This window comes from Rhea pennata, chromosome 3, assembly GCF_028389875.1.
Source record: "Rhea pennata isolate bPtePen1 chromosome 3, bPtePen1.pri, whole genome shotgun sequence".
Taxonomy (NCBI): domain Eukaryota; kingdom Metazoa; phylum Chordata; class Aves; order Rheiformes; family Rheidae; genus Rhea; species Rhea pennata.
The window spans coordinates 53,943,952-54,232,309 of NC_084665.1; the positions used below are offsets into that span (position 1 = coordinate 53,943,952).

The 288,358-nt window shown below is 40.3% G+C and overlaps 5 protein-coding genes, 1 long non-coding RNA gene and 1 other non-coding gene across 11 annotated transcripts; 2 read left to right on the plus strand and 5 right to left on the minus strand.

Moving 5' to 3' along the window:
- Positions 1-275: 275 nt before the first annotated feature.
- PLG (plasminogen) lies at positions 276-107,988 on the plus strand. Its single transcript, XM_062573052.1, is given in 56 exon segments — positions 276-281; positions 1,033-1,152; positions 1,682-1,701; positions 7,997-8,095; positions 10,386-10,456; positions 10,459-10,491; positions 10,702-10,816; positions 11,723-11,862; positions 12,576-12,580; positions 12,889-13,004; positions 13,121-13,239; positions 14,692-14,854; positions 16,087-16,217; positions 16,958-17,120; positions 18,616-18,782; positions 19,607-19,758; positions 22,209-22,302; positions 23,858-23,990; positions 25,224-25,364; positions 25,749-25,855; positions 26,982-27,127; positions 29,413-29,434; positions 41,524-41,592; positions 44,587-44,722; positions 45,755-45,861; positions 50,790-50,904; positions 52,062-52,201; positions 52,759-52,879; positions 53,011-53,129; positions 54,683-54,845; positions 55,761-55,891; positions 56,532-56,697; positions 58,270-58,460; positions 59,452-59,600; positions 60,317-60,410; positions 69,933-70,078; positions 80,431-80,731; positions 83,199-83,267; positions 85,977-86,112; positions 88,520-88,626; positions 93,634-93,748; positions 94,598-94,737; positions 95,298-95,418; positions 95,543-95,661; positions 96,529-96,691; positions 97,425-97,555; positions 98,332-98,497; positions 99,245-99,411; positions 100,287-100,435; positions 102,287-102,380; positions 103,765-103,885; positions 104,723-104,797; positions 105,168-105,308; positions 105,509-105,615; positions 106,495-106,640; positions 107,827-107,988. Coding segments are annotated over 56 exon segments (6,840 nt in total).
- Positions 107,989-108,657: 669 nt separating this feature from the next.
- Positions 108,658-144,605, minus strand: SLC22A3 (solute carrier family 22 member 3). Of its 2 annotated transcripts, none has more exons than XM_062572319.1 (11): positions 144,066-144,605; positions 131,226-131,329; positions 129,237-129,349; positions 125,962-126,127; positions 124,768-124,885; positions 119,185-119,282; positions 118,835-119,049; positions 115,875-115,983; positions 115,496-115,608; positions 113,837-113,936; positions 108,658-113,106 (listed from the first exon to the last, which is right to left on the minus strand). In XM_062572319.1, the coding sequence occupies exons 1-11, from the start codon at positions 144,477-144,479 to the stop codon at positions 113,049-113,051; spliced, it is 1,608 nt and encodes a 535-aa protein (XP_062428303.1). In that variant the 5' UTR covers positions 144,480-144,605; the 3' UTR covers positions 108,658-113,048. The 2 variants fall into 2 exon arrangements, with proteins under 2 accessions (XP_062428303.1, XP_062428302.1); XM_062572318.1 differs by having other exon boundaries at positions 129,195-129,349.
- Positions 143,736-182,850, plus strand: LOC134138529 (uncharacterized). The gene is made up of 2 exons (XR_009957918.1): positions 143,736-143,941; positions 182,766-182,850. It is a non-coding gene; the product is annotated as an uncharacterized LOC134138529 (long non-coding RNA).
- Positions 162,835-162,908, minus strand: TRNAK-UUU (transfer RNA lysine (anticodon UUU)). The gene has a single exon. It is a non-coding gene; the product is annotated as a tRNA-Lys (tRNA).
- Positions 182,851-186,464: 3,614 nt separating the features above from the next.
- LOC134138528 (solute carrier family 22 member 2-like) lies at positions 186,465-198,682 on the minus strand. The gene is made up of 11 exons (XM_062572320.1): positions 198,266-198,682; positions 196,021-196,124; positions 194,627-194,781; positions 192,072-192,240; positions 191,039-191,153; positions 190,508-190,614; positions 189,541-189,755; positions 189,112-189,220; positions 188,166-188,278; positions 187,012-187,111; positions 186,465-186,531 (listed from the first exon to the last, which is right to left on the minus strand). The coding sequence occupies exons 1-11, from the start codon at positions 198,680-198,682 to the stop codon at positions 186,465-186,467; spliced, it is 1,671 nt and encodes a 556-aa protein (XP_062428304.1).
- A 2,704-nt stretch (positions 198,683-201,386) lies between these two features.
- IGF2R (insulin like growth factor 2 receptor) lies at positions 201,387-259,578 on the minus strand. Of its 2 annotated transcripts, XM_062572321.1 has the most exons (48): positions 259,550-259,578; positions 253,468-253,601; positions 247,777-247,901; positions 246,001-246,099; positions 245,459-245,588; positions 244,370-244,490; positions 242,485-242,599; positions 240,837-240,999; positions 240,482-240,662; positions 239,569-239,672; positions 239,027-239,191; positions 238,568-238,708; positions 238,080-238,226; positions 237,076-237,207; positions 236,264-236,411; positions 234,917-235,094; positions 234,258-234,373; positions 233,671-233,833; positions 231,945-232,124; positions 230,807-230,908; positions 229,997-230,098; positions 229,200-229,374; positions 227,864-228,031; positions 227,144-227,287; positions 226,268-226,446; positions 225,832-225,919; positions 224,465-224,671; positions 223,949-224,079; positions 223,131-223,228; positions 222,186-222,322; positions 221,456-221,646; positions 220,699-220,825; positions 220,184-220,306; positions 218,680-218,942; positions 215,907-216,119; positions 214,867-215,016; positions 213,683-213,844; positions 212,968-213,181; positions 212,446-212,592; positions 211,760-211,994; positions 210,370-210,506; positions 209,457-209,571; positions 207,657-207,803; positions 206,055-206,239; positions 205,324-205,510; positions 204,138-204,302; positions 203,475-203,544; positions 201,387-203,045 (listed from the first exon to the last, which is right to left on the minus strand). In XM_062572321.1, exons 1-48 carry the CDS (start codon positions 259,564-259,566, stop codon positions 202,662-202,664), a joined length of 7,305 nt encoding a protein of 2,434 aa, XP_062428305.1. In that variant the 5' UTR covers positions 259,567-259,578; the 3' UTR covers positions 201,387-202,661. The 2 variants fall into 2 exon arrangements, with proteins under 2 accessions (XP_062428305.1, XP_062428306.1); XM_062572322.1 differs by lacking the exon at positions 227,144-227,287.
- An 18,587-nt stretch (positions 259,579-278,165) lies between these two features.
- MAS1 (MAS1 proto-oncogene, G protein-coupled receptor) lies at positions 278,166-281,259 on the minus strand. Of its 3 annotated transcripts, XM_062573705.1 has the most exons (3): positions 281,005-281,259; positions 280,478-280,553; positions 278,166-279,345 (listed from the first exon to the last, which is right to left on the minus strand). In XM_062573705.1, the coding sequence occupies exon 3, from the start codon at positions 279,306-279,308 to the stop codon at positions 278,319-278,321; it is 990 nt and encodes a 329-aa protein (XP_062429689.1). In that variant the 5' UTR covers positions 279,309-279,345; positions 280,478-280,553; positions 281,005-281,259; the 3' UTR covers positions 278,166-278,318. The 3 variants fall into 3 exon arrangements, with proteins under 3 accessions (XP_062429689.1, XP_062429691.1, XP_062429690.1); XM_062573707.1 differs by lacking the exon at positions 280,478-280,553 and having other exon boundaries at positions 278,166-278,932; XM_062573706.1 differs by lacking the exon at positions 280,478-280,553.
- Between the last annotated feature and the right edge of the window lie 7,099 nt (positions 281,260-288,358).

The following is a 288,358-nucleotide window of genomic DNA, read 5'->3' on the forward strand; positions in this document are numbered from 1 at the left end:
AGCTATACAACAATGTAGTACTTCAGGCACTGGAATTCATAAAGCTCTCCTACTCTTGCTTCTAGGATGTCTGCTGGAGAAATGTATCTCAGAAGCATGAGGGGAGGAGGCAAATGCAACATTTAACCAATAATGATGAATGGTTAGATGGGTCATTGAAGCTCTTGGCTTTTACCTATTAAAGATTCAGTTGAGGTTAATTATGGAGTCACAGCTCACAATAATGTCTCAACAGTATGAAAGACACCAGCGCTAGAATGAGGTGCTGAGGCCTCATGAAGGTACCTAGAGGAAACATCTGAGAGAGCAACAGTGAGGAGAGAGACTGAAAGGCTGAAGGAGACCTGGATCTTTCAGCTTCATAGAAAGGAGGTTCTTCTGTTAAAGAAATGTGAAGTTGGACCACGGCTGATGTCAGTTAGCACCATTCTGCTCATACATATGAGCACAGCCTCATAAAATCTGAAGTGATAGGAGTAATTTAAAAATGCTTACTACATTTATATCAGTCAGTTTTCAGGTATTTTTGCAGATCGACTGTTTAAATTCCAACCTCGCTACTCAACAAAAAAAAAAAAAAAAAAAAAAAAAAGAAAGAAAAAAGAATTCTTTATCGGTATTGTACTAGCAGTTTTAATAACAGCATATATATTCTTAATAACAGCAGCATGCACTGTGCTTTTCTTTAAGAAAATACATGATGGATGATAATGACCAAGAGTTCTCAGTGAACTAACTCAAGATTTACAAGTGTGCATGAGTTTAGACTGAGATGCCGTGCTTTGAGTAGCAGATATTTTCTTGAGAAAGTACAATCTTTTTGTTAAGCAATACACAATAATGGTCAGTAAAAGTGTAAAAAGTTGTAATACTGTGAATTGAGAATTTTCATAGAATCATAGAATCGGTAAGGTTGGAAGGGACCTCTGGAGATAATCTGAACCAGTTTTGAGATTGTATGGCAAATAGGCCAGGTATTATTCAGTTTCTTTCCTTGACACACATACATTGTATAATCTGCTCATCTGCCAGTACCATATTGCTAAGGATGAAAGTCTAACTTCATTGAAGTCTGGGATAACTCCGCTTGACTAGAGTAGAGCCTTGATGATCTCACTGGTGTACATATTGAGTGAAATTCAGTAATCAGTAGTTTCTTTGCCCTTTTAGCATTTTTATTTTATTTGTGCAGAGAAAAATCCTAACAAGTTAATGATATGACAATAATAACTAAATAATAAAAAGAATGAAGTGATCAGTGACAAACTTAAAATATCAAAATAGAAACTTTTCTGACAACATGGATATATAAGTAAAAATGGAAGGTGTGGAAGTTTTGTCAATGTGTGTATGACTACCGCTAACACGCATGCTGTATTATTTGGACTTCCTGGGTAAGAAGTTTGTGTAACAACACTCCTTAGCTGTGGCAATCATCATAACTCATAGCCCGCACCACAGTCCTACGAAGTTCATCACGAAAACCATCACAGATATGCACAGGCCTTATTAAATAACAAAATGCTTTAGGAGAACCCATAGGTGGCTGGAGGTCTTTCTAGGCATTTTGAGTGACTCCTGCCTAGAGTGTGAAATCCCTCTGCACTGCTGTAGAAAACTCTGCCTCAGAGCCTCTTCCTTTTCCAGGAAAGGGAAGTTACTTCACTTTTTGTTCTCTCAGCTAAGTTCTTTCACCAGGTTGTCAGTATTCATCCCCTCATATCTTCATGGGGTGGGAGAAGTGCTAGGCTGCTTAGGAATGACAGAGAAGAAAGGCCAGTAAAATAAAAAGCCTACAGAAGAGTCTATGGTCGTGTGTAAAAGATTGCATTGTGGCAGAAGAGACTGCTTGACTACTGTGTCGAAAGAGATGTTGTGTGGTCACAGTCGCCTGACCACAAGCATATGTGGAACTTGATGACAGATCAATTATTTATGGTAATCTTTCATCAGCAAACAACAGTAAATGGCCCAAATTTTCTCTCTTTTCCCTGTCTTCCTATTAATGATGAGCATGTCCACACGGAAAGAGCACTTGCTCAGCACATTCTTGAGAACAGATGGAAGTGAAGTAAGCTCTTTCTCAATGAGGCTGTGTACACTGTAGGTGGATTTATCTGATCAAATGCAGAGATCTACAGTGTAGATGTCTACTGCTAGGTTCATTGCACTAAATTCCTTTTGTAATCAGTGACAGAAATGACAGTTCCTAGGATGTGACTCGTCCTGCAGTAGACATATATATTTAGTCAGATGAACTGTTTCCAAAGCACCTATCTGTCCATTGATTGGAAAGGCAATCTGAGGGGTGAATAATTAGTCACAGGCTAGTTAGACATCAGCATTTACCTTGTATCTTATCTTCATCTTAAGTTAGCTAATTTAAATTCAATTTTTTTTCATTTTAAATTCATTCTTTTCCTGTAGGAACTGTAAGGTTTTCCTATATCTTCTGCAAAAATGGTGCTGCCATTTGACCTGCTTCTATGCTGGGGTACTGAGTTTCAGTGTAAACTTCCCTTTTGGGAAGTCCCTGATGGACTATACACTCCTCCTCCAAATTCTTCCCAGTATCCTATTATTCTTTGATGGCATTTTTGCAGAACATGAGGGATACTTTTACCTCAGTAATCTACTTTATAAAGCATTGTTGATTGTTTTCCACTGTACTGTATTTGAAGGATTCTTCTTCCTTCTGTAGGTAAAAGCTCCTACTCAGCCATGAGCATCTGAATCTTTTGAGGCAAAACTCAAAATTTGGACTGTTGAAAGCCTTTAGGTATTTCCTTTCAGCAACTCTAAATTTCTGAGTTTTAAGCAGCTCTCTCATTTCAAATTCCATCTTCTGATTTTTCAGTTCAAAAATGCAGTTAAAATATTTACCAATGGAATCTTCTTTTCTGGAATCTACATCTTTGAGAAGATATCTGCATATTTATTATTTTATTATTTAAATTGAAAGTTGTTCTCTAGTTTACAGTTACGGGGAATAAAATTCCTATCCTTACCCTTAAAAAGCTTACGAATTCTCTGCATTCTGTTCCACCTCAGAATGCTACAGAGAACAAGCCAGCAGCCTCCTCTTCATATCTGCATTGTTTTCCTATGTAGCAACCCCCGGATTGACTGTTTGAACTCAGTAAAAAAATCTTACAGGAAAAAAAATCTTATTTTACTTACAGCAAAAAAATCTCATTTTTTTCTGACCTTTTTTCCAAAGCTGAAGTTCCCAGAGTGTGCATTATCTTTATGCTCATTTAAGTTACCTGATATCCAGTAATACCATAAATACTTGAACAGCTGAAATATTTGAGAACACTTGGTATATTGTCAGTGCAGAAGAGGCAAAACATTTTAAAATGGCAAAATTAGTTTGTCAAATAAAGTATTTATATTCTCTGAGAGCTTTAAATTATTAAACCATGTTTCTTGAAACTTGTTTAAGAAGGCTTGAAAGAGGAAATGAGGCATGGAGACATGGCACAGGGCTGGGGTACAGGGCACAGGGATATCTGTTTTGGAGCTAGTGGTGGAATCTGTCCCATCCTTGTTCCAAGTGCTAGATGACACAACTTCCTGGACTGTTGGGAGTACAAAGAGCTCAGGTCCAAGATACTAGAATATTTCAGAGAAAAATATGATTCTCTGTTCTATCCCTCTGCCCTGCAGCAGAGCAGCTCTTTCTACATCAGTCCTAAGTCGTCTTTTCAGACGACTCTTTGGACCTTTCTTGTTCTTACTATGGCAGGTTTTTCTTCGCGTCTGTCCTGAGTCTTTCAAACATGAATTTAAGCTTACCCATCATGTGTGCAGAACCTCTTAGAGATTTCAACGTTGCTATTGCGTCTTCCCACTGTCCCAGAACTGCAAGTTTTGTCTAGACAATACAAAACCTATTTCTTCCAGTCTTTCTTCATAGATGATGTTTCAAGATATCTGACCATTTTTATTGGCCTCTCTCAAACTGTCTTTTGAAGTGCTGTGCCAAAACTAGACACAGTTTTGATCTTAACCCCTCTTCAGCTGATGAACAACTGGAATGTCCTATTCTTTTTCACAAAACTGCTATTCATCTAGATATTCTCCACTTCATATTTGCATAATTGTGTTTTCTGGAGAAAAATAAGGCCTCACACTTCACTTTTTCCCATGTCATCCTTCCAGTTTGTCAAGATAATTTGGAGTTCTAATCCTATCTTCAAATATACTTGAACATGGCCCAGCTTTGAGTCAATTTTAATTATTCCCTCATGCAACTTGTCAGTGGACACTCTAAGTGCTAGAGTGTCTGGCTGGTAAAAGAAATTTGACCTCAAGATGCCAGGATTGTTGTGCAGTTTACAGAATTTTCAGTCCTTCTTTTTTGAAACTGCAGTGCATCAGGTGCAGTTGCGCAACAACTATACGCTGTCAGCCAAAGGACAACTGAATCATTATGTACTACTTTCTAACCCTCTGTTCTGCTGGTTTTTCCCATCTGTGATGAGTATATCGACTTCTATCTTCACTTGACATCTACTTCCTTGGACTGATGCATTTCTTTTCTGTCTGTAGAGCTAAGGATTTCCACAAATGAAAGACTTGTTTTAAAAGGGCACTGAGACTCCAGGCAGAGTCTGACTCTAGTGAGACTTTGTACGCTACTAGGCTTTGCCAGGTGTTTTGAATTTTCAGTTCAAAAACCACCCAAACAAAAAGTAAAACAAACCTGATATTTGGTGATCGTATTAGAGAAATTTAGCTTAGACAGAATTCATTCTAAATTCTCTGACCTTTCACAGTCTTGCAGACAGTTTATCTGACTCCTTCCCAATTTACATCAATCCTTGCTCTTATATGTTTGTACTTTCATGCCATCATTACCACAATGTTAGAGTAATGAGGATTCAGAAAAGCCTTCCTATTGGAGTAGTGTGTAAAGGATGATTTTATAATGGAGTTTGAGAATTTTTGTATATTACCTATTTAAATCTATTATTCCTTGGTTATCATTCTCTCTTGTCTTAACCTGACTGAGAATTCTTGTGCAAATACAATTTTTCCAAACAAAGGATGTAGTCATCTGAGTAAGGCAAATTGAATTGCCGTTAAAATCAGACTGCAACATGGATGGGCAAACAAGTCTGGCTGTATGATTAGGTAATATTGTCCTTAGTTAAACAAAATGAGGCATAACAATGTCAGAGTAACAGATATTTAGTAAAACGAGAGTGCCTTCACCTTTCCTAGCATCCAGTACAAACATGTGAATATTATTTCGTAACATCTTACGTTCCAGGTGATATTGGAGATTTTAAAAAAGGAAAATTAAACTGAGGAAATCATTAACTTCTTTCACCACATCTGTTTTTTTATGCAACTGCAACTCCAGCAGGAATTTGTGAGACTGAGCATGAACACACACAGCTTCCAGCACCAACCTGCTGGGCCAAAATGAGGATTAACAAAGCCATCTTTCTCTGTCTCACATTTCTGTGCTCTGGTAAGATTTCTTTGCCTTGCATTTGAATTAGGGAAGTTAAAACCAAATATTTTCAAAATCAAGTTTGTGAAATCAGGTTCTGATTTTCAGGCTTATCGACCAATTGCCACAGTCACTGCAAGAGCTTCAGACTTGTGATTGCTCAGACTGCTAAAAAAAATTTCTCATCCTTGAGAAATATCTCTTGTAGAGGGTGGCACATACATGAACATGGATGCTGCACTCCTAACAAGCTGGTGCAGGTTAGGGATGAGTTTAAGATACAGAATTTCAAGTTTCATCTGAGTAGCTAATATTCCAGGGTTTCAGAGACGTGTAAGCTCCTGAGTTCCTATGAAACACTTCAGTTTCAACTACATTTACAGCCAGAATCCTGCTTCATTCCTCCAGAGTTTAGATGTCCTTAAATCAGCTTTGAACCAGTTATGTGGAAATATGAATTGGTATAAATATTATGTATTATACATTGTATTTAACATAAAAAAGTATATAATATAATGTATATTTTAATCTGAAAAATATTTTCTGTTCTTCTGGTCCAGTAAGATTTATTACTAAAATACTTCTTGATTTTTGTGAAAACTGAATACAGAGTACCAAGCTTAAGAAGTCAAGTTGCAATCAAACTTGAATGAAAATTGTTGCTGGTTGGGACAGTGCTATATGTATGTACTCTGTTACCCAGAGTAACTTCTCTGTTTATCTGTTTATTAGCTACTTTGGGGGAAGGGATATGGTCTGAACAAGGACATCTTTCTGATGTTCTTAGGATTAGACCATTGAAAGTCTGCTACAAAACTTGTTTAACTGCAAAACTCCATTTAACTGCACTGAAATGTGGGACAGGCCCTGAATCTGTTTATTGTCTCTGTTACTATCAAATATTTCATAGTTTAGCAGCCCTACTTTTAATTCACCTTTTTTATTTATTTTTATTTTATTTTTTTTTTTTTTGAAATCCAAACATTTAAAAAAACAGCATGAACAAAGGCACAGACTAGTCGCTCTTTTGTGTGACTCCATTTTCATATGAGGCTTTCTTGTTGCTAATTAGAATAGGAGCAATAATAGGCTTTTAGAAGATTAAAATATAATTTGCAGTTATTTAGATGTTGCAGAATTTGTCTTTCAAAGAAATATAAGCAGATTTATAACAAATGATTAAACAATTTATAACAATAGCTAAACAATATGGTAAACTTTTCAAGGGATACATGTTACATCTAAGCAGATCTGTAAAAGCTTTAGTAAGTATTCCAGCAAACACAGTACACAGTCATCTTTGATGTAGTATCAGACAATATGTTTTCACTTAGACATTAGATATGTCTGTATTTACTACTGTAGCTACAGTTTTAAGATATAGTAACAAGCACGTCAATGCACTTTTTAGAGTTATGTAGTAATTCAGAGATACAGTATGACATAAACATACAGAAAAATGATAAACTATAAGAGGAATGTGCTGGGGGGTGATAAAAATGCAGTTACTGTATTTAATCAGCTTTCTTATTTCTAGTTACTGAGGTATAGGGCCTCAGTGTCTTTCAAACACTTTGGATTAATTCAAGCTCATTTCTAAAAGAGATACTGTAAGGTGAATATATCAGCTTACAGTTATGATTATCCCATTTAGTTATCCTGTCTTATAATTGAATGGCTTAAAACTAGACTGATGCATGTTACTTATCTTTTGAAATCAGTTTTTAAAATTTTTATTTTGTAGTCTTTGTCAAGCAATTGTATCAAGCACATTTTCCTCTTCCTGCTGCTGTCTGGAGATACATTTTAAGTCTCACTCCCACTTGAGTATGCATGCCACCCAGATTCTCTTATGTTCAGCTCGAACTAGCTAGAATGCACATACCTTTACGAGCAAAAAAGGATGAGTAGCAGAACTGGAACAGTTTTGAAGAACACATACAATTTAGGATTAGCAATGGGGAGAATCACAGGTGCCTCACAGAATCCACTGCTCTATAATTCTGCAACTGGATGGTGGCTTACTGAAGCCAGCAGTATTCTATCTCACTGTTTTAAGTACTTCTATGGTCCTCCTTGCTATCATGTTTGATTACTTCGTAATTTTCCAAATATTTATCCTCATTATCCCTCTCTGAGCCAGGCATTTAAAAGATGGGGAGCTGACATGCATGGAGACTCCTAGTGAGATATAAAACAGAATAGTGCCTAGTCCCAGGGCAGCAATTGGGAATACCCCTCTGTTTGCCCTGTTCTGAGCTCATATTTATCTTTAAAAACAGTACACTGTATTACTGAAAGCTCTGCCTTTGCCCTGCCTTCTCTCTTGTTCCCTATCACCTATTCAAGCAATACTTCCCTGTACTGTTTCCAGAAAACTGAGTTTATTCAGAGTTTGCTACCATTAATACAAAATGAAAGAAATTACATTTTAACACAAAGGCTACATTGAAAGTGTAATGTAAAGTCACAAAGAGTCAGAAACAGTAGCGTGCTCATTTTTCTATATATTTTTTTCTTTAATAAAAAAAGAGAGGGAATTTGGATAAATGCACATCAACATTTTTATAAGGCAAATACTGCAGAAGAATGTGCAGCACAATGTGAAGATGAAAAAAGTTTTACCTGCAGGTAATTTAGATGTGCTATTTCTGAATATTCTGCTTTATTTTTTTTTTCACTGTAACTTTTTAAAGTTTTCTAAGGAATGTGATGCATACCAAGAAGTGACCACCTGGGAGATGCAGATTAGGAGAAAATATATGAGAAGGGAGATTAGAAAAACTGTTTTTAACATCAACATGTATTACAGGAAAATATTTTGCTGTTTTGATGAGGAATATGGTACACTGAAAAATATTTTTGTGAAGATTCCTTCACAACTTTTTTCACATAATAACCTGAAAGAAATATGTTATTCAGAAAATGAGATATCAGCAATGCTGTGTTTTTTGCACTTATCACATTACCATTAGGCTCAAGTATTCAGCACTTTAGCATATGTGGAATAATTTCATTGGCCATCCAGTGTAGAGAAAACAATGAGGGTTGTGGGTTTTTTTTTTTCATTTGTTTGTTTGTTTTTCACCTGAAAGCTCTGTGTGCTTGTTTGTAAGGTTAGTACTGAGATTTTGATGCCAGGTTAGAGCAGGCGATGGCCAGCCTGTAGCAGCCTCCTTTTTTCTTCTGTGTTAGTAAAAGTTATTGTTACTTGTGTTATCATTAGTATTGTCGGAGCTGACTGTGAGTGGGGCTAGACGTGTGGTTTAAAGGAAGACTTTTGAATCGCAATAGGTGGCTGTCTTCATTGCAGGTCCCTCCTGTAAGGCAGCAGTGTCTTCTTTTCTGAGCTTCAGGAATACTTAGTCTACCACATCCAGAGGAAGCTTTTTTGAAAGAGATGAACTTTTTGAATTCTTTCTGACTATATGTTTTTCTATACCCAGATTTAATTCAAGGCAGCAATAACTTGCTACAGGGCTTCTAAAGCATTTTATAACTGGCAATCATTTTCAAAAAGGTTGAAAACCTAGCATCAGCGAGATCATCATCTTTTTTAGAGGATGCAACCGTAAGAGATCACAGAAGTCTCTGCTTTTGGATCCCACCCTTCTTTCAGGCCAAGAGAGGACAAAGAACTTGAGCAGCACTTGTGCAATTTTGTCTTAGAAGAGGTCCCAGAAATTTCTGAAGAAATATTAAGAACACACATTTACCTTTTACAAATTGGCTGTATCTTCTCGTTCACTGCTGTTTATCAGCTTTGTCCAATATTACCTGTTCAGGAAAAATCACTTGGGCCTGGCATCATGTATATAAATATCTTAAAACAATGGAAGAATGAATGAGTGTTTGGGTATCGGAAATCAAATAAATAGTACACATTTCAGAGAGGAGATGATATCTTAATGAAAATGCTTTGAGAGTCAGGTTGATACTATAGTGTGGGGAGATTTCCCACTTGTGCATTCATCCATACGTATTGAACAAGATATTCTTAGTCTACTTAACCATAAACATTTTACAATATTTATAACTTTGTCCAGACAGGGCAAAAAGTTGAGCTTAAGTCAGACTCAATTAACATGATCTAGCCTATGTTGATATAAATATAATGGCATCTCATAATGTGGTACCCAAGAAAAAATGACATTAGCTTAGTTTCTGCAGGCTTACTTGCAATCTAGTCAGTACATAGTACAGACAAGAAACAACATTTCCCAAGACAGAAGGTTTGACAATGACATAAAGATGCTATCAAGATGTAAATTTGGGTCTGGATTTACAGTGCATTATGACTTCCTGAAAATTTCTCATGTTCTTAATGCGAATTAAATGTAGGTTAGTTTTTCTCTTGTCACTTTCTAATTTGGATAAAAGGATTACACTGCTTAATACTGATCAGATACTTGGAAAATTTGTTTCTAATGGAGGTGGTTAAACATTCGAACAGGTTACCCAGGGAATCTGTGAAATTTCCATCCTTGGAGATATTCAGAACTCAATTGGATATGGCCCTGAGCAACCCTTATCTTGCTTAGCAGTCGGCCCTGATTTGACCAGGAGCTGGACTGAGACTTCTATAGGTCCCTTCCCACCCAAATTATTCTGTGATTCCCTGATACTTTGCATTTGCTGGGGTAAAAGCACAGACAAAAGCAGTAACTATGAGTAACTTAAGAAGCAGCTGTAAGTTCACAGCCTAGCTTACAGTACTGTAACTTCTTCTTATATCCATGTCCTTTCGAAGCTAAGACCAGTTTGGGCATTTGGGAGCAAAAGTCACTAGTGAAAATATAAAGCCTGACTCTGAAACACAATGTACAACATCCAGAATAGATTCTAAAAATGTTCAGAGGATAACAGTTTGAACGAAGTGACTTACTACTCTTCACCTTCTCTCTCCTTTCAATTTCAACAGGGCCTTCCTATTCCTCAGTAAAAATCAATGGTGTTTAACATTGTCTAAAACCTCCCAGACAACACAGATTTTCCAAGAACAGATTCAGTTCTCTATGAGAAACAAGGTATGTGAACCCCTGTAATAAGTTTCCTGATGTACTTCGTCTATATCTCTAATTTCCTTTTATTAACAGTAATGGGAAAACATTCACATTTCTGTGGGTCCAGATGTCTGAAACATGTTAAATATAGCTGATTTGCACATGCACAACACCTGTTAGGTGAGATATGTGTAACTTCTAATACAGATTCGTTAAAAGTATATTTTATTTCAGTTTATCTTCTCGAGTGCAAGAAAGGAAAGGGGAAGGATTACAGAGGAACAGAAGACAGAACTCGGAAGGGTGTGCTGTGCCAGAAGTGAGTGGATAGTGTGCTCCACAAATCGAAGTATGGTCTTCTCATTTTTGTCCAAATTTTATGAGTGATTTTTTCTGAACTATCCATAACCAGTGTGCTTTAAACAATTTTACACCACAGATTGTCAAAGATAGATATTCACTGTTGAGTTTAATTTGTAATGAATAATTTCCTCCTTATATCTCTCACTCTGAGTTTTAGCCCTTACAAAAAACAAAGAGAAACAAAACAAAAAAGAAGCAAGACAAATATGCTTTTAAGACATTGTATAACTTGTCTCACTGTAATTACAATGATATTATATGCTACCAATTTTTGTAGTCCTTGTTCAAGCAGTAAACTCACTTGGAAAAACTAACATGAATGAAAATTTCATCCTTAACTTAAATGGGGCCAGGACTTCCCTTTCTAGGTACGATATAGTAGTGAAACTGAAATAGTGTCATTCTATCCATGACTCTGTCCCCTGATAATATTTTATTGTTACTACATGAGAAGTGTGCAAGAAGATCTAGCTGCTCTCCAGGTAGATTCATGCAGCATGACATCCACGTTACTCTCCGTTCCTTAGTCAGTGTCCTCTTGCTGTATCTTCCAAAAAAAAGTTCTCATGTGAACTGTTACTCTTGCAAACCTTGTAGGTTAGAAATGATAGCTACAACATATCTGCTGCATGAAAATATTGAAGAATCCTTTGAGATTATTGTGTTTCCTGCAAACTGTGGACATGAGACTGTTGGTTCTTCAGTGACATCCCAGTAGCTATGGAGAGATTTCTAATGAGAGCTTATAGAATAATATTCGTATAGCAGCTTCAGTTCCACAAGAGGAGTATCCATTTTTTTCGCTTTTAAGTTGCATGGGAAACCCAAAACATCTGAAAAACAAACAAAAAAAATCCTTTTTTTCATTACGGTATTTATCCTTCTATTATAGCTTTATACCTGAAAATTTCCCTCATGCGGGGTTAGAAGAAAACTACTGCAGGAATCCCAATGGAGATGCAAATGGACCATGGTGTTTCACAACAGATCCTACTACCAGAATAGATTACTGTAGCATACCAGAATGTGAAGGTCAGAGTATATATGTTCCTTCCTTCCATTCTCCTCATTATATTCTCTACAATGATTTTGATTTTCTTTTTAATCTATATTTAAGTATGTGAGAATATTCAGATTCTTCTATGATTCAGATTCTTTTATTTTGAATTGGGGATTTGCTCTAAATGTAAATTTAAATAAAACTAGACTTGAAATGAAAATTTTCACCATAGAGACTGTTTCCTGGGTTGTGTTAAATTTGTGAAGTAATTTTATAGATATAAAGGGACTGCAACTAGAAAGGTCAAAATTATCTTTGAAAAAGACAAATTTAATAGATCATATACAACACTTTAATTGAGAAGATTGAAGTTGTTGATACAGACATAGAGCAAAACTCCACCATTAAAATGTTGTTTGGTAACGTTTGGTCAATATAATGAGGATGAGGTTACAATGTGGATAAATTTCAGGGATCCAATATTCACACATAGAGGAATGAACTTTGATTTGGCCTCTCCTTAGGATAGAGCTCCTTCTTTTTTGCCTTGCTATATTTTGTCCTGGCAATATTAAAAAACTAAGCTGCAACACTTGATTTATATTCAAGGAGAGAAAAAACTAATCCAGAGAAGTTGGATCATCAAGGTCACACTCACGAGTGTGAAGAAAGAGTGTTAGTGATTTATGGATTCCATAGCTCTCATGGATAATCTTGCTATTCTTCAGAAGAAGCTATTTTGAAGTAGAAGCATCTCCAGTAGGTCAGTGATCCCTAAGAGCTCCTTAGAAATCCCCTTTCATATATACCAAATAAAAAATTGTAGATTTACAATATTTTTATTTTTTAAATATGTATTTTAGAAAGGCAAATATTGTAAGTGTAATTGATTAACAACCGTCACCTAATAGGAAAAAGAATCTTTTTATTTTTGCAGTGTTTTTTTTCCTGTCCTTTAACTTTGCCATTTGAAAGGATTTTTCAGCTAATAGCCAGGCCAGTGTGAGAGTTCATGGGCCAGCTCTAATACTGACTTTCCGCCTTGGTTCTATAGTGAGTGCATGCAGTGTAATGGTGAAGACTACCATGGAAGAGTTTCCAGGACAGAGTCTGGATTTGAGTGCCAGCACTGGGATGCCCAAGAGCCTCATTCTCATGGATATCTTCCTGAAGGGTGAGTCACAGTCAGTGCTGAATTGTCCCACTCCTTCCCACAGTGCCTGCAGCCAGTCTAGTTGCTGCAGCTCACTCGAACTGACTCACAAGCTTAACTGACCTTCTAATGGCCAGTTTTCCAGAGAAGGACCTGAAGATGAATTTTTGCCATAATCCTGATGGCGAACTTTGGCCCTGGTGTTTCACTACCAGCCCCACTAAATGCTGGGAATATTGTGACATTCCTCGCTGCAGTGAGTCTGACTTTCAGCAATTACTCTACGGGCTGCATTTCACACAACTGCAGGATGCAGCCCTCCCATCAGAAGACTATGGAGTGGAAAGATGAGAAATCAAAGTTCTGACTACCCCAAGAAAATTTTTGGAACCAAAGAAGGTGCACATTAGTGAGAAAAAGTGACACTCAGTTTCTGCTACATTGATTTATGTTAGTCCATTGAGGCCGCAGTTGTCACACAAGTATTACAAAGCACGGCATTGTCAGAGAAATACGTCATGAAGACCCTAATTTTTCTTCAACAGTGTTATTTTTTGGCATAGCTGAGGAGGGTGTCAGTCCACTTAAATCTCAGAAACACCAAGTTTTACTTTCCACTTGACCTGCTAACTTGTGGAACACCCATGAAAATACCATGGCTTCGTTATGGTGTTTGTTTGCCTAGTGTTAGACAACATGGGATAAATCCTTGCCTTTTCCTTAGTGAAGATAGGTCCTGAAAGACAAACTCAGGCCTTGAGGAACTAACAATGTCATCTTTAAAGTGGCTGTTTGCACTGAAGGACAAACTAATGCTTAGATCCTTAATCATATCCTCGTATATCTTAGTAGTGCTTCTTTTCTGACTTTAAGAGGAAACATACTCACTAATGGAAATGACTATTTATAGTCTTCTCTGAAATAAGAAATAAAATTTAAGAAACTGTTACATTAATGATTTTAAAAATTTAACAAGATTTTTGGTACAAATTATATTTTTACAACCACATTTCCCCCCCAGTGAAACCATAAGTGGAAGAAAAATATGTATGTATTTTCATTTTCAGGAAAAATAACTAAATAGCTACAGACTTTCACTCTTTTCTGTTCAATGCCTTTCTGATGCATCTACCTTTATGGCTTCCCTAGAAATAGTCTTGAAGTTTGGATCATAGACAGCAATTGCATGTGCCAGTGTAGGCACTTCAGTCTTTTTGATTTCTTTCTTCCTTCCTCCTTGCTGCTAGGCTGCTTCACTCATGTTGAAAGCCTTTCACTCCTTGTTCTGAGTATCCTCATTGGCTCTCTCTTCTTTTCTCTCTCTCTTTCCTCTGCAGTGTCTCTCCTCATATTCTTGGGTCTTACCCTTGCTTTTTCCAGCTCTCTATAACTTCTTTCCAGTACTGCCACTTTTTCACTTTCCAGCTCTGCTCTCGGGACTGGTGCAGTGGAATCAGGTTCAGCATGGTCTTGTTGCTGCCTGATAGCTGCGAAGAAGAAGTGTAGAACACACCTCAGGAACTTTATTTTTTACCTCACATCACTCCTTACCCCCTCCTCTCCACAAAGTCAAAAAAAGCCGTAGCTTTCCAACAATATCACTTCTGCAGAAAGAAAAAAATTGTGTGTTCTGCATGATGCAAAGCTTAACCATGTATCTGTATCTACCTGAGGCATTATTTCTATTTTGTTCTTTTTCCTTGCACAGTTACACCCCCATCAACTTCTGGACTGGGCCACCAGTGTCTTTCAGGGAATGGAAAAGATTATTGTGGCAGGATAGCCATCACTGAATCAGGATATACCTGTCAGTACTGGAGCACTCAGTTCCCTCACAAACATGGGGAAACTCCTGAGAACAATCCCTGCAAGTAAATGAAACACCTTCATTAGTTAAAGGCTGTACCATTACCAAGAAAGACTTATCATGAAATGATCCTCACAGAAATGTCTGTGAATGTGATGCCAGGTCTCTTCCTTCCTATTCTACTTATTACTCCTGTTTGACTCTTTCCTTTGATACTGCTCTTTCTCTCTTCTAGATTATTCTTTTGTCCAGTCAGCTTATTATCAGATATTTAAGCCTTTTTTACCGACATTCAGAGTTTTCCTACTCTTCCTTTCTCCATTCCAGCCTGTCCTGTATCCTTCCTGGCTAGCTAGTGTTCAAGGTGGTGCTATGGTTGGTCTGGGTGCTTCAGAAACTGTAATGTCCAATTCAGATCTTCTGATTACCCCCCTTTTTTTGGATCATGTAGATATGCTTGCTATGCAGCTTTAAAATAGGCAGCACTGATTTTAAAATACTCCAAAATACTCTTAACCTTTGGTTAAGATTTTTTTGGTAGCAGTACCATTGGGCCACCACTGTGCAGCAAGCCATTGGTTAAGGCAGTCTGTATGTGGGAACGCTATACACTATCCTATTTAGGTACAGGAACAGAGCATATACTGAGTACTTTCCTAGCCTTCTGTGATTAACTGGTGTTTCGTTGTCTTTGGTATTTCTGTCTCTCTCCTAACAATACTGTCTCACTTCAGCAAGTACTTTTCTAACGAGCAATATGCTTTGAGACATAAGAGAGGGGAGGAAAGGAGAAAGTTGTGTTAACTTTTGGAATGGGATGCTCTGGGGCTTCTTTGTCGTCTGTTAAGGACTTATACACTCTCCAAATCAGAGTATGTTCCCACATAACCGGTCCAGCACAAAAGCCATCAGCGATTGGTCAGAATTTTGAAAATAAACCAGTCTTACTGGACTGGTCAGCTGCCAGTGTAAAGACCTTACAATAAGAATATTTTAGTGCATGCCTTTACGGTGCAGCTCCTGGGCTAAGAGCACAAAAGAGAAAAGCTCAAATATGAACAATTCATTATATAACATTCAGCCATAAAATACTTATTACTGAGTTTGTTGACCATTTCCAAAACAGTAGTATACTGAAATAATGGGACATGCAATATGGGATAATGTTTTACCTATGTTGATGAATGTCCAGTAAGTGAAACATTAAACAGGTCAGGAAAACAGTTTGCTCTTTTGTATGTAGCTAGCTTAAGATTTCCAAAATGCTGTTGTTTTTAGTCAATGTTTCCATTTCAGGGGTTTAGCTAAAAATTATTGTAGGAACCCAAATGGTAAGAAGAGGCCCTGGTGCTATACCACCAACAGCACAACACGATGGTAGTATTGTAGCATCCCTCAGTGTCTACAGACAGCATCACAAATCACTGGTAAGAATAGTATAACCCATGCTACAGCAACAGAGAATCTAGTGGAAGGTGATCATTTGTGTTTTAAAAATCTCTACTAAAATTCTGCTTAGTGGTATTGTTTGTTTATTGATCTTGTGGGCATGCTGCAAAGCTTACTCAGTCATGAGTAGAAAATAGGACCTTTTTGTCTCAGGGGAAATGAGAGTGAAAGTTTTAAGTCTGCTGATTGAAAGATTAGAGAGTTCTAGTCTTCTTTTTACACGTAAGTAAATACAAGAAGATATTAAAAACAAACATGTCCAAAGATTTCTGGTGAAAAATGTCTCTGAATATATTTGGGAGGAAGAGGGGGAGGGGGATGAAAATGGGGATGAAAGGAGAAAAAAGCAGTAAAAGAATAATGATCCATTTTTTAAATCCTAAACATTAATCTCCTACATCTAACTTAAGGAAAGTTAGATTTGAAGAATTTTTAGATCTATTTGTGTGTACCTTTTGATTCCCTCATCCAAACAAATGTGGTGTGCAGAAGCAAAATTTAAATGCAAATACTCCTGTCAAGTACCATCTGGTGCATGAAGGCTTTCCAGACATCCTTACATATGCTTTCTGTTTTTTTATTCTCAAACATTTCTGCAACTGCTTACTATTCTGTCTGATTTTTCTAACTCACTTTTACCTCTCTCCAGAAAAGTTTTTAATTTTAAATTTAAGCATATAAATAAAATTAAAGGACTGATTTCCGTTGTTCATTATAGATGATGATATGCCAAGGTAGTTTGCAAGTCCAGAGGAGTGCTATCGAGAGAGAGGCCTAGATTACCGTGGTACAGCTTCTTTTACTATCATAGGAAAGAAATGCCAAGCTTGGAATTCAATGTTGCCATATCATCACAATAGAATGGCAAGCACTTTCCCAAAAGCATACATTTATTTTGCATTTTTCTGTTGTGTTAGCCAGTTGTTCTCACTGTACACTTGATTATCTTACAGTAGTTAAAAGTAGAAGAGAATATCCTTGTTAAAAAAATGACACTTTTCATTATTATTCTTCTAAGCCAGAAAATTTATTATTTGTCCAAGCCTTAAAAATGACCTTTTGGTCTTTTTTTCTATGACATTTAAATTGTGGACTAAATGTAAATAAAAAACCATCCTTTTAAATTGCCCTTAAAAAATTTAACAGTTGCCATTACTCTTCAAGAACATATGCAAGAACAGTCATTAAGGCAGATGGCAGAATATCCACCTGCTTTCCAAAGCAGTCTCTTTATTAATGTTTGAAAGAGCTGCCATAGCCTTTAAAGCTGCTTCAGTGAGTAACAGATGGAAGAATTCAACAGCCGAGATATTTACCAGTGGCCTGGACCATTTTTATATGGGAAACCCAACACATTGGCTACCAACTCCATCCTTAGTTGTGCACTGGAATAGAAATAATGAGACTAATAAAAATATCTCCTTTCCAGCTTCTGTAACACTGACTCCTGTCCTCTTTGATCTAGCCACAATATATCAGTTTCAGTAATCATAGTACTGCAGTCCTCTCATCTGTCATTTGCTTCACAAATCCTTTCAGTGCATCTTTACTGCTTCTCAAGTAAATCTCTATTCACACTGCCTACAGCTCATTTCTTTGTTCTATCCCATCCTAAATCACACTGTTTTGATCAACTCAATTATTATTTTTGTGAAAAATTTGTTTGTGAAACTCTTGGAGATTTTGTCCCTCTTCTGATTCAGGATGGAGAAATTATCTGAACTCTTTAAAAATCTTAGGGAGAAGACCATTTCTCTTACCATCCCATCCAACCTTCACTTTGCAAACCCTTATGTGAGGAAATGCTCACTGAATTCAGCAGAACTATTCCTTGGTAGTAATCCCTAATCAAATTCACATGCATATGTATTCACTGGTCCTAAAAGTTAGAAGGGACAATTCTGTTTTTTTCTCAATTTCTGACTCTGGTAAAATCATTCTTTTTAATCTTTGTGGTAAGCTCCCAGTCCTAAAGGACACAGATCAGTTTAATTGTGTATTAAAATGAATGGATATTTTCTGCATTGCATATATGTTCTAATGATTGTTAATAAAGACGAATATTACATCATCATACATTATGCAGCTAGTCAGACTGTTTCTATAACCTGCAGTCAAGACTCCACAAACATTATTAGTTTTTATCAAAAATGAAATGGACAGCTATGCTGTTGTACGATATACACCTTGCTGTTTATACCATATCAATAATTACTTATTTCTTTTTATTTGATAGTGATCTGAGTTTTGTGATATATAATAAAAAAACAAATTTGTACCATTTCTGTATTTTGCACACTTCACCTATTCTCTGAAATATTCCCATGCATTTTTAGAAGGCTATATATGAATCAAAGTGCATTGTATTTATATTTCTAGGGATCTGAGAGAAAACCATTGCTGGAACCCAGATAATGATATAGCCCCTTGGTGTTACACTACTGTTCCTATTGTTAGATGGGAATGTTGTAATCTGCAAAAGTATGACTATGGAGGACACCTTGTTTCATCTGAACCATCTTATTCAACACTAGAACCAGACCACTATATGGTCGGGCCATACCTTTACATTGTCTTTTATAGGTTCTGTTCTCTGCTCAAGTGCAGCTAACATTTTGCATTAATCTGCAACAAATTATTAGTATCTCTGCTGAGGATCTTATTTACCTTATATTTTGCTTTTTCTAATTGAAAACCTTATTGACAGAAGCTATGGTTTACATATGGTAAAACGTTGCAAAGGGCAGTTGTGTTTTGAAGAAGAGAGGTAGAACAAGATAAAATATTTCATCCTGCAAGGTACTAAGTACTCTGTGCAACACTTTGTAGGAACATTCTTTGGGTTTATAACATAGCTGCTAATAGGCACACATCCAGAGCCCTGCCTTTTGCAATAGTGAGAACCATCTGAGTCTAAACTTTGCTTTTAAAAATAATTTCTAATTCTTGTGGCTGAAGAGAAAAACTTGAAACTGTGACAACTCTGACACAAACAACAAATTAATATCTGCTGATGATGGCAAAGAATCTGAAGTAATACCTGTAGGAAGCAAGAACTTCTTACATTTTAACTCTGAAATGGGTCACTCTAATACTAACTGTGTAAGAACCAGTATGATGGAGTCTTTTCAATATTTCTGCACTATATGTGATAATTCATAACATCTCCAAATCAACAAATTCTGTGAACTGACATTTTGTACAGACACATGCTTCAATAGAATTTTTCTCAAAGTATCACAGGTCAAAAAAACTTCTTTACCTAAGCAGAAGGGAATGAAATAGTTCCATCTGCTTATTTGCATTTATCTTGGAATTTTACCCAATGATTTACAGCAAAGCATTATTACTTTTTCTCCTCCCTTTACAGAGTGTATTATTGGCAATGGTAAAGATTATCATGGTGCAGTCATGAAAACTAGAAGCGGCAGGACTTGCCAAGAGTGGAGATCTCAGGAGCCTCATTAGCACAGTTATCTCACTCCAAAGACTCATACAAGATCAGGCCTGGATAAAAATGTAAGCAGCTGTTAATGCAATATTTTCATCTAATATTGCCTCCCTCCACTCTGACATGGACATCAACTGTCAGAGAAACAAACTCCATGTCCTTCAAACAAAGGACACTTTGTTCCAAAAATCAGACTGGCATGGGTTGAATAGCTTCTGGGCAATAAGGAGGATGCAAAAAAGCTTACATCTTCTGGCATGGCTTACATCTTCTCTACAGTGGGATATACCTTACCTGAACTAACAGCCTCTGCTTTTCAAGGTTATAGTCCAAGATTACCAATTTTGAAACCTCTGTGGTATCTGGTTGAGAACCATAGCAAGACAGATCAACCATTAAGTTTACCTCATCACATATTTTCAGCTCTTAAGTATGTTCTTCACAGGGGTTGGCTGTCATCATTGAAGCTATCTGATCTCTGAGGATAAAATGTGATGAGAAGAAGAGGATCTGCAAGAGCAGATCTGAAAATCCTGGCAGCCTCCCTGGCGCTTTGTCTGTGACAGTAAATTAAATAAGGCCAGATCAAGGGCCATATCTCAGCTCATACCTATACAGAAACACAGGCCTCATCTGCACTGCTCTCCAGGAAAATCATAGACTGTACCAGCCACCAAACCATGCCTTGTCACTGTTTGAAACAGTGCTAGTCAGTCTAGCCCAAAGCCATTACAGGAAATATACTAAGAATTAAACAGCTTACATGATCATGGGGCACAAGCCCAGGCTCTGGACAGGCTTAATTTATTAGTATAGACATAGTCTTTGCCCCTCTTAGACAGACAACAGATGACCTGATGCTGAAATCATTGTCAGTCAAGGATCAGCGTAGGAACACTCTAGCACTGGAATGAGTGGGGCACATGAAGAAGACTATACACCTTTTCTCTGCAAGTTAGCAGTATATTCACCTCTGGGCATGGACACAGATCAGCTCTGGGGGGTGGTAGTAAATGTAAACGCTGAGGTGAAGACTGCCTTTTGTGTGTACTTCCAAGTCAGCAAAAGAAAATATGACCTTGGCACTGTGTCAGCTGGTCCTAAGAGCCTGCAAGAGTGGCAGCTGAGTTCCAGGGAAAAGGACCCCATTAGGACTGGGGACTGCACCAGGGCAAGGGAGATGCCTCCAGGCAGAGCTACAGCTTACTAATCTGGAAGCAACTTCAGAATAAAAAATAAACATTTGGCCTTTCACAAGCTCACTGAAAGAAAACTCTTAATGAAAGAGAAAATAAAGGGAAGGAGGAAGGTAGAAGTCTCTGAAAAAAAGGCAGTGCTGCTCACAAAACATTCCCTTTAAATACTGCAAGAGAAAAAAGCTTTCAGATTTAGTGTTTGTTATGCACATGTATTTATGTGCATTTGGACAATACATTATACTACCAGCAAGTGACTTTCTTTTTTTAACTTGGATACAAAATACTCTAGAAGAGACCTTCTTGTATTTTTCATAGGAAGCCTGCTCTGTGGTCATTTTGCACCCTGTGGAGGGTACATCCTCCTGCCTATCAAATGAGCTTATCTTTGGAACTTATTTCAGATACTGAAAGAAGTATAGGAAGCGGATTTGGCTGTAATGTGGGTGGATGATAAGATGACCGATGAACTAAAAGGAAAAGATCCAGGTCTGATTTCCAGCTGACATAGTGAACTGAGATGAAACGCAGAGTTCCATACATTTTTCTAACCTAATGACATCTTCTTTGTATAAATAACCAATTGAAACACTTCCCTCCCAATGAACTCCTCTGTCTTTCAGCTCTATAGTATGAAAGTCTTTATCCTAATCCACTGGTTTTATGCACAAGAGCCCATAAAAGAGTTAAAGCAAATCTAGAAACCCTCTCAGTCTTTCCACAGCTAGCAGAGGATTTTGCACACTGCTCGGACCCTGCTATTTAAAACATTGATGTGGCATTTGAAATGGGTGGGCAAATGATGCAAATTAAATGCATAGTGTTTCCTTGACTCTTCAATGTATGAGTTCCATTGGACATATCAGGGCAAAGCCCTTTGCTACTTATCCAATGCTTTGCAAACTGAGCTGAGTCTGAAGAATTCTCAGTGTTGAGCTGACTCTTATTGAATTAAATGGCATGAGGGCTAAGCCAACACTCAGTGTGTAGTGAAAATCTCGTTCTCTGTCTAGTTGTAATTCTCAGAAGTCGTTAGAACCCAGGACCTTCAGGCTGCCTCTGCTGACCAAATATTTCCTTGATGATGGCAGAAGTAGAAATTTTACTTTTATCTCACATTTTCTTTTTAATTAACAGTTTTGAAAAAAAAATGAAGCAAATAATTACATGTCAAGAAGAAAGAAGAATCTATCATAAGCAAAAAAAATGTGGGAAAACTGTTCAAAAGTTAAATTTTGTGTTAGTGCTAGATGTAAAGTAAGAATCAGGAAGTATTTGTATCCTGAAGTTGAGTCTTTGTGTTCTTTTTTTTGTTGTTACAGTATTGCAGGAATCCTGATGGAAATGTTAATGGACCTTGTTGCTACACAGCAGACCCCCAGAAAATCTGGGAATACTATGAAATTCCCAAGTGTGGTAATTATTATTTCAGAATCATAAAATCATATAAATATTGATTAGAAAGTAGCACTAGATTGTCACCAACAGCAGGTCAGCTGTGGCTTGGTTTCATCAGATCCTGAAAGCATCTGAGCATGGGGATTCCACAGCCTTCCTGGGACCTTGCCCAGTGCTGCAACACTGGCCCTAATTATTTTTTTTCTTCTTCTCCAAATGGAACTTTCCAAGTCAGTATGCGATCGTTGCCCCTTGATATGTTCTTTGGCACTACCAAGCAGGTTTTTTTGCAGCTTCCTTCAAATAGTTGTAGGCTGCTGTAGGACCTTACCTTACCCTTCTCTTTGCCAGACCAAACAAAACAAACTCCCTCTACCTCTTCTCATGGGCCACATGCTGTAGGCCTCTGACCCTCTTGGTAGGCTCAGCTGGATTCCCTCCTGAACCAGTAACTCAAAAACAGACACAGTATTTCAGATGCAGCCTCATCGGTGCTAAACAGAGAGGAACAAAACCTCCCTTTCTCTACTTCCCATGTTCCACTTCAGGTGGTACAGTATGAAGTCTGCTTTATTCTGTCTGAGAGCATACTGTTGGCTCCTGTCCTTCCTACATTTTCTGTAACCCACAGACAATTTCCAGATCCTCCTCAAACAGTTGCTTCCCAGCACATGGGCTTCAGACTTCTTCCACCCCAGTGCAAAACTAGAGGTGTGTGTCAGCCACTTCCCTAGTTTTAATTCACCCTCCAGTTTGATGATGGTACAGTCGATGCCATTGTTCAGGTCAGTAATGAATGTACTAACAATATGGATCCCAGTTTTGGCCCTCTGGGAAATTCTGCTTTGAGCCCCGAGGTCCCCCAGTTTTCAACTCACCTGACAATCTACTTGTCCAGCACACAGCTCCTCAGACTCAGGTTTTGTTCTTCCTTTTGAAAGTCTTTTATGACAGCTGTGAGGGGTAGCTTCATTTTTCAACCCAAACCCAAAGCAATCTAATGACAGCTATAGATTTGAATTAGGTCCACATGCAACTGATAGAAGAACCTGCCTATAATAAATATCCAGCTGATCATACTAATGCAAAGGACACAGTAAAGAGTCATTATTTGTCTCTGAAAATCAATACAATATTGTTTCTCTGTCCACCTGGTTTGTTCGTGTAGTCAGTTTGCACTGCATTGTAATTTTAATAACCCTAACCAAACCCACAAACTCAGCAGGAAGTGTGAAGTGCGGTTGCAAATCTTACCTTCATTGCTGCCATGCTGTTTGAAGTAGCTACTGCATTTTTATGAATGCTGTTACTTCCTGATCATTGCTGTCCAAATGATACCTATTTAATTCAAAGTATTTTGTGGGAAATTGCTATGTGGAAAGTGACATCTTGGCGACAAACTTCTTGGTGGAAGTGGCATAATAGCTTTTGTTTATTTGTGTTTTTTGGTTGGCAATTATCTAGATGAAGAGTGAACAACTAAAAAGGATGAAGATTATTCCTTCGTCTCTTAGATTTGGTTGCATTTTGAATGGTTTGAAATTCTTTAGTGTGATTACTTTTCATTCTGTAGCTCCCTTTCAACAAGAATGTGGGAAACCGAAGAGGAATCCCAAACAACGTCGAAGGATTGTGGGTGGATGTGCATCCATGTGGATGGTGTCAGCGCCACACCCTTGGCCCTGGCAAGTCAGTCTTAGGACAAGGTACTCCATGTTACACTGCAACATTATGAAATATCAGGGGACAAAGCAACAGAGATTAGAGAAGGTGTTATGTTATGGTGTATATCCTTCTGGAGAGCACCATTGGTCTGATATTAGGAGCGTTTGAAAGGACGGGGAAAAGGATTTTGAGAATTTATCAATAACACATTTTGTGTTGCAATGGTTATGGATAATTGAATACCAGCCTTCAAGTCATATGAAGTCTTTTATCTTTATTTCAGTACCAACATACACCTTTGTGGCAGTACTCTGATAGATCCACAGTGGATTCTTACAGCAGCTCATGGTTTGGAAAGGTAAATGTCTTCCATGGCAAGCTTTATGTTTATATGAGAAGGATTTCATGAATTTCAAGGAAATAACACTAAGATTCCACCAACATACCTACCTACCTACCACAAGCTACTTCAGTTGTGCAGAGAAGAAAAGATGATGGAATTTGTACTGGGACACTGTCCTACAAACCTACTGACAGGCTCCATCTTGCGTGTCTGTGTCATGATAGGCAATGCCAGACTAAAACAATCTTTCATTGTGCATCTAGGCAGTCTCTGTCCCCTCTGCTCTAGGGCTTAGCTAACTCATTTGACTTGACATTGGGACAGAATGGAGGAATATTCATAGCATCAAGCATCAGTCTCCTCTGAGAAGCAACACAGCTTGGTGCCTGCCACTTCCCTTCTGAGATGCATGTTTGATCCTAATACAAACATGGGACCAGTGAAGAGAGCAATGAAGTTTGCTGGACCATACTCTGTGCTGAGGCCCAGGCCATAGGTACAGTCTATGTTGGTATAACCTCAGGTTTTCTGGTTGCTTTAATCTTGATCCTACAAGAGCAAGGCATAATTTAATGCTGTTATCACTTTTGCCCTTTTGCCTCTTGAACTATGAAGATCAGATGTAGAACTGATCACGTTTGCTGCCTCTGACAGGGCTTGGGAACATCACAGATATCCAAAAGCCTCTGGAGTTTTGATTCTGCCCACTAAGCAAGAATGCTCTGTGCAATTTACAGACACACGGGGTGAACATTAAAAAAAGGCAGGCATTTATTTTGTTGAGAGGAAAAAATCTGTTCTTCTGTCTTGTTCAGCATACTTCTACAAGGAAATGTTCACATTTATCAGGGATGGAGCTCTGGGCACGTATAAAAATGTGATTGTGCATAATAATGTGTTTCAGCTCATTGTGTGCAATTATTTCTTACAGGTCATCAATGCCTTCTTCCTACAGAGTCTTCCTTGGACTACACACAGCAAAGACTGTAGAGCCATCTGTGCAAATCCAAGAGGTTAAGGGTATATTCCAGACACTGTATGGGGCAGATATTGCCTTGCTGAAGTTGAGCAGGTACCATTTCAATCCCAGCATTTCTTTTCAACTCCTTTTTCCTGACCTCACAAATAAACTTAAGTGGATATAGACTTGAAAAGTGGCTGTTGACACTGGTACATGGAAAGAATATTCCATCTCAGAGCCTGTGAGGTTTGATTTACCAAGGCATGGAGCACAGACAGCTGCCACTGATATAAATGTGAGATGAGAGTTCAGCTTGGGTTATTAATTTACTCCCTATTATTGCATGAAACCATTTCATATGATCCATCCATGAAACTAAAACAATCAGATGTCTTGCTTCTCTCCCACCAGTCTTCTTTTAAGACATAGAGTGCAAGTGGATCAATGACAAACACACACTAATGGGTATATATCTTTGTGGATGTTCCTTTTCAGTCCTGCAATGATTATTGACCAAGTTATACCTGCGTGTTTACCTGAAGAAAATATGATGGTAGGAAGTGGAACAGAATGCTTTACTACTGGTTGGGGAGAAATAAAAGGTGAGGCACAGTCAATGTAGCTGGGAGTTTAATAGTCTTGGCAGGATTTGTACAGCTGGTCTCCAGAATTTTTACACCCGTTGTACAGGGAAAAACAAATGTGTGTACTTAACCTTTTACATAAATTAAAGATTATTGGTCAGTGTCAGTCCTCAAGCAATCCCACATACACTGAAAATCGAAAGAAAAAAAATCAGAGTGAATGAAACCAGTGAAAACAAGCAGGATCACCATCTTTCCAGAGTAGTCTTTTCCCTTTAGCTTACTATTGCATAGATTCCACATCCCTTTTGTACACTGTTTGGCCACAGATAGGAAACCCCATCATCACTTTAGTGTGTACCTGCAGCATTCACCAAAATATCAGTGAATGACATTAACTGGAATTTACTGTGGCACAGGTGGGGTGAAAGTGAAAATAAGATTCTGTCACATCAGCTAAAAAACCTGAGGATTAACAATGGGTCAGAGCAAAAGCCCCATCTTTGAAAATTTTGCAGTTTGTGAAAAGTTCAGTTCATTATCCAAGCTTTGTGGCTGGAAACTCACTGTTCAAAGAACTGAATGGAAAATCTATACTTGAACTCGTTTTTTTTCCTCAGCCTTGGAGGTAGAATAAATCCAAACTTACTGCTGAGCCTGCAGTAAGGCATTTCTCCAGTATTAGAACTTGTCTTATTATTATACTGCTGTAGATTAAAAGCAAACGATATTTCTCTGAGCTTTCATCAATCTCTCCAGCAAAGAGAGGATCTCTGTAAAGTTGTCCTTGGTTTTATAATCCAAAGGGTACTTTCTTTTTGAATTTCTGAATGTTTCCAAGTTTAAGTTTAATAAAATTTAAATAACTTCAAAATACATACAGACTGATGTGTTTTCTTACTCCCCCTCATCTGCAAATCAGATGTTTTTCTGTTACCTCTTGCTAAATCACTTCCAAGGACTATTCTATCTCACAGCCTATGAGATTTATGCAGTAAGGCATAGAATCAGCTCCCACTGATATAAAAATAGGATGGGAGGACAGGTTGGAGGACAGATAAATTTTCTGTCAGTACTAAGCTCTTGGTAACAGTCTTTATTTTTGTAGTTTATATTTTTTTTGTTGGTTGTTTATTTCCAAAAGGTACAGGTCGAGAGTATGTCCTAAAACAGGCCAGTTTGCCCATGTCTGAAAATAAAGCATGCAATAACTCTGAATTTCTGAATGGAAGACTCAAAAAGTTTGAATTCTGTGTTGAGCCCATTAATGCTTGCCCAGATACCTGTCAGGTAAGAAAAGCCTAGGAGGATCTAATCAGTCACCTCCTATTCTCATTGCAAGCCTGTAGAAAGTACATTGGTCTTAGAATTTTACTTTTCTAGTTCTTTGGTGCTCTCAGTTCATTCACTTATATCCTGTATCATTGTTAATGATGGTACTTCAAGTTTCTGCTTGATGCTCTAAGCAAATCAAATTATAGCTTAGTTCTGTGGTTTAGTACTTATCTTATTCCCTGACAGTACTTGTTGCACCCTCCATTTAAAATGTAAGAGTTGAAAGGTACATACAGTGCCTCTTCTCCCTTTCCTAGTGCTAGAACTAGATGTTCCCTAGACACCATGAGTGTCTGTAATGTTGTAGACACTTGGAATAGAAATATGAAGATTGGCACGAACAAATATGAATGGAAACGTGTATGTGTAAATGCCAGGAGAAGAGCAGAACAAAGGTTAAAAGGATAACGAAGGACATCATTCCTAGTAACAAAACTGAGGAACATGCTGTTCCTGTCAAACCGAGAAGGCCTATGCTGTGGTAAAGACCACAGCACAGACAGCCTGTCAGTGGAAGACCCATCTGATAACAGAAGGAGGAAAATAAAGTTTAGCACATCACATTCTTTTTTCTGCTAACCCATTAGGAAGACAGAGTATAGAAGAGGACCACTCCATAAGAACTGTTGACTACTACATAATGTAAAAGATCTTTGCAAAAACTAGTTAGTCATCGCCAATCGGAAATACTGTGAGATGTGATGAGGACTCTGTAGCCACTGTCCCTTGTTCTTCATGTTGCACATCAGTAACCCTGACTGGACTGCCTGGATGCGTACATCTTGGTGCTTGTGTGTATGTGGGTGTAACAGTGTAAGCAAATTAAATCTGTGAGAGGATGAGTGTGAAGGGTAAAATCAACTCATTTAGAGATTTTGTAAGAATAATCACTTCCTCTTCCGTAAGTTCTCGCACTGAGTTTTGTTCCAATCCTGCAGTGTGGATTACAATGTAGTGTAACGATAGCTGTGAATAAGCCAGGGTAAGCACCCGAGCTGCAGCATGGGAGGGCTCATCAACTCCTGCTCAGCACTGCACTAATGCTGCTACCCAGGAGAGGAGTCAGCATCTCCTCCAAACCTGAACTGTAATGCATGAACTACTATCTCAGAGCAGCTCAAGAGTAACTATGCCAGATGCTGCTAAGGCTAATTACTTCAGTTCTGTTTCTCGTTCAGGTGATTACCCTGTTTTTTATTCCAGAGCAGAGTTCAAGGCTCTTTTGAGTGAGTCACATACCTGGCAGAGACAAATAGATAGACAAAGTGGATCGTAAGTGAAGAAAAACAATTTGATTCATTACATTTTGATGCAGAAATAACTCCTCACTTTATTCCACAAAAATTTAAAACAAAAATATGAAATGAGATGAGATGAGACGAGACGAGACAAGATATGACAAGATGAGGCAGGTTTAGCTCAGTTGGTTAGAGTGTGGTGCTGCTAATGCCAAGGTTGAGGGTTCAATCCCCGTACGGGCTATGCCGAGGGTTGGACTAGATGATTTGCAGAGGTCCCTTCCAACCTTATCATTCTGTGATTCTATGATCTTTGTTCCTGATTTCGAGATGAGATGAAAGGATTGGTCTTAGTTCCTGGCTGTCTCCAGAGCTCTTGATAACACCCAGATCTACAAGGATTGTCTAACAGACAGGGAAAACTCTTTCCTAGTCGAAGTTCAGTTTTTTTTTTATTTTTTTTGACATTTATTTTCCTTGTACAGCAGTGGAGATATATTCACTCCTCTTCTTTGCCTCCTATTTGCATATTACTGATTAGTGATGTGCTATCACTAACATACTGACATTCTTTCTTCTTTAGGGAGACAGTGGAGGACCTTTAGTTTGTCTTGTCCAAGACAGATTTGTCCTACATGGAATCACCTCTTGGGCATTTGGTTGTGGCCTTTGTCCAAGTTTCTAGTTATACTTCTTGGATTAAGAATATAATGGGAGCCATCTGATCCTGGAAGTGGACTGCCCTTGCCTGGAAAGCAGTATGCACCTTAGAATTATGAGATTACAATTACATTAAATTTTAAGAATGGAAAATAAATACAAAATAATAATAAAATAGATATAATCAATTATAAATTATTGTAAACTGACATTCTTTCGTAAGTAGCCAAACTGATGGTTTGTTTCCTTCTTTCAATATTCTCTGTATTTCTAAGTATTCTACAATAAATACATGTGAAGCGCCCATTCAAAAATCCCCTTTCTGTGTGTTCATAATTCTAGCCCTCATACAATCCTTTAGAAGGTAAATTGCTCTTGAAATTTTGCTGTTCTAGTTCTTTTGTGCTCTCACCATTTTCACTGATCTCCTGTATTAGTGTTAATGACTCTACATCAAGATTTCTCTCAGGACCTCTCATAGGTCGTGAAGACATCCAGCTGAAGTATGGAGACAGAAACTCTTCATAGGTGAGCTTTTGTCTGTGAATGCCTCTTTCAGACAGCAGCACGTGACTGTAGTAGTATCCATGATCTGGAGCTCACCTATGAGCAAACACGAGGATTCCTAAGCAGCTGCCTACTAGTATTGGGATTATATTCTCCTCCAGGCAAGCAGAGGAAAAGAGCAAAGAACCCTTCTATTTTAGATCTTCCTCATACTTGGCAATCAGTTTTAGATAGGATTTTCCTGGAGTCTTAAATACAAATGGTGGAAAGGGAAAAGACTTTTTTTTTCTTTTTTTGTGTGTGGTAAATTTGCAGCTGTTACTGAGTCTCAACACTGGACGACACATGCTGCAGTAATATGTGAAATGGCCAGCTTAAAAACTTTTTGTAGGGCAAACTGTTGCAGGTCTTCAGAGCTCCTCAGTGCTGTTGCTGAAAATCCAATATAGTGCAAAGGAAAAATGTCACCAGATCCTTAGTACCTGCATTGCTTCAGTGTGTGAACATTATGGGTGGAATTTTGCTAACTACAAACGGATGGTTAGTGTCATTTTAGAAGTCTTTGGTTGTTTGAGACATGTGAATGAACCTGGTAGAAATATTGTAGGATTTGAGGGAGACCCAGTCCCTTCTGAAGTGATAGCTGAATTCTGGGCAGCATTGCCGAAGAAGTCTAAAATGGCATTAGATGCGTCGTTCAGACATGTCCCAGCCTAGATGTAATTTTTTTTCCTAATTGTAAAGGATTTATATCACAATGCAGCTAATGAAAGTTATGTCTATGACCTATTAAAATAAATGCCTCTTATTGCTTAATGATAATTTGAGATGCAATGAATTAAAAGAAAATGAAGAAGCTGTAACGCATTGTAGAAGAACAACCTGCTTCTTATCATGCCTTATGATTTTCTGAACCATTGGATCTCCATATGAGTATTTTAATTTTTCGTTTTGTACCAGTACCTTCATTCCTCAGTAGTACATTCCAGCACAGTCCTCCCTATCATCCAAACAAATCTCCCAGACTGTTACAAATAGCACTATTTTTTTTGATAATATAATGAACTACCATCTTTAAGAAAAAAATTGTCAAGCTCTCTAGATATGCCAGTACATACAAAAGATCATCTGCCACTCATAGCCCCAGGAATGGTTTTCACCCTGAGCTTAAACAATGGTCACCCTGAACTAGATTCAAAAATACGTTACACAAGACTTTCACCACCCTGCTCTCCTGGGAGAGCAGAGATTGGATAGAAATCTTTTCTAAGGACTTTAGCCTGTTTTGAGCTGTGAATCTTGCTGCCTATGGATTTTAGTCACATGAATTTACTTCTTTCTAAATACTTATTTTGTTTATTTCCCCACAGAGACAATACAGATATAAAGACCAATCTGACTGCTATTTTTCCTCTTTAGCAACTGTCTTCTAAATTCCAATGACAAAACCTTCATTATTCACAATGACATATATGGTAGAAAGAACACAGCTTCATTCCTACCCAGAAGCGGGTTTATCTGCATAATTATCTGTTAAAATGTTGCTATCTTTTATCCAGTTATATCTATTATCAGTTGTCCTTGCTGATTTCTTTTGCTGCCTCATAAAAGCTAAGAAAACTTTGGAAGAAATAATCCAGTTATTTCCCACAGCAAATATTCTGTAAAAAGAAAGATAGGGAAGTTGCATATCTATTTTCAAAAAAGTTGTGTTGAAGTTATTAAATGTATTATAACAAATGCATGTTTGTAGAAAGAGAATAATGACTGGAAGCAGGCATGTAACTTTTCTAACAAAGTAAAACCCCAGCAGTTGTCTCCATGCCCATTATCTTGGCAAGAGCAAAACAGATAGATATCGGTAAAAACATTACAGCAACAACTCCTTTTCTAACTGGACAGCAAAGCTTGCTGTTCTTGTCTTTAGAGTACCCACTTAATATATGTATTTGTAAGCAATATGTACTACAAGATATATCCAGTATACTTTGGCTATCTTATTTGATTGGGTAATATTGTACTTTATCACTAACAGAATTAGAAGAGTAACTGTAGTCAGACATGAATTTTGCAAGTGTCTTAACTTCATTAATGTTTTAAAGGGACATAAGGCAACAACATGTCCATTACTTGATTTACAAACTTTTCAAACCCAGTGCATTAAAACATTGCAAATTTATTTGCCCATACCACTCCATTAAAAAGATCTTCCCTCTTTTATCTTAAACTACTATTCACTATGGTCTTGCTTGTGCTGTGCTTAATAATCTTAAATGTAGTAAGTATTATATGTGTAATTGGAACAAATGCAACTCAACTAGATCTTTCAAAAACCTAATTTGGTTCTGTTTTGGTTATTCCTTTGCCATTTTTCTAGAAGACTTAATCTATATAACAAATAGAGGGGCAGTGGTTGGATACTGTTTCCTTTTTCTTTTCATATGAAAATCCTTTAAAATTGAGAGAGAGAAAAAAACCCAGCTCAAATAAACAGAAATTACTTTGAAACCAGAAGAATTTAACAAAGGTTGATTTTCTTATCCAGGAAGTTTATAGCATCAGCTGACACAATTCAACAGAGAACTAGATTGATTTGAAATTACTGATCTGTTTTCTTTCAATGCAAATTTTCCGTTCTATTTTGCCTTTAGGAACACTCCAGTATATTTTAATAGCTTATATATTTCTCCATACATGTAGAAGACATACATTGCATAACTCTATAGCTTTTCATCTTATGTAAAAGGCGGAAACATTTGACATGGCAGCTCTTCTATTAAGGATTTTCTAACTAACTGCCTCATAATCCCTTTCTCCGAGGTGGGCAGAAGAAGACTACAGCATCATTAATGAGTTTTCTTAACTATTTTATTTATTGACATATTGTCAGTCTTACCTTTGCCTGTGAACTAGGTTTTCTGGTTTATCATGATTCTAAATATGAATGTGAAATATATGAGCATTTTGATAAAGATTTTTTAAAAATCACTGCTGGATTTTAATATAACAGCTATTTAAAAAATTACTGGACCAATTTCTTTACAGCAGCCATTGTATTTAGGTCACAAAATTGTTCAAAATACTGTTTTGTGCTTAAACAGAAATTTTCCAACTCTGTCAATCAGTTGTTCTTTTTGGAAAGTCTGGACAAAATGCATTCAGCAGTTTGCTATTCTGTGCATGACATCATTTTCACTAGGGAAAAAGTAATTATCTGCCACAATTTCTCTTTTCCTTAGAAAATAAGTGAAAAAAAATGTTAAAACAACTCTGAAATACTTCTAGATGATGTGTAATTCCAGGATCCTATCAACAGTCCTGACCTTTCCACGTTTTATTATAGAACAGAACTGGTTAGATTCCAGAAACCTCCAGAAAGAGACTTGCTGGAAAATAATAAACATCCTATTACAGTAAATGCGTGAACCAACCTGCATTATCTCACCCCTGTGCTCCTCTTGATTCTCTAGCTATCACCATTACTGTTCCTAAGTAGAAATTTCTTTTATCAGCCCAGCTTTCATGACTGGAAAAAGTAGGCAGTCCTTGAGGCACGAAGAGCTTGTGTGCACAAAAGCTTGTCTAACTACATCAGCTGGTCTAACCAAAGATATGAGCTCTACCTATAAGGCTTGTCTGTTGTAGATACATCACAGCAAAAGTAAACAGACTGAAAGTCTTTTCTACTTGTATTTGTATGGAATGGTGTTTTGTTCCCAAGGATTCTCAGTCTGTGAAATGATTTCCACCTCTAGAAGGTAACTGGACTGAAATACTTTTCTGCTTTAGTTGTTTTGATGTAGTTAAACTGATATTCAAAAATGAATGTAGTTATAGAAGAGTTCCTGCTAACATAGATTATGTGCCCTACCCAGCTTAAGCTATATTTCCATGTCCATATTTTACTCCTATATCTCTATATTCATGAAGGTTTTTACTGATACGGCATCTGTAAGCTCTGCATTGTACTGAGACAAAATCCCTGCAGGTTTACGCACGATTAAGGGATCGCACAGCAGAGATTCTGCTTTCTTTATTCCTGCCTGTGCGCTTTGTACCCTGGATTTGTTCCCACACATGGAGGCATGGGCACAGGGGAAGAGGAGAAGGGCATTTTCAACAACTATCCTACCTTTGTAGAGACAGGGCTTCTTTCCTTCTCACCTTCAGCAGGCAAGTTAGATCCTTCTTATATAGAAATACCTCCTCCTAAAGCCTTTAGCCAAGAACAGAGGTAAAAGCTTTGTTTCAATCTCCTTGACCAAAAAAATGCAATCTCTCAAGAGGGATAGCCATATAACTTGACAGTCTGAAACTGCATAAGCAGGGCAGAGGCCAGAGGAGAACCTGAACAACTACTGTATGGAGAATAAAAGATCACGATTCTGAGAAGCAGTTTGCTAACTCACCAGGCAAGAAAGTAGCATGATCTCACATCAGAAAAGGGAGGAGAACAAAAATAGTTCATTACAGCATGGGATTGCTAATGTGTCCTAATATAAAGGCCAATACGTTCTGCCTGTAGGAATTTAATGTTATTTCCAAAGAAAATAAAATTTTGATTAAAAGAGACTTTATCCAAAAGTGCATATTCTAAAGTGTTTTTAGAGTTACAGTTCTAGTGATTTCCTAAAATAACATCCTTTACAGGAAAGAAGAGCAATAAGCTGTTGTAGCTAGAAAGCCCAGTTGCCAATGACACTAACTAAGTTTAAAGTCTGCTGCTTAGGAGGAGCTGAGGATGCCAGAGATCATATTAGGCTTAATGTTATAACTAGACAAATAATATATTGTTTTCATTTTACTGGACAAAGTTAGCTCTTATTTATGCTCATGAGCTGACTGCTACAATTGTAATGTATGTAAACGTAGGCAGTCATCTGAATAGTTTGGCATTTATTTTATGCTAGTGAATTTCAGCCACTGACAAGTGACCCATGGCAAGATATCCAGCTGATCATGGTCACTTCTTTTAGGGGGAAAGGAAAGAGGTATATGTGGGAAATGGTTTCCCTCAGATGAGACTCAAGAAGATTCTCCTTAAAGGGAGGCCCAGCTTATGGCAGAAAAATAAATGACAACATAGTACCTGAGACTGGCAGGGAGGTAAAGATGGCTAAAGCAAACATAGGGCTAAGATAGTCTAGACATATCACATAAAACATTGGCCTATGCTGTAGCTTGCTGTGTTCTTATGTATAGTTTTGCCATTTTCTTTAAACACAATAAAACATGCATTAATAAATGTCATAGAAGATCATTATTTCATTCCTTAGTGAAATGTCTAAGCAAAACAAGTAAGTTCTTCCAAAGGGCTGTAAAAAATGATTGCAACAATAATCTCTTTGCCAGTCCATCTTCCAGTCCTGCACTGTGTGGGAAAAGTCACAATGGATGTAAGCATGCAAAAAATAATGCCAAAGGTCTTTAGGCTACATTTGTGTGTCTTTTGGGGGAAGGATGACAGATAGTAAAGCATCATGAACATTAAATTTCTCCTTTTGGAAGAAACTGCTTTTGCAGATTTTTCTCTACAAAGATGCCTGTTATCTTGGATTCTTTCCTGTGGTGCTGAGAGCCACTTTGGGCACTTACCCTCACATGGATTGTATGATGAATTGTTTCTCTGCAAAGTATTACATCAAAATAAAGCCCCTGATTGCTTTGATTGCAAACTGAAGGATATTTTTAAAGAAAGCAGTAATATCAGATGAATCATAGATTTATTCAAGGCCTGCTGACATATTGCACTGTATATAAGGACTAGGAGTCCTGGTGAACAACAAGTTGACCATGAGCCAGGAATGTGCCTTTGTGGCCAAGAAGGCCAGGGGTATCCTGGGGTACATCAGGAAGAGCATTGACAGCAGATCAAGGGACCTTCCCCTCTACCCAGCCTTGAGAGTACAGTGTCCAGTTCTGTGTTCCCCAATACAAGAGCTACTGGAGTGAGATCAGAGAAGGACTACTAAGATGCTGAAGCATCTCTCACATGAGGAAAACTGAGAGAGCTGGTCCTGTTTGGCCTAGAGAAGAGAAGACTGAGGGGGGATCTTATCAATATGTATAAACATCTGAAGGCAGGGTATAAAGAGGATGGGGCCTCTATAGCTTTGGCACAGCTATAATGAAGCCAGTCTAGGACTACCCATAGAGGAAGAATAAACATGTGCAACATCGGAAACAACAGGGATGTAGTTGATCCTGTCTGAGGGAGTGGAAATGGACTATGTGGTTTCTGGGAACCCTTTGCAACCCTCCTACTGTTACAACAAAGGGCACAAATTCACACTCTGGGTGTATGCAGTGTATTTCAAATTACAAGTTCAAACGTTTATAGCTACCTATGGGAGGAAAAAACATGGGGCCAAACAATGGCAGAAAGAAAGGGACTCTAGGCCCATATCTCAAAACTTCCTCACGGACAGCAAGTCATAGAGACCTTCCATCCTGAAAGCAGTTAGCTATGGACAACCAGCTGTTTCTGACTATTAATGGGGGCATCATTCCTCTGAGTATGCTCCATCAGAGCGTTTTGTCCTTTAGATGGGTTTCAACTATATGTCAATATGGGAAGGATCATACAGCCTAGATCATGTTTTAGAAGGACTATCAGTCTCCTCTTTTGTAAGGCCGTTTAGTTCAAGATATTTTTCTGGAGCTGGTTTTCATCTCATAATTCAGCATCTGCCTATGCCAAATAGACAGCTTTCAGCAAGAGTAGAGCAGGTTGCTCCCGTGGTGCTCACATTGAGAGGCTGGCTGGATTCTTGTCTGAAGCAGGAGAACAGCAGCTGGGTTGGAGCCAAAGCCCCAGTTTGGCAGGGCCTGGGAGGGCAGAAATTCTCCCTCACCAGCTGCGGAAGAACTGGCAGAGGCCAGGGGATCAGGCCTAAACAAGTCTGACTCGCATGTATTTCTTGTCATAGCTAGGGGGCATTTCTGCTAAAAACAAATGAACTGTCCAAGTGAGGCAACTTTTGAAGTTGCAATTATGTTGTGAAATGCAGGGGCAAACCAGCTGTGCTCAGTGTGCCCAGGGCAGGAGGAATTGTCACTTCAGTAAAATGACATTACTTGTAGGCTCGTACTAGAGAAGTTCTGAGAAAGGAGAGTGTTCTGAGTGTTCCCAGAAGAGTTTGGAAAAGAAGGGTTTTTTTTTCTTTTTTTAAAGAATATTATTCTGCTCAGGTAGTCTTCTTGTGGCAAGGACTTTGTGTGTTACTGTGCTCTTCCCAGAGAAAACCAAAATGCTTAAGGGATGACCTACAGCACTGAACTGCAGCCCACCAACAGAGCGGAGTATATGGAAATAACTGAGGTGGCTAGTGGGGACTGTGGCAGCAGAAACTGCAGTATATAAAGCTCGGAAAAACTGCGGAGTCCTGGAAATGCAATGTCCTCTTTTCAAGTCAGCAAGTTGTGAGAGTGGATCAGTGGAGAAGGAAGGTGCTGGGTAGGAACAAATGCCATTCTGCAGAGAAAAAAGTGGGGGGGTTGCTGGTCAGGATTACTGCCAGCGGTCTGTGGAGAGTGACTGTACAGCTGTTTTGGGGAAGATTTTAGGTTTCCTCAATCTAATTCACAGAATTAAAGAAAAAGGAAAATAAAAAGCACTATCTAGTTCAGCCCTCCAAACTAGATATAGCTATACTGACTGCACAGATACATATATATTCAAACACTGCCCTAATAGTCCACTCAGTTCAGTGGTGTGTCAGTAGACAAAGTCGACCATCCACCAGGAAACTATTAATGAGAAAGTTAGAGGACACTGCATTCGTTTACCCTGGAAAAGGCTTGCAGCTGGGAATACTGTGAATAAACATGGGAAATGTTGAATGTGAAACTGGAAAACAAATGAATTGGCCAACCATTGTGAAAGCATTTCTTGCAGCTGATTTCTCACATTCTACTTCTGTCACTGTATCTTCACCAGTTAAGAATAATTGGGGATTAGAGAAATAAAGTACAAAGTAGTTTAGGAACCAGTTCTTTGGAATGTATTTATGTCTGATGGAAAAATGATAAGTTATCTGTATTTCATGGAGGTTGTAGCTCACATGACTTTGCTTAAGGAGGTATAAATAGCTGGGTTTCAAAGGAATTTTTCTGCTATTATTTCCCTGCAGAAAGTATCATCCTTGATAAGGGACACTGCACACATGATTTCCCACTGATTGTTTGGAGTTAAATTCATTTTTTTTTCTGTTCCTGGCTTTGTTTTCCTCCCAAGAGTCTTGAACTTGATTTCAAGACTTACACATTACACAAGGTCTGTCAAAAAGCCCTCTAAAGTCAGCAAAAATATTTCTCTTCCACTGACAGGCTTTACTGAATCAATGGCTGGAAGTGTCTGCTCATTTAACTTCCCTGTGCATCATTAAAAGAAAATGCATATTCCAAGCCAGCACAGCAGAGGTCTGTGATGTTTCCTAGTGAAGATGTGAAGAGAACCAGCATGTACAACCCCCCCACCCATCAAGCTGAAAGCTTGATGAAAATGTCTTATGATACTTGGCATTCACATTCTTTCTTTTTTATTATTTCTCTAGAGTTTTATAGCTATATTTTTCCAGATTAATCCAAAAAATAAAAATAGCTTGAGCTCACAACCCATTTGTTGATTTTTATTTATATTTATTTTCATTTTCAAGGGAGTGTTCCCATTCTTTCTCATTTTTCTGGTTAAGCAAACTCTGTTCCATGTTCTCTCAAAACTTATTTTCATTTTTTATGGTTCAAAATAAGTGCCTTTTGCCACTATCTCCTAATCTGTGTCATATTTTTCAGCATCTTACAGTGAGAATGCTACATTTGACTTTTTTCTCCTTTCCTGTTCTCATTCTATTTTTTTCTATTATTCTATTATTTCATGCTTGACTGCTGTCTTTCCTAGACAGAATATAGCTGTGACAAAATACATCTTCTGAGCCTATTAATATGATAGTAATTCCAACCAAACAACTCTAAGTCTCTTGTATTTCAACAATCAATACCCTTCTCAGAAATACAGAAAGTGCACTAATTAGTGTAGTAACTCTCACTCTACAAGACAAAAATATTTTTCAGATTGTCTTACCGATGCTCTGTATAGCTCTTTTCATTGGCACCCAGTCTGTTGTTAAAGATTGGCTAAGGCCAGCATAAGACCCTTGATTTCCTTCCTGGAGAGGTCCAGCTCTGGAGGTAATGGACAATGATGGAGTTTCTGTGTAGCTTTTCTGTGATGCAGCAGGCTGGAAGGCGGTAATATTTACAAGCTGCTCACCAGGCTGGATTATTGAATCCTATTGTACACTTCCATGCTCTCCTTCTATCAGCAACTGAAATTTCAGTCTTGAATCATCCTTTTATCCTTCTGATTTCTTTTCACACTATTATTATTATTACATTAATATAAAGGCAAGGCAAGTCAAGAAGAAAAGAAAAACACATTTGCAAAGACAAATTTCCTTAAAAGCTTGTACTGTGAGCCTGGAATTATCCAGGCTCCTGAACAAACATCTGCCCATGTGTCATGAGTGGTTAGTGACACCTTTGCCTACACTGGGTGTTAGTGTCACTGACTTTGTCAGAGAAGTATCATCTGCTGCACCCTTCTGGACACTACCAGAACAGCACGTTCTCCAGAAATGCCCAAAGAAAATTGGATAAGAATAGAGGATAGCTTTGATTAAAAAAAAAAAGAAAAAAAAAAGAAAAAAAAAAAAAAGCAGTTTCCATGGTTTCTATTAGAAACTGTACATGTACCTCTCTACCTTTTGTTGCCCAAGAGCCAAGAAAAAGGATTTTCCATGCTATCTTTCAGCAGATTTAGGGTGGTTTCAGGCAGCACTCTGGAATCTACAGTTTATGGTATTTTGCTGTCTAAGAGCAGAGCAAGCAGTGCTGTCAGTGGCAGAATGAGCCAGGATTTGCTCTGCATGGGTTCGTATCCCCACTCGTCCTCTCCCCCTGCCCCCTGCCAGCCTCACCTTTCTCATGTATCTCCTTGTCACCTCCAAACTGAAAAATCTCCAGGTCTCCCATGCTCTCCTCACCCCCCAAGTGGTCCCCTAGTCCTTCTTCTTCCCAGTATGGACCCTGCACCTTTCCATGGGGTACTCCCAGCTGCCTTTAGGACACCTCATTTCTTCTAACATCTTTGTGTGCTTTTATTAGGCACAAGGCAGATGTTGCCAGCATTCCCCTGCTGTCCTGCTGCTTGACAGGGTACAGACCTGCTGCTGGCCAAGCTGAGATGAGTGATGACTGTTTCCCCTATGAGTTTCCTTTAGGAGAACTAACTAGGTCTTTTTTCCTCTGTTTTATCACTGATTTTCTCAAATCTTGTAGGAACTAGATCTTGTAAAGTAGGTCTGCCAGATGTGATTAAAATTGGATGATATGTTCCAAAAGTGATCGTGGAGGAAGGAACAGGTAACCTGAGGTCACAGAAAGACTTGTTTCCTTAGGAACCAGGCCCCCTCAAACATTGCAAAGTATGGAATGAATTGGAAGTGCACCATTCAGGTTCTATAAATTGCATGCCAAAAATATGAAAAATGCATTTTAATTGCTTTGCAAAAATCTACTTTATCTCCCTCAGGCAGTTTCATTTTTTTCCCTCATTGGAAATGGCAAAGTAAATTTTGCTTGCTGCACTGCATTCTTGAAATGATATTGTATTTTAGTGACCAGTAGCAATTATGCAAAGTACAATACCAGGGTGGGCCTAGATTAAAAATGCTGTCAAATTGAAGATATTTTCCTGTCTAATATGTTCTAGGTGACCCTGCTTGAACAGGGGTATTGGACTAGATGATCTCTAGAGGTCCTTTCCAACCTCAACCATTCTGTGATTCAGTGATACTGCAACTGTGATGCATTATGTTTAGAAGTTTCGATGTAGCATTTGTTTATCTGTAATCAAGAGAAAACCCTCTACGTATCCTGATCCAGCTAGCTATATGCATGTTCTGTCTCTGATAGAAAACTTGTTTCTTTGCCCTGCTTTTGCTGCTCTTTTAATAGACAGTAAAGGGAGTTTTGACTGCAGTTCTGTTTAGCAATTCCTTTTGTTCAGAGATACACAGCAAAACCAAGACTGAAGATGCTATGTTATATTGGAGGATAATGTAGGGTATTTCTTTCATTTCAGATTAATTTCTCACTCAGACTTTGCTTCAGAGATGCTGTTGCCAATTGGATGAGAATCAAGGTAAATAAAAATATAAGAAGAGTATCAAGGAAGCATATCATGTTGCATTAGTACCACAAAAAACATAAGGCAGCATCATCCTTGTCCTATTTTGCTTAAGAAGCCATCTGTCGCTAAAAGCAGGAGCTCATGCTCAGAGAGTTGCTCTGCTCTTTGCAACGAGAGCTATAGCTGCTCTATAAAATAGCACATGTGTGTAATTTCCTGAATTCCTGGGTCAGTTGGGAGTGGGGTGCTGTCCTTGGAGGGCATGGCGCAGCATGGAGGCATTAGTGGAGGTCTCAGGCCACATAGTTGCACCAGATTGGTGGGATCTGCTGGCTCACAGTCCCCCATTTTTGAGGGCTGCTGGTCTTCTCATTGAATTTATCATCACAGTCCTCACTGGGGATGTCCTCAGTGCTAAAGGCCTGGGTATCTGCCACCTCGCCCACCCCCCAGGCCCTAACAGTTCTGGAGGTAACGGCATCTGCACACAGCTGACACCAGCGAAGCGAGGCCCAGCAAGCTGAGAACGAAAGCGCGTCCAGCAAAACCAGATGGTGCCCTCACATTTCACGACATCCAGTACAAGTGATTGAGTCTTATTTGGAAACATATACAATTCAAGGTTGCTGACTACGGCAAAGGGGGTCACAGAGTGGGAGAATGATTAACTTAACCCGACCGCCTTGTTTGTTTGATGCCGCCTCACTCCAGTGCAAGTCAATAAAACTTTGTGCATGGACACACGCAACTTCCAGCACCCGCCAGCTGGGCCAAAATGGGGATTAGCAAAGCTGCCTTTCTCTTTCTTTTCTTGCTCAGCTCAGGTAAGAGTCCTTTGCCTTGCGTTTGAGTAGTGGAGACGGGGACCAAACACTTGCAAGCTCCACGTTGTGGAGGTAGGTCCCCAAATCCATGTATCCCCAGGTACCTGGCTGACGCTGGGTGTTGGGGTGGCCGGCCAGCGAGGGTTGCTGTCGCGCAAACCGAGCGCTGTGGTTGCCACGTCCCCCGAACAGAGTGGGCTCAGCAGGGTCGTGTGGTTAGAGGCGGTGGGAGAGCAGCGGCCCGGTCCTCGGTGTCGGCGTGGAGAGCAAAGGGCTCCTCCAGCCGTGCCGGGACTCGGCACCCTGCGGCAGCAGCCTGCTGCCAAGCCCACCACAGTCCCTGTGACGGCTGCCTCGAATGCCAGCAGGCTTGGGATCACATCCCAGAGCCGTTCCTCCTGCCAAGCACTGCCGAGCGCCGTGGTCCTGATGTCGATCCTTGTGGTAGAGGTTTACAAATTTTTAAATGCAGCATTCAAAACAAAATCAAAAAGAAAAAGAAAAAGCTCTTTTATATTTGAGTAATTTCGTATTTTCTATAGCCAAACACTTTTCTCTTGTTTTCTTGAAGCAGTAAGTGAAAATTTAGTCTTCAGTAATCTAGATCAATTTTTTTCACAGCTAGGTCAAGAATACCTTTTGCAATTCCTGAAGAAGATAAGAGGCCCTCTAAAGATAATATACTGATTTGAAGCACATCTACAAATTTTATAAATATATATTGCATGTGTGGTATACATTAGATTTCAATCAGCTATCAGATTCTGCTGGTACTTTAACATTGCATGTGATTATACAGTGCTTAAATACTTTTTAAAAATACTATTACAAACATATGAACACAGTCTGTATGATTTTATAATAGCCCAGTGATGTAATATGACCTAGAATAACAAGGATGTATCATTGTATGATTGCTGGGTTATAAAAGGCAGCTAGTACAGTGCTGTGTTTGTTCACTGCAGTCAGTTCTAACTCACTTGCTCCAAAGTAATGGGCCACAAAACTGCGTTAAAATCTTGTTTTATGTCTTCTTGTTTAGTACTGGTCAGTTCCAAAGAGATGCGTATGTAAAAGAACAAACTGATTTGTGCCCATGTAATTGAATATTCTATTTAATTTGTATGTGTCATGTAGATTTATAAAGACTTGGCCTTTATATATGTACATATATATACACATATATTATTTCATGATATATCTATATAAATATATTCAAATGTACATCTATACAAATTTTGGCTAGAATAATACATACTCTGTTCTGTTTTGAAATTCATTCTATTCTTTTTTTCATTTACATTTTTGTAATCATTTTAAGACAATTTACATCACATTTGCTTTTCTGTTATCTAAGCTTCTGCTGGTCTGCGATGCCTGTTAGCTTCTGCATGTCATCCAAAGTCTCTTGTGTACATAAACCAGCTGAAATAAATATTCCTTATCGTCACTGAAATGGAATGGTATCCAAAGTGGAAGTCTCTGGACTGACACACGGCATTTGAGATGAGCCAAGAAAAGCTTAGAAAGTCACATTTTCCTAATCTGGTCTCCGGTAGTTCAGTAGCAATGGACCCATTAAACTTGGGGAAAAGGCTAAGAGCGGGAACACTTGTCTGCTGAGTCAGTCAGGAGAAGTTGGTAGGCTGTTGGCACTACATGTGGCCTGCAGCTAGGATTAGATAAGGGAGGCCTTTGTGTCAGGCATTTCTTCAGATGAATTCTTATAGCATTGAGCAATCTCTGCTAACAGCTATCAGAAGATTGCTCTCGTATCTTCTAATCACCTGACTTTTTTAGTGGCCCGAATGCCTTTTATTTTGTATGGCATGTAGAGGTATGCAACTGCATAGATGCCCCCATTTCATGGGCATTACACTGGAATGATGTTGCAATGAGTTGAATCTAATATGGGTGTTTGCACAGAAGAAAGATTCACAATGCTACCTGGAAGAATGAAATTCATTGTTGCTGTACAATGGATTAGCACAGAGTGCAAAAGGATTTATGTAATGCAAAGCCTGTTGCTGACTCTGAGGCTGGGGTTGGGGCTCTATAGAGAAAATAGCAATGAATTTTCTCTGCCTCTCAGTAGCAACAGCCTGAAAAAAAGAAATGATTAAACCATATCACTGCTGTAACTCTGTAACCTGATGCTAGATATAGAAATAAACTGTTGTATAAATTAGGAGCAGAAACTTAGAATCTTTATAGACATTAGAGGGAAAAATCAATCAGGTGGCAAACTCCGTTATGAATGATAACATTGTGGAGCTAATTTTTTCACAGAAATGTTAAATGTATTAGCAGGTTCATCAGATGCATCTTATGTGCATCTAGCTTTCAGAGATATGCATACTAATTCATTTACTAATTTATAATCTTAGGTTAATTTGTTGCAGCTGTGATACAGCTGGACAGATTTATTATTAAGTCTACGTAACAAACATAACAGTGATCATTGTAAAAGTTTATATAGTCATCTTATGATTGACATTTCTTGCCCCACTGGAGGACATCTGAGGACAACCAAACCATCCAGTGACCAATAAAACTGTAGAGACTGCATATTCCACATGGGAGGTCATAATCTCCCGTCCTCCCAGCTCATGCATCTCCAAAACTTTAATGTTGATATCAGCTCCCATGCTTCACTGCCTGCCTTTTCTTGACACTAAGTCCCTCTCTCCACTGTCGCTTACTCTTGTTCACTTTTCTTTTTCTCTACTTCAAACTCATACATAACTGCATTCAGAGCTACTTCTCTATATCTCTCTTTCATTGTTTCTTGCTATCATGTATTCCAGTGAGGTAGCTGTGATTGTGCCAGGAGACCGAAATTTCCTCAGAGTTTGTCACCATTTACCCAGAAGTACACAAAGCAAACGGTGGCTTCACCTGTCATTGCTACATGGAAAATGGATTTAAAGTCACAGATTATTTTAACTGCAACATTCTCGTTTTTAATGTCTGCTTTCTTTTCTTCCTTTGTAGTGAAAGGGGATATACTAGATGACTATTTAAGAACAGATGGTGTTTGGATACTCACTCAAAATAAACAGGCTTATAAGACAAATAGTGAAAAAGAATGTGCGGAGAAATGTGAACATGAAAGAAATTTTAATTGCAGGTAATTTCTGTTGAATCCCAGGCTATGTCATTGTGGGTGACTAAATAGCTGATCAATGACATTTTCCTGCTATTGCTCAGATGTAAGCACACCCTCAGTTTTGGAAAGAAAACAAGAAACAGAGAAGGTGAATAGCTGGAATATGTAGTTAAAAAGAAGTTAAAAAGCTATGGAAGAGGCAATCAAGTAAATGGTTTTTAATTTCAGCACTTGTTGGAAAATGGCACACTTTTTTCCCCAGGAAACTGTAACACACTGGCATTGAGGCTTCTCAGCCCTTCTGCTCTACACACGCCACTGCTGCTCAGAAACAAGGATGGGCGCATCACACAATTTTTACATGAACATACTTGGATAAAACAAGTTCAGAGCACCTGGGGGGCCCAGGGCACTGTCACTCAGGTGTCAGTTCATGGGAAGTGCCTCCTGGGAAAGCTCCTTCTTCTCCTGAGTTGAGAGTAGCTGGCAATTCAAGCAACTGAGGCTGCCTGAAGGGCTGGAGGCACCATCTGCACCCATCAGAGACCCAGTGAGGGGCTACTGCAGCTCTGCCTGCAGCAGCTTTACCTAATGTCTTCACTTATACTTTGCCTCCACATGTAAATTACCACTAGGTCAACTAGAGGATGGATTTACAAGTGTATTAATTAAGTGTTTTCATCTAATGTTACATGGAAAGCTGCTTGCACCTCTTTAGCTGGATATTACTGTGTTTCATGGAAGAGGTTTGAGATAATTTGTTGAAGGGAAAGACACTAACTTGAGAAGCTAGGCTGCTGTTGATAATATTTTGCAAATGCAGTATCTAGCTTCTCACACAGTAATTTAGTCATGTAGTCATACCTGCTGATAGTCAGCCATTTCGGATCAACAAAAAATGTTACTGAGTATCTCTGAAGAGCAGTATTTAAAGATCTAAGTGGATACAGAGAAGTACTAGAAAAAGAATAACTTACAGAAAATTGATTGCAAGTTGAATAATACAAGTTGATTTAGTAAGATCGCTTCACGTGTTCTTCTCAATTTCAACAGGGCCTTCCTATTCACCAGGAAAAAGCAGCAGTGTTTAACATTGGCTGAAAATACCAAAACAACTGTGATGTTCAACAGCAGAGATGCAATTCTTTTCGAGAAGAAAAGTATGTATATGGCATATTGCTACACAGTCACATGTGTTAAGTTTATTCATCCTTGAATTTGCCACTGTACTGCTGCAGAAAAACAATGCAGATAGTCATAGTTTCAGTGAGGTGGGCCTTCACTCATTAGGAATGTGCCTGAAACTGCCAGAAATTTTCACATATAGCAGTAAGGATTCTTACGCTCAACTCAGACTGGATTTAATCCAGACTCCTTTAGTCATGTACTACTGGGACCAGGCAGAACAAATATACCTCAAAGCAAAAATCATGCATTTCTCTTCCCCTTAAGTATTCACAGTCCTCTGCTTCGTGGAGCTGGTGGAATACTTGGTCATATGAAATTTCAACACCATAGGATTACAGACTTTTATGTAGCTACTTCCCTAATTTTGTAATAATTCAATCAAGAATTATTTGACTGAAATATTTTATCTACTTATATTTCATTTTTTAAAATCATAATGAAACATCCATGTTTAGTAAGTTGTCTTATTTACACTCAATTGTTGTATGCCAGGCTCAGATAAGAGTCTTAGTTTTAAGAGTATTTTGGAATTAATTAATATTTTTCTGTGTTTTGAACAGATGCTATGTAGCAGGAAAAACACATTTCTTTTAATGAGACTGTCTCAATAATTTTTGTGAGAACATACATATAATACCGTTGCAAACGTTAACTTCAGTGAGTCTTCTAGGAGGAAGAAGGCCCCTATTACCATTTAGAGAAATAAGAATAAGTAAAATAAATAGTGGAGATTTCCTGTAGGAACATTTCAGCCCATTTGAGAAGACAGAGATTTTTAGGGTCTTTATAATTCTAAAGAGTTTGAAAATACACAGAAATATTAAACTGCATGAATAATCACGGTACAGATTCCTTTTACAGTGTTAAAGTTTTAAAGAGATAGCAATTCACATCTGGATTCTCAGCTAGTACAAATTCATATAATTCTGATGTTAATGTTTGCATGACAAAAAGCATGACAAAAAGTTAGAATGTTAACATCTAACCAGCTTTTTTAACTGGCTAATTCTGCCCATTTCCTGGCACAATATGGAACTCAGATTGTAACAAATATCTTCAGTAGTTACTAGCTTAGCCTTTAGCTGGTTATCACCCAGTGAAATTTTATTCTAATGGTGCAATACGTATTCCTTGGTATCTTCTTCCTGTGCTAGTGACAGGTGGATTTTCTCATAAATTTCCTTGAACTTATGTTTAGCTCAAATGAATTACTAGAACCAAGAAAAAAATAGAAAAATAATGGTGGACTTTGCAAAGTATGGCTTGATTCTTTAGTATTATGATGGTCAGACTCCTTCATGGTTTAAAAGGAAAAAGTACTATTAGAGTTATTTCTATCAAAAGGCTCTCAGAGCAGACACCTTTTTCTGCAGCCCTTCTGCAGAGTTACTAGTGGCTTTAAATGACTGGGAGACCTTTCCTGACTTTCTAAGAGCAGAGGCTGGCTCCCTTCAGCTCTCACTGCAAACTGAGCGGAAGTCAAATCTTCTCGATATTTAGCAGCTATCAACATTGAAAGCTGATATGCCAGCAGTTCGGTAGCCAGACAAGCTGACCTTCAACAGGTACTGCCACAGTTTGAAAGTCAGATCACATCTGCCAAATCTCTCTGTTTTCAACCTATTTCTCTTTCCCCATTTTATCTTTGTGCCACCATGTTTCAATGGTAGCAATAAACTGAAGTAACCCAATCAACATGCCTGAGACTCAAGTCAGCTGGATATTAGCCGCAAAAAACACATCTACCTCACAAGCCCTTCATTTACAGCTAATGAATTACCAGGCATCATTTGTTTATCAACCAACTTTGTCAGGATCTGCAGCAATTTTATGACTGCCTGTGTCAAAAGAGGCTCAGTGTTTTCTCTGAAAACTTTGGCATGTAGATCACATTTCCTGGAGGCACTCAGTGCAGCAGATACAGCAGCCTGGCCTATCTCAGCTTCATTTCTCTTTGAACATTCTGGTCTTGGTCATGGAGATCTTCAAAGGAGATAGGAAAGATAGTGGAGGATTTTAGAGGTCACTCTTGGTTTGTGTACAGATCTGCTGAACTTCCCTATGCACCCACCATGACCATGCATATTTGATGTCTTCCCAACTAGTTGAAAAAGAAAACACCACATCGGATAGTGTTACCACAGCAGAGACTGAACGTTTTCTCTTTTCTACCTCCTTATCTTTGAAGATAAGCCCAAGTAGCCCTAACCTCTCCTTTCGTCTTCCACTCCTACCTTCCTAAGCACTCCAGGAGAGAATCACCTTTGACACCTGAGTAACTCTCAGTCTCCCGCACGTATACCATTCTGCTGCCTGTACTGTGACTAGACAATACACTACTTCTGGCTTTTATAAGGATATCTTTTCATGAGAGTGCTTCAGCAAAAAATAAGTATTCTTTTAGCGATAGCAGCCCAGAAAATTGGCTCCTTTCTCTTTCCAGGAGAGAGATTTACAGTGCCTGTTTTTTCAACGGAGGATGTAGAGTCATCTTCTCTCTCTCTCTCTCTCTCTCTCTCTGGTAGGAGTAGAGAACTACCTCACTCCGTCTGAAACTAGCAGCTACCCCAGTATACAGAGTGAAGTCTCTGGACAATCCAAGTAGCAGCATTTTGTATCAGCAATGCTCCCAATCCACCTCCACCTCAGATACATTTCACAGGACTTTTAAAGTACATTGTAAAAGGGAGAATCTTGAAGGCCAGGAGATTATAAACAATAGCCTTCCTGAAGCAACCTAATTATCACTGCCAGGGTCACACAACTTGAACGATTTTGCAAATAAAGATGTTCAGTCTTCTTAAGCCCAGAAAGGTTTTCTGTTCCCTGTGACTAGTACTAGGAAATCCTTACGACAAAACTCTTTTATGCTGAGATAAAATGAAATCTGTTTACCTTGGAACAAGCAGCCTACAGAATGTTTTGTGACTCTGCCACTCCCTTCAGCTCATGGTGATTATACAATTTCAACTACACCTGATTTAGACCTTGGACCTCTTCAGCTACTCTGGCATCAGTATTTGCCAGACCTTATTTTCCTTGGGACTGGATGCAAAAGATATGTACAAAACAGCTACTACAAAACCAAAAGATTCATCCCTATATGAATAAAATCTTGTCTGGCTGTGTTGGGCTGTATTCACACTTCACCTCACCACAGACACTTTGTGATCTGTATGCACACCACACTCTGGACTGTCTGTAATTACAAAAGAAACTCCACGTACATATGACTGGTAGTTCCAATTCCACTTTTTCTATATTAGTGGCAAAACTCTATGAGGAACCCTCTTTTGATGTCAGCCTCCTTGTTAATAGTAGAAAAAATTCATAAGGCACAAATATATATTGTAGGCTAAGCTTGTTGTATGGTGTTCAGTCACATTTCTTCCTTCCTCAACCTGTAAGAGTGCTTTCTCTTTTAACCCTGATTTGCCTCTCAGAGTTTATAAAATATGTTTTTTTCAGTAGCTCAGTGGCCATCTGTGTTGTATACTTCCTTGTGGTAATAATATTGAAAGTTTTTGCTCTTGGTCAGGAAAGAATGCCTTAATAATATGATTAAAGATTTACTTCTCTTTATGGAGCAGTTTCCTTAGTGGAATCTTAATTTGTCTTGACATAGGTATTATAGTTCGACTTTTGATCCCATCACTCTTTTGAGGAAGATAATAGATTTTCAGCGATCACAGGCAACCATAGCAAGGTCCTATATATGCCAGAAAAGTAGGAGAGATTCTGGGGCCCATGCCTTGCCACTAAAAATGATGTTTAAGAAGGACCAAATACCATGGCTCAAATCTGTAATGATCCCCATGTGCCTTTTGAGCAAGGAAGTTACTGGCTTGCCTTCATTCCTGACCCACCTATGCAGATCCTCCATCATCCTGGGCATCAGATGTGTCCTACCTTTTTATTTCAATAGGCTAAAATCATTTAGGAGGTACCTGGGAACAGCAGAAAGTCCATGGGCAAGGCTAATGCTACTCAGAGATGATCATGCTTGGACCTGCTACTGGAGTATCAGTGTTGAAGCAGCAATGACAAGACCTTTGGGCACTCCAGGAGCATGCTGACAACCCAGGTAGCGGCTCTGAGGACTGTCTCTATTAACACATTCAAAGCAGTCATTTGTAGGCCCAGCCATGCATGACAATGGCAGTAATTATTGCAAGATGTCAAAATCAGGGTCAGTTCTTCAGATCAGATGGGTCTTCTGTCGCTGCTCTAACATCTCCATTTGACCTTTTGGGGTTTAGGAAGAGCCTTCTTTTGGATACAGATTACTGAGAAGAGGAAATGAAAGGCATTTCCCAATAACTGACATTTTTGAAATCTGTGTTGGTAATAACGAAGTTGAGATCAAGGTGCTTTGTGTTTCCTCCCCTTGGAATACCATTAGAATGTATCTGGGAGTCTGAGGCTAAGAAGAATTGAAGACGTAGGGTTCATTTATGAGACACGTATTCTGATAACTAGAAAGAATAGATAGTTGCATAGTATCCATACTACAGATGTGCTTATGAACAACACATTTCAAAGCATCTCCAGCTGTTGGTGAAAGACCTTCCTTTTTATCCCAGTAATATGATAATATAAACATGCATGTCATACAGTTAAAAAACTCTATAACATACTGTGTCTGTTTCCTTAGCTTGATTTTATTTCTTTTATAAAAATGATTCTGAAACTTTTATCTGGAGCTCCTTAGTAGTTGCTAACTAATTTGGTTTTAAATATTTTATAGAATCATAAACCTATATTTGGATGTACAAAAAAGTCAAAACATGGGTAAATGTATCTAAACAGATGAGCTTTATGGTTGAATCTGTAAATACTCAGATCCAAGAAATGCAATGTTGTAACACTGTTGAACCAACAAAGCCAATTTCATTTTCAGTTTACCTCCTACAATGTAAAAGAGGAAATGGGAAGGACTACAGAGGAATGGAAGCCAAAACTCGGAGGGGTATTCCATGCCAGAAGTGGGCTGAAAAAGCACCCCACAAACCAAAGTATGGCCTTATTTATATTTGTCTCTGTACTGTTCTGAATCTTTTTTCAAGCTGCCCCTATTCAGTGCATATAAACAACATTATAGTGCCTGTTATCAAAGCAAGTTGTTTGGTGCTTTCTCTTCCTCTCTCCTGTTGTTACCTTTGACTCTACTAGCAGAGAACTGCAATGTGCTGGATAAGAGAAGGGTGGATCTTCAGCTAGAGAAGTTGTGCCTAATGTCGGGCCTCTTAATAATGTGAGATGCTGATCTCATGAAGACACGATGAAAATTTTGCCACTGGGGACAGTAGGGCTAGAATTCTTCTCCTTTGTATGAGGTGTAAAACAGAGCAAGTGAAAGAGCTCTGAGAACTCTGAAAGAGGTCCAGCTCTATAAGCCCTTGCCTGCCTTCCAGAAGCAGTCAAGAAGAAACATCCAGCAAAGCATTTAAGGCCGAGAGGAACCTGGGCACGGGGATTCTCAGGGCTGGCTGCCGATGCGCTGGCTGAAACAAGTCTGGAAGCAGAGGGCTTGTCTGCAAAGACACTGAGGAAAAGAGGAAAAGTGGATAATGACTCCTTTCTATTTGTGTTTTCTCTGATCTGTGTGGAGTATAACTATTTGAAAAGTTATTTTTTCTTGTTTTTCAATGAAATTTAGATGCATTTGTTTGGCTTGATTTGTTCTTTGTTTGTTTGTTTGTTTGTTTGTTTTTAGTTTAAAAGCCTTTGGGAGACCTGGGAAGAAGGACTGCTGTAGCACAATGTTTATGGTCACTTGATTAAAAGCCTATGCAAATTGGGATGCAGTTATGTTGGGTCAATAGCCTCTTGAAATACTCCATCTTTAAAGTAGAAGCATTAAGAAAACTATGTCACAGAGCCACAGGTTGCAAGGAGCTAACTAGACTAGCTGGATGCAAGTAGTAAAGCTAATAACTGTCCTTTGAGACTGTCATAATTCTTACAGACTGAGCTTGCTCATCATTGGCAGCTTGAGTCTAGAAAGAGGCTGCTAATAAAGACAGTTACAGAATGGTGTTCAGATTTCACTTATGGGCTACAAAGGGGAATGCATTTCTCTCATGTTTAGTGTGAATGACTAGAGGCCAAAGTTAGCTGAGGAAGTTGGACATTTCTTTCCCACTCTCCTGCCATTTTAATTCTGTTACAGTTTTACACCTGAAAAATACCCCAATGCAGGGTTGGAGGAAAATTACTGCAGAAATCCTGATGTGGATGAAAATGGACCCTGGTGTTACACAACAGATCCTGCCACCAGATTTGATTACTGTAACATTCCAGAGTGTGAAGGTAGGACACGTACAGCAAAGAAGGTATAATTCTTTTTCAGGGAAATTGTATTCAAGTAGGTGTTATTCTTCATTATTTGATTATTTATATTTGGTTATTCATTATTTGATTACTGAAGACTGATTCGAAATGTGAATTTAGATCAAGTTGGAATTTAAGAAGTTCTCAGCACAAAGTTGGTTTTACTAACTGGCTCTGGTTATCAAAATGATTTTGTAAATACAAAGGAAATAAAGATTTTGAATCTTTTGCTGATATTGTCCTACTCTAAACCCTAACAAATATTTTAATTCTAGCAAGAGTAAAGATTGACCCAATGCTGTGTTAAATTCAGAATCTCCATTACCATCAGTACATGCAGATATGTGACAAAGTCCTCCCTGCACATAACATGTATTCCTAAAGCTTCATTTATTTAGCGCTAGGCTATAACACATGGACTTCTGGATTTCTTTCATCATTATATTTGCCTTCCAGTGTTCTCTGTTATTGATGAATCAGGATCAAATTTCAAGGTCTGGTCCTAACCTTATTTTGTCTTCCTTCTGCCCTGGCAGTGGAGTGCATGCAGTGTAATGGTGAAGACTACCATGGAAAAGTTTCCAGAACAGAGTCTGGGTTTGAGTGCCAGCACTGGGATGCCCAAGAACCTCATATGCATGGATATACCTTGGAAAAGTGAGTCACAGTCAGTGCTGAATTGTCCCACTCCTTCCCACAGTGCCTGGGAGACCCTGCCTGCAGCCAGTCTGGTTGCTGCAGCTCACTCGTAACTGACTCACAAGCTTAACTTACCTTCTAATGGCCAGTTTTCCAGAGAAGGACCTGAAGATGAATTTTTGCCGTAATCCTGATGGCGAACTTCGGCCCTGGTGTTTCACTACCAGCCTCACTAAACGCTGGGAATATTGTGACATTCCTCACTGCAGTGAGTCTGACTTTCAGCAATTACTCCATAGGGTAGCCCTTCTCATCAGAATGATGCAGGGCGGGGAAAGACAAAAATCATAGCTCCCAGTATCATGAAGAAATCTTTGTGAACCAGAGAAGGTGGACATCAGGAAGCAGAATCATTCACTAATTTTCTGTTACATTAAATCATGCAAGTTCAGTGAGGGCACAGGTGCTATAAAGCACAACATTGCCACAGATTTTATGGAAGTCCTAATTTGTCTTTAATACTCTTGTTTTTCAATTAACCCTAGAAACATAATACTCAGTTTTAATCTCAGGCTATAGTGAAAACGTGTGACCTGCTGGCTTGTGGGAAACATAAACATTATTGTCATACTGTGAATTTTTACTTGATGTTAGTTAACACAGGATAAATGCTCCCATTTTCCCTAATGGTAGATAAATCCTATGAAACAAATTCAGGCCTCAGAAGAAAACCTGAGCTTAATCCATTAAACTGGGTACACTAGCATTATACTAGTAATATAATACTAGTAATAGCTAGTAACTATTAGTTATACTAATAACTGGTAGTATAACAGACATTCCTGAGGCCTGAATAATAAGTTTAGCATTGCCATTTGTAGAATTGTACCGCACTTTGAGAAAATTTATTGTATTCGTATTGCTAGAGCTTGCTTTCTCATGCATCTGCTCTAGCCAGTGCTCTAAAAAGCAGCATGTGTTTACTAAACATAGTTCACTTCAGCATGCTCATTTATAGATGGAAGAATGACTGTTTATAGACCTATGTGTGATAAGGTAAATTGTGCAAGAGATCACAGCATATCTGTTTGGTGCTTAAAACTTACAGAAAGTTTAGGGAGCAAACTGACCTTTTAGACTTATATTTTTCTCCTCAAGAAACTACCTATATGATGTGTGTGTAATACATATGTAAAGTATGTTTCTTTTCCCCTCTACCCTCTTCAGGTGCTGTGATTCTTACATAGTGACTCTGATCTGACTGCTCGTGACTCTTACTTTTGCTACCCGATCAGTTGGCTTGCTTTCACTCTTCCTCCTGCCCCACTGTCCCAACTCACTGGCTCTGGAGCCTTTGCTCCAGACTGCTTTGCTTTCTCTCACAATTTCTTCCTGGCTCTTATCTTATTCTTTCTGCCCTTCCATCCTATCTGTATATGTCATCTTAATGTGCTCCTTTCATCTCATGTGTTTTTACAGGAATGTAAAAGACTATTTACTCCCTTTCCAGCTCTGTTCTCATGGGACTGCAGGTACAAAGTCAGGCTTGATCCAGCAACATTGTTTACCGACTGCTGTAAAAGGGCAGGCACAGGACATCTCTCCAGTAGCCCGACTGCCTGTGAAAATGTACAGTCTGGCTTTGCCATGGCTTTCACCAAAGTCACTTCTGCAGAAAGAAAAATGGACATGTTCCACATTACAAAAAACTAGGTGTTTTTTGTATATTTAAAAGCAATGAAGCAATGCTTTTTTTCCTTTTTTCTTTTTTTTTTCTTTTTTTTTTCTTTTTTTTTTTTTTTTTTTAATCTCCTGTTACAGCTACACGCCCACCAGTTTCTGGATCCAGTTCCCAGTGTCTTTCAGGTAATGGAGAAGACTATCGGGGCAGGATAGCCATCACTGAATCGGGAAGCACCTGCCAGCACTGGAACACACAGTTTCCTCACAGACATGGCTGGACTCCTGACAGCTATCCCTGCAAGTATGTTGAACTTCATTTTTCAGTGACTTTAACAAATACCAAAGAACAGCTCCAGATGCATAGGCAAGAGAAGCACAAGTTTCCTACAACTATATTGTGATTTTCTCTCCTTTTGCCAACTCTCATTATTACTGTTCAGATCTCATTCTTCTTTTTTTTTTCTGATTCCTTTTTTTTTTTAATCCACTGCTTTATTTTCATGAACTTATCTCATCTATGCTTTCATTCCTGCTCATTCGGCTGCAGAGTTGTAACTGCTTACTACTTCTATATTAAAAATTCCCGTGGCCCAAATGGCCTATGGCTTTTGCATGCTTTCAGTGCATTACTCTTCATGCTCTTACTCCCTTTTCTGATGCTCCAGGGTCAGAGAAGCTTGGCCTGTGGAGCACTACCAAAGAGCATGAGTAGCTGGGACTGACAAGGGTTTTAGCGCTGTAACTGAACCCTGTGGGCTCTGAAATGGATCCAGTAAGTTTTTCTGGGCATGTGGAGTCCTGCCCAGCACTCTGGAGGAGGGCGAAGGGCAGAGAGCAGTGTGCACCTGTGCTGGCATGTGTAGACCTCCAAGAAGCAGTGTGTGACATCCAGCTTCCCCTTGGTCTGCCAATGAAGGTGCGGTACTCCAGTGGCTTGTGTTTTCCAGTCAGCTTTTACAGCCTCATCTTGGCCTCCAAAACAAGGGCAAAAAGCAGACAAGTAACACTGGAGAAAGCTCTTCATAAGTTATCAACATCTAGACTGTAATTACAAAAGCTATTGACTTATCCCAAAATAGTGGTGTGCAAGATAATTCATCGGTAATATGAATAAGTGTAATCACTGAGTTGAATTCTTCATTCAATAATTATTAGTCTTGCACACAAACCATTCTTGATTTCCATGAGTAATATTAAGTCAGTGTTTCTGTTTCAGGGGCTTAGAAGAAAACTACTGTAGAAACCCTGATGGAGAGAAAAGGCCCTGGTGCTATACAGTCAACAGAGCTGTGCGGTGGGAATATTGTGCAATTCCCCGCTGTGATTGGACAGAACAAGAGATTGCTGGTATGAGTAGTGGGGTGTACTTGAGACAAGGACATTGAAGCAGTGAGACACTTTTTTTCTCACTGTAAACATGTCAAATCTTTGTTCGGTCACTTTGTAACTCTTGTTATGCAGTTGTTCTGCTTGGCATGTTGCAAAATCTGCCAGATACGATTTTTGGAAAGTTGAGCTTTTAATGATGAGGAACTGCAGTGAAGGATATAAGTCACCACTGAATACAACATTAGCAAAATTAAAGGGTGAAAGAGGTTTATTTCTTTGACTCCCCCCCCCCCCCCGAAGGTAGGGTCTTTCAAAGCATCATAAACAAAGTCACAAATACCTCTAATCTTGGAGGAATTTTGCCTGTGAGCGATCTGGACATGTAACGCAAATATTTTCATGTATACCAAAGTGAAGCTGCAGGATGACCCTTCCAGTGAACAGCTTCTGACATATGAGGATAATCTGTGGAAGTTATCCAAATACACTTGGAAATGTTCTTCTGTTTTCCATGCTGACTGAGATGCTGCTACTGGAAGCCATCTGCATAAGTGAATCAATCCTTTTCGCCCTTTTGTGTGTTTGGTGCTTTCTTGTGCCTACTGAATACGAACCTGAAATTAAGATGCAAGGCGTTGGTTTCTGTTGTTCTCTGCAGGCACTGATGTGCCCGAACAGAGTCCGGTCCCAGAGGAGTGCTACCGAGGCAAAGGCCTGAGTTACCGTGGCACAGCTTCCTTCACTGTGTCAGGAAAGAAATGCCAAGCCTGGAACTCCATGTTCCCGCACAGACATGAAAAAACCCCAGACAAATTCCCAGACGCGTATGTTTGTTTTAGCTTTTTTGCTTTATCTGACAATGACCATTGCTGGAAATGATATTGATTGCGTTATCCTTACACTTCCATGATTTAAAATATTAGCAGTAAAAGACAAATTTTCACCATCATTTTTTTTCAAGATGTGAAAATATTTTCTGTTAGTCTAATTTAAAAAAATAAAATGCCTTTCCATCATTTAAATTCTGAGCAAAATGTAACTGTGTCATTTTACATGTAGGAACCTGTGCTTCTGGTAACTGACAGCAGGGGATTTGTGTCCCGATTCTGGGCATCTGCTGAAATACGCATTTTATTTAAGCTTTTTTACTTGTTTTATCTGGGGTGAACATAACATTCATGTTGCAAAACATAGTTATATTACGATTATTATTACAAAGTTAAATGTTCTTTGTGGTTTGAATTGGACACCCAGAATTACACAAATTTAGTTTTCTCACTTATTTTGTTTACTTGCTTTTTTAGACTAACAAATTGGACCAATGATGACTTCCAGAGCTAATCATACTTACTAATGTCCCAGTAGTTAATAAGGGTAGGAAAGCAACAATTGCTAGGAAATCCATCATTGCTTGGTTGGTTACAAGTATGAGCAGGAAGGTTGATACCTTTCTATTTTTTCCCCTTTCTTTATGATTTCACCCTAAATAAATTTGGTTGGAAATGTTCACTTACATTTTTGCATCAAAAATATTGATGTATTGAAACTCAAACATATTCAGAGAGGGTGTTGTTTTTCACAAATAATTTTAAAAATTGGAAGCAAGTTATGAAAGCATGCAAGCAGCATGTTCTGGCATATTTGGAAAAAAGCATTTCATTTTTCTTCATTCTGTAACTCTGCAATGATGCAGGATTGGGGAATACTGCAACTTTGCCAACTATTAGAGAAAGGAATTCCACTCCCTCCTGCCCCACAAAAATAGCCATGGCAGTGCTTCCACTGCATTCAGTGGAAGTATATTTGCAGAAAAAATGGTTCATGTGCATCATTATTTATTTGCCATTCTTCAGAATGTGAGAAGGAAGCCTTTAGCATTTAAAAATAATTATTTTGTTAAGGCATAATTGCCCACTAACAGTATGAATGTTGCTGTATATTTATTGCTAAGTAATTTGCACATTCACATACTTGTATATGCTTATTTATATGTGCTTAGAAATAAAATTATTGTGATATTGCCTGCTCTAGATGACCCTGCTTGAGCAGGAAGTTAGACCAGGTGATCTCTAGAGGCCTTTTCCAACCCCAGCTATTCTGTGATATTAGTCACTTATTCAGGCACTCAGCACATTGATATATTGCATCCAGAATTTATGCTGATAGTCAGATTATGTTTCCTTGGGTTTAAATACATTCACCTCTCTGAAGTGCATGTGAACTAAACTCTTCATTCATATCACAGCCATAAATTTGCATGATGGTAAAAAGATATCAGGTAATATGCAAAAAAAAAAATGTATTTTTACATCATACATATCCACATTTTTTTGGCAAGATATTCCTATGACCACCTTTAGTGCTATGCAATGTGAATATTGTGCTTCTTTTCGCAGGGATTTGAGGGAGAACTATTGTAGAAACCCAGATGCTGATAAACGTCCATGGTGTTTCACCACTGACCCTGACGTGTCATGGGAGTACTGCAATTTAATGAGGTGTGAAGATCAGACACAAGAGCGTGCACCAGACTACCTTCCTGCAATGATGGCACAAGGCTTTGGCCCGACTACACCCACCGCATCTGGTAAAGCTGGCTATAAGTGTCACTTCCTGTTGCACCTGTGGGTAAAGCAAATCATCTATCAAAATTACTCTTGAGTACTGCTATAACATAAGAGACAGTCACATCCCTTCTCCAGGTTTCAGAACCATGCCTTTGAATTTTGCAGCACATGTTCTGTAGTCAGTTTGTATCCTGGGTCCTGTATCATTTTACAGCACATTCTGGTGGATACGTTTTTCATTTAGGGAAACAAGAGGAACATAGACAAAATTTCTAAAGCTTTTGTAGCCATGCACCATTGAAATATGATGGCAGTGAGTGTCAGTATTGTGAGAATTTTGCTGGCGCTGTGCTTTATGTTTTTAGGGTGTTGCCCTTAGCTTGAGTGGAGTAGTTTGGTTCATACACAAATGTGTTTTGCCCAAGTTTTGCACCAAGAAACACTAGTTTATGCTCTACCCTACTTTATTGCTCTCTTAATTGAAAAACCCTTGTTAGTCAAAGCACTGTGACTATCTGACATAGTGGAGTATCCCAGTGGATATTTGCTTTGCAAGGGAATATGTTAGGGCTGGGTTAAAAATTCATTCCCTAATGGTGCAGTGTACTCTCACTCACACGAGGCAGATGGAAGTACCTGAAGCCACATCCTTGGAAACAACTGCCCTCTCAGCTTAATGGGCTGCTAACTCTAAATATAGAGTTGCTTGCTGACACTAATTCAGTAAGGATCTTGGAGTCTTTTCCAATATTTGTGATATATTACAGAGGCATTTGACCGGGAGTCCCATGATTTTTTTTTTCCAGCTCAGTTGCTCTGTACATCCAATAACACATCCATTTTGACAAACAAAGAAATCACATCCTGGGGTACCTTTTCTTCTTCCTTTCTGCTATAGTAACTTGCAGATTATTTAAGTCCTAGAGTTACTTATTCCAACTTATTTCTACTTACTACCATGACAGATGAATTCAGCAGCTAACATCACTTCATTTTCCTCTTTCTCCACAGATTGTATTAACGGTAATGGTAAAGATTATCGTGGCACAATAGCAAAAACTGGAAAGGGCAGGACTTGCCAAGAATGGAGCTCTCAGACACCTCATAGCCACAACTATTTCACTCCCGTGACTCATCCAAGAGCAGGCCTGGATAAAAATGTAAACAGCTGTTCATGCCGTTGCTCTCACTGAGCATTTTTTCTTTCCTCCTTGACCTCTCAGCAAACTTTTCATGCTGAGTCTTTATAGACCAGTTTCAGTATAGCTGGAGGTCATCACATCACAGACTTACAATGGTTGTGGAGAGGGAAAGATGCATTGCACATAGCACCTAGGATGCTGGTATTTTAAGCACTGAGGTTTACCATGGCATCAATGCTTACAGACAAGCAGTGCAAAAGAGACCCTAGAGTGCTTATCTGGTTTCTGCAAACATCAGAGCTTCTGCTGTTTGTCACAAAATGAGCAGGGTTCTGGCAGATTCTCAGAGCTGACCTGGTTTGCTCTCACTGACTTTAGTGGAAGAATGATTAGGCCAACACTAACTGCTTACTAAAGCAAACCCCACACTATGTCAAACTCTACTTCTCATGAGGCCTTAAAAAGCACTAGAGCTAGGCTGACTCTTAGTGGCTGAAGAAGATACGAATTTATTACATTTCTCTAATTTCATCTAGTGGTTTTGAGATGGAGGAAACAAAGAATTTTGTGGTTAGCGGAAGTAGAAAGCATTTAACAGAAAGGCAGTGGAAAAGTAGTTGGGGAAAATATTTCATAGCTTTAGATTAACATTTTTTAAAAACATACTACAGTAGAATTCTTTATTCTGTGTAATATTTGGAGTCTTCATTCTCTGTTTTTTGTAATTATTCCAGTATTGCAGGAATCCTGATGGAGATGTAAATGGTCTTTGGTGCTTCACAACAGACCCAGAAAAAAAATGGGAGTACTGTGAAGTCCCACGCTGCTGTAATTATCCTTAAAACATTTCTGTCCTCACTTTCTACAGTCCGCTTTGATAGTTACAAGAGGTATTCAATCCAACCAACAAAAGTTAGTAGCTTTAGATTTGAATTTAGGTTTGCATGGAAGTTTGTCACAGCCAGGTGCCTGTAATAGCCAGTGAAAGTTTAGTTAACCCAGGACTAGGAATCATCTATATGATTTTGTAGATAACAATTCATGTGTCCTTTATCAATAGTGAAGCTAAGCACTCAGAGCTGCTAGGTGAAGTCAAAATATTCAGTAAAGCTGCACAGAGGTGCTCATTCCCTGAAGCCTTCAAGCACAGGAGAGGATTTACTTGATGTTCATGCTAGTCTTCCCGTTCACTTTGTGGCAGAACTAGCACTTCTAGAACCTGCTCACATATGTTTTCTGTTATTGGAGAACACCAGCGACATCATGATTATCCTTTTCATCTTATGTTGAAATAATTTTTATTCTGATCTGGATATTAAGTAATCTGTCCCTAGGCATTTTGCCTTTCCGTTATGGTGGGGAGTGGATTTGGTCCTGGATATTTTATATAGGTTTCCTTAATTTCTTCCTTCTATTTTGGGATATTATTTGGCATACCGTGCATGTGTAGTTCTCATGTAAAAATTCAACAGTAAAAGAATTTTTGGCTTCCCAGGCAATGAGTCAATAAGAAGTGTAATGTACTGGGAGTGCTGCTTGGCGTATTTGCCAATCATGTCATTGGATTTGCTCTTCCCTGCCTTGTCTGAATGTTGGCAAATATTTTTTGATATATTTGGCAGTGAGATGAAAAGTCTATTTTTCATCTTATATATTAACTGTACTACAATAACATATGGAATCCAGGTTCCTGCTCTGTTTGACAGTGTAGCAGTATAAAACCGCAGAGGTCTCTCTCCCAGTAGTGTAAAATCTTCATGTTGGCCACCTAATGTGTTCCTCTAAACAGCAATTATGACCATATGTATTAAGACTGCCAGCCAGACCTAAGACCTACACAGACAAAAAAAATAAAGAGTAGCATACAAAAACACATACCACAGCTGTAAAAAGCTCTTCTCCCTGGAGTTGCTGTGATTAATCTTTACTTCTGAGATCTGATTTCTTTTCAAAGCGGCCTTTGAATATTAGATTTTTAATTTCAAGTGTACAGGATCTTTAAAAGTCTCTTGCCTTTTGTCTTTGATTTCTTTATTAATCGTCTCTTACTGGAACTAACAAATTTCATGTTCATAGCAACATATGCAGCTCTGGAAAGAGTTACTTGGGTCCTTTCTCAGAACCCAAGCTCCATCTATTTAAAAAAATTCGGAGGAATTTGGACTAACAAGAAAGCAAAGTGAGCAATATGAAGACAAAAATGTAATATTTTGTGTCGAGGAGATAGTGACTCAATTTTATTTACAACAATTTACAGACCGGTTTAAATTCAATCAAGGTGCAGCCTGTAATTTGAGGAATTTAGAGAGTTATTACATATAATTGATCTGGGCAAGAAACTCCTATACTTCCTTTCATTCTCTTTTCCCTTCAGTTTTCCACTCAGATGTTCTTTTTTTTCTGGCTCATCGTAGTTTTACTTCTATTAGCTGGTCACAGGCATCCAAATACTAGAAATAGCTGACAATTTTTGCCAATGTCTGTTCATGTCAAAAGTGATATATTAACTCCAGCTTAAAGTGCTTATGGTAATAATGATAGAATGGAGTTCAAAGGGTGCTTGTTGTTTCTTTACCCTTAGTTTGTGTTAACCTGCTTAAAGAACAAAAGCCTAAAGAGGACATAGGCTTATTCCTTTCTCTTTTCATCTCATTACCTTGTGAAAGGCATTACAGAACTGCTTTCCGATATATTGTGGCTTTCTTTTCTCCTGTAGCTTCTTCTCACTCTGACTGTGGAAAATTCCCGATGAGAAGAGCCTGTGAGCCATATGGCATGTGCTATGCAGCTCCAGGGTCTTGGCCTTGGCACATCAGTCTGAGGACAAGGTATTGATATTCCAGACCGCATCACCATCTGTGAGCAGCAGGGTTTCATAAAGAACAGATGTTAGAAAGAGACTTGGACAAAGCAGTACATGTGCTTCTGGAGACTTGCCTTGGTGTCTATATAAAATACCCTAAAATGTATTTTTTTAGCATAATGTCAACAGATAGTGACTATTGAGTGGTTATCCCAAAACTCTCCAGTTTCTCCTAAATCTCTAGAGGGCAGACTTGAACTGCAGACCTTGAGTATGTTTTAATACACTGAAATGGGGAAGGAATATGAGGACATGAGGATGAGGAGAGTTAACTGCAGCCTGAAGTGGGGGAGTTAAATGCAGGTATGGAGCTGCCAACCTGCAGTGTGTACAAATGGATTTTACTTATCCCTTTTTATATGATATCCAATCTGGTTCAAATGTAAACTGATCTTGATCATGTTAACATGATCTTAATCATGTTAGAGGCCATATGAAAGTCATTATCTCTCAACAGAAAAACACCATTATGCACTGTGTTTTCACAGCCATGTGAGAATGACTGAACAGAGGATGCAGAACTGCTAACAGAAAGGTTTATGAATTTTTTGTAGAGTTTTTGACAGTCACCATAATAAATATTATCCCCTCAAAAGGTAAAAGTCTATAACAAGGCATAAGTGACATACTTATTTAGAGAACTGGTATAAGCCAGCACCCCCAAAATCAGCTGGATGTAGCCTTTTGCTAGTTGTTCAGGGAAAATCCGTTACACCATAAATGAAATTATTAGGAAATATCATTATTTTTATTATATTCCCAGAAGCAATAGTGCTCTGTTGAACTGGAACATTGTTGCAAAACTTCTGTCTGAGTATTAAACTTCTTTTCGTATGTCTCATGTTCTGGAGCAAATAAAGTTTGTCCCTTGAAAATCTGTATTTGATTTCTCATACCATTAATAAAATACACTATATGAATGATAAAGATTTGAATAAGGGGCATAGTGATAGCTTGCCAGTATTTCTTACTGTGCACAGCAGAGGTGATGGAGAATTGACTATGTAGTCCTAAATTAATCTGATTACTGTCTTCTCTATTCTAGTACTGATGTGCACTATTGTGTGGGCACTCTGATACATCCACTGTGGGTTCTTACTGCAGCTCAGTGCTTGCAACAGTGAGTATATGTTAGAATAAGTAGCAGGTGTTTCCTATAGCTGGGTGAAAAGATCAACAGAGAAGCAAGATGTACTTCATAAGGCATTTCCTCTGCTGTTCCTGGAGGACAGTTGCTTGGCCTATCCAACATCTGCAAAGTTCTTCCATGTTAAAACATGCAAGGAGCAGCTCTAACATCTGAAGTGAGCAACTTTGTCTTGGGAAATCACTTAATAAATTAAAGGCATGTAACGATGGTTGATGAGACTGAAAAAGAAAATAATGTCTCTTGCTAAATTCTAGTGACAGACCAGAAGAGTCTCTATAAGAGCAAAGATATCCCGTAGTTTAGTTGCCTTACTACACAGTTAATGACATTAAAAACATAGTAGCACTGGCATGTTGTTTTTGCAATCCAATATCCAGTGTCACAGTTTTCTTTTCTTTGTATTGCTTTTAAAAGTTTTGGTTTAACTGCTTCACCTCCTTGCTCTTCCTGGTCATTTTATTGGTAATCTAAGGAGAAATGAACTTTCTCCTTTGAGGCTGGCTAGAGCAAAAATTGTGTCAATTGTGTCTTACATCAAGAAATTTGCACCTGCTTATTATACACTCCCAACCTACTTCTTTTCTGTCTTGCTTGCTAGCAAGTAGATCCATGTCCTACTGCTCCTGCCTTTGTCAAACTGCAGCACAATCACCATGGAGACAACTTCTCTCATCTACCCTCTCCCTTTCTGAAAAGCAGTTGTGCTGGTGCTAATTATACTTGGAAAAGTAGCAGCTGACTCACTGGGCTTTAGGAGCTGTGAAGACTGTAAGAAGGTGCCTCATTATTTGCAGCCCATGGGATTTTCCATAGTCATTAAAATCAAACTGTTAAAAAAAATTCCCCCTCCTCCCCAAGATTAAGGTGGATATTTATTGTCAAAAGCAGCATCTTGGCCCATCTTGTGAAATACAGTTCTCCATGGATATCACCAAATGTTGTAAGTGTGAAATTCCTGATTATACATATGGATATATAACCTTGCCGCTGTCATTTCTTACAGGTCATCAGATCCTTCTTCCTATAGGGTCTTTCTGGGGCTACAGAACCTGAAGGCAGCAGAGCCATCTTTGCAAATCCGTAGTGTTCAGAAATTATTCAGGGAACCCAGTGGAGCAGACATTGCCTTGCTGAAGATGAGCAGGTACAATTTCAACCCAGATTCTCCCCTTTAATGTTTTTATTGTGAAGGCGTGAATTAGCTTTGTCTGGATTTGGCTCTGAGAGCTGGTTGTGAGTGGTGTAGACAAATGTGAGTCCCTTTGAGTATTAGATTAGTCATCTATTTAAGGGCAAACTGAGCTCCCCTGCTTCTGAGTGACCTCACTGGCAGAACCCATGTGAGCAACTTACCCAGCTCAGGAAAGTCAAGGACCAGTTAGGATGGGAGGGATTGCAGTGGAGGATTCCCACTCACTGGTCACTAAGCAGCAGCTCCATTGAAGCAGGGAGGGAGGAAGCAAACCAAAATGGGATTGTGGCTGGAGCATCTGTGCTCGGGAGCTCTTACTGCTCAGCCCTGAGTGTCCTGAGCCATGACTGCAGTACTGGCCAGGAGGGACCACAACTTCTGCGTGGAGCAAGTGGAAAGGTCTGGTTTCCTGGCAGTACTCATGACCATGCCACATGCTTGTTTTAGACTTAGCCCACATCTCAGTAAAACCAAGTCCTGCTTGTGATGCAGTGAAAATTCCTGTGCATGTTTGTAATTGCCTAAAGCCCTCCTCTGTGTCGTGCTTAGACATCGAAGCAGTCTACTCTGAAAACTAAGCGGTTATTTCAATCATATTTGTTCCCTTTGGAATGCTCCTACAACTTTTCTGCTCTCTCATGGGTTTCTCTATTGCTCTTATACTCACCACACATGGATTAAAGAACATGAAAAGATCATGTCTGACCTGAGAGGACATTTCCCTCTCACCATACTATTTTCAGCTTTAAAAAGCAACTTGAAAAAATTTTACTTAAATTTCAGCCCAGATTCTCTAGTGCTTGATTAATCAAGATATTGTACAAGAACAATTCCCTCTGAGTTCAGATGAGTAGAAGAGCCCTATGGTCCATCTGTATTACTGTTGCTTCGGCATGTAACTGCTGCATCCGATCTCTCTTACATTAGTTGCTCTATGCACTTTTACTCTGCAGATACATGCATGCTCCAGCAGCACTGGAGTCAGTTTTGCATCAGCAGCACTCACCATTTGAACACATTCTACCCATATGAACATGTTACATGCCATAAGTAGCAGATGTGGACATCATACCCCTCAGTTTCTGGCTTAGATAAACTTTACTTGTTTTCAGCTGCATAAAGTTCCCCTTTATAATTGTCTTCAATTTTTTTTCCCAACTTTTCAACGCCTGTTCTTGCAACAGATCACTGAGAAAATAGGATGTGAGAAGGATGGTTGCTACTCATATGCCTGCCTTTTGTGGCAATAAACAAGACATGTCAGGGAATGGATATGGGTCTGTGAAGATCTTGACTAAAATCATCCCAAAGGAGGACCACTAGCTTCAGTAGAGGAAAAACTGTAGTCCCAGGTGAATTATGTGCCATGCTCCTGAGCATCTCTCTGCTCTGTGGGACTTTATACTTCTACTTTAGTGTCCTATCATCCATATTCTGGTATTCAGGTCTTATTCCTTGCTCTTCTGTCCACCTGCCTACACAAACATCAGAGGCCTCTGAGGAGTTGCCAGTTACCACTCTATGTTAGTTTGAAGCTCCTCAAAGTCCTATTTTCTGTGTGCCAATAGGCTTTCTGAGAGGTCATGTCTTAAGATAGGCCCAAAAAATTCTTGGTGTAGAATGGATGGAAATAAAATTAACTTCTTAAAATTGGGAAAGCAGAAACTACAAAGGCCAGCTACTCCAGTTCAAAAATGTTTTCTTGGCTTCATCACACTAGGCAAGGCAGAAAACAGAGATGCTGTGAGGACCATACTAGTGATGTAATACTCCAAAACTAGTGATACTAGCACCTGAGGTGCTAAATACAACCTTGAAAGGAAAGGCACTAAAGGAATAGCACTGAAAACACATCAGTCTGAGCTTTTGAATAATCTCACTTTAGCCTCCTATTGCCCATATATTTTCAGGAGTTCTTTCCGTAGAAGTGTGCTTTATTGAGAGGTGAGTAAACTAGTTTTGGAAGCTACAGAACTGATTTCCATCCACAAAGCGATAAGGGGTTATGTAGTATTAATTTCCTGGAACCATGTGAGAGTCGAGATTGGAAATCCCCATCTTGGACTTTGGAGAGCTGGAGAATAGAGTTCAAAATAATGATGATGGCACTGGGGCTACTGTACCTTCAACACAGGAGCTGGTTAGCATTTCCTAACCTTCTGGACTCTTGCACTGATGTTTCTTTGCATTGCAGAGGCCTTCATTTCATGAGTCAGGAGCAGTTCCATCTGGTCTCTCATTCTCCTGAATCTTCATAGAACTCCTGGCCTTGGCATGGCCTAGTTAAAGAGGAATCTGCTAGTTCTCTTTAATTGGACATTGGTTATAATGGAGGTCCCACCAGCTAGCATGTCACGTACTTTGAAAATCATTCTGGGCCTGAAAAGAAATGTACAAAGGCTCATTCTACCTTGCCCAACATGTGGAGTTCATTCAGTCCTTTTGCTGTCTTTCACAGTCAGGACTAACCTTCATAGGACTGATCCTTGACATATCTTATTCGACATTTTGTTCAAACAAATGTTCACTGAACTGAAACCACTTGCACTCAGCTGACTTTTAGCATAATGTATCTTAAAAAAAAAGACATTTAATCTTTTCATATCTACTGCCGAAAGCCAGTAAAAGATCAGCTAGGCCAAAGCAAAAATTGTTTCGCTGGATGATTCACCGTATAAAATTCAGTCATGAAGTTGCTAGGGTGGAGACCCTGCTCCAAGGGAACACATGAGCATAAGCAATGCCTTTGACCTCTCTACACAACATTTTCATCCTCTGCAGAACTGCTTCCCAGGACCCCATTCACTCAGCATCTATTCCTACACCACTGCTGACACCTCTAGGCATGGTACTGCAATAGGAAACAGTTGTACTTTTGCCTTTATTCTTTTGAGGACTCTAGGGTGCTTGACTTAGTTATATACAGTGTGAAATCATTCACAATGTAATTGTATAGACATGTAACCAGAGGAGAGAGGAATTTTCAGCAGCTTTAGTTGTGTCGGTTTATTTACTCATTCATCCATATTTCCCTGCTCCTGTGAAGTCCCTGTAAATGTCAATGACATCTGAGACAGGGAAGACTAGAGAGAAGTCAGGTTCCCACTGCCTACAAGGGGTGCTAGCATTGGGCTTGGCCTTGTGCATATTCCTACAAGTGCTGCTTGGGTAACAAGAGGTCAACTCTCTAGCACTAGGCTGCAAATACACTCACACTGTGACTGCCCACAAACACATCTCAGAGACTTGCTATTGCTGGTAAGTAACCTCTTTTTCACTAAATGACCAAGAACCAACTTAGAAATATTTATATGGTTTTAAGGTACAATCTTCTCCTCCTCTCTCCCCAACCTCCTCCTTTCTTTAAAAAGTCTAGTGAGTATAAGGAATAAACAAGCCGATGATTATTTTGTAAGGATCTTTTTATTTTTCTCTGCTTGTTTTCCAGTCCTGTAATACTTACTGACCATGTGAAACCAGTTTGTTTGCCTGAAACAAGTCTGGTGGTGGAAAGAAACACAGTATGTTTTCTAACTGCCTGGGGAAAAACAAGAGGTAAAATGTACTCAGTGTAGTTGAAAGCTTAGGAGAGTTCTCAAATCTTGTCCCATAATATAAATACTCAATGAAATTGAAAAAAAATATTTAAGATTTAAGTAAGTCAAATGTCATCAGGCAACATTATTCTTTCTATTTATTTCACTTAGAGTTTTATTTTTCTTCCTCATCAGTCATATAAACTGAATTCATTAAACAAGTAAAAAGAAAGAGGAGTATGAAACTTAAGACTTTTATCATCTTTTATTTCTATTTTAGTCTTTCCTCAGCTAAGATATACACAGTATACACTGTACTTGTATAAATAAGGGCAATATTCAAATAATGACCTTCTGACCTTCAGATAGTCAAATTTTAAACTCAGAAGTGAAGTTTGTACCTGGCTACCTGTAGTCTAAACCTCACTGTCTTCAGAGACTTCTGTAGAGACCTGCATTCTTGCCACAGAGACAGGGTATATGGGCAAGCCTCATTTCCAAGGCCTTGCATTTGAAACAAGACCATGTCCCTGAAAACATGGTACCTTTGAGTCAGCCTTTGCTCGCATCTAGCTACCTTTGTGGCACCGGCAAAGTGAGCACAAGCTGAAGACTTTTAATGTCACTAAAGCCCTTATCTGAATTTTGTTCACAGTCTAGCCTTAAAAACTGATCTAAGTGGTTTCCTGCTGCCTGGTTCTCTCTCCACCAGTGCTTGGGTTGGCAGATACCCCAGCCCTTTTTGACCTGTCCTTGTCATAGCAGGAGACTGCTTCTTATCCCTGCAGGTTCCAGCAGGAATGCTGGTGCCTGGCATCATTTAGTTTCTGCTCCCGCACATGTGCATTTGCACCCATTGAAGCAAACACGAGGGTTGTTCTTCCCATTCCATTTGCAGGACAGCACCTTATGAAGACCCCAGTTTTAGAAGCAAGCCAATAGACCCTTCTTTGTATGTGCATCCCATAACTAAAACAACAAAAAAAAATCTGAATAGAATGTGCCCTTGTCTCTGAGTCTCACAGTAATTTTTCTCTCATTCTTGTGTCATTTAGCTACAAAATTGATGCTACTCAAATAATACTTAAGAGTAGTAGTCATTATAACATTAGTGCAACTCATGAGGATTATGAAGAACCACTTTTCTTCATAGTAAACAGTGTTTACTGACTTTCCACTCATCTTTTCTCTTCCTTACTTGCTTTTTTTTTTTCTATGTAGGCTGCCTCAAGGTGGCAGAGGCTTCCTATCTTCTAGTCAATCATTGTCAGAATACAGTACAGACTAGATTTCTTCTGGAATTGCATTAGGGTAGAAAGTCAATAGAACATTTCCAGGTCTAAGGGGGGAAGAGATCGGTCCTGAATACTAAGCATCTGCTTTTCATTTATTTTGTAACACTTTGTAAAGGAGAATAATCATTGCTCTCTCTGCTCTAGAGTGGAAACAATCCAAGTTTAGACAAGTTAAAAGATTTAACCAAGTAGTTAAGGACCTCAAAGTCTATAGCAGAGTTGGGGACAGATCTCAGTCTTTTCATTTCTCAGACTTCATTGTGTCACAGTGGATACCATTTATAACTGTTTTGTTTTCTTGGTTGTTTGCAAAGGTTCTGATGGAGACAATAGATTAAAGGACATTGAGTTCCCTGTGCTTGAAAATAGAGTATGCAATCGCCCCGAATTTCTGAATGGAAGTGTCAAAAATCATGAATTTTGTGGTGGACTTACTTTTGGAAGCTTAGATTACTGTGAGGTAAGGACAATCTAGTTTTGAGCACAAACGAATCAAAAGATAATTTGTACTGTCAAAGCTCAGAAATAGCTTCAGCAAATCAAGGCTTCCACATGAAGTATACATATGTAGAGTCATACATAACATCTTCTCTTCATTCACATGGTCAATTAGAACAGCAGGTAAATTGTGTAGGACATTTTCTCTTTTTGTTTATAACTACATGCTGACATATTCCACTCATAGTAGCCCAGTGTTGTGAATATCACATCCCACCTGAAATAAAGCCTATCGTATACTACCTGTACTTTCCTTTGCTCCTCGAGAAAGAGGGGAAACTACTGAAATGTTTACAGTGCCCATAGTTATATAGTTGTACCACTTTATCTTATCGTTATTTTGCTAATGCTTCAAGTGTTTCTAGTTTTCCAGTTTTCACAAACACATGAATATATTTTAAAATGTTGTTTTATTTTCTTAATGGCAGGGATCATATTGGAAACTTCTCAATAAAAAGCTGGTAATTACTCAGAGGCAGAAAGCAAACGCTGGTCTGTGTGAGCAGATATTCAGGACTGCTAGTGCAAATGATATTTTTGAGAGCATAGACAATGCATTGATAGGTGTACAAATCACTGGACAGATGCATTTGCACCCTGCCACATCTGGATTTTAAGAAATACCATTTTAACAGTTATATTCATTTTGTTCAGTATCAAGTAGGTCAGAGGATGTGGAAAATTAAGAAACTTCCTTCTGATGTGTGCTTGGCCTCGCAGTCATCTGATGGTATTCCCACATCAGTGACTCGTACTTGAGTCTCTCTTCAGATCAGAATGGCCTGTATGCTTGGAGATAGCTTTTTTCCCAACTCTACCATCTGCTCTAATAAAAAATTCTCCCTTTCTCTACAGCTCTTGCTTCAGCTATATTTTGAGGCCTTCAGAATTGAGACCACAACATTATTCCTGCTAATATTTTGCTGTTTGCATGTCCAGTGCCATCACCAGAGCAGTCACTTTCTCCTCTCTTCTATTCCCTAGGCTGATGCTGGAGGACCTCTGGTTTGCCAAGATAAAGACAAATTTGTCCAATATGGAGTCACTTCTTGGGGACTAGACTGTACTCAGCCATCGAAGCCTACTGTTTTTGTCCAGATTTCTAGTTTTGTTTCATGGATCAAGAATGTAATGGTTGCCCACTGAATCTGGATGCAAGCTGGCTTTTCTGGGAAAACAGTCTGTGTCAGAGAAATAGCATTCCAAGTATGGTTTTAACATTGAGATAATTCATAAGAATCTTAAATAAATATCATTACTGGCAGAGAATGAGCAGTTATTGTGAAGCAACAGCCAAGCTGACCAATTATTAATGTCGTTAATGTGTCTGTGTTCTGCATGGGTAAGTAAGTCAACCATGCTGTGGCAACAGTGGCAGATGTCAGGTTCCTACTACAACTCTCTCTTTTGAGACGTGCTCCAACTCATGGAAGTGACTTCCTTTTCTGTTTGAACAGCCCCCTTTCTCCTGTGTGTATGCAAGCAATTGACCCTTCTGTATATATAAAGTCTTCCTACAAACCTGCGCAAGAAACTTTCCTCCAAATCAGGCATGTGCCTGTTCCCCTCATTGGCATCTGCCCTCTTTCTGCCACTGCTCCTGGAGAAGGGAAGTAACAGTCAGAGCAAGCTTCTGCTGTGGCACAGGAGAGGCCAGGCAAGACTGTGACCTGCAGAGCTGGACAAAAGCATGGTGGGCTTGCTCCTCCTTGGGGCTAATTCCCCTAGTGTTACCACCCAAGCTAAGCTTTGTGCTGAGCTGCATGGGTAGGAAAAAGAGGTTAGAGTTTTGTACGAGAAAAACAGCCATCAACTCCAATGGGCAAAGCAGTGAGCCTGTTGGGCTCTGGTACAGTTAACATATTTCTGAGATATTTATACTAAAATCCTGTTGTACTGTCTGGCACCATCAGTTCACCCCTGACATTGAATCTGGGAAGTAAAATAAACTGCCTTTCTCAGTTTGTTGCCAGAAGAAGCAAGGATGCCTCAGAGCGATAGAAAGCAGGACAAGGGAAGCCGGGTGCTGGGATGCCAGACCTTACCCAGTCAGGCTTGGCAACTTGCACTTCTGTGCGCTGAGGCAGGGTGGTGGAGAAAAAAAAATGGCATCCCTGTGTTGGTCAAGCTTCACAGAGCCATGGAAATGGGCCCAACATGTTCACAGAGCTATGGATGAGGACTGCTACTGTCACTGTCAAGAACATCTGGGTTAGAGAAAGGCTATTCAAACCCTACCACAGTGACCAAAGGAAATTGCTGAGTGAGACATGTTCCAGTGGCATCAGAAATCAACAGAAACCCACCTGTTCCATTGACTTTCAGTCAGTCACTGGAGTGAGCTCCAGCATTTTCAATTGCTATTCTGATTTTCTGTGTATTGCTTAAAAACTTACCGCTTAAAAAAAAATACTAATCTGATAACATTAAAGTGTATACTTCATAATGAATCTGTAATCTGAACAAAGATTTCTATATTTTCTAGTTGCATGCCTGTTTTAAAGTGTATTATAGATCCATATCTAGTATTTAAGTACTTCATTCAAACACTTTATTAACACCATCATTATCATTATTATTACAAGAACTCTATAGAGATCAGGCTTTACCAACCAATTTATGGATTAAAAAAAAAAAGAGTTAAAAAAGTATTTAAAGACTCCCTACCCATTCCTTGACCTGCTCTATCTTTATGGTTTCTATAGATGTCCCACTCAGCAGTTTCCTTTGGTCATCGTGGTACTATTTGAATAGCCTTTCTCTACCCTAGTCTTTGCTGACAGTATCTTCTTCCAGGATTCCTTCAAGATCCTGAAAAATGTCTCGATCTCTGAGCTCCTGTTCTTCTTCCATCCAGTCTTCCCTTGGCTATATACTCCCTCCATGGCCATAGGAAGACATCACCTTTTTAAAGGACATGGCCCTTAGTATGCAGTTTCTAAAACTATCACAGATCTCTGTTGTCTGACCAAGAGAAGTTAGAGATGGTGGTGGCTCTCTTCCATACTTCCCTGTGTGATGGTCAGCTGAACGTGTTACAGGCCTTTACAAGGGAACATGTTTCAGGCTGAGACCACTTCTGCAGCTTGTCATTCGCCTCTGCTGAGAGATATCTATCATTACTACACCACTGTTGTGAGACAGTTGGACAATGACTTGAAATGGTGCACCCAGAAACAGTTCCTTTTTCTCTGTCACCACTATAATTCAACAGGCAGTCTCTGCTTGCAAGAGGCAGAATATTCACTGCTTCCCTCCCTAGTTCTCTCAAAATGCATTTAGCAAACTTGTATACTGTTACAGTTGGTTTAGTACAATGCTTCCTTGAGCATATGAAAGGCTCAAGGAAACTGCTGCTTTTGTACTATTCCTTCAAAAACATAAATTCTTTGCAATAATTGACTGGGTGTGGAAATTGGTCTTACCTGTGTCTCTTGGTGCTTGTAAGCCATTTCTCAGCGCCTATAGGCATTACCTGATGGGAAGTTCAGGTATTTGATATCATCTTTTGCTGATATATGTTGAACTGTTCCAGCTGTTGTTCTGCCTCCCTGAGCAATGACTTTGCCTGCAAAGATTTTGTATGTTTTTTCTGCCATTCATAGATCACAGTATCACAGATGGATGCAGCTGCACATCCCACAGGGTACCAAGATCCTGTGCATTTGTCACGGAAATATTGCTGCTTTTTCATGCAGAATAAAGGTTATTGTTCTTAACTTCGAGGTTTAAAAAAGGCCATTCTCCCATGATGTTCTTGTCAGAGAACAGTATTGACCTAAGACTGTTTGGTTAGATTTGGGGTGATTGTTGATGTAGCTCTCCCTTAACACTCTAACAAATATAACAATTTTCATGTGACATTTGGAAGTCGTGTTTCAGAAATCCATGCAATCCATTACAACTAGCAATACAGCCTATTGCTACAGGGATTCTTTAGGAGCTAAAGACTCTTCAGCCTTCACTTTACAGTATCCTCTGGATCTTCTTTGACTTGGTTCTGCAGGTATTTGAATTCACTCCTGGTGTCTTTCTTTTTGGATAACATTACTGTAGGTGTCTGAGAGCACACTCTGTTTTTTTTTGGGGGGGGGGAGAGGGTCTTTTATGAGAATACAGTCTGGAAATCCTGCATTATATTCTCCAGCTGAGAAAACAACTGTAGTTTTAGCTGTTTCCGGACAGCATGGGAGTTCTTGACTTGTTATCGGCCATCTGTCCTGGTTTTGGCACATAGTGGTATGCTACTTTCAAGGGAGCTTCTTGCGTTTTCCACTGTTCTGGCATGACTAAGTAATAAATCTATTTTTATATTTACTGTGCAGCTTGTTAGTGCCATCACTTGCTAGGATGGTCTGTCAATATACTATCACATAAGGTAGGGTTTGGACCCTGAATTTGATAATAACATCAGCACTTTGTCATCAGTTGGCACCCTCCATCCTCAACACATCAGTCATACCATCCTTTCTGTTTCATCAGAGCTTCCTGGAGGCTCCTTCAGCGCCCTCTAGCTTCCTACTCTGTCTCAAAGCTGCAAATACACTGCTGGACATTTTTGTTTACCTTAAGCTTGTAGACAATTGCAGCTCTTCTAATCTTTTTGACTGCTGACAGTGTGTTTGCCTTGGGAAATTACTCTATACAAGATGTTGTAAGATTCAGGACAGTTTGTAACTCAGGAAGACATTGCAGACTTTGAGAACAAATTCTGAAAAGAAGTTACAAAAATACTTTCAGTTGCTACTAGCACATACTGGTTAACTTTTCACCCTGCTTTCATTCTCTTCCAGCTCTTTGTTTGTGCTGGATCTTATATTTCTTCACTTTCTTTGGTAAAAATAGAATATGATATGCTACAATCTTTTGCACACGTCATATATATGTACATGTGGCATATATAAATTGCATATCCTTCAGAAATTTACTTTGTACCAAAACAGAACTGGAGCAAATGACAAAGCTCACCAGACAAAGTAAAGTTTCCTCATCTTAGTTTAGGCATTTCCAAGACTCAGGAAAAAAAATTATCTTTTCCAATGCTATGTCTGACAAATGCAAGCTGTGGAATTAAACAGCAAGTTTTTTTTTTTTTTTTTTTTTTCCACTTTTTAGGAATATAAAAATGATTAACAGACTTAAACAAAATTTATTAAATTTGAACCATCATAAATAGATTTATAAACTGCTTGCAAATGCAGAAGGTGTTACTGCTAGCTTTGGAAAAATATTTATTCTTCCTCTTTTGCAGTTTCCCTGAACTCCACCAAAAAAAATCTGTTGGGAAGTTGAACTGAAATAAAAGCAGGAAAATTTGCTTGTGAAATTGTATTCAAGCAATCTGCAGGGGCTTTCAACATGAAACTAAAGAGGGTTGGATGAGGTATTGACTGAAATGAGCTACAAGATGTGTTACCAAATTTTTCATGATTTTGGTAATACTGACATTGAATTCAGAGGCTTTGTTCCAGTATTCACAGTCAGAGATGGATTTTAGCCGGAAACCCTGGATAGCAGCACTCTGTGTTGCTAAGATGGAGGCTAAAGTTTTCCTTCTGTCTTTTCCCTGAAGGAATCTCAGAGGACAATTAAGCTGCAGAGGTACTGACTGCCCTTGCTCAACAGATAGCAGTGCTTATGGAAATATTCGCTCTGGGCCAAAAAAGCAGCACAGATGCACTAGCAGCATAGTACAGCTAGAGTATTAAGTCCCGTTTCTACTACCTTATTATACCTTATAGTAGTTTTTGAAATGTGGGGGAAATTCTGAAATTTCACAAATAATCTAAAAGCTTACTATAAATACCACCTTTTTCTCTATTGATTCCAATACATTTTTGAATATTATTTATGGAATATTTTTCATGTAACTCACAAAAATCACAAATGTTAGCACTCAAGGATGCCCATGCAATATCTATTTAGCAAAATACCATATCAATTTAAGGTAGCAAGTGGTGGTCAATTTGTCCAGGGGACTTAAGGAAAATGACTTCTGACTTCCACAGATGCAAAGAGTATGAAACTCAAATGGCTGACTTATTCCAGAAGGATGGTAAAACCAAGGTATTGTTAATTTTATTAAATAACAAGCACTAAATGATTAGATATTGGTATAAAATGTGATCATCGACCTTCCAGTAGGTTGGACTAGAGACCACCTGGGGTCCCCTCAAACCTGAGTGATTCTATGAAAACCACTCAGATATCACCATGGACTGAGAATGTGGGAAGTGTCAGTGCAAATATCCTAGACATAAATCACTTTCTTATACATACACACATACACACACACAAAACCACACATGCATACAGGCACATGCACATATAAAAAATCTGTTTATTTTTCTAGTTGAATTTTTAAATTAAATCTGATGAAGACAATATTCTTACCCACTGAAATATTGGTAACAATCTCTTTGACTCAAGTGGCTTGAACTTATCCCATTTAAAAGTCTTGAGTGCAATGTAACATCATTTACTTCCTTGCTGTTTTAGCATTTCATTTCAATTTGATTAAACTGGTTAGACCTTACTTCCTTTATGCAAGTTAGTGAGTCAAGAATAAGTATGGGAATAATCCTACATACAAGTGATAAGTAGAAACTACAATGACAATTTCAATGTATACATTATGCAAAAAATGGAGATGGCTTGTCCCTCACTTGTGAGACTGTCATAGAAGGAAGGAGCTATAAACACTCATCCCATTTCAGTGACATTCGTAAATAGTCGATTACAATGCCAGTTCTCCTTTGATACTGGAACCATCAGTAAACAATACTCTACCATGGGGATCACTGTATATAGCTGTGTTAAGTGAACAGAAAAACACCAAAATAACACCCCACAAACAGCAGAATTTTGCCATGGTTTTTGTAGACACTTGATCAATTCCCGGAGTGGTTAAAGGGTTACATGTGAGAGGAAGGGCTGAATGCTTGGTCAGCAGCCCTCCCTCTGCACAGCCTCCAGAGCAGCAGTCACAGCTGCCTCCTTTGATTCAGGGCAGCCCAGGCATGAACTACCTGCCTGCTAAGCACAGTTAAATGTGTTGCCATGAGCCTCTGGGCACCAATCTTTGAGGAGTCTGAGTGCAGATAGAGCCTCACTTTCTTGCAGACATTTCCCTGAAGAAAACAGAACAAAACAAAACAAGACATACAGATTGAATTTCAGGCCCTATTAGAAATGTCTTTTCAATGTCTGTTGTGCATCCCCATGTGTAAAGAGCGACTAGCACCTTTGGGTGGCAAGGTGATTACTGTATACTAAGGGAGTAACAAAAGCAAGGAAGGATGAGATTGCAGGCAGCACACAACAGATCACTGCAATGGTTTTACTGAACCATTTTCCCAAAGCGGTGCTGCCACTGGGCATTACATGCTGGGACTTGGAGAGGACTCAGATCTGCCTCTTGGGTCACTCTGCTCTATACCAGCCTTTAGACTAGGCATAGCTTCTCCAGAGTGTCTGTCTAGAAAATGAAGACTGCCTTTGCGCTCCTGCTTAGCAGTGATATGATGAAATTGCTCCCTCATTTACAAAGAGTTCCAGCAACTGACTGCTAAACACAACTGCTGCTGGACTGGGCACTCTTTCTGAGTAAATATTAAGGGCTGAGTTTATTTTTCAGCTGCTTTCCCTGCCTTAAAAGGCAGGGAAAATGACTGCATTTTCTCTTAATTCTCTCCAGTAAAGACTGCCGCCAGCTTGTCTAAGCCACTCTTCCTCTTCACTGCTCTACTAAAGGCAATTGTGGGTCTCTGTTTTCTCAAATATTTTTTCTGCAACACAGAAACAACAGTTGTTAGTTCTTTGACTCTTTCTGCCATAAAGATGACACTCAGTTTGTTCTCTGAATTTATTCTATTGGTTCCTAGCATCCAGCAACAGCCAGAAAAACTGAATGCCTTGAAGACTAAGCCTCTTTATTTCAGAAAGAACATCCTGTCTGTCTCACCTCCCTGTGACTGTCACTTTCCCTTTTGACAGATACATTGGCCACAAGTTGTGGAGATGAAATTATTCAACAGTTATTCTGCCCTCTGTGTTCCTTTACGCCGAGGGCAAGAATAGGCTTTATTTTTACCACTGCTATTTTTTTTCATTCTTTAACCACTTCCCACCTTACATACATGTTTGTGCCTTTGGAGGCCATCCTCACTATCTCTCTGGTGTCTCTGTCCCAAGTACACTTAGGCTTCATGAGTGAGGGCTATGTTAATCTCTCTTTTGTCATATATTCTAGCTGTCTTTGAAATGAATGTAAAAATACCCTCCTTGTTTCCCAACTGTCCATGGATCTACGCCACACTATGACCCTTTGGAACACTGATAAGAGCTCCTTTAGCTTGCACTCACCTCAGTATTAGCATAGCTAAGCTTCATTGCCACCTTTTGAGATCATTCCCTACGAACAGCTGAATCTTGCCTTTGGTCCTTTTTCCTCTTGGCAAATAATTGATATCTAAGTGAATATTTTGTCTTTTTCTGAGTTCAAAATTTAAGGAAATTGTATTTATCTGAATTTATTCCATAAACTGTGACCTCTATTCCAACACTGTTGACAATTTCTTTAGTAGGGGATTTTTCTCAGTTTACAGTAAACCTAATTTCAAGGGTCAACTTCTATTTAAAAAGCCTTCTACTGTTGTTTATATTTTAACCACTGTGCTAACGAAAGTATCCTGACTCTGAAATAAGATCTGATAAACTTCCACCTAAGGTAGGCCTCACAGTTGTCAAATAAAAGAGAACAAACACTACCAAATCAAAACCGGGAAAAATCAGACAGTATATGGATCTGATGAGGGAAACGGGAGGAGGAGGAAAGACACAAAAGGAAACAGGGAAATCAAAAGCACATTTTAAACACTATTGCTTGAGAGGTCACATGTTTGTCAAGAGATAGCAGTGAGGAGCGTTGGCCTGGGAAACGAATGATACTTCTCTTGTTTTGACATTTTCAGGCGGAAAACATACAGAATGTGCGTTGCTACACCAGGGCCAACTGGTGATAATGTCCCCATGTCCAGCTCTCCAGAGTTTGAGACACTAAGACAGAGGTAGATTACGCTTCTCCAAATCTGCATTACCATCCTTGAAAGCAATGGAAACTCAGCTTTTCTTTCCATTTCTCAGAAATAAATCGGGAGCAACTGCACTGAAGTAGATGGCTTTTAATCAGATTAAAGGCAATGAGATTAAGAGCAGAACGAGATCCAAATCTAAAAGAAATTATTATAGACCTAAATGAGTATATATGGACCTTTAACACGAAGAAAGACAACAGAAGATTACTTACTTACATGATATATGTAGATGTTCCTAAACCATCCTGGACAGAGCGACATGTTAACATGACTTTGACTACTCCAGGTAACGCCTTTGGTTTTTGTAAACCTGTAGAAAAAGCTAATCTGTTTAAAATTGCTCATGTTTATCAAAGAATTTTGTAAACTTAACTAAAGGTTTTTCAAAATCCTTCCTCCTTGTCCCTGAGAAATTATTTTTAATTTTTAACTAGAGAAAACTGAGCCACAGATGGGACAAATATCTTGCTCCTGAGAGCATCGATGTCACCATTAGCAAAGGCTAGGGCAGAACCAGATCTTCATGATTTTATTATACTGGTCTGAAGGGCCCTTGGAAAAAATGCCTTCAGGTAAAGTGCTCTATCTGCAGCCACACATCAGGACCAGAAGACGCAATACAGCATATTTCGGGCATGTCATTGATTCCACAGACATTTGTGACTTCCTTTTTCTCTGGCCTCTCAAACACTGCCCTGATGCATAGACAGCTGAGCAGCATAAACAACCCTCACCTCCCCGTTAATGTGAAAGTCCCAAATAAAATCCAAAGTAACTCACACATTCCTCAGGGAAGGTATTTCTGACTTGATTTCCCCATGCTGGAGTTGGCTTTGGAGAAGGTGCAGGACAGCATCAGGAGAGGCCATTCCCCATGGCCAAGCTCAGGGAATGAATGCTCTGACTTTATCTAGGCAGAAGGAGCCCATTCCTGCATTACTCCCACAGCCAAGGCTTTATCTCAAGATTTTACTCCTTCCCCCTTACAGGAGGAACTCATCTGGGAGGTTAGGCCAGACTAGCATGGCCACCAGCCATGGCTTTCTGGAGTATGCAGGGATAGTGAGTCCAAGTGGTCCCTGGCAGGGAAAATTAGGACTAAGTACAGCTCCCAATGCCCTACTGAGAAGACTCTGAAGGAGGGGAGACTTGAGCCAGGCAGCACAGAAAAACCAAATCCATGTAGATCGAATATGCAGCTTTTTTTCTTGTACTTTAGCCGCCAGAGGTGTATAATAATGTGGTAATGCAGCAAATACCTGCGAGGAAACAGGAGGGAAACAGGGCCAGCGGAGCCAGTTGTGGGGATAGTGCCATGTGGTACCAAGGAGGACAGGGCTGTGATGGGGAGGAAGGAGAGGTGGGCTGTCCACAAGCCATCATGTCCACCTCAGGGGCAGCAGGTCCCTCTGCATCTGCCACCAATGGCCTGATGGTGCATATGGCCTGCACTGTAAATGGGGCAGCTCTGCATATGCCAGTGTGCCGGGAGGGGATAGGGAAGCTAGTAGTTCAGCACAGTGAGAGATAAATGCTGTGGGGGAGTTAGGGAAAAATAGAGCATGCTTCTTTTGTTTTTTCTGTTCCTGTCTGCATGTGTGTATTCTTGCGTACTGGCCCAGGAGGTGCTAGTACCTGCTCAAAAATGACATATCTTCCCCAGCTAACCTGTAAGAGCTGACAGGAAGGAGGCACGGGGAGGGGAGATCATGCTGTGGCTGTGGACTGTAATTGCTGAGGGACAAAACGGTAACTGGGCACAGGTGTGTGTGGAGCAGGGGACACAGGAGGCAGGTAAGCGCTTTCCCAATGGGGGCTGGCTGGCTGGCTGGGTCAGGCCTGATGTAACTAAGCAGGCAGCTTTCTGCTCATACTTTCCGGGATGAAGCGGACTCCTGTTTCCATCATAGCTCTGTGAGTATACTCTAGGATACTCTAAGAGCCTTGCCCTGGGCTATGCCACCTGCTGCTCCGAGTTTGCTTTCTGGGAAGCATTCTTGAACTGCCGTGATAGCCTGGGCAGCCCAGTAAGGGAGAGGGCCAGGCTGTCTACCTCTGCTCTGGGCTTTCTGAAAACAAAATTCTGGTCCTGCAAGTAGTAGACAGAGCAAATGCTCACGCTGGACACTGCTCAGGAGTCCTGACCTCCTCTTCTCTGTCTAACAACCAGGGGACCCTTCAAAACCATTGAAAAAGCCTGGAGTGAGGGATCACTAGCCATGCTGGCCCTGATAGTATTGAAAACAGGGTTAAGATTGTTAAGATGTGGGACTAAGCCAGATCTGAAGCGTTCTCGAAAGTGTGCTTGCTAGAGAAGCTTACTTCATTTTATGCTCCTTTCCCATATGTAATTGCACAGTGTCAAACTAAGCACAGTTGCCTCTTTGGCATTTCAAAAGAAGGGGAAAGGAGTTGACATTAACAGCCTCTTTCTCTTATCCTTTAAAATTTTCCCTGAGCTGCCTCCAACTCCCTTCAGCTCCTCTTTTAGACCCATCTGCTTTGTTGCCCTAGTTTACCATTAACAGTTTTCAGAGCCTTTACAGATATCCTAAGCTTTGCTGTACTTCACAAGTTGCATTAAAATGGGTTCAAGTGCAGAAGAAAACTAGATAACATGGTATTACAGCATCCTACAGGAGAAAAATATCACAAGACTACAAGCAGGATCAACTCTAGATTTTTTTGGATAATGTGTAAAATAGCAACTAATCTGGCACCCATATTGGAATCTTTCTCTTACACATTTACTCCTTCACCCCAAGCCTTATCTCATGTCTCAATGCATTGTCATTTCTATTTAAAATAGGTAGGACAAGAAGGACATGGGTAACATCACTAATTTTAAGATGGAGATCATGGTTCTATGAACTTTTTGCCTTCAATTGCCTGGTACTAAACTTCATGACCCATAAGTGCCTATTCAGACCTGTTTTCTTTATCCAGTATACAATCCCCATCTGACTCTGGTGAGTCATTTGCATATTTGATTCAACAATTTGTTTTGAAGCTCCATCAGCGAGCTAACACGCTAGAGAAGCCACACAATGGTCCTATAGTGCAACTTTTCCAAGGCAAAGGCCACTTGGGAAATGCAGAGTGAGCTGATGTTGAAATCAGGATAACACATGGATGAGCAAAGTCTGACACCCTCACTAGATGAGTTTAAGCATGTGGCATAAGCTTAAGTGTCTGGGAAGGAAAGCACTAAATAACTACCTATGTCTCTTAAACCTAAAGTTATGCATACTAGACATCAAACCAAAATGAACTTTAAGCCTTACCTCCAAAATTAGCAAAAAAAAAAAAAAAAAAAAAAAAAAAAAAAAAAAAAATCCTAGATCCAGGAAACACGGGAGAGAAGGAGGAAGTCTTTGATGAAAAAGTAAAATTGAATTATCTTAGAAAGTTAATATTATTTGGATCTCATAATAATGCCTACTCTGAGATTACACGGGAAATAAGAAACTGGTCCATCTAAATCAGTACAAGTGTGCATGACTGAGATTATCATTGGGACCTTAGAAGTGAGCACAGCATCAGGAGAAATTTAAGTTCTGCCTGGGAACATGATTTCCCATGCTTTCCACCAACATTATTCCTGTTTATTTTTTAGCAAAGTGAGAACCGACAAATTGAGAACAAAAGATTGTTCTTCCATCTGGCTTTAGTTCTTAGCATTTTACAAATGATTTAATATCAACTTTCACAAAAATGTTCTTAAAGCATCTAGATTACTGCACCTATTAATACTGACTAGATTTTGGCCTCTGAAAAATCAAGAGCGTTCTTTCACATTTCACGACATCCAGTACAAATGACTGAGTCTTATTTGGAAACATATACAATTCAAGGTTGTTGACTATGGCAAAGGGGGTCACAGAGTGGGAGAATGATTAACTTAACCCGACCGCCTTGTTTGTTTGATGCCGCCTCACTCCAGTGCAAGTCAATAAAACTTTGTGCATGGACACACGCAACTTCCAGCACCCGCCAGCTGGGCCAAAATGGGGATTAGCAAAGCTGCCTTTCTCTTTCTTTTCTTGCTCAGCTCAGGTAAGAGTCCTTTGCCTTGCGCTTGAGTAGGGGAGACGGGGACCAAACACTTGCAAGCTCCACGTTGTGGAGGTAGGTCCCCAAATCCATGTATCCCCAGGTACCTGGCTGACGCTGGGTGTTGGGGTGGCCGGCCAGCGAGGGTTGCTGTCGCGCAAACTGAGCGCTGTGGTTGCCACGTCCCCCGAACAGAGTGGGCTCAGCAGGGTCGTGTGGTTGGAGGCGGTGGGAGAGCAGCGGCCCGGTCCTCGGTGTCGGCGTGGAGAGCAAAGGGCTCCTCCAGCCGTGCCGGGACTCGGCACCCTGCGGCAGCAGCCTGCTGCCAAGCCCACCACAGTCCCTGTGACGGCTGCCTCGAATGCCAGCAGGCTTGGGATCACATCCCAGAGCCGTTCCTCCTGCCAAGCACTGCCGAGCGCCGTGGTCCTGATGTCGATCCTTGTGGTAGAGGTTTAAAGATTTTTAAATGCAGCATTCAAAACAAAATAAAAAAGAAAATGAAAAGTTTCCTTTATGCACTAAAGTTTCCATCCTTTTCATAGCCAAAATCTTATGGGAAAAATTTTCATTTCATTTCAGTAGGGGGGGCCAAAATCTGGTCAGTATCAGTACCTGCAGTAATCTAGATGCTTTAAGAACATTTTTTGTGAAAGGTGGTATAAAATCATCCGTAAAATGCTAAGAACTAAGTAAATCTCTTTTTTTATATATATATATATATATATATGGGTTTAGTAGATCGTAACTCTTACAGAAAGCTCAAGTAAGTATTCTATGTACTGAAAAGATTAAACTTACTAGGGAATTCAGACAGTGTGTCTTCATTTAGGCATTCTGTGTAATGAAATGGCCAGCTGCAATTACAGTTAAATATATAGTTACAAGTATGCTAGCACATATGCAAAAATAACAATAAAATACAAATTTGACATGTGTAGTTGTAAAATATAAAAGAGGTTGGAGAAGTTAGTATAACGTATGGATAGACTTTATTATCTGGATGATGAGTCAGTTTTAGAAATAGAAATATTACAGATATACTCCAGAATAACATATTATAGACATTATTTAATGTTAAAGAAAGATCATCTGAACTTAAATTCATGCTTTTAAGTTGTGTTTTCTCAGGTGAACAGGCTCATTCAAATCAAGAGAGACTTCTTACCTAAGTAATAATTATGTACGTGGGCAGGAATTTATGAGATATGAGCTTTTGTCTGCAATTGTCTGCTTTTATCTGCAAATTATTTATCAAATTCCTGTAAATATTTGCATTTCTGAATAAGGCAATAATAGATCTTTTTAACACTGAAGAACTGCATAGGCTTAGAAAAAAACAGCAGCAAAAAAAACTTGCTGAGTTTTTATTACATCTATTTTCTTTTTTTCCCCTCTAAGTATTATTCCCTGCCATGTAGGGACTATGAAAGAAAATATATTTTTCCCCATAAGAGAAACGGGAAAAACATATACTTTTATGATCCAAATAAAACAGATATTTTTAAAATTAATTTCTCTAATTATAACGGTAAGGTCAAGTCAAAGTGTCAGATCAGAAGAGAATTAAGGTTGCATGGAAGCCACATTTTAATATATTAGGAATTCTTTAATTTCTTGTCCTTTGAGGGAGAGAATCCCTATAATATTGCTCTACCTTGTTTTAATGATTTCTCTCAAAACAGATTTCACTTCTAATTTCGTTCTGATTTCACTTTTGGCTTGTAATAAGCAGTGGAATCAGTGAGTCCTGTGCCTATCACATGAACTTTCATTGTATCCCTTTCCAGTGTATCTTCTTTTTTTTTCTTTTTAGTTTTCCTTTTTCTTTCTGTTAAACTGCCAGCCCTTAGGGCTGGGAACCCAAGGCCAAACTCTACGCTACCCTGCAACAGCATACACCCAGCAGTTGTTGTTTAGCAGCTGTGCAAAGCACAGAGCAGGGCTGTGATATGTTGCAAAGACCATGGCCAAGTATGTGTTTGGGGTTGAAACCATTCAGAATGAGGAACTCCCAGAGCGAAATCTTCATATGATAGAAACTGTAACAACCACAAGACTCATGCAGCTCCATGACCCTCTTGCTGGAATTGTTAAAGTCATAGTTCTGTGAACTATAGCTTAATATTCAGAATTAGAATAGATGTAATAGGAAAAGATGGCAAATTCCTTTCCAAGGAATGACGGAGGCTGGCTTGTTTCTTGCAAAAGCCTTTGAACGGAAACAACTATGATGGGACTGAAAAAAATGAAATGATTACATATTTCATGTGGGTAGTTGTCAGAAACGGACAGTCATTGTTTCACATCCTCTCACAGCCCCGTTTCTCCATTTTCTCCAAGATATGGACTATCAGTTACTTCTTTGTGTTGCTTTTATGGGTCCTTGGGTCTTTGGGTCCTCTTCAATATTCCCATCACTCTACACATTGGGTTTGTGCTACTTTTTATGACTTTCCAAATGGTACAAAACACTGTTCAAGCCACATTTCTGTCCTACCTTCTATTGTGTTTTCAGCCATCTGCCTTAATGACACTACCTTTCACTATACTAGGGAACACAACTTTACTCGTTTTTGTCACCATTAACTCAGTATTACTGTAATTAAATTATGTTACTAACTGAGGTAGCAGAATTTAACAGGAAAATTTGAAATAAACTATATTAGCATCAGCATTGTCATTTTTAACTCTTTCTTTTTTCTTTTTTAGTACTAGGAGACATACTAGATGGCTATGTAAGAACAGAGGGGGCTTGGCTGCTTAGCTCGAAGAAGCAAATTTATAAGACAAGTACTAAAGAAAACTGCGCGGAGCAATGTGAAACTGAAAATAAATTTACTTGCAGGTAATTTCTGCTGATTTCCATATGTTTAATCACAGATGATAAAGTATTTGCCCTTATTTATTGACACTACTTTTGAGGAACTTTTTTAGAAGTATGTGTTTCCAAAGTTTGTGAGAAAAACAGAAAATACGTAGAAAGTGAATGCCTGGGAGATTTGGGTGAAGACAGCAAAAATCAATAAGGACATTTCAAAAATTATTTTGGATTTTCATTGGAAAGCATAATGGTATCTTGGTGCACAGTTTGGCACATTGAAAACCAGCCTGATGTGGTTTGATTAATGCTTTTATGCTCCTTTTACCATAAAAAGTCATAAATAATTGCTTGGAAATTAATACAACAATAATGATATCAGTTTCGTTGCATTACCAATTATCCTGCAGATGCATCCATTATTCTGAGTTTTACTAGAGTTGTGTAACTTCTGTTCACTTTGAGAAACAGGTAGTCACCTAAACTTTAATCCTCTGACTGTCCTAAACCCTGTTTGCATCCAAGCCTTCTCTCTACATCTGCATTTAACCCGGCCCAGGCAGTTAGCGAGCACAGAGCGGGTAAGACAGCCTACGCTACTGTCCTTTGCTCAGGCTCCTATCTTAGTGAAGCCTATTGTATTCTTAAATCCTAGAAGCCCTTTGAACTTCAGCAGTAAAGTAGGCATTAGTAGTGATGAAGAGAATCTTTAATGCAGTAGGAGGCTTTCCTCCCATATGACTCTGGCTCTAATTTTCATCAGTTCTTGATCTGCCACTTCTGTGGGACACTTTTTGAACTCTGAACAGGAATTGTCTGCAGAGTTGTTTCCAGCCTTTGATTCCCCATCAGGGCTTTTATTCAAGGCAGGGATACTCTACTGTTGAGTTTTTTACATGTTCTATGACTTTGTATTCTAAATCTAAAAAAGAGGAATATATAGCATCAAGAGGGAAAATTACACTTATTTTAAAGAGATGTAATAATAAAGGATCACAGAGATACTCGGTCTGAGTGTGTGAAGCATCACTTGCTCCCTTTGATCCTATTTCCCTCTCTGAAGACCACACAGAGAAGGCACTGCCTCAGTAATACTTAGCACAGTTGGGAAGAAAGACAGAGAGGCTGAGACTTTATGTTCAGATAATTCATTTATAGTTTATAGAGGATCATTGTTCCCTATTGGGACATGTTTGGATATACCATCATTCCTCAGCCTCTGCCTCAGATCAGATTCAACATCACCAAAGTTTATGAGATTCTGAGACTGAAATAACATCAGGGCATTCTGTCCTTGCCTCTCTAATTAATTACATTTGCTTTGTCAGTGAGATTTCTTAAAGTCAGTAAAGAATGGATGATATCTGGCAGGAAAAATCTGGGGGAAATGCAAATGGTAGGCAGAGCTTCAAAATCACACCAGCACTGCAGGACAGTCAGACCAGTGCTTCAGAACAACGAAATCAGGTCAACGTTGCAGTCTTGTCATCAGGCCTTAGCAGTGTGTTGGACCATCCCTGTTAGCCACGTCTCTATTTGTAAATTAGACACTACCGAGAGCTGGGCTTAGAGCAGTGCGAACAACCCCTAGCATGATTTTGATCAGGGACAGCCAGCACTCCCCACGCAACTCGTGGGCACCGTTTGGAAGTTAGCATTCCCAACAGGAAGTTCAGATATGTCCACTCTCCTTTAGAGGCGGTGGGAATTTACAGGTATGGATGCAACTAGACCGTATCAGTTGGCCTCAAGGGCTACAAAATGGGCTCTGTCAGTATTTCATTCCCTGGTACAGACCTAGCCACTGACTACCATATTGCTGTTGCTCGTTACTGATTCATGAAGGGCAGACACAGAAATTGCTTAGCCTGTCAGGAGGTTTCCTTAGATAATAATGTACAGGTTACATCATCCGCTCTAGTTTTACAGGATGTCTTATGAACTGGGCACTTACTGACTAGACAAATGGCAATATTTTCCAAAGTGTTTACATTGCTTTGAGTTTGAAGAGACAGAACAGTTATCACAAGGTAATTTAAGGTGCTGGCTTGTTGTGTTTTACCTGCTCCTTGGTAACTGCTGATATGCCTCAGGTTACTGCAGAATATCTTGCTTCTTGAATGACCACTAATTTTTTTGAAAGAAGGCGAAGGTCTCTTGCGCAGGTGCCATCTTTAGCATGTTCCCTGGTGTCTCTGGCACATTATAAATCTTCTTTTGTTTCCCTTTCTGTAATTTTTTTTCATGTAGCTCCCTTTCAACCTAAGTTGGTATAGAGACTTAGGAATCAAAGTCACCACTGAAAATAGGAGCTGGGATACTCAGTGATTTGGCTAACATTACTGAAACATTGTTGAAGGGAAGTGCTTGCTAAAATTATAACTGATGTTCAATTACTGTTTCTTATGTTGGTCTCTCCTTTTAATTTCAACAGAGCCTTCTTATTCACCAGCAAAGACCAACAGTGTTTAACATTGGCCGAGAACACCAAGACAGCAGTAATATTCAGAAGAACAAATGCAGTTCTTTATGAAAAAAGAAGTATGTCTATATTTTGGTATTACTTCACTGAGCTTTGCTTTCTAGTGGGACTCACATAACTTTGTTGTAAAAACAGCGGGCTAAGTCCAAAACGATAGATTGGCTCTTTCCTAGTCTCTGTTTCTTGCCACAACTGCTGATAAAGCAGTGGTGCCGTTTTATTTTCCAGATTAGTAGTCTAGCATTTTTCCTACTCCTTAAATGTAGACATCAGGGGCCAAAAGGCAGAGAAGAGCATTTTTGCTCTGGGAATGGGAATGGTGCTCAGAGTAACTGAGGTGCTTAAGACTCCTTTCTTCTTTTAAACCAGCCTGATAACCTGTAGCTGCATCCTTCCTGCTCCTAATGGAGTTCCTAGGAACTTGTGCTGGCAAAGGTTGCTGCAATATACCTTTGCCCACTTGAAAACTGATGGAAACTACCAGAAAATTTCATGTATGTCTCTAAAGAAAATTCACGGTTTCCTAAATCAGGACTCAAACCAACACTGTTTTAGTTTCACGCATTGTTAGAAGGATTAGAGGTATTAATCATGCTTCAGTTTAAAATAGTCTTTTTTATAGTATTTGTATATTGTTATATGATGTTTTTACTCTTTAATTAATGAACTTTAGCAAAATTTGTATCCTATTGTATGTTTTAATGAATATAATTGATGAATGTGGTGATATTTTGGATTCTTCATTTATATGTGGTTTATTCCTGGTCACTCTGTTTTGTCTTAAATAGGAATGACTTGATTGAAGTGTACTTGATCTGATATTCTGTCTGAAGATAGTAAATCTGTTTTTAAGAAATATCAGATATCCAAGTTCTTGATCGTCTTTTGAAAAATCTATCACCATATGCCAAATGTAGACATATGGTTGGGTTCTAAAACAATTTTTGAATTGTATAATCAAGCACTGAGCACTTGCTATCCATGAGAAAGGAGGAACGTGTTTCACTTTTAATATCTGACATTGTAGATACAAGAAAAAGACTTTTTTACAGTGAAGATGCATAAGCACTGGACCACATTATCTGGAGATACTGTGGGTCCTCCACCCTTGCAGATATTGACTGGGTAAAGCCCCGACCAATCTCATCCAGCTCAGAAGCTGACCATAATTTGAATGGGAGTTTGGACCAGAGACCACTGAGGGTCCTTTCCAATCTAATTTTTTCCACATTTCTGTATAATTCTTGTATTTTTACATAATCTTTCAGGAGATATTTGACTCTGCTCTGATTTTCAACCCATTTTAGAGTTTAATTTTGACAGCTTAACTCACCAGAACTATTATAATTAAAGAAAAGTACTAATCAGCTGCCTTTATTAACTCACTGCCTGGCTTGAAAATCCTTTGATGCTTTAAATGGTCAGATCACTACTAGAATTATTTTTTCTGGCAGAGAATTTGGTTCTACCTGAATAACCCATCTGTTATTATTATTGCTGGAGGTAATGCTCTGAAGTATATAGACAGCTGCTTTTTGGTGTATGTATCACTGCTAAATAATTTAATGTTTTGAAGATGAGATATTTTTATTATAGCCAGAAGCCATGGCAGTTTCCCTAACTCATGGTTAAATAGTGCTAAGTAATTTTCTGCAGTTTCTATTGTAGAATGAATGATGAATGGATGCACTAGCAAGTAAAAAAACTTAAAGACTGAACAAATAACTTACATTTAAATATTCCGTACTGATTTTATTTCAGTACAGTGATCAAAAGCTGGGCTATCATTCTGGTTTGTCCTATTATCTTTGAGATGTCATTTGGATTTACCGAGATTAAAACCTTGATGACAGTCCTGCAACATTCAATGAGAAATAGCGACTGCATCTTTTTAAGCCTTTTGAGGTCACAGACAGATTTTAGTTTCTTGGAAAGCATAGCAACTCCATCAGTAAAGATACGAAAAACTGTAGGTCTGTTTACTGTTTACTGAACCTAAATATCCAAAAGTTGTCCTCATATCCCACCCACAGAAATCAAAAGATTGAGCTAAATATTAAGAGCATCAAAAACGAAGTTCATTTCAATTGTTTTGTTTTCTCTTCTGGTTATGAACTTTTTGATTGTAGCTGGGTGATATTTCCAAGATTTCAGTACAAAATATGACAGAGTTCTAACTATTTATCTGTCTGTCTCTCTCCCTGACTCTCTGTCTCTGTCTCTCTCTCTGTCTATCTAATCTAGTGTGTGTGCGTGTGTGTCAGAGGATTTCTCTGGTACCCATCTTTCCATTTTCAGATGGTCTTAAATGAAAAAATAATCATTTATCCATTCTAAGGATAACATCAGTTTAATTTTATTGTGTTACAGAATACAAGACAAAAATGTAGCATTTACCTAGGTAGATCACATAACTGCTTCTAGCAGCTGCTACTGTCCTGATATTTCAAGGAAATTCCTATCACCTGTCCAGATGTTTTTGCAATACTGTTGCTGAAATCAATATTATTTTTGGACCAGGAGCAATTAGTATCTGAGAGCTAATCACTTTTTATCTTTGTTTCAAAAAACTGGATGCCATTTGGGACAAAAATCAGGTTTTTTCAGTTGCTTATCCTATTGTGTATAAAACAGATGATTAATCTTGTCTATGTTGTAGAGAGACTAATAAGAAGTAAAGCTTGCATTTTTTAATTGCTATCCACATACCTGTTTCTAAAGAGTTAACCCAAGCGAACATGAGTTGAGTTTGAGGATTGAAGCTGGTTATTTGTCACCAGACAGAAAGAAACCTGAGGGTTATGTAAATGGTCAAAAGTTTATGCAAACAGAAAGAATCATCACTTGATCGATTCAATGTTTATTTATTCAGGGGTTTTAATGTTAATTTATTGCAAAACTCTTGAGGAATCCATATGGCTTCCAACTAAAATTTCTACAGTAAACTGCACACTTGTCCATATATATATTGAAATAAAAGTGGTCCTAAAGATAGACCTAGAAATACAGATCTAAACTATCTATTTGCCTACAGAAGATCTGAAACTATTTTCAGATTCAATTATTAATTCTTTTCACTTTTGTCAAGATAGATCTGTAGGTCACAACCTAGAAGAGAGATTTCTTCATTGCCACTAGAAGGGAGGAACTGATCAATGAAATATACACTGTGCATAGGGAAATTTTGAGTGGTGGGGAGAAGTAAAGGTTACTGAATGTTTCTGAGAAAAATAAAATCGGTTTATCAATTCAATCTATATTTTTTAGAAAAAAAGTGCATGGTGAAGTCTGTCTTCAATGACCAAATAAGGAACTGACAAAAATGATTTGTTACGTTTGCTACTGAACACAGTAGACAATGACACTAAGAAAGTTTTGTGACTTATGGCCAGTGTGCTTGGATTGTGGGCCTGTGGCAACAATTAATTTTATCATTTAAATTTTACTAGCTGTTTGAAAAGCAAACAAAGATGACAGAACTCTTGACTCAGAGATAATGAACTTGTAACTGCAAGAACCTGCACTGTGAACCAGCCTTGCAATAGATACTTCTTGTGATATATTCATTTCTTTATATATATGTTTTGTACTGATGAGTCCTGCACAAAATGGCATCTGCACAAGTGATCTGTGTTAGGGCACATGAACAAGAATCTCAAGTTCTGCTTTTCATCAACTTTAGGTTTGTATGCTTGACATTCCTCACTCACTATTTTACATTTTGTTCTCTATACTTGGAATAAAGCTGCAGTTTTGCAATACAGTATGAGGCTTTTGTCAAGTTTTCCTTCACGACAGATCTTGTCAACAGCATGACCCTGCCGCCAATTGTGCAGATATATCTGTGAAAGCAATGTGATGAAACCCTGGGAAAAGAGGAAGCTGTAGGGAGCTGGGAATATTTAAAGCTAGTATGGCTGCTGAGTACCATGATGTGAACACATGACTTTGGGTGGAGGAGCTATTAGATGAGTTTCTTGACTAGCTCTCAAACCCAGAGGCCATACTGCCAGGCACTGATTCTTCCTAAACCACAGATATCTAAAATATGAGATAGCTTGCATAAATCTGTTTTTCTTCCTTGGCAGAGCTGACCCTTATATGCCTGCTCTTGGTCTTAGCCATGAGCTCTTTGATGGGAAAGACAACTGTTCAGTCTTCCCAGAACAGTCTTAAAGGCTGCAAAGTGGTTATGGTTGCTCCCTGCTCCAGCCAGGAAAAATTGATCATGCTGAGCTTTCAGCTCTCATTATTTTGTGTTTTCAAGGCTATTAATACAAATCCAGGCTTAGGTCAGCAATAAGAACTCCCCTTAACTTCTGTAAAGACATAGATTCATTGTTAATTCTTTTTCTCTTTCTTTTCCTTTTTTCATGGAGGCACTATTAAGTTCTAAAAGCTAAGAATGCTCAAAGTATTTGTAATATGTAACTTCAACCAGCTATCAAACTTATCTTGTACAGTGGAGAGGTTTTTTTTTTAGCATAATATCATGAATTAATTAAATTTCATTCATGACAAGGTGAACCTTAATGAGATATTGTCATCTCTATTTATATGAACGTAACAATTGGGATCAACTTAAAACACAAATTTTTTTATACCGGTAAAATGCTGTGCATATGCATCTGTGACTTCATACTGTTATCTTCTTCAGCTGAACTACTCTGTTTTAAGGCTTGATTTTAATTACTAGGCATTACTATAACAAAATCATTGGAGGCAATAAAAAAGAATGCTTTTATATTTTGTTATAGTGCCTATAAAAACATATTCTATCATTTAAATCTACTGATTTAAATCAAAATAGCCATATTTTGTTACGCTTGTTTCTCTAAGAATTCTCATTTAGGAGTTTTGGGCTTTTGCATAAGTTTTTCAGTACTAATTAATTCAACACTGACATCAGCTAACTAGTACATTTTTAAAATGTCACCTCTATTTCTAAAGACATAAGAGAATATGGCCAAATGCATTTAACATATTAAAATGAAAATGGATTTTGTATATGCTTAGTTCCAGCAGAAATGTGATGATACTGATTAATTAAATGTGTATCATTTCAGTTTATCTTCTAGAATGCAAGAAGGGAAATGGGGTGGATTACAGAGGAACAGAAGCCAAAACTCAGAAGGGTGTGCAGTGCCAGAAGTGGTCTGATAATGTTCCCCACAAACCAAAGTATGACTTTTTTATATTTGCTTACATATTTTTCTGAATTTTTTCTAAGTAGTTTGATTTATTAAGTAATTTTATAGACAAATTGGTGTTGAAGTTCCTCTTATGAAATAATTTCCCATGCTTATCTTTCTCTAATCTAACTCATAACTCAGAGAATTGCAGTTGAGTTACATGATCAAGGGGGACCCAGTCAGTTTTGCCATGCTGTTTAAATTTTCTGGTCTTTAAACAAGTGAAACACTGGACAGGGAACCACCTAGTTCTGTTGAAATGAAGTAAGACTTTTTCAGTATTCTCACCAGGGCAAGAATTTAATCTCTTGGCTTAAAGTATAAAATGTGGCAGATGAGATGGAGGTACATTATTTTATCCATGAATCCATGGACTACTCACAGGCAGTATTTCTGGTTTTTAATGAACAACAGCCGACAGGGTTTACTTAGTAACCTCCTATTGACACAACATAGCATTCAGATTACAGAGAGCTCTCACATGTTTAGTGTACATCCTCTCACCGCATCTCCCAGGGAATATCCTGCATGTGATAACAGAGACTTTTCTCTGTGTTAAAAAATATCTCAGCTGAACAGAACTTACTGCAAGCTGAACAGCTGGTGTAAATGCAAATATTAAAGACATAACTAGCCTTTGAGACAACATATTTCTTGAAATCTGTAGCTATGACACTTCTAACTTGTCGCCAGTGGCACTCAGTAGCAGTAAGGAGACTTCTAATGAATGACATCTACAATGTGGTCCTCATATAGAGATTTCACTTCTAGAATTCAAAGTCAGCTGAATAGCTAGATATTTCCCTTATCATCTAATCTCATTTTAATTCTCTTACAGATACACAGCTGAAAATCATCCCAGTGCAGGTTTGGAGGAAAACTACTGCAGAAATCCCGATAAAGATCTAAAGGGACCCTGGTGTTACACAACAGATCCTGCTACCAGATTTGATTATTGTAACATTCCAGAGTGTGAAGGTCAGGATACATATACCTTTTTTTTCTCTTTTTTGGAAGATGTTAAAGAATGTGAACTTATTTTTATTTTTGGTTTTAAGTGAGGATTTGTTCCAGAGCAAAGGTTAGTTCAACCTGGCACTTTTCAGAGGTTTTCAGCACAAACAAGGAAGATACCCAAAATATCCCAAATAGCTACACAATTTTTTTTTCATTGATAAAGGATGGTGTATGAGTTTATTTTCTTACCATCATCCTAAAATTGGACCAAATGACAGTTGTTAGTGCAAAAGTCAAAAACACAATGGCAGCAAGGTGCAGATTTTCAATTATAGCTTAATACTTTCAATTTAGCTCCTTTAAAAAATATAGTCTTTTTTGTTAAGTAAAATACTATTGATATAATCAAGTAGCTAAAGTCATCTTACTGAGAAAAAAAGTTTTACTTTGTCAAAGGCTTATCCTTCAGCCTTGCACTTTTATTAGACTTGATGTTGAGGTGAAATCAGTGTGAATGTTTATGGCCCAGTTCCATAGTGATTTTCTGTCTTTCTTGGCTTCATTCTGCCTTTCTTGTACAGTGGAGTGCATGCACTGCAGTGGAGAAAACTACCATGGAGTGGTTTCAACAACAGTATCTGGGATTGAGTGCCAGCGCTGGGATTCCCAGAAACCTCACTCTCACGGATACCTCCCCGAAAAGTGAGTTGGACTTGGTGCTGAATGATTTGTTGTCAGGGTGGCTTGAAGACCACTCTGCCACAGACAGGCTAATCATTACAGTCAGTCTTTAGTGACTTCTATTTTTAATTTTTTTTTTGTTCAGTTTTCCGGAGAAGGATCTGAAAATGAATTATTGTCGTAATCCTGATGGTGAACCTCGACCCTGGTGTTTCACTACCAGCCCCACTAAACGCTGGGAATATTGTGACATTCCTCGCTGCAGTGAGTCTGACTTACAGAGATCTAGGCATGGAGAGACCATTTTGCAAAGAGCTTGAACAAATGAAAAATATCCAAAATATAAAGGAATAAAAGATTGTGCTAACTTTGATCTTGGGAAAAAAAAAGGAAATAACTTTAAAATTAAACTTTGGTAGCTCTTTTGGTGCTAAAGGTTTCTGTCATAGGCATTTCTAGTGGTTTTGCCTGGAACACATCTCTCTTTCTCCATGCGTTGCTCCATGATCAGCTGTCTCAGTGTTTCATGTGTTTCTTCTGCGTTCCTCATCTGATGCTAAACAGTATCATTCTTCCTGAAAATCTTCTGATCTTCTGGAAGCTCTTCCAGTTCAGTTCTCCCTTTTTAGATTTTCTTTTCCCCTAGAATCCTGTCCTTGCTGCAATACTTTTCCTTGGAGCTTTTCTCCAGGTCTCATCCTCACTGTCTCTAGCTCTCACCAGCTGGAGAACGTCTTTTATATCTGTATCTATAACCTCTATCTATCACTGATGTGCCTATCACTTTCATCCCAGTTTTCTTCACAATATTGCCATTTGCTCTCTTCTCAACTCTGTTCTGATGGGGTTGCTGGGCACTTGGTTTTGTTGTTTCCTGGCTGATGTAAAAAAGTGGATGGAAATGCTTTTCTGGCAGTCTGATTGTGAAAATGTTAAAGTTGGAGTGAGAAGAATTAAGAAGGTATGTTTAGATATTCTCTCTACATTTCAGATTTTCCAACTATTTTAGTCTTTACTTACCTTACCTTACCTGCAAAGAAATTCCAATTTAACTATAAAAGTCAAAGTGATTTGTTTTTTCTTATATGTCTTGAAGACACTGCTTAATTTCAGTTCCTTTTTCTGGCATAGCTACACCCCCACCAACTCCTAAACCAGGGCGTCAATGTCTATTAGGAAGAGGAGAAGACTACCAAGGCAAGATATCTGTTACAGAATCAGGAAATACCTGTCAGCACTGGAGTGCTCAGTCTCCTCACAAACATGCTCGCACTCCTGAAAACTATCCCTGCAAGTAAGTGAAACCTCTTCATTATTCAGCGTCCATGAGAAGTGCCAAGGCACAGTTACGTCATCATTCTCCAACTCTGTTGAAGTAACAGTTCCGCTGTTCATCACAACAGCTCACACAATTCCTGTATCACTCTCCTTTTCAGCTCTCTTTTTTTACTTTTCTTCTTATTTGATTTTTTATTCTTTGAGTACTCAAGTACTCAAATCTTATGGCTTTCAGACTCTCTTAAATCACACAGAATCACACAATCACAGAATCAGTAAGGTTGGAAGGGCCCTCTGGAGATCATCTAGTCCAACCCCCCTGCCTGAGCAGGGTCACCTAGAGCATGTTAGAAATCTTAGAAATGTCTTTCCCCCCCTTCAATTTATCCTTTTACAGTATTCTTTTCAGGTGAAGTAGTATGGAGTAAGAAAGTCATAATGAAGATTCTCCTTTGCAGTTACGTTCTGTCACCACATGTTTCTGCTATGCTGCTTTTGGGTTTAAAGTACTAGAGGAAGTACAATCTCTCAGTACATCTGTCAATCCAGCAAGCATCTGATTTTCTGTATTCAAAACACCAGTGCATTGCAATTATTCATCTATAAACCAAGTACATATGATCGGTAAATGACAGCAGTGGTTATTCACTTGTAACAGTAAACTGGGCAGCAAGATACATTCGCCTCTTGTTCATAACCTTTATCAGGTTTCCATGAGATGCTTTTCTTAGTTAGGGTTTCTGTTTCAGGAACTTGGAGGAAAACTATTGTAGAAACCCTGATGATGAGAAGATGCCGTGGTGTTACACCACCAACAGAACCGCTCGGTGGGAATATTGCACCATACCCTCCTGCGATGGGACAGAGCCAGAGACCCCTGGTAAGAACAGGAGACATCTGCAATATGGAAGTTAGGTGTCTTCTGGTTTTGTTTTGAAAAATATTAGGTGATTCTTTGATCGGCTGTATTATTGCTGTCACTCTTATTACTGCTATATATCAATTGGACTCCTGGGCCCAGTGGGGAGCCAGGCTGGTACTTTCAGTCTGGTGGAAAAGTGCAGAGAAATTATCTACAGACCCAGCTTAGGAAAAATTACAGTAACACAGATCTTTTCCTTTTGCCAAGTAGTGTTTCTCTCCACCTCTGAATTTTAAAATGCTCCATGCAGAAGATAATTAGCTTCATCTGCCACTTCCTGAAAAATTCAATTCAAAGTAAAACTTAAGACAATTTAAGTGCAATAAACCAAGGCTCCATAAAAAGTAATCAAAAGAAACTTCTCTTTACACAAGGTAAGCTTACTCCACATGTGCATCTGTGGCAAAACCACAGGCATTCCCTACTCTGGAGAAACTTAGATGTGAACGTTTCTGGATCTTTAGGTGAAATAGATCTGAATGCATGATAGTTAAATTGATGTACAAGTGCTTTTAATGAATAGAGTCTCACATAAGAAAGCAATCTATGACCTTCTCACAAATGTTTTGGGGAATCTTCCTTTTGATCTATAGTCTGAGTAAGATTTATTACAGAGAGCATCCTGGAGCTGTCAGAATTACTCTGGCTTTTTATTTTCTGTTGGTTTTTCTATGCTCATGTATAAATATCAAACTATTAAAATGCAAGGGACTGGTTTCTGTTATTCACTACAGCTGTTGATGTGCCTGAGCAGGCTCAAATTACTGAGGAGTGCTATCGAGGCAATGGCGTGAATTATCGTGGCACAACTTCTTTCACTATCACGGGAAAGAAATGCCAAGCCTGGAATTCAATGTCACCACACCGTCACAATAAAACGGCAAAACAATTCCCAAATGCGTATGTTTGTTTCACATTTCTGTGTTTCACTGAACAATGACCTTTAATGGACTCATTTTTATTTGCCGCATCTTTACAAAATAATGATTTTATAATTGGGAAGGGGATCCTAGTCGATAAAAATTATTCCTTTCATTATTTTTTAAAATATGGAAACATTTTCTATTAGTATCAGCCTTAAAACAGACCACAGCTGTCACTGTTATGATTTAGACTGTTATTTAATACTGTATTTTTACATTACTTTGAAAAGGGTTAAGAGTTATCATAACTTTTCCTTCTACTGAATTGAACTATTTCTGCTCTTGAGTTTATGCATAAGTCTTTGCTTTCTAGTTTGCAGTTTTGTAGAGTTTGAGGAACGGCTGGATTATTTTCTTTCTTAAGCCTAATATTTAGCATTTGTTTATCCCAAAATGCAAAATAAAAAAAAAAAAGGGGACCCTTAAATTCTATTAATCTATTTGAATATGTAAAAAGAATGCTATATTTTTATACTTATGAACATTTAGTCATCTATATTTGGAAACAGTGTTACTATTATAAGCATTAATCAGTGAATATGTATTTGCATAATTAAATCCTTTGCAAATATTACTTGATTTTTTTGCTAGGTAGAAAAAGGATTTCTATGATACCTAAAAAAATGAATATATACTCTGTACCTCACCTATTTTCTAAAATATTTTTTCAAGTTCTTCTCAGAGCTTTGGCATGGATGGGAATACAATGTGCTTACATTTGTAGGGACCTGAGGCAGAATTATTGCAGAAACCCAGATGCTGATAACCGCCCATGGTGTTACACCACTGACCCCAGTGTGAGATGGGAGTACTGCAACCTGAAGAGATGTGATGATCCTGTGCAAGTGAATTTACCCAAACCTCCTCAAACAACACTGGAACCAAACCCTGGTATGAACGCTTCCTACTTCCCCCAGGAATGCTGGTGACCAGTAAGATGTATTTTTGATAGAAAACTCACATAGAATTTAATGAGGATGAAAAACAGGGAACTCTGAATAACTATACGATTTAATATAAGACTATATTCATCCTCTTAATGTTCTGAACTGTCTTGTAGAATTTTATAGCAGGAGTTCTGTATTCAATTTTGGATGGATATGACATCTTCAGCTATTGCATCCTGCCACATTGGAAACTCAAGGAAACAGATGGCTAGTAGCCTCCAAAATATTGTGGAAAGGCTAATAGCAATGATAATTAATATAGAAGTAATTGTGTTTTGTTGGCAACTGTTCAGAGGATGTCTTTTCCTGTGCCATGCCTTCACATTTCCAGGGCTCTATTTCCCACTGGAGGAGAGCTGACTTTCTGAATTCAGTTCAGATGCAATTTTGTTGTACAGTAGAAGTTTATTTGCTGCAGTTTTCATTTTTTATTCTATCATATTCTACTAGTTAAAAAACTAATAATTCTAGTGGAACATGTATGATTGTTCTTTACATAAAATAAAATGTGGTGGGCAGGTGACAGTGCCTATAAGAAAAAGACTTTATAAAAAATGATGTTTCTGGTTCTGGCTTCTGAAGTCATAAGAGGTCAGCTGAATCTAAGCTTTCTTTGATTTCTAGCCTTCATGAGACCTTGAAAATAAAAACAAATTAAAATGTGATTGTTAGCCATCATTAACACTTTCCTAGCCTTCTTTCTTTGCATATAATACAATATAGACACATTTACTGTATCTTATTTCTGCTTCACTACCATCAAGTGTGTGACCAATGGCTCATGGCTAACAATTGTTTCCTTTTCCTCTTTCTCTGCAGATTGTATAAATGGTAATGGTAAAGATTATCGTGGCACGGTAGCAAAAACTGGAAGGGGCAGGACTTGTCAAGCGTGGAGTTCTCAGACACCTCATAGCCATGACTATTTCACTCCCACGACTCATCCAGAAGCAGGCCTGGATAAAAATGTAAACTGCTGTCCATGCAATACTTATTGTCATTGAGCATTTTCTCCTTTCTTTGTGAGGTCTCAGCAAACATTTCATGTTGACTCTTTGTAAATTAATTTCTTCCCCTCAATCCAGTTCAAGAACCTGACCATGCTAGCTCTTGTTCATGTAAGCAGCATATAGTTTTGTGAGTCACAGATATCCAACAGGTCTCTCAAATGCTTCTGCAGCCCACGCAAAGGGCTTCAGATGACCAATTATTTCTCCTTGCAGTTAAGGGCTCTCTGGAGTTGGTCTGTGGGCAGTATCTCTGCCTCTGGAAAGATTTCTGCTGGAAAGAGGAACTGGGAATCATAGGTTTCAGTGTCATCAGTGTTGGGTGAGATGGTGAGGGATTCAGTATCCAGTGTAAGTTTCTTGAGATATAAACCAGAAGGACCGAAGCCCTCATTCTCTACTAATACTGTCCTCCCACGTACCCCTCCAACTTCTGCCATGGCCCACTCCACAAGGCTATACATGATCCTAACTCCTTCTGTAACTCATCCTCCGTCTCCTCTCTAGTCCTAACATGTCTGTCTGTTACTAGCTCTCCTGTTCTCAGCCAATAGCTGCTAAGACTTGTAACATCTCCTACACAATACTTACCTGGCTTGCAGCAAGCTGTGTATATGATACAAAGAGCTTGTCTGATGTTGCCAGTTTGAACTATTTCTTCTTCAGGTGCATGATTCTGGAGCTTACTCTAACCAATCATCCGATGGCATGACATAGTCTGAACTGAATTTCCGGTCAAATTGGGGAAACTCTCTGACAAAGCTGTTTGCCATAACTTTTTGGTTCTTGCATAGAGCAAGTAATAAGGACTCTCGTGGAACAGAAGCGAAGATCTCCTCCTTTTTCCTAAAACATCAGATATTTTTCAGAGAAAGGAAGGGAGCTAGAAAAATGTCTAACAGTATTTCTAAAATAGAAAGGAGAAGGGGGAAGTCAGAGTCTGGGAGTTCAGATTATTTTGTACTGTCCTTGACAACTCCTGTGGACAATGTGGCAGACAGTGCTCTGCCCATACTCCTCCTTTTCTCCTCTCTGCATTACTGAACACTAGGTCTGGGCAGGAGAGAGAGAGGGTGAAGCTGCTCTGAAAGAGCAGAATTGTGTTAGAAAATCTAATGCAGGGCCAAGTGGTCTTGCTTACTGTATTTTAGAGTGGCTGATAAGCACACACAGATAGTGGGACTCGGTTTGAGATGAAGACATTTAAATTCATATGCCTACATCTGAGTCTTTGCAGTTGTGTGCTGAATGGAGATCAGTCAGTACAGCCAGTGAAACACAGAGAGTAATTCAGCTAGCCAGACACCCTTTGCCAGGATGAAATGAAGAGTTCATCTGGGCCTCTGGGAGTAGCCTCTACCGCATCATCTGGTTGTGCAAGAACAGTTTACACAATACCCACTTGCTTCACAGTCACGTAAGCAGAGTGGGTGTGAAAAGACCTCAGGGCTGACCCTGCTGTTCCTACTCACTGCAGTAGAAGCATGAATAGACAACTTAATGCTTTACAAAACCTTGTACTAGGTTGAGCTCTTCTACCTCTTGAGACCTTAGTGGTCCAAGCTTGCCCCAGCTGATTTTGCTGGCTGAAGATAGTTGTACAAGTTTCATTTTTATGACCTTTTCCAAATTCACAGAGGGAATAGAAAAATGAAACAACAATTTTTGCCAAAAGAAATTAGGAATCACTCATCAATAAGAAAGTGAAAAAAATATTTCTCAAATGTAATTCAGTATTATTTTGAATTATGCATTGATAGACTTTTTTGTCCCTCTGTTGTTAATAGCTGATGTCTTCATTCTTTGTTACAGTATTGCAGGAATCCCGATGGAGATGTGAATGGACCTTGGTGCTATACAGCAGACCCAAGGAAAGCCTGGGAGTACTGTGACATTCCCAAATGCCGTAATTATTCCTTTAAATACTAATGTCTTCCTTTCTTATAATCTTGTATGAACACTGGAAGACATTCACAGGTTAATCTGAGACTGATCCAAGAGAGTGCAATAGCTTTAGATTGGAAATTAAGGTTCAGGGATGTGATGCTCAAAACCCTTGTATAAATTCTTAAAAATGGTACTCATTCCTTCTAATCCCCCAAAGCCGCACAAGTTGTACGTGGCGCTCACTGAAGTTCATGATTTTTCCATGTGTTTCAAAACAAGGCTGTTACTACCGAATTTACGCCTCCTCCTGTGTGGTCACCTGGCATAACTAAGTCATATGATGTTTGTGACCAGGCTGAACAGAAGATGTTCTTATTCAAACAAAATTCAGCAAAAAATCTGCTGAGGTTCTGATTTGGTCCTGGATGTAAAAACAGATTTTCCCTTCTCTGGTATTGTGCCATATCTTATGGGTGAGAAGTGAGTCTGGCCCTGGATATTTAACCATATTCCCTTGTCTTTACTACTAGCTAAAGCAGTTCAGTACTCAGAGGTGAGTATGGCGTTTTGCCTTCTCATCCAGCAATAACAAAGGCTTTGCCAGGAAGAGAGGTGGTTCCCACCCAGAAGAAGGGTGTCTTTGTTGCCTCTGTATCCTCTCAGCTGCTCCTGTGAGCAGCAGCATATATTTCACTACCTCTGATCAAACGCCTCAAAAGGAATAGGCAAGAAAAAGAAAGATGTTACTTAATATACATATACTGTAACTGTAAAATTACTGCTGCCTTGAAAGTATTGGGCTGGGTCTCTTAGGGGAAAAAATGGCATTTTCATATAGTTATAGTCTTCATTTCATAGATTCGAATTATCTTTAAAACTAGCACTTTTTTCCAGGTGTTCAGTTAAAGAGCAGAGGAAACATGGCTTTTGGTTTTAATTGCTTTGTGTCTTTTGTTGGCACCAACAAATTCTCCATGCCATGTTATTAAAAGTCAGTTTCCCGTGACTAAACAAAAGCAACCCTTTCTGAAGTGTTTGGAGACATCTGAAGCCTTAAAAGGCTGGAAAAAAAATTGTTATCCAGAGATAGTAATTGAATTGCACTTACTGTATCACTGAGATTAGTATAAATACAGCTAGTAGTGCAACTTTTACACTGCTGTCATCTTTAAGAGTGTGTCTAAAGATGATGTTAGGAGAATTTAGATACTGACAATTTCAAAGAATTCCAGATTAATGTAACCTAACAACATATAGGTGGTTTATGGTGTATAATTGCATGCACAGCAAATCAAAAGGTGAAGCGATAAATGTAGTAGGCTCACTTCAGAGTTTTTGAGTACAATGAGTGGTACAGCAAATACTTTGAGGTGATTCACAGTGATTTCTTTCTTATTCCATAGCTCCTGCTCAGTATGAGTGTGGAAAATCCAAGTTCAGACCAAAGCTGTGTGCTCAGAGGATTGTTGCCGGGTGTATTTCACATCCACACTCCTGGCCTTGGCAAATCAGCCTCCGAACAAGGTGTAGCTATTCCACATTACATTAGACTTTATAATCAAGGAACTAGGAAACAATATAGACCTTACATCTTATAGTGTGTTATAGTATGTAGCTGCAACATTCTGATGGGAATCTTGCTTTTAGTTTAAAAATAAGACAAGGTTTAAATATTTTTAAACTAAAATTTGAAAATAAACATTATTAAGTTTATGTTATGTTATTCTGTGAAAATCTTAAAGAATGTCATTCACATAATTGGGAATGCTCCAATTTTGTGATAAATACGTACAGAATAGATACAATTGCCAATTTGAAAATTGTTGTTATCTCAATAAAATGCAGAATGATTTAAAAAATGACACTATATGCTGCAGCAGAACCAGTATCCTACAAGTAGAAATAACAGTTTGAAGTATGGCTAGTAGACATCTTGATTGGCCCTTCTACCTAAGCATTTGAACCTAACTGTTAAGTTGGTAACAAAACTAAGAATCCAATCTAATTCTAAAGTTATCTGACTGTGATCAGAGCTAAATAAAAGCCATGATCTCTAAAAATGGTTATGTCACTGCACATAGTGTTTTCCAGTAACAGAAATACTGGTTAATGAAAACAGAGATCTAACCATTTTCATAAAAGACCTTATAAAGATGTCCACACAGCTTACCATCATTGAAGAGATATTGTCAAAGGAAAACAAAATATTTGATACTTAATGAAAATGCAGAATGATGTCTTTAGATTGTAAAGGCCTATATTTTAGAAGGATGACAGTCTACATTATGAACTGCATTGCAATAGAATTAACTTCCCAGACTTAAACTTACGCCCTTTTCATGTCTTTCTGCTGTATTGCAGTTTCGGCCTACATTTTTGTGGGGGCACTCTCATAGACCCACAGTGGGTAATTACTGCTGCTCATTGTTTAGAAAAGTAAGTATCCGTCATAACCCACAACAATTTTTTTTATCTGATATAAAAAATCAGAGGAGAAATAAAATGGGCCCAATAACCAGCCTGAACTCTCTCTTGCCTCTCAAGAAGTTTATAGAGTTGAATCAAGTTTATTATCATTCATAAAAGCAGAACTTTGATCAAAAAAAAATGGGTGACAACTTTTGCCAACTAATGTGCATAGCAAGCCTTGATTTCATGTGCAGGTAATAGATTAAGGAATTAAGCTTATGCCAAAGCTGGCATTATTTTTCTGACTTTGACATAACAAGGTGGCCAACAACATCTTAAGTGGTCCACATCCTGGATGTGGATTTATTTGCTCACCGTATGCAATCTTTTCCAATAGGTCTTCACGGCCATCTGCATACAAAGTATTCCTTGGATTACACAAAGAAAGAGCATTAGAGCCATCAGTGCAGAAACGAGACGTTGAGAAATTGTTCAAGGAGCCGCATGGGGCAGACGTTGCTCTGCTGAAGTTGAGCAGGTACCGTTTCATCCGGCGCGTTCCTCTGTTCCGATGTGACAAGGGGATTTGTCTGTGTTCTGACCAGTGTGTGCTGGCTTTGTAGAAATGAATGTATGTTCCTATACCCAGTGCATTTAATCTCTTCAGAAACCTAAAGGAGGTATCAGGGATAAATTTGCTAACGATCTTTCCTATATGAATCTTTTGTTTTTTTTCAGCCCAGCAGTCATCAACAACCATGTAATACCTGTTTGTTTGCCTAGAGAAAATGCTGTGTTAGGAGGAAGAGAGGAGTGCTATGTGACTGGCTGGGGGGATACAAAAGGTGGGACAGCATTAATACATCTGAAAGCTCCGTGTTCTTAGAAGAATATAGTATCAATTTGTATCCAAACTGAATGCTCTCTGAGTCATAAAAACCCCAAACAGGTGTGCATGAGTATATATTTTATCAAAATTCTCCAAGTACTGCCTTTCTTTCCTTTCCCTCTCTCTAGTTTATATTCTCCTGACACTCAGAGCTATGTAAATTGAAACTCCTTAGACCCACACAAAAAGAGAAGAACCAAACCTAGGAATATGCTAGTTCTTATATCTCAGTCCACTCTGCTCTTACCCAAAGTGAATATCTAAGTAAACAAAAGGAAAGTTTTTCTAGGCTGTTTCCTAATCACGTGAAGATGAGTTTGCTCATCCTCTTGAGTGATTTTTCTCCCAGCCAAATTGGTCCAGATCTCACTCAAATGAAATCACATCCTCATTTTTAAAACCTCCCACAGTGCCTTGACTGAGTAGAGCATCAGTACCCTCTCTGCTTCCTTAGTTGTGATCTTCATGCCATTTTCCACCTTCCGTTTTCTTCCTACTTCCCCTCTTCTACAGATGGGAAAATTCAGATACAGAGAAAGAAAATGGCTTGGGAACAACTCCCACAGATATCATTGGGCACCAGATTCATAGGGATGTACTGCAGAATGGGGAAGGGCAATCAGTGCAATGTGGATTTCGGTGGTGAGGACATAGTGATAGGTACCACAGTAATGATAAAGCCTACTAATTTTTGTATCATTCCATGTTATGTGCAGGAAGCTCATGCACAATGCATAAAGACTGTGGTACTATGTTGCTGCTTAGCTCTATCATGATTTGCTCTGTAAACCATTTATCCTTATCATTTATCTTGTTTTGTTTTTTATTTGCAAAGGAACTGGTGGAGAGGGCTACTTAAAGGAAACTGGTTTCCCTGTAATTGAGAATAAAATATGCAATCGCCCTGAATTTCTGAATGGAAGAGTCCAAAAACATGAGCTCTGTGCTGGGAATATTCATGGAGGCACAGATAGCTGCCAGGTAAGAAAGTCTGTGAGCATCAAAGTCAGTTGTAAGCATATTCAAATCAAATAGTGCTCTGTTTTCCGGGCTTTAGAGGCTCAGAATTAGCCTCAGGATGGTGCCACACTACATGGCATATGAGTTGAAAAATGAACATGAATTCTGCTTTTCCCTTTTTCCTTTGCCTGCTGTTACAAAGTGACAAAGATAATTTTTCAAGTAAGTGAACTAATAAGCACATGTAGTATATGGCTATCTATCTGGGCTAGATGTATGAGAACTAGCTTAGAATGACTAATGGTTTGTTTTTCCCATTCGACTTTGCTTGCCTAAGCTAAGCTATCTCCAATATCCAGGCTATCATCTCAGTCAACAATCTGAGTCATCTCAGCTAAGGATCAAGTAACAATACACTGCAGTCTGCCAAGCAGACGTACCAAGAGCCAGAAGAACTGCTTATTTCTAGGTGTCAGTGCCTCTTAAAATTACTCCATGTGAGGCAAACTACATGCTAGACTTTCCTTGTGTTGAAAAGGAAAGGTAGTGTTGGCAATTATCCGTAATGCCCAGTAAGTAGTGTATGAAGGCTCTTTCCAGCAGTCTAGATTTTTAAATTCAGTTCTTCAGTTTCTTTAAATATATGAAAGGACTTAGAAATGCTCTTAACCTAATGAATCAAGCTAGAAACTTTCTTTCCTGAAAAGCTAGAAATGACTCTGTAAAGAAGTCTGAAAACAAGTGCTGACCTGCCTCAGCAGCACAGCTACTCTATATGCAAGTACTGTGATGGGCAAGCAGGCCATGGAGGGATGTGCACTCATATATGAAGAATATGGTTTGAGTGTGTGCATTCGGTTTGTCTTGAATCATCTAGTAAAAATAGGAAGCCATAAAGACCTCAGAGAAGAGACTGGAGGAGGAAGTGCCATTTAAAAATTATTAAGGGCAGTCAGGTTCCTTCTCATCAAATCCCCTTACTTGAAAAATAAATGTAATTCCTGGGTGACAAGAAGTGATGAGTTTGCAGAAGTGTTCACCAAATGTAGAAAGCTCTTCTCTGGCTAAAGATCAGTTAATTTTTAAAGCTTGTGTAGACCTTACATGTAAGAGGTATTTATATTTCTATGCTTCCTGTGAGAACACCATTCTTTGAATATAATACTGTCCTTGAAAGAGTTATTCTGTTCTTTCTTATTCTATTTAGGGGGACAGTGGAGGACCTCTAGTCTGTCTTGATCAAGATAAATTTGTCCAACATGGAGTCACCTCTTGGGGCCTTGGATGTGCCCAACCCATGAAACCTGGTGTTTATGTCAGAGTTTCTAATTATATTCCTTGGATTAATAGTGTAATGGAAAACTACTGATCCTGGATATGGACTGCCCTCTCCTGGAAAGCAGCATGCACATTAGAAATAGAAGGTTCCAAGTGCAATATTAAAGCTACAATCATTCTTAACAAAGTAAAATAAATATAATCATCCATTTTAAATCACTATAAATTAATGGTCATTGCCAAGAAACTCAGCTCATGGCTTGTTACCCATTTTCCAATAAGTTCTGTGGTTATCTGTATTTGACAATAATCCTACCAACCTCTAAAATACTTGTCAAAAATCCCAATACCAACTGTAACAGGACGTCTTCAATCTTAGACTCTAGAACGACTTTTTCTGTGGTTGAATTTGCCAAAATGTTGGGCCTCCAACAAATGAAGGAGAACTACTGCTCGCTTTCTATGAGGTGTCTGACCCTCTTATCAGCTTAATGATCTAAAACAAAGAAGAATCTCACAGTGGATGCATGCCAAGTTTTATTAGATGCATCTGCTATGGCATCAAATACATGGGATGGAAAAAAGAAGCAAATGCCTTTGATTTCTGTTCTCATATTTTTTATTGACATGGAAATCTGTGTGTCAGCAAAAGTACAACTGTAGCACCAGCAATCTAAAACAATGAATAGAAAATAGTGTAACCCTAACATTAGTCCGTAGTGAAAGTAGAGAAATAACTGATGTCAGTCATCACAGTAAGTACTGACAATGTATATATTATATTATAAAATTGTCATCAACAGTACTAGTCTTGTCTCCCAATATAAACTCTACATGTATATTTTTGTCCTCTAAAAGAAAAAGATTTATGCATGCCTGCGGTCATAGTAAATGAAAGCTATGCTCATAGAGTGTCTTTTAAAATACAGACATTTCTACATTGTTCTATAATGGTAAATTTCTTCATAACATCTGAAGGAAAAGTCCAAAAAAGACCACCCCCCAAAAAAACTCAGTGTTTTTCTGCTAAATGTACATATGCCATTATACACATTAGAGGGAGGGGAAAAAGTTGCTGTTCTCTATGCCAAACAATGTCAAATTTCTGAACCATCAAATATTTCAGAATGTTACTTCTACTTCCTCCATGAGGATTTTCTGTTTTTCGCTTTGCATTTGATATTCATTCTTTATTCTATCCGTTATTTCTTGTTGTCCAAAAGGTTTGCCTCCCAAAATGTGTTGTAAACAGGATTGATTTTTAGTTGTCCAGTAAGGCACTGCTTGTTAACACGACAGTCCTATTAGTTTCCTAAAAATGTGCTCACACATTTTTGCTGCTATCTCTAAGAATCATTTCCTTGTGTTTTTTATTGTTATCAGATGAGCTAGACTCAGATAGTCACTACTCACTGTTAACCTTTACACAGAGTACCTTTCACTGTTCTCAACTGGGAGTTTTTTGGGATACCCTTTCTCATTATATGAAGATGGATTTGAACAAGAGAAATTTCCTTCCCATTTTAACAACAAAAAAAGAAATGCTACATTTATGTCTTCAGAAAGTCAATACAGCCAAAGAATGACCTGATTGCCCCGTCTCATCTCCTTAGCACTCTGCTCAGCATCGTCTGCCTTGTGATGATAAAACCTTCCTCAACAAAAATGAGGGAAAAAGGCAGCCAAGCATGTTGAAAGGGACATCCAGCTACCAAGCTATCCCCCACTTTGTAGGTGTTTGCCAGAGAAAACTTAGCTGACATTTGCCAGAGTGAGCCCCCCAGTCCATCCTGCACCCCAGACTATCAAGGCAGTGTCCTGCAGGCTCCTGAAACCTCCTGGTTGTATGTGGAGTCCTTCCTTCATTCCCCGCATAAGCTAGGGTATTCTGCAAAACTCACCAATTTCCTGGAGTGGGATTCATTCTGCCCACTTTTGCAGTGCAGAGTTCCACTCCTACGCATGCCAAGGTGCATTTCATTCAGTCTAGGTTTTCCCTCTCCTCTCCTCTCCTCTCCTCTCCTCTCCTCTCCTCTCCTCTCCTCTCCTCTCCTCTCCTCTCCTTTCCTGTGGACTATAATGGCAATCTGAGAGCTATAAAGAAGAAATAGGTGACAGGATGATTTTTGCAGCTGCTACGCCTGGAGTCTTATTTCAAGATAAGCCACAACGTCAGGAAAAAGTTCCAGTAAAGCATTCCCCCACTTACCTCTGTGGTCACGAGGGATTCAGTGAGCACAAATACCCTCCTGGAATTTTTTCTATATCTATTAATTTTGATCATTAAGTCAGCCAAGAAATCAACATAGTACATCCCTGACAACAGAAACTCAACGTTGCAGCTTTGTCTTTGATTTGTAAAGCTGTTCACATATAAACTCTTGCTCCCTCGCTTATGTTCTCCATCTGCTTGCATCGCTTCGTTTGTCCTCTCACCCACAACAGTGCAACCCCATCATCACCAAAACTCTGGTCATGCCAACAGGTTACTACCCTGTTCCCTGGGTTGTGAATACAGGGGAAAATTCTCACAGAGACATGAAGATATTCAGCCTTACAAAATCCACCTGTTCATGGGTAAGAGCTAGCACAGGTTCAAATACAAACTTCACTTGAAGTTACATCTAATGTTATTAGTAAGTATTATAATATTAAAAGTCAGAACACAACCACGTCCTTTTTTCCGATGTCTTTTACGTAACACTTTTTTATAATAAAAATACATTTAAATTTCTGACAACTTCCTAGCCAAATTACATACTAAAATATACTGCTCATATAAAATATATTGCTCTGTACAACATACAGTGCTATTCCAAACAAAACACAGTCTGATAGACCAGAAGCAAACCTTCATGTCTCTGACTTCTCAAGCACAATTCAGTCATCAAATAACAGCAACAGCTGGCAAACAGTACTGACATTTCTTTGGCAAGCTGGAGCATTCAATGATTTCCACAGTACTTCCCAGATGCCTTCATTTTTTAAATTAGAGTTTACAAAGAAGAAGCATTAAAAGGAACAGGGAGGCTCCATCTGGGCTGACTGGGTGCAAGGCAGGCAGGGCTGAGCTCTTGCCCCGCGCTCACGGGCAGGAGCGAGTTTGCTCAGGCCAGCGCCAGACTAATGCAACACTATGGCTTCCAGTTCAGAGCTGGTTTTCCGTCAGCTGGCCCAGAAGGCATTTACAGTGGTCTGCAGAATTACAGTGGTCTGCAGAAGATCATATTGGCATAGGAGTAGTTTTCTCCCTCCAGTGGTAGCTCCACATTCAGATCACATTCTAGACATCACCATTTAACCAGATATATTTTAAGATGCTCATTTAGTTTCATTTCTTGCAGTTACCAGTGACTTCTGCTAAACAACCTTTCCTGAGTCTAAGCATCCTATCCCATCCTAAGTATCTGATTTTAACCATCCTATCCTCAGAGTAAATTAGAAACAGCCTTGAAAGACAGCCCTGTATTACACTCCTAACAAAGGTCCTATTTTCCTCCAGCAGGGCTGATGGTATGGGCAGCTGTTGGGAGAAGGCGGGGAGAGCTGGGAACTGTTGAGATGCATAGAATATTCTTCATCAGGCTGCAATGAGAAATGGAGGCACTGTAGGAAATCTCCTTGTGCAGGAAACTGTGCACTCTTAAGACGGTTTGAATGGAGCAGTGGTCATTCTGCTGCACAGATCATAATGTTAACATTACACATTTGTGGTATGAATTTCAAAACTCTGTCTTATAGTAAATTTGTTATTCTCTGAGCTTCTAAGTCCCTTTACAATCTTTAAAACAGCTCAATGACCTGGGTTTTTGTTGTTGCTGTTTTGGGGGGGTTGTTTTTGGTTTTTTGCTTGATTCTCCATTGGTAATAGGATAGCATTTGAGCACCACATCTTCTCAATCCCTTCATTTCACAGAGTGGATTTTCTTTCTGTGGCCAGGATCCAACACTTGGTGAAGAAATTCATACAGCTGAAAGAGAAGACTGTGTGCCCCTGCCATCTGATTGCAGAGGCACATATCCAAACACTTCTGCTGTCATTCGTCTGTCAGACAACTGGGTCCAACAAACACTTCCCTGCATAACCAAAGCACTCAGTCCTGCTCATTTTTCCAAGAAAGTTTAACCAGTCAATATCCCAAATAACTTATCTCTAAGGCAGAAAGATGACAAATAAGAACAGGGAGAAGAGAGAATTTAGGGGATGATCTTGGTAGAGGAACTGGTTTGTAGAGATGAGCATTTAGATTTTAGAGGGGAAAAAATCAGCATGTATCTCTTGAGATAGGGTTAGAAAAGGGCGTCCAACAGGGGCGAGCAGAGAGAAGCTCTTCCCCTACAAAGCATGGGGGACTGCAGCCTGGGGAGAGGGGAATGGGAAAATATACAAACCCTGGAAATGGGGGGAAAGACTGATGGGCAGTGGGATAACATGACACTCAGAGCTAATGCCCTCTGTAGGATAGGAAACCTACATAAAGCCCAGGCAAGGAGAGGAGGTAGAAAGCTGTCACATTTGAGAAAGCCCTTGAACAGGGAGGAATGGAAAGCTTTTGTCACAGAGGTTTGCTGGGGCAGAGGCAAGACCAGTGCAAGGGTTTCTCAGGGCACAACTATGAATTCCCATCTTTCCTGACCTGAGAAACGCCATCTCGGCACCTCCATGATTAACATCCTTCTTCCTGATCCATCAGCTCTTCTGTTTGTCCAGGTTTTTCAAGCGCAAAGAAGAAAAGGCTCAAATATTCATCCATTCTTCCTCAAATCATCAAAATCTTGAACAATCAGCCTCCTTTCCAACTCTCTCCACCAGAGGTATTTACTAAAACTATTTAGTAATAAACAAAGAACTCAAATATATAATGACATAAATAATTGCTCACTGAGCTGGAAAGTGCATCTCTTTAAAGCTGTTCTGCTCTTACCAAGAATCACAAAGCATTCTCTTCCTGCCAACATCATACTCAGAAAAAATGTATTTATTTCATATTTATAGAAAAATACACTGTTTATTTTTAATGTCCTTATGCTCAGAAGAAGAACATGAAGTATAATCCATACTCTGAAGCAAACTTTAAAGTGGTAGTAGGCGGGAAAAAAATTCCCAGTATGGGAACAAAGTTCTTTTTGCTCAATGTTGTCCTTCAAAGATTAAATATAAGAGTTGGTGTCTCGGTGTTTCCTTTTCTTGCCACATTTACCATAATGACTGAAGAAAAGTGAGGGGAGAGGGGAAAGAAGGAAGAAAAGAGAATAGAGAGTTACAGTCAAAGCTACAGTACTGATCCATTTACTTTCTCTATAGATAATTTCCTCTTTCTTTTTGTTGTACACTGAAATGGGCAAAAGTTGCTGACGTAACAGTCAAAATTATTGTTTGAAACAGTAATGTATGGCATTAAATCCTCAGGAAAATTACTGCCAAGCAAGCCAAAGTGTAAACATCCCCTTCATGCCTGCACCACAGTGAAGAGTCTGGCTTGCTGGGCTTTCGGAGTGGGAAGACAGTGCCCATAGCTGTTTAACTGTAAATTCATCTCACACTTGCCTTCGCAATGGGTGGAGATGCTCCCATTATCAAGAGCCTTTCCTCAGAGGACATTTTCATGGAGGCAGTGGCCAGCTGTCCTGATCAGAGAGCTGCAGACTATATTTGTAGTATCTCTCTTGTACACTATCACTTTCTGCTCCCAGAGGTGTACAAGGTCTTTATGAGAAAAATACAGATTCTATTTCCATGCATTTTTTTAAAAAAGATTACCTTTGTGGTATTGAAAAATTCACATTTCTGTCAAGGAAAATGTCACCTGTACACAACATCAGGCTGACTAGGGAATTCACTTTCACACTCTAAGAACATCAGTCTCTTCGGATTTCTAATTTACAAGAGCTGGTAAAGTTTGAGGAGCACACTCTGAGCAAGGAAGTACACATCATACCTTGAAAGCTGTTCAACACCCTCTACTGTCTCTGGTAAGGCTATTCCCTTTGTCTCTGGTAAAAGCAATACCAGGAGCCCACAAACAACTGCAAGAATACCTACAGTAGACATTAAAGAAAAGAAAAAGCAATAAGAAATTCATTATGCTCATTATTTTCATGATTTATCCACTGAAGAATGCTTAATTTGGATTAAAGTTAAAATGGGTGAGCCTACTCTTATAGAACATCTTTATCCCAAATTAGTTCAATTTAGAACAAACAAAAAAAAAAAAGAAAAAAAAAAGAAAGAAAGAAAAAAAAGAAAAAAGAAGGCTGAAAAAAAAAACCCACCCTGACACAAGTGCATATCAGTAAGTGCACAAAATGTGCTGGAGCTAGGATGACATTTCTCACCTAGGACAGATATGCTTCCGTTCAAGGAGCTACATTACATAGGTGCATCTCTTTGTGTTCCTTGGGACCAATGAGAATTTCCCGAAATATTCTGTTCACATATCCATGGCCAAAGTATATTACATAATTCAAAATAAAACTTCGTCCTTGGGAATTAAAGAATAGTAGGACTTGAGGAAAAGGTAAAATGTTCCCTGACTGTGTTGCACCTGGAGTTTTGCTTATGTGTTTGCTTAGCAATAAAATCTTTCCAGAAGGATCCTCACAGATTTTGTAGTCATTTACTCAAGACAGTGGGAAATCTTATGTCCTTCATCATCATCAGAATTCTGGAATTAGATAATGTGAACACAGTATTTCTATACACATCTATTCTTGGTGTAGTGGTGGTTTTTTAAAAAATGTTTTTTCTCTTTCCATTTGTGTTTTCAAGTTGAGGTTTTCTTTAGTCACCAATGTCCCTTCTTATTGTATCCTATGTCTTTTACTTTTTTTCCTGTCGTGTTTTTTCTGGAAGTCTGGTTTAATTGCAGACTCCTACTTCCCTGCAGGAAATAGCTATTTTTTTCTATGAATTTACTCCTCAGGGTTCATTTTCTCAAAGTGCATTTGAGCAGTAGACTTCAATAAAACTAAGAAGATATGTTTAATATAATATTTATAGTCATAGCTATATATACCAGAAAAATAAAACAAAGATTTCTGAAAGCACATCAACCTCTACTATTGAGATATTAAACTCATTCCCTGCAATTACAGAACTCAGCTGCAAGGTTGCTCATTCTTCAAGCACCTTCAACCTTCTGTGCTCCTTCAACCAAGCTACCAAAATAGACCTGAGGTCTCCCATAACTTGCTGCAAAATGAGAGGAAGTCATCTTACTGGTAGCTTGTTTCTAAACAAGGAATTCTGTTTGTCTGAGGAAAGACTATCACATATGACAGCGGCATGGATACAGTCCGAGCAGTGCTGGAAGGATAAAAGATAACATGCTGATAACATATATTCAGCAGCTATGAAGGGGACTCTATTCCTCCAGGGACAGCTTCAACCTTTAGAAGTGCAGCACAAGGGGGAGCTTTCAGCAGGGTCCTACAGCTCCTGCTATGAGGCTTCCTGCCTGGTTGTAGGGATGCCCCATGCTGTCCAGGGTGCTCCACTACCCGTGGAAGGAAGTGGGATGTTTCCCCCATATTTGCCTTTCAGTTTCTTACACTAAGTATGAAGAATATCAAAAAGTGCATTTTAAACCATTTCTTACTGAAAATAATTAGAGGTAACTCCAACCAAATAGCTGCTAATCGGAAGAGCAGGAATGGGGCTATGATTCCACCTAGATCACACAAACTCGAGCACACGGAAACACCAAAGTTTCTGTAAAAGAAAAATACTTATTTCAGAGATGCTAACAAACAGATGAACTAGCACTTCAGGCAACAGAGTGTAGGCATTAGCCCCAAGGTTACCTCATCAGTACATGACATTCACATTGAACAGTAGCTGTTCAGTTAAGAAACTCTGGAGAAAACAGTTTTACTAAAAAGCAGTGGAATAAGCAATGGAGGAAAGCAGAGGAAAAAGTGAAAAGATTTCCAGGAGCTTCAGCTGGTAGGTTTGTCCCATGACCCAACTTGACTTACCTCAGCGTCGTAGGGTACAACTCAGTGTTCACAAGATACACAATTTCAAAAGCCATTGTGATGCCCAGTCTTCCCAGTGTGGCTACTGTGGTTTTGAACCATGGGAGATCTGTTCATTCAAAAAGAAACCCTGATGAGGTGTGCTTTCCTGTATTAGCCACATGCTTCAGACCTAGTTCTCACTTACACGGATTTTATACCAATAACTCCACAAACTGCAGCAGAGTTTTTCTAATATATAGGCATAAGAAAAGCCTCTTCCTGGTTATTTATGAAGTGCCAGAACTCAGTAAAACCCAAGTGATGATGAGAAAATTAGAAAAAAGCTGCTTCTATATTTGAAAAGGAAAGAGGTACTAAAGTAACAGCATAAGCACCAGACACCTATTGTTTTGGCACAACTTAACTATTGCTTCAGCAGCACTGGACTCCAAAGGATTTTCCAGAGGAGTCTGGTCTCCTAGGATTTCTTGAGCAGTCTCTGGCTACAATGGCTATTTCAAGGTGTCTTGAATTCAAAATTAGGCAGCAGAATTACTTCACAGACAGAAGACTTACTGCTACATGAAATCACTGACAACAATCGCTCACCAGCTAGGAAGAAGAGACTGGAGGGCAAACCACACGGCCAGCAATTAACAAAAACACTCTCCAAACCCTTGGTCTAAACCAGTCTTGGTTTTTTTTCCCCCTTCCAAAACAATCAAACAAATCCCTTAACAAATTTCATCCCATGTTGCGAGACATTGCCTTTGCCCTGAAAAGGTCTGTTTTTCAAACACTTGAAAGAAATGCAAAGCCTAGAAAGAATAAAATAAATCCAGATTGTCACCATAGCTTCAGTCAATACGGTGTCCGAGGTGAGGGTGACATACTTCTGCCTCTGCCAGGACGACCTGAACTGTGTGAGCACCACAATGTGACTGAGCTCTGGCAAGCTGCTGCTGCTCTTCTTCCCATCTGTATAAACATATGCTTCTTGAAAGCAGGATTTGGACCTCAGGTGTCCCGTATGCAAGTGTTTTAATCCCCAGGCTGTCCTCTTTTCGGCCTGATCAACATTACTGGGGAGCAGAGTCTCATCAGCACTGTTCTGTCACTACTGAGGGTATGCTGACGGCAGCACTTGGATAGCTGTAGGTTACCCCTTCGGTCTTTCCCTCAGGTCATCCCAGCCCCACAGGATGCTCCTGCTTTAACCTCAGACCTGCTGCATGGTGCTCAGCAAAATGGTGCTGCCAAAAAAGGATAACTGCTTCAGGCAAATGCCCTGAAGGAATAATTCCCCAATGTCATTCTTTATTATATCCTTCTGCCCTGGACAATCAACTGTCCTCAGTCCTTGTTGGCCCAATGCAACATAGGTTGAACACGGTGCTGGTAAAGTCAATAGACACAAAGGAGAAATGTTGGGTGCTTAGCTTGGCCCTTTGTGTCAGAAATGCTGTGCTTATGGAGAGAAATGGCCCCATGGCCTCATTGAGCAGGGAGCTGCTACCAGCAGCAGTGCGCTGCTGGTATCCACTCTTGGTGCACTGTGGCTCTTCGGAGAGGCTCAAAGCAGCGGGGACTTGGGAGGTCTCAAGGAGAATCCTGAAGTATTCAGGACAGCAGGTCAAATCTTGACAGACTTCAGCTGTTAACTGAGGAACTTAAACAAGTGACTACAATACAACATCCCAGGAGAAAGTCACACAGCCACCAGTGCCAGGCCAAGAGCAGACCCTCCACCTCCCCATTCCATTTCTCTGTCACATTGTTTCTGCTTCTCTTGAAGCAATGGAGCTCCTCAAACATACAGCATTAACTTCACGTACTTTAGCCAGAATCCGTTTAAAGGGAGCGAATCAACACACCTCTGAAGGATTTCAGTCTGTACTCACAGCAAAGCTGCCTGTTTTCATATCCTAGTACTCTCAAAGTGGCTTTTCATGGCTTTTCTCTAGGCAAACTATTCCCTTGTGATACAATTTCTGCAATCAGCACCTCTAAGGCTAGCCAGGACTTGCTTCACTTTGATGGGAAAAATCCTGGAGAGGAATAAGCCTCTCTAATGTCAATTCATTTGCCAGTTCCCAGCTGTTCTGAGGCACAGCATGCTGATGTGGTAATGCTCTGTGCAGAGCAGCTCTAAATGCTTCTTTGAGGATATGTGCCTCACAGTATAGATAAATAGCTACACAGGAGGGAAAGCAATCTGAAGAAAAGAAAGGAATGCTGTAAAGCCTGGATGCAGTATCAGACCCCTTAGTTGTTTCTGAAGCCAGACAAAAATGATTTAATTGAAAGCTACATCTTTACTTTATCCCCTTAGCATCACCTAAATTCCTGGGAGGGTGAAGGCAGGGCAGCCATCTTTAGGTTGCCTGCTGCAGCCCTCACATCATATAGTTGTTGTAGACTGGGAGAAAATGCAGAGTCAAACTGAAAAGTGGGCAGAGCACATTACAGCCTGGCACCTATGGGCTGCAGGAATAGCCTGATAATACCAGGAGAATCATGAAATTGAATGAAGATCTTTAGAGGATAGGCTGTGTATTTTTGTTCTACACAATGATTTATCTGGAGATGGGAAGACCATCATGTTGTCACATTTAAATTATTGATTTCTTACCTCATAAGTATCTTCCAAGTAGGGGAATATATTTTCCCCTTATATTTGTGTCCTCCTCGCCTGCTTCTGCCTTCAAAAACAGGGCACATATCTTTATATGTATCTCTCTTAAAACTACATCCATCTGTTGCTACCTGTCCATCAAAGATACAGCTATTATATGTTCCGGGGCAATCCATGAACGAATAAGATATATTGCCCCAAAACTGTGGTGTTACTTGCATTATAGGACAGATTCTACTTTTACCTGCAGCTTTGTGTGGCCTCCTACTCAAGGCATGTCACAGAGAAGCCATTGACCTAAACAGCCTAGTGTTGGGAAGCAAACAGAAAGGAAGGGAATTACCTTCTGGCAAGAAAGCAGTAATGAAGCATGCAATTCCCGCCACAATATTGCTTATTGCGAAGGGAGGACGCCGACCAATACGATCAATTGTCACTAAAATTAGGAGAGCTGCAGGTAGTTCTACTGCTCCTGAGATGAAGAAGTCGAGGTAGAGATTTCCTCCAACAATTCCCAGGCGCATGACAAGCCCTTGGTAGATCAGGGCACTTGTGAACCTAAACAGCAAAGGGGAAAAACGTTTAGAAACAAACAACGACCGTAAACATCTGGAAAGAACCTAAAAGTCACATGGGAATTATTCTTCAAAACGCCCCACCCCTCCAATAAATCACACTGATGTGTGTACTCACCAGGCGTACATCAGAATCAATGTGTTTCTTCTCATTTGGGGAGTTCTAACTAGATCAAGAAATGAGGGGTTGCTGACCTCTTCATTACTAACAGTGATCTGAGGAGATAAGCAAGCGGCAGAATCAGTTGGCAAGAGTTAGACTGGCACTGAAACACAGTTTCTAAGTAAACAAGGTGCTCAGCTATATTCCAGTAAAGTGAGCAAAGGTGTTTATGATCCAGTTTGCTGCTTTTAGCACTCTGGAATGGTATGCAATTATGGGAAATAAATTATAATTGAATACAGCTGTTGGTATTTTATAACAATGATAGTGCAAAAACCAGGAAAAAATCCCAAAGCTTGACTTCTGGGTCCTCTTGAGAATGGAAAAAATAATTTCCTCATTGTAAACTGAGAGAAGTTGAGCTGGAATTCCTTGAGAGATGATAAATGCACTTTGTCATGTTGCAGTCACTTGGAGCAGAACTGCCTGTGACCAGAGACCAGCAAAGAGCAGGAGACTCTCACAGGAACGGCAAAGCAATAGGGATGGGGAAAGCAGTGTGCGACAGGGGATGAGCAAAAAAGCAATGGACTTGGGAATGTCACTGCTGACACAGCTGGGCAGCAGGAAGAAAAAAGGAGTGAGAGAAAAAAACAGATCTATGAAGGGGCTTAGGTTTCATAAAACTTTGAACTAGTGAAAGTCAGATGGACTTAAAGTACAAGCATTATGCTGAACACGGCTTTTACCCTGAAACAGCTAAAAGTCCTGAAAAGTATAAACAAACATTCTCATACTGGCTAAGAAGTATCTTATATCTGTTTTTCACTATTCAAAATTTCCTCCAATACTGTTGCAGTGAGACATTCAATGAAATTATTAGGTAGGAGGCTTAACAATAACAGAAAAAGACTGGCTCTCCACCCAGCGTGAGACTGCAATTTGGAATTCATTACCATGGGACTTGGTGAAGCCAGAATATTATTGTGGTCAAAACGGGATTAGATATATTCAGGGAGGCTAACTTGACCAGTAGATTTTAACTGTGAAGGGCCAAAAATCAACTTTGGTTTGGGAGTTTCCCAAGCCTGTCAGATGTCAGAAACTGGGAGAATATATCAGTGGAAGGACTGCATTATTCTCGCCCAAGACTTCTCCCTATCTTTATTGGTTATTTGCAGAGACAACATGCTGGGACACATCCTGGGGTCTGAGTCAAATGGCAGCCCTTTTGTTCACATGGCCATTTTGCAGATGAGGAATATGAGGCAGAGCAGGCACGGATGGGTTTAGGCAAAGACAAACCATGAGTTAACCCTAGAACAACAGTCGTTGCTGAGATTTCCATTGATCCTCAAAGACATTTCAGAAAAGATGGAGTTAAATCTGCTATGACGTTTTGAGGAGAATTTCAGGTAGCCTGACATTTTGACTCCCAGGGGGCTGAGAGTCCCCCACTCCTGTGAGGAGGAAACCCTCCTCTGTGACCACAGTGTCTGCTGCCCGCAGAAGGGACCTCTTGCACCTACATGAGGAGCCCCCCAAAACCCACTCCCAGCCTGTGGGGAGGGGCAGATTTCGCAAGGGCAAAACGATGGAGAAGCACGTGGGAACACGCAGAGCAGTAATGAGACAATGGCACCAGGCACACGACCCAAAGGCGCTGCCATAGAGTCTCCTCCTCGGCTCAGCCAGGGCCACATCCTCCACATTCGTTCTGTACTCGTTTTTCATATCATAAGATAGCACAGATGTTTTTCAGTAAGATTGGGCTGAATGTATTTAAGTATGGCTTCTTTCATAACTAAGTGCCACAAAACTTTACAAGTGGACAGAGGAACTCAACATCTGTTTGAATTTCCTGTCAGCTCCCTCTTGCTTTTCTTCTGTAACCAGAGCCAGAAATTTTCTTCAAAATGCTGCCCATCTGCTGCGTGCCAGAGCTTTTTGTGAGACTGGCTGAGGTTGCTGGGTTTTTATACTGCTCTTGAACTCATTCATTATATGGTTATAAAGCTGCCATGACTTAGTTTACAAAAGCAGGCTGCCAGCCACTAGTTGTGACTTTGTGCAAATATGGTTTAAGTCCTCCTAAAGCAAAGATAAATTCAGCATGCTGGCTAACATTATATTTTTATGTTTTAATAAAGTCATAATAGTGCCAAAGGTGAGCGAACATTTTTTATGGGTGAAGGAAAAAATCACTGTGGAAAATCAACTCTTTGTGATGAAAAAAATACTCTTTTTTGTTACTTGAGGTCAAAGAAAGCTTTGCTATTTATATCAGGAGAGTCAGAAATTGAATCACAGAGCCCATGTTTCCAAAGATACACTATCTGCAAACTCTGGAGAAAGTGTTTTAACTAACTTTCCTGATATATTTATCCCCATTGACCTACATCTCACCTTTTTCTGCAATAATTTTTAAAGATTCCTCTTAGCACAGACACAGAATTCTGCATATGCTTAACTGCACAGGAAAGTATAGCCATGCATGTAATATATATGTATGTAAGCTAATATATGTACTATAAGTATACATGTATAAAGAAAGGTTTTATTTTGTTTCATGACCCTCTCAAGAAATAGTTCTTACTCAGCTGGCCACAGCCCATTCCCCTTTTGGACAGAGACTACGAATGAAAAAAATTTATTGAAAAAATATATGCCAGGAGAATAACGAGCAACTGGGGAAAAAAAGAGCGTTGTAATTTACAGTGCATGTAATGGATCTGGACAGAACTGAACTGTATGTATGTCATATAGTAAAAGAAGCAAAAGTTTGTCTGTTTTCATACAAAGGTCATCTGTGGTTTGTGTGTGCCGATAAAAATGCAAGGCTGTTACATCCAGAGCCACATAAGGGACTTGGCCAGTGCTGTTGTTACAGATATGTTTGAAAGTCCGAGCCAAATGCATTGACGGATAATGCCTCTCACTTCTCCCCGTCTCTCTACACACACACCACTTTGCTTGAAATTCTGGAGACAGCTATGTAAAAGCGAATTCTGACGTCAGTTAATGTGAGAAATACACTTGATCCCCTACTAACACACTTCTTGGAGATGTTCTCTCTCCTCTGGGCACAGCACCAAGGATGACAGACTTTGTATGTTGCAAAGGTCCCAGGAATAGATCCAGCGTGGATCTAGATGTGTGGAGGTTAATCATCTGCAGCTGTGAATGGCTTAAGCTCACTAGCAAGGAAATTTCTGAAAAAAATTAAAATATGACTTTAAGAAAAAGAAGTAGGAAAAGACACAAGTGTCCACTGCAACACAAGGCTTTGAAAATGCTGATGTTTAGTGAGGAGAATCCAGTCTAGGAATGCAGGGCTGAATGTGAAGGGAGACCTGCAGCAACACAGCGATCCCCTTGCATGTCTCAGGCCACACGCAGCACCAGGTAATACTGACCAGGGCAGAGGACTCCCACTGGTGCATCTGTCCCAGGCAAGACCAGTGAATAGATTTACTTTATTCTCCTTCTTCAGTCATTTTTTTTTCAGATAGTTTCTCTCTCAGTGGTTTCAGCCTACTGTCCTTCTAGCCTAAGATGCTATTCCAGTGGGGCTGGGCAAAGCTCATTCTGTTTTGTGAGACAGCTGAAGGTGAGATTTCCTAACCTTGGCTCATATCACAGAGACGCCTTGGCGTTCATTGGGAAATGGCTCACTAATTGCTGGCCTAGCCTCTTCCAGCTCACAAAAACCCCTTCCATCATATTGCTTCACTAATCAATCACAACTTTATCTTGTATATCCTGTTTCTTGGTGACGAAAGTTATATACAACTTCTTCCCTGCAAGCTTGTCTCCTCATCATTAACCTTTGCCTGCTCCCCTGAGTAGCACAATATTCAGAGAAACTCCACTGCAGTAACAGTTTGGCAGTAAAACAGATTGCATATGAATAAAGCAGTTGGCTGTGCAAATGTGTCTTTCAGCATACTCCTCTCTGTTGATATGTCTAGTTTTGACATTACAATGTTGTTAGCCCACAGTCATATATCCTAAGAGGTATAACATAAGTTCATATATCCTAAGAAGTATAAAGTAAGTTAGGGCCCAGCTTCTCTATGTAACATATTGTGTGAACTTTAAATTGTCAGAACTGTCATTAACTGTTATTAACATACACTTAATAAAGTGCAAAGGTAACAGAATATTCATATAAATCACTTGATTTATACCGATTCCTGGCCATTTCTATATTTCTTCTGTTACCATGCACTTTATGCAAGGACTAATTTTATAGCAGGAACGGTCTTGAATAAGCAGAGCTGCATAGGCTGGCTGGCTGATTTACAGATCCTGTTTCTTACCAGATAAATAAAATCATGTGTATTTGAGAAAAGCTATCTGACGTCGAAAGAACGGAGTGCCAGTCTTCACTGCTTGGGTTTCGTCCAGAATTACACTGCAGGATTTTGGTACAGCTTTCCACTTTTTCAGATGAGCTGGGTTACATTCCCAGGTTGTCCCTTGCTAAAGAAGAGTGATGAGGAAGAACTAGGGAAGACATCAACCTGTGGGACCTCAAGTTGCAAACTACTCCTTACAAAGCACATGCATCACACTGTCCCTTCGTGACACGGTGGGAGACATCAGTCATCTCCAAACATTGCCATCCCAAAGTCATTACCTTTAGCCTCAGTGAAAATCTCTGTAGAAGTCATGCATGTTAATAACATTTTAATATATGCAAAGACATGTGTATATTCATAGTCCCGAGAAGCAAACATTCTTCATAAGCAGTTTCTTGTCAATATGAAAGTAACAGTCTTTCTGAAATACTCTTAATATATTCAGTACGCTACCTCTGCACTGCAGTCTGCTAGTAATTTGTAGGCTCTTTCCTTTCGTCAAATAATTACTAGCACTTGGGCTTCAGAGCTAGTTTGTTAAGAAAAAGTAATCCCATTCACCTCTGTTGTTACCATTTGACCATGTGACCAAGCATGGCCTAAAGGCAGGCAGTGCTACCAGAAACAGATCAGGACCACGTACAATACTATAATGACACAACAGTGTCACTTGAAATGCACCAGTCCTTTCAGCTCTGTCAAGACTAGTTCGCAAAGCACTGCAGTTCTTAGATATATTCTCATATTTTGTAAATAGTGATCTCAGACAGTGCATTACCTGTTTTGAATTTTGGGGCATATTTTTCCCGTATTAGAATGGTAGAAAATTCATATTTAAATTCAGATTTTCTACTAGGTCTTTTCTTTGGGATTTAGAAGGAATTTCTAGTAAGAGAGCGGTGGGAAGCAGGTCCTGCCGCCTCCACTTGCTCTGTCAGTCCTAACTGCAGCTGCTGGCCTTCACGCTAGTTTCAGATATGTCCTATAAGTCTTTAAAGAAACTTTGCAAGGAAAGACTTGATATACTGTTTTACAAATCTGCTTTTCAGCCCATACGTTTCCAGTCAATTCACTTTTATCCACTTGCAATTAACAAAGTTGATGTGGGACAGTGACACTTCAAGAGGGTTACCCATCACACAGAGAATGCTTTTTTCACAGAACTGAATGTTCAGAAGTTTAAGAGTTCCAGAATTAAAAAAAAAAAAAAAAAATCTTAAACAGATTATAGTACCTCTGAGTAATGTGGTGAGAGATATTTCCCATTGTGTTTTGCAATGTTGTGCATGATCTTTAATGCCCTCTCTCCCTTTTTACGTGTCAGGAGCCAGCGTGGAGATTCAGGAACTGCCCTGTAAGAACACAGAAGACATTAATAGGGATTTTGCCCATTAACATGACCAGTAAACCAAAGTCTTTTGCCTTTTGCCTGTTTTTATTCCCACTGATTTGATAGTTTGGGGGAGACAGAAACTCTTCTGTGGACTGCTTTTTCTAGTCAGTCTCCAACCTGCTATGCAAATTATTTGATTCTTGTGGTCAAGAAAGGAGGGGGCTAGATCAATATTCTGCTAAGCTGAAGAATAAGAAGTCGAACTATTATATCTGCCTGGTGGATGTCAAAAGTACAACAACTGACAATCAAATAGAATGATGCCTGCAAAACAATGAAGAACAAATGAAAGTCAACAGTAAATACATGTAATACTTGAACAGGCTGACCAGGAAACTTCTGGCTGTATCATTATAAGATATACACACACATGATCAAATGTAAATATATTTTATAAACTGAACCCTTAGCACTACTACTGTTTGGTGCTCTGGTATATACTAGGCCTGTGATTAAGATGAATCATAATTTAAAAATGCATGACATTGTGCAAGGAAACAGTACAATATGTAGGAAGAGGACATGCAGCTTAGTTTATTTGGATTCAGCCCACAGGATGGCTGAACCTTTCTGAGATGGTCACCAGGACACAGTGCTCTGCTTTCTCATTAGCCATAGTGCCCAACTTGAGGCAAACAAGTCCCAACAATGGGACTTGTGGTGCAAATACCCAGACTTGAACTGAGTGTGCAATTAGAGGTAAAGGTGAAATCCATGACTGATTCAAAAAAACTTTTAGAAAATCATATAGCTCAACAGCCTGCTCTGGGTTAACCAGGAGCAGAGCAGGATTCTGTGAAATACCAGATCCAGCTGTTGTGAGAGGTAGACCCTGCACAGAAAAATAAAAGTAACATGTCTATGATTTACTTAAAACAGTTTAAAATGACATAATCAACAGGAACATAAGAATTTTCTTGCTAATCTACACCATTTTGTACAGTGCAGATGGGACTTGTGTCCACAAATGGAGTCTCACAGTGCCATAGTAGCACCGTCAATAAATAATAACAAGAGCAATGACTGCAATGTTACCAGTAGTAGAGCAGGAAAAGGAAGTTGGGCAGTGAAATGGCCAGCTGGATACCCTGCCAGCTGGGAATCCAGTATGCAATTCCAGGGAGAATCATAATTCCCAAGGTGAAGAATATCTGTATCACGATCCCAATGATCCGCTGGTCAGAACCAACAATCTCCGTCACTGAACAGATAGAAAGCCAAAATAAACAATAGAGAAAGAAAACTTACTCAAAGGAGAAATATCAGCTATAGGAACAAAAGGAACAATAGTCCCGTATCAGGTCACAGGTCTGTCTAGCCCATTGTCTTGCCCACCGCAGCATAAGCATTTCACAGAGGTGGCCAGGGGAAGCATGGGTGGTACTCTCCCATTCACTCACCTTCTTTCCTTCGGTCTGTAACACAGAAACTTTCTGATCCAGAGCTTTGGTAAATTGTTATCATTCTCCCTGGCACAGTTTTGGCTCAGGCTCCAGATCAGGGGATCACCCAGGACAGGGCTGCTCCCAGCAGGTAATTTGGACAAGGCTTCTGCAGGGAAGAAAGTTTAGCCATACCATGCTGGTTGCCTTAGGGGCCAAGGAATGGTTCCCACTCAGTTTTATCTACCAGTACAAACACAGGCATTTTTAATCCCTTGTTGGATTTTTTTTTTTTAATTTGTGAATTTGTCTAATTTCTTTTGAAACTTATGTAAGCCCATATTTCAAGCAATATCTCATGGCTATGAGATCCATAGTTGAAGCATGTGAAGAAATGCCTCCTTTGATTTGTTTCAAACCTATCACTGCTATATAGCAAGGCAATGTCAAGTCACCGTCAAGCAGAGGGTTTTATGTTGGTTTCTAATACATAGAAACCATTTTAAAAAAAATTACTAGAGGAAACACGATTTTACAAGCAACAGTGGTTTGTTTCAGCTGGCAGCCCTACTATTTTCATTGGCTGCTCATCATGTCTGTACTGCGCCTGGCTAACCTTATTGCCTAAAGGCAGCTGCCTCAGCATTGGCCCTAAAAGACCTGGACTGAACATAAATGCTAGGGAGGTTCTTGGGGTGGCCAGTCATGGTGAAGCCAAGATCTGTAGCTAGGGAGATGTATTACAGTAGCCATCCTTTTGTGCAGCAAAAGCAATGTCCCTCTTGATGTGAGTCCCTCTTAAAAGATGTTAGGATACTCTGTGTGGTACTAGGACATAGGAGTAGGTCCATGAAAGGATTGAGACATAATATCCACTATCCCTTTGCCACTCAGCCCCCAAAAATGACAACTACACTGCCTCCCTTATGCATGCCAAGAGTTAGGTGTCTCAGAAGAGGGGTCAGATGAATGACTTCACAGAGCAGGGCTGCACGCAGAGCCGTATGCCCTTGCCCTCTCCAAGATTCTAGACACTTTACTTAGGGCTGCAGAAATACACTTTCCCTCAGTGTACCTTCTCCTAAAATTAGGTAATCTACGTATTGCAAAAATGAAGAAAGAAGTCCTCCTACACCTTTTGAAACTTGGCTATTTTAAGGGAATTATTGGTCTGTCATAAAATATTCTGGTAGTGGCAGCACTCACTGAAGTTTTAGGACAAGATTTGTGTTCCCTTTTCTCTTCAATTTAAAATTATGGCATATGCTCAGAAGTGTGGAGGAAAACAGATTATGGGCTGTCTCCCCAGACCTTGGACCTGAGCTGTTCAGCAGTGAAACTTTGTCCAGAAAACTAAGGCGTTTCTGGGCTTTAGATAGTGATAGGGCTAGACAGCAGTCTTGAGGAAGTAAGTTTTCACCCAGATCACAATAGTATTCCTAAATTTCACTGTAACTGCTTCTGTCTGGTTTTAGTAGTGCTCTCACTCATCTACTATATCTAGCAATTTAAAAGTATCACAGCCCTCACAGACTACAGAGATGATCCGAATTTCTTCAATATATAATAATGTTATTGCTGTGTTTTGGATTGTCACAAATTATTGAAGGACTGATCTTCTTTTAAGTAAATCTGATGTGTCTGCTTTGGGAGGATGTCCTCCTTAACACTATGCCACTTCATTCTCCAGAAAGGAATTGGAAAGGTTCCCTTTCTGAACCTGGCAGTCATTCAAGATGTCATAACAATACCCTTTTCTCATTAAAAGTAGGCTAGTTATGAGAGGTTCATCATCACTGGACCATGACTACATCATCTGTCAAGGAGTCTGGATCTCTGCTAATTTGATACTATTTATTAGAGAGCTTTCCTTCCCTTTCCCTTTTCAGGAAATGATAATCCTAATATGGATCCTGGTGTACAATATGTCCAATCTGGCACTCAGCAAAGCCTCTCTGCTAAAGAACGAAGCATAGTCATCCAAGCATCTGTTCTGCCCATGCAGAAATGCAGTTAGCTCCTGTGAGGACCTGTAGAAGTTGTTCAGACTCTGCTAAAATAAACAATGTCCCTGTTAGGGTATCCTGCTTGATTCTTGGCTTGCTCAGTCGATTTTGGCCAATGTGGTAATCTCTATATAAAAAGGAAACCTTTATATACACACATTCCATTTCTCCACCTTGTAATTATTTATATTTTTTTTCTATAAGTACCTCATCCCTCCCTGTCCAAGTCCACAGATTAGACACCTATAAAAGACTTCACTTAGCATCAACAGAAAATATTGCATTATTACTGTACTGCCAATGGCCAGCTGCACACAGGCATGTTCATGTACTAGCGGACAGAAGGGAATATCAAAGGAGAATTTAGATAGTTCTGAAAGACAGTTCATTCTTAGTGCTTCCTCAGTTCTCACTCCTCTCCCTGGGATCCAACAAAATCAGGCAGGCATATACACTGCTGGTCACTTCCATCTCGTAGCAGTATCACGGAAACTTTGCACTTGCTGCTATGCTAAGAGGACACCTCTCTACTAATAAATTAGAACATATCACCAAGTAGAGAAACTGTACTGCGTATACCGTTTAGCTGCTGGAAGGGCTGCTGGCACGGTTCAGACACAGGCCAGCAAGTATTTCCCCAAGCATTTTATTCAGGCATTAGTCCTGACCAGGGATCATGTCAAGTAGCAATTTGCACACAGTCACCATGTCTTGGAGAATAAAAACATCAAATAGGATGGGCTTGGGTTGTTCACTGCCTGCCAATCTCAGGGTCCCCACTTTGTTACAAGAAAAAATTATTCTCAAAACAGAGTCAGTCACCTTGTTCACCACCTCTCACTTTTCTTAACAAGAAAAGAAAGAAAATAACAGTTCTCACCGATCACATAACATGTCATCCAGGTTCCCTTGCCAAACACACCTTGGAGAAAACGGAAGATCAGAAATACAGTAAAACTTGGTGCGAACGCAACTATGATACCACATATCCCAACCCCAAGGCAGGAGAGAAGATAAATGAGGATTCTCCCGTATCTGTTGAAAGAGGGAAAGAAAGTAAAAGTTATTAAAGGCCACAAAGAAAGCTTTATTCCTGGCATCTCATTTTGATGCTAGATTCAGAAGTGCCTTTTTGAGATCTACCTTGCTCCAAAGGGAGGTTGCCTGAAACTTTGCAGTGGCAGCTCTTAGGATATGGGACTCTTTTCTCTATAGTAATTATCACAGCCTTTATCTCACTAATTTTAAAAGTAGTGATGAGGATGGGCCTCCTCTTATTTTAGGAAACAGTTTTTAATTCTTTTAGCAGCTAAACTAATAGCACAAATGTTACAGTTCAGAATGTTATGCAGTTGAAAGAAGGGAAACTTTTGCTGGGAATTTCTGTTTTCACAAATCAGTCAGCTTTGTAAGCCATTTCTTCTTTAAATAATTTATCTAATTTTCCAGCGTTCCACTTAGGCTTGAGATCACCTGGTTTTTAACTCTGCTTTATGTATTCATGAGCCTCATTTTCCAGCAAATAGAACCATTATTAACAGATGTGCTCAAGACGAACTCTAAATCTGAAAAAAAAATTAAACCCTTCCCTGTATCTTCATAACAATGTGTCCTTAGAACAGAACTAGTTTCCATTTTGATTAAACTTTCTTCTACTGTTCAGAAGAGACTGTGAAAACTGCTATAGTTGTTTATCTTGCCAAAAAGTACTTGAGAGAATACTTTTTGTTCATTCTTTTCAGAAAGATTCCTGTGAATAATTTATATGGGACAAAAAATCAGAGTATTTTGAATCAGTTCAACTCTTTCAGCTCTCAAGGACACAAGGGTCTAATGCAGCACCTTTTCCCAGTGCTATCACATATGAAATCATTGTACTATAGTTATATTATGCTTAATGTATAGATACTCTTAGAGATATTATTTTAATAAGTAGTTGTAATATTTCTATTCTTACATAGTCTTGAGGTGTTAGTATTACAACTGCCCAGTCAGACACCGAGCTGTGATGTTTTAAGTTAATCACTGTCAATGAGATCCCTTTTACCTCCAGAAGATGACTAAAGTCCTTAGAAAAATCAAGTTTTTCTTGCAAGTATTTTTGTTTGCTAGCTCAAAATTTGTTATCTGAAATGACATTCTAGACAATTCTGCAAGCACACCTGCCTCCAAAGAAATCATAATTTAAGATGTTATTATTATCACTATACGTATATCAAAGAAAAATAAAACAGGTAAAAAGGACATATTTTATGAACTGAGGAAATATGCTCTGCCAGTGAAATTGCCGGTGGTGCTCTCAGGCAGTGCATAGATTGCCTACTACTAATGGACAACTTAAAGCACAAACGGGACTCCCTTAGGGCAAGGTAGACCTTATTGGCTTTCCTTGCTCTGGGGCAGGTCCTCAGCTTATGCCTGAATATCACCCACATTTTTCACTAGTTTTGATCCAGCTCTAACAAAGTGAAAGACTGACTGGAGCTATGACCTTGGTGGTCAGTCCAGTGCATGAATGGAGAGAGTTACCATGCTGAGCTCCTTCCTTCTTTAGCCAAGTAGCTGCTTCCTTCATCAATGGCCCCTACTAAAGGTCCTCCAGAAAACTCCTCTGAATGCTTCCTTTTCATTTCTGTGTCCTTCTGCCCTTCCTAGGTCCAGATGTGCACACAAAATACTGGAAACCACAAGAAAGGCTCTTTTCATGACTTTTTAAAGTCCAAACAGGATCAGGAAATACCATCACATGTAGTTTCCAGCCCAAAAGGAAGCAAAGATTACATTAGCTGGGTTTCATTGAAAAGAGATGTTTATCCAGAGTGAGTTAAACCTCCAAAATGCTTGTGCAACCTAGTGCAAGTTAGGTTACAAGTGGTTCAGTCTCCAAAGGACAGTAGTGCTTGTACTTTACCTGTCCGCAGCGTAGCCTAGAGTGAATGCACCAGCCAGAAATCCCAGATTGAGGATAGCCTGCGTTAGATCTAGCATCCAGGCATTGCCACACACAAGGTTATACTGTGGGAACAAAGAAGAGGTATAAACATCCCCAGATCCTCAAAGCAGCATTCTGGAAACTGCAAATGATAGGGAAAAGGGAAGGGGAAGGGGAAGGGGAGAGGGAAGGGGAAGGGGAAGGGCAAGGGAAAGGGCAAGGGCAATGGGAATGGGAAGGGGAAGGGAACTTTCAGCATTCTTTAAGCTATTGCTAGGATCACAGGAAAGCTTCTCCTTGCTGAAAGGATGCTGAGTTTCATACATCAGTTATCCAGATATGGACAATGAATTGCTGTTTTGCAAACAAAACACAACAGTGACAGATCTGTTACTAAGGCAAAGCCATGGCTTTATCTAGTGCAGAATAAGGGCACACAGCTATAGCCAATAGAAACATCAGCTTATAGAAATGATTTAAATTTTTTAGTGTCTCCTGGATAAAAGCAAAAATGTGTCACCTCTGAGGAAACTGAAAACACATCTCAGATCAAATTCAAGCAAGTTAAATATGTACTTTCTTGCTATAGCTTTCCCAGACTCTTCTATTCCTTACAGTGTGGTAGCTATAATTGTCTAACAAAACATTACATGAGTGCATGCCTGAAAAATTTATTAACAGAGTTGGGGACAGGGATGAGCAGGGATGGAGGAGATGGGGTAGTAGGGGAGAGGGAGGAAGAGAAAGAGACTGAGAAAAAGAAAACATAATGAACTGAAAATTAATTTGTTATCCAGGCAGTATGTCGTTGGAAATTACATTAGAGGCTCTTTGAGAATAAATGAATACCAACTGCTGCCTGCCAAGTTCTGCAGGCCTTCCAGAGTTAGGAGGCTTTGATCCATACCTAGGATAATCTTAGGAGTAATCGGGTTCAGGAAAAAAGGGAAGTCATAGTCAAACAGTAGTTTCTACTATTTACTCTAAAAATACCTTTTCACTTTAATCTGTGAGCTATAAGAAATTATTTTGTCGCTAACAAGGTATTGGTTCCTGAGGTACACGTGTATTTGTCACCAGGACATACATCAATAAAGGTGCTCAAACACTGCACTTGGAATGAGCGATTTCACGGGTATTTAGAGATTAAAAGCCTCTTTTGCCATTCATATTTCTCCAGATTTTAAAATATAGTACCGTGAGCCTAAATTTATCTTCATCCATTTGTCTGCTGTAATGCCCAGTGAAGAGAGGTGCAGACCCAACAGATATACATCAGGCACCCAGACTTAGATTTAACTGAACCTAATCTGGATCCAAGAATCTAAAGTTACATTCTTAAATTTATATTTAGGTACCTAAATGAGAAGCCTGACAATTTAATATTTGAAACTCCACACAACTGCCATTCATACCCATTTCTTTGAGCTATTCTTTCCTTTTAAACACAAAAACTCTTTTTTCCTTATAGTAAATATAGTATTAGCACTATCAGAATCACTGATAGTAACTACAACAGGAATTACTGTTGTTAGTTATGCTGATTTAATTGGAAGTCTGGGTATTTGGGTTTGTGTTTATTTTGTTTTGTTTTGTTGCTTGATGCCACAGGTCTGGGAATTTTGTGACTGAGAACGGCAGTTTTCAGCTCTCATAATTCTGAAGAAAAACTTGGCTAGCAAACCCCTAAGTCCCCGGCATTATGGGTACCTGTCCCCCACTTACTTTAAAAATGTCAGAGTTTTGGTGTCATCTCCATTATTCCAGGGAGCCTGAGTGGCCACCTTGGATCAACTAGTTTTTGCTTCTGAAAATCTTGACCAGCACCTGCAGAAACATTAACTTCTGAGAGAAATAAAAGCTGTTCTCAGTTGTCCCACTCAACGGCTGGTGCAATGCTTTCCTAGAACAGCCTCAACAAGGAGCAGCACTTTCAGACTTCAAAGACTGCTTAAACCTTTTGCTCTCCGAAAATATGACAGCCCTGTGAAATAGTATCAAAACACACAGCTTTTGAAAGCAGAGTTTTGTCATGAGCATGACCACTAAAAGAGCTTAGAAGCCAATGCAATTACCTGGGACATTAGCACCTGTTAGGGCTCTCAGAGGAGCATCTGAAGCCAACTGTACAGGGAAATACAGCTCACCAGAGGGTGAAAAGTTAGCTTTGAGAAAACATTGGCTTCAAAATTGTGCTGTTGAACTGTAATTGAAAAGGAAATAATTACATGAAGATAGAGGCAGCAAGGACAAACAGGAAGAGGGGTTTCACAGGAGCTCAAGGAAATCTCTCTGACTTGGCCAGAGCTGTACTGAGCCAGAAACACTACAGTCCCCCGATCAGTGCGGGTCTGCAGCCAGGGCCCAAGCTCGACATACTGGCACTGCAGCTGCCCAGCGGAGCTTTTGCATGACCCCAGACCCCAGCTGAGCTTTTCTATAACCCCAGAGCAGAGCGCAGCTCTCCCATTCCCCTTGCCCGCCCCATCGCTTAGCTACAAGCTTACTCCTGGGCTTTAGGTCAGATGGGTGCCAGCAGGGGAGACCCTGCACTCTGCTCGGTAGGTAACAGCTCTGAGCTATTTCACAACACGCTCTGTTATTTCACACCGTTTCCCACTGATTGCTTAGGAGCTGGTGGGGCTGTCCTTAAACAGTAAGCTGACTTTTCCCAGTCACCATTCCTGGATCTCCTAGGAGGACTCTGCTGACTACAGACTGTTCTGTACTATAAAAACACCATTGTATTTTCCTGTGGGAGACACAGGGGGCCAAACACAACCCAAATGGAAAATTTGCTTCAGCATGAGCTGTTTCAGAGATTTGCATTCAGTGCTTGCAAATACAGAGTGAAGTGTTGCTTAGGGCTTCCTTCTGCTGCTGCCCCTACCTCCTAGAATAATATATTAATTTAAGTGGAAAGGGACCTCTGGAGGCCTCCGGTTCAAAACCCCACCCAAAGAAGGACCAGCTTCAAGCTGAGGTCCAAATTCACAGCAGGACCTGTTTGCTTTGGGCCTTGTCCAGCGAGGCTTCGACTGTCACTCAGGGTAGAGGGTCCCCAGCATCTCTGAGCATTACTGACTTGCCTCATCTCTGGTACGGCTTTTATCTGCCCTCTTCTCTCACCAGGATGAGGATATCTTCCCTGCTCCACGCATCACCTCCTTTTCAAAAATCATTCACAGCTATGGAGTCTGGCAGAGGCCGGCTTTAACCTGATTGTGTGTTCAACGTTGATCCCTACTTAATATGAACCTTTGCACCAGGATATTATGTTTCCAACACACTCCAGTGAGTAAGAAACTCACTGACTCACCAGTTATCAATGCTGTGATTCAGACAAGCCACAGAGCCCCACGGTGTCTATGGAAGAATAGAAGCGTGCCCCAGCCCTGCAAGCTCAGGGGTGCTGGTGGGCACTTGGGTGATTGCACCAAGCACCACTGGAGCTGTGCCCAGGAGAGCAGGCAGCTAGCACAGAAGAGTGTGCAGGGGCCTGCCCCAGCAGCAGCTGCAAGCCCTCGTCCTGAAAGTTTAAACTTTTGATCCTTTTTCAAAGTATATGTTTATTTTTTAAATAATTTGATCTTTCTTCACAATAAACAGGCAGTGAATAAGCTGTCATGAAAGAAGGCAAAGAACATGTGCCAGAAACAAAGAGGGAAAAATATGTTTTCTAGAGAACACTCTTTCATCTTATAATCCATCTCAGAAGATTTAAGCAACAGTCAAAACTTGCTCTTGGCTAATGATATAGTCAAATATCTTAGATATTCTGGGAAATAGATAACTTCTAAGAAACCATGAGTTTTCTTCTGAAGAGCTTAGTTACATTAACCTGTTCACTTCTATATTAGTCCTGCACTTTGTTCCTTTCTATATATTTAAATAACTACTGATACAGATAAGCGTTCTTGAACCTTTTCTGTTTGTTTGACGTAGCATCTAGCATTTAAACGGTCACCCTGTTAACGTCTTGCATTTAATTTACAAATGTAACCTTTAAAAGGGAACATAACCTTTGCAAGAGAATTGCAGACAGCACAGAATTTTTTTCAAGTCTAAGTGACCTATCAGACCCACATCACTCATTCAAATATGATCTGTTTTGGTTGTACCTGATAGTTTTCCCTATTTCCATAGCTTGGAGGAAAAGCATTTGCAGCTGTTTACCCAGGATTTAAATCTGTTCCCAGTTAGCTAGTAGTCCTCCTATATGACAGTCCACCAAAACATCTCCCAAACCCTGTTAACAGCATCCACAAAAAGAGAAAAGAACTTTCTCTGCTTCTGCAAGAACCATTTTCTCATCTGGGCCTGGGCTGATGTTTGTGCTGCTGCCACACAGGCTATCTCTGCACAGGCAGATGCAGTCCAAATTGTGAGGCACTTACTGACCAGGGGCATTGCCATATAAATTTCCAGGGATATCAAGGAGAAGGAGAGCTATTCCTGTCAGCAACCATTTCCCTCAGCAAGTGATAGGAAATCCCCTTCCCTGAAAGTACACATTCTTCTCATAATGCACCAAAAAAATTTCAACATCTGGTCTTTAAATGTCACAGATTATCCTCTTGTGATCCTGCTTTGTTCCCAAAATTAGTAACATCATTGAGAATCAAAAAATCTAAGGCCCTCTCTCTGTCTAGACCAAAGCTGTCTAACATCTTTGCTTTGTGGACTTTTCCTTCCTTCTGAACTTTTCATGTTGGTACCTCCATGGAAGAAGAGCTATGATCACCCCAACTGAAAATAAACTGCACAAGAAACGTGAGATTAATATCTCATTTCTCAGCGTCATACAACCGTAGGCAAGCTGGGCTCTAGCTGAGGGGGAGCCTCACGTCCACTGCTGCATCAGCATGCACACACTGCCTGAAAACTTGAGACATGTTTTCAAGAAACATATGGGAGACACTGGAGTCAACAGAGTTTACTTTCCAGTCCTCCCTGTGCATTTGTGGCTGTGTCTGTCCACGGACAGGGTCTTCACTGTGCATGGCTACCTTGTGAAGTAAACACTTCCAGCTTCACTTGGATGGTCTGACTTGATTAAGATCCCTCAGGACAACAGAGCAGAAAGAGAGCATCACCATATTCATATTCAGTCCCTGTTCCTTTACAGAGTAGAAATTTAATTGCTGAAACATTTATCATGCTGGGGGGAAGGATGAAGAAAAGGAAAGGAAAGCCTTAAGTTTTTTAGAACTCCATTCCCTAGGCTGTTCATTGAACTTTATAGTCCTGTCTATATCTAGTGCTTGTTAAAGCCTAGTTAACTGGCGTCTTGATGCAATCACCACGTGGGTGAGCAAGCCCAGGCTGGCCAGCTCCAGCTAAGGACATATCCCCTTCCTCCACATTGCCATGTTCCCAGCGAGAGCCTTGCTGCACAAGTGAGTGTGCAGCACACATCATGGCAGCTTCTCTGGACATTCAGTGCTATGTTCGCCTGCATGGCTTCTATACAGTGTAAGACTACCCCAATGGCCATGTAGTACAGGCAGCCAGAAACTCCTGCTTAGAAGAATATCTTCATGATGAATGTCTTCCCACCCACTAGAGGTATGAACACTAAAATGAAAGCTCTGTACAGAATTACAGTAGTTCCGCACAGAACCTGCCCCAAGATACCTTAGCAGGTCTATTTGTGAAGAAATGCATTGCTTTAAATGACTAAGTATCACTAAAAGATCTTCAGAATGTAGCATCTGAGTAGAAATTTGGAAGCACTTCATTTCCTATTGCAATTAAATTTCAAAATGGTGGATGAAACTCTTTAGTCAGTAAGTTCTACAAGCCAACAAGTTCTACGTTGCTCTACCAGCCCAGCACCAATAGTTCTATCAGATGGCATCCAGATGAGCAGACAAGCAGAGGCTGGTTTGTCTTTTTACTCCCAGTGGCAATAGGCTTAGGGAAATGTTAGGTGTTTAAAAAAATTGGGGAGACTGCTCCTGTTGATGCATGCCCCTTATTTGCTGCTGGGCAAATTGGTTTTGAAAGCATTGTGGTGTTTCTGTAATGAGCATTGTCCTGTGGCAGCTCCCAGGCTTACCTGGCACCCATGCTTCCTCTGCTGCTTGGAACACAGAGACTCATCACACTTTCTAGGGAAAGAAACTTTTTCTGTCCTTCTTTTTTCTTATCTCTACCCATGGCCAAAGTAAGAGGGAACTAGAGAAATGTTATCATCTCCTGAAGAGGAGAAAATAGCAGCTCTTGAAAAAAATAGTAAGAAAAAATCAAAGTCTAAACCCTCAGCAAGTACCAGTTAGCATGATTCCAATGAGAGAAACATAGTCCCTGTGATGCAACCCATGCAAGGAGGGACTCCAGCTCATCTCATACAGGGCAAGTTTAGTGTTTCATAAGAAACTTAGCGATTGCTGTGTTCTGCTCTTCTGTCCATGCTTTTTCCCATTCCCTCCACTGCTTACCCCATCATGATGGTGGGAATAAGGCAGGGCACTGCCAAGCCAATGACAATCATCAAAATAGATCAGCATTCTGAGGGAGAGCTGCATTGCTTATTGTCTTGGAGGAGGAGGCTAAAAGGAGCAACTGCTCTTTCTCCAGTCTGAGCTTGACTGTTGAATTCTTCTCTACTCAAAATCACTGTAAAAACTATGAGAGAAACATTATTGCATTGCATATAGGTCCTTCTGCAAGTGTTGACTGGCTGTTATTTTCTGAGACAGCTGGCAAGAAGAGGAGCAAGCAGATTTACTGGCAGCAGGTGCAATAGGATAATATGTTCAGATGATTTTGACCACCTCAGACCTCACACTTTGGCAATAAATTGTTGCCAAGTCTTGAAATGACATCATCTATACCGTAAAGACTTGCTGCAGTCAGGACATATTGGAATCAGGCCCTTCTGCTAAACTCCTGCCAACAAAAGCTGCTAATAAGCCCAAAATATGCCAGCTGTACTGTGGCAGCTGATGAACTCGTAGACTTTTCTTTCTCCCTTTCAACCACGTGTTATTTAATCTGACAATGTGATTGTAATTCATTCACATGCCTCTAGGAGTCATCATTGCCAAAAATGTTTTAATAAAATGACTATCACTTTGCAAGCTATTATCAGTCGCCCTTTCACAGAGTGCTAGATTTTCTCCACTGGGACTGAAGTATGCAGTGCCAAAGCCCAGCAGTATTAAAGGTCAAAGACCCAATCTTCAGCACAGATTGCTGAGGAAATTAGGTTTATTGGTTTTCACGTGTTCTGGGTACATGCGTCTCTCTGCTCTAACTCTTACAATGATCAGGCCAATTTTGATCAACAAAAAAGTGCAATGGATTCATAAAAAGCTCAGTTCCTACAAATGTTATGAATTGTATTTGTGTTCTGCCAAGGAGATGTTCTTTGTTAGACAGCAGAAGATCACCCAGAAGGAGAAGGCAGGAAATAGGTTTCCTAGTTCAGGGTGACTTGAGTTCCTTTCCTAGATTGACAGGTCAGCGTGAAACTGCCATGCCACAGCCCCGGGCACCCCTGCTTTTCCACCTGCTCCGTCTACAGAGCAGAAGGTTTGGCCTTTCCTGCCCTCTGCACCCTGTGAGAGGTGCTGCTGTCGGCCAGCCTTCCCTCTAGAGAAGTGCCAGCCACCTGCTATGTCCAGCATCATTTCAGATGACATCAGCTGGCATGAATCAGGAACAAACTTAGCTCAGTAGTTATCTCTTCAGCCTCCTTCTCCAAGCAAAATCTGAGAAGCCAGTTGATTGCTGTCCCACTACTGACGCACATAGTTAGCTCTTCTAGTTTCAGAGGGAGCTACACAAGACACATTAAATTAAAGAGGAGACTATTTGCACTGGACCTACGTCCTTTACTCAAATTCACCACCTATGATACCATTGCATCAGTGGGGTGACTGTCAAATTTTACACATAGCAGAGGCCTTTGCTGATATCCTGAAACCTTTAAGTCATCCCAGCAACATTTTGCTCAAGGTTAATCAAGGCACCGCAGCACTTGGCTGTTCACTTCTCACTCCGCATCTGTGGACAAATCTTCCTCCAATCTGGCAATAAGCCAGATCCTGGTCAGGGATAAGCCTGACCCAAAACAGTGGAGCACAGAGATTGTTAGATGTATAGGTGCAGAAGCGGGGGGTCTGTGCTCAGAGCCTGCCAGATGTCCAAGGAAACTTTTACAAGGGAATCTCCAGCAATGCTCAGTGGCCTGTGACCTATCATGATTTCTTAATGGATTTTGCTCTTCTTCTCAGATCCTGAAGGAGGAAAGGTCTGGTATATTCTCTCAGCATCAGCTGTACCCCAGCACTGAGATTGAGGGGCTCCCACAGCAGTGGGTGCTGCGGCAGGCATCTCAAGTACTGCTTACAAAGCCAAAGGGGCTTTTTACCAGACCACATCCCCCGTTTTTCTGCTGCTTCCTTCTGCTGATGCTATTGTGAACTTCTTTGCAGCAGATAGCTATCTAGGATGACGTAGTACACAGTAAGCAGTATGGTCAGTCATGTAGAAATCAGAGCAATGATGTCAGGTACTGCAATATCATTCATTTTACAACTTCTTGTAAATCAGTCCCTCCAGCCATATACTTTAGCTACTTTGGGGTGCTCAGAAATGATTGCAATAGCTTGTGGCTGGGTTGCCGGACCTGCTCTGTGAGATGGCATCTTCGCTTAGCAAAGGCTTTATATGCCTGCATTTGCCTGATTCCTCTCCTGCAACACAGGAAATCTACACCAGTTCTGTGCTTGCCATAAGCCTGCAAGAACTCCTTCAGTATCTCTGACTTTTCTTTTTCTCCCTTCTCCTTTCTCCCTGAACATGTATCCTTCAGACTATCATATAACTCATCTTTTTTACTTCATCTCTCTGGCCATTTCCACTGTTGATTCAGCCAGACACAAAGTGCCAGAAGTTAAAAGAAACAAAGCACATTTCTTCACACACACATACACCATGAAGTATTTACAAGGTGACGTATGAGAAAAGAAAAAGTCATGTTTAGTGAACTGTTTAAACAAAGCACATTTCTGCTTTAATTGAATCAGGATTTGTTAGAGTCTCAAATGAATTAGAAAAGACTAGACTAAGTCTGGGATTTAAATTGTCTTTGCTGGGTATACATTGTGTTAATGCATACTGAGCTCCTTTTAATAGCTGATCTCAAAGCAATTGAGTGAGGATGCGCATGCCGTGTGATTCCCTTTTAAATGGAGATGTCAAGTGGGATGTGATCTATCTAGCAAACAAAGTGCAAAACGGGGGCTAGGAGGATAGAAGGCAAATGCCACGAGTCGGGTCGCAGCCCAGTGCCCTGCCAGTGAGGTATCAGCTGCCCTGAGCCAGAAAAAGCCCCACTAGGTACAGCAGTGGCGCTGAGGACAGGACCTGCAGCTTGGCACAGGGGAAAGACAGTGCTACTCAAAGGCCATTACTTCTTGGCTTTGGCAATATGCACCTTTGGGAACACAGGTGCTTCCCCAAGCATCTTTTGATCCTTCCTCCCCTCCATGGCCCTGGAGGCTTTTCTCAGGACACGTGGGGAACGAGGTGCAGCTTGACAAGGTGTTGGCCAGAAAACATTCAACCTTTCACTCCCTTTTATTGCTATAATGTAAACACTGGTTTCATTTTTCTGTGAACCATACCCTGTAGCTCAATGCTGCCAGAATATCAGTGACTTTGTTAGATATGCAGGCTGCTGCCATAAACAGACTGTGAGTAGAATTTTATGGAAAAGCTTACTTGGGTTCAGCCACAGCAAGGCTTTGAAAAGTCATGGAGAACTGGAGAGGTGCCTGAGGACTGGAAGAAAGCCAGTGTCACTCCACACTTCAAAAAGGGCAAGAAGGAGGACCCAGGCAGCTATAGGCTGGTCAGCCTCACCTCCATCTCTGGAAGGGTGATGGAACAGCTCATCCTGGATGTCATCTCCAGACATATGGAGGAAAAGAAGGTGATCAGGAGTAGGCAGCATGGATTCACCAAGGGGAAATCCTGATTAACCAATCTGATAGCCTTCTATGATGGAATGACTGGCAGGGTAGATGAGGGGAGAGGACGTTGTATACCTTGACTTCAGCAAGGTTTTTGACACTGTCCCTCATAACATCCTCCTAGAGAAGCTCAGGAAGTGTGGGTTAGATGAGTGGACAGTGAGGCGGATTGAGAACTGGCTGAAAGGCAGAGCTCAGAGGGTTGTCATCAGTGGCATGGAGTCCAGTTGGAGGCCTATGGCTAGTGGCATCCCCCAGGGCTCAGTCCTGGGTCCCATCCTGTTCAACTTCTTCATCAATGACCTGGATGAGGGGTGGAGTGCCCCCTCAGCAAGTTTGCTGATGCTACCAAGCTGGGAGGAGTGGCTGACACACCTGAGGGCTGTGCAGCCATTCAGAGAGATCTGGACAGGCCAGAGAGTTGGGCAGAGAGGAACCTCATGAGGTTCAACAAAGGCAAGTACAGAGTCCTGCACCTAGGGAAAAATAACCCTAGGCACCAGTACAAGCCAGGGGCTGACCTTCTGGAGAGCAGCTCTGCAGAGAAGGACCTGGGAGTGCTGGTGGATGACAGGTTGACCATGAGCCAGCAATGTGCCCTTGTGGCCAAGAAGGCCAATGGTCTCCTGGGGTACATTAGGAAGAGTGTTGCCAGCAGGTCGAGGGAGGTAATCCTGTCCCTCTACTCAGCCCTGGTAAGACCTTGTCTTGAGTACTGTGTCCACTTCTGGGCTCCCCAGGACAAGAGAGGCATGGCGATACTGGAGAGAGTCCAGCATAGGGCTACAAGGATGCTCAGAGGGCTGGAGCACCTGCCCTGTGAGGAACGGCTGTGAGAGCTGGGCCTGTTTAGCCTGAGGAAGAGAAGGCTGAGGGGGGATCTGATCAATGTGGATGAGTACCTGAAGGGAGGGTGTCAAAGGAACAGGGACAATCTCTTTTCAGTTGTCCCATGTGACAAGACAAGAGGCAATGGGCAGAAATTGAAGCACAGGCAGTTCCGTCTGACTGTGAGGGGGAATTTCTTCCCTGTGAGAGTGATGGAGCACTGGACCAGGTTGCCCAGAGAGGTTGTGGAGTCTCCTTCTCTGGAGATATTCAAAGCTCGCCTGGATGCAACCCTGTCTAACATGCTCTAGGTGACCCTGCTTGAGCAGGGAGGTTGAACTGGATGATCTCCAGAGATCCCTTCCAACCTTACTGATTCTATGATTCTAAGAAAATAACAAATGGAAGAAGAAAAGAAATGGAATCTGCTTATTTTCCTTTTTAATTTCTGAGGAGAATGGCTAGCATGGATATACCAGGGATGAAAGCCACCATGACTGAAATCTTCCAAACTCTCTGACAAGATTACACCAGAAGCAGCAGTGTAACTTTCCCACCTCTGCCTGTTCCTGTGGTTTCACTCCCGAGCCTGGCTACAGCTCCTGAGTAGCATTCATCTTCCCAGCCCATCCAGTTCCTGCTGCAACAGCCAATGGAGGTAAAGATATGTTATTCTCAGGGACCAAAGTTTGACACCAACTCCAAGTGTATCGCTTACAGCCTTCAGAGTAGCCTCCATTGCAGTGATTTCACACAAAAGCCAGTTCCAAAAGCTTTGCTCTAGGACCAGTCAGTTGCTCTTATTTACCTTTTCCCAAGCATAAATTCTGGCAAAAGCTGCTCAGAATGGTTGCAGTGCTCAGGGCACAAAGCTCCTGCTCCAAAGACCCTGAAACATGTGAGCAGATCCAGGAGTCCTGGCAGGATGTGGAAAGAGGGTGAATTGAAAGGTCAGGACAGGCACTGCTTTCTGCTCAGTGTTTGCTCAGGGCTTTGCGTGCTGTGCCCTGGTCTGTGATTCAGAGGGCACAGCTCCAGCTCAAACACCTAACCCACGGTGGGACGCTCATAGGGCACGGAAGAGCCAGAACACACAATTTCTGTGACATATTTTGCAGTGCGTCTTGATTATTTGCTACTTCATCTCTCTGAATGTACTTCATATTTTTCAGCACTGCGTTGACAACAATTGTTGTCAGGATGACCTTAAAACACATGCTTTTAGAGTGCAGACTGTGTGTTGGAGTCAGACCACTGCACATCCACTACATGATTACAGATTACACAGAGGATCTCCTAGGAAAGCATCTTAACTGGCCTTTAGCAGCCTAATAAAAAGCTGCTACATTTGCCAGCACTTACCACTAGCAGTAACAGCCAATCTGCAGTTAGTCTGCATTTTGAGGACAGATGAATGGCAGGTTTGGGCAAAAATGTGTGGATATTTTTCTCTACTATCTCTATAATCTCTGTGGTTTCCTCTGAGAAGTCAGGAGGGCAGCTAGCCATCAATTCTTTGTTACCCGCACGTTTAAATGGTTACTGCTGGAAATACAAAGAATATGTAACGCATACACAGTGATCTAGATCATCAAGTGGTGCCAGCCAGAAACACTCAGAGTGGTCAGCTGATTTACATCCCCAAAGTTGCTGGCCCTAACTGGTCATCAGAAGCATCAGTTGCAATGACACAACTCTTCATTTTATCCTGACTTTCCTCTAGCAACAGAGCCATCTCTGCTGGGGCTGTTCGGCTTGGGAGAAGCAATACAAATGGGGCATCCTCCTGATCAGCTCACCTTTACCTAAAAGTTTGATGCTGACACGTCCATTCTCACAATTTGGAGACCTTAAGCTGGGACATGAGAAGCAATAAGTAAGGTAAGACAAAACAGCCACCAAAGCAATGACCCTTCCCTGTGTCCTGCAGGGGTGGCAGGGGCAATCCCGTTTTACTGTCATAATCCCGCACCAGCTGCTGATTAGAGATCAAGATTTTCTTTACCTCGCTGACGATGGATGAGTAGGGCTCCTCATACACCCAGTCATCACGGCATGCAGTAAGCAGCAGGCTGCCCGCGCTGCGGTTGCCGTAGCGGGCGAGGGGGCTGGCGCAGCTGGTGGAGGTGTCCCATGCCGTGTCCAGCCTCTCACACTCCCTGCTCAAAGACTTGTTCACCAGCCGCAGGGGCAGCACCGTAAAGTTGTGCTCCTCTTCGAGCGTCCAGCCGCATCTTTCGCTCAGTTCAGTTGCCCCAGGGATCCTGCACCAGTAATTCTCTGGTGCCTGCCCAAGAAAAACCACGCTGGCAAATAGGAAGGAAAAAGTTATGCCTGTCTGGCAAAGGAGGAAAAAGACCCTCTTTTGAAATCTTCCAAATTCCCCAGCTTCTTTTAAAACCTCATCGAAAGATGGCATTATGTGAGGTGTCTGTCCACTCGGAGCAATTCAAGAGGTGACAAGAGTTTGCTTTCACACTTTGCAACCGCAGCCGGTACTTCCTATAACTGCAACAGCGTGGGCCGTCTCGCCTTCTCTCTCTCTCTTCTCCTATGCACACACACGCAATCACGGCAGCATAAGTGGAGCCGCAACAGGGCAAGCTGCGCGCAGGCATGCATGCGCGCGCCCGGACGTACCCACAGGGAGTCAGGGCATGTCAAGCGGCGTGGGGCTCGCGCACAGCCGCGGCGGGCTGCGATTTAAAGTGCACAAACATTGCAGGAGATTGGGGGGGGGGGGCAGCATGCATTTCCTATTCATCCAGAAGGTTAAACAGATTATGTAATAAAACTGGTTAACTCCTTAGGGGTGGGTGAGCAGCAACTGCCAGCTCCAGAGGCAGAAACTATTGTGGCTGCAATAAATCAATAGATGCCAGCATAAAGCGGAGAGTTAAGTAAGAAACAGTACTGAAGCTATTGCAAAAACCAGCAGCAAGTGATGCAGTCACCCTGTGGCAGAACAGGGACAGAAAGTTGTTTCAAGCAGAGCTATAAAGTGTCTCCTTCAGCAAACAGAAGGGAATACTGTGGAAATAAAGTGAATAAATGTTTAGTTGCTTCTCAAAAGTGCAACTTCACCTTCTGTACAGATCTAATTTGAAGGAGTATTTCCTTTCAATAGTGTAGTTAGAGTGAGGATCACAAAGTGTGACAGACCAAAATCTAGGATTTTTTTTTAAGTCTACTGCTGGATTTACCTCTGTTCGACAAAAGGTTTAATATGACCTTGTTTATTTTAATTTCACGACATTTTCCAAACATTTAAAAGAGAAATGATCAGCTTTTCTGTCTCTTCCTCCAAAATGAATGAAAATAAATTACTTCACTTTTCTATTCTGCTGTTTGTCTGAGTTAGAGAGGGAAGGGAAGCAGTGAAGGGGGTTGTCAAAATTTTGTGCATCTCATCCATTATGCACTTGTCATGTACAGCATGTGCATCACCCTCGGTCAGACAGGAACCCAGAAAACTTAGTGTCTGAGAGAAATCAGTGCTCATGTCACTGCCGTAGAAACTGGGAGTGGTAAGACTCCCAGCAATAACAGCTGATGATATGCTCAAGCATTCATTTAATAAAGTCAATTCCATTGCCTAGTGTAGGTGATGTCAAAGTGACCTTAGTTCCTTAATGTCAACCTGTGTTCTCATTTGTCTGACCAAATATGGCATATCAATATTAACTACCACATCAGCGTGTTTTGAGAATCCTCTTTGTCAGAGAAGCTGAAATACCCCACTGAAAGATGCATGAAAGTATGCATTAGCATTATTCTCCAGCAAGCAATTCCCAATTGTTCCTGGAACTTCAACCCTGTATGCTGTGAGAGCTGAATACATCTAAGAAGTCGGAGATGATGGGCTCATATGCACAACCTGAATTCGTAACGTCTTGAAAAAATGACCTTAAGTATTCTTTGGGGACAGATCTCTAGGTCAAACCAGCCTTTTGAGCATCTAATCCTGCATACAGTAAAAAATTACGCTCTTTGATACTAGGAGAGAAGCAAGGGAAGAAAGAGTCAGGGAAGCTGCTGACTGATGAAGAACAGAGAAGCAATAAAAATAGATACAGACAAGAGAAGAGAAGGAGGGAGGGAGAGGAGTAGGAAGGCAGCAAGCCAGGGAAAGAGCAGAGGCAGAAACAGTGATGAAAGGGGAGCAGAGGGGAAAGACATATAGAAGTACAACTAAATTGCAAACATAAGCATCTTCATTTGGAGCTCTGTTTAGCCCAAATGTCACAGCTATTTAGGAAACAGAATGAAAACTGTATGATCTGAAAGGGAAGGCAAATATACTGTTTTGTCACTAGACCGCTGCTTATACATGCCTGGGTGAGACCATGAGATATTTGGATCAATAGCTACTTTTAAAAGTAAGGTTAAAACCTTGCTGTAACACTCTGGATAACCTTTGCCAGTAAAACCTCAGACTTCTTCTCCGGGGCAAAACAAGCAGTGGGGCAGTGACATAACCAGTTTCCAGATACCTGATGGCGCCATCCTACATTATAGCATCATTTCCATGATCAGGTTATGCAGAAAAGCATGCTCTAGGTTTTGCTTTCCTGCAGACACATTTCTGCTGTATAAAAGAAGACTTGGGAAGGAGCTTGGGGAGGGATCATCCATCCTGCCTTGCTATCTCACTGCTTGACTCTGCTTCACATTATACCAAATATTTATTTTTCAGACAAATTTGCTCTAGACAAGATAGTGCTAAACCGTATAGATGTAAACCAATTAGTACCATATCATCCTAGGGCCAGGAATCAGCCCACACTGCTCTTTAGCCCTCCAGGCCAGAAAAAAGGACAAGGATGCCTGCAGACCTGCATTTGAGGCTTATCTGTACCTCTGCTAAATGGTGGCCTCTGAGTGGGGACTGCTGTGAAAATTGGGCAGTATCAGTTCACAGTACTTTGCACAGATCCTAATGCCAAAGCTTAGTTCAAAGTTGAAGATGACCAGGCCCTTTTTCATTCTTTCTCTCTCATTTCATCTTTTACTCTGTAAATACCAGCTGCATCTTGCAGGTTTGACTCTTCCATACAAAAATCATTATTCTTTCATGGTGAAGTGCAGCATCCTGATTCCAGTCCTAGAAATATTGCATGTTTGTATAGTTCTTGGGAACACCTTGTTACAATATACCCCTTTAAGGAAAGTTTGGAAAGGATATAGGAACATCAGCTTTGGGTGTTATATAAACAGTGGATTATCTGAGATTTGAGTGAGACCTCTTTGTGGTACAAGTTTCCCCCTCTGGTTATTAGAGATGTTTACACTCCCTTCTCAAACACATGGTACAATAACATTCCAAGTCAGGACACTAAATTGGATACAGCTTTTTCTCTGACAGCTTTTTATTTTCAGTTTTGTTTTCACTTTATTAATATTTTTTTCCTCCTGTCTCCCACCTCCCACTTTCATCTTCTTTTATCTCTCCCCTCTTTTTTGCTCCAAATTTCCTCTTTTCCTTTCCAAAAGATGGCATCTCTACTCAATGAAGAATGTCTTTTCCCAGGCCTCCAGGTCAACTTAGTGAGCTGTTGGCTAACTTTGAGACATGGGAAATGTCAATTCCAATCAACAGGGTTTCCACCTTTTGGCAACACATGAAAGCAATGCACAATGCATTATACTCTCCTCCCTCGTTATTTCCATGGCCTTTAGGCTATTTTTACCATCTTGATTCCAAGAATAAATATAAATAAACGTGAGTTCTAGGAACTGTAGAGTACAGCAATCAGGGGGATGTGTACTCATCACTGGGACAGCAGCTGAAACAGCAGAGGAAAACGTGGACCTGGGAAGAAAAGGGAAAATCCAGATGAGGAAGAGAAGCAGAGAGTGAAGAGAAAATCAAAACAGGAATGAAGAGGCACACATGGAATGACAGAAAAAAACAGACCAGTAGAAATCACACCTGAGACAGCTCATGTTAGAACCTATATTAGAGCATAGCAGAGTCAATCTGAGGATTGTGTAGGTACAAAGCTTTCAGCAGAGGAGAAGCCATCTTCTACCCAACAGCCAGTGCTCATTCTCACCCCTTTAGATTTTCCCCTGAACTCATGTCTCACCCTGCATGCAGGGTGTGAGGGCCATGGGGTTTACGTGCCCACTGCACCCATGGCTTCAGTGCTGCCTGCTCCCACCACAGCCAGTAGTGAGGGCTCCTCCAGCGGTGCATGCTGTTGTGCAGCTTGCAGGTCTCCTTATATGTACTCTTTCTGAGTGGGAAGTGTCCTCTGCCTCAAGGCAAACAGGACCCTTTGAGCAGTGTGTTTTCTTACCCAGACTTGGCTGATGCAGTAAGGTGGTGGTCACAAGCTGTGGTTGTTCTTTGCCTTTTAGAAAGAAGATCAGGCACTGTACATTTGGGACCCTTTGGGTAGTGTGTGTCTGCTCCCTATTGATTTTTATCCCATTCTTTGAAAACAATGTAAACTTGTGACTGTTCAAGCATCTCTGGGAACCGCCTGTTTGTCAGAATTTCAGTTCAGTATCTGAGACAGGAAGGGGAACTGAAAGGGCTCATGAGCTTCTCCATGGCCAGTTGAAGGAAGGGCAGCCAGAAGAAAATGTGTTCCTACAGACACATTTTCAGAGTAAATATATGGCTTCCCTCATTCTTTTCTTCTTCACCCGGTCACTTTGGAGACCAGTGGATAGGCTGTACAGGACTACCTTCCTGTTCAGATAAATACACCATAATCCCAGATTTCATTTATCAGGACCCTTGTTAAGGACTTAGAGAAACTGAGCATTTTTGCTCATGAGATAAGACAGTTCAAGTTCACCAAAGGTTATTTTACATAATGAAATGAACAGGAATATTTCCAAAGATGGTTGTAAAGATCTAATTAAACAAAAATGTTTCAGTATGTTATCAGATAGCTGTGAATCACAAGTTTGCTTTCCCTCGCATGCACCTGCTCCAAGTCCTGCCTGGAAAGATAGGTGAAATGCAAATAATTTTTGTTCGTGATTTTTCACTCTTGCATATCCCTCCCTTATAACTCAGTTTCCATCAAGTTGGAAGCAAACATTTCAAAATATTACAAAAAGCCTGTGTGTGAAAGTTTCCAGCCCAATTTTGTGAGAATAAATGTGAACCATTTAAACAATATCAAGGAAGATGGAAGTGTACTGAAGAGTTCTGGGAGTGCCACTCACTAGCTGTTCGAGTCTTCAGCTATTTCTGAAATGGAATATGCATTTAAAAAAAAAAAAAGCCTTGCAGAGTTTCTAAACTTATGTCTTTTTATATAATGCCATACCATTTCTCTGTTTTTGTGTTTTATGTAATATTCCTAACAAGCCTTCTCTATGGACTTTCTATTACATAATTTCTATTTCTGAGATCTCTAAGACATTTGAAGATCACTAAGCTGATCAGTGTAACAAAAAATTAGGGCTTTCATACATATCACAACAAGGTAATAGAGTGAATCTCCTGGATCATCATTGCCAATCCTGTTGACAACTTCAGGTAGAAGAAGCATGACTCAATACAGAAAGCAATTCAGGTTCGAAAAAGCCCATGAGTCTGATTATCTAGCTGATCTAATTCCACATGAGAGAATTAACATACATGTCATATTTATCTGAAAACTTATTTAATTTCAGCAAATTTTCTGGTTTTGGCTTTCCAAGATAATAATAATTTAAAAAATTACCTCTACTGGAAAGAACAAAGATACATCTCTGAAGAAAATACATAAGACTATTAGAGCAGGGTAACTTCAGAGCAGCAGCAGAGACCCAGGTCACTCTAAATGCATCAGCAAAAGTTCAAATTATTCTGGAAGGATGGATGGGAACTAGTTATTCTTCAATGCCTTTCTCTAATCTCCATGTAGGTTTTTTTGGAAGCTCTTAGTGGTAACAATCTATTTATAGTTGACTGTTTTTGTAGTTTCTCTCTGCTATAACATTGTGTCCTTTGTCCTAACTGCAGAATACCAATCTAAAGGAATTCTTTACAGCTCAGCTTTCATCCCTTGTTTGATTAGCATGCTTTAATAGTAGGAAGAGGGAGGAGGCAATTTCCATCAGGCCATAGGCATATATTCTAGCTGTTCATGATCTAGAAACTAATACACCACTCCAAATGGGCAGGTTGGACCTACCACTGAGTATTTCTCAAAAAGCTCAATGCTTTCAGTTGTTTTAATGCTACTCTGCTTTTGAATATCAGTGAATTTATTACACAGGATTTGTTATATTTTCTACCTCCTGGAAAATGTGCCTGAGAGCATTAAATATATATATATATATATATGCAAAGACATAAATACACAGTGTGGAGACACAAACCACAAGTGATTTAGCAAACATTAGAAAATCAAGGCAGAAAAGCAATTGTGTTCATTGGTCTAAGATGCTGAGATCTGAGCAAGTAGATGAGCTGGAGCAAAGGCCAGTTCAAGCTGAGCATTTCTGAAAATGCTGCATCATTGATATCCATTATTTTGTGAAACAATCCTGCATTGACTGGATGGAAAGTCTAACATCTGCATCTTGGAAAGCTGAACCAGACAAAATAGTACAGGTGGTAGAGGCAATGGACTAGATAATTGCAGTATTTCTAGACAGAGCTTTCAGTCTTCAGGATCTACAGGTAAATGCATATTTTGACAAAGGACCCAGTGTAGGGGAGCACAGTGACAGGAAGCTCAGAGTGGTGAACCTGGGTGGCTCCCTGGCACTTTCACCACTTTGCAAAGTTTGGCAGTTGGTGGAAAATATGGGACACCAGTAACTGGAAGGCATCATTTTTTCTACTGTGATGTTGCTTCCCTCCGCAGCCAGTCTTGGCAGGAGCTGTACAAGCCTTGACTCAGCCTTACAGAGCCTCGTGGTGGTCAAGAGCTGGGGCTCCCGTAATGATAATGGAGCTGACAAGCAATGCTCCAACCCCACAGAGGCCAATCATAGTGGAATATTGGTACTTCAAATTCCATCTCTTTGCTGCTCTGCACAGAGATGAGGAGATAGGGAACAGAGCAGTTTCAGTGAACATGCAGTTAATGGACTAACTGTCAGCTCCTTGAAACTCATACTTGGGAGAGCAGTCCAAAAATGATTGTTATTAAAAGGTTATTTGGAGAATTAGTTCACACGGTATTTTTAGCAAAATGATAGCTGAAGAAATGCAAAAGGCATTTACTTTGGACTTGTTTAATAAATTAAAACAGCAGCATTACCATATCATTTCCATATAAGCATCAGCACTGCTGCTGGCAGCATCCTGACCCCTCAGATAACTTCCTCCTCAGCAGTGCATGTAATACGCAACTGTGCCTGGGCCAGAGGAGTCAAGGAGCTATTTATGTTCCCACGTGGGGAGCAGTTCAGTCAAATCCACCTTTTCCTGTCCAGAACAGCAGGGGGGAGTGGGGTGACACATGTGCCAGAGCTTTTTGTGCCTCTTTCCCCAGAGGAAGGCTGTCTCTTACATCCCGCAGAGCTGCCTCATCCCTGACGATCACCCAACTAAGCCCTCATATCAGCTTGGCTAGGGCTTAAAGTCTTCTTCACCAGCCTAGGTTCTCTTCACAATATTTTTCCAAAAAGACAACTGACTAGATGACAGGGGATCTTAGAAACAGCCTCAGTGCAATTAGAATGGGAAAAAGAATCTCTCTTTCCTCCTTCCTTTTGATTCTAGGGTTAAAATGTCAATTTATTCTGAAGCATCTAGAATACATCATCACCTTTTTCCTGGTAACAACTTTTGCACAGAAGGTGGCACTGGTTAAAAAAAAATATGTCAGCTTTTAACAAGGAAATCATTTGTTTATATTCTGAAAGTCTATAATCTTCCCAGCTAATCCTCTGCTGGTGTTTTTATATTCAGGGAAGTCTGTCCCTTGGTTTTCTCACCATATGATGCTTTATTCTCATTTTACCTTGCTCCACTTTAATTTTCCCTCCACTGAGGATGGCAACTTCAGGCAAGTCCAGTCTCCTCCTGGACAAATCACTAAACTTGAAAAATACTCTGTACAATATGAGAAATTCCTCCTCCTGTTACTCTCCCATTCCATAAGGCTATCAGTCCAGGGGGAAATGCTGGCCTTGTGACCTCGGTAAGGAGGTTGAGGACCTTGCAACCACAGTCACAGCTGTGATTCCTGTTAGCTTATACTGTGCCAAGATTATTTAGAGATTCATTGACTCAGGCCCTGTCCAACCTTTTGTGTAGATAAATTGTAGAATTTTTCCCAGGAGGGAATTAAAGCATGTTTTTAAGAAGAATGTTTCCTTTTCCCTTAAAACTCCAAGCAACAACAGCTGACCATACCTGTGCTAAGCCACTTCTCTTACTGCTGGTAAACAAAGTCTGAATTTGTCTGACTTCAGCTCTGCTCTTTTAAACTTTTGTCAGAAAGCCTGCAATCCTTCAACTGTCTGATCTCTTTCTCATATAATTTCATTGTGATTGAGTCAAGTTTCAGCCTTTTGTTTCATAATTGAGTAGCCTGAACTCCTTTACCCCCATTACATAAAGCTTGTTTTTCAGCCCCTGGATCATATTCGTACTTTATACTCCTATATCTCTATCATTGCCACGGCTGTCTTGAGACAGCCCAACTGGTCACTGAACCCTAGAAGCAGTGTGAGCAATACCAGGTGAGGATGTCAATGCAAAGTCATTTCCCTTTCCTTTTTATCTTTTTTTTTTCTTTTTTAATTTCTCCTTCTATGCACCTAAAGATCCTCTTTAGTCCTCTGGCTGCTACAAAACCTTGAGAAATGTGAGGAAATCAGCTAAGGTGCCATAAAGCCCTGAGAAGCCTCCATTAGCATCTCCTTCCAGTGTAGTGAAACATTTCAGTGGGCTTTGCCCAGTTTACTGTGGTGATTCAGAATACCCTCAAAAAGTAACCCATGTCCTCTGACAGGTAACTCCGATGTATCTGACAGCTAGGAATTTGGACAACCAGCATTTGATAATGTCATCAAATGTAACAGCCAAAAATATGGAATGGCATTAGATCAAGGGCTGAGTCTGGGTTCCCTGCTAGTTGCTGATGTCAGACTCAAAGGGCCAAAGGATGAGACCATCCATTCCCTGGGAAAAAAAAACTGAAGGGCCAGTCTATACTTCCTGAGCCAGACTAGAGGCAAACTGGGGTGTGTGGAAATAGATGCTCCCATCTCCCTCACTACCAGCCAAAAAACAGAGCAGTGTATCTCTCTTCCCCAGACACTCCTCCAAACTTACACACATTTTAAGTCCTTTGCACCTTCCCTCCCTTTCTTTTTTCAGAAAACCATGCCTATTCTATTGCTCTTGAGAGCAATGTAGCTCCCCTAGTAAGGGTTACCATCTTAGAGCAGTCAGGGAACCAATTTTTAAATCCAGTCAAAGTATATTCTGCCCATTTCCTCTAATTCCACTAAGACCACAGTAACGCCAGGTCTCTCTTCACAGTGTTTAAGTTCTCTCAGGTCGACCTATTCTTTGGTTGAATTATCTCTAAGATTTTACAAAAAGTAAGGTCAACTGTAAGAGGTTAGATTGTGCAGCTCTCAGTTTTGTCAACTTTGTCTACAAACTGCAGCTTACAAGCAGCCTTTAGCGTCTGAAAACAGCTTGGTGAACTCTGTAGGTAAGCAAGTGCCCATTGCTCCCAATGGCCATTCACATGTGGAGCAGGGAAGTGGGAAAGCAAGTGTTTCCGTGACACAATTACATCTCCAGTCACCAAGGCAGACTTTGAACGTGAGCTCTCTCAAGCCAGTGTCTTTTACAGGGTCCAGCTGGCAGAGTTATTTCAAAAAACAAAAGTACTTTGATAAAAATTTATTCATACACACAAGTAATGGCATTTTTGTTTGCCTGTTCAACTGGAAAGCTGTTGTGAACTTTCCATTTATAATATAAAAGAAATGATAGTATTTAGCCATTTACATTAAATCTATTATAACAAAAAAAGTGGACTGACCATCAAAGAGCCTTGTAGTTAGTACTGGAAAGTACATTTAAAAAAAAAACTTGTTGAACCAAGGTGCAGAGAAGAGGTTTTAGAGAAATGTGAAACAGCATGTGTATGTATGCGTGTGTGATGTGCTGGGTTTCCCATGAGGGTCCCACTTCATTTCCAACAGCCAGTGTGTCACCCGCTCCAGCGCTGCCCTGCAGCAGAGGAAACTGGGATCACCCCTCCGAACTGTTCCCCAGTCACACGGCTATTTAGTCATTAAGGAAAAATGAAACATATTACAGGAGAGCCTTGCAGATGCATTTTTTACCTTCAGAAGCTAACATTTGATCATCATTTGATCACTTTGAACTCCAAAACAGGGAGAAAAATGCTCGTCATTGAGCACGAGGAAAAAAAAAAAAAAAAAAAAAAAGCACAATGATGGCAAATACATAACAAAAAATAACAGAATTACTCCTGTCAGCCTTATGTTGTTGGGTCCGGCTAAGTGGCCCCAAGATAGTTTTTTTTCACTAGCCATTTGGCCTCTCATACACACTGTGGTATACATGGATATGTCCATACTAACTGAGACAGATGAACCCACACTGGCCTCCATGCTGTCCCAGCTTGGCTGCTCTGCTGAGGTATGCAGACAAAAGGCCAACCCCGACCTGTACAACATGAGAAAAGGCACAAGAAAGAAAGATTAAGTGTATGATGAAAGAGGAGTAGTAGCTTTAACAAACTGCTGGCTAAGGTGGAAATCACTGGGACAATCATACCACAGATACCAAATAACAGCATAAAACCAGCAAAACCAGAGGCAGCTGGTTAAGAGTAAATGGAGCAGTCTGTCCGGGAGGTGATGAGGAAGGTAAGGGGAAAGAACTTGGGAGGCAAAAAAGAAAAAAAAAAAAAAAAGGAGAAAATGGTATATGAGGCAGAGCAAATCATGAGATGGAGCAGGTCCCTGGTACCTACCTGCCAGCCCAGCCCAGTGCTTGATGGCTGCAGTTTGGAGCCCAGCAATAACCCCACCAGTTTTTGGTAAGGGACCTGGCATGTTTCCTGGTATCAATGAAGGACTAATGCCCCTGGGAAGCCCCCGGGGTAGAGGTAGAGGGATAGTGATTATCACATCTGCTTGACATGCTGAAGGTCCTGGGTTCAAGCCCCAGTTAAAACCAGCAATAAGAAATCTTTGGGAGGTTGGACTAGATGATCTCCAGAGCTCCCTTCCAACTTTACTGATTCTGTGACAGCAGCACCTCCCAGTCCACTCACATGTTCCTCACGAAATCTGCAACCTTGGCAGGCTGCCGGGGCAGGCCCTCACATGACTGTGAAGTCCCCCACCACCACCTTGTCACCTGCCGTCTGTACACCTTTCTCACGCCGCTGCCTGGCCCGCAGGACAAGCGATGCCTCCACACACTGCAGCTCCAGCCCAGTTGAGCCCAGGTTGTCTCACCCCACCACCCAGCCACCTGCCCTCCTCAGGCTGTGCCCATCCACAAGTGTCCTTCATGATCAAGCCAGATGACTAGATTGCCTTGTCTGCTGCAGTGTGGCTGAGACCTTCTCTCTTGTGCACCAGCTTTTCTCAGCTTCTTCTGGTGCCAGGCAATTCAGGAAGGTTTGGCTGTCAAACACTCTGCAGAAAGCAAAGAGCAGCTTGTGGAGAAAAGGTCTATTTGAAACAAAGTGAAACCACTGTGTTTCACTGGGCAAATGTAAAGGTGCTACAAAGCAGGTACAGAAGTAAAGGCCATGGAAGGGATTAGCTGGTAGAGACACTGTGCAGGGCCAGGTCTCAGGGGGAACACTGCTGAGGAGTATGCATCTCCTCTGGTGGCCCCACAGCCCTTCTGGGCCTTGAAGAGATGGAGGAAGAGGAGGAACGGGTCAGGTGCAAGGGGCAGGGAAGGCAGTGGTGGCCACTGCGGACAACTTGTCATGTCTTGTACTACGTTTGGAATCACTTCCAGCTCCTGTGCTGGGCTTTGAGGGAACCCAAGCTGAGGCACTACTGTGCCAGCTATCCTGCAGCTGCAGGAGATCAGAGTGCTCCCTCCATGCCAGGTGGAGGCTACTGCTTCTGCTGGCAACCTGGGGGCTTTTCTCTGTGTCACTGCAGCTTCGTCCTCCTCCCACACTTTGCAGCCGTATATAAGCCATCCTTTGGACATTTTGGACATGCTAGCTATCTGACTACAGCCACAGGAACATGACATTACTTCAGCAAGCATATGCCAGTGGTCCCTGTTAGCTGGATAGGCTGTTCCCTGGAGGCAATTTAAGGGCTGTTATCTCTAGCTTCTTCCCAGGACCTGTTCCTAGAAGGAAATAAAGAGAGAGGGATGGGGTGGAAGAAGAGCTGAGTGAGATTTTCGGAGACAGCAGGTTACCTCTGAAGGCTCCTGGCAAAGGGAGGCATGGGTTAGACAATGGTTGAAGGGCTAGAGAGAAGGATGGGTCCCTGAGGGGTTAGGAAGGGCAGGAGAAGAGGCAGTGGATTGTACATTCTTCAGCTCTGCAGGCAGCACTGACACGCAGTGTTGTGATTCTGGTCCCTAACTCCACAGGAGCAAAAACCCTTCTTCACTGAAGTCAGAAGCATCCACAGAGTCTCTCCGGTCATTATTGCTGCAGGTGGTATCTTTGAAGAAGCTGATGTCTTAAGCAGGAAAAAAAAGACACCAGAGGTGTAGTAGGGCAGCCAGCTATCCCAGAAAGTATCCAGGAGAGGCATCTTACTGTCTGGACCTGCAGTTCAGAGCATAATCCATGACTTTAGCTGAAGTCAGACATGCAGCAAATGCTTATCTGATGGAAGTGGACAGAGACAGCCTCCTTTTGCTGCTTATTTTTCTGAAAGGAGTAAACTAACACTCCGTGTGTGTGTGCATGTGCACCTATCTTTTGTCTTTAAAAAACTGTGGCAGTGCATCTCTGCCACAGTTATCCATACCAGGATATGTGCCTGGGGAAACAAAAAAGGGGATGTAAGGAGAATTGCAGAGATACAGGATGTGAGGCTAAGGAAGGCTGCCCAGCTCTAGGGGCAGGATAGAGACAAGCTGTGGGTTAGGAGAGATATAAGGGTGGTGCAGAGGCAAACTCAGCTCTGAAGACAGGCAGTATGGAGCTCATCAGAGCCCCAGGATGTGGCCCAGCAGTGATCCACATGTCAGGTGGATGTGTCAGGATCATGAGTGCAGGGTGGCTGTTGGTGTGAGATTGCCATCTTGACAAAACACACAAGAGGTGCTGGAGGTGAAGGTTTTCATACAGAGACCTGATGCAAGATGGGGCCAGAGGTAAAGGTCACTGGCCAGAAAACCTCGGTTATGGGGAGTGTTTGCAGAAGAATTAGAAAAACAAGGCCCTGAGCTTTAATGGAGACATAACACACGGGCATGGTGACCCCAGGATCAAGGAGCAGAAAGAGGACAAGGAGGAACTGTCGAAATGACCTACAGGAGGATAAGCACAAACCTATTAGCCAAGCTGGCATGAAGGAAGCAGGCACAAAGTCACATCTTTTTAACCACAAAATCTTCATCACATCACACTCTTCTGAACCACAGCAAGTTTTGAGGGGCTGAGTCTGCACAAGGGTTTCCTCAGCAAAAAGGAGTGGAGGAATGTGAACAAGAGCTATTGCTTATCCAGTGGCTGTCACTCCCAGGCACGGGTTATGAATGCTGCATGTCAGCATTGTCAGCTCCTCTGACATCCTCAGGGACATGATTTTCCCAAGCGCTCTCATTCAGTTCATGTCACTTGGGCCATTACCAGGACACCAGGGTAATGCATGCTGCCCACCTCAGTCATAGCAGCTATCTGGCAATGTTTGAAGAGAGGGACAAGCAATTGGGCTCTGTGGCTAGCTTCTCGCTGTCACCGTTTAGGACTCTGATCACTCCTGGTGCCAGTTTAGAAAACTTTGGCTCATTTCTTTGACATTTCTGACACCTTTTAGTCATTTACAGCCTTTTTGGATATTTTTCAGCTTCTCACTTACTACATAGCAGTTTTGTATGGCAGATCTAGAGGCAGTTATTTTGAACCTTTAAGATTATTTTTCCCGTAATGTTGCAGTAGGAAACAACAAATCCAAGAGTTCACTGTGTCTGGAAATCACAAGATAATCAGAGTGCAGACAGAAGTTCAAATAAAGTTCTTATGTGCTGTCATCTGACTCAAAAGTTTTTCTCTTAACAGTTGCCACCTGTAATTATCTGTGACCACACAAAAATGTTACATGATGTCCTTGATAAGATTAGAGCTTGAGGTTCTGCAATGTATTTTTCCTCTGCTTTGTAATAGATAGATTTGTTTCAAATTGGGTACAGATTTATGGTCTGTCCCCAGTACTGCTTAGCTGGACAGAGCACCTGTATGTGAATCCCTGTAGACTATGTCCACTCAGACGAAAGCAAGTCCATTTATTCTTGTATTTAATCCCCACAGGAGTAGCTCTGGTAAGATTTACATATCCAACTGGATCTACTCTGTCCAAAATCATCACAGCAGATGTTTTTTCCCAGTTGATATCACCCTGCCCAGATATTTTGCTATCTACTATTCCCCTTGTAACTGTGGAGTTCAAGAAAACAATGTATCTCATGAAATTAAGCCTAAATTGCAGCCCTTATGGTACAATTAAAGAAATTGCATGAAAAAATAGTTCTAATAAATCTTGTAGGTTCAAAATATAAAAATGCACTAAAATAAAATGAAATTTGGGACAAAGATGAAGAGGTTGAAAGAACAGAAGCTATGCCTTCAAAAAGTAGTGTTTTTATTATGGTGACGCATAGCCCAGATACCAGATGTGTCTAGTGCATGGGAATATCTATGCCCCACTAGTAACAGTGGTAGACACAGAGGCTCATAGTACTGGATCAAAAAATGATGCAAAATGCTGAGCTGGCATAAATTTGCTCAGCTGATTATGGTTTGTCCAGAAAGTATTGAAGAGATTTTTTGGCTGAATTTATGCTGACTGAAGTCCCTCACTATCTGCTGGCTTGGATATCAGTTGTAATCCTGTGGCTTGCATTAAAATCATGTAAAAACATAAAGTTGGCATATACCTTATGTCATGTGCACTAATTCAACTGAAATGTGTTTAGCCCACGTGATTCAGGTCAGTTGTGTGTGCTGTGTGACCTGAGTACCAGCACTCGTGTTAATGGCTGTGGGACAGTTGTGCTCAATTCTGCTGCAGATCACAGCAGAGACATATCCTGAAAGCTTGTGAAAAAAAAAAAAAGAGATTACCGCATCTTCTGCTTTAACCGCCGGAAATGCAGTTAAATATTAACATTGGTGTGAAGTAGCTACAGCCTGGCCTGACAAATCATGTAGTAATACTCGTTTTATCACACATATGACTATGAATAGTGAGTCACTTTGATGTTCTGCATTGGTATAACTTACTGCTCTACCCACCCACTTCCACTCTCAGGCACTTATGGAGATATATTTAATGATGATTTAGGCTCAGAATTTTCTAGTAAAATCATAGTCCATTTATTCTTGTATTTAATCCCCATGGGAGTAGCTCAATAATTCAGAAGTCACTGAGATCCTTTTGCACCAACTGAATGGCTTGCTCAATAGAAGAATTAAGACATACATTTTATGGGGTCACTCAGTCCAAAATATTTTACTATAAAACACTCCATGTGCTGTAACGTTATCTGTGCCATGGGCTCTCCAGCTCCAGTCTCAGGAAACCACAATGGGTTCAAAGGGACTTGATGCTGGCACTGCTATGACAACTGGCCAGGCAGGTTATGGGGCAACTATCTGCTCATCAGCTGCTCAGTAACACAAGATCCTCCCTACATACATACTGTTCTCCCCCAACACACACACTCAGAGTGACCCATTACTGTTTCCGTGCTTGAATCTGTGGCTTCTTTTGTGAATGGTTCCTGCACTTTGTCCTTGTTTTCATCTTTATTTGACTCAGAAGCTAAGCTTCCACAGTCATTTAATTAACATATTTGACTCAGTGCCTTAGTTTCTTCCACAGGGGAGCTCTCCTGGCTTCAGTTACCCAGTTCCTCTTCACTCGTGAGCAAGCCTGGCTCCAGCCCTACGATGCCCCTGCTCTGGATTTATGGCTCGTCAGCAAGAAGTGCAAAGACCAAATAATTTCATTCCACCGCCTACTCTTTTTTTTTTGGATATAAAACACCTAGGTTTTCCTATGGGTATTTCACTTCAAAAGCTGCTAGTTCAAAGGAGTGACCAGCCCTACAGATGCTCAACAGTGATAATATGTTCCTACTCAAGCAGTCATGCAACTTCTCACGCTGAACTGCCCCAAACAATATGCCTAATGGTGACCATCACTGTCTTATTGCTTCTCCCGCTGCCAGCATCCACCCACTGCCTCTTTTCTTATGCCAGAGACAATTGTCAAGGCATCTATTGCAGTGACCACCTAAGTCTGCTGGCAATACAATTACCCACTGTGTGGGAAGCCTCCATGAGAAAATTTAAGTAAGTCCCTGTTTCCTAAGTCTTATTCCACACAACATGTGTTTGGCTTCAACACTGTCTGCTAGTGAATTCCCTTGCTCTTGGACCTGGACCTGTCTCTGACCAGCCCCTTTGATCTAGTTAGTCCTAGGGAAGCTACAGAAGTCCAAGAGATAAAGTGAGGCAGGCCTGCCTCCATTCACCATGGATCAGTAGCACGCAGCCCTAATTTACCTGTGCTTAAAAGTTAAAAGGAAATTCTCTGCCAAAGCCCATCCACTCATCCACAAATATAAGACTTATATCACTTATTCAGATTTAAGTTACTTCTCCCTTCCTACTACTGCTCTGTGGCAGCTTTCTTTACCCCTGCAGGTCCTTGCATCTCCATTACCTCATTCTGTTTGCAGTTGTGTCATCAGCATGTTTGTTTTATTACCACCAAAAGCACAGGCAGATGCCAAATGTCCATGAAACCAAATTGCAAGATATCAAAAACCCCAAATTTACAACACAGGCTAAGACATGGAAATGAAATTCAAGATCAGGGGGCTCTCAGTTTCTCTGGAAGAGAAGATTTAAGAGCATCTACCACAGCAGGTAGTGTTGGATCCTTTAGCATCTTTTTGCACCCGTACAGTATCAGAGGTGGCAGACCTGAGCACAGGAAGGCTTCAGAGTCCTTAGCGAGTCAAGCATGCTTATTCTCAACTACAAGAGAGATGGATTTATGTGCAATTTGAACAGATGCACTAGATTCGTCCCATTCTATGCAGAAAAATCTTTCAGGACAAATAGAATAATATTTGTGCTAGTAACAATTGTGTTTGTAAATGAACACTGAGAGCTGTGATACTTAATTCCCCAAAGATTTAAGCTAGGAGAATATATTTGAATTCCTGTTGCATCCAAAAAAGTTATACTCAAACTCAGAGACAAAATATCTTTCACTAAATCTGTTACACTGATTGGTCTTCAACTGCCATTTTTCTAGGCCAGTTTTAATTGCTTCACTGTTCTTTTTGAAGTAAGTGCTTTGCATCTGATTCTAGGCTAATTGCATTCTGCCACATGAAAAGCAATTTACAATTTATAACAACATCAGATTAGATGGACATGTGTTCTCTTCATGTGCTAAAATGCTGCTTTAACTGAAGACCTTACAGAAAACGTAAGAATAATCCACATAGTGACATTTAGGCTGAAGTCTTCTGGTATGATATAAGTGGGGAATTCAGTAATCTGCTTTTTCTCATTAGCCTACATTCATACCAACAATATTAACAACAGCTTTGTGATACCCAAGGAGCAGGATTGACATAAATGCAAGAAAATCAGGTCTCACAAAGTTACATCATATTTTATCTGATTAAGTCCGGCTTGAGACAATCTGACACCCTAGGTAACAGTGTATTTTGCTGCCTCAGGGATCTGATAGGATTTCAGCAGTATCACGCTGACAGACAAGAAGTGCAGATGGGGTCTCTCCGGAGATTGAGACAGGGCAGAGAGGTCAGTCTGGGGATTTCTGAGAAGCATCAGTGAGTCTTTAAGGACAACAGAAGGCCCTCCTATTCCTTGTCATCTTCCCAGCATCGGGTCATTTTGCTCCAGTGAGGTCTTGCCTGGTGAGCCACAGACCCACCTTCCCCTCCATGCAAATTTCCCACTCAGAGAATATAGTCCTTTCTCATCCTCTCAGTAGGACTCTGTGGGATAGATGCTGTCCCCATTGAGAAGAGGTGGAGGAAGAGAAAGATTGGGGATAGGGAAGAGCTCCAGAAAGCAGGGATTTCAGACCCTTTCCACTGGGAATAGGGATGAGGGAAGAGCTTCTACTGGGATGTGCTGCTCCTTTGTCACCTTCCCTCCTCCCAGCCTGCCATGACAGCCGAGGGAGTGGAGCACTGCTACCATGGGAAGAGGACATCCCCAGCTGAACATCCACAGGCAGCACAGGCTCACCCCCCACACTGCCCATTCTACTCCTGTCTTGAGTTAGAGGTGAAGTGCCTGGGGGCACCCCTCACCTGACATCCTGCCATACAGCCCTGATACCCTGGCTGAGCAGATATCACAGAAACAGTAAGGTTGGAAGGGAGCTCTGGAGATCATCTAGTCCAGCCTCCCAAAGATTTCCTGGTGCTGGTTCTACTGGGGCTTGAATCCAGGACTTTCAGCATGTAAAGCAGATGTGATAACCACTATACTATCCCTCTACCCCAGAAAGCCTGTTTATGGCTCTAAGGATCCACCTGCTATTGCCAAGGTTTGCGGTGCCACTTGTTGAGCAACAGGGAAGACACTGAGTAAACAGCAAGACTGTTGCCTGAACAGGAGCTTGAACACTGGACCCTCAGATTAAAAGTCTGATGCTCTCCCAACTGAGCTATCCAGCAGAGCACATAAGTACATGATTAATATGTACTGTCAAGGAATTATTTAAGCATTCATTCCCCAAGATCTTGCAGCATAATTAAATGCTTGCAATCTCATTCCTTGTTGTGTAACTAAGGGTGCTGTTACTCAGTAGGCTGTTCTTGATTGCACAGCTTGTGCAAGTTACTTTCTCCACTGGTAAAAACGTATTATACTATAGCCTCCATCTCCAGGCTCACTCCATCCTCCCTTGTTTATCAAGTCCCTCATGCAGGATCTAGTTTTGTACTGTACTTGTACTGTTTGAGCTGCTTGTCTCATGTCAGATCCTACTGCACTTAGAGCAGGTATTAGTAGTTCACCTACACAAAAGAAACATCATACCTACAACTTAGACTGCAAGTCCTTTGGGGATGGGGCTTGTTCATAAATGACTGTTCACAAGCAAACTGAAGCACTGTAACCTGTGTGCTCCCTAGTCACATTGCTGGATGAAACTGCTGCCTAGGCTGAAATACAAGAATAATTGTGCATGACCCACCCTGGTGGCAGGAAAGGCCCTATGTGTCTAGGTCTGGCCTCAGCTCAGAGGCTGGACATATTCACTCACTCCAAACAGCTCTACAAAGAGTTTTGTGAGCTGAGTGGACGGGCGGCAAACCTGGGCTGGAGAAAAAGCTCTGACAGATGTTAACATAACCCACGTGTTTTCCCTGAAGTGCCAAGCACACCCTCCAGGCTGTGCAACACTGCCTGAACACCTTTGCTCCCCTTGGTAATTTGCTGTCACCGCCCTCCCTGATAAGAGCAGCTGTGCAAACCCCAGGTGCACTGCTGGGTGACCTTGATGTCTCCTTGGTAAGACCGAGAAAAGGAGCAGGACCATGGCATGGTTTAGCAGCGAGCCAAGTGGCCACGACAGCACGCTGGAGCTCCTCACTCCCCACAGCAGCCCCCCAGGGCCTCCTCACTTTCCTCCCAGCAGCAGGATTATTCCCCTCACCAGTAACCGAGCCCAAATGGCCCCCTCATGCCAGGCACAGCAGCAGGAGAACACCGAGCCGGAGGCACAAGGGGCTCTTGCACCTCACAAAAGCCATGCTGCCCAGCGACTGCGGAAAGGACATGCTCAGAGAGCAAACTCTAGGAACACATCATGATCTACGCCAAGGCAAAAGCCAGAGCACAAGGACGGTGTACTGAGCATCGAGGGAGTTACTCCTAGGTTGCACAACACTGAGTGATAATTAATGTTTAATGAGAAAATGAACTCAAGCTGCAACTTCTGGATCTAGAAGCAAATAACCCCATACTAGAGGGTTCTTGCCAAACATAGTGTGATTATCGTCTAAGAAAAATGTGTTAGCAGTGTGTAAGCCAACCATAAGATAAATGTTGTTTCCCTGCTATAAAGTATGTTCTTGCGGTGTAGATAAACACCAGGTTCAAACATGTTCTTTCAACTAACTTTAAGCAGGCTAAAAGCAAGGTGTGTAGGCTCCCCCTGTAGTCAGCTCTTAGCTCTGAGCTATGCAGCTTTCAGTGCTGGACCTAGAAAGCTCTGATCCCATGACACAAAGTACAGATGCACTGCAGACTCATTTTGGTGGTTCAAATTTGCTTAAGCACTTTTTGTCAGACACTTTTCTTTCAGCAGAATTCATGCCAGCTCATGTGTTCTTGTTCATCCACAACTGGCATAACATAGCCCCACCATGAGCTCAATGCTTTATACCCTAGTTAATTTGTCAGAAATGTCCTCATGTGACAACACCTAATCCATATTAAACATGCACTATTTGGTGTTCCAACTGTTAGCAACAGGTCTGGGCGCACTGTGGCAGAGTGTAACTACCTCTCAGCCCTTATCTCAGGGCCCAGCTGACTACAAACAACTGACAGTGCCCAGTGCTGACCAGGAGGAAATAGGCTACACTGGTTGCAACTGGTGAGGCCAGAAACGAGCATGAGATGAGCAAAAAGAGGTATATTTTCCCCAACATGGCATGAGGTCAACAAAAAAGTTCCCCCAGCACACATGAGCAAAAATGGTATATTGTATTATTATTGTATTAGTATTGTAGGACCGATTATTGCATGACCATGAGTCAAACTCCGTGCCCATAAATAGTGCTGCTGTCTGGAGCCCATACAGCTCTCCTGCATAGCACTGGGCTGCATGGTGGTGAATCTCCCCTTGAGCTGGGGCACTTCTCAAGGTTACTCTCCAGGAATTAAGAGAACCTTTCACTGGAGAAGTAAGAAACCAAGACTTGGACAATAACAAATGTGCATTAATATTCGTTTACTATGACTACACTATACCGCCATCTTCAATAAACTTGTTTGCAATGAACCTAGAGTTAATATTCTACCCCGCTACCCCCACAACATGCATATATCTGCTTTTAACCATCGTTATAGAATCCTGCTATATATCTGCATATATCTGGAGACACCTCTTCTTCTGTATTGACTGCTGAGCAGGCCTGGACAAATAACTTTAACTAGATGCTCAGCTATTACCTGGCTGAAGTTAGCCAAGACAAATCCCAGCCAAAGGTGCAGTTGCACAAGATAGTCAGGCTCCTCATCAGCACAGGAAAGATATCCTGCTGCTTCTTTCTCCATACCATCTTCCATCTCCCTGCAGCTTCCAACCTGTGGTCCTGTCCCTTCCCTTTTGCTGGTTCTGCTTTTCCTGCAGTCCTGCACTGAGCCTGTACAACCTATTACTGCAGGATAAAACTATCCAGTTATTTGCTAGGTTCAGCTTCTGCCTGCTTAGTGAATTAGCTCAATACACAGAGTGTGGGACAAACGAATGCCAAAAATGGCCTCAGCAAACGGAATGGGGAATGGGACCTTCATACTAAGAAGTCAGACTGGCTCATCCTGTTTCTTGTGCCTGCACCCTAAATGCATAGGCAGTGAATTCCAGCAGGAGCATAACTCACTGTGTGTTTTGAGGTTTCCAGTGTTTTCTGATTGCATTTCTATGAACATAGTACATTCCTCTTCAGGTAGCATGTGGTTCTGTAAGGCAGTGTCATGCTCAAAGCTCTCTGTTAACATCCATGCTGTTGTTGTACTCACAGGTCTATACATACACAAAAGCACCTAACCAAAATCATTACTGAATGACATGGATGAAAGAATGACTCACTAGAAGGAATTAAGTGCAGTAACAGTTATTCATGCAAGAGAGCTGGTCAGAGAACACCTTAGGAGATCTCTGTGGAAATTTCCATCCAAGGCATCTCAAGTAAATCACTTTAGTGTAAACCCTCAAAGACCTGAAAACTAGTATTTCTGAAGAGTTAGTCTTAGATCTCTCTGTTTCAATTCTCTATCTTTAAGAGCAATCTCACTAGAAGATGTCTTCAGATCTTTGGATGTCAGGACTATTGTTTGACAGCAAGAATTATATATTATAATTGTTATTACATATTATTCTTACTAATAGATTAGATCTGTAATTCATTTCTGGATGTAAATCCATTTCTAGATGTAATCCATTTCTGGATCTATCTTTATCTGCAGTTTTTTAGAGCAGCATTTTAGGCCTCACTTCATGCACAGTTCGCCCAGCCTTGCAAGCACACATTTAAGCTGAGGAGGGTTCAGAGTACAGGAGCACCTAACAGCTCTTGGAACGCTTACATGTTTTAAAGTACATCAGGTAATCCTTTACTGCTATAAACTGAAGAGATTACTGATTATGGACGGTAGATATGTCACGGCTGACACTTTTGTTCATTAGCTTGCCACCATAGCACAATATGGTTCTTCTGTCAGAAGTACAGTGACCCTTTGCCGGAGGCTGCCAGTCTGAGCCATGTCCTGCACCAGAAAGCAGATCCAGATCAAAGGGCTGAGTATAAAGGTTTAAAGGCTGCTAATGCGGTGAGGTCTTTTCACTTTAACCCTGAGAGTCACCCATATTCTGCTTCTAACATAAAACAGACTTGAAGAGAGATAGGTAGGCAGTTTAGTTTTAAATGCATAAAGGTCTTGTGTTTTCCTTGTTGTAAAAGAAGTTTATTGCAAAATAGCCAAAATAGCAGTCTCATTTCTGATCCATGACAGTTCCTAAGTATGGCAGTCATGGTAATACAGTAGGATGTGTTCTAAATAGCCCTTTAAAATATCACATTACCTATCATCTCTGCTTTTCTCCAAAGTTCATCATTTAGTTTCATGCTTCCTAAAACTCAAAGGTCATTGAGTGCTCCTGAAGGACAAATTAACTCAGTGACACCAGCATGCTGAGGGAGTCTAGTTACCAAGCTACAAAGCTACAAAGTTGTTTCAATTTGGCTAAGAAAATGGGATAAGAAGACCTGTCTTCAGAAGATTTGCAGACAGAAACATTCTTTAAAAGCCAAATTCTTTGCCCCCATTTTTGTTCAAATTCACATTTTTGATGCTCAGCTACACTATACTGAATATCTTCCATCATTACTTATATTAGTTGACCCAAGCTAATTTTTTGCAGGAGAGGTATAAGTGGGGAGGCAAATAGAGAACAACATGAAAGGATCTTGTGCAGCCATAATATGGGAACACATACAAGTCATTTTACTATGTAAAAGAGACTGAATATTTCTTCATTTTTTACACACGCATTTACACTTTAGCATTGTCTAATGAACAAATATGAAATAATTGTGAAATAATCCTGAGGCAAAGGTGTAGTTCAGTGACAGACCCCGTCTACAGTCTCCCCAGGGTGCAGGGCAGGAGCATAGAGCATGAAGAGGCAGCATGAGGCCCTGCATCCAGTCCCAGGGTTGGCACAGACCCCACAGCAATCTCCCAGCTCTACGAGTGAGGGGCCACATGTGAACCACAGCAGTTTGGTCTGGGCATCTCTGACTCAGAAGAGCCAGCTCGTACTACCATGACTTGCCTGCATCCTTCTTCCTATTTGGGGCACAACATTATTCTTTAGCTACTAAATACCCCCCCAAAAAATCCTGTCCTGTTGTGTCTTCTTTGTGTTGCTATCAAAGCAGCATATAAAGTGTCATGTATATTCAGTGCAATTTTGAAAATAAAGATCTTCAGTCATACATGTACAGGAGAGAGGACAACATTACTTTCCTAATATTTACAGTCCCTGTTAACTGGAAAACCCTGGACAAAGGAATTTTTGCCTAATCCACAAGATGCACTGACCAACTGAAATGGCAGTAATCTAAGACCCAATCTCTGGTACTTCAAATGGATCATATACAAAACAAAATAAAAACTGAAGGCCTAACTATCCCATAGGAGCATCAAAGTCTATTTATAAACGTCATTTAGGAAATAAACATTTCTCTAGTTGCTGCAGGAGATGTGACATGGCCTGGAACGCAATGGGACTCAGCTACACTGACATCTTAGCCAGCTTCTTCGGCAACTGGAGCACTATCCCTCTCAGCCCCTTCCAGCATGGTGGGGTCTGTGGATCTCCAGGGACTTCTGCTGTGGCTGAGGCAAGACACAGTTTGCTCCAGCAAAATCACTATTGCCTGCTCACCTTGAAGCTGGAAGCTGCTTGATTATTAAAGGTTTGCCTTCAGTGTGTAACCCGAGCCTTACTTCCAATATAGTCAACCTGAAGACTAATGACTTACAACAAAGATTTATATGAATAAGAACAGGAAAATGATTGTTCCTCCTGACAGGATCATACTGCAAATTTGTCATCAGTCAGACAACAGCTATTCTCTTCATTCAATATATCAATCATCAAAATGAGGCTAACCCCCTAGGCCAAATTGGGGAATTGCACATTTGAATAATAATCCAAATGGATAATGCAAATGGATAGTAATTCAAGTATGTATTCACTTATAATAGACCAGAGGCAGAGGCAGAGGAGGGGGCTATATTATTAGATAATGAATTAGCAATGGGAATGGTCTTTTCTTCCAAGGAAGCAATTTATCTTGAGCAGTTTGGAAAGTGAAAAATTGTACAAACTGGTACTAAGTCTGAAAGCCATTATGAAACCTGAAGTGTAGGATCCTTCAAGAGGGATCTCTTCTACTTCTCCCCCAATTCCAAATCTATATCAGCTATACCTAAATACCTATATATGTCTAGAAGATGTTTGTGCAACCCTTTCAAAGAAGTGTGATAACGGATACTCCACAGCTTCCTCACGCAGGCTATTCCCATGCTTCATTACTGTGACCATTACAAAGCAACTGCACCTCACTTGCTCTTGGGACAGATGGGTTGGGGCAGAGAAGTACATTTCCAGTCAGCCTCCACTTCAGCTGAACCAGGCGAACCGATCAGAGCTGTTTGTGGAAGCAGCAATAAGCTTCCCTGAGTGAGAAAAAGAAGATGAACTAAATCAAAGACCAAATTCTAGTTGCATCTGAATGAATATTTTCATAATAACTTTTTAAAAGAATAATGTAGTGCACTCATTGATACACCATCTCTTTTCAAACACAGGGTTTTAGTTACCTTCAGCTCACATAATGACACAGATTGCTTTTGCAGGCTATATCAACTGTGAATTTTGATTTTTCTACGTGTCCTTACATGTGGGAACCCTCTTTTAAAAGCATGTGTCTGTCCAAAAAACTGCGATATTGGAGTGCCTCCCAGCAGGTACCAAATCCCTCTTCAGGCCTGCTCTTCAAAGCAGGAATGAAGCATCTTTCCCATTTCTAAGATGGAAGAGTAATCTTTAGAGAAGTTAACATCGGTTTATCACTCTCTCCTTGTTTAGTCCAGGTTGGAAAAGTGTTAATTGTAAATCAGAAGGAAGTTACAGATTGTCTGTTCACTGCAGAGAGAAGTCAATCATATCCTGGGCCTTTTGCCAGTGCTGAGGAGGAAGAGGACAGTCATTTCCAGGCTCCCCTTTGGTAGGGATCACAGGAGCATACTTTAATGCTCTATAAAGCAACAAATACAAGTACACAGATACTGGACCTTGCCTATAGCATGGCCCCTGCCCCTACCATACACGGGCACCAAATAAAGGCTTTAGGCAGGAGCTCAGACCTTTACTGATGACTCCACTTCAACTGCAGGCAAAAGCTGTATCTGACAAACTGCCTGGCTGCCATCAGCCACTGCCACCACATACATCAGCCAACACCCAAGCACCGAAAGAGGTGTCACTGGCAGGTCCGTGGCCATAAGCAGAGGGTGGTTGCCAGGACAAAGCCATGGCTGTGCGTGTCCAAGCTGCCTGGATGGAGACCCGCTCTGCTCATAGTCACCGTGTACACAGGCCACCACCGGCCAGGTTCACAGCTACGCCACCTCACACTGTGCTGCTCACTTTTATATGGATCAATAATAAGCGGTTAGAAATGGGCCTTGGTGCTAGCAGTGAAAGGATGTCCCAAACATTCTCCAAATTTCCAATAGATGAGGGAGGAGAGGGTTGAGATTTTTCTGAGCTTTTTTGTTTGTTCATTCAAAGATTTTCTCTCTTTCTCACTCTTCTTAGTGTGTCATTGTGTGATCGTATTCCAGGGTGTAACTTTTCAGTAAGGTTTGAGAATATCTGGTAACATGTACTACGGATGTTGGTTTTAAGGGATAAGACATTTTCCTTTCCAGAATCTGTTATCTAATTGCTTTTTCACTGGTTTCATTCAATCCCTTGAAACGCTGTGGTTTGTGCTGAGTGTTCCTGTTCTTCTAGCTGTAGTTGCCCTTGCAATTTAACCTGGTGTGCAGGTTGACTCCTAGAAGCTGGATCTCTTTCAGCTGTATGTGAATGCTGAATTTTTTTTATTGGCTCCATGACCGTTGGCTACATAGCAGACAGGTATGTAGCATGTAGACAGTTATGAGTGGAACTATTTCCTCTGGTTATTTGATGTGTGCATATCGTTGAACAACATTCATGATTGAAAGAGGAAATGAATGCTTTTAAAACTTGATTCAAAGCACTCATGAGTCACTGTTAATGAGGTGGACTGTGCTTCCAAAGCCCTAGTAGTCAAAGGTTGTTATGACCCAGAAACCCAGGGAAGCATCGTGGCTTTCTCTACACTTGAATTTTCTCATTATCTTGATATGAAATTTGTTCATTTATCAATCAAGAGATTTTCTTTTCTTTTATAGTGGCAAACTGTAATCAGAGCTGAGAGTCTGAGATACAATTTTAGCTCACACACCAAAAATAATTTGTCTGTCTTTGGGATAAATGTGTTTCACATTAATTTTAACTCTATTCAGATGGCTATAAATCAATTTCAAAATAGGAGTGTTTTTCCCAGATACAGAATACAAAAATAGAAAAAGTTGTTTTTTTCCTAAATTTTCTTTGGTCTCCATTTTTTTTCAGTTGGCTCTGTGTATAGCTAGGTCTAGATTTTATTGTCCTTCAGCTCTTCTTTTCCAACAACAAATGTCATTGTGCCATATATCTACCCCCACTTTTTTTTAGTTAGACTCTACACAAATTTTATGCTTTGTAACTGACCTTCCTGTGCATTTGTACCAAACTTCATTCAGTAAAATGGTAAGAGAGGCTGAGACTGGAATTTGGAGCTGTGAAGGTTGCAAGGGGTGAACAAGACTTCCTTCTATACGAAGGATTGCTTCTGTGGAGTCAGCATGTCTTGGAGAAATGCTTTTTTGCTGTAGTCTCAGAAGATACGAGAGCACCAATGGCCTATAGCCTTCTCCTCCTGTGCTGAGCTAGACCCAAGAATCAGCTCTTTTGGACAGTGACTGCTATGAGTTCTCTTTTTTGCTGTCCTTTCCTCTCCAAGCAAAGGTGGAAACAGTATGGGAAGGAGGACTGCCCCATCCCATATTCTATCTGCAAAGCATCACACAGTAAAGGATGGGAAGGTATTCATCTTGCTGTTCTCTACTTCCATGTTTTGTTGCATGCAAACATATAGTCAGTCAGGTCATGCATGCCACGTTTGTGGAGAAAATGGCTACCACAGTCTTAGCCAAACCCAACTTGTACATGGACATGGACAAACCTGTCATGGAGAAATTTGTCTACACATAGATTGGATGGGTGATTTTCCTATCCTCCATAAATCATTAGCTTACTGACAAAGTGACCTGTCAGTAAGCTGACTGAATCAGAATATGCTGGAAGCTTCCTACTTAAACTTTTTCATCAGAAGATACTGATTTATCAAAGCAAGGCTTTCTGGCCACTTACTGGGCGCAGCTAAAACTTTGGTGAAAACTCTGACAGGTAAAAGACAAGCACAACTGAAACATCCAAATGGCTACAGCCAATACCGCAAACATCCAACATCCAGTCTCCAGTCCTAGCACAGATTTGAAGAAAAAAGGTTAACACAGTCAAGCCATTTTCTCGATTTTCTTCACACACATTTTGGAAGATCTTGATTTCTTTTTGCATTAGAAACACATGTCAACCCCCCATCCACACTTTCTTTTAAAACAGAATTTTGTTTTCTGGCCAGTCTTCCAGTGGATTTGAAAGTATACCATAACTTTGCCCAGAACTGATCCTTGGATAATGATGCACAGATTATGGGAGCAAACGAGGGCGTATGCAGCAGCTACTCATCCAGATATGATATGAACAGCAATAAGCAGATCCCACAACCATCAGAGTAGTCACTCTTCATATTATTTTTCAGCACAGAGCCAAACTAAACAATAATGTAAATAGCAATGGCATCTCTTGGCAGAGAATGGCTAAGTGAGCCAAAGAAATCAGTACTCCAAATCGTATAGCCAATTATATCTGAAATGTTCTCTTTCTGTTTCAGAATGCTAAAGAATATTTTTACCACATCTTTATCAATGGAAAGCATGAAAAGACAGGAGAGAATAGGGTATTGTTGCTGTTAGGCTAATGCACACACGCATCATAATATGAAGGGTTTTTCAATTGCTCTACTCACTGGCACTCTGCCTCAGTTCCCTACGGTCTTGCAAGCACCCAAGCATGAAACTGCAAGCACCCAAGAGCAAAACAAAATCTCGTACTCGAAGAGAGTTGTGCTCAGGGCAAGAACAATCCTAGAAGCCTCAAATTTAGTGACCAAAATGTGAAAAAGTCCCATGAATAATGTATTTCTTGAATTTGAGATAACCATCCTCCACTCATTAGAAAACAAGAGTGAAGAAGGAGCACTAATTTCTTGCATAGTGTAGATTTTTATACTTCACTGTACTTGGGACAATTCCTGAGAATGTTTTAGATGCTTCAGGAGCGGTTTCATAAACCTTTCCAAACAGGCTACTCTTCTGAGGGATTAAACCTACTCTTCTACTTGACTAGTCTCTGGGCACACTTCCAGGTGCTGACTTTGACATTCAGAGTCATAGATGGAAATCAGCACTGCCTGTTTCCTTACTCAGCTCCTGAGGTCTCTGTTAACATGCAGAATTTGCACCTCTGCATTTCAGAGCTGGGGCACTGAGAAAGGGCATTCCCAGGTCCTCTGTTGGTCTGTCCAGGCTCTTTTGGGCTGGCCTTTAGGACAAGTCAAAAAATGCCTGCTTATGCAGAATAATGACAGGACAGCTTTCCTCAGATTAGATTCCTTAGAGTGATCTAATCTGGTGATGTTATTGTGGAGAACAGAAGACACTTATTTTGGCTGGCATTTATTAAGACGCTGTTTTTGTTAGTGGATATTGACTAATTTAATGGTTATAAATCATACTACTAACGGAATATGTATTTCTGTCAACTAGAAAACAAATGCCTTTCCAGCATTCCAGTAAGCTTATTTCTTTTGGAAACAATTTCTTTCTGATTATTGGTGAGTCATAGTAATGCAGGGAACAACAAATAACAGGGATGCACAAGACCCACTTTGAGAAAAGCTCCATAGACAACAAATGTTGATGAGTAAATAGGTAAAGATGATAGCAATTGAACAAGATTCAAGTAAAAAGCTATTGTTGCTTTGAAAGATAGGTTGAAGAGCAACATCAAAATGTTTCTTGACATTAGCTAAGTCAATGACCAAAAGTGAGTGATGATCTGAAAACACAGGGTGAGGGAGCCCCCTAAGCCTGCATCAAGATGGAAAATACTCTGATGGGAGGAGCAGATACAGACTTATATTCAAGCAAAGAAAGAAAAGGGACAGAGTCAGTCTCCAGCCTCTTCAAACCTTTTGCCAGGCACAGGAGGAGTTGCTGGAGCTAGAAATGATGCTGAAGCCCTCTTGAGGGGTCACCTCCTTTTTGACCATATCTCAGAAGAAAGCTGTCCTTTCTGCTGACTTTTATTTTTGGGGCCCAGCATCTGATTCCTAGCCACCACGTACACCAGCAGTTGGTGTCATGCTGTAAGCAGTGCCACAGAAACAGCATTTCTAACGAAACACTGTGGCAACTTGGATGTCTCCCACTCAGCCGGTCTCTATTGATCTGTGCCCCAAAGAAGGGATGCATTGGGTGGAAAGGCAGTCCAAAAGAGAGTGAATGAGACAGAAGAAAAAGCCAAAGTAGTGCCTTGGGAGGGTGGTTCCTTAAAAACATCACTGGGTATCAGTAATTCACTCTTCAGATCACTCTTCAGGTGCTAATAAAGCTGTAGCCTTCATGCACCTGAGAAACAATTTGGGACCAAATCTGGAAGAAAACAATCTTCTTTTTTATCCCAGGTAACTCATGAGGAATAGCAGCCAGCAAGCCTCTATCTCAGAGAATGATATTCAACTGGGGTTTTGCAGTTATCCCCTAAACATTTTTCCTTTTTTTTTTTCTTCCCCTCTGCATGTTTGGCTGTAAATTCAGCCTGCTAATTACTGTTTTCATCAGCCTGTCTCTGGGATTCTCACAGCTCTTGCACTAAGCTACATGCAGATGATGACCTCGCACCTGGTACGAGAACTGGTCAGCAAGCGGGGCTGGCTGACAGATTACACCTTGAGCTAAGGTGGCTTGCAGATACATTTTCTGGACAAAAACCTATTGGTTTACCCTAGCTGGTCCCATCCAATCTTTAAGAAACTGTGTGCAACAGGAATAGGCAGTAATCACCAAATTGCACCTTTATGTTTAAAAGCCAATGTTTGTGTCCCATACTTCGTTTTCTTTTCTGAGCCGTTTCTCTGAGGGGTTACAGGCCTATAGACTTTGATATGAGTGTTCATAGCTGAAGGTCACATGCTAAAATTAAGTGGAAAGTCCAGAGACAAGAATTAACTGAAAACACTGCAAAAGCATGTGAAACTTTTCCAGGAAAGGTAGCAAGTCATTCTGTAAAAGCTAACACTTATGTTTCACAGACTTTGTACCCAAGTGATTTTTGCTGTTTTGTTTCACATAACTGGGGGGTGGAACACTGTTCCTAAAGCTTATAGGAGGAGGGCGATGGAGGTAAACAAGTGCCTGTAGTCTATTTTCTTTCTCTATTCAGTTCTTAACTAGAAGGAGGGAGAGGAAACAAGCAATTTTTGCCCTGTGTTGATGAGTGAGGGCCTGACACCCTTGAAAGCAGGAGTGAAGTCCCCAGTTGACCTCTGGAGGAGGAAGAGTAAGGATTTTTTCTGTTATTTATATCACAGCATATACATCAATAGCTCCTCACCTCAGCTCCACCAAATGACCATGACTAGGTTGCCTTTGATTCACATCCAAGCAGAACAAACTGCATTTCCTGGAAGTACATGCAGGCTGAAGTGTAAGGATGATGCCCACCAGCTCCTACAGCAAGTCCCATGCTTCAGCCATGTCCTGCTTTACAGTGCAAATCACCACAGGTACATCATGCTGCAAGAGCCTGGCTAAACTCAGGGGCTCCATGTGTTTTAGCTGGTGGGAGCTAAGCTTTCCCCACTCACCAAGCTAATTTAACTTTTTCATCGTGCTTCGTAAGACTTTTCTTTGCAGTTACAGAATTCATTGGCTTATATTATTGGAGGACCACGGGAATTGTTTTCCAGCTCACGTTTAGTGCGGGACTCCTCATCCTTGCTGCTGTGGCTTACGTGCTTCCACACTGCAGGTGGCTTCAATCTGCTGTTACTCTGCCCAATTTCTTCTTCCTGCTGTACTACTAGTAAGCATGTCTGGGTTACAGATCCCAGCAGAACAAAACCCAACAGATGAAGTCAGGGGACCACAACTGGGTGTGGAAGCTTCTTTACAGAGATTGGACTTAGTGTTGTGCATAGGATTTCAAATACGATACCTGATCAGATCTGGCATTTTTCTGTTGTTCCATTCCCACTGCCCAGGGTTTTAGTCTGAATCACTTAAGAGCAAGGGACTAGTGGCAATATGCCATACCACATACTTTATAGGACTAAGTATGGCACAGCTTCGTGATCAAAAGCACTGCAATTCCATATAGTAAAGGCAAGTGGGTTTTTGTCTCTTCAACTGCTTAGGATTCTAAGAGACTATATTTGGGGAAAAAAGGGCTTGCAATACTATCCAGCAGACAGGATAGATTATTCCTTTAAGGAGTATCAATCAACAGTAATCCAACAAGCATCTTTACTATTTGTTAACATGCTGCTTCATGTCATGGAACAGCCTCTCTCTCTCTCTCTCTCTCACACACACACACACACACACACACACACACACACACACACACACACAGAGACATGAGGACAGTCTAAATAAATGTTCATGTTTCCTCTTCTGAAAACACTTTGGAGAAGTTATTTTCTCATCAGCTTCTTAACTGGCAGATGAAAACCTGATCCTCCCATTAATCCATAGGAAAATATCACTGCAGAACTCACCACACTCCCCCTTACCCACTCCAGCCTCCCATCCTTCTGTTGCTCTTGTTCCCAGAGTCTAAACTCTGAAAATAAAAATGAAGAAAAGCTCAGACCTTAATTTCTTTATTTGTTCAGGACACCTCAGATAAGAAAACACATGTCCAATTTGGTGTACACTTGGTAAGGGAAGGTTATTGTAACCCAAACAGAGGATGTTTCATTTAGTGTCCTGTATTGTCATCACTGATTTAAGCCTAATTTGCTCCAGACCAGCTGAAAATTTCTGTTCTTTCCAGAAACTCTCTCCTAAAAAGTTTGAGTAGCACTCTGTTTTCTGCCTAGGTTCACCAGCTCTGTCTTGTGCAAGGGGTTTATCATAGTCATGGGAAGAGCTGGCGGGAACATTTATCCAGATTCCATTCTTATTGAGTTCCCAGCTATGTTCATCCTTGTATTAATGATGGATCGCGTTGGCTGTCACTACCTGTGGGCCATGGCAAATGTAATAGCAGGTGGTGTTCACCTTGTTACAGTGACAGATCTGATGGATGAACGGACCCACCACCACTATCATTTATATCAACTAATAAGAGGTGTCTGAGAAAGGTAGGTGAACTAAATTTTCAAAATGGCATCAGATCAGATGAGTGCTAGATCACAAGGCATGCCATGATAAGTCTGTAATTTTTGTCTGGCCTAGAATCCAGATTTGAGTGCATATTTCTGGGCTATCATCCAAAAATCTTCATGTTTTCTAATTCTAAAAAGAAAAAAAATCAAGACACAAATACCATCTGAGTATAGTAAGTGCTTTCTGCCTGTACGCATCAACAGTGCTGGTGCCATATATGCGAGATGTTTGGCAACTACAGCAATAGGCAGTTAGCTTTTATTAAGCTGAGTATGCTTTCCATGGCCACGGTCTCCAAGAAATATGTCACTTAAGGGCCAATGAGTATATTTTTCTTTTCCAACATTTTTCTTTATGGAATACAATTACACTGAAACCATAGAAATAACAATGCCAAACAACTATCAGTTCATGGGGGAACAAGGACAGAGCCACAAAATAAAAGGAACAAATGCCACAGGCAATGAAAAGGGTAGAGTTCATTTTGCTCAAACAACTGGGACTACAGGGGTTATACAAGGGCCCGTCAAGCTTTGCAGGAGAAGCACTTGAGTGGGAATCTTGGGCTCTGGGGCCCTGCATCCAGCAGCGCTGCTGTGCACATAGGGGCATGAGAAGGGACAGCACGGAGGTAATCATCTGGCACCCCACATGGGCACCATCAGTAAAGGTGGTGCTGCCTGCCCGGGGGTGAATGTCAGCCATCAGTTAGCAAGGCTGTCACAGGCTTGAGGCATCTCGTGTTAGCTAAATGTGGGAGAGATTCAATGCCCTGTGTAGTAGTTGAAATAGCTGAAGCCACCATGCAAGGTCAGTTTGGGATTAACAACCCCTGTGGCCCCCCTGGGGTTTCTGGGAGACTGACTGTAAGTGCCGCGCTGAGATATTCATTTATTTGCAAAGTCATCTGAGTTTGCAGGTGTGAAAGCACACATTGCAAGAGAGAGGTGTAACACAAACGTGCTGCAGCCTGGGGGCCATTAGATGATACTGGCTACTGTGTAAAAGTACAGATTATCTTGAAAAAAAAAAAAAAAAAAAAAAAGTAGCTTTCAGTTACCAAAGTAGCTGTCTTCTGTTTACTTTTGTTGCAAGCAGGAAATGGCATTTTGCATAAACTGGAGCACAGCTATGCTAGCAGAAACAGAGCAACAAGGGAGGCGATGGAAAGGCGTCAGCACCGGTGTGAAAAGAGAGCAAAAGGGAGAGTCCGTGAGAGGGTGACTCAAGCCTATGAATGAGGGGAAGGAGCCTGTGGCTCATGCACTGCCCCAACAGAGGATTTTTATGTGTATAAAATGCACGTTTTGAGGGTGGAGAACAGCTGCTCAGGCAGCCTACTAAGAGTGCAGCAGGTACTGCAGGAGGAAGCAGGCATCCACCTGGGCCTGGCTCCTCTGCCCTTTGGCACTGGGCACTAAGGCAGCAGGTTCCCAGGGGTGTTTGACAAACATTTCAAGACTTTCTCCTCTTTGAAAGCAATTTGATGAACCAGAAGCCAAGCACTCACAGATGCAGGAATCTTGAAATTAGTAATGGAAGAAGGAGGAGGACATCTCACTTTCAGGATAGGGTTATCTTCTACAGTGCAGTTCTTACTGCCTTCTCTTGTCTTACTTTCTTCCTCCTCACTCATTTCATTTTGTAGTATTGTTCCATTGCAGATTTTCCTCATGCACTGCCTGTGTTTTCCTTTGATTACATTCAGCATGCCACGGGCCAGGGCTTCTTGAAATCCAGGTCGCTATTTGTCTCCTCCTCCCAAGGCGGGTGACTCTTCCTGCAGTGTATAAGCTGCTATCCCCTGGGCAGGTTGCAGACCTGCTCTTCCCTCCTGCTCTCTTCCTTTAAAAAAAATGTATGTATGTATGTATATGTATATATGTGTGTTTGTGTGGGTATACATCTAAGCTGAAGCCTGATAAGTCTCTGTAGATACTTGTAAATTGTGCCCAAGTCACCCATTAGCTCTTTCAGCAGCAAAGCAGATTCTGTGTTGTTTGTTGGCTTTTCAGATTTGGACCTGCTCTTGCCGAATGCCTTCTGAGAGACAAAGTCTTTGAGTTCTGTAGTTGTTACCCAAGGCATGGTTGAGGGATTTGAGGTCAGCTAAACATGTCCCTCTCACCTCCTTGTACAAAAGTCACTCTACCTGTGTAAATTTTTGGTTCACACCTTTACTCTTCAGTCAGGTCTCTTAAAGCCCTTAAAGGTCTTTCTACAAGTAGAGACTGTCTTCTATTCACCCTTCAGTGAGGAAAGCAGGCAGAAAAACCACATGCTATCCCCATGGCCAAAGGCTACAAAGAAAAACACTGGATTTTTTTTTTTTTTTTTTTTTTTTTTTTTTTTTTTTTTTAAGAGAGAAAGAGAGAGAAGAAAAGAAATACAATGGCTTCTGGGACTCATCCAGGCCCTGAGACCTTTAGATTCAAATAGCTGAGATCCTTGTCCATTCCGGACCTTGAGTGCTTGCAGGTGGGAAGCTGACAAAAAAAAAGTTGCAGAGAACAGTTTGTTCAGGGGCACATACAGCCAGATTGAAGTCACCCTGTCTTCAATCATATGAGATGATTTTCCTGAGGAAACATTGCCATTTACTGGGAGATGGAATGACATGGAATAAAATACAGAGTAAAAGAACTGCAGTTTCAACAGCTAGTATGACGTAACAGTACACAAAGTCATTTTAATTTTCTTTCCCTTGGCCCCTAAGGCCATCCCTAAAACCATGGGCTTAGGTGGTCTTAATCCGTAGTGTGCCTGACAGAGTTGCAAAGGCTGCTCTTACGTGTAACTCAGGGGCTTAACCCATCAAGGATCCCATGGCAATTTAGGATGGTAGAGCAACATGCCAGCCCTACTGCTAGAGTTTTCATCCTGAAAAACATGATTGTCTTGAGACTGCACTACTGCATGTATTCAGATTAGTGTGTTCACACTCGTCATTGAGCAGGGGAGCTGGACTAGATGATCTCCAGAGGTCCCTCCCAGCTTCAATCATTCTGTGATTTTGTGATCATCTGCCCTAAGTTTGCTCATAGCAGGGTATAAAGCTAATCAGTAGAAGACAAAATCGGCCAACCTTTCTTACATTTTCTAACCTGGCTGAAAATACGATAGTAGCTAGCCAGGATCACCCTGTTAGGGATAATGGCAAACCAGCTGGACAGCCAGAACAAAAATCTCTTTCCTTTCCACTGTGTGTGTAATGAAAGGCAGTCACACCATCTGTGGGCCCATGAGCCAGGATGTATTTCCAGGCAATTATTCCAAAGAAATGAGAACCATATAGATAGAAAGCCAAGTGTTATAACTTTGAGGCATCCTAATTCATTTATCTAGAACACCTGGATGTCAAATACAATTAGTGAATTAGAATTAAACTCTAACATGACCATTAGATTGCTTTTGTGATTTCTGTTCTTGTTCTTTCTTTGAAGCTGTGATTGGCTTAATTGGTCTGGTTTTGCTCCTACCTAAGACTAAGGGGAAAACTCTGCTGAGACAATTAAAGATACTGAAAATATGCACAAGTATTGTGTTAAGCATCTTCTCACTAATTAGAACATCCCACTTTGCATTAGCAAATTTTTTTAAGAAAAGCCATTTATTGCGCATCTGTTGGAATCTGTTGTTGGTTTTTGTTGTAGTCAAGTAAATAGAGTAGATTGCTGATCATTAACTCATCCTTGGATAGCTTTGTCAGGCTCTGAACTCAACTGCATGGTCTAATGAAGATTCACAAATATGTTGGAGCCAAAAATAACAGAGAGGGATGGAACAGAGGTCTGGTCTGCATGCAATTTGAAAAGCACTGATCCAGATATGAGCTGTTCAGTACAGCAGCATGTACCCTGAGAGACTGCTTTTATATCTAACTGAGTCTTACCAGTCACAGCTGGAGCAGTTGCCACAGACAGGGCAATACCAGCAAGGTGAAGGCGGCAGTTGCACTCCTGACCTCATGCAGCGCAGAGCCTTTCTGCAGGAAGGCACACCAGTAGAAAGCACGCAGTCTGTTAGGACACCACGGGGCTAAGCAGGGCAGCCCCACAGTATCCAGGCCAGATGGGCAGGATGACATCCACGAGAGCCAATCACCCAGCAATCACTAGCAAGTCCCTGGGGACAAGGCAGGAGGAGGCTGAGATGTAAAGGCATTTTGATGAGTCTGGATCAGGGTCCAGATCGGCAAGGTGCGTGGCCAGGCGTGGGCAGCACTGCTGGCCTGCTGCTACCTTGAGCTGGCTATCATGGCTGTGCAAAGCAAAGCTGAGGAACAGACCCGTCAATCATGCCTCTCTACCTAAAACTTACCTCTCCAAGCCTAACTGTGAATGGTTGCCATCTGAGTTATGCACATGTCTGAGAGTGCTTACAGGCTAATCCTCCTATCTCTTATTTATCTGTGCACAAAAAAAAGCTCATTGATACGTTCAGAAACACTTATATCCAATAAGGACAAAGTTGGCTGAGGCACATTTTTAAATTTTGAAAAATGTTGCAGAAAAGTGGTCTGTGGTTTCAGTGTTTTCTCTTTTTGAAACAATTTACATACTTTGGAGCAATTCCCACAGTTAGGGTATAACTTCCTGTGTACCAAGGGATCTGCTCCCATTTATAGCAGCTAATGTGTAGCTGAAAGACTTTTGGCCTAGTAAAAAATTGAGTGTGAGGGAAAAGAGTGGGACAAAAGAGAATGAGGAGAAAGAATAAATAAAGCAGGCATCAAATTTGATCCTTCTAGAAGCTATCCAGATTCTCCTGTGATCAGCTCATTGTCCATCTGGTCCCTGAAACAGTGTACAGGTAGCTGGTAACACAGCCCAGTCTTACCTTTGCTCTGGACAGTGACACTAGCTGCTTCTTGCTAGCACTCTGCTCTCTCATGCTTTGCCCTGGGGTATGACTTTCAGTAGTGGTTGCTCTAGGAAGTGACATGGCTGCTCCCATAGAAAACTACTCAAGTAGAGACATAACACAATCCCCTGAAAATCTGCAGTATCCATTTGTTCAGGGATGAGCTGTACTCTGGGAGCTGAATTTCTTTATGGCCCCATGCATGATGAACACAGCAGCACTGAGGAGATGGTTTGTGCCGGTCATCACCCTCAGCTGCTCCAGGGCTGGCATGGATCCATAGACTGCTGAGCCCCATCATTCTTCTGCTCCTGCACAGTCTGGGGCTCCACAGGACTTGGATTGTGTTAGGGATGTTAATGTGGTGCAGGGCTGAACATAAGGAGGTTGTTTCTAGGAAAGGCTCAGAAGTCCATACGTGCCAATACACACACAATGTTACTTTAGAAACCACCTGGCATGACAGGCTTTTACATTAGGAAACCATTGGTATGATTCTCAGATGGGGGTGTAGCTGCAACAAGGCCACAGAAATTCTCCATATTACTTCTTTTTCTGCTGTTCTTTAAAATAACCTGATGACATTTGAAAAATTGCCAGTGATGAGATAAGCATTAAACCTAGGTTTTTTTATTATTTAATCACATGGATTATTTAGTGGGTCGTGCTATTAGCTGTTGGGCACATCATCTGTCTTTTCTTTAATCTTTCCACAGGCAAGGAAGAAGCAAAGAAAAAACAGTTTATCTCCACGTTCTGACTTCAGAAGTTTACCCAAATAAAGACCTATTTTCCCCTGAATCTTCCTTTATTGGTGCTCTGAAGCAGAAAGAGACCCATAGGACAGCCCTCCCCCCCCCCCCACATAGCCCCAAAGTAGTGCTTAGGGAGAGCATAACAAGAGCAAGACACGTTTACAGTGATCTTTTCCCCAGTTTACACTCCCAGCCACCAGCAGCTTAGACAGTTCCTAAGCCAAAGGTTGTCATTGTGTATTTGTGTTTCACAGTCCCTCATGGACTGGCCTTCCATGAATTTTTCTATTTTCTTCTGAACACATTCATACTTCTGGTGCCCCAGAGTATCTGGCAGCAGCAACTGTTACAGCATGAGCATGAACTTCATGGAGAAACACTTTCTTCACCTTGTTATAAACCTAAAAATCACTGTGAGCTGCTCACTCACTTTTCTGTAGTGAGCAGGAGTGCATTTGGCTTCCCAAGTCATCCTTTCCATGCTACATATAATTTTGCATGAAAGCAAACATGTAGATAGTAACCAATTTACTGTCACAGTTCTCCCATCTCCCTTAAAATCTTAGCCCCCGTCAGTGTATTGCCAGTTGGTCTATGGACCTCTGGAGCTTCACAGAGCAGGTGTCTGTCCTCAAGCAATGAGCAGCACTGATGCCAGTCACACACTTTGGGAGTCCTTGGGCATCCAGAGGCCTCTTTATTTCTCCTAGTTTATTTCCTTCTCTTCCAGGGAACTAAGCACAAAAAATAAATTCTTCCAAACCCAGACTGACTTTTAAGCTTTGGCATCCTGTAAGTTCACTACAAGTAAACATGGATATTGAAAAAGCCAGAAAATGAAAAGGAAGGCAAAGAGGAGTTGAAGGCAGCAGAATCTCAAGCTGTGGGAGATTATGTGCAGCTACAACCAAGTTATGGATCAGTGACCTGGGGCAGGGGGGAGCCCCATCCTGGGCACCAACTGGCAGCAGCATGAATAACAGGACAGAGTACCCTTTTCATCGAAGAAAATTTACGCTTGTGTTTGTGCCCAACTGTTTTCCTAATGCCATGTTTTTGGCTTTTTGTATGGCCAGACTCCAAAATAACTGTAAAGGGTAAGGGCTGAGGGGAAAGATGAGCCACAAAGGATCTGGCTTCCTAAGCAGTTCTCCATCAATGACGTGTCAGAAAATTGCTGCTGTAGGGCTTTTTAAGCTTGAAGGGTCCTCTCTGTAACCCCTCGCAACCACTTATGTAATTCACATTATATTCATCAGCTTGGGCATGCACAGCACAATCTGCAACTTTGAGTATGTCTCCTGCCCAGTCTCAGTTCTGGGAAAAGGTCCAATTTATTCATATTGAAAAAAAAAATGAATGTAGGGTGATACAGTGCCATACAGAAGAAATAGAACTTGGAACAAGTTACAAGTAAAATCTAATACATAAATGTTTTGATCACACAATAAAAGTGGAATTGGAAACTGTAGAAGTTTTGTAGGATGCGATTCTTTGCCAATGCCCTACTATGGGAACATACACAAAAGAGCACCTTGACAAAATGATCTTGTTAAGATCATACTTTAGAGACACTAAACTTTGAAGAGTCTCTGATACTCTATCAAGCTTGTAGTTATATTTAATGGGATAAAACTAGCAATAGAGTCGGAAATAATAGCTATGCTGGTGTTCTAGAGTCTAGGTGTTAGTGCTGACAGCAAGAACTAAGGACAGAAACAGCACTTAGAAATTGTTGCCCCGGACCACATCTGCAACATCTAGGAGAGATGCTGGGGAGAAAACATGAACCTTGGCATCTGACAACTACAAAGTAAAGAGCAAATGTTTCCAAAACCCCATTACTGGACGCTGGCAGGTATCGTGAAACATGGAGGTTTTCATATTATTTTTCAGGCACAATCCTTACATTGATTTTAAATGATTGTGCCAGAGGCAGCGTCTTCTTAAAAGGAGAAGTCTTCATAAAAAGCCAGTCTCTCATTCATTAGCTTGGACACAGCCCTGTTCAGGTGCTCCCCAGCTTGCCCAGACCAATCCCTGACCCACAGCACTGGGGCTGCCAGCACCAGTTTGCCACACCACTGAGCTGTTCATGCCCCAGCACTACCATTGCAGCCACAGGAGGAGCAGAGCTTCAGCTGCTATCAAGGAGAAGGAAAGCTGGTAAACCATCATTTTATCTAAAACAGGATGTTAGGCAGTTCATTGCATAGCCTAGGTGAATGGAGACCCGCAGCCGCACTCCCTCCTCCCCTGTGCCTAGGTCGCAAAGGCTGCTTTGGCGTTTGAAGAACAACCATGTGCAGCCAGACCAATCTGACAAGCTCTATTGACTTTCCTAACTCCAAGAAGAAATACACAAATTGATGAGGTGGCCAAGCAAGGAAATCAAGAAAGCACAGTTACCTTCATGTTCATCAAGGTACCAGAAGGAACAAATGGCACTATAACCAAGAGGTGACCACAGAAGCTAAGATATGCCCGAACCTGCTACCTCTGCCATTCCAGCTGCAGAAGTAGTGGTGCTTATGCAAAGAAACCTGCATGAGGCTTAAGGGTTTTGAAGCAAGCTCTAGTTCTGCAACTACTCCGGCAAGAGTTATCTGATTGGAGATATGCACAGCTGGTACTGGATACATACATCCTTGGCAGACCGGACTTTAACCCTAACACTCCCAGGGGAGGTGGACTCGGTCCGATCCCAACTGAGAAGTCCTATGAGCCCTCGCCCAACACCAGCTTCCCTGAGGGGATAGCAGGACTGTCCCCTCCAAATGTACACTGAAACACTGCTCTGCCCCGCACCAGCACTATCCCAGCCCTCCAGCAGAGCAGGATCTGGCAGGCCTCAGCTCTCTACCTACAAACCCTGACAGCTCCTATATTTCAGTTGATAGGAATCTCAAACTATTCTTCTGGCAAATTCTGTGCGCTTCTGTGGGCGCACACAGTTATAATACTATGGATATCAAAGCAAACAGTACCATACACAATAACAGTGTAGGTTATTAATGTCATATTCATGATGAATAAGACAAGAATATTTGGCAGTTAGACACTAGAGAGTGGTCATTACCTTATGAAGGACGATGCATCTTTCTCCTATGCATTCCTTTTCATGCTTTGGGTTGCCATATGCTCATCCCTGTAAGTCAGCTAAATGCCCCACGTGGGCTCCTCCAAAGGCATAAGAACACATGTGAACTCCATGATACTTATGTGCTAGTAAAAGAATATGTGAATTTGTTGCATGTTGTAACAAGTTTGTAGGTGAGTTGCAGTTACCTCCCTTCCACTACAGAGGTAAAACTCTATTACATCATACTACTCTTGCATAAGATTGAACAAAATGACTTCATGCAGGCTTATAAAGTTCTGGTGGGACAGACCCCACTATCCCAAAGTTAGGAGCAGCCCTTATGTTCAGGCCAACATAACTGGTATGAAAAAGGTTTCCAGCTCTAAACTATATTTATACTGTAACATGCAGAGAGGGACAAAACTATGTAGTAACAGGAACAATTTCATCAGAAAAACCCAAGCATTGTAATTAAATGATAGACAAAAAAAGGAAGACAGAAGAGAGTGTATTTATTTAAAATTGCTTTTCCATGCTAGTGCTCTAAAGCATACTGCCCAGGAAGAGGTCTGCATTTTTCATTCATGTACTACTTCTGATGTCTGGACATGGAGATAGATCTGTTTCTCCTTTGGAGCTCCTTGCCTGCAAGAACAACATGACATGAATAACAAATCGAGAATGAATGCATTCAACGAGCACCTAAATGCAAATTCATCACTTGTCCTAGCCTCTTCTCCAAAGAAAATGAGTAGTTACTCTTCAAAACATCTAGGTTTGCTCGGGCTCCTCTGTAGATATTGGTGATTTACCTCATTACGGGAGCAGCTAGTATCAAACTGTCCTCCTTCTATTCCACAACATAAATTTCAGGGTTTGTGTTAAAGTACAAATTACAGTTATAATAGGGATGCAGCAGGTTTGGTCACAAGCTGTTTCGCTTTAAGTGCCTGAAAAGTAAACTGATAGAAGCATCACAAAGTGCAGGGAAATTTTAATAGTGACCACTGAGGGAGTTACTTAGGGGGGGTTGTGTCCCCCCCCCCCCCCCACATTATCATCCTTTATATATGACATAATATAAGCATAATAGCAGGCCAGTGAGAGCTCTTCACCCTGACCCACCTGTGCAAGTTTTCAACGTCTTCAAGAGTCTCAGGCAGAACTCTTCCTTTAGTTTCAGGTAGAAGCAACACCAATCCACCCGCAATTAAACCAAGAACAGCTTCAAATTGAACAGATGAAAAGACTTCATTAGCACACACTACTTCGCAATACACACACTATCTTTCTGTGATCTTGCACAAAGGCCTCATAAGTGGCATTTTATTTTGTTCTTCAGACAACATGTGCACATGAAGACTTTATATGCAAGACTGCCAGGCCATCTCCAGAGGGAAGACAGTCGTGTGGAGATAGCAATAGGCAAAGTACGATTGTGAATTATGCACAGAACTAGAGTGTCTCAGACTAGAAAGATAGGAATAAAAGGAATCCTTTTTAGCCTGAATATATGCCAAAAAATGAATCTGAATTTTCTGTTAAGTAACAAGATCTAGAAAATACATTCACAATGTGTTAACTCCTAAATAACTCTCTATTGACAATTTCCATCACCCACTTTGCGCATGCTTTTCTGATTTCTATATATTTTAAGTCTACTATGCATCCTCATAAATGTGCCCTCAGTTAAAAAATGTGTATTGCCATTCAAGACATTTTTTCAGTAAATAGTGTACTGCATGCTTTTCTGAAGATTTAAAGAAGTTTTGCAGACTCTGACCTAAAAGTTCAGGCAGCTAGTCAGACACTCATCTTGCATTTATTTACCGGACTCAGTCCAAACAGGTGGAGAATCATCAGTTAACACAGACTGTTGGAAAAGCTGAAATACAGCAGCCACACTTGTGGCTTAATGTATCATTAAGAAAGAAAGGAATTTTTTCTTCCAGGACTGAGACAATGTAACTCACAGAAGAGTAGTAATTCATCAAACATTAAAAAGGCTAATCTGATCAAAATGTCAGAATATTTCTCAGCTCTTTGCCATTTGTAAAACCTGTATCCATCTCTAGCTTTCTTTAAAAACACAAGGAACAATATTAACAGCAAGAGAGACATGAATGCATGAACAAGTTCCAAGTTGCTATAAACTGAAGGTTATGGCTTCTATGAAAAGGAATATGCTTCATTTGGAGCAGCAGTTTTCCTGCCTTTGAAACTTGGGCCCCATTGCTGTACCCCAGGAGCAACCCGCAAGGAGGCAATGCAGCACTTACTGAAGACTATCAGTGGCAGCTCCTGCCACACTTCCACCAGCCTGTAGACAATGAAGGGGGCGACAACTCCACCAACATCACACAAGGCAGAGCAGACCATTACCCCAAGGTTCCTGGTTCAACAGCAACAGGATTACGTTAGTGTGGAAGAGTACTGTAGATGGAAAGGAATCAACTCTGACCTTGTACAGAGCACAGCCTAAAGCTCTGCAGAGCACGTAAAACATCAAAATGGTTAAAAAAAAAGAAAAAGAAAAAGAAAAGAAAGAAAAAAAAAGCACCCCTAATTTTCCCATCTGGTGGGCAGATTCAGAAATTCAGCCCTATATAGTGCAAGAATAAGTCTTAGCAAAGAGGAACAGTAGAGTTTACCTGTATTTTCACATGAAAAGGTGTGAGCAAATTCCCAAGGTTAAAGACAGAGAATCAGTCCCAGAAAGTTGAGTAGAATCTCCAAACAGATTTAGTAAAAATATAAAAACTTCAGCTTCAGTACACCTTAGGCAGCTGTCAGTGCAAATGATGTCCAAAGATCCTGTTGCTATGCACAGTACTGGGACCATAAATAAAACTTCAAATTGTCTTGTACTGCATTCATTTTGGATAAAGAAATGAGATTAAGAGCTTCTTAATTTTGTGCGTTGTGCCACTTTACACATAATCAGTTCCTTTCTAGAGAAGGAACTCATTCATTTAGGTTGTCTCTACTTTTCCCTTAAATTCAGTCATGTAAGTTTTCACTTGCCTTAAAATATATTAGATTTCTTCATTAACATGCATTTTTAAAGCATTTTCCTCATGTTCCACACACATTCAGCAATACCTGTGTAGCTCTGAAGCACTTGTGGATTTAATTAGTTATAATTTAGCATGAAATATGCCATATACATTGGCTTAGACAATCTGTTTCCAGGCCAAATGGCTGGCTAGAAGAAGGTGTACCTACCTGATATATGTTGGATACAGTTCAGTGTTCACAAAGCAAACCATTTCAAAAGCCATCGTGATTCCCATTCGCCCAATGCAAGCGGCGATCACTTTTAGCCAATGTATGTCTGCAAGCAAAGCACATTCAAATATCTACGTATATCCCAATGATTTAGCAGGAATCAGTTAATGAACCAATCCCATAGCACTTAATTCTTTTTAAGAGGTTATATTTTGCTTGTATGAATGAGGAAGTGCAAACAGTCGGCATCACATGCATTGCGGGCTGGAGAAATTCCCAAAGCAGCATAGAGGACCCAGATGCTTTCAGATTTTTTTTTATTAGCAGTGCTACAAATTGACCTCATTTCACTTCGGCAGTGTGACTAGATAGACTAGCTCCCAAGAGGTTCGGATGGGGAAACTACCACGGCCTCCGATGACTCACCCTCTGGGATCAGAGCAGTAACAAGGCAGGCTGCTCCAGCCACCAGATTTGCCGCAGCCCACGGGTAGCGTCGCCCAACACGGTCAATGGTGATGATGATGATGATGGCAGCTGGGAACTCAACAAGAGCAGAATAGAGAAAATCCAGATGCATGTTCCCACCAGCTATTCCCATGTGCATGATGAGCCCCTGGTAGAGGATGGAGCTCGTGAACCTAGGCAGAGGATAGCATTAGGCCTTCGTTATTCAGTCAGAGGACTGAGACCTGCTTCCTGTTGGAGAGTTCATAACCAGACAAGAAGGAAAAAAAAAGAAAAAAAAAAAAACCACCAGCAAAGCCAATTTCAGCCATAATGCAGTGTTTGTGTGTGAAACCTGGGAGCCTGCAGAACAGGATGGGCAGTCAAGATCTGCAGTGGGAATCATGCTGCCGCAGGCAAAGGCTGATGTAACTGAGCCTGCAGTAGTACAAGCTACGTTAGAGCCCACTGCATTCATTTCTGGAGTTCTGTTTTAGAGATTTGCACCTCTTAAACCATAAAATATTTCTGAGCTTCTGGGGTGTCCCCTGCAGTCTGGGTGGGGAACAGTACTTTTCTAGCAGTGTGATCACCCTTTACCTGCAGTGCCTAACTCAGTTTCATTTGGAAACTACTCTGAAATTCAGTAAGGAAGAAAAGATTAGTACTTTTTATGCTCTTTCCCCTGGTTAAACTATTTTTTGATTCAGAACAGATATCTCTGTTGGTTTTTCACATTTCAATAAAAGCAAAGCTATTGAAATTAATGCAGCCAGGAGGATGTCACACCCCAGTGTAATGGGTCAGTAGTTCCTTGAGACAAGCTTAAACCCCTCTTCTACCAGAGGCCTTCTATATAGTCAGCACTTGAAAAAAAATCTAAAACAAGGCTAGAGATTTAAACTTTTTTTAAAACCAAAAAGAAATCTGAACATTATCTTTTTACCAGTTGTACATCAAAATGAATGTATTTTTCCTCATCTGCGGTGTCCTAACAAGGTCAATGAGTGAAGGGGTCTGTTTTCCACCATCTTCCTCTTCAAATTTAATATCCTGCAGAAAAGCCAGAACAGCATTCATTGGAGCTGTGAGACTTCCACTCTCCTTGATAAAGCAGCTGGTGACACGTTCTTGCGCTACAGCTCTTTAGCGCGTGCAACTGCCCCTGAAGATATTAATCTGCTCTTACGCACATAATGGGGGCAGCACACCAGGACTGCAGCAGAATTCTCTTATTGAAGCTTTTTGCTGTTCCCTACTTTCAAACAAATATTTCTTGATTTATTTCTGTGGGAGGGACTAGTTTTTTGCTTAGCCAGTCTTAAGGCAATTATTCTTTCTCACCATCCTTGTCACTATGGTAGAGACTACTACATCAGCGACTAGGGGGCAGAAACAGTAATTTTTTGCTAGGAGGAATTAAAAGAAGGGATTATTGTAATGCTTGCTTAGATCTATAAACAAACTCCAAGCTCACCTCAAGATGGGATGGCATCTTCTTCCGATTTTTTTTGGCCATATCACTAACAATTTTCATAGCTTTGTCATTTTTCCCTTGAGATATCAGCCACCTGGGAGACTCTGGGAGGCACCTATGAGGCAAGCAAGGAGATGCTCTTATACCAAGAGCTAATGCCAATACAGTGCTCCTATGTACAGAGACTATGAGGATAGTACTTTTGTTGAATAGACAGTTTTTCCCTCTCCCCTCTCCCCCACTACCCCAGTTTATTCCACTGCTGCTGCTGCAATGGAAAAAAAGGAGCAAGTGTCGTAGAGGCTTTAGTCAAAGATGAGCTTATTAAAGATATATCTGGAAGGTTTTTAAGCGAGAGCAATGTTATAATTTATTTAGCCTGCCCACCACAAACTGGTTTCTCTTAAGGAGCAATTTTCGAGATGCACTATCACAGGTCAGCAACAAGTATTCACAGAAATTGAAAAAGTAAGAGAACAATTCCCTTTCTATTATCCTATCCTCACAATCCAGCTAAACAATGCCTAGTATCTGAAGCATTCCAAAGCTGAAAAATATTATTCAAAGATATAAGCAAGAACCCAAAATAAAGGTGAGCCCATGCACCTTCTTTTCATTGGACCAAAGACCTGCAGGGTTTTCTTAAAAAAAAAAAAAAAAAAAGTCAATTATGTAAGTATTCAACATAATAACCATGTTTTCAAAGTGCAATCCACCAAATTACATCAGACATTTCTTTTCCTTTATAAAATGTGTAGTGAAGATAATAAATTAAGCCATTTTTCAGTGATTTAAAAACTAGTCTTTCCTTTAAAGAAGAGGTTGGATGTGGTGCACAGGCTAAGATGCAAAACAGCATCATTTGTTGAGGGGTCTTATTTTCCTCTCCTTATTATTGTTTACTGCCTCTTTGCATTAACAGGCAAAATGTCTAAAAAGCAGTGCAAAATTTCTCTCAGTCTCTCGAGTCTCAGGAACCAAAAGAGGTTGCTTTATTTGGTCTTGCATGGAGACACAACGAAAGCATGTTTACCAGTAGAAGAACATGAAGAGGAAGCTTGGCAGAGTAACAGTGAGCTGCAGCCATCTCCAGTGAGGAATTGCATAAGCAATGGCATCGAACACAAGGAGTCCAACTGAGAAGGCCGCCTGATAGAGAATCCCCACTGTCCTCCTGTATCTCAGACCAACAACTTCTGTGACTAAAAATGCATAGAGACAGATGAATGATACTTCAGCGATGACAGCTCAGTGCAGGAATAAGTTTCTCTGTGGGGAGTCTGGAAGACAAATGTTACATTAATGCCCTAAAGAAAGCTTCTTAGAAATTCTGGACTTCTTGGCATAAAACCTCAGAAAAGGTGGGGGGGGAAGGAAGAAATCCCCCAGGGTTTCTACAGGAAAGCTGGTTTGCTTTTCTATCACCAAAGCTTAGTAAGAGAAAAGAGCATTTTGGTTCTACACTGATCTCAGGCATTCAGTTATTATCTTCTACCATGGAAAACTCTGAATAAATCAAACACTCCCTCAAAATGCTCAGATAGATTTTATTGTAAGATCTAATGCTACCTACATAATGTCTCCAACCCAAAAACAACACAGAATTTTAAGTGCGCTTTTTCAGTCTGCATCTCAGCCCCAACATATAAGAAATGTTTGTATCATAAAACAAGACTTAAAGCTTCCCATATGGGATGGTTTCATGACTAATTTGCTCTTTGCAAACATCACTTCATGGGCTAGGCTTCATAGGTGTTATTCATACAGAAGTAAGAGATAGCAATTATTCTGTCATGCAAGTGAAATTTTGCATTCAGTTATGTCTTATTTCAAGAAAGCAAACAGTGGAAAAGGAACAAAATGCAGTCATTTAGCAGTTCAAGGAGCTGCTTTGTTTTAGAATCACAGATTAGCTAATATTGTTTGAGCAAATGATGAGTAGAAACAAAAGACATCTCTGGCTCAGAAAAACTGAGCCAAAAACAGTTGAAGATACACAGATAAGTGTCTCAAGGGAGTATGTTAACAAGGTTGCTCTGTCCTTGTATCCTTCCCAACACTGGCATTCAGTGTTGACCACCTTTAAGGGTAGGATACAGGTTTAAGTTTGCTTGAGCCTGATTCCATGCAACTTTTCTCACGAGCAAGTTTCAAGGAGAATCCAGAAGTAACAACGTGCATTTGAGGAAAATATGGTAGGACAAGTCGCTGTCCTGAAATGAATTTTACACCATAATAACTGCGTGAAGCCCTACAAAAGTGGTGAGGAAAGTTTCATCAGTACCAGAAAAACATTTAAGAGGCTAAACAAGCATCTAGAGCATACACAAGAAGAAACAGTCCCATCTTGGCAGAGAATGGCCTAGCTGTGGGCTAAATGTTTTTATTTAAATTTTTATCTCAAATATCTGGATAACTGCATTGGCAAGATATTTGTGTTAAAATAATTAACAATAGTTTAAAGAGTTCCTATTTACATTTTTGCTACCGTCACAGTTAACTGAAGGGAGTGTGGTAGGCCACCTCACTCATAACCATTTAGTCACCTACCTTGCTAACTCTGAATTCAGCAGCATTTAAAATACTTTATTCACTTCTCTGTTGATTGCTTGTTCGTCTATTGCTGAAATGCTGAACTTCGCAAGAGGGAAGTCCCCAGCGGCTCTACAAAGCCCCAGAATTGGGGCCCAAAGTCCAAACTGGCCCCCAACTCTGCCTTGGGGCAGCAGAGCACTGTTCACTAGCTACAAAATTGATCTTAGCATGAGGCTGTACTGCTGCAACGCTGCACTCAGGATGGGCACATGGCAGTGGCATGCCAGCTCAAGTTGGCTTCGGTGGGGACTAGCGTAGGCATATCTGCCTCCTGGACTGCTGCTCCCGTTGACGCAGCTGTGCCTTGCTACTACGCGCCTACGCTTTGCGGCCAGATGTGATCGACACAGCCCTGGGAGAAACACAACAGCCAGGCTCTTCCCATTGCTTTGAAAGCCATGAGTTTGGCCTCTGCTCAAACAAGTGCACAACACCAGTATACTCAAACAGCTTGTCTTTTTCTCAGCAAGAACATACTGTTCTTCAGTTATTTTTAGCCTTTAAAGCCTCTGTTTGCCTTTATTGCTCTTTGTATCATAAAAATGCCTTCAGTTTTCCCTATTTTTCACGTCTCTTTAATGGCCTTCTTTGTCATCATCTCAGCTGTGACTCATTTGGAAAGCCAACACCAGGCAGCTGCACCCTGCATTAGGGTCTGCCTCTTTCCCCAGATCATGCCCCACTTGTGGGAGAGGGGCTCAAGTCTGGCACAAGGAGAGCTGCACCACAGGGGACAGCCTATCCTTGGGTAGCAGCCTTAATTTACCATCATTTGCTTTATCTTTGAAGGCTGTAGTTTAGGAAAAACAAGGGTTTACAAAAAGAATAGTAAGGCAAAAAAGGAGACTATTCTTTGAGATCAGCTTGTACATATGATTTCAAAAAAAGATATGAGGCTCCCCCTCCCCTTTTTTTTTTTTTTTTTTTAATGCCTTTGTTCAGTTTTTTTTCCTTGCGTTCTGTAGCCAATGCAGGGTAAAGGTTGGAACTCACTCAGGATGTAGCCTGCGGTCCAGCAGCCCTTGCTGACCAGTCCTTGCAGGAAACGGAATATCAATATCCACAGGTAGGTGGGCACGAAGACCAGAAGAATTCCGCAAAAGGCATTTGCAAGTATCGTAGTTAAGAGGCAAAATTTACGGCCAAACCTGGGTTGGAAGATAATACACGTAAGGCAAACCACCAGTAAAGAAGACATAGATGTTTTAAATCATCAAGAGAGCTGTGCATCATTGAAAAAAAATTCACAAACTTTGCAATGCAAGGCATAGACACATGCCAACTTTTATTGTTAGCCCATTGCTTGCTCACTTTTCAATTCCTTGAAAAATTACTGTGGCAACTGCTCTGCAATTCCATAAAGGCTTTCAAGGCTGCTTGAAAGAAGAAAAATGTCCCCAGCAGCAGCTGAATAGGCCCACATTTACATATACTTGTGGCCGTTATCCCCAAATTCCAGAACAGGCAGTTTATTAATTTGTTATTTAGCTCAAGGTGAAAAATATGTACAGATTAATATTATGGCTCTGCTACACCTGTGTCAACCGGGGGCAGATTTATATACAAGAAACTTAATCCTGAGAAATATTTTGTGTGTGGCTCCTACCCTGGGTGGGCTGTACTTCACAACTAGGGAACAGAATTTACAGTACTAGCAGCCTCTAGGTAGGAGAGAAGCAACAGAGAAAAGGGATCTTCAGTTTTGTCATTTGTTTATTTTTAAACCAAACTTTCTGGACAAGTTTGAGCGTTTCCTCACAGACCACGCACTTGCTGTGAGGCAAGCCAGAAGTATAGCGTGCGTTGCACTGCGGATCCTCCGAGGAAAGACTTTATCTGCTGGTTCTGGACTAGGTGCTGTGATGCCAGGGCACACAGTGATTTCCAAACCAGCACTACTATTGGGTCTATTTGGTAATGTCTGCGTGTATTACTTCTTAACAAGTAAGAGTTTCTCAAAGGGAAATCAAACATTTCCAAGACGTAGCAGCACAGAGCATGACTGGTTGAGTGAAAGCTACAAATCGGAATTTCCTGGCTTCTATTAACATCCTCAGTATTTTCATGTGTGACTGTTGAGTTTTGCACATATGGCACTAAAATACCTTGCAGAAAACACGATTTTTGCAGGACTTGTAGAGCAAGAAAGGTTGGCACCTATGAAAACTATCAGCTTCACTCAAGGATTTGTGACTCAGGATTTGTTCACTCAAGAACGAGAGGTAGCATGCTCATTTCTAAGACTGTGAGTTAATACACAGGTGATTTACCTTATTTTGAAAAGAGCAGAAATACCAGTTGTACAGCTTTTCTCTGCCTTTACTCAAGCTTAGCTGCTGAACGCTGATAAAGGAGGTCAGCTGGTTTAACTGTCATCCCACACATACCTGTCTGCGATGTAGCCAATGTTTACAGAGCCAATAAAAAACCCAGCGTTCACAGATGACTGAAAGAGATCCAGCTTCCAGGAATCCTCACACACCAGGTCAAACTAAGGAACAACCACAGGTAAAAGCAAAACAGTGAAATCAGGAACTCGCAAGTCTCCTTAGTTTCAGTTAGAGACTTAACATGTTTCTGAGTTGAAGCTCATTTTATCAACATCCAGGAACCCTATTGATATAATTAAGTGTCCAACATTAAAAATAGGATCAAGCCTTTGAGCAATTCTCTGCTATTTCCCATTCATATCTCATCTTTATGATCAGAAAGAACATAACAGAGTTACTGCTTGCCAAAATTAGGACCATAATGCACACTATGCCTCGTTCAAACTCTGCTAATCCTCCTGGGCTTTCTAAACAGGTTTTTGGAGGAGAGCAGGTGGTTAATGTTTCTAAACAGTTCTAGCTGCCTTGTCTCCTTGTATGCCACAGTAGCTTCTGCAAATTGCTCTGGATTAAGGACGGTGTATTCCACAAAGGTGTTCTACATATGCCCAATTTGTCATGCTTTCTGCACAGCAGCGGTGGGTGCCTCACTGGGGGAGCATGGGGTGAGTTACTGTGCATCTCCTGCCAAGCTCAGTGAGCTCGGGAGGGATTTTGGAAGCAAAAAAAAATCCTACAGCCTAACTTTTCTGGAGACAAGGCATTTCACAGCCATGGCCAAGCTTTACCACAGATACTTGTCATCTGGCCTTAGTCCTCATGCCTTGCTTAGAAAATAAGTGAGAGAGTTACTGGAGAATAAGTTACTTGAAAAAGCCATCCTCAAGTTGCTGAGAATTGCTTCCCATCCCACTGGTAAGCTGAGTTTATTTAAAATTATGCATCTTTGATCCATGTAAAACCATCAGCAGCAGCCCTGTGAGGATATTATTCCACGTGTATATTTTTCCTTAGAGCAAAGCCCCGTGCTTTACTCCAGGCTCTCCTTCGCCCCGCTTCCTCGCCAGAGCAGGGGACAATACACAAGAGCCCAACAGCCTTGCTGGAAACAGCCACAGCCCGGCACAAACCACCCAGGAAAAACTGCCAGCTGGGGCAGATTCCCGCGGTCACAGCCTAACGAGGTCTTCGCTCCTCCGCTTCAGAGGTGTTCATTAAAGGCTGCCTACAGAGCGTTGGTGGTTTATTTCCTCACCTTAATATCACATAGTCCATAGTTTATGGAGAGAAATGCACATACAGGACACCTGTTTTCATGGGCTTTTTTCCCTTATTTCCTTAAATGAGACTCTAGAGGGTTAAACTTACAAAACTATACGTGCTGAAATCACTAGCAACTTGAGTTTAACTGCTCTTGTATTTATTTTAGCAAATTCTATCAAATTTTCAGAGGTGCCATAAGTCAGTTTTTCTTTCCACTAAGTTTATGATGAAATCACTGATCATCCAATAAACTGATTTCTTTAGATAGCTAGAAGTACTTAAAATCCCAAAGAACTTCAAGGAGCTTATATACCAGTTTCAGTTACTCGTGTGCGTTCTTAGAACAAAACCAGCCGTGTGGGCTTTTCCTAAAACAAGCTGCTTACCTGTGGGAGGCAATTACTTCTCCCTCACCTTTCATCACTTTATCATATTTGAATCAAAACTTTGAAACTGAAGCGCACAGAAGCTGCAGTTCAGGCCCAGGTCCCAGGAAGACCGTGAGGCTCTGCAACATGCCCGCACACAAGTCAGCCGGTTTTGTTTGCAGTGTTACAAGTTCTTAATCTCTAGCACACACTGAGGGATGTTTACACACTCCCACCAATAGGATTTCTCATGCGGTTAGAGCTTTATTCAAAGCTGGGCTTTATCTACATGGTGATTTATTCACTGAAATACTTTTTCCTCCAGAGCTGAAGGTAGAAGCTCTCGTATAGAAAAATATGGCAATAAATGGCAATATTTCACAGCAAGATGACAGTGGACAAACTTTATATGGCTTTCTGTGTAATTTGACAGCAGGAGATGATCCCCGCCTCCAGGTAAGCATATACGTTTTTATATGTGTGTGTGTACGTGCGTGTGATTGTATTTTTATACGTATATTCATATATATAAAGTAATATGTATCTATATGTATTTTTACATCCAGGTATCTGTAAAACATATAAATAAAAACATAGGCTATTTCAGATGTCTCCCACATCCTTCAACTCTTCAGGATAAAGGGGAAAGGGAAGGCCATGTTTGTTTTTACCTCGGTCACGATAGACGACCCCGAAGACTCGTAGACCCAGCCATCCCGGCAGCTGGTGAGGGGGACGGCACTGCTGTTGCCGTGCCCCAGGAAGGCGGCGGTGGGCTCGCTGCAGCTGAGGCCGGTGGCGTTCCAGTCCACGTCGTAGCGCCTGCAGCGGCTCGCGAAAGAGGCGCCGTGTTGCCCCCACTCGGGAACCGTGTGGCGTAGCTCCTCTTCCAGGCTCCAGCCGCAGCTACGGCTCAGCTCAGCCACGCCGGGACTGAAGCAGCGATGTTCGGGGGTGAACCCCAAGAAGACGACACCCACGTAAACAGGGGTGAAGGCAGCAGAGAGCAAGCACAGGACAAAAAAGGTTTGCTTTTGGAACCGGTCAAATTCTCCAACATTCTCTAAGATTTCATCAAGGGTTGGCATTTTTGCATTAAAACTCCCTCAAAAACTTATCTAGATCCTCCCTACAGTACTGATATATTTAGTTGGCAGCAAAGCTATTTAAGTAACAAAGACATTTGACCAAAAGTCAAGACTAACTTCATAAATTATTAAGCTACATGTTGCAAGCTTTATTTTTTAGGTTTCATTTGAAGTCAAACCTTGATTAACCCAAGGAGAATTTGCATTTAACCCCTAATCAGAAAGCATATGTTCCTGTTCTTCAGAAAACCACCTAACAGCTAGAACACTGTTTCTTATTAGCCAAGTCAACTTTTTGAAGACATGAAGCATTTTGACAATTGTAGACTGAAAATTCTATCAACAAGTGAGTGAAAAATTTAGTGTAGCAATTGATGGGCATAATGTATGAACAAGATTTGTTAACTAGGTTCTTTAAGGGATTTTTAAATACACTGGGGAATAGAATTGCTCCCACATTGAATCTTATCACAGCAGAGGAACACCTGTCCTGCAAACTCACATATGCTGACCATCCTACCCCAGCAGCTTCTTTCAGTCTCCACACATCCCCATTTCCAAAGAAACCCGCCCTATCCATAGCAGGAAACATTTTATCTGATCATAATTTTGTTCATCAAAAATTTCAGTGTTTCAGAAAGATTAAAAAGCATTCATATAGGATTATGCACTGGAAATAGCTTTGGGAAGCCATGATATACAGTAAGGAAGACAGTGACAATTATTTCTTACTGCAGACTTGTAAGACTTTAGGCAGATTCCTTTGTGGTGTACAAAAAAAAAAAAAAAAAAAAAAGTAGAATTTTATCAGGCTTCAGTGGCATTTCGTACTGTCTATGGATGGATATGGCTACTCCAGTACCTTTTGCTGATAACAGCAGCTTTCTTCAGAAGGAAAAGCATGAATAAAGATAATATTTTAAAGATAGAAAAAAAAAGAAGAAAGCGGTCCAGGAAGTGACTTGCCCAGATTAAGCCACTACGTACAGACCAAAGAACTACTCCAGTGTACTCCAAAAAATAAGCAAGCTTTTAAGATAGTTCCAAAGCAAAAATATAGACCAGAACCAGTTCTTCACCCTAATTTGCCACTGAAAACTATCAATCTTCAGATTAATTATGACGTAGCTGCAAAAACTGCTTTGTGAACAGTACTCCAAGAGCATTCTTTGCATTACACAGGCCTACTACCTCCTCAGCCAACCACCCCCCAACACACAAACACAAACACACACACACACACCTGAAGCAGAACAACAAGAACTCTGCTTATGCAGCCATTGAAAGCAGCATTACCCTGCACTAAGCACACAACCTCCCTGAAGTCACCACCATAATTCCCTGGACTTCCACCTCCTCAGCTGCAGGACGTCCATACAGTGCAGGAGGCACAAGTGCACAGCACCAGCCACACTCACAGCCTGCCTCTGCTTCCACCCCAGGCCAGAGGTGTGTTTGCAATCAGCTGAAACCAAGACTGAAAAATAAGTCAATCAAATCCTGCCTGGAAAGTGAATGTTGAAAGCTACTGGATTGTGACCCAAAAAAAATTAAAAAACCTTGCACCAGCTTCTTTACTAGCAGTTTTGTTTAAAGAGATTGTAATTGTGTGTACTAGTTCAAAGTTAATTAAAAAACATTAGACTGGGCTTTATTGTCCTGATTTCCCACTAGTCTTTCCCTATACCATGCAGCAGATAGGTGTCACTTCATTTCCCAAAGGAGCAGTACTGAGCACTGTGCCATGCAGGTATCTTACAGGCTTCCACCTCCAAGAGAGCTGCCTGGCCAACTGGCAGTTTCAGCACCCAGCCCAGAATCCACCATTAAGCAGCTGCTGAAGTCTTCCCATGCAGTCATGGGTTCCTTTAACTTTCATATATTGGTTCCTTGGTCCCCATCATCCTTGTAACATTTTCCTCTGTATTTAACCAAGTATTCCACTGGGAAAATAGTCTCCTGAAGCAAGTTATGCATCCAGCTCTGTACAGGATAAGATTTAGTCAAACTATCCATGCATGCTTAGATGAAAAAATGGGCAGCAGTTCCAAAACTAGACATCAAATACACTCACTGTCAGATGCATGTTCTTAGAAATATTTCCTTGATGTTGCTCAGTAGAATACATTTGTACTATCTAAACCTCATTATACAGTCACAAAGAACAGACCATTTGGAATTAAATTTGTGTATAAGAAATCATTTCATTTCATGCCATGCTTTGATCCATAAACAACTCCAAGATGCAAGTCTTTAAGACCTGGGTAGCAGAAGCAACGTTCTTCAGCATTCATTTAGGAAACTGTTTCAACAGGAACTGACTAATTAGAAACCTACTGTCAGGCCTCTAATTTCCCCAAGTTAACCCAATGCTAACTATGAAAAGGCTAGTCATTTAAATATGATTTTAAGTATGATGAGATGAAGCTTTGGCTAAACTGTTTCAAGGCTTCACTTGTAACAGTGAAGCAGGGAGGAAATCAAATCTGAAAAAAACCCATACATGTGTGTGTATGTGTGTATATATACACACTACTGGAGCTTATGTACACATTCTGATCTTTGTGATAAAACAGTTCTCACTTTGGGCAATGAGATTAGGATATTAGCTATGGCAACAGCAGAACAGATTACCAAGTTGAGGAACCAAGTTGAGGGAATACTAGTATTTAAAGCTGATACAAATACAAGAAAGATTCCAGACTTGAGATGTGGGATTTGGAATACCCACTTCATATCTTTTATTGAAATTGCTGAAATACTTTATATTACACTATTTTGACTCAAAATGGAGTTTTTTATAAAAAGAAACCATTGTTGAAACTGAATAAGCCAACCAAAAAGAACAATGAAGAGTTTCAAAAAATTCTGACCAGTGTATGTACTTGTACAATTCTTCGAAACTACATCATTGTCCATAAGGTGAATCCATAAAGTCCTAGAGAGAAGCAAGACTGCCAGAGGAAAATTGACTTCCATTCATCATCAGCAAATTTCAAGTCAATGACCACAGCCAAGGCTTCAGTATACACACTAGAACTTACATTATCAAAAAACATGGGCCCAAAATTTTTCTTGCAATTCTTAGCAGAGATGTTGTGTAGATTAAGGGTCCTCAGATTGTTAGGCTTTTCTCAGTGAGAAACTGGGCAGTGTAGGTTGCATGCCAGGAATTCTGCCTTTGGCCTTGAAACTCTGGTTCTCTAGTCCAGCCATAATCGGGGGGGGGGGGGGGGGGGGTAAAATCTTTGGGTGCTTGTCAGCTGCTTAGGCAAATACTGAGAAGTCAGTCATATAACCAGTACCAAAAATATCATGCAAATAACAGCAACCATTTCAGGCTAAAGCTATACAGAGTTGTACCTTTCAGTCATTACCTTTGAATCAATGATCTGTTTAAATTAGAATGGATATTCAAATTTACAGGATAAGTTAGACCAGTTCTAAAATTTACATCAAATCATCCCAATACACAAGAATTACTTCTTCTTATCACATGATAGGTGAACCCATAGAATAATATACCCTGCCGGCAGGAAAAACATGTTGCTATTAAGCAAACCTGAGTAGTGAGAATCAATAAATACAAGGAGTTAAAATGCTAGTAGTCAGATAATTTGAATCTCAGGAGCCATGGGCTTCATTCAGCTTTAATCCTGTCCTTTGAAAGGTTCCTCTTTTAAAGAAGCATTTAATGTCTATGCTGAGGCTTGAAAGGAAAAAAAAGAAAAAAAAGAAAAAGTATCTGTTCTGGCTAGAGAGTCGACATAACTCAGCCAACCGGATGTTAGAAATCCGGTCTCTACTGAACAGATCATTGTAAACCACCTAGACATCTTTCTTTCTCTTCCCTTTTCAATGGTTTCTTGTTAAAGGCAAAATTCAGAAAAATCTTTCAGGCTGAAGTCCTCATATTTGGTTGGAAGCGTTGTCCCATTATATAATCTCTCTATATTTAATTAGGCACAAGAGGGGGTTATTAAACATTCAACAAGTCCTCATCACTATCATCATGAAATGATAGTGTATTTGTAGAGTTCTGTGCCTGCTGTTGGCCTGGCTTGGCTTTTACTTTCTTATCCTTCCCCCCATTCAGTAAGTCAAGGTGTGGTGTCTTCTTTTGTGGGCGCTTGCTCTTGTCTAGTCCTCTTCCTGACTGAATCTTTACATCTGGAATTGTTAGCACTTCATCCTCACTGTCTAGGTCATCAACATGGAGAGACGTAAAGGCTTCAGATGTAACAGATTTGGCCGTAACGTGACCATTTTCCTGCCCTCCTTTTGCTGTTCTTTGATTTGGCGCTGCAATTTCCTCCATAAGCCATTCTGTTTCATGCTCATTAGCTTCTTCTTCGCTGTTTATCTGAAAGAAAAAGATGCTAGAGGAGACTGCATACAGTGCACTAGACACTGCCTATTTCTGATCTCTCCAGTTAGCAGACCCATCCCATATAGGGACTTGGATTTATTATGTCATGAGACAGTAACAGCACACACTTGCAGTATATTACTCTTGCTTCCAGCCATTCTGTATTATGTCTGAACCACAGCTACCTTCTCCCAAAGCTTTATACCTTACTACACTACTCATGGACAGCTTTTCAGCATTTCCTAAAGCATACCTTTCATCTTTTCACTATGTAATTTTTAGACATCTCAACCAGCCATGTGGCTCTCTTGAAGCCACAAAGTTTAATATCCATGCACTGAAGGAACTGGGAAGTTTTATTATAAAGTTATATTAAGGCAACCTTTTATGAAACAAAAACCTTTGATTTCACCAATATATTACCTTTGTGTATTTGTAGGAAACACCTGACGTTCTTCTGCAGCAGTTTGTTATCTTGTTTATTACAGTTTCCCTAAAAAAAGGAAAGATACTGCATTAGAAAGATTGTATCCGAGTTAACAACCCCCACCTTTCTTCACTGGAGTTTTGCTATCAAGAAAGCATTTTATTAAGCAAGCTATATGCTATCATATTTGATTCAAAACCATTATAATAAGCAACAGCTGGTCCATAATGTTGTACATCTTCCTGGTTACCACAGCTTCAACCTGACTGTTCTGATATACCTTTGGCCTTTAAGGCTATGAAAAAGACAACCTTGTATGGAAATCAGAGAAGCACTACTATTTGCACGTATTCTTTGTTGCAGTTGTATGGTTCCAGCTTGACACCATGAAAGAAGGTGGTGGATAGCATTAAATATTGATTGCCACATTACTTTATTCCTCTTAGTTAGTGGTCTACAGTAGAGATTAGTCCAAGTCAATTCCTCTTTGCATGGGCCTTCAGAAAGCAATGAAAAAATTGAAAACGAGAGTAGCTGTTTAACAGTTGAAGCTGTCAGCTGAAAAAAACAAATTAAATCTCTGAGGTTCACTAATTTCCTTTTGATGAGGAAACCAAGTACTACAAAATACCTTTAAAAGCTTCCCAATTTTTTCTTACCTCCTCTCTTTTTTGTAGAGCAGCAAGATTATTAAGCATGCAGTGAGAACAACCAGAAGAACACTAAGCACAGCACCAACAGCTTGACTTCTCCTTGAAAGGCCTTTATGTATTTGGGCTTCCTGATCAGATTGGCCTTCATGGCTTCCAGGAACATTTGCTGATCTAATGGTATAGATTAGAAAAGGGAAGAAAAAAAACACACACACGCGCACTATAAACTAGTTGCATCAAACATGATTAGAAACAGCAGCTTGAAAGAAGTTAACGTGCCAGGACATCCTGTCAGTCCTGTCTAGCATGTATAAAGAATAGAATTCAGTGGATTTTTTGTTCTCAATAAGATCACTCAAAAAGTAAACCTGCATTCTAATGTGCTTTCAAATAGTACATAGAGATTCTAGTCAAGACCAAAGTTACAATTAGACATTTTACAGCTTACACTGCAGCAGCTTTCCATACAAAGGTGTTTTAGAGTGAAATCTGCACCTGAGCAAACTGTAGAAGCTACAGTAATTATTCACCTTCCAGCTGACTGTGGCAGCATACAGATCAAACTCCCTCAATAGCTAATCCCCTGTTTAACCAGAATGAACATACCCTCCCCGTGTTTCAAAACTAGTTAGCAACAGGAAAATGAACAGTCCTAGGATTAATCATTTCAACATATGAGTAACTCTTCAGTGAGGCTGCCCAGTGCCAAGAGTGCAGTTAAAGACCTATATGCAGTAATTTTGCTTTTAAATGACCATCTTTATCCTTTATAGATCTGTAGAATAGAACAATCAATTCATTACAGAAATCATGAAGTACTTCTGCAAGATCTATATTGTTTTTCACTCTAAGGCAGGGAGGACAAAAATACTTGCCTGAATACTGACTATTCCTTTCAGTAACAAGATAAAGCATGTTTCCTCAGTTACAATAGGTTTTACTTAATGGAGAGATGGATATTAAAACTCCACCATGCCTCTCCAGTTTCCAGTGCAAACAAGGTTTTAGGTCTGTATCAGTTTGACTGCTAAATGACTGCGAAGTATAACATGCATGACACCAATTCAATCTACCTATGCATCTACTCCTTTTGCTAAATTGCTTGCCTCCTTTCACAACCAATGAATAAAAACAAAAAGCCCTTTAGTTGACAAGTGTTGACAAGAGCTGTTTTCAGAAAAACATTACTCACATTAATGGACACACAGCAGATGTGTACCAGGTAAATAAATATTGACAGTCTGCTGTCTCATGAAGGAATTCAGGGATGCCTTCCTTTGCTTGTTGACTGCAGTGGAAGAAAATGGTTGAAGAGACAAACTTTGACTTATCTTTGCCACATCCAGAGTCTGATGAAAATACAACATCCAAGTCATCATCTACAAAGAAGAAAACCTTACAGTTAAGTACTTCCCTGAGAACAGTCTATCAGCATTAGGCTAGAAAGTTAACTGCTAGTCTCAACATTCTTACATGTATTTATTGTGGAATTTACACACTATGAAGTTTCTTCGGGTGACCTTACCTGTATGGTACCATACCTTACATAACTCAGTACGTACCTGATTCCCATCAGTTACAACAGAACGATAGGCTATGTTCCTTACCAGGAAAGGTAAAGGGGTAAAGGAGACCACTGCTTATAGAGCATAAGTGCAGAGGGAAAACTGGAGACTTACGAGACTTCATCTCCTGTTTTACATTATTCCTAAAGTCTTTTAAGTAGTATCAACCCACTTAAGTAGTACAATCCAGTATAAAGCCACTTCTGCAATCGAGATTATACAACAGCAAAAAGCTTTAAATTCTGGAAAACAGATTCTGCATATTTTTGCAGAAATGGATTAGTGTAGATGTTATGAAAACAAAACCATGAAGCCATGCATACAGAGGATCAAGCAAATTCAGCTAGTAAGTACTTACCTTCAACATAATATTTAGCTTTTGTGGAAGAACCAATTTTTCTAAAGCGACGTTCATTACTCTTGACCTGGCAGATGTTTGCTCCAGTACACTCCAGGAAACTTGAGTTTCTTATACCAGAAAGTTGAATTTCATATACATATTTATCACCATTTGTTCGTATGTCACCAGAAGCTGTGTACAACCTGAGGAGACAGAGGGCAGGCCTATCCTGAAGTTTAAACTTGGGTTTGGGTTATTCTCAAGAGGCAAGGCTGGCAACAGTGATAAGAGCTATCACTAGCTAATTCCAGAGCAAGTTGGAGTGAACAATTCAAGAGCCAGAAGAGCAATGAGACAGACTTCCACCCTAAATACTTACAGATGAGGATTATATTTAGCACAAAACCTTCCCAAAGCGCACAAAAAAAAGCAAACATTGCTAGCTATATTGCCCTCAATAGGCATGTGCTTAAACACTTTCAGAGGATTAAGATAAATAACTGGGAACACAAGCATGATTCAGCAGCTTTCATACACATCACATGTTGACCATAAAATCCCTATCGAGCATGCCATGGAGCTACGATAAACTGCACAGCATAGCTTTTACTGACTGCCAACAAGATGTCTTCTATAGAAGAACTAGTTCTATTGCAGAGGTTTCACAAATACCACTTGCAACTGTACCCTCCTGTGCTGCTGATGAGGGCTAAGAATGTTTTAAGATTAAGAGCTATTTGTTCTAGCCTTCTGCTCAAAGGCTGAGCTTGCTCAAATATAACTTGTTTTTCCATCGAACATTACATCAAGCTTCTCATTTGTCCTGACCTTATCTCCCCCATCCAGACCAATTTGATTCCTTATTTATAGCATTAAAGCAACAGAGGAAAACTATGTTTGCACAGCAGGTCTATTCACAACACTTGTTTACTTACACTGATCCCACATCCTTCAGTGCATACTCTGTGCACCCTGTACACAGAGTTTATTCTTCCCACAACACTAGAGTGGGAGTGGTTTTCCCTCCATAAAACGTTAGTTTTATTTAAAATATAGCAAACTGCAAAACTGTCTGGAATAGTTATGTGCAACATGTTATACAAACAGTGCAACTGTTGGTCCTTCCCTGCCTTTCCAGAGTCCGACACACTTAAACACTCCTTCTTCCAGAGCTGCCCTTCCCCACTTTTGAGGCTTTTGAAGCATGAGCTCTTGCCTCCACATGGATCTGCTGAGCAGAAAGAAAGGAACTACATAAAAGGCCAAAGAGTAGTGTAGGTACAAATAAGGGTCTTTGGAACTGAACTGCTATCTATGCTCTCTGGAAGAGAGCAATGACTCACTCAGCATCAACCATCAATTCTGCCATCAAGATAGTGTATGTGCAGGTTTAGACCTTGAGTACACCTAGACATGCTCAGAGCGTTTAAGTCCAGCAGCAAACTGTATGACGTCCAATACCAGTCTGGCCCCTAAGTCCATCACTGGTACAAGTCTGGCAGCAAATTTAGTGGGATTTCCATGGAACAGATAGCAATGGTTAAGGTAACTTAAAGTAGTCACACCAAGCTCTGTTCTTACAGTGGATTTCTACAGGACTAAGGTTTTTGTTTTACTTACTTGTAATAAACATTCCCCAAAGAGAAGTTTTTCCCAGTTACAGGATTAATAACTGTTCCATTCACTACCTCCACCTCCTGCTGCTTAACAGCACAAGCTGCTCGTGTGTCCCAAGTGATGTAGTAAGCACAGTTTTCTTCATCAATCCTGACAAGTAAACAGACATAGCACATCAGTCTGGGAAATGATAATGGAATCTCCTGCTTAAGCATCTTCTGGTAAGCAAGTAGAGTAGTTAACACACTAGAAGAGGCTACCTAAAGAAGAGTTGTACTGACCTCTTCTACAAGTCTAACACTTAAAACCACCTTTACCTTGAACACAAGCTAAGAACAAGCTTCCCACTTAAAATTAAGTTCCAAAGGTCAGAGGTTTTCCTTAAGCATTTTAGCTAACAAGCCAGGTTGTTCTTGGTAGGTTAAAGCTTTGTACTTTACTTAGCTAGGGTAAGAAACATGACCTAGTTAGATTTTGCAGCTTAGTTCTTTTGACACTTGCAGAGCCTCTTGTACAGCCTTCCAAATCAACAAGCAATATGCAGTTCACCAAAACAAGACTGAGCAAAAAGTCAGCCTTTCGGAGTACTTGCAGTCATGCATATACCCCTCACAGAACAGACACTCTAGTTAAGTGATATGCACTAAGGCAACAAGAAAGCTTGGAATGCTTAAAGAATGGAGCAAAACCATGCTTTATTAGCCAAATGACTTATCTATAGCAAGTTAGAGCAGATGTTAAGAGTGGTTTATTATAACTGACATGAAAACAATATCCAAGTCACTATATCAGTTTTAAATTGGCATCAGAACACTTAGATTCTTTTCCCCCAGACTATCTAAGATAAATATAGAATAGAGTTGTTTATGGAAGTGTACAAGTACAAGAACTCCAAGAGATGCATGTCTTACAAATACAGACCAAAGGTGAGTTCTGGAAAGTAACACTCAGACACCTAGGTGTGTAAGGTGCTGCTTTCAGAAACATTTCTTGTGGAGAGGGAGATGGGAAGCAATAGAAAAGATACAGAGGAATCTGGATGCTGTTCCTAGTCTAAAAATTTCTAAAATGGCAGGAGATGCAACTAGATAGAGACCTATCTGAATTCAAGTCTTAACTGTAACTGAGTATTTGGCCCTTCGTACACCACTTCAGAGACAACCTAATATTTCCCTTTTTATGGGATCCCTACGTGGGCCACTCCATGCTGCCTTGATTCTGGTACAATATGTTATACTAGCAATACAGCAGGAACTCAACAGCACAGCAGGAATATACAGTGGTATCCAGCAGACTCCTTCAGTTAGAAGTTGACGCATGTACATGCTCTCCTTCCTAATTTTGAAGGAAGGAAAAGTGTATACAAAAATCCATTCTTCCAGTCAGATTTTTTTTAAATTGGGCACTCAAGTCAGACTTTTTCCTCAGGCACTTTGTTCACTGCCTTTCATTCAACAAAGTCAGAATCTTACGGTAGGGAAAAAGATTGAGAAGTGAGAAGTCATTCATTTCCCTCACTTCACAGCCAGTAACTCACTGGACTTTCCTAAGCCAATCTGCTTTTCTGCTTATTTTGGGTATCCTTGACAGTATTTCCACATTCTTTATGAAGAGGTACAGGGAAAGAAAACTCATTCACCATGATCCTTTGTATTACTGCAGCATTTAAGTCACTAACCAGAAACTGATGATTCTGGGGCTGCCCAGCAGAACAGACAGTCACTGACCTGAACACTTACAGTCTAATAGAGAGATACGAAGAAATAAGCCATGAAAGATCAGGTAAGCTGACTTGTTACTCACCTCTGTAGCACAGGCATACCAACTGTTTTTGCACATTTCAATTCTATAATTGTCATTATTTTCTTATTTTTCCTGCATTCCTGCCCACTGGAATAACTGATATACACTGTATCACCTAGAAGAGATAACGGTGACACTAAAGGATTTTGTAAGCAGCTACCACAAATTCCATTTGTTCATTCTCTACAGCTCATTACTTAGTTTAGCTAATATCCTTCATAAACTATGCATCTGTTACAGTACTTCAGTAAGTCTGAAGTTTTCACTGATGACTATGTCCAAATTTCTCTTCAAACACACTCTTTGCATTCACATAGTGCTGTGTTCAGGTCACCAGTATGGACATAAACAACATTAAATTTGAAGAAGTTCTTCTGATATCTTAAGAGCAAATAAATTTCATTTATAACCAAGTTCAGGCAATGAACACATTCACTACACCCTACTGTTTTTGAAGTTGGTTACAAAAATGAAGGAAGCTTTGCAAACTTAGCAGCAATTGTAAAGAGTCCTTAAACTAGAAACTTAAATAAGATCAAGGGGTTTTATTTGCTCCTTTTCTGAAGGGTGAAGTCAATTAAAGCCAATTAATCATTTCCCTCAATGCTGCTTTTTAATAAAAAAGCTCAGTGGACAATTGGATGAACAAAAATAACTCTCCTTTCCACAATTCACCTGTTTAATCACAGCTTTATTTGCTTTAGTTTGTTACCCTGACATAAAATGCCATATAAGTAATAGTAGGGTTTTTGTTTTGCTTCTCATTGCTTTGGGGTTGTTCCTCCACACACAAAAGGTTTATTGGAGGAAATATTTCAGAATTTCAGTGAAGTTTTTATACAGTGATAACCACTATAGCTAAGTTGTGATATTTAACCATTTCATAGCTCTCTACAGGAGCAAGGAACTATACCTGTCACATTCAGTTTCTGTGTATGAACAAGTCCAAGAACTTGAACGTCACCATTGTTGCTTTTTCTACAAATACTAGCTCGTTCAGGGCAGCCTGTGGGTCCTTCATGCACCCTCTGACAAAGATTCATATAGTATCTATAGAAAGAGAAAACTTCTTTAAAGTCAATTTAGGCTAAACCAAAAAGACAAAATAAGAAGCTATATAGCTTCTTAACTGGAAACTAGTCAAGTTGAATGAAAATGAAATACTCAAGCTACTGAACAAACAAAGCACATGCTGAAGTTCAGAGGAATATTTTTAACTATCATTTTCAAGTAAAAAAAATTATCATACACCAGATTAGTTCACTGGTTGGTTCTGATCTAGGGCAGCTGCCAAGTCTGAAGATGCTCAGAAATTTGTTTTGTCCAGCTATAAAGCTTGTAGCTCTATCTTAAATGAGTATCCTCCTTTAGTTCTATACCAGGTAAGTATTATTGAACAGAAGACTGCTAGTGAAGTGATGAACAAGAGTTCTGTCACTCTACAGCTTATCAAATTATGCTCTCTGCCAGTTCATTTCTATTCATTTACTGGAGGAAGTGGTGACTGCCTGCCATTTATCACAGAATGGCTGAGGTTGGAAGGGACCTCTGGAAATCATCTAGTCCAACCTCCCTGCTCAGCAGGGTCACCTAGAGCATGGTAGACAGGGTTGCATCCAGGCGGGCCTTGAAGATCTCCAGAGAAGGAGACTCCACAACCTCCCTGGGCAACCTGTTCCAGCGCTTTATCACTCCCACAGTAACTAAGTTCTTCCTCATATTCAGGCGGACCTTCCTCTGTTCCAGTTTATGCCTGTCACCTCTCGTCCTGTCACACGGCACCACTGAAAAAGAGTCTGGCTCCAGTTTTACATTTTCCTCCAAGCTGATACTGGCAATCTTTTTCCTCCAAAAATGTGTTTCAGTCTTCATAGCAGGAGAAACAAGACCCATTTAAGGGCATATTTTGTCTGAAGTTTGAGTCAACCTCAAAAGGGAGTCAAGATTTATGTTTACCTTAATTATGTATCCAAAAAAATGCATTTATACTGTGAAGTGACTTCAGTAAGATAGTTTAAGTAGAAAGCCTTCAAGAAGCTTTTAGTTTAAACTTATTTACTCTTTAAAAATTTACTAATAGAGGGAGAGGCTGAGGATGACTGCCATAAGTATCTACCCTCTTCAGATAAAGCAGTTCCTTTATTTTTTGTATAATTTCATGCAGTATTAAATATTGACAATTTTCACACAGTGGCAGCAACTTAAACTGAAAAGCTTAAATAGACCCTGAACAAGGAGCAAAACAAGTTCTATGTCATCTTACAGCTCCTGCTATATTGATTAGCAAGCTGGGATTTACTCACGAGTTTCCATTGTGGAAAAAGATCCATGATCCTGTCAGGGAAGAGAGCATTCTCAAGTCATAAGTTCTGTGTTTTTGGACAAACTTGCACTCCATCTTCTTAGGAGGACAAACAGCCTGCGTCCTCCATTCAAATGTCACAGCACAGCCAAGTGTCTCACTCAGAAGGCGGGGACTCCCATTGCCAGTATTCTCATCACACATGAAGATAATGGTAGATTCCCTTTTTCCAGTTGCTAAAGGGAGAGAGGTAGAAAAATAACTTTCAAGAGGTTTTCCGGTATGCATAGATTTTAGTGTTGTAATTCTAACACAGGAGCAGAAGTTTTAATCGGGTGTCGTTTAACACAGTTGAGACTTAAATTAGGGAAGACGACAGCTATGTCACACCCATTTAACTTTGATACCTTTTAGAAAGTTGTGCAAAGCTTGCTTCCAGGATGAATGACCTCCATCAAGGAGGAGTATTCACCACTTATGACTTGAAACCTCCATTTCTAAAGGCTTCGGTGTTTCCTTTTACTTTGCTCATCCACTTGGATAAAGTTCCTCCCATATATTCCCTTGCCTTGCCCACCTCATCCTTTCCTCCTATCACATTACACCAATGGTCTTTTGCCCCAGACAGATAAAGGCTAACTCAGTGTTAACTGAGATCACTGCACATTAAATATAGGAAGTCCTTACCATTGCTACAAAACCCCCATTTTCCATCTCGCTGGTAGTTTTCAGTTGTAGCACACCATAGTCTATTCTTTTCTTCTGTAATGCATTCCTCATAGCTCTTCCCTTTGTACTTGAAGGGGAACACACAAAGCTCCCCTTCTTCAGTCACTGAGAAAGAAGGGTACATCCACTTAGTAACAGGCAATGGAAGAGCAGGCACATCCAGAGCCAGGACCACATCTGAAGCCTGCGTTTCCATATTATTTAAGAACAGTCATGAGGCAAAGGCAGAGAACAAACATTTAAAAATGCAATTTAGTACTAGGATGTATTATACAGTTACAATCATCCCTACAGAAAAGCTGTACTCTTTTAGCAGATACCTGCTGTAGATAAATCAAATGCATTTGATTTAGCAGGACTACATGTTTTTATTTAGGTATGCGAAACTCATATTGCTTCCTTCTTATTATCACAAAGCCAGAATCAAGGTTAAGAAAGCTGACCAGTCTTTACAGTGAAGAGTGAATCTGCTGATCTCACCTGGAGGGCACTGATCACCGCCTGTATACCGCAAGATGACAGTTTCATCCTGATGGCTATAGTCCATTTTCATTTCTTTTATATTTCCGAAGGATGACACACCATTTTCTGAGACTAGACACACAGCCCCATCTTTGCATTTCCCCTGGGGCATGTCTGTTGCTTTACTGCATACACCAATATGGTAACTGCTGGATCCAGAAAGCACCTGTGCCTGCATCCAGAAGCATAATGAACAAGAGAGCTTCTTACAGCCTGCAATCAATACTGACAAAGCACTGCCCAAGGACTTTATAAGCCACGTCTCATACAATATTTGCAAAATGCAGGTGGAGAAATCAGAACTTATTTTACAAGGCTGGTCTCCATTAATATGGCAAACTTGCAGAGCAAGTATACCCACAGGGACACGGGCATAACCTGTTCAGTAGAACTTACATGTTCAAGGCCAAGTTAGGATTCTACCTCAGGTGAAGAGGTAGAATCCCTTCCCATCAGGGCACTACTGAATTTGCCCCTCAAAAGTAAAAAAGCCAGCATTCTAATGGGTTTCCCCACCACCACCACCACCAGAGGGCAAACAAATACAAACACTGACTAAAGGTGCAGTATGATCTTCGGTCACCTTTCACACCCTGGAATGTCAAACCCTTTGCTTCAGCTTCAAACTGTTGATCATGATGATCAATATGATCACATCACCAGAATGCATTACCTTATATGATCTTCCAGAAAGGCTGGTCAAGTTAAAAGTGTAGTGTAATTGTTCATCAGTCACAGAGCAACCTGAAGTTTTTACTTGATCAGGACACACAAATGGAGTTTCCCACTCAAACACAAAATTGCAGCCAAGTTTCCTTATCATCTTTGGCTTGCCCTGTTGCCAAATACCATAGCAAGAGACATTAGGTTTTATTTTATGGGTATATTTAAAATAAAACTTAACCTCCATTACTAACGTTAGATTTCACTAATGGCAGGGCTAATTTGTTGCCTCAGTATAATCACCAGTACTAAATAGCTGCAGGTAAAGTACTTTCCAATTAGCTTCAGAAAACACTCAAACTGAAGCAGGCAAATTCTTATTAATAAAGATTTCTGTTTATCTTAGTTGAAAGTAGGAACAATAATGTTGAAGTGCTGTGTTAATCCATGGTAGGGAACATTTTAAAGAGTTCACCAAATTCAGGTCAGGACAGAATGTTTCCTTTGTCATCATATTTTAAATAAAAATATAGGTGCAGCCTGTGCTATATTCACAGCTGTCCACATTTCAGCTCATTTCCCATGTTGATAGACAGTGGTTCCACTGATCACCTCCAACAAGCTCTAGTTTGTCAGTCAAAGTGATTTCTCTACTGCTTTTGTTAAACAAACCATTCAAAGAAATTAAGGACGTTAGGTTTATACAGGCAGTGTTCAGTTGTCAGCCCTGAACAAAAATTAAGTATCTAAAAGTAAATTTCTAAAGCCATATAACTATAGAAAGGGTTATAATATAGGGCAAATATTTCATAGATAAAAATCCATATAACTGTGTAAAAGTTATTGTGTTAGCCTACAGCAAAAGGTCACACTTTTGGATCAAGGCATAGTACAAGATAGCATCAAGTTTAATGCCAACAATAAATAACTAGTACATTCCGTCAGTGGAATCTGCTCCCCAAAACAATCATAATCAGCTGCTCCCAAACTGATGTAACTCTGAAATTTTGCTCAGTTAAGACTATAAATACCAAGCATTTTCCTTGCTCAAGTGTAAGGCAAGCTTGTTAATCCATTCTTACAACCTAGAAATAAATTCTTGATTTAGTTATATGCAAAGCTAACATTTTCATTGGTTACTACCATTTTCCAATGTGCTCCAGGATCAACATAAGTTTTTCATAGACATCTTACCATACTAGTTCCTTGGATGCAATGAAATACAATGAGAGAAGTATAGTTCAATTTGTTGTTTATTTCACAAGGAGTAGTGCTGTTGTAAGTGATGTAAACTTCATTCATTGCCTCATTTATCTTGGGAGGTTCAGTAACACGACCAATATCCTACACAAGCAAAAATACGCATTTAAAACAGACGAACTGCTAGATTTCAGATCAACCCAGAGATTCAGATCAATCCAATGTTTGATCCGTTCAGCTTTTCAAAAGCACATATTATTCAAAATAATATATCAAAGTAAGAGTTGGACAGCTCAAAACAACCCTTGATTAAGCTCAACAAACCACGGAGGTTCTGCATCTTATGGGTGGTATTTTTTAGATTACTGGGCCAAAATAGCTACATATCACTTGAAAATAACACAGTTTAATGATGGAGTAAGTTCTGTAGGTCAATGTAGAAGTTCATGGAAAACTAAATCCATTTTTATGTGCTTTTAAAGCCTGCAAAGATGAGTTCAAAAGGTAAGAGACTCCAGTATCTCTCAGTGAAACAACAAGCTTCCAATAATAGGCTCGTTATTCATGCAGTTGTCAATACTTTCATGAAAAGACTTAAACGCCTATCAGAGTATGCTAGGACATATCCTTCTTCATAGTTCTGACAAGCTGTCATGGAATCAATTACTATTTCTGCACCTCAGAATGGCAAACTAAGCAGCTTTTTCTTGCTTCACAGGCTCAGTACTTGGCATGCAACACTAAGTGAAAGTTTTCTACAGTGATTTTTCATATTTGTCACTGCATGTACTGAAAACAATCTGCAATATCATGGAATCTCCCACCTCCCAAAAATCACTAGGAGGTCAGGATGTATAAGTACTTCTTACTAGAGAAGAGAGATGAAAGGTAATTTTGCAGAGTAAGTTTTTATTTAGTACTCCATTTATTTCTCCCATTGCCAAGCTCCAGCTCAAATCAGGTCTCTGGGGAAGAATATTTTTTAAAGTCCATAGAGAAGTTTGTGTTCCAATGTTTCCAGGCATAATACTTACTATTGGTAGTCCATTAACAGGAACCATGCAAACGGCTGCTCCAGGTGGGCAACTGACATCTCTAATAGGATTGAGAGGCTCACAAATATTAATGTAGAAGTCCGGAGAAGCATCCACTGCAGCTTCATTCACAAATGCCTCATAATATCCAGTGCGATGAATCAGAGGAGACAGGTCAATAACAGAACTCCCATTCAACACTGAACATTTAACCTATTAAAAAAAAAAAAAAGTATATTTCATTGCTATCCACTTTACAGAGACAAATATGCTTGTCATCACCAGGAGTGAAGAGTAGTTGCACTTAAGTCTCATAATTGATTCAAGTTAAGCAGCACTTGTCGCTATTTTTGTTTGGCTACAGATACTTAGCATCCACAAGAAGCACATGAAAGAGTCCAGCTCTTAAAAGCATGCTTATGAAATGGAGTCCATACCAGAATAACATCAGGAGTTAAAACTTTAACATGCAACCTCCAGCATGTCCCCATGGGTCCCAGCATGGGACCATCTCCAATAAACAAGCTTGGTTGTAACAGGGTAAAGTTACTGCACTATAAGCTGATGGCCTAAGTACTGCATTTCCTCAGAAGTTATTTCAAATACATTCTCAAAGTGCACAAGCTTACTGACAACATACTAAAGATTTTATTCTTGTTTAAGTGTTAGATAAGGAGAAACGGCACAAAAATTATTATTCAATTTCAGGACAAGTGATCATCACTGCCTAGACATCACTACTCATGAAATATCTAGAGTCACTGTGGATACACCAAAAAAACAGTCCAAAACGCATAAACAATTACTAAATGAAGTTAGGAGGCTGGAGAACACAGTGTTTGTATGCAGTACGGATTTATAGGTGCATTGTGGTATATATAGGTAAAGTCTTCTCTCCAGTATCATAGAATCTTAGAATCAGCCAGGTTGGAAGGGACCTCTGGAGATCATCAAGTCCAACCTCCCTGCTCAGCAAGGTCACCTAGAGCACGTTAGACAGGGTTGCATCCAGGCGGGCCTTGAAGATCTCCAGAGAAGGAGACTCCACAACCTCTCTGGGCAACCTGGTCCAGTGCTCCGTCACTCTCACAGGGAAGAAATTCCCCCTCACGGTCAGGCAGAACTGCCTGTGCTTCAATTTTCGCCCACTGTCCTGTCACATGGGACAACTGAAAAGAGGCTGTCCCTCTCCCCTCGACACCCTCCCTTCAGGTACTTCTATACATTGGTAAGATCCCCCCTCAGTCTTCTCTTCCCCAGGCTAAACAAGCCCAGCTCTCGCAGCCATTCCTCAGAGGGCAGGTGCTCCAGCCTTCTGATCATCTTTGCAGCCCTATGCTGGACTCTCTCCAGTAGCTCCATGTCTCTCTTGTCCAGGGGAACCCAGAAGTGGACACAGGACTCGAGATGAGGCCTCACCACAGCTGAGTAGAGGGGCAGGATCACCTCCCTCCACCTGCTGGCAACACTCTTCCTAATGCACCCCAGGAGACCATTGGCCTTCTTGGCCACAAGGGCACATTGCTGGCTCATGGTCAACCTGTCATCCACCAGCACTCCCAGGTTCTTCTCTGCAGAGCTGCTCTCCAGAAGGTCAGCCCCCAGCTGGGGGCCTAGGGTTATTTCTTCCTAGGTGCAGGACTCTGCACTTGCCCTTGTTGAACCTCAGGAGGTTCCTCTCTGCCCAGCTCTCCAGCCTGTCCAGGTCTCTCTGAATGGCAGCACAGCCCTCAGGTGTGTCAGCCACTTCTCCCAGCTTGGTAGCATCATCAAACTTGCTGAGGGGGCACTCCATCCCCTCATCTAGGTCACTGATGAAGTTGAACAGGATGGGACCCAGTACTGAGCCCTGGGAGACGCCGCCAGCCACATGCCTCCAATTAGACTCCATGCCACTGATGACAACCCTCTGAGCTCTGCCTTTCAGCCAGTTTAGACAGTCATTCTCTGCACAAGTATTTGAAGTAGCAAGAAAATTTTTGACAGAAGTAGCTAACAAAGCTTTCTTCATGTGAACGTTTCACTTAAGGAAGCCCAAAGCATGACTGAGTTCAAAGCAAGATTGCACTGATTCACAAAGGTACTGTTCAGGTGCTATTAAGAATTGACCTGAACTTATCCTATAGCTCAGGGAATACTATCTTAAGCCATTTAACCTTACACTCCTACCTTTTGCTGGCTTTTACTGTGTTCCCACTACCAGAAACAGCCTAACCAGCTAAAATAAGAGCAGCTCAAAGTTTTGTCTGCAATACCAGTTGGCCTACAGTTTACTAAATAAATACATCACAGCATACCTTACAGGGCAAAGGCAGATTCTAAACTCATGCTATCAAGATTGATCAAATCACGTACAGTACTGAGCAAACCTGATCCCATTTGCCTGGCCTCTAGATACTCGCTTGGAAACAAAGTAGACTTAGGCACAGATCTCCATCCTCAGCTCAATCTAACCTCAACCACTGTGTTGGAGAATCTTAACCATGAACCTCCCCAAATCAGCCTAAGGCTTCCATTTGAGTTAAGCAGATTCACAGAAAGGTTGATCTAAATAGTTAAGCATTAACTTGCTCGCCACGTTCACCAGAAGTTTTGACCAGTACTACTCATCTCTGCTGCAGAAGTCCCATTGAAGAATGTTCTGTATTAATTTGGGTCCTCTGCTACAGAAAGTGTCTTGACGCTCAAGAGTTTTAAAACATACATTGCTACTATGCCTAAACCACTGGAAACTTAGTCCCACAGAAGAATGTCTTCTAGAAGTAGTTCTTACCTCTTCCTCACAAGCCAAGGAAGTATGCCAAGAGAAGTAGTTAGTGCATGTCTGCTCATCAAGGGACAGAAAAACAGGCCAGCTACCATCTCCTGCATCAGACTTGCAAACAAAGCTGAAATAGCTTTTATGCTTCAGTTCAGGGTCTGCTGGGCAAGGATCTCCATCTTCATAAACAAGCTTTAACACTTGATCTTCGTAAGTTAAAGTTTTATTTAATTTTCCAGCATTAATTGTTTTTGAACCACTAGTGATGCAGACACCTTAAGTGTAAACAACAAAAAAAGACAAAGTAAATCAACCACCCTTCCAAATTATACTAAACAACTACCTTACATGATCTTTGCATGAAACAGGATGTCTAAAGGAGAAAAGCAATTTTTTCCAAATCCCCCCCCCCCTTTTTTTTTTTTTTTTTGCCTGTTCTCCTCTAACTTAGCACAGTAATACAATTTTAAACATTTCTGCCAGGACAAGTGATCAAACATTTCTACAACATTCCTTTAAATAGTATAAAGTAACACACATAAATTGTAGGAGTTTTTTTTCCTATCTTCCTCCCAGCCCCCTCCAATCCTGAAAGGAAGGGAAGTTAAGTTTTAGTCTCCATTTATTTTCCTAGGAAAGGCTATTTCACTCTAACTATTAAACTGAGCTGCACTGAAACACAGTCCAAATACTGTTTTTTCCAACTTCGTTAAAAAGTTGAATGTATGCTACATATGCTTTAAACTATACATGTTTAGACAACCACAAAGCATAGTTTTCTGTTATGTCTCTGAAAACTAGGAGACTAATGCTAAATCTCAACCAAGATTATATATAAATTTTATTGTTGCCTCTAAAAATCAAATCAATACAGTATTTTCTTGTAAATATGCAAAAGGTAATCTTGTAAATTCATGTGATAGCCTTATCCTAGCACTTAAAAATGCTTAAATATTGTCTCATATTCATTTGAGAGAAGGACCATCCAACCTGCCATGACCAGCAAGAAATTTAAAGTACAAGTTAGCTTCTAGTGAAGTTTCAGAAAGGTCTAAAACAGAATAAAACACTACAAGAGTTGGCAAGGGGTTGAAGTGCGAACGTAAGCCTGAACATAAATGCACTATAGCAATAGATCACTATACATCAATGTTTGCATCCTCTGCTCACTCCAGTTATAAGCTCATACCTTACTCCCTTTTGATAGTAGCCAAGGGGTGCAGCAGTAGCGTCTACAGTTTTGTCTTCAAGATCCGTATGAATACCCACCAATTCACATAAAGTGAACACAAAGTAAGCCCACTTAAGGTTAGGAATTGAATGATATGAATAATTGCTCCATTTCTTAGAATATTTTTAGATTTTTAGTTGATTCAACCACACAACTGTTTTCTTCACTCTGTCCATGTTTTCAGTAAAACCTGCCTCTTAAATTTTACAGTAGACTAGAGCATAAGTAGTTCCACAGATACTCTATAGCCTGCAATTACAGTACCAGACAGGATGAGATGCTTACCAGCTCCATTAGCACATGAACTTTTAGTTTCAGCACAGACATTCAACTCAATTTTTCTGTTGTGTAAATCATAGATCATGTAGCCAGACTCTCGTTTCAGTGATGTCAAATCAAAGAGATGGCCTGCAGGCAGATCAGAGAATAATTCAATCTTTTTACAGATTCAAAGTCAAGATTTGTTTTAAAAGCTTTCAATAACTTCATTTAGTAGCAAAGTCAACCAGCCTCTCTAGCCTGCTAACTTATGAATTCTTAACTGTCTAGCTTTGTTAGAGGTAAAAACTAGTTTCTGGACAGTGATATAGCAAACTCCCTACACAGACCATTTATTTTTCAAAGGGCAACACAGTAGTACCTTACAAGATATTTCTACCCACCAGCTTGTTAGTCACTATACAGAGGTGATCTGCCACACTGCTCTTCTATAATAACCCCCTCTCCCCAAGATGAGGAATGCAGTAGTGCTGCTCCCAGCAGCCTCTTCTGCACATAAAACTCTCATGTCCTTTCCTTACCTGTTGCAGGATTGGTTACCCGGCAGTCATTTTGCACATTGCTTTTAAGAGGACACGCAGCAGCCGTGAACCATAAGAAGGTATATTCACAATCCTCAATGGCCGTTATAAGTTCTGGCTTTGATTCCTAAGTATGAATCAATAGAGAGCTACATATCTACAAAGCGATAAAGTAAGATTTCATGCTACAGGGTTGCCCCTGAGCTTTTAGTTCAGTTCAAATGCCATTCTTAGGACTTTTCATATCCCACCCTGCTCCAGTGAGTTAACTCAAGTCTACAGTAATTAACTGAGGCTACTTCGTACAAGACAGCACAGAATCATTGTCAAGAACAATAAAACTGTTAGGACAGTCTACTCGGGCAACAAAAGGCCCAAAAGGTGAAGGGAAGACATCTTATCAAACAGATTTAATGTCAAGGCACACAGACGTGTAACCGAGAGTAAAAAAACTACACGGTCAGTAGCATTATTTATTGCTCTAAATTCCTCTTAAGGTATTCATTTTTTAAATAGACAAGTTGAAGCTATTACAAATGCACAGTCCGCTACCACAGATTTTATTCAAGCAATTTCTTACAAACTGCTCAACTAAAGTTCAGGTCCTCTACCCCACACTCTGCTCATAAGCTCCCTCCCATCCACTGACAGACAACTAGGTTGGAAATGCGTATGAACTGTTCTTCATTCTCCCCGAAACACACTAATGCATACAACTCATAAAAAGGCAAAAATCTGCCAGCAGGACCACACTTACAATTCTGTTTTCATCACATTTAAGGCGCAATATTGTTGTTTTCTTGCGAATTTTATCGGGGCACAGCTCTCCATTAACATATTTCAGAATAGAAATGCCATTTTCCCAGCGGGGACCATCAGCTACTTCTCCAAGACTTGTACATTTTGCACCATCCACAACAGAGACAGCAGCATCAGAAGGACAGGATCCTATGCAGACGAACAAACAAATCTTAACTCCATGTGTTAAGACTTTCCTGCCTGGAATAAAATTCTATTACTACACTTTTGGGTATGTCATGACTGATCTGTCTTCAAGCAACCCTCTAAACCACACCCACAGTGCTTTTTTCAAAAAACACAAGTGTCAGCAGCCACCTCACTTCACTCAAGGCCATGCCCAAAGTGGTGGCAGCTACTACTAGGGTACTCAGGCATCCACTGCACAAAAGTAGGGTCAGTCTCAGAAGATGCCATAGACAAAAATTCAAGGTATCTTGCTTCAAAAATGATTTTAGATCTAGGAGTTACAACTGACTTGGAATCAGGAGAGAAGAGCTAGAGTGCTGAAGCTGTCATAGGAGACATTCTAGCCTTTCCTTGCTACTCAGATGACAACTCCTTCCACATGACAACTCCTTCCACATACTTTGCCTCATAGTCTTTTACTCAGAACAATAAGTAGCACCACTGTTCTATCATTCAGCTCCTCTAGCCACAGCTAGAATATATTTTTATTTTGTTCTTACGTGCAGCACCATATGGCACTAAGGATGTGCAGACATTAATGTAGTATTTTTGTGTAGAAGCAGATAGAGCAATAGCCTCCCAATTCTCTCTATGCCTTGTCAGAGACGAAAGATCATAGAAGTTTCCTTCATTGTCCCTGTAAGAAGGGCAGTAAAAAATTTAAATGAAAAGGCATTAAAAAGTCTCTTAAATCTAGTAGCTTAAACACTGTAACTTACAATAAAGTTAAATATAAGTAACTCTACAAAGTACCACACTGGATAAGAAGTCTACACCAGTCTCATCACTTCCCCAAAACTTCAAATTCAGTACAGAGAGAAATCACTGCTTCAGCCAACTCACAGTAACTGTCAATGTGCACACAGCCTACAGCCAATGCAAGGGAAAATTCAACTTGTCACTGAAGCATGCAGTCTTTCAGTGCATGCCAAGCGCAATGCACAGTTATAGTAGACTGTTTTACCTTAGGGTAGAAACTTATCACCATGCCACAGTCAGTTATTAGCTGCATTTGACCTTGTCTATTTAAACCTTAATGAGCTAATACTTAGTCTTGACAATAGTAGATAACCTTTTCCCCAGCATAACCTTGTTTGATGAAAGTTCCAGGCAGACAGCAATAGTATTCTTGTTTGAATTAGTTAAATAGTAACTAAACACTTGTAACAAATATATTCAAAGTTCAACCACCAATAACTCCCCCCATGCAGTTCACTTTCATACTGTCTTTGAGTATTTTCTAAGAATTAGTGTTTTTCTTTGGTCAAATATTACATTTGCATTATAAAAATATGCTTAAAATTATTAGCACTGAATACTAGGTTAGCTGGTAATTGGCTATGTCAAAACAATAGCCAAAGTGGCAGCTTTGCACTGAATTGCAATAAGACTGTTTCTTTTGGTCACCACACAGTCCCAATTTAAATTATAGAAACTAGACTTACTTGTAGGAACATTCAGTAGATTTAACAGGTGGGCAGGCATATTGCGTGTGCCATTCAAACATGTATGTGCAGTCTGGAGTTTCTTTCAAAAACATTGGCTGAAAGAAAAAATATTAAGAAATTTACTTCTCACTTAAACATATGAGAACTACCAAGAAGTCTCAGTCTTCCCACTAAAAAGATTCAGGAACTTGTATTTACATATTCTTAGAGAGGTACCATGTCTCTGATCAACTGAAAGTATGACTTCTTCCAAACCTAGGTTTAGTCACATGCACACTTCAAGTAACAGAGCAACATTAGGAGCCACTGCTGCCTCCATGAAGTCACGAGGGGGAAGAGTAGAAGTAACCCTACACATCACTAAGAACAGGAAGGAAAGCTCAAGAACAGAGAGAAATACTAAAAATGAAGAGTAACTACCTTATTTTGTTCTGACCATGTAGTACCTGTTCTCCTGCAGATTCATCCTCTTAGCTTGTACATTTTACAAAAGGACTGCTCTTACTTCTGAGAGACTATCTCTTCTCAACATCTGAAAGAGCTTTGCTAACTATAGTTATCCCTTAAAAGAATAGCATACTACAGCTTTCCCAAGGCATGGGGAAGGTACTTTCCATAAACAGGAAATTCAAACTACCATTTGGTGATGATTCTATTATCTCACAGGAACTTCCTATCTACAGCCTATATCTGCAAATGATTAGGCAGTCCTCAGAGAAAGCTAGTTTGTGTTCTTCACCTCACCCTCCTATACATTAAAGGAAGGGCAACCCTGAAGGACGGTATGTACACGAAGTGTGTGTTCTGAAACTAACCTCTGATGTAGTCTTGTCACAGTAGAATAATATAGCTGTTGAACGTTTGTATATTTTGTGACATTTTTCTCCACTGGTATAATTTATCATTATTAAACCATTTTTGAAAGTCAGTTTCTCTGTAGCCAAGCCTAAAAGAAAAAAACTGAAAAGATTAAACAGCTAATCCAATATATGCACAAGTTCATATAAAGCATCTGGCAGCAGAGTTACAAGGATTTCTTTAACGCATACAATAAAGTGGATGCGCAAGTGCTGATAGAAAGACAGACTTTAAAGTTGAGATGTAGTTATTTAGTGAGAACTATTCCAGTACAGTACGGTTTGAGTGAAGTTTTAAAGTGCGCAACTAACAATACCCATAAAGCTCTACTTGTATGTGAAGCAAAAGTGCTGAGGTGCTTCATCTCATGAGATAAGAAGGAACAAGGGTGTAACTGAAGCTACTGCATGATATAAGGAGTTCCTGCCCATCCTCCCACTCTTCAAGTTCCTTCCCAAATTCAAGTGCTGTACCTGCTACTTTCCTGAAAGTACTGTCCATCTTCTTTACTTGGCATGATGACACAGCTCGAAAATCTGGTTTGCAAAACTCTGTTATCTCTCCACAGACTCTGAAGTAGTAGTCATACTCATCTGTACTCACTTTTATGTCCTTATCGGAAAGCGGCTTCAGATTATAAACATGACCGTATCTTGGATCTTTTACCTGGCAATTATCTCCTTTAAAGAAAAGTTAAAGATTTGAAACAAAATGTGGTATCTACAAACTATGCTGTGTATGCTTAGAAAATTAAATCTTCTTGGCATGACAAAGATCACAAAAAAGATTAGTCAACACTTTAGGGGCATGACACTAGAACTTTTAGGCCAGCTAAGCAGCTTGTTTGAGGAAGTCCTAAGATCTCAAACAGTGAGACTAAGCTATAAACAGAGCATTTCTTTCATAATTGCCACTAAAGCAAGAGGCAAAAAATTACACTGGAGTTCAAAAATAATCTCAAACTAACCTCACAGGCTCTTCCCTCACCATGGCTGAAGCTTAAGGATAGACCCAGAGATACTAAGTCCAGCACTTGCTTAATCATCTGGAAAGAACAGTGAGGTCACAAGACAATAAAGATTTGTGCTAGGTAGGAAAGGAGGATACCGCCTTTAACTGTTATAAAGTCTGCTAAGTTAACAAATAATTGATCAAGTGAATTGTCAACTACAGCTTAAGGTAGTTTTAAGGGTCTAGTTGACTGATGCACAGCAGTAACTTGCTACTAATCTAACCTTCAGTTTTAAAGTGACCCTTGGTTCAGTATTTTGAAGCTCTTATAAAACCACCAGGCTGTATCGCATGCTTTGCTCAACTACCTGTTGAGTTCATCTCAATTAAGAGTCAGAATTTCAGTTTCGTTCCAATCTAAGAGTCAACTGATTCCCTCTTGCATATCCTAGAGTCAACTATAAACTCTGATACTCTCCTCTCTGATCTCTCCTCTATCATCTAATAAGGGTCAAGTTCACACTATACCTTCCTGTCTTCAGCAGAGAACATGGAATGACCAACAGGCAAAGGATCAATCTTGTTTTCATAAAACCCAGCGCTTGTTGAGATTTACAAGCCACTAGTAAAGTCTGTCTGCAATTTCCCAAAAGTAGCACTGTGATTTGATTACTGCTTTCATCTTTCCACAGATAGGATAATAGGCAAAGGGACTTCCCTAAGTGCATTTTTAAGGTTAGATGTGCAGCTTCACTTGACTATGATTCAGAAAAGCCTCTTCTTCATAAGTCAGCAATTTTTCAAAAAGATTTGCAGCGTAGGAAAGTCTAATTTCAGTAAGTATTTCTTGTGCAGATTTGCTTGATACTTTAAAGCAAAATATGTTTACCTTCTGCTTTGTGAACAGGACAGGCTGCCAAGGTTCTCCAAATAAATACAAACTCACAGTCATCCTCTTGCTCAAACACTGGGGATCCCTACAGAAAAGCCACATAAAGCTTACTAGTAATTACATTGCAAATTTCAAAAGAGACAAGTCTTTTTAAACATACATGCAATTTAAAAACTTTATCAACAAATTTCAGTACTCATTTTGAGCAGAGTGTCACTTTTGGTGGATAACAGAATTCTACACTATAAAGTCAGTGTTGTGTTCGAAGCATCAAGAAAGTGGTTGTACGGAAAGACAAGCGAAAAGCCTACACATAAGATATTGCTTTCTAGAAAAATCTTCTTAATTCCAAGGGAAAAATAAAACTATGTCTGCTTTAATATATTAAGTCCATGCTCTTAGATCCTTAATAGCTATAGGCACCAAAAGTTACCATTGTTTGATCACACTGGAAGATTATACGTGTAGAATAACGTTGATTATCTTTGCATGTGTCTCCATTCAAGTAAATAATGCTTAATGACCCATCAGTAGCAGCTTGAGGATTTATCTGAATGACACCAAGGTTCTTGCTTTTATTAGCATATTTCACACAAGATCCTATGGCACCACCTACAGGAATTAAAAAAAAAAAAAAAAAAAAAAAAAAAAAAAAAAACTTTAGTTCAAAGTTTTGACAGCTTAAGAGTTAACTTTATCATAAGGTAGTATAATGGAGTTGTTTCAGGAGAGCTTTGAACATTAAAATAGGCTGGCTCAAACACTTGAAGCAGAACACAGTTTTCAAAGTGTAGCTAGAGTCATTGCAGGCCTAAAGCCCTTGAGAAGAATAAGTCACTGCCCTGTATTCACTGGACTCGTTAGAAATGCACTTTAACTTACCTGCTCCCATAGACTGATCAAATGCTAGAACAGCAGGTTAAGTAAACTAAACAAGCTAGAGCCACAATAAGATGTTGCAAGTTTTTCAATTCAGGTTCCATTACAAGCTAGGAAGTTCAACAACATTTAACTTTCTCCCATTTCCTGAAGAGTTAGGATACTAGCAAATACTGCCTTCGTATTTTCCCGCAAATGCCTTCCTACATTCTCAATATGCAAGAGTCATGATATTGGGACTGCTTTTCATATGAGTTTGTGGTGCCTTATTTTAGCCTTGTACAGACCTTGCATAGAATACAAGGTATGTCAAGCTCAGCAACTTAGCAGGCAAGATGCAAGAAATTTCATTAAAATAACCTGAGTTTTGCCATTCTGCCTAGAAGGTATTGCACCAGAAGCTCTAAGACGTGCCTCCCACTCGGCTTACCAGGGCATCCAGGCACATAGGGTAAAGGTTTGCAAACATTCAAGAAGAACGTTTGCTTCCTTGCATCCTTTGAAGTGTCTATAGCAATCCACGGCTCACTCTCTTTGCTCAAGTCACTTAAGTCATACTCATTGCCAGCAGCATCTGAAAGATATGTGGTGCATACAGTAAGTTGCAACACCACTGTTAGATAATTGCAGCAGTATTGGGTTTGAAATGGTACAAGTTTGAATGAATGTGTATCCATCAATGAAAGTCTGTTTTTCAGAACAGCATTATACATCCATAGAAGGTACTGTTTCTACAGAAAGTGTCAAAAACAAGAGAACAGATTTCCCTTCACAATTAGGGATTTACGTTGCTACCACAAGTACTACTCCACAGTTCACAGGTACATTTTTGCACAGGCCAAATACCAGTTTAACACATCTTGTTCAGGGTTGGACTGAAGCAGCACCTGGTCATAGTTAAGCATTAGGATTTTTCAAAGTAGGTATGGATGTGCACAAGAAGCCTAATATGTCGAATATTAGCTTTTTACCTATTTTCTAAGCTTAAATTTTGCTCCAAAACAACTACTACCTCATCTCCTTCTCCAAGCATTTTCAGGAAAGACATTCTAAATCTCCATCTGAAACTCCTCCATTCATAAGAGCTCATACTCTTCTGCTATTCCCTTCACAATCTTACTTGGGACCCACCCAAATTCTATGTACTTACCTGTAACTTGGCAATCTACAGGAGCAGGAGCACAGGCCAGAGCTGTGTGAAACTCAAAGAAAGTATCATGGATGTTCAGTGCACTGTTTATCTCTTCACGCACAAATTTAAGCTCTCCAGGATATGAATCATTACAAATGAAAGTCACTGTGAATGTGTCAGATGTCCCTGTAAAACAAACACTCAGCTAGCGCTGGCTCATTCAGGGATATTTGAACTGAAGCTTAAGTTTTAGCTTTAAAGTTTTGTAACAGCTTTTATGACAAACTGCTTGAAGGAAAACTCTACCTTATGATTTAAGTATCTTTTTTTGACCTGTAAGAACTTAAGCCTTCTTTAGAGACCTGGGCTAAAATGGCTAGCTACTACAACTGACTCTTCTACAGGAGACTAGAATGCCTTGATAAATTTCAAGACCATAATTACATCCACTGAAATGCCTTTGGTCCAATGTACATGAAGATCCAGAACACCTGTAAAAAAGACACTATCCGAGGAGCATATGGAAGTTTATATTTGTCACTGACATATCCTAGAGTACTTAAAAGTATAGAAACTCTCAAAGATACATGACAGCTCAATCACCCGTTCTATGCTGTACACTTGGTGCTAAAACATCACAGCTGGGCAAAGGGCATTAAATACCAAAACAAGCTGTACAGAAGAACATCCAGCAACATCTAAGGTTCCTGGATCTGAAACCCACTTTTCCTAAAACTTTTCTTTGTTAAGTAGCCATATGCCTTTATGTAAAAGCTCAGTTTCATTCCAATTGGACAGCATAAATTGTTCTAATTGTTCAGCAAAAGCTGAACATCATGTTTTTCAAACTTTTTGCAAAAAAAGATTTAAATTCAAAGTATATATGAGATACTACAACATCTACTCAAGAAATTCAAGCTAACAGTATATGCTGTTCCATATTTGAGAGATCATTTTTCAATGAGACAAGTTTAGAGAGTTATTCATGAAAATCTCAAAACAATGAGACTTCATTTGGAAAAAAGAGTTCATTTTGCTTGTTTTCCCAAACCAATTAACCTTTTCTCCACACAGAGAGGACCTTTTCTTGCTAAGTAAATTAAAAGTATCTTGTGTTGTACTTGGTCCATTTCCGAAAGTTTTGAAATACACATGTATTAGCGAAATTTAAACAGTTTCCATTCCACATGAAGATTTAGTTCATTCCTAAAGTTTTTACACAAGCTAGCTTAAGTGACTAATGTCAAACCCAGTCAGTTTTATTGCATGAATTGCAATAGGAGGAATGAAGACAGTTTACAGAAAGCTAGTACACTGTCATTGTGAAACTCCAGTGCATGCTTCCTGAGCTCACCTGATTGCACATTAAGAGGACCTCTATAGGTAAGAGTTAGAAACCCTTCAGCAGATAGGTACAGGGTTTTGTCCAATTCCACAATCCTCACTGATGTCAGGTTTTCTGCTTCACATCCAGCAGCTGGTTTTTCATTGATTTTACCACAGTCTGGCATGGGTCCACAAATGTTTAGCTAAAAGTTTTGGAAAAAAAAATGGGCACGAACAGTAATAATTGTGTTAAAAAGACTAGGCTTGCATAGCCGTTTCTACAGCAACAACTCATTCATCAAGAAAACTTCAAACATGAAACACCTCTCACTTCTAGACTGCAAGACAGCCAGCTATACAAGAACAATATTCTTAGCTTTCAATTTACGGTGCCTACACATTCTCCCCACTAAGTTCAGGATGTAGTTTAGCAAGTTCATTTTTAGACTAAAACCTCTATGGCAGTACCTGTGGACAGCCCAGGAGTAATCAGACATGTAGGTCAGATTAAGACGACTGATAAGGACAGATTATTTCCCTTTCTAGGCTTACACCATCTCATGTAGCATCAGCAGATAAACTAGTATGATGCAGAGTCCATAATTGGAAAACCATTCACAGTCTTACCTTTCCCAAAAACCAGAAGGTAGAGATTTAAGACCATTGGGCATGGGGAAGCACACACACACACACCTCAATTCTTCCTCCTAGTACAGAGCTTTCTACCTACTTAAATTTCCTAAGAGGATTTAATCAAAGCTCTGTTTCATCAGCTAAGACTGGAAAAAATGCAACAGCATCACTCTGTACAACTAGAATCCTTACCATGAATTTCTTGCCGATGCCACTAGCCATGTAGCCTTTTTTATTAGCTAATGGCTGCAGATTGAACAAAAAGCCACTGTTTGGATCTCGCACAGAACAGGACTGCAAAGAAAAGCAAGAAAAAAAGAGATTATTTTTCTCCATCCCCATTTCTTCTTGTTTAAGTTCTACTACCTCTAACTTGTTCAAAGTGCCAAGGTAGTGATTAATACATATAGCTATCCTATGTGCCAAGCAACAACTTGATTAGGGCAACCAGAACATAGCTCCAGTAGTAGCAACACCTTATTCAATTCTTTTGCATTGTTGTTCATCAGCATCAGCAACGTGCCAATACGCCAAAGTGCAATTTAGCTGGCTTCATTTACCAGGTTAAGCAAAGAGCAAGAGAGTTTCAAATGAGGACTGTTTTCAAACTAATGTGACTGAGATCTATAAAGTAGAAGGAAGTGAGTAGCTCTATGTAAAAATAAGTAAGTCTCATTCAATGGACCTATATATGAACAAGGACAATGCAAATCCTTACATACACACTCAATTCTATTAGTAGCCTTCTAACGAAGGCTACTAATGCCATAGCAAGTTGTTTGCTCTTGAGAGAACAGCTGAGAAAGACCTTGGTCAGAGGTTATGTATTTCATGAACACTTTATGAAGAAAGCATGAAGGCATCATAAAACTGATTATCACAATCAACTTCAGATTTTGCTGTAGTCTATTCTCCCCAAGAGTCATTTAAATGCTGCAAGCAGGAGTGCTACAGAAAACAGCACGTAGAGACTATGAATACAATTGTCTCCCCTCTTCTCACCTGAGAATCATCTTTTGTTTTCTTGATTGGACAAGCAGCTTCAGTTTCCCATAAGAAGGTTGCCACACATTCCTGAATAGCTATAAAGCGTGGGCTGCTACTCTGGAAACAGAATAAACCAGAATCAAGACAAATAAGAACCAACATGTTCTCACCTTTGAGATTCTCCTTTATAAGCAGTTGTCACTATTTTTCTAAAAGACTTCACTACCAGCATGTATTTGATTTAGATGTACAATTTCCATCTCACTTCCCCTCCTCCCTCTTCTGCAAGACAGAACTGAACACTTCGTCTAGCTAAATACTTAGCATGTCAATAAATTCTAAGAAATAACATACTGAGTTTAGACGTGCATAACCAGACCCTGATTCAGTCTAAGCTTTGGAGAGTTTCAGGGCTTAATATATAGCCCACTGAAGGAAGAGAAGCAGAGTGGAGAAAAAAAGAAAAAAGTCAAACAAGTGACAACAGCATGTTAGCCAATTTTCACAGTAGTGTTAAGTTATATACAACTTCCAGTGTTTTCAGGCAAAAGCAATGCTGCAGTTTAACTGCTGCGAGTCACAGATCTTTACCATACCTCTCAGGATGAAGATCAAGTGACTGAGAGGAATACCTGCAACTCTACATATCAGCAAAAAAGTAGTCTAGGTATGTTTGTCCAAAAGTCCCCTCAATCTGAACTTCAGTATACGAAGCTGAATCAGCTAAAGCTTTAAACATATAACAACTCACTCAAAAATCAACAAGCCGCAGAGATACAGAATCTAAGCCTGCAGATTCACTTTACAATGTTCTTTCTCCTGAGGGGGTCTGCAATGGATGCATGTATAATTCCGCAGCTAAGTTCAAGTCCCCATGCATTTCTCATGCTAATTAGACCAGTCTGAAAATATCACTGTCATCTAGTTTAAAAACTAACAGTTTTAGTGATTGTAGCCGTTGTGCTAAATTTATGATGAAAGAGTCGGACACCTCTCTGGCATCTAAGTCAGCTTTGTTTTTCATCTCCATTTTAAGTGTTCAGGAAGTCTCCCCTGTGAAAAACAACCTACTCAAATACCTTCATGTAACTTCATGTTATATGACAAAGCCTGCTACAATAAAGTAAAAACTGGAAAAAAAAATTGTCCTTACAAGAGTGCCTCTGGAACAGGTGAAGTGGATGGTGGTGGTGTAAGCAGCTTTCTGTCCTTCAGCATTGATGCATACAGAGCCATTTGTGTAACTTAGGGAAATGTGACCACGTCTTTCAACTACCAGTTCTTTGCTGGCAACACCAAGATTACTAATAGAGGTGACTTCAAAGAAAGAATCCTAGAAAAAGAAAAGTATGTCGGAGATTCTTAAATTCACATGCAAATACAGTTACAGATATAGCCCAAATAGAAAAAGCTACTTACCACAATAACATTGCTTACAGAACTTTAAGAGTTGTGAAAGCAAGTGAGAGCTCAAGAGATCTCCTTGCATTTCTCACCCAGTCTATACTTTTCAGTTTAAAAGACAAGCTCCATAGATAATTTTGTTCTACAACAAGGTGCCTGTAGTGTCTCAGAACAGCCTCATCTTGCACCTATGAAGTAGCTGTAAGTAGGTATTTTCCTATTTTTAAGAAACTACTTTAATCATTTTAGCAATGAAGTAGTGAAATTCTACCAGTGTTGCTCTATGCGTAAAACAAGTAGCTTTGCAGAATGAGGACTAATGCAAGCCCAAACAAGGAACTACAAAAACTAATATTGAGGTCAAGTATCATGACGGTGATGTACACATTCAGTCACTCTGATGTTCTTTTCAAGATCATGGAAGAAAGGTATTCTCCCCATTTTACAAAAGGGATTAAGACATAGGTTGGTGATTTCTTTAGTAAAACTTGCCCAGTAGTCTTGAATAGGGTTGAACCCTCACCTTGAGCAAAGCATTAAGCCTGTCAGCACACAGCTGCATAACAACTTGTTACACTGCAGAGAAATACGAAAGCAGAAGCCCAAGGCCACCCCCTATACCCCCAAACACACACATCTGCTTAATCTACTCCTCAAAGCAGAGGAAAGCTCAAAATCAGGTAGCAAGTTTTTAAACACTCTTATTCAGTTCAGTCTAATCCAGGCCTGAAGAATGAACATCGAAAAGCAGCATGTTCCAAAAGTAATGGTAGCAGTCTTGGAGACTGAAGGCTTCTCAGCTTACACAAATGTGAGCAGAGCGCTGAAGCAGGTGTCTGCAGTACTGCTTTTCATGATTAATAACTGATTTGTTAAGTGTTGCTGCAGTTGTTAGATATGACAGTTTAATAGGAAACAGGACTAAACATTTGGTTGAAACTCTCCTAAAGTTTTGTGAAATGTTCCAGATATTGCAAGTGATTACAGGTAGTATTCAAGACACTAAAAGTGTCTTCTCTATAGTAACAGGAGGCAAATGACTCAAATCCTACTTGAATTTCATCTTGTGGTTTTATGGCTCTTATTTTTAGATAATTGTGAGAAATAGTTTAACTATACATCCTTTACCAATGCGATTCAGTTCCAAAAATCGAGCAGAATACAAGAGGAAAAAGCTCAGATGCAAAACAGAGGGTGGAAGAGGCTAAAAAGACACAGCTTGTCTGCCTCACAACATAAGACAAAAGAAGCATGTTTGTAAGACACCACAGTCATGTACTCGTAAAAAAAATTGAAGTTTTGTTTAAGAGGACAACAGCTACTAGAAGATCTATCATTCTGCATTGATTATGCCAACAGTAAGAATACCACTGTATCTTCCACCAAGGAAACTGAATTCACATAGCTATCTTGCATATCCTTAATCTCATCCAGTCAGCTAACCAAATCTGAGCTGGGATGCAAAGGCTACTCACATGATCAAGCTGATATTCCATCTGACAGACTGATGCTCGTCGATCACACCCTGGCACAGCAATCAGTGGTCGACAGACATTTATGTAGTACTTCTTGCGTTCACTTGGTCTTGAGTTATCCATGGCATACCAGTTTTCACCTCTTTTTTCAGATTTCGCTAAGCTGAGTGAGAGAAAGTCCTATACTAAGATATACATACTTCATATGTTCTCTCTAGCTTTCTTAAGTCTCAAAAGAGAGCAACTACAAGCCATTACAGAAAGATAACTTTTCCCCTCATTTTTAAATGTTGCAAATAACCTCTTATTTGCTCCTAGGAAGTAAAGGAGGAGTGCAGTTAAAGTAATGAGCTTTATTAAGAAAATCAACCCAAAAATGTCAGCATGCGTCTCACAAGTCAGAGAAATATTCTTTTAATTTCAAGATACTTCAGTTAAGATGGTTAAAACAGATGAAGTTTCTAGTGTTGTCTCTGCAGGAGATCAACTTCACCTAGTGTTAACCAGCTAGCCACCCCACAGCCATCAGTCAGAATATGGCTAGAAAAGCCAGACCCACAGAAATAAACTCTATGGTGCTTTCATACCTTGACAAATCATATTGGTCCATGGTGTTGGGATCAGTCACAATACATTCCAGTGGTATTTCAGGACAAGCATATTCCGTGTACCATCTAAAGTTGTAGGTATACTGATCTTCTATCTAAAAACAGCACAATAGATCAGTGTGGCTTATAAAGACTACTTTGTGAACCAGTGAAGACTACTCTTTATGTTAAGCTTACTGTTTTCCCTTTGTTTTGGGATACACTTTCTCAGATTGATTTGCGTAGCTCTTTACCATTAACAGCTATTTCCCAGCTGCGTGACCAAAAGGTTTTCTAAAAGCAGGACCAAAACAGCATAAGTGCTGCATGCCATGTTACTGCTTGTACCTTCTCAGAGAACATTGTTTTTTTTCCAGCCAGAATTACAGAGGATCAAAAGTAATGGTAGTTTTTTGACCCAGAGGCTAAACAATAGTGAAGTGGGAACCTGGATCCAGGTCAACAGCTTGCTGCCCAGTGAGCAAGACAAGCTTTATGGCCGCAAGAAGCAATTACACAATGACAAGAATAAGTGTTTCTCCTCACAGTCTGCACTACAGATACTGGATATCTCTATCCATGAATCTCTGCTGCACTGACTAACATTAATCATCAGGAATTAAGGATGGAGAGCCTCTTCTTCATTTGGAACTACTTACCTGATATTCAGGTTGACCTATTCCAGCCTCACGGTCACACAGGAAAGTTATAAGGGTAGCTCGCTGTGTTTTCTTCTCATCATTGTATGCTGTACCATTTTTGTAGGTCAATTGAATCAGTCCATCATAATATGACAGTTTGGAACTAGGTAGTCCCAGACTCCAGGACTGATTCTTACTAGAAAAGAAGGAGTAGATTTGAGACTGAACAGAATTCAAATTAAATTCTCTTCAGAAGTCTTTTAAGATAGTAGACACAAATATAGTTACACAGAAAACACTAATTAGAGAAAAGAATTAAATACCATTAAACATAAGTGACTACAGGACAGAATACTACCACAAGACTAAGACATTAACAAGTGTCCTTTGAAAAAAGGAAACAAAGTTGTCCTTTGCTTAGATATTCAGGACACTAACTCCCCATTCTCCAGAGCAGTGACAGAAATACCATGTTCCCACTCTCCAGAGCAGAATTCAAATGGCAGGCATCTCATTGCTGGGCTCAAACTAGTTTCATGCAAACATGGAGAACAGCAAAGCTCTAGGTAAGTCTTCTCACTTAAGAAATCTGTCTTCACAAGCTGTTAGCTCTACATGCATCCAGCTTCAGTCTAAGAGAGGTTCTTTACTCTGATTTAATGCTGGTTCTGTCATGCCTAGTTTAACTACCCTTTCCTCAGGAGGATTTAAGGTCTGCATTGAACTCTTCCTAGCTAGAGAAGTTAACTTCAAGTGAAGTAGCAACTGCACATGTTTGCATTGTGCCACACCTCTGGCAACAGGCTGACCTGAAAACTTGGTATGCTGTACAGATACCATCTCAAACAGAGCAGATTTGCTGGATCTCCTACAAACTAAAGAAAGTAGCACTACAGAGTGAGATTGTGCCTGCACAGCATTTCCAGTAACAGAAACATCGCTCGACACCCAAGCTCTAAGACCTTGGATTGCTTCCTCTACTGCTGCGCAAGGTAACTGCTCTTCCACAGAAGCAGGCTAGCCTGAGTAGCAGTGCTTCTCTAGGCCAATAAATTCTCCGGGAAATCCAGCTGACCTTGAATTTGAGCTGTGGGTTGATCTGATATAGCTGCAGAAGTTAATCCATAGCTTTAAGCACCTATGGCTAACAAAGGGTAGCAAATGTACACTCTCGTTAAACTCTAAGAGTTAGTTGTAAACTAAATCACATAAGTGTGCACTTTGCTTGAAACAGCTGACAGCATAATTACTATATCACCACATAATTATCTTGCACACAAATTGCCTGAATGTATTACAGGTGGTAAAGTATTTTATGCACAAATTTTATGTCTGTTATTACTGACAACAGAACTAGTTACTCACCTCTGCGTTACTTGGCATGCTGCTGATTTTGTGTGACACAACTCCTCTGGCACATGGTCGCAAACGTTTATATAGAACAAGTATTCAGTAGTATTAACCACATAGTGCCCATTTTTCTTGGAAAGCGGTGATAAGTCAAAAGAGAAACCTAATCAGGAAGACAACGTGTTATTCAGCACAAGTTCAGTAGTTCCACTTTTTCCTACCATCTCATAGATCTTGATTTACCAGTCATGCAGCTAGTTCACCTTCCCTCTGAGCAAGTCTCCCTTCATGCAATTATTTTTTTTCCAGAAATATATGCTCTCAATATGTCCAAGTTGCAGTATGTTCTTACATAAAGATTTACTACAGTCAGGAACGAGTTATGTGTATTTCCCCTACACATACACACAGTATATGAATATTAAGCTCATGCTATTCTGACCTTTCATATGCATGTGGATAAGCACCTACAACATTCGGACGCAGCAGTTTTAAAATCACACAGAATAGCTGAGGTTGGAAGGGACCTCTGGAGATCATCTAGTCTAATTCCCCTGCTCAAGCAGGGTCACCTAGAGCACATTGCACAGGATTGCATCCAGGCAGGCTTTGAATATCTCCAGAGAAGGAGAATCCACAACCTCTCTGGGCAACCTGTTCCAAGGCTGTCACTCACAGTAAAAAAGTTTTTCCATATATTCAGCTGGAACTTCCTGTGTTTGACTTATGCCAAACTTACTTCGTCCCTGCACAGCAAGATGGCTCAGTGCTATGGCAAAGGTTCTACCTCTCAAAAATCTTTCAACTTAACCAACATAAATACATACCCGCCTGAGAATCAGAGACTTGACAATTATCTCCTTCAGTTTTAGACAGGACACATGCAGCAGCAGTATACCAGTCAAAGGCATATGAACATACACCCTCAGACATTAAGATAGGAGCACTTTCTAGATCACCTGGTATAACAAGAGCAATGTGTTGCATCACAGACAGTATAGTTAGGCTACCAACAAGAACTACGAATTAAAAGCTTAGAACATTGACTCCCCTCCTACCTCCTCCCTTGCCCAGCACCAAGTGTCAAAATTAACTGTTAAACCACATCTTCACAATAGAGACTGAACAAAAAAAAAAAAAAAAAAAAATCTTCACGTGTGAAAAAACATCTCCTTCTCCCCAGGATAAGAAAAGTTTATACAGTCATGAAGAGACTCAGCTCAGCCCCTCCCCAACTGAGTACTATTAGTATCAAAGCTGAATTTTCTTTGAGTGCTCAAACTTGGCATTTTGCTACAAAGTAACAGCTTTATCAGAAAGTAGTGCATAACCTGATTCTGTTAGCTAGCACATTCAGAGCATTGTGCTCCCTCAGGCTGAGATAAAGAACTCAGGTTTTCAATTTCTCTGGTTAAACTTGTAGGCTATTATACACGAACAATTTCTATTTTTTTTCTTAATTAAACTGCAAGTGGTTTAGAGACAAAGCATACTAATTGGAAAAGAAGGTCCAAGTATCTGATCTCAGTTCAGAACCAGTCTGCTCTGTAAAAATAATTTAACTTTAAACAGTTTCCATGTATTTATGGAGCTCTAAGAACTTAAGACATACCTACACCTTGTTTGGAAAAATCTGAATTTGAGACACTCAATGATCTTTATTTAGATAAAAGGTGAACAGAGCTAAATAGCTGCAGTGACATTGCTATTACCCCAATAAGCAGTACAAAGAAATAAAAGATGAAGGTACATAATATTATTAGCACTTATGCCTGAGCATACTAAATCTACAGCTTTAATGACCCAGAGAACAAGATGTGGATATTCTCACCTGGTCTGCACACAAGAGTAATTACAGTTTTGATTCTTTTGTTATTGCCACAGCTGTCTCCATTTAAATAGGTAAGCTGAATATTTTCTCCAACTTTTTTAGGAGAAGAAACATATGTTCCAAGATTCTTGCTCTTGTTTTGTTTATCTGTAAAGAGATTAAATACATCACTTTTGTTTCACTGGAAAGAAGTGAAATTTACACTAAGATAATATGACCTAGCCAACTGAAAGTCAAAAGAAAGCATATTCTTCTAAGTTTGTTTTTAACCTCTCAAACTATGCAACAAAGCCAGGAGCAGAGTGTAATAACATTTTTTTAGTTTAGAAAAGGCTACTTACTTACATCATTTCTTCTGGGCTGTCTGTGAGCATAGGGGAAATATGCTCATAACTATTATTTCCTGAGTGCCTTCAGTTATTCAAGGGCAGCAGCATTCCATTTACAGAGGCAGCGCCAAGCTTTGAGAGAAAAAGTATGAGACTCACCCACAGCACAAACAGCAGTATCATTTGGGCAGCTGGAAGCTCTTCCTTTCTTCAGCACTTTATGGCAGACATTGATGTAATAATGCTTCCTTCCTATCTCTGAAAGGCTACTGTCCACTGCTTCCCAGTTCTGGGCTAACTCTGAAGTAGAGAAAGTCATTAAGAACAAGTCGTCTTGCTTAATCATTCCAGCCTTCCACTCCAAAACACCTTTTATCACATTAAAAAACCCCACACCCCCTCACACATTTAGAACAGCTAAAGATGACAACAGCTAACGTAGTCATGAACACCGCTGCTTTCAAAAGGCACTCACTTTTGGGGAAAAAGGAATTGAATGCCACACTTGGAACACCAAAGAAAAGCAAAAGCTGACTAGTGTTCAACTAAGGAGAATTGCACAACCATGGAGATGCACGCAAATTCAGGACAGAAGTAGCAAAGTTTATACTACCATACCTGAACTGCGTATCAGAGGTGATAAGTCATAATGTTTTCTCCCATCATCAACTCTGCAAAGGAGATCTTCTTTCTCTTTAACACACGCGTATTTTGTATCCCAAGTGAAAAAATAGGTGCAGTCCACCTCGCCAGTAAACACTGGAGACCCTTTACCATCATTACCTTAACAGTGAAGATAAACACAGATGTTAGGCTTCCAATACGGGAAGTGGGGGGAAGAGGAGGGAAAAGTGGTGTTGAGAACTGGCAATAAGCAAACAAGAAAGCAAACTAAGTCCCGAATCTTTACTGTAGACTAAGAAAACAGGTCCTTTCATGGTTCAGGATTAGTTTATAAATCAGCATATAGATTTAGAATAGGATTACTACACAACAGGTAGTACACAATCTTGCCAGCTATCAAAATTAGTGCTTACTCAAAAAAAGTTTGTGTTAACCATGGCTCAAAGCATGCATTCCTTTGAACACAAAGTCTATTAGTCTAATAAAAAGCAAGCACAGGAATCAAACCCTGAGCATAGTCAGCTTGTTACACTCACCTGCTGTTTCACTGCATTCAAAGTTTATGACGGTCATCCTCTGAAAGCCAGAACTACATGCATCCCCATTTGGATAAATTAAAGTGAGATCCCCATCAGAATATCTGAATAAAAAGTCAGTTATAGATAGAAAAATGGGATCAAACACAATCATGCAATGTTCTCCATGTTACAGAAGCCATATTCTTGATTATTAAAGAATCAGCATTAATACTGACATTTTATCTGCAAAAAAGATTCACATCCGCAGATTTTCTTCTCACTAGTTTGTACACTGTTTCAACAGTGTTCTATAGCTCTTCCAGCTTTGGTGGAAGATCTCTTCCTTTGAGCTTATTGCATTCTATTTTTGGAGCTGGAAGAAATCATACTCCCTGGAAGACTGTTCACAGACTCATAGACAGAAAGACAGACCATGTTTGTGATAGACTTGTGAGAACTATCTGCTTTGAAATTGCAGTGTCCCAAAATGCCACTTGGAATCTTCAAATTATTAAAACCATGAAGTTTTGGACCTCTTAAGTCTTGGATACAATTACTGCACACTCTTGTGACAACACTAAGTGCCCTCCTCCAGCTGAGGATAGAACTTCTAAAATATCTAATCCTGAGGCCCCGTTGCCTCAATTCAAGGAAGGCAGGGGACAGTACAACACAATCTGCAACTCTGACACTGAAGTCAGTGAAAATTTCTTCCTTGTCTTGAGTGGTTGTTATCAACTCCCTTTGCTCCTTTGTTTACTAACGCTATCCTGGTACACTGTTAAAGTTTTTCTACACAATGCAGAGTAAAACCACTTCCATTTTGTATCATATATTGCTTACATAAAGGCAGCAGACTAGGAAATATCATCATTTAGATACCTAAGTACGGTTAAAGAGCCTGGATTTTTTTTTTTTTTTAAACACATACCTTAGGGTTTGATTTTCAAATCTTCCTGCCACTTTTTGCTGGTTACTTGAAAGTTTTACTTGGCAAGATGAAACATATCCTGTGCTGTCCCTGCAGTTACCCGCAGCAGTTTTCCCACATATATTCAAGTAATAGTAATACTCCTCATTATCATCTTTGGCTAAATACGGCATGACATAACCTGAATGAGAAAGTGTTCAAAAACACAAAACAGATGCAAGAAAAAAAAAATAAAAGTTAAAAAGCTACCGGTCAGGTAAGACCCACATATCTGCACATATATTTTTCCAGTCCTCAAACAGAGCTGAGAATCTAGCTAGTAACACACCATTCAAAAGAAAAATAGTAAGTTTACCTGAAGGTTGAGTAAGTGGTCTCAAGTCAATGGAGATATCATGTTGCTCATTAGTCAAAAGACAGCTCCTACTCTCCAGATAATCTCTGTGACAGGCATACTCAGTAACCCACTCAATTTCGTATCGGCAGTTTGTTTTTGCTGTGAGTTTGGGACCTGCACTCTGATATGGAAGTAAATAGAATTAAAATTGCTAATAAGCATAGCAACTTCTATATGAAATAGAATCTTTAAAGCAGAACTGCCACATTCAGTTAGAGTCAGTAATGATCGCCTGTAAATCGCTTAGGATCTGCAAACATTGTCTCTGGCTTCTCAGAACTAGGTTGAGAAGAGCATAAACCACCTCTTAGTAATAATGAAGTATGAGGCAAGCAACTGGAAGTCTACACAGAGATAGACTAACAAGCATTACCAGAGGACTACCAGAAGAAGTGCTTTTCCTTAACACGTGAGCTAAACTAGAGAACACTGGAGCCCAAATCACTGAGCACAGCTTGAAGGGTATTTGCCTTTCATGTGAGTCCAAACAAGGGAATAGAGACCAAGTATTCTCTAACAGCAAGTAAGCTTCCTGTACAATGGACATTTCAGTAACTTTGGATTCCCTCAGTCTAAATCAGGACCAAGACACACTTGAAAATTCCTTAGTCAACACCTGTCAGATGTCTTCCATTCTTTCAAGAGATTCAGAAATATCGCACTATGGTAGTCTAGTTTTTTCCCTGAATTCAGAGTGAAATTTAGGAACTCACTTTGTTTCACAGGTCTGTTTTTCCACCACCTACTAAAAAAGCAGGCAGGCACACAGGGAGACATCAGAAGTTAGAGACAAGTAATATTAATATAACCACACATTATATATATGTAGCTATAGCGAAGTACTATAAATTAACAATAGATAAAGGCCTATGATCTGTTTCTGAAGTGGTAAGAATAAAGCATGAATAGCTGTCTAGGTCAGACGTGGGACAAAGACTAAAGCTAGCAGAGAAGAGTTCCTCCTTCACTAGCCTGTAAGCAAAACCATCCAAATGTGAAACGGCACGGTATTAGAAATATTCATTCCAGTCACATTTAAAGAGCGCTGTGTTCTCCAGATTACTTGGCATCATGCCAGAAAAAAACCAAACACTGCAGCTAAGCTAAAACAATGCTCAGCAAAGACTGCTCTCTGGCTTAACGTGACAGATTTTACTTTAAGGTAAAAGGAGTTCATGAGCCTGCTTAGTAAGTGACAGATATTTGCCAAGCAACGATACTTACTAGCTTTTTCCCCAAGGAAAGCCAGATTTACAATAAACAAGTTGCAGACAACATTTTAAGCATGCTCAGTCTGACTGATGCTGAAAAAGTTAATCCTCAGCAAAGATCTTGACTTGCTGATGAGCACATTGTCCTAAATCCTGTCTACTCTCAGGAGAAAATTTCAAATCTAGAAAAGGACAACCAAGTTTACCAAAACAAGAGAAACACCTCAGAAGAATATTTTTATCAAGTTCTTAAATCCTAAGCTTTAGAAACCTGTTTCTGAAGTGTATTTTATATTAAGAAGCTGCAAGACAGAAGAACTTGACTGTTCCCTTCACCCCTCAGAAAAGATAATATACACAGAAATTAAAGACCAATCTTTTAAAAGTAAAGTTACCTCTTCTCCCCTCTTTGATGGGCAAACAAGAGTGATGGTTACTGCTGGGTTATGGCCTAGGCAGAAGTCTGGCCTCTCTTCATCACTATATATTCTCTCATAACTGAGTACCAGTCTAAAAACAGAAAATGACAAACCAGAAATATATTAGACAATATCCATGGTAGAAAAGGAAATACTCTTTGAGGGATATTTGCCCTTTATTAGCTACCCAGATAGAATACACTATAACCTCCATTCTGAAAGTTACTTTTAAGGATGTCTTTATCCCCATGATTAACCAACACAGAGGTTAAGGAAGTTGCAGTAAAATGACTTATTAGAGCAGCCTCTTGCTTCCCATTCAAGATAATACTCAACGCCTTAACAGTAGTGGGAGCTTGGCTGACAGTTGCAAAAACATTCTAGCTTTATTTTCAGATTGCTGGAGAGCAGATGTGGTGAACTAGTGCTTGCTACTTCAAAAATCTGCAAGACTATCACATTTCCTAAAATTTACCACGTTCATATTTATAGTCTCTTTCCATCCTGCTCCCAGAATTGACAGCAGGAAAACATCATTAACCAATTGACAGGAGTAAGGCAACCAGGATGAAACAGGCAAGGCAACAGTAGGAGAATGAAACAAGTTAACTATGTGCCAAGATATGGCAAGATGACTTGGACATGAAACCAAGGAGACCACAGTGAAGCTTTTCCAAGTATTATTGTTCTGCTGAATCTAACAGATTGTCAGTCTTGCTTCAGGTTAGTCACACCTCTAACTGGCTGGCCTCTCTATACCTTAGGACTTCAATACAAACATTTTGCTCCCTTCCCAGATGAGCCTAATCTGGTTCATTGCATACAATTCATTCTGCTCAAGTAATCCTAACAGAGACAAGATAGCCTAGGGCTGGGCACTTCTTAGAGTATTATTTGCACTTTGATATGAGAATTATGAGAAGAATTTCTTATGAGAAGAGATTATGTTTCCTCATATTTAACCTTTTACTTTAGTATAGAACCCTTCAGCCATTTGTTTCATGCTGAGGGGGGAACCGTACAGGACTATAACAAGTTTTATTTGTAAACTGAAAAAAATATCTATTTTTCAACTCTATCACTGAAAAGCCAAAACCTTTGACCTCCATTGTTAACTTAGCTTATTCTACTCATTTTCTTCAACTAGCATCTGGAAAAAAAAAAAAAAAAAAGGTACTATAAAAGTCAACAGGTTATTAGTGACCCCTACAGATATGATAAGCAGGCTTATATGATCTTATGATCGGCAAGATCATTATTTTGATTGCGAAGTCCCCTGAAGCACATATGGGATACTTTTTTCCATGCTACATTTTCAGTAAGACAGGCAGCATCAAGGGAACAATTTTTACCAGTTCCACAGCACCAGGAATAGCCAGCCTTGCACTGCTTGTTTGTTAAATTAAATAGTCTTTGTTAAATTAAATAGTTGATGCAAAGATACAGAAGGGCAACATGTGGACCTATTCTCAAACTTAAAGTACTCCTGGGAAGCAGAATGAGCCAAATGCAGTGAGTAAACCCAGTCAAGCAAGCAAATTTTTCCTTCAGGGTCTCAGATGGCAGGCAGATGGAGTCAGAACTTAATCTTCTGCTCAAAGGCAGAAAACATCAATCAGCCCTAGTTTCTGAGAATTGTAAAATTCTATAAACAGCAATCTCACAGTGAAGGAGAAAGTTATGGCAGAACAACAGGATGCCCCAAACTTCCACTCTGTTGGTGTTTGAAGAAACTATTCCTGCCAACCCTACAATACTGAAATTATACTGATGGTAACAGATGAATCATCTAGAAGTTAACTGCTTTATCTGGTCCAGACAACTGAGAAGTGTTCATAGAAGAACCAGAAAAACTAAGTACCTGTCTTTGTTATGAAGTTTCAGTTGTTCCTGAGGACGACCAACGTCATAAGCATGACCTTCATGTAACAAGCAAGCCGCACTGCCAGCAGGGCAGGTTCCTGTCTCTCCACTTGAACTTCCTGTTATAGAACATAGAAAAACAACATTTAGTTTCTAAGTCCTATTCTATATGAAGTATTTTGCTGTTTTATTCATGGACTTGCTTTCCATTGTTTTACCCTTTTCTAAAAATATCTTTGAGTTATATTATAAAGTGAAACTAGAAAGACAACATTGAAAGTATTTTATCTAAGAGAGGAAGTATTTGTTGCCCCGCTTGGGGTTGTAAGTTCATCCTTTCCTAACAGAAGTACCTGAAGCTAGTTTCCAGCTGGTAGTATAACATTTGGGTGCATACAGCTCTAACACCTTCTGGAAGTGCTCTAAGCAAGTTTTTTCACAACATTGAAATGATTCCTCATAAACTATCTTATTTTATCATGCAAAACAAAGCTGTCAGTGACAGATTAAAAATACCCATTTAACTATATAGCAGAAAAAAAAGCAGTGCAAGTAACAGCTGACTAGCCTTTCCAATGAATTTCAAATGAGCAATTTTGCTATTTCGATTTCTTACACTGACTGGAAAGACATGGATATGCACCATTACTCACCCAAGCACCTAAACACTTTTAGGTATGTCTCAGGACATTCACATGCAACTAAGAAACAACCTGGACTACAGCCTATAGCTCTCTATAGGCTATATTAAGTTCAAAGCACAAAAAGTGCTAACAACACTTAGTCTTATAGCACATCAAGCAAGCAGTGGCAACAAGACAAGCTAAGCTCTTCCACTCAATTCAGTTTAAAGCAACTTCTCCAACAGCCCTTGTCCATCCAGAAGAATATATCTAAACAGCCTAGCAGCTGGAGTAAGACTTGGGTCCACAGAAAGCATTTTTTTAAGCATCTGAAGTAGCTTGAAACAATAGTGAAAGCCCTAGAACACAGGTTTTTGGTGTGACAAGCTCAAGTGAGGCACAAGAAAACATCCATTCTACCAGAAATTTATACACTAACAAACAATACAAGCAGGTGTTCACACCTAAGTCCCTGCAGATGTTTATAAACAAGGAATCATCATCAGAATCATCCACCAAATAGTGTCCTGAAGTTTTGATCAGAGGATTCAAGTCATGTTTCTTCAAATCTTCATCAAACACGTAGCAAGGCACCTAAAACAAAAAAGTTACATGCAATTCATGCTATGTAAGTATGGAGAAGCTACAAGCAGGCATATATAAAACCAAATACTTGGAAAAGGCTTTTACTTCTGCAAGCTGAAGTATTTGAGAAGACTTAAAGAAGAAAGGTTAAATATGCTGGCTAAAGTGAGGCACCTAAAGTTAATATGTTCTCCTCCAGCTTCTTACAAGATTTTAACTATGAATAACCATACACACCATAAAAGTGCTTTAAAGAGTTGCTTAAGATTCTCAGCTTCAGCAAGTTCATACAAATGTTTTGTATATCTATCAAGAAGTTAGGCCTGTATCAGTTGTTGAGGTTTGTTTGGCAGCAAGGGGGTTTAGAATAAAATTGCTACATGTATGAAAAGTAACTTAGCATATACAGTATATAGATTACCTCTTTCACAGGTTTAAACAAGTCTTTCTTACAAGCAACAAAGGTCCTCCATTCAAAATAGTGCACACACTCTGTTGCCGTTACAAATTCAGGAGTACCCTATTTAAAGGGAGGGGAAAAAAGTCAGTATTTGAAGAACATACTTCAGTTTTATTTTACATCTATTGACAGCAAGTTCACTCAAAAGATTAAGAAAAAAAATGAAACAGTCCCAAATGTCACAGAGAAAGCGCGTACAGTTTCTTAATAGTCCCTGTTATCAAGAGCAAGTTTGTTACTTTCTAATAACTCCATTGGTAAACTCAGGAATATGCAGGCTGCAAATACTTTTCACTATGCAAGCTCTCAAATTAACATGCTCCAGTCCTAATATGCAGTAATTGTACCGCATCCTTTAGAAGCACTCATTGTTCCAAGTGATACTGGCAGGAGCACCAGCCATGTCTAGTTGCTAGGAAGGAAAGCATTGACACAAAAGCATATAAATAGTTTAACAGCAAGTCAATGCATGGTTTACCAATTCCTCATCTTTTATTCTACAAACTAGACTGATTACTTATTTCCTAACTAGCAATCACTTCTCCAATACAGAATGGTTAACTGTAAAGTACTTATTTTTATAGGCAAGAAATGCTAACATTAAATTAGCACTCATTTGTATCTATTAAGACAGGTATTTTACCATAGTTTAGGGCTAGATACTCAACTGAATGTATCTGCTTAGAGAAAGACAATCAGATTTTCCACTGTCACCACCACCCTAGCTAGAAGTACATTAACCTATTTAGATCTATTCCCTCCTCCATTCTGTCCAACTACAGAAGCGTGGTAACCAAGTTGTTCCAGACACTACTGCAAAATCATTCTGCTAGGTCACATGGATAGGTGTTTTAAAACTATGCTAACCAAAAGAAGTTTAAAAATGGTTATGACCTTGTGTTACAGCTAGAGTTGAGCAAGAATTTTTAATTTATTTAAAACAAGTCATTTGCTGAAACAGCTATAGGAAGCATTTAAATCTCTCCCTCACACTGGTATTTTGTGTTTGAATCAGATTTCCAGAAGAGGGCGTATAATAATGTTATCGGTGCCAAAAGCAGCACTAATCAAGTATTGATCACTTAAGATACACAACAGACAAACTGATTGCTGTCTGTACAGAATATCGAGCTGTGGTATCAGTTAAATGTTTGGAAGGTGCATCTTCCAAAGCATATGGAGGTACAAGTAAATTATATATACCCTATGAACCTTTCAGGAGCTTCAGTTTATATTTTAGGAAGATACCCACAAATGATTACTCCCTGGAAGACCAGATAAATGTGCAATCACTTCAGCTTCACAAAGACAAAAATCTAAAGCGTACTAACAGAGGTAGTCATGTTCTTCAATACTGTTCCATTAAACAGCCATTCTAGGTCCAGAGTTTGGCACCAGCCAGCACTTAAACAATAGCTTTCATTGTTCAAATGCTCAGTACAAAACCAACTCATTTCTCCATACTACACTTAAAATATCAGTGTAATTTCTATAAAAAGCTGAAGAACCAGAAGAGCATCCGACCAGAATTAAGCTGCAGATTTGTAACTATTTTCTACCTTGACTACATTTTGAAAGCCATAATTGACTGTGATTTTAACTAAGTACTAAAGCATAACTGACTCTTCCTTAAGTTATGAAGCTTTGCAATTAGTATATCCAGTAGGACAATAAGTCTCTCTGAAAAGAAGTGCATGCTGTTTTCACTGAAGATAAGAACAAGAGATTTAGACTTACCAATGTCTTTCCACACAGGAAGTTAATGTTGCTTTGAATTTGGTGCTGAATGCCTTGCTGCAAGCAGTTACGTGTAGTATTGAATTCCAGAAGAGTTTTAGAAGTTTTTTTGAAACCTAAGTCACCTAGGGTTTAGTAAAAATAAATAAATAAATAAATAAAAAGGTATCATAATATAATACTTTCAGAGATGCTAAACAAAGGCATTAAGTTCAGGTACTGAATAGCACAAGACATGCCAGTCTAGTACAAGACAGTTCTTGAACAGAGCAAGACTGAAAACTGTCCTTGCAGCTTGTGATTCTGGAACCCCAGAGCCAAGTTAAAAGCGTTCAGTATCGCTAATCAAAGGTCTGTTCTAACTTTCTCAAAGCTGTTTAGCAAACACTTAGGAAGTCTGACAGCAGGCACAACTATGAACAAGTCACTGCCCTAAGAACTAGGACTAAAGGATTTCTCAGCAGAAAACTGTTACCAATTAGTTACAAGTTCCACAAGTCACTCCCTCCTCCCACCATTTTCTAACCATCAGCTGTTCAACTTTTATGCTGTTTATACACTGTCATTTAAGCCCACCCCAATATGAGAGACAGCCTACTTAACAAAGAGTCCAGAAGTGCCTGGGGCACGTACTGCGTTAACCTGCAGATAGTCAAAATGCCAGTATTGCCGGGCACGTCTCTCAGTGCCTGCAGATCTCATCCCTTTCAGACAGCTTGTGCTACACAAAGAAAGGCCAGGGTCAGCACTAAAATGTTGTGTGGCCCTCTGCTCCACAGCACCGCAAGAGGGAAAGGGGGAGCACATTCCAAGTCATGGTGAGCACTGGTTCAAGCCACCAAAATATTACTATTCAAACCTATGTTAATCAGCATTAAGCATCAAGTCCTTTTAGATCCAGCATGCTAACTGTGCCCTGTTTTTGCTAGGTGGATTTGAATGCTGACAGGAGTTTGGGCTGAACTACCAAGAATGCTATAAAATGCCATTATTGACCTGATTTCTCCTTTCCTTTTTGTTCATGTCAACACTAGAGATAAAGTCAAATGTGCAATCACTTCAGAACACATCTGTCTAATGTTGCTTTGCCTCAAGAGCACACTAGCTGGAACTTTGTCCAACCTGTTAGCTCTTTACCCGAGGCAATGAAAACTACATCACACCCAAGCAACAATCTTGAAAACAAAAGGAGCACAAGTAAGTGAACTAGGCAGGAAGGAGATGCAAGAACCTCAAAAATACCATGGCAATATTCTCCAGCAGCACCACCATTCCAGGCACTGACACGGCTGCCAGTACTTTTCTTAGTAAAGCATGTCGTTCAGCATCTTTCCATCAGCTTCCCCAGCAGCATTTTTCAATCCAGTCCTGCAAAGGAACTGGGACAAGCAGCATCTGTGCTAGTCACCTAAAATCATTGGCTGTGTTGAACTGTAACAGAGAGAAAGCTACCATAGCTACCTAACTAACAGGTAGAAATGAAATGGTGGCAGTCAGAATGGAAACTGGCTAGCTAACCCACACTACAGTCATTCCCTCAGCAGCTTAGGGAATCTTTTTTCATGCTGCAGATGCTCATGCTAACTTTGTTACAGGAAGCCCTTTCAAGAGGGTGATGCCTAGGCACCCATTCACAATATCCCTATACATGAGGGCAACAAGTATTACACATTATTTAATAATCATCCATCTTCACAAAGTAAGGTTAGAATTGACTCAGTCCCAGAGAAAGGCAGGGGAGACCAAGTGCCCACACACTAATGCTAAGGACTTGTGCTACCTGCAGAGCAGTCAGGATGAGTGAAGCAACAATACCGAGGGTACGGATCAGTCTCAGCCTCCAGACAAGGTTGTGCTTCCAAAGCACTCCCCTTATCAAAAGGGCTATCTTCAGATTTTAATTTTTCCAGCACTGATACTGACAGATGTTGTGCATCTCTCTCCAAATATAACAGCTACAAACTAGCTCCCAGGTAGCAAGATTTCTACTGATCACATCATTACTTGGAAGCTGCTAGCAACGTGTCGTCTTTGCTAAGATCAGAAGGGAGAGAAGCTGTCAAACAAAAACAATGTAATCCTTTAGTGAAGGGCTGTATATAGTAACAATACCTGCATCTGATTTTAAAAAACCCTCACAATTTTTAAGAGCATACAGTTTTAAGACTCAGTGCTGCCATAAGCTCCCTGCTAAGCTATCTGAGGACTTAAGTTAGAAGACCTATGTAAACACTAGTTTCCTCTTAACTCTGAAAATCTTTTACATTCCTCTAAAAGCTTTGTGAAGCGATTCAAATATCCCCAAAGTGACATTCAAAAAAAAAAATTAGTAAATTGTTTATTCTGGGCCAATATGCATGTTCACCTCCTCCCTGCATGCTTAAAGCTAGTTTAGGAACTTGCTAAAAAATTTTAGAAAGATTTTCTTTAGTGGCACATTACCCTTCCCATCCCTGCCCACAGTAAGTGCCACAAACCATCTCCTTACACTTTGTCAACTATCTGCTTTTCATGAGCTTTCTTCTAGAGCACCAGTTCTGGAACAACATTCAGCAGAACATTCAGCTCCCTCTTCAAAGAGCAGTCAAGTTTCTTCATGACTATATAGAGATATTTTTCTTTCATAAAGGAAGACACTGCAAATTAGCTAGCACAGTTCACACTAGTTAGTTTCAGATACCTTGTTTTAAGCAGTTATACTAAATCATGATGAAAGGCACTGTCTACAATACCTATCTACTTGTTTATACTTTCATCTTTTCAGTAGCTTGGAAGAAGAAAGGCAATCATGGAAGACATCCTATCAGTTTTCCAAAAGAAAGGAGAGTTTAAGTGGTAACAGTCCCTTCAGAGCCAGTCTTTCTGTTGTGGTTGGACAAAGCATATGTTTCACCATTCAGGTTAACAGTTATAGTAGTACTTCAGCTTCTCACTAGTCCAACACAGAATACTAGTCACTAGGTGTCACAAGAAGTTAACTAAGTATGATATTTCCATGCTCTCTGAAGTTCAAGAACTCAGCATTCCACCTATACTTTGCAAGCTTCTAAGGTCAAGCAATAAAGCAGAAGAGTTTTCTCTGGAAAAGGTCTTTTTGGATCTCAACACCAACATTAACCGTAGGTCAGTGTGACATTTGATGTTAACTGCATGGCTCCCCTCGGACACAGTCTGATTACAATCAGAGACCGCATGGCCCTCTTCTCCAAAGTTGGGGAGCAATAAATGGAACCAATGTATAGCTGTTCCCTTGCATACTTAATACTCAAAAGCAAATATATTTGCACTGAAAACTTTTAGTCTTTCAGAAAGATCTGATTAAGTCCATATCTGACGCAATCTTAAGCTTTGAAAAGCTTCTCAGTTCACATTTTGTTCCTCCCTTTCCCTAAATCAAAGCCCTTCAGCTGCACTCAGTCACTCATTTTTGGAATACAAGTAACTACATACTAGTTATATTGCTTTAAGTCAGGTATGTGGCTTAACTGCCTTAAGCAACTGAAATCTACACTAGGAATCCACACTCAACTAGACCTGGATTAAAGAGATTCTTTTCTCATTCACAATAATCTTTTTTTTTCCAAAAGCAAGAAGCTTACTAATCAATTAACATGGTCTCTTAACTCAGTGTAAAGTTTCAATACAGCTAGAAGCAGTATGGTGAAACATGGCTGTTGCCACTAAATTCTGGGACTAACCATGAACAAAAAGTTTGTATTATGTTTTTTAACCAATATGAGGGAATGCAAATCAAACTGCATTGCCTTGATTTTTATGATTTATTGCAGGGTAGTTAAACATACCTGAACAGGATTTGCAGCATAAACCTTCAGTCAGTTCAAATATACTCTGCAAAACCAAGCGGTTTGATTGTTGCCTAATCCTATTCCACCCAGAAGTGGTTAGGCAGTAAGACACAAGGTTTGCATATAGTGAAATATTTGACACTATAATCGTAACCCAGCTTTGTTCTCCATTCTTCTTTATACAAGGAAAGAGAAACTCCTCCCACACAAGCCTCTAGGTCTCAGGCTTCCCTTGGGAGAATAGGCTTCTTCAAGCATTCAGTCAGCCACATTTCCGTTCCACTGAACAGAACTCATTAAAACAGCTGTTTGGATAATGCTTTGTTTTGTGATCCATGTACAACTGAAGCTTCAATTCTATAAAGAATTAAGATTCCTATTGGGGAAAAAAAATATTGTTGCACATTTTGGGAATGAATCATATTAACAGTGTCAAGTGGTCTAGTTAGATGTCACGCTGTTCAAAATAGAAGATGCAGGTATTTGCCACTGCAATTTGAATTTAAATGCAGCTAATCTGTCATTCCAGAAAACTCTGGAACTTAGACAAACAGCCATGAACTAATGTACACCTTTTTTTCCATGCACCTACTGATTTTAAGTCTATGTTGCAACATTTTTAGTAGCTAAGTGTTTTGAAAAGTGCTGATTGACCACAGCCCAAAACCAACGTATCTCTATAGTTAAAGGAGAAAGGTAGGGAGAAGGGAGGCTAACTGCTATGTATCTGCATACAGCTGAGAATCTCATCTTCTCCTCCTCACCATCTTCCAGTAGTTCAAGTTCAAAAGCTTTTACTGAAGACTGAACCTCTCCTAAGAACTGTATGTCAACAAAGTGGACTGGAAAAGAGCTAAATTAAGACTTCAGACCTGCAGGTACTAACTAGTAGTCTGAAAAAGAAATACTCTGCTTCAGAAAGCTCTCCATTTATTCTGTTAGAAGTTGCACATAAAGAGATTTTTTGATAGTTGACTTATCAGTATTTATATACTATTGTTTCATCAGCTGAAGTATTGAGGCAACCTTGAAAGCAGCAATCACTCATGCAAATAAGTACACAAGTAGTGTTCAGAGCAAGAGCTGCTGCCGATTGATGAAACCAAATGCAAGCATGTGTCTAGAAATATGGCAGTATCAGCATGCAAAATATACACTACATTACAAAGAAAAATAGCTATGAACTAAGATGCACTTTTTTCCATGCACCCAGTGATTTTAAGTCCATGTTGCAACATTTTTAGTAGTTTGTTTTGAAAAATACTGATTGAACACAGTCTGAAACCAAAGTGTCTCTACAGTTAAAGGAGAAACGTAGGGAGATAGGAAGTCACTCTTCAAGACACCAGTGACATCTTAGAACTACTGAAGCAGTCATCAGATTTGAAGAATGTAGCTGAAAATGGAAGACTACATATAAACACCTTTCTGTAAGAGCTTTAAGATCATCCCAGAAGCTTAGCAGTGCTCTGAGATTGCATTATAGCAAGTAGCATGAGGAAAGGCCAATGCAACATCAGGCTAGGCTGTGGTATATTTTAGAGGTATAATCCAACCTTCACCCTATGTTTGGTATCAGGTTTCAAGCAAGCCTATGCACAGTATGTATCCTGCCACAGGTAGATACATTTACTTCTACTTGGAATGTCCTGTGTAGTTTAACACTAGATTACTATTAGCTAGTCCAGAAGAAAGATTTCACTGTCCTATGAAGAGATTTGAATTCAGATCATGCTTTCCCAAATCTAGAATTGTTAGTTTTAACCTGCTTTGAGAAGAAAAAATGCTTTGCTAATACAACTATTTTCTGAAAATCTTTGCTATGAGACACTCTCCATTAACATGATTCTGAAGTCCTTATCAGGAAAGTCAATTGTTTACTTACCGACTGACAGATAGGTCTTCCTATTGATGTCATATGCACAGACTGCACTTGATCCTCCACACTCTTGTACACCATAACAGAGGTTTATTTTATAGAACACTTGGTTGTCTGGATCGATTGCTTCCCATGTGTAACTGGAAAAAAAAAAAAAAAAAAAAAAAAAAAGGAAAAAAGAAAAAAAGAAAAAGCCTATCAGTTTGTATCTATACTGGTTGAATTACCATCTCCTACAGACCCATCCTTGAGTTAACTAAGTTAGAGCAAACAGCCACTAAGTTGATCTTCATATTTGTGTTCTAGACCAGCATACACCAGAAATAGTCGTTGCAGAGTCCAGGCTAAGAACAAAACAGACTTAATCACCTAAGCAGAAGCACATATTGGTCTCTTTCCCCCCCCTTCTTTTTAACATCCAGTAATCCATTCTTCCCTCTCAAACCTCTTGGAAAGCTACTCCAAATGGAAATATAAAAGGCTTACCACCTGTAATGAGAACCTAATATATTTTTCAAACATCATTTGTAGACTGCACAGTAATGCATTTTAGCAATATCCAATAATAGTCTAAAACAATCACACATCTAAGTGGAGTACAGCAGTAGACCCATTAAGCTTCACACTAAAAAAAAAAATTTTTTTTTGAGGTTCCTGGAGTATTCGGAGTGGAACGTGTAAGTAATGCTTATTAGGCCATAGCTGCACTTTTAAGCATTTACACACATTGATATTGAAAGGACAAGTGTTGAAGAGTTATGTTAGAAGCTGGAAAACAAGCAAGCAGAAAGATGAAGGAGAGATTCAATGAAAGGTATTACTAGTTAACTACAGCTACATCAAAGTCAGCTGGTAAAACCTGATTAAGAAACAAAGCTCTGCTTAAACACAGTGAGGGAGAAAATCAGAGTAACAAAATCAAAAAATATTATTCAACAAATTCAAATCTGTAGTTCAGAGATTAAATAAGGAATAGTTTCCCCTCACAGCAAGCACAGACTGTGCAGTGCACAGATGTAATTTGTGATATGACATGGCACCACTCAGTAACATCCAGGTTACTGAGTGGTTTAACTAGTTAACCAAATTAAGTAGTTTGGGGTTAGAAGCTCTTTATGCAAGTTAGATTAATGGCATGATGCTCTGGTTCAAGCTCTGTTAAAGGTGTAATTCACTATACATTCAGTCAGCTTGGCTCAGAAGTACTTTTCTTCTGGCAATATTTGGCATCCTCTGGACCGCTGCTTTTTGCAAGAGATTCCCCAGTTCCCATTCCTTCTTAGGTGGGGGATTTAATGAATCCAGTAGGATTTAATGAAGACTCATCATACATCAGAAAACTGAGGGCAGCACAATGACCTATTGAGTGTCTCAATACTGGCAACTCAGCTAGGGTTTAATACATCTATCAGACCCACAGAAGCATTTGCCCTAATTTACAGATCCTAACAGAATTAAGAGCTAAGCCCTGCAAGGAAGCTCAGCTCCCCTCTTTCAGCCACCAGGAGGTTAGAAGTAGACCAGAACCCTCACACCTAAGGTTTGCTCAAGAGACTATCCAGTCCCTGTGCCTTAATCTCTAGCTTGTGTGTGCTTCAGTGTTTGACATTATCAGGCCCCAGATCCTGCCAGAAAAGCCTATTCCTGCTCCACTCCCCAAAGTCTAACTCTCAGACGAGCAAGGAGCAACAGCAGTTCAGCTACTTTATTCTACTCCTGATTAGGTTTTGAATCTTCCAAGAACTTCAAAATCCATCCCATCTCAGCACAAGGAGCCAGCAGTAAGAGACTACAGTTCCCCATTTAATTATGACTAGGGAGTTCTTGGCTTCTCTATATTACAGCAGCCCTATTAGTTTCATTCTGCTAGTGCTTGGAAGAAGCTGGGGACAAATACAAGATCTGTGCAAACAGAAAAACATCGTCATGCCCTACCACAATAAGGCTCAAAAAGCAAGTAATTTACCAGGTACTGATTCATACCTAAAATACTAATTAAAGTATCATTTTTTTTTCATCAGCAAGATCATATACAAGGATTTTGTGTCTCATTCCTGGACGTAAGTATGTAGAACTAATATTTAACAATTGTACTAATTGGTTCTCTGAGCCAGTATCTTGCACTTAAGTGGATAAAGACAATCCTTATGGAGGAAGATGATGCAGGACAGAATAAGAGTTAAGGACAGGAAGGAAATTGGACAAGACAAAAAAGACAAAAGACAAAAAAAAGTTAGAAGAACCCGACTACACCTTCAAGGGCTCTGAAAATAGTAAAGGATTTAGATTAATGCCATTCCCCCCCCCCAGAAAAAAATACATTCCTATTAGAATAGGATTTCTCCAACATGAAGCCCTTGAAAGTTAGCGTTTTGCTGAGAAGTTCCCACAAGGCTCAAGCACTCCATTTTGACTAGTTTTAGAAAACAAAAAAAGGTAGCTTATGTAATAGCAAGGTATTAAACCTTCTGCTCAAGCTAGAGTGTTTTCACTACTCTTTCAGAGAATCTGAAAATTAACATTAGCCTGTAAATTGAATGAGAATCTAAGCCCTTCATACAACAAAATTGTTTCTGTTAGTGATGAAGTGTTTTGCTTTCTCCATTCAATTTTATCATGAAACAGATGAAATCAGCATCTTTAAGTCAGTTTACCCATGTGGCAGAAGTAACAGTGAAACAAGATGAGAATGCACGTGTACAGAAGCTAAACAGTCACTACGACAAGCCTTGCTGTCTATGCCTCTGTGAAAGGGCAGAGGGAAAAGTGTGAGGAATTTTTCAGAACAATCCACAAGCAGGAATTAAGAACTGCCAATGATAACTCATGTTCCAAATCACACCTTCAGTGAAGGAAAAAAAACCACAGAAGATTAAGCCTACAAAATGAAAAATTTAATGTCACTAGGGGGTTCAGAGTGATACTACTTTTAAAGAAGTAGTTCAATAGACTGATTATTTTTAATGGGCAGGTAGATGCATGGAAAGCATTTATCCATAGCACTGACAAAGCACACTGAAGCATGACAGCAGGCTGGATGTAGTCTGAGCAGTTGCTCTAAATTAAGAGATGCAAAACACACTTTACTTCCACAGGAAAGCAAAAGCAAAAATTATTTCTTTCACAAACAAAGCTGCCAGCAACAAATCAGTGCCCAGGAATAATTTCAAGTCGCAGCCCTGTGGCACGTGCTCTACTTTCCAGTAAAACACAAACTGATCTCTCCACCGCATCCAGTAATGGAAACAATCTGTTTGCAATCACATCTCCTGACTGCAGCTCAGCCACTTGAACAAGCTTCTTTCAGCTGTTCAGCAGCCACCTTCTACCAATGATTATTCTTCATATAATCATCCTTCTACCTAGTCCTGCCAAAGTTACACAGCCAGCAAAAGTCTTATTTGAAGGGCTTAAGCTATCCCAGATTCACTCCTATTGAGCGAGTTTAGGGAGTTGCTATACAAAGCGAGATAGCTCAGCAGACATGGGGGGGGGGGAGGGGGAGGAGAATAAACTTCCCTGCCTTCCTTTGACTGCAGTTAGAAAAAAAATTAGCAAGTGCAATCCAAGAAGGAAAAACACTCATGGCAGCCACTTCTAAAATGCAATCTGCAAACAGGATATGAATTAGGTTTGTACTCCACTGTAAGGAAGAGATCAAAAAGACTTCAGTGCTACTACACCAGGTTGCCCAGTTCCCTCAGGGCACACAGGGCAGGGAAGACACCACCCCTGTAGCGCAGCACCAATCCAGGCCACCACTGAAAGCAGCTGCATAAGCAAGGCACTCTTTTGTGGCTGCACAGACTCAAGTACCAAAGCATGCTTATCCTGTGGCAATACCAAGTGAGAGTAGCACTAATGAGTGCTGCTAACGCCCCATCTACCCAGAGGATTCAATAAAATTACTACCTGATATCACACCAGCCAAATTGCCACTTCTGGTGCAGTTCTGGAGCTAGAATCAAGCATGGCTTATCAGTGCCTCACTTGATTTAAACAGTCAAATAACGGTTTTCGCTGACATGACGGTGACATCTGTTTCTAGCTAAAACAAACTATAGATCATTCCACAGTTAGAGGTCTGAATTTGAGAAACTGTTTTGAGACACCTTCTCTCCTTTTCCTCCTCCTCTTTGCTGGCCTCTGCTTATAAGACAAGCTGGATCCCAGAATTGCTGTGGCTCAAAATTAACTCAAACAGGTGTATGTGCATGCATGTAGAGAGGAGGGATTGAGTTAGGCCAGTTCCCTGGTCTAGCTCACAGTGACTGGCCACACAGAGGAGGCAGCAGAAGGCAGGGAGGATCCCATGTTCAAGGCAGCACCAATCCAGGCTACTGCTGGAAGTGACTGTGTAAGCAATATCCAAACAAGTTATTTGGAATAAACACACTTGCAGGCCAGGCCTCCCAGATACCTAGTTTTGTTTTTTAGAGGCAAACTACAGCATGAAAAAAAAAAGAACAACACTTTTTTTGGCAAGCGTAAGATCAGAAAAGTGCTCTGCATTTTCCAACACAGCAAAGCAGCAAGTCAGAAAAAAAAGTATTGTAGAAAAGGGATAGAGAGCCTGAATTACCTTCTGAAGAAAGGTAATCTTCAGCTCAGTCACTGAAATCAAATGGCTTGTGGAAGGGCAGAAGCTGTCCTAGCATGTGGTTCCTTAAGCTAGAGCCATGAGCCATTTTGAGGTTTGAATACTAGTTACCCGCCTCAAATGCAATGACACACAAGAAAAACTGAGTGGCTTTCTGAGAACCCATGCTCAGTTCGCTGGTTCTTAGTCTTTTGTCTAAGAGTTGACTGCTGGAAAGAAGAGTAAATCCTGCTGCAACAGCTATAAAGAACAGTTAGAGAGAGACACTCATTTGCTCTCTAGGGAATGCATCAAACAATCATTTTGTTCAAAGAGGTATTACATAGACTGCTCAGCACAGGACAAGAGCAACAAACAACCAAAGGATTGGAAAGCCAATCCATGTGTGATTATGTGTCCACACCAGAGTGCTTGCACATGATTTTGCGCTTTGCAACTCCTCAGCTGCAAAAACATTGCAGGAGATAAGACTAATATCTGAAGCTCTTTATAAGCAGCTTCAACCAGCATGATCACAGGGAAACAATTTCCACAGTGACCATTTCAAATTTGAAAATAGAAGCTTAGGTGTATCACTTTTCACTAGAACTATTAGATACACTACTACAAATACACATAGCAAAAAAAAAAACGTTTCCATACAACAGCAAGTTCTCCACAGGGAAAATGAGAGACTGAACAGCAGAAAATACAAAGCTGTAGTTGTGTTTGAAGAACTGAAGGAAATACAGTCTTGTTAACGTCTTGTTAACACATCCCTACTCACGCTTAGTTCTGCTCCAGTTTACCTGTCACTTTTTCTAACCATCACACAGTCTGTGTCTCCAGGGAAGTTTTCTTATGTGTAATAACCTTAAAACTCTACCACAAGCAGTTTAACTTCCTCCTTGTAGGCACTTTGTCTTTCATGGTGAACACTAAATTGCATCCACCATATCATGCAACAAGTGTGCAAGAAAAGGGATAGCAATTTGAAGTTCAAGTATGTAAGAGCTATAGGAAGTTCATATACTGAGGAAGAGTTTCTAAATCATCATAATGAATTCTTCCAAAGCATGTGAAACAGCCATACACATACGCAAAAAAGCCCAATAATTTGTTATTTATGACTCTCCTACTTAAGAGCTGACAAAGCACTTTATTGGGCTAAGTTAGTTCAACTAAAGGTCATTTCTCTGCACTCAGCCCATAGTTCTTCACCAAGGCTGAGCTGAACACTAAACCCAAGGCTTCAGTGAATTAAGACAGCCAAGTATTAGTTCCATGATAAATGCTTAAAAAAAAAAGTATTTGAATGAACTGTATGTGCAGTTAATTGCAAGAGTTGCATCATTTAGAAATGACACATTAAAGTAGTCAGATAATTAGCAATTCAGCATAGTAGCAATCCTGCAGTGTATAGCAGTTCTAAGGACTTTTCCTTTCATTCAGAAAATTAAGTTATAGAAGTCATGCACTCATACTTGCACAGAAGGCAAAAAACATTACCTGTCATCAAGTAACATTTCATCCAGGACAAGACAGTATTTTGTGTTTACTGCTCTGCTGTGACACTCAAAAAAAATTTTCTTCTTCTCTAAAAAAAATGCAGGGAAAGTTTTACAGGAACTTCCCTGATGTTAAATTGAAGTTTTGTCCAAACAGTCAGTGAGGTTTTTTTTTTGTTTGTTTTTTAGAAAGGTAACAAATTTAAAGAATAATTCATAGAATTCGTTCTGAGCCCAATTTATTCTATATAAGGATAATTAAGAGCTTGGTTCTCCTCTGCTGTCACATAAGTGATGCAAGGTGAAGATAGAAGAATGAGGAAAAAGATGGGACTGACTATTAACTTCACATATCCAACTAAATCCCCTGTACTATTTTCCTGGTGTTCCTATTGCAGTAATCCTAGAGACTTGAAGCTCTACACAGAAGAAACAAAATTATAATTATAGGCTACCTGACAGTACAGTCTGCTTTAAAAGTAACCACGTAAAAAGCATGACAAAACCAGTCACTACTAGCCGTGACATTTGACCAAGTTTCAGAAAAGGAAATCTCTAGCATCACTTTACTGTTCTTCAAAGAGATCACCAGTACCTAGTCTGACCACTAACCTTTTCCCTCCTTGTCCAGCTTTTGACACTCACACATCAGATATTGAGAGGCCACTGCAGTTGCATGAGTCCTTTTAGGCCCCACAAAAGCCAGGGCACAAGAAAACAGTTCTCACATTCTTATTATATAAGTCAAAAATCTTGTCTTAAGACAATCCAAAATAAACTGGTCAGAAGTTTATCCTGAAGACCCATGTTACAGCTTCTGGATGAAACAGTCAGTGGTGTAAATGTTCAAGTCACCCAACTACATCATTCCTCGCTTTTTACGCTGTGTCTCGTATGACACTTCACTGCAAATCTTCATGGAGTCTTCAAAACTGTCAAACCACAAGTTCTTGCATTTTTCTTTACACATTCTAGATTACCAGGCAACAGTTCTGCAAAGTAGTTTTACCACTGTGGCAGAATAGCAAGTACAGGTTTTTGATGTAGGCTCAACTTAAAAGGAAAACCACAGGCTACCTCATCTATTCCACAACTTACTTTTCATTTGCCATTAACAAAGGGAAACCAGTTTAATTAACTCTCGTTCAAAGCAAAACTAGATGTTTCTGATGGGCACTGCCAAACATTCCTCTAGTTAAAAAAAAATCATTCAAGGAAACCAGGACAAATACCTTGACAGAACTGAACACTATTTTCAAAATAGAAACTGCTTGAAGACTATGTCACTTAGGAGAGCTTAAAAAAAAAATTAAATTCCTTCTAGAAGAGGTAAGCTTCTCTTTTATGTCTCAATTTCACAATTAGTAAGGTCACCTTTAAAAAAAAAAAAAAAAAAAAAAACTTTTTCTGCCACCCACACGCGCTAACCTTGAAGCAAATCTATTTCCTCGTCCCCTTTTTCTTATAAAGTACTAGTGATCTAAACTATATCCTCCATGCTTCCTTCGCTGGGCTGCTTGTCCAGCATTGTCCAGTATCTTGTTGATCGAGTCAGAATATTTCTGTGAGTACTACAGAGTAACACTGGCTCAAAGCAGAAGCAATGAGGACCTGCAAAATATATTTACCGATCTAGATTCCTGAGAAAATTCAGAAGAGAAACAGGAAAAAAAACATGAAGAACAATATGATTTCCACATAGCAGTTCTTGTTTCTAAGGCTTACTTAGCTCACTTTTAAGTAACTTAATAGCACTTAGTGCCATCCTCAGTAAAAAGAAGGCTATAAAGTTATGATCCTTCCAAACCATTTTTTCTTTCCCCTCCCCCCAAAACAGGGCAGTTGCACAGACTAGAAGTCCTGAACAGAGGCAACTTGAACAGGGCGATTTTCACACCTCCCAACTCACAGGATGACGCCCCCGCAGGAGAACATGCCACAGCCTCACGCAGCAGCAGCCCTCAAGTTTACTCCCCCTTTTTACGGGGCCGGCACAGCTGTGCTGACCCCGGCCCCCTCCCAGCACCGGCAGCCGGGAAAGGCGGCGCGGCAGGGGCACCAGGCCGGCCCGGCGCCCCCCGCCCGCGCGCAGGCAGCCCCGCGAGGAGGAGCACCGGCACGGCACGGCACGGCACGGCCCCCCCGCTCCCAGGCCGCCTCGGCCGCCCACCTGCACAGCTCCCGGTAGGCGTCGGTCGGGGCCGGGGCCGCGGCGGCCCCGCCGCCTGCCCCCAACCGCAGGGGGAGCGACAGGAGGGCGAGGAGCAGCGGGGCGAGGGCCGGGGCCGGGGCGCGGGGCGGCCCCCGCGGGCTGCGGGAGGCGAGTGCCATGGGCGCGGGACCGGCAGGCCGGGGCGGGCAGACGCGGCTGCCGCGGGACGTCAGCGGGCAGCGGCGGCAGCCAGCGACGGGTCATGTGACCTCCGCCCGCCCCCTCCCCGGTCATGTGACCGCCGTCATGTGAGCGCGCGAGCTGCGCCCGAGGGCGCGGCTGTCACATGATGGCTCCCCTCCCCCAGCCCCTCGGCGCTGCGGCCCCGCGCGTGCTCGGCTCGGGCCCCCCCAAAGCGGGTGGGTGGATGCGCGCGCGGTGGCGGCGGCCGTTACGCCGCGTCGTTGGCGCGTTCGCGCGCTCCTCAGGCGGGGCGGGTACAGGCGCCCTTTGCCTCCCGCCGCCTGACGGCAACCGCGGTCACCTCAGCCGCTGTGGGCTGGGCACGCTCGTGCAATGACTGTGCAGGGTCCCTCCTCCACGAAGAGGGGAAACAGGCAGGCTGGGATTCGTCCTCTCTAGGTTCTGCAGCGTGAAACTTGGGTGCTTGGTGTAAACCCATTGTCTAGGCGTCCTCAGCTGTCACATGCGCGGCTCCAGGGACTGACTCATCCCGTTGTCTAAAACATCGGCCTTAGGAGGGGGTGTGTTGCGTGCGCTGCCTCTGTCCACTAGCTACCGAAAGGAGCTTAGAGGTTGGGTGGTGTGTTGACTAGCTGGTTAATTTTTAGATAATTGAAGTTAGGTGAACTGAACCTCATCCCATGAAATGTACTGTGAATGACACAAAAACTGAATTGTACAGACATTATTTGAAAAAAAAACAGGATTTTTAATAAGTTATCCAAAATTATAAAGTCATATAATCTTGGAAGAGACTGGAAAAACCGAGATCATCTGGGGAAAAGACTTGAGTAGGAGAGACTTAACAGCAATGTAGTTGGTTATATAGCTGCAAGAATTATTACAGCAGGAGAGCTAGCATGGTGTGGAAATTATTTGCTATTTCAAACAGTGGGCAGGAGGGGAGGATTGCACAAGGCTGCAGCTTCATCAAAGGAAGTGGAAGGGTGTCTGTGCTACTGCTACTGCCTCCTAGATTACTGAGGAGACACAGTCAGCCCAGAGCTTGTACAATAGATTATTTCCAGGCATTAGGAAATTTTAACTGGAGTGTTTTAGATTCAAAAGAGGAACTTCTCTTTTAACTTTTTTGAAATTGCCCTTAAGATGAAGAGCACCTTTGAGAGTGGGAACAGGCAGAGAGGGAAGGTGAGGAAAACGAAAAAAAAAAAAACACTCTTTAAATAGAGACGATTGTCTTCCTTGTGTAAAGAAATCTTCGCTGATTATGAGTGCTTTCAAAAGTTTTTTGCAGAAAGAAATGCCAAAAGCCTATTACTGAAACCGTTGATTCTGGTTTTTTTTCCATTTGATTCCCTGGTTTCCAAAGGAATAGGACAGCATTAAAGAACTGCCTTCATGGCAGTTTACTCTGATTCCATGAGGTGCCATGATCTAATCTCTTCTTCCTTTTTTCTCTCAGCTACTCCTTCCTTTTCAGTGACATTCGTTTTCCTGCAGCAGGGCAGTTAAAGATGCTGGTTTGGCCAAAAGCTAATGTACCCATTGTTTTTTTGTTGTTGGAGGAGGAGTTTTTTGCTAGGTTAGTTTTCAACTGTATCAGTACCCTGATTTTAGCTGTATCAGTGCCCTGAAGAGGCTCACTGCATATCTGCCAGCAGCTCAGGAAAGAGGATAGGAAGGCATAGCTGGTGTTGGCAGAGAGGAAACACAAAGTTAGATGAGTTTTAACCACAGTGAAACTTCACCTTATTGGACCAATTGGAAGTTGCAGTTTGAGTCTAGCTAATGCTTCACCACCACTGAGCGGGGAGGTGCCATAAGCCACATCCCACCATGGTCTCAGCCTCATTGTCTCCTCTCCCTATTGCTGACACAAGATGTGCCAACACTTGCGCAGAGGCATTCAGCTCAGTTCAACTTACTAATTCAACAGAAAAATCACCTGAAAAAAAATAGAGTAGTTTTCTGTTGGCTCAGCAATTTGTAGCAGTTCAGTGGAGTGACGAATGCGTGTACAAGGGCACAGGAGAAAGGGAGAGCTAAGCTGAAGGAAGGTAGAGCAGAAGGAAGACCACACTTGGAGATCTGTTCAGCTGTAGTGACAGCTTTGCCTTCAGAATTATCACAGCCTAACCAAATAGCAATTTCCTCAACTGATGAAGAGAAGACGACCATCAGTCTTTCTACTGGAAAGAGAGTTGTGAAATGATTCAGTCCATCTTTGGTCAGGATCTATGAAAAAATTTAAAAGGACTTAATAAATGCCATCATCTTTCTTGGCAGTTTTCTGTTGCTATAGGATGACGTGTTGCCAGCTCTTCCTGGTTCGTTTTAGCTTTTAGTGTTTTCCTTGAAACTACAAATCTGATTTCCCAAGAATCCTAGTGCTCTGTTCTTAATAAGACTATAGCCTACATAGTTTAAGATAAGCCTGATAACGTAAACTCAAAGTCTCAAATAGAAAAAAAAAATCTAGAAGAAAAAAGGGAATACAAAGTCTATTATTTTCATAATTATGTCTCTTAAACTTCGCTGTTTTGCTGGCTATTCCAGCATCACTTACTCTAGACAGACCAGTGCAAATACATTAGACTTACCAGCAGATTCTCTGTCTGTTTGCCAAACTGAATTAAAAATGTATTAACAAGGAGATTCACTGTAGACATCAGTGCAGACAGGTATACTGTAACTTCTGATCTGATTAGCTTGCTAACTTGCTGGCAACTAAAGCTTCATTCCCACAATAACTTTTGTGTACCTTTGAGCATGAGTAATTTGACTGAAGTTAATACTACTCACCTTGCTAACATTACAAATGAATATAAAGATCTGCAGCATCAGGGCCTGGCAATGTGTAAACAGTTCATTTCAGTTATCTGATAAGAGCTAACTCAAAGTTGTTTACTGATAAAGGATTGAAGTTTATACTAGTTACATTCTTTGTTCTGCATGCTGCTTTGTATCTGTAGGCCCCAACATTTGCACAAAGCTCAGAGATGTTGGAGCAGTTCCTGCATACAGAGAAAAGCATGTGAAAAGCTGCCTAGCAAGGAGGAAAGAAAGGGAATAGATAGGAAAAAAATCCCTTTTAGAAAGGAAAAAGATTGAGATGGTGCTCTAATCTGTAGTATTAATACATAAGCAGTCGTCAGCATACCAACGAATCAGAGTTGCAACACAGCAGGGATAGAGCTGCATAAATATGAAGTACACATTGTAAATACAGATATCTTTAAAATCACTTTAAAAAGTAGAAGTCAGTTCAAGGAAGAAAAATCTAGTACACAGATTTCAGTCCTGCAAACATTTCATTTTCCTATATATTTTCTTTAACTTTCATCTTTGGGGGAACCTGGTGATTCTCTTCAGATCCCTGGGATTTCTCCCATATTTATAGTTAAGTACATGCCTAAAAATTTGTGGGAGGTATGTGTGAGTCACTTGTCTGTCCCAAACTATGTTTTGTAAACGCAGCAAGGCAGGAATGTTTCACGCTAAATATTCTTATAAATAATAATTTGTACCTCCCATGTTTACTGATATCAGCATCTCAGCTAATCAGATACTGTGAGACAGTGTTAAGTATTTTGGAATGTAACCTGATAATCTTACCTTTTCCTTTTCCTCAGGAGAAGCACAGCATGACAACTGCTACTTGAATTTTGTTGTAGTGTAGCCCAATGATCTGAACTCATGCTGAAACTTCCTAGTTATCGGTGGTTTTCAGTAGACAAGGTATCATAAATAGATAATGAATAAGCAGATCCTGTAGGATCATTCCTTGCATCTTGCCTAGTCTCAAATATTACAGCCATTTCAGATTCTTCTGATTCATGTTCTTGCTTCGTATGGCTAGTATCAAGTTGTGAGATGTAGACTGTTTCAGAGGCAGCTTGCTTCTAACTGTCAATGTCTCAGTTCCTTATAAGACTCATATCTGATCTCTGGCTTTCAACAAAAAGGAATAAAAACTCATTCGGAATCTAAGACTGTTTTTGCATTTGATTCCGGGAAGTTCATTTTCCAGGCATATTCGGACAGCTTATTTCCAGCTGTCTGTAAACTCCACTATAATAAAATGTGTATTTATATACATTGTGAAATTCAAAACTCTTCATAAGGTTCTTCCTTGGAGCCATGCTGTTCTTCAGAAAGCATAAAGACACTGCTCACTGGGTTGTTCATTCTTCTTTCTATCACTCTCTATATCTAAACTTTAGACTTCCTAATTTTATGCACATGGTCATTATTTCTCAATGCTTTTTCTCTTTTTTCTGCTCAGTTTTTCACTGTCTCTCTAATTGTTTATACTCCTTTTCCTTCCTTTTCTGTTCCACTTTTAGTGTTCTTTGTTTCTTTCTCATCCTGATACTAGCATTTTTCAAGGCAAACACTTGATAAGAGCTATCTCCTTATTTTTTGTGATGAGTTAGCCTGCTTTATAGCAATTCAGAAAAAGACAAGGAGGAGGAAACCAACGTTTGATGACCTTGTTTTGTAAGCTTAGGTTCAGGCTTTCCCATGGAGTTACAATTGTAATTAATGACATTTTCTCATCTAGCTAATATTGTTCGATGAAACTGTAAAGAATATCAACTTTGTTCTAAACACATTAACTTTTTTGAGATCTCTGTCATTCTAGGGAAGTTCTTACATACTATGCTCTGAGCATACTATGCTTAATGTTTGCTCTGACAAGGACATCATTTTGTACTGTGGCTCAGAAGACAGCTATAGTATAGGCAATCTTTGAGTCATTGCATAAAACAGGCCTGTAGCAGTTTTTCTTATTCTTCTTCCATCTCTTTTCACATCTTTGGCCCAGCTTTCAAGGAATATGACTCTTGACTATTTATACTTGAGTCAGGATTGATGTTTTGTGATGATGAAGAATCTAGTTCACCAGTTAGGTCTGGGTTACTCAGTAGAGTTGTACCAAGTAAAGCAAGAGTTGTACAATGCAAATCACTTCACCAGAGTAAACCAAAAGTGTTTTCATTGGTTCTTTATGAAGTTTCAGTAACACATCTTTGATATCAGAGGAATGTAATTTGATTTCTCTGCTAATCCTGTTTTGTTTAAAGTGCCTACAGAAATTTAACACAAATGATTTAACCTGAGAGCACTTTATGGAGACAATAATGTAGAAATTAAAAGATTATTCAATGTTTTAAACATTGTTTCCTAATCCTGTGATTTAAACTCAGGTAGCTTTGACTTCAGTGGGACTTGCCACACTTTTGAACTATTCTTCTCCCATTAGCTTTTGTCTATATAGTTTCTTCTTGACAGTCATTTTTGAGCTAACCACCATACTTTGTTTCTATAACCAGTGCCAGTACCAGGCAGGCATGCAACACTAACCTCCTTTTGGTGATCTAACTATGTTCACAAAGACCATTTCATCAGATGAGCAGATGTAAGTGTAATGATAGGAAAACATCCCTCCTGAGAAATCTGCATGCTCACTTACCTCCCTGAAATGCCTGTACACCAATGCATGCAGCATGGGAAATAGGAAGAATTAGAGATCTTTATACAATCACAAGGCCATTATCTCATTGCAGTTACAGAGACATGATGGGATAGTTTGCCTGACTGGAATGCTGTCATGGATGGCTACGTGCTTTTTAGGAAAGACAGGCCAGGAAGGCAAAACAAGGTTGCTCTATATGAGGGAGAGCAGCTGAAATGTATCAAGCTCTACCTAGGGGTGGATGAAAAGTGAATCGAGAGCTTACGGTTAAGGATTAAAGGCAGGCTAATGTGAGTGACACTGTTGTGGGTGTTTACTACAGGCTACCTACTCAGGAAGTCGAAGCTTTCTACAGACAACTGGAAGTAGCCTCACGGCTAGATAGGTTCTCATGGAGGCTTCAACCCCCTTGATATCTGCTGGAAAGACAACACAGCTAGGCATAAACAGTCCAAGAGGCTCCTGCAGAGCATTGATGATAACTTTTTGACACAGGTGGTGCAGGAGCCAACGAGGAGAGGTGTGCTGCTGGACTTTGTACTAACAAAGAAAGAAGGACTTGTTGGAGATGTGAAGGTTGGGGCAGCCTTGGCTGCAGTGACCATGAGATGGTGGAGTTCAGGATCCTGCGAGGGGGAAGTAGGGCAATAAGTAGGATCACAGCCCTGGACTTCAGGAGAGCAAACTTTGGCCTCTTCTGGAACCTGTTTGGAGGAATCCTGTGGGTTAGGGCCCTAGACGGAAGGGGGGATCCAACAGAGATGGTTAGCATTCAAGCATCACTTCCTTCAAGCTCAAGATCAGTGCATCCCTAAGAGTCAGAAGTTAAGCAAAAGGGGCAGGAGATGCATGGATGAGCAAGGAGCTCCTGGCAAAACTCAAAAAGAGGAAGGAAGCGTAGAGAATGTGAAAGAGGGGATAGGCCACTTGGAAGGAACATAGGAACATATCAGAGTATGCAGGAATGTGACCAGCGATGTCATGGACAACAAAAAGGGCTTCTACAAATACATCAGTAGCAAAAGGAAGACTAGGGAAAATGTGGGCTCACTGCTGAATGGGGTGGGTGAGTGGGTGGGAGGAGTGACTGATACACCAGAAGGCTGTGCTGCCATTCAAGAGGGACCTAGACAGGCTAGAGAGTTGGGCAGAGAGGAACTTCATGAGGTTCAACAAAGGCAAGTGCAGGGTCTTGCAGCTAGGGAGTAGTAACCCCATGAACCAGTACAAGTTGGAGGCTGACCTGCTGGAAGGCAGCTCTACAGCCAAGGATATGGAAGTCCTGGTGAACAACAAGTTGACCATGAGCCAGCAATGTGTCCTTGTGGCCAGGAAGGCCAGTGGTATCCTGGGCTGCATTAGGAAGAGTGTTGCCAGCAGGTCGAGGGAGGTGATCCTGCCCCTCTACTCAGCCCTGGGGAGGCCTCATCGGGGGTACTGTGTCCAATTCTGGACTCCTCAGTGCAAGGGAGACATGCAGCTACAGGAGAGAGTCCAGCGTAGGGCTACGAAGGTGATCAGAGGGCTGGAGCACCTGTCCTATGAGGAACAGCTGTGAGAGCTGGGCTTGTTTAGCCTGGGGAAGAGAAGACTGAGGGGGGATCTTATCAATGTCTACAAATATCTGAAGGGAGGGTGTTAAGAGGATGGGGTTGGAGTCTTTTCAGTGGTGCCCAGCAATGGGAGAAGAGGCAGTGGGCACAAACTGAAACATAGGAAGTTCCACCTGAATATGAGTAAAAACTTCTTTGCTGTGAGAATAGCTGAGTACTGGAACAGGTTGCCCAGAGCAGTTGTGGAGTCTCGTTCTCTGGAGATATTCAAAACCTACCTGGAGGCAATCCTGTGCAATGTGCTGTAGGTGACCCTGCTTGAGCGGGGGGGGGTGGACTAAATGATCTCCAGAGATCTCTTCCAACCTCAATCATTCTGTGATTCTGTGAACAGAGCAGATGCTGAAGGAACAAAAATGCTCCCAAAAGTATCTTTTGTTAGTTCAGAATTATCTTCTGACACTTCCCTCTATTCTCCTCTTAACTTACATTTCTCAGCAATTTCTCAGGCTGTTCTTTCTCCTTTCTGTTGTCATAAACTGTGCACTCTAAGAATACCACCATCTCTTTTCAGATGTGATAATCCATCATGTTCTGCTCTCTGGTAACTTGATTTTTCCATTCATTTTTTTAATTTCTGGAAATGAAGTTTTGCTCTTTCTTCCATGTTGGATCTCATCTACTCTCTGATTATTTCACTGTAAGTTGCAGCTCAGCAATGGGGAAAGGTGATCCACTGCTCCTCACCTATGGTTGCTAGAAATTACTTCTGAAAAACCTGGAAACAGTCCATCTGCTGTGACAAGTGCAAAATAGCACAAGACTTGTAGAGACCACTTGCTGTGACGAAAACCTACATCTCTCTCTTGTGGAGCTGAAGTGGATAAATGAAACTTCTTGCATTTGGAGGACATGGTAGCCCATGATGTGGTACTTTCTTTAGCTGAGGCAATGGAATGGATAATAAGCAGCTTTCCTTTTCCTAATTCAAGAGTTCACCTAATTCATTAGCACTATGTATGTCCTGCAGTGAAGCCCTGAATATGACACACAATTAGCTGTCATCTGTTCCATCCTGATTGTCACAAGGTAGCTAATGAATTTCTGTCATCAGTTTCATTTTTCCTGGCTCAGTGTAATGTGACTTATTTCCCTTGTAACTGAGGGACACTAAAATGAAAAGGCCATCTCCAGCATGACATTCAAGCATTAACAGGCTTCATACGAGGCGGAGAAATAACCAAATCATTTTTGTCTAAAGCCTCAAAGCTCAACCTGCATTTTCTTTCTTCATCTCCTTCTAAGCGGAAAGAAGCTATGCAAGACATTTCTTGCATGATGAGCTATTTGTGGAGAACTAGAATATGTAGTATAATTTACTCAGTTGATTCTTCTATCACTGTATTTTTCTATGATATATTCATATATCCTGTCCATATACATGCATTTATTTTCATTGCCCCATTCATAAATATGTCCATGCCTATATAAAATGTCTTATAGATGAGCATTTTATTTCCATAACATTTGTCTCTAACATATGTTATCTGACGTAGGAGAATAAAAAGTAAGGTAACATAAACTACTTTGGAAGATTAGAAACAATCCGTGTCTTTAATAATAGATAGCACATTTCTCCATATGTTTTATAGAAGAAATGATCAGAATTAGCCAGAATAAAAGTTGTCAGTTGTTCATATTTATTTTCACCAAAAGCATTTCCTTTTGCTATGCAATTCAGGGTGTTTTCAGTAAGCTTAGAATATGTATTCATCTGGAAATCTTCACTTAAGAGATCTTTTTTCCTATAAATAATATAGCAAGATAAGTTATATTTGAAATATATATGTCACTATTTCAGTCATAAAATAAAGACAGAGAGCAGAGACAGAGTGGAACATAACATCCTCCTTTGATGCACCTAACAAAATGTTTTCTTCTGGGAGGGAAGAGCATATATAGGGTATTCACACCATCTTCTGCACATAACTTAAAAAGTTTTACATCTCTTCATTAGATACTTTATCCTTGCTTCTATAAATCCTTGCTTCTATAAATATTTTGAGGAATTTTTTCTTTATCTCAACAATCTATTTATTACCTTTTATCATTACTGTTAACATTTAATTGCTATAATGTCCAATTGTCAGGATCCATTTTTGGCATTAAGTAAATAAATACTTTAACTTAAAATAAGCCCTATTCCAGGATAAATCATTTTCCTCTCTTCTGTCTATCCCCGCAACACTGTTTGAGGCCAATACAGCTATATCTTTCTCAGATGAATACACCAAATTGGTTTCAGTGCCTGTGAGCCATCAGCTTCCCTAGGGACTGTGATGACAGCAATGACCCATTGATTCTGAGAGGAAATAAATTAACAAAAAAAAAAAAAAAAAAAAAGAGGATATGCAAAACTTTTTGCCAGTTGTGAGCCATTCTTCATTAAAGGGTTTGTCCTAGTGTTTGCCTATTGCAGATTGGCATGCTGAGGCAATATGATTTTTAGACAGCTTAAAGACACATGGGAAGTTACTAACAAAAGTTGAAAAAGAATCAGGTTTCTTGAGCCCTAGTACAGGTCAGCCTACTGAATCAAACTTCCAGTAGCTAGTTTCCTTTATTACTGTTATCTGTAATTCAAAGTTTTTCTTGCTATATTCCTTCCAGTTCCTTGAGGAAAATCAATTCCTTGTGGCAGACATTAAGGCAGCAACAAGACTATGTGCATAGCAGCTCTAGAAGTTCTTGAAGTCTGTGAACTCCTACTCTTTCCTTTCTCATTTGACTGCATTCCAGATTGTACCTTAAACATAGTGTAGACAGCAATCTCACCTGCTTTTACTTAGTATTGAAAAGTGTTTTGCATATACTTCACTATTGCAGACAAATACTAGGTTAGGAGAACATTATTAAAGTTGCAAAGTATTACATTGAAAAGTTAGAACATCTTAGACTTAATACATAATAATGTTTTTTAAAGATAAAATCTCCCTTCCCTTCCCTTCTTCCACAAGGACTATGCTTCATTTAGTGCATAAGAAAGAGTACGATCAGTTAAATCAGTACACTTGTTTTCTACTATGGCTCAAGGCGTGGTTTTAAGCCTTATTTATTGAACACTATTCATGCCTAAATATGAAGACAGAATTAATCATTTCTGTGAGGGCTTTACAGCGAAGCTCATCACTGTAATACCTAAGCACTCTACAGTCTGCACAACAGGAAGAATTTTTCTACCCTACTTAAGGGGAAGGTACTATTATTGCAATTCTGCAGAGAAAAAGTGGAGTCAGAGAATTAAGTTCAAAAGTACCCACACATGAATTTCAGACACATGGGACCTTTTCATCAGAATATTTTACAGTATGTAGCACTTCATACATTCAACACACAACTCCTAGCGATATTTGTTGCAACCATGTGCATCCAAACTAAGGGTTTCGATTAGGAGTTCAGATAAGAAGGATCACAATCTGTGACCAGCTCTAAAAGATCAAAATTACTTGCTTAGCAACACTTTTCACTTAGTAGTGATAGAATGATAGAATTAAGCCAGAATTTAGTTCTCTTGCCCCTGAGGACAATCCTGTAATAGTAAGGTACAAACTATAAAGGAAAGAAGTAGAAAGTGTTAGTGATGGAATATTATAGTAAATTGAAGTTAAAGATCTAATCACACTAACAGATAAAGATATTAATCTAGATTTCAAATGTATGGACTAAAATTCCAGTTGTAATAAGAAAAATACTTTTATGTTGTCTGTCTCACTGACTCTCCATCCAAGGTGAGGGAGATCCAAGGTGGAGTGAAGGTAACACGTGCCGTAGTTTTGAGAGACTGGGGCTGCAACCTTGTTGAGTGGCTAAATTGTCATATCAGTGTGGTGTCAAGACTGCTTTTTCAGGTAGCCAAAGACTGTTCTGTAAAGCAGATGGTTCATGAGCCCCCAGGAAGAAAAGCATCCCTTGACTTGACTAAGTAGCATGTAGGAACTAGTTCAAAATGTCACTGTCAAAATGTTGCTATATACTTGCAACCATAATGAACTTAATATCCTTGCAGGAGTAACAAAATTCTGGATAATTGCACTCAACGACAAAAAGGGGGCTCCATAAAAATACATTTTTTTTCTAAGGAAGCTGAAGGAGAGATGGCTGATGGGATTTGTAAACAGAGATTTGTAAAATCACTGGGGCTGAGTAGGATAGATTATTTATGGATTTTTTCCAGTACAAGAATTAGGCACACCAAACAGAGTTAGAAAGTGGCAGGCTCAAAAGGACCAAAAGGAGGATATTCTTCACAAAACAATTAAACTCTGAAACACAGTGTCAAAGATACCAAAAGTTTATATGGTTGCTGATGGAGATTTGATGTATTCATGGAAGAGAAATCCATTGAGAGTTACTGAATAGAAAGATTTCCAGACCTGGAAGTTTCTGAACTGAAAATTGCTGGAGACTTTGAGGGATTAGAATGAGGTGTGATATATGCTTGCCCGGTTCCTTGTGCCCTGAAGGCATCTGTGACCACTGTTGGAGACAGGGTTTGGGGCAAGAGGGCCACTGCTGCATCCACTCGCTGTCCTTTCCTACCCTCCATATTTCTGAAACAAATGAAGCAAGGATTCTGGAAATATTTACTATATCAAGAGCAGGTTCAGTCTGTGCATGTAATGAGGCAAGAGTCCGGTTTGGGAAAAAAAAAAAAAAAAAAAAAAAAAAAAAACACAATGATCTCCAGAGGTCCTTTCCAACCTCAGTCATTCTGTGATTCTGTGAATGTAATCACATAATTAACAATTGCGTCATTATATGCAAGGGGAAAGTATTAAAATTGCACAGGCTACCCCATCTCAAAACCTCATCTCTGAATTCAAGCTTTTGCAGCTACAGTTCTTTTATTTTAATGCAGATTTAAACATTCGTAAAGTTTATAAGAGTCAACTAGAAATGCAAAAATAATTCCACATAGTTATCACGTAAGCACTCAGGTGGGCTAGCAACCAAATGGAAAATCAAGCAGGCCTGTCTGTAGTATGGGTAGCCAGAAGCTCTGAATAGTAGATTTAAAAAAAAAAATGATTTCTACATACAGAAAGGAAAAGAATCAGCAAAGCGCACTTATCATAACACGCTGCTCATTATGTCAGCTGCACACACCAGCCCACACTAAACAATTTGCTGTTTTCCCCTTGACCTAAGTACCATCTGAGAATACACTCTGTTGACCAGTTTCATCACCACAAAAATCAACCAGCCAGGGATGCCACTGCTTGAACTGAAGGAGTAACTGAAAAGAGGCAGCTCTCTGCTGTCCTTTCTATTGGAAACTGGGCAACAATGGGGGAGAAGGGGAAATGTGCACACAGCTGGGTCTCACCCTGATAGCCAGTGGTGATACTGAAGGGGTGCACACCCCACCTAAAGGACCAGGGTACACAGCCTAGGTGTAGCCTAACTGACCAAGGCTATGGATATTCGTAGGTCAAGTAGCAAAGGGAAAAAAATGCAGAAGAAGGATGTAAGCTAAAAATTCAAACAATCTCACTGCGTATAGTCTAATCACGTATTTATGATTCAGGAAATTCAAGGAGTCATATAGGATGCCCTATTCTGAACCTCTCTGTTCACAGGACCCTGTTTATGGGCTCACCATCATGCTCAAATTGACAGAGGCAGAGTAGTCAGGAGGGAATCTCCCCCCAGGGGAATACAGGGCCAAGCACCACTGGCATATGGTAGACAAAATCGCCCAAGACCTTACTGAAGATCTATCTATGACATTTTTTTACGATTCTACAAATATAAGTGAGCTGTCCCTCCTATCCTCTCCCCAGAAAGATATCTGGGGCATTACACTAAGAAGTGCTGTCAACTTGTTGATTATTTTCGTGCGAGGTGAGATTATTTTCGTGCAAGGTGAGATTTCCTTCTGCTTCAGCAACCAGTGTAACTGGGAAGCATTTCAGCGTCCCTTAGAGGATTTCCAGACTAGAGGTAAACTGAACAGTATGTTCTCCCTCACCTCTCTGCCCTTGATGCCTCAAGGATCTTTCACAAAGTCGATGACTTACAGAGGAAAGCTGCTGCATAAAATGATTCTATCTTTTTCGTACAGCAGCCTGTCCCATGCATCCTTTCCACTGAAGAGTGTACCTGTTACAGGAAAAAGCTCTGTGCAGTGTCAAGGGAATTGACTACTGTCCCTGTATTTCTGAGTGTACTTTTGTATCACACAACACTCATTAATATTGAATAGAATAAGCATATGGTAAAGGAAGTATTAATAAAGTACTATACCAAACATTTCTTCCCTGAACAAATCCTTTTATTGACTGCACGCCGGTCCTGGAGTCCATATTACCCTGGGCACTTCAGAGTTACAAACCAAAAGATGCCTTCTGTTCTGGACTGTTTACAGTGTAAACATTGGAGACACAATACAGGAGAGAAAATAATATAATCCTCATTTTAAAGGCAGGAAAGTGAGAGACAGAAAAGATTAAATGCCAAGACTACATAAAAACAGAATCAACATCTCTTGACTCCATGGCCAGTACTTTCCGTGCAAGGCAATTCTTCCTGTTCTACACTGCTGCAAAGTACTTACTAGCACCATCTGGTCAGCCCAGGGTTATTTTACTATCTCCAAAAGATGCAAACCATTCAAAGAAATGCAAGCTTGTAGAGGATCACATTGTTGTGATCATGTTGTGCAGTAAATGAAATGTCATGTTTTCCCTGGATATTTTAATGGTGGAATAAAGTGCTTATCAGTTCCACTTGCATTACAGCCTGTCTGCAAATAGGAGTCATCATGCACTGTGCAAGAGGAGAAAGTACTTCCCTAAGAGACTCTTTTTTTATCTGTGGGCTGGGAAACATTAATCATTTTCCAACTGCTAGCTGTTCATTTATGCTTCTGGATGTTTCTTTCATAATGAATGTTAACCTTCGTTTGCTCTGTAAACTCACGCATAAACACTGGTACAAATTCAGGAAAGTTTGAGGATATGGACAGACACAGGTGAAGTGGGGTAAGAAGATAATTCTGGAGCACCTTATGCAGCTCACAAGCATCCAAACCGCCCTGCTGTATATTACTGCCTTTTCGGATCTATTGCCCTAGCTAAATGCATAGTGATCCTTAGCCCAGACCTGTTATCATAACTGAGGTGCATTTAAGCACTGTAGCTAATAGACCTTGTCTCACCTGAATAACCTGAAAAAGCTGGTTACATGTGTGGTTACAATGGAAGCTTTCTTCTGTTATGTTTCCTGCAACTTTGCTCCTTACTCTGATTCTCCAAGTGGTTATTGCCTTCAGGTAAGTGTGGGGAATTGGACAATATTGCCCACTGTGTAGCTTTAGAGAAGAATGGGTTTTTCTGAGCTAGATCTATTGTAATGTTCTAGTTGAGGCATTTCTCAGTGTTGACAAATGCCCCAACTGTCCCCCCCAGCCTCCAGCACATCCATGCACGCACATACCTGTATATGTGGACATATCACACACTCATTCCCATTGTCCCCCCTAGAGAGTCCACAGAGCTGCCCGACATATCTTGCATTGACTGTCAGCAAGGTCAGGCTACTCTGCTAATTTGTCATTTCCGTAATATAGTAGATTAATACCCAAAGAGAGAGGCAGAAGATTACTGCACTCATCTACCACCTAAATCAGCAGAAATGGCTCCCCTGGGACTAAAGTTTCAAAGTGAAAAACTAGGACAGATGGGGGGTTGTCACAGTGGGAAAGTTTTGACTGAGCTGGGGAAGTGGGAAGATACAGGAGTAACCTCTTCCTTTTCCTGAGTCTTTTCTCTTCTACAATGAAGCACTGCAACATTTAACCTGTAAAGAGAAAGGGTTTCATGTGTAGAAGGAGTACTTATCCCTCTGTGATCTCTTTTCTGCATGAATTCCCATCCAATCTTAGGTCTTAACCTAGCGTCTTCCTTATTCCAGGGCTGGCAATCTTTCAGCAGAGGAGCGGTAGGTTGTATTTTTCTTTCCCCAATTAGCTATTAAGTGTGCCAGTGGAAACTTGGCGGGAAGCTGAAGATGTTGCCTCTGCCTGTGGCAGGAGCTCTCAGTTCCTGCTGAATTTGGAGCTCAGTGGGAGCTAGAAGCAAATGTATCTCACAGATGTCTCTTTTAAAGTGTGGCAGCTCTCTGACTGCCAAGACCCTCGTATTCTGTGTCTGTGTGATAAACTTGACCTAGACCCATCTGCTCCTTCCTGTTGTCATCTTCTGCTCTCTGCAGCCTATCTATAGTTGAACATGTGGCCCTAGGTATTAAACTCCACAAAATACCAGCCCCAGTACTCTGGTATACAGAATGAGGCAGTCAGTTGGATTGGTGTCACTGGGGTATAGCCCCTGTTGTGAATCACCAGAGGTACCTTTTTTTTTTCTGTTATCATAAAACTGTCTAATATGAACAGAGAGAGCTCAAGGGCAACATATATTCTCCAGAGAACAGCTAAATTCTGAATATGTGGCTGAAACAGCAAGCATGGGGACCAACTTTCTCGTAGACTCCCTGAATGACTAAACCTACGGGAACCCTCATATTTGGAGATGAGCCAGCCCCACCCTTCATAATTTGGGCAAAATTCCTCTGTAAGTTGACAACACTCATATGTTGCTACTCCTGTGTGTCAGGTAATAATCAAAGGAACTTAGAAGGAGTAATCAGAGAAATGTTGATTTCACTGAAAATTGTGCAACATATACTTTGAAAATAGACTTTCAAGTAGTTCCCTAACCATGGAGGAGCTTGACCATTTAGCGAATACTTAAATGTCTTGTCAGATTGTACCTATACTGAATGTTTGTGGGTAAGTGTGGGGACTTAATCTCATATGTGGATTTCTTCCTCTGTTTCCCCTGGGGAGCAGCTTTTGTGTGCACTTAAACAAATCGGAAATAACAGAAACTAAATCCCCGTATCTAACGTGAATCCTGTGTTTAGTGGGCTTGATGTTTAAAAATGTGAATACACACAGGCCCTGATGACTTCAATAGCATTTATGGGTGCTCAGAGCTTGTATAAAGGTCACACTATTTATAACATATTTCAGTGTCCTTTTTTTTATATTCTCTGTTGGCCTGTCTCTTTTCCACTGTAGTATTCTTGACTGACATAGCCACATCAGGATGTAGCATGTGTTTGAATAATTAAGAAAATACAAATAAAAGTTATCTTTATTCTAGTCTATATTTTTCCATTGCTCAACCACCAAAGATAACAGTACCATTTCACCACTGCCTTTTACATTCTGTGGAAGACAAATAATCTTTTAGTTTTGCAGCATTTTATTAAATCTTGCAGGTCCAATTATTTGCCCCTAGAGTTTCATCCTTAGGGTTTAGAAAATTGTTTCAGCTATATCCAAGCTGGTGCCAACTTCCTGGCTTCTTGGCCGCAAGCCATCAGCAAGTGCTCTACTAAGAACCACTTTGAGACTTTCCTTGAACCTCTTCTTCTTGCTGCTTCCTACAAAGAAGTAAACAAGGGGGTTGATGCTGCTGTTAACGGTGGAGAGAACAATGGTGACGTGGTTCTGCTGGCCGAGCAAAGATGACCGGTGGTGATAATTCAGAAGATACAACAGCCTCATAGGCATGGCAAAAATTAGGAAGACAATGATTGTGGCCACAATGATGATGTAGAGCTTTGATGAATGAGGTCTCAAGGAGTTACGATGAATCCTAATAACCAAAATCAGGCTGGACAGAATCATTAGGGGAATGAAGATCATGAAAGTCAAGATCCACATGAAGATGAGCACTGCTTGGCAATGGTTGGCATCATCAAATTGTTCATTTGTTAAATCATCTTTGCATGTTAAGTGTTCAGCTACTGTCATCAGAAAAGACAGAGTCCACAGAACTGCACATACAATTGCCGATTGGTGCTGTGACCGGTGGCATCGGTACCAGATGGGGTAAACAATAGACAGACACCTCTCAATACTGATGGCTGTCAGGAGATAGAGACCAGTATTATATCCAAGAAAGAAGACAATAGATAGTGTGGTGGTTATATAATAGTAAACACCATATGAGAATTCAAAACCAGCCATATACTCAACTGACAGAATAAATGTACAAAGCAGCAAGGAGATATCAGCAATGGACAGATGTGTGATGTACACAGTGAAGGGGTTTCTTTTGATCTGGAAGCAGAGGCACCAGAGGACAATTCCATTTTCACAAAAACCCAGGAAGGAGATGATCATAATTACCCAAAGTGGGGTCAATATCTCCCAGACCATTTCCTGTGTAGAAATGTTTCTGTGCATTGAGATGTTCTCTGGGCCTTCGCTGGGATGAAACGTTATGTTTGACTCATCCATGGGGAAAGCTCAAGTTTGGGTAACACAGCTCTTCCTTCTGTAAATATGTATAAAAATATACTGTGAACATTGTGTGCTCCTCCCCTCCCCTTTTTCTTTCTATTTTGTGGACCCCGTTTTTCTCATCATATCTGAAAGCTCTAGCAAAAGCAAAACTAGCTTTGATATACTAATGCTAGATGAAACCCAGCTGAAACTACTCTTGACAAGTGTTAAAGATGGCTAAGCCCATAGTGCTAGCAGAAATCCTGAGCTTTCTTCTCTATGTGGTTCAGCAGATGGGTGCTAAATGGCAGCTAAAGAGATGCCTTCGAGGAGGTCTTGAAAGAACAAACTCTTGTCACATTGCAAAGTTTCATGATACTGTGGTCTGTTCAGATCATATTGGTCATTCTTGTTAGAGCCCTAGATTGTTCTCAGGTCCATGCAGCTCCCTTTGAAGCTAATGAAGGTAATTTTAAGTCATACATATGTATTTCTAGTGGATTCAGCTCTTAAGTTTTTGTATTTAAAAAAATTGATAGCTAAATCCCTTTTCCAGGAAGGACTTTAATTAATTAAATAAAAATAATGTGTATTTACTGAGCTCTATCTTCCCTTCAGGCACAAAAGTGGAGGGCAGGCAGAATTACACTGTTTTGGGATAGTAATTTTTGATCAGTCTCAGTGTCATTTATCAGGGTCAAATGTAATTTGACAATGTTTAAGCACCATTCAACACTCTGAACCACCCAGCAAAAACAGTATCCTGCAAAGATTATAAATCCAACCCATTACGAGGAAAAGTAATTGTTAGATTCTCTGCCATTGTTACAACAGCTGTTGTTTTGCTGAGCTATGGAACAAGTTCTCACTCTGTTTTTCTCCTTTTATCTCATAAAAGAGAATTAGCAGTGTTGGCCACAGCTGATTTTTGTGAGTATATAGGAATATTTCACACGCCCTTCCCTGTTAACTTCCTAGCTGTTCCCTGTTCCTGCTAACAGGGACTAGCTGTTGGCAATAAGCTTGCCCAGCTGACTTGGTTCATCCTTGAAACCAGACTGTCCATTAACGTGCCATAGAATGAATTTACCTATATACACAAGCAGTCAAGATCATCAAGTGCAATGGGAAGAAATTTTACTGGGGCTAACTTGTGCAAGGATTAGTTAAACAGAGCCACTCACCCCAATCATAAATTTTCTTTCATGAGCCCTGATTTCCCGGGGTTCAAAACAACTTCTTAAGACAGGATATCACAGTCTAAAAAAGAGCACTCAGTAAAGAACCTGAGAAGCCTCCAGTCTTGCTGGCTTTTAAACCTGCAGAAAAATGTTAATGGTGATTGCACATGCATGTTGACCATGCCACCGTCTGAGCCTGAAACAAACAACATAGCTGTTGTATGTTGTAGAGAGTGAATGTGAATGCAGCAAGAAATAATGACTGGAGTAAATAGCAGATCTCCCAAAAGCAGTGTTCTGAAATAACTACGCGGTACAGGTGCTCAAACACCATGTCGCTAGAAGCATAGTAAAACTTGACAGGAGAAAAGAGGAGGAGTCTCTATGTATTTCATGAGTTAAAACAAATAGGAAAGGAAAAAAAAAGAAGGATGCAAAAAGACTGCAGAAAGTGCTTGGTTCATATCTCTGCATAAATGGGGTATTTCTCTTTGGAGAGTAAAATGAAGAGGAATAAGTTCTGGACTTACTAAGGTCATTCCCAAGTGAGAGCATTCAGAGATGAGTGTGGAAAGGAGCCTCTCCTTCCATATATGTCCATGGTCCGTTCAGATTTCCCTGAAGCTGTTGAAGTACTTCCTTGAAGAAGCTGAAGATTATCTTCTCCAACCATTTGCCTTTGAAAAGAGGGATAGCAGATAAAGACTCTGACAATGACTCCCTCAAAAATAAGTGTGCAGTTCTTCCATTGCTCAAAATGTCTGAGGCATGCCAAGCCAACGGCCCCAGGCACATCATCTGAGGCTGTGCTTCAAATGGCATCTCTCAGTAACTGGCAAGTCATGCAGCTGAAAGCCTGGGAGTTAACTATTGTGGGAACTGAATGGCAGCATATGGAAAGTTGTCCAAGCTGCTACAATACCAAGAGACATAGTTTAAACAAACAAACACAAAGTGAGTAGGAAATCTATTTGGGGATGATAAAATCTGAAGAAGGAAAAATCTCAGTGTAGAACTGTGCCACCAAATGCCATCTAAAATAACACAAGTTGATTGTCTGTTTGTCTTACGTTACTCAATGTGTCTATGAAAGCGAAAGAGAAAAAAAAAGAAAAAGAAAGAAAGGAAGGAAATTAAAAAAGGAAAAGAAAAAAGAAGAGAGGGAAGGAAGGAAACAAAAATCCCACAAAGGAGAGAAAATAGACGCATCCTTCTGAGTTATAGTCACAAATATACATTCCTCCTGGTAAAAAAATTTATCTTGAGATTATTCTACCATAGAAGAATCAGAAATGCAAAGGAAAAGTCTATTCTTGAAATCTAACCAGTTTCCCCTGAAAAGTTCAAACAGGTCTAGAAGCAGATAAACTCTTTGAAAAGTCCCCTGAGGATGTCCCCTGCTCTTGCCCCAAGTATTAGGTTGTTTTTATATTCAGATATTAGCAGAACAAACATTCTTAGCCAAAAAAGGAGAGAGTTTTCTTGGTCTTCTCCTTTAGAAGTTTCACTAAAACTACCAAATCCCCAAACGGGAAACGCTACTAACTAACGTGAGAAATAAATGACCCCAAAGGGAGGGTCAAAATAAAGTTAGGAAAGAAACAGAGTGAAATAAAAACAACTTTTAATTGCTTTCTGTTGGTTTAAGTTTGTAATCCACCTTACATTCAACAGCTTTTGGGACCAAAGATTTCAAGCTACCTCTGAAAAAGAAAAAAAAAGTTTGTTCCTTTCCCATAAAATGAGAAGGGTATATGAGTAAAAAGAATGGTCATTGTAGGAATATGTAGGAATATGTAAACATTTCAAGATTCACCTGGCACCTTGGTTCATAGCCCAATCAGTCTGTTACACAAATACACTCCAAAATCAGAGATGTTCTTGCCTCTGCTTTACCACAGCGCCAGATGGTTTCTGGCACCTCTCTCCCTCTCTGTCTGTCTGTCTCTCTCTCTCTCTTTCTGTCTGTCTGTTTCTCTCTCACACACACACAAACACACACACACACACATGCACAGAGCACTTCCTTCATGAATGACCCCTGGGACACCATCATTCATCATCAGCATGGCCAGGGCAGCAGTGTGAAACCTGATCTTTCAGGGAGAAATAAAAACACAAAAACAGCTTATCCTGGGTGACTTCAGGAGTACGTAACAAGAAGATATAAGAGAACAAGGAGACCCCATACCTGCTAACTGTTGGAGTGTTTATATCAAATGATGGCAAGAGATGGGGTGAAAATTTCTGAATCAATTTTACTAGTCAGATATTAAGACAGAGACTACAATAACAAAACATGAAACCCCAGCAGATCCTGGGACTAGAAATGAGTAAGATGTGGTGGATAAATAATCTGGATAGATGATTTCCTCTACTAATTTCAATCTAAATTGAATATACAACAAGATATTATCATGAACTAAAATATACCATGAAAAACACCAAACTGTTGGGACAGAGCAATCTTGCAGTGCATGTAAACTGAATAACAAGGGCAAGTGCAGAGTCCTGCACCTAGGGAGAAATAACCCTAGGCACCAGTACAAGCTGGGGGCTAACTCTGGAGAGCAGCTCTGCAGAGAAGGACCTGGGAGTGCTGGTGGATGACAGATTGACCATGAGCCAGCAATGTGCCCTTGTGGCCAAGAAGGCCAATGGTCTCCTGGGGTGCATTGGGAAGAGTGTTGCCAGCAGGTTGAGGGAGGTGATCCTGCCCCTCTCCTCAGCCCTGGGGAGGCCTCATCTCGACTACTATGTCCAGTTCTGGGCTCCCCAGGACAAAAGAGACATGGAGCTACTGGAGAGAGTCCAGTGCAGGGCTACAAAGATGATCAGAGGGCTGGAGCACCTGCCCTATGAGGAACGGCTGCAAGAGCTGGGCCTCTTCAGCCTGGGGAAGAGAAGACTAAGGGGGGATCTTATCAATGTGTAGAAATACCTGAAGGGAGGGTGTCAAGGGGACAGGGACAACCTCTTTTCAGTTGCCCCATGTGACGGGACAAGAGGCAGTGGGCAGAAATTGAATCACAGGAAGTTCCGCCTGAACATGAGGGGGAATTTCTCCACTGTGAGAGCGAGAGAGCACTGGACCAGGTTGCCCAGAGAGGTTGTGGAGTCTCCTTCTCTGGAGATCTTCAAGGCATGCCTGGATGCAACCCTGTCTAACATGCTTAGGTAACCTTGCTGAGCAGGGAGGTTGGACTAGATGATCTCCAGAGATCCCTTCCAACCTTACTGATTCTATGATTCTAAGATTCTATGAATGTACTAACACTTTCAAATATCCCCTATGTACAGAGCTTTTACCATTTTGCTATGAGCCTTTGGTTCTTCAGTTTCTGGAAGAAGAATGCAACTCTAAAAGAACTCATGATTGATTCATTTAAAAAAAGGCAATAACCTAGGATTTATGAAACAAATTAGAGGATTTTATATGGTTAGGATAGATAATAGCATGCCAGGATGTAAAGGAGCCGTCGTGCATCTGAGAATCAGATCTGCTTGAATAGACTTACATGAGCCATGGAACCTAAGGGATGAGTTCTGGCAACACCTTCAGGCAGTGCAATTTTTCCTGATGGTCATTCAGTCATTATCACTTTCCTTCTGGAGCTACCTAATATTGCTTCCCCCAAAGAATTGTTTCCTCTCTGCTTCTCCACTCATGTCTTCTCATCGTTCACTGAGGGATAATTTTGCTGTAAAAACTGTCAGACACCCTGGTCCAGCCTTGGAAATGTTGGAAGCACACTTCTTCCTCTTCTGAACATCTCTACAGAACTGTATGCCTGGTGCTCACCCCTAACTAACTGTTCACAATTACATTTTAAGTCCCCATATTTACAAGGAAAAAATAATTCTGCAATTATTCAGCTCCAACAAAGGTTAGGAGTAAAATATAGGCTTCAGCAGAGGGCAGACTGAAGAGCAGGATTCAGATAACAAACAGAGGACTCTGGGGTGCACTGGAAAACAGAGGCAGTGTGAGATGACCAGAGCCCAAACAAAGGGCTCTGGGGCACACAGGGACAAACAGAGGGCTCCTAAGGGTTTTAGATCCTTAAAGGCTCACAGAAACTAGAAGAGCCAGAATGACTTATGGTTACTTCTGGAGGTAATAGAGGTGATAAGAGAATATTGTTAAAGCAGGAATTAGGATTATGGTAAACATTAGGGTTAAGGTTATCCTAACGCAAACTAGAACTACAGAACCACTACAGAACTAGCCAGATACCATTTATCCTACTCATATCAGCCATCATCCTAGCACTAGCGTACCTTGCAGTTACATAGAGGGTGGTACCTTGTGGATTGCATTTTAGGGACAACAGGTCTGAGAGCTTAATTTATTGTTGGCTTCTGCAAGGAAAGGTGAAATTACATGTCACCTACTAGCTTTGAGGCTAGCAAGGCCATCTGTTTGTACTATAAAGTAAGTTAAGGTAGTTAAGGTAAGTTAAAATCCTAAATAACAAAAGATGAAGAACTTAAGTACAGGGTCTAATCAGATCAATAGGGTTACGATGGAGACTCCTTGGTGGCTGCTCAGTTATTATAAGGCCAATTATTGCATCCTGTTAAGGGCTATCATAGGCTTGGTTGTGTTTATAAGTACAGTATGGCATAGCAGGCTCCAAAAGCAAGGATTACAGCTTAATTCTGAAAAGCCTAGAGAGATTTTGAGAACTAAAGTCGGTAGAGTTAATTAATCATATTGTTTTCTGGATGGTTAAGACTTGCTGTATGTTGTTTATGAGGGTGAGTTTAAGACCTATGACAAAAGAGTCTAAGTGCTAGGTATACTGTAGATCCTGTGAAGTTATTAGAGGTAAGGTGGCTACTGACAGAGATGGACAGTTTAGAGTTTCTGTTAGGCCCATATAGATCCCTAAATTAGTTTACCAAAGCTGTTCTTAGGCCTGAGATTAGTTTTCTGTTCTTTGTCAGAGAAGTTTTGGGATAATTCATGCATTTTACATTCTGCTTTGAATTGGCTGATGAGAGTATTTAATAGATACAAAGCTAGGGGTAGACAGACCCCCCAGAATAGTCTGCAGAGTTCTGGAAGTTTCTGGGAAATTCAGCTCATTATAGTGTTGTCCAGCTTCATGACAGGTTAGTAGAATTGTTTATATTTAACTAAAGGGGCTGACTTTCATCTGAACACAGAAGGATTAGACTTCCTACTCCAGAATTGAGCTGCGCTTTCTTTTTCCCATGTGCACAGCATGCGGTGGTATGCCAGGGCTCAGCACTCATGGGCTGATGCCACACTGCAGAAGGAGCAGCACTCCAGGACTTCAGCTCCAGCTTTATGTGAGTGCTGCCTGGGCACATTTCTGCTAGTGGGAGAGGACAACCGCTGGTTGACACCACTTGTGTAACCCTAGGACATGGAGCAAAATCACCCAGCTTGGACACAGAAGCTGTATAGCCACATTCATTGGATTTCAAGTGGCAGAGTTTATTAGCCTGGGTGCAGCACACATGATGTTCTGGATCTGAACTAATACTACTAATACAGCACTAATACAGTGCTGGTGAGGAAGAAGATAGAGGGCAATTGCAGGGATTGTCCCAAAACAAAGGAGAGTGGGAAATCAAGGGAGACTAGAAGAAAATGAGGAGCTCTTAGTAATGCTGTGAACTTGTAAGAAACTAATATAAAAGAGTAAGATTTCCTATTTCCCATCTTTCTTTGGGTTACTTTTGAGAAAAGGAAAAATATAAGATAAAATTTTAAAAATTATAAAAAAGAAAAATGTTCTTGGACAAAGAAAAGAATACACATCTTTTTACTAAAACCCAGAAGTATTCACCTCTGAAAGAACCTCCATAACTTATTTCTGTATCTATTGACTTAGAAGTGTTCTGTCCTCAACAGAAATTTACTCTTGTTAAAATCATTCTGAATCGTTTCCCTCTTGGTCTGATCACCAGTGCTAGCAGCAAGTCCAGCATCACGATGCATCAGAACAGAACACTGCACCTGCCTGCTGAGAGTTCCACCAGCTACCAAGCATTAGAGCCCCCACTGCAATGTAGTGCAAGATAATATAGGAAATAGTGCATGAAAACTATTGGGAACAGAGCAGGGTAAGAATGCAGGCAATAGCTTGGCATGTATGAGTAAATAGTATAGGCGGTTTAGACCATTTTAGCATTAGTTGTGCCAAGCAGAAGTTACAGGATTAGAAAATATCTGAGATGCGTGACAGATGAGTCAGAGCTTTCCATGATAAAAGGTTGGAAGAAGTAGTTTGAGTGCCAAGTAGCCAATAAATGTAGTTTTCACTTTATTTAGGTTAAGATAGTGTGAACATGCCTTAAATAGACAAAGATATTTAACACTATTGATCAAAATAATGAAAGAAGGGTCCAGTACTCTAGTGACATTGCTCTGTCCTTGAATCTGTGTTGATATGGAGGTCCTCATACAGATGCCCAAACCCTTCTTGAATCAGGGTTGCTGATCTGAGTAAGTTATATGATGTGTCTGCTCTAGTAAGTCTTCCCTGAAATAACTTTCTGTCTCAGTTTTACTAATCTACCTGACTTCTTTCTTTTATCTTATTTTTGGTTTTATTCTATATCATATAGTCATGAAGTCATCATTCACATGCATTGCTACATATCACAGAAATTAGCCATTATTCTTTGTTTGCTCTATGCATTTCAGGAACTGGTGATAAAATCTGATACCTGTTACTGTGAAATTTTAGTCTCTTTAGTTGAGTTCGCTGAACACTCATGATTTTCCTGCTGAGGTCTGGTGGTCCACCTCTCTCCCTGCTTTCTGCTCCTAGAACACAAGAGCTACACTGCTGAGGAACCCTTGTATTGAAAAATAATTTAAGGGGAGGGTGACTGCTGTATGGAGGCACTAGTACATTAAAATATCAAGATATATGGAAAATGTTGTCAGCCATTGCTAAACACTCTAGACTCGGCCAAGATGGGTCTGTCTCCTCAGGGCAGCACCTTTGCGAGTCATCTAACAATATGATTCCAAATGTAACTACTGTGTGAAAATGTAATCAGATAATAAGCAGTAAACTACAAGACCTTTGTGGACCTTGTAGAGACAAGACTGGAAGAGCTGTGTAATGCCATGTAATGCTGAGGTTTAATAAAGGAATTTCCATTTGAACTGTGGAAGTGATCTACAAGTCCATGGATTAATTCAAATTCCAACAATTTAAAAGCAAAATTTCATTGCATGTATCACATTACAGTTCCACAGGGAAACTGTAGTTCAGTTTTCTGATGTCTCATTTCTCCTTTATTGGGTTGCATCTCCCACAGTGCTCCGTGGAATGGGACAGTGTAATATAATCTCCCTTCCTCTTGCTGTCCAAGATGGAATTACTGGGACGATAACTTCAAGCTTGTGAGATGCTTAGCTAGCACAGTAACATAAATGTAAAATATAGAAGAAATGTATCTACCACTTTAACCTCATTAGCACAGTGAAAACAGAATTTAATTTCGTTACAATAAAATCAAGTAGTCTTGGCTTCTTTTTTTTTTTTAATATTTTTTTCCAATATTCTCCTTTATACCTGAAACAGAAATAGGACAAGATCCTCACCTGTGTTAAACCATCACAAAGCCGTGAAAGTCAATGTCAGTAAACCTATTTCTGTCCAGGTGACGATTCAGCCCTTGTACATCAAGAGCCCTCTTTTGAGGGTTCCAGGTTCAAAATTTCTAGCTCCAGCAGTGAGGCAGTGGCACATCTTGTCACAGCTTCAACACAAACATCTAAATGGCTGTGTCATCAGTTTGATTCCAAAAACGGTATTGACTTGCCCTCTTCTATTCAAAGATTGGTTTAGTAACAGAATTTGCTCTGCAGAGTTCGGATAACACAGAAGTTAG

Coding starts and splice junctions, on each gene's coding strand:
- IGF2R (XM_062572321.1), bottom strand. Junction 228,032..229,199: donor TCCTCTTAATGTGCAATCAG/GTGAGCTCAGGA, acceptor TTTGTTTTACAG/GGACATCTGACACATTCACA. Junction 205,511..206,054: donor AGCTAAATATTATGTTGAAG/GTAAGTACTTAC, acceptor TCTTCTTTGTAG/ATGATGACTTGGATGTTGTA.
- LOC134138528 (XM_062572320.1), bottom strand. CDS start 198,682: ATGCCAACCCTTGATGAAATCTTAGAGAATGTTGGAGAATTTGACCGG. Junction 190,615..191,038: donor AGATGCCATCCCATCTTGAG/GTGAGCTTGGAG, acceptor GCTTTTCTGCAG/GATATTAAATTTGAAGAGGA. Junction 187,112..188,165: donor GCTGCCACTGATAGTCTTCA/GTAAGTGCTGCA, acceptor TTCAATTTGAAG/CTGTTCTTGGTTTAATTGCG.
- SLC22A3 (XM_062572318.1), bottom strand. CDS start 144,479: ATGCCATCTTTCGATGAGGTTTTAAAAGAAGCTGGGGAATTTGGAAGA. Junction 131,330..144,065: donor ACTCATCCATCGTCAGCGAG/GTAAAGAAAATC, acceptor TTGTTCCCACAG/TATAACCTTGTGTGTGGCAA. Junction 129,350..131,225: donor CTAGGCTACGCTGCGGACAG/GTAAAGTACAAG, acceptor CTCTTTCAACAG/ATACGGGAGAATCCTCATTT.
- MAS1 (XM_062573706.1), bottom strand. CDS start 279,308: ATGGATGAGTCAAACATAACGTTTCATCCCAGCGAAGGCCCAGAGAAC.